The sequence below is a fragment of the Chlamydotis macqueenii genome, chromosome 3 (assembly GCF_036417535.1).
Source record: "Chlamydotis macqueenii isolate bChlMac1 chromosome 3, bChlMac1.mat, whole genome shotgun sequence".
NCBI classification, from domain to species: Eukaryota; Metazoa; Chordata; class Aves; order Otidiformes; family Otididae; genus Chlamydotis; species Chlamydotis macqueenii.
This window is the reverse complement of record NC_141558.1, coordinates 106615989-106859781: the sequence shown is the minus strand read 5'-3', so window position 1 is coordinate 106859781 and position 243793 is coordinate 106615989. Positions and strand designations below refer to the sequence as shown.

General features: G+C 41.6%; 1 protein-coding gene across 5 annotated transcripts; it reads right to left on the bottom strand.

Moving 5' to 3' along the window:
* Positions 1-14179: 14179 nt before the first annotated feature.
* On the bottom strand, positions 14180-138547 carry SASH1 (SAM and SH3 domain containing 1). 5 transcript variants are annotated; one of them, XM_086744717.1, is made up of 20 exons: positions 138416-138547; positions 113870-113998; positions 78042-78092; positions 77870-77919; positions 66424-66464; positions 64771-64857; positions 63333-63445; positions 61516-61617; positions 46832-46964; positions 42541-42887; positions 37994-38065; positions 35427-35570; positions 33096-33231; positions 31905-32074; positions 30577-30786; positions 29707-29857; positions 26887-27000; positions 19541-20670; positions 18845-18976; positions 14180-18030 (listed from the first exon to the last, which is right to left on the bottom strand). In XM_086744717.1, the coding sequence occupies exons 1-20, from the start codon at positions 138515-138517 to the stop codon at positions 17770-17772; spliced, it is 3675 nt and encodes a 1224-aa protein (XP_086600843.1). In that variant the 5' UTR covers positions 138518-138547; the 3' UTR covers positions 14180-17769. The 5 variants fall into 5 exon arrangements, with proteins under 5 accessions (XP_086600843.1, XP_086600844.1, XP_086600847.1 ...); XM_086744718.1 differs by having other exon boundaries at positions 64771-64848; XM_086744721.1 differs by lacking the exons at positions 61516-61617; positions 63333-63445; positions 64771-64857; ... (3 more) ...; positions 113870-113998; positions 138416-138547 and adding an exon at positions 52338-52462.
* Between the last annotated feature and the right edge of the window lie 105246 nt (positions 138548-243793).

Here is a 243793-nt window from a genome sequence, read left to right as displayed (position 1 = left end):
CCCCCCCCCCCCTACAGCAGAGCCTCTGCACTAGGCCGGACCGCAGGTTTGAACACTGGTGCAGAGCTTACCTTGACAAAACCAGCTCAGGGATCCCATCCTACTTCTGACAGAGCCTCCAAGTTCCCTGCAAGCAGGAACCAATTAGCAATTATCACATAAGCCATCCTCCCCCCTTTTTTTTTTAAGCTGTGCCCAGCCTAGCGACAGGTGCCTCTCTGCTTGGCACCTGGGGCTTGCTTCACTCTCTACCCTTGCTGCTCCGTGCTTCTGCCTCTTTTTCCAGCACAAGCTTGGCCTCCGTGGATGTTTTGGTATCTCTCCAGCCCCAACCTCTCCTGCTGCACAACCCGAGCGTTTCCTGCAGATATGCCTGGTGGTTGGTGGTGTCTGGGGCTGGGTTGGCAGCTCCATCGACAGCACATCCTCCCCACAGCCACGGGCTCAGGAGTTCCCCCGGAGCTGTACTGCCCTCCGTTTTCCTGGTGCTCTAGAAAGTTATGAGGAATTTGTCTGCTGAGATGACTTCCAATTTTAAGTTTATGAAACCACATTAAAAAAAAAAAAAAAGTCACTTAAATTACCCATGCGGAGCACTTCTTCCCTCCGGTAGGATTTTGGGGTTCATGTAACGTAACTGTGCTGTCCTTCCTGAGAAGTGTGCTGGAGAGAAAGCCAGAAATATTGTGAGGAAGCTGGCCCACCTCAGTAAAGGGGGAATAGTGACCTTCTCCATTAACTACTTGATGAATATGCAGCACCTCTCACCTCTGCTTTTGGGGCATTAAGCACAACCTCAGGTGATTTCTGGAACGCTTCAGCCTACTAGCGGATTAAATGTGTTCAGCTTATAAGTAAAAAAATATGTTTTATATGGCTGCCAGCCCCACACACCCCCTTAGGGCTGTGAAAGACAAGCTGTGTTCTTCCTGGCACCGACCACCTCCTCCACCATCCCAGCCCAGCGAGATGCCTCGCAGGCACAGCAAAGGTGCAGCTGAAGTCTATGAGAGATGATTTGTGAGCCAGGTGCAGTTTAAGCACTGGCAGCTAGAAAAAACATTTTTTTTTTTTAAGGTTTTACATGAGCATACCTGAGGTTTGAATGATTGAGACCTAATAAATACAGATGTGATTTTTTTTTTACAGGGTTGCTTTTCAAAATAGAGCTGGAGTTGAAGCTCTTAACCTCAGAAGCTGGGACGAAGCCATACCGTGTGTGTTTATGTGGCGGGACGGGAAGAAAGGTTATCATGTTTTAGTTAGCTAAAAGCAGTTTAATCTGAAATGTTAACTTTCTGCTAAAACCAAACCTCAACTCCCTCCCCTCCCCTTAGACCGTAAAGCAATTTCACACCATAAAAGTGAGTTTTGAAAACACAGCTGCTTACCCTGACTCCCTGGTAGAGCAAAAATAAATCTGGAGGAATTTAAATGTTATCTTTCTTCCTGTTGAAAATTTCACTGGATAATCTACTGGAGTCCTAACTCTGCTGTCAGAGCCTGCGTCTGCACGTGGCAGCTCGTCCCTCTGACTCCCTGTGTTACCAGAGGCATCGTTTTCACAGTCTCCTTCCACTCATGGGCATTGCTGGTAATGCTGCTCTGGGAACTGCGTGCCTCCTGACAGCAAATCCACCAACATCTTTTATCTGGACAGAGATGGCTTCCTCCTCAGCTATCTACAGACTCCCACAAAGTGTTAATCAGGAAGTTTCAAACAGTAAAGTATTTCCAACTAAAAGCAGCCCTGCCCTGAGGGGTAACTGTTCTGACTTTGGGAGCATCAAGCTGTGAGCTCTGTGTTGGAGTGAGCCTAGATAATCCGTTAGCACATTTAGAGCATCTTTGTCACCCTCAAAACTCAGTGTTGGGGGATCTTTTAGAAAGAACTTATGGGACAAAGATTATGAAAACAGAGATCTGATTCTTGTGGTAGCATGTTATGATTCAACTGTTTTGGGCTATTGAGTTTATGGGTTTTCTGGAGGCCTTTCAAATTTGATAGGCTATGGAGTCCATGACAGCAGGTATCATATAATAAATTTTATGTTTCATCCTTATTTCTGTATGACTCATCTGTTAGTATCACAGTTTTACAGAATATTTAGTGAAAAATTCCTTCTAGCTTTTCTCTTCTTTCTGAACCTGCCATACGGGCATAATCCAGCTGATGACAGGAGTTGAAGGCAGTTGTGATCACGGTTCCTCATGTACCAATTCCTGCGTCAGCTTAGCTTTGACAAGTGCTTTCCTCCTGAAAGCTGAAGGGTGCAGGGCTTCAAGACGCAAGTGTGTAGTTCAAACTGCCAAAAGCAAGATATCACTGCTACAGAACAGAGTTTGTTTGGCGTCTGTCCTGACACTGGCAATTTGAGCAATAATTTCCTCCCCAGATGCTGTGCAGTTTGCGAGAATTTGGCTCAAGAGGTTAAAAAAATAATGGTCTGGCAGTAAACAGCTTTTTAGAAATATGATTTGGAGACCTACTTAAACTTATGCAACGCTTTGTCTACAGTAATAGGAATTGCAGCAAGTAACAGTATTAGACACACAATATATATCTTTAAATTATCTACTTCGAAGAGCCCTCCTGGACTTTGAAAACTATCTATTAGGACATAACTTTCTGAACTTCTTTGTTTTTAGCCTGCTTGAATCAGTGCATAACGTGAGTCGAACACCCACAAACTCTGGGAAAACGTGAATCTGGGTCTAAATGTCGGGTTTTGGTTCTGTTCTACAGATTTACTGATTTATTTGTCTATAAAGAAGTCTCACAGCTAATAAATAAAAGAAATAAATGTTTAATGATCCTCAGAGCAATAAGCAGCAGCCAGCCCCATTTCCTTCTTTCCCACTGAATTCAGTCAGTATTTAAAAACTGATTTCTTTAAAGCCAGTCAGTAAGAGGCAGACTTTTCCCCTGTGAAGATGAACCATTACTCAGCTTGTGCATCCTGATACTTAGCCTAACGCTTGGCCCTAGTCGCTCTGCGTTTCAGAAGCGCCAGCGGGGGAACGAAGCATTCTTCAGCTCCTCGAGGGGTCTGGACCACTGAAAAGGTCAAACAAACAAAGTTAAAATAACCATGAGACTTGCTGGCTTGCTGGCCAGCCAGCGCTTTGGAGTCCAAGATCAGTGCTGCTCAGTGACTAATGCAATTGAATCAGCTCTCGGGCCGTCCCGCAGAAACAAATCTTATAGCTTTGCGTGCTGCTGCCAGATGGATTGCTCAAGCTTGGAAAGCTCCCTCATTTGCAGATACTTAATCACAACGGGCCCTATTCCTGGAAAAACATGGCACCGACGGGGAGGATTTTTAGCCACTTTCCTGTAGAAAAAAAAACGTCCGGGAGCAGACTTGAACGCATGGGCCATGGATGGTGAACACGGGCTTTATGGGTTGCAAAGAGCTGTTTATTTGTCGGAAATGGTAGTAAAGCGGAGCCTGGAGGAGCGTGTGCCGGGAGGGCTGGATCGCGGATCAGCAAGGACTGCGGGGTGGCTTCCGGTGCCGGGGATGCTCTGCCTGGCTCCCCCCGGCCTTGGCAACCTCCTCCCAGAGGGAGACACTGCGGGTCTAGTGGTTGCTGCCGTGGTTGCTTCTCTGGTTTGCGTGGTCACTTCGACCTTGAAAAATCAGTAACTGGAATAACAGTGAGCAAGTAGATGTCTGGAATTTGCCTGGAGTAAATGGGATGGATGGCTTCTCTGCTTCCCGCTTTGCGAGGCATTAGTGGAAAGCTGGAAGGAAAAAATGGCAGCATCCAAGCCGCATTTGTGTCACCCACTGCACAGCTGCTTCATTAACCAAAGCCTCCCCGTGGTGACCCTCGCGATGAAAACGGTTCTGCTTCCTTCCTTTCCCATCAGATACTCCTGGCTTTCTCACAAGCTTTGTTACCACGTGGAAGGAGAGAAGCAGCATCTGCTTAAGGCCATGTATTAATGCTGAACTCCATAAATTGCATACAAAAATGAAACGTCAGGCAGGAGAGATCATTGCTGTGCTGCTGCTGTTGGCAGCAGTTGAAGTTTGAGAAGTCCTATGGAGTAACACAGCAGCCAGCTACTCAGTTTTTTAATGGGAAGGCCCTTTCCTCTTTAGTTTGAATTTTCACAGGCTTCTGGGCAATTAAATTGGGGCATGAGGTGCTGCAGATTGCTCTCAGACAGAATAAAAGTGATCTCATATGTGGCCACTGTGGCTAAATCCACGTTGTTACCACTAGTTCAGACTACGGAAAAAACGCGATACAAGGAGGAAAGCACAAGCTGTACCTTCCAGTCTGCCAGTAAGTCTCCCAAATGCATTAGCATAGGAAGAGTTGCATTACATCAGACTAAGGGTTTATTCATCCCGGTATCTTTCCTTCAGATGCATCCTAAACTATATTTGTGGAAAGAGTATGAGACCTTTCTCCCAGCTATCTGTGGTTTGTGTCCTGATGTAAAGCCTACATTCACACCATCACATTTTTAGCAGCCATAAATAAAGCTATCTTCCACAATCTCGCTCATCCCTTAATTCTCGCAGCCTCTGAAGCAGCTCGCTCTAAGGAACGCCACAATTTAACTACACAGTCATGAACAATTCTTTCCTCTTGCTGATTTAGCATCGGTGGTTCACTGTGTTGTGAAGACCACAAGCAAACTGTCCTTCATTCACAGTAAATTGGTCAGTACACAAACCCGTGCTTGGGTGATTATACCGAGCTATATGCTAGACTTCATTATGGCACCAGGGCCAGCAGTAGGTTGGTTTATCATTTTGATGAACCAAGATGGGCAGAAGTAAGTACCTTAGTTCAGGGCAACCCACGGAAATGTATTGCAGAATGTCACTGACTGTGTTTTCTTGGTGTAAAGAGAAAGCAACAAAAGGTAAAATAAATAACCTGTAAGGTTGGCTGTAGTCTCTGAATAAGATAATTAAAAGGTTTTGCAAAACTTTTCTCATAAACTTTTCATTCTCCCACTCCCTCTCCAAAAGGCTTCAGCTTCTAGGAGAAGACAGCTGGCTCTGCAGGATAATTGCTTTGCCATCTATACCACAGATGGAGGTATTCCCTGACTCAGGATGAGGCAACGGGAACATGAGCGCTCATTTTCAGACAAATATAGAGTAGCCACTGGCGGCAAGATGCAAAATCAAGATGGTGATGATTTGCTGTTAAGCCCAGATTTCTAGATCAGAGGACAGGAAAGTAATCAAGAAGACATGGGATTTTCCCCAGTTTTGCATCTATATGTCAAAACTGGCGGATGAGTGGGCTCCAGCTGAGCCACGAACGCGATGGGCAGCGGGGAGCAGCCAGCTGTGGCACATCCCTGGCCTGGACACCCATTTGGGAGCAGTGGGACCGCAGGGGTGCACAGCTGGTTAACATGTGGTGTCGGTTCTTGTAAGAGCTACAGGATGCAAATAAAAGGGCATGGCATAGAGATGCACAAAATATTGTTGAATGGCAGCAAATCACAGAGCTTTTTTTCTTTTGAGCAACACAGGAAATGTATTGGACAAAAGAAATATACTGTTGTTTCTGTCTCTTGCACACCGTCTCTCAGAGCTCTGCTTGGAAATTTTCCCAGCTCCCCATCCTGATTGGCTTCTGCTCTTTGTTTTCAAGAAATATATTCTCATGAAAACAGAAAAATATATTCTCATGAAAACAGAAAAATATCCAAAGTGCTGTGCAGCAAATGGAACCAATAGACTGATGTCCTGACTTGGCGCCTGGAGGATATGCGTACCGATAGCAAAGTGATTTTTTTCACACATGGCTTAGCACTGAGATTTGCCTCTGTCTTAAGGGTTGTGACAAAGTGGAATACGGTCAAAGTCAGATGATGTGGTAGATTTTCTTCAGAGAGATACAGCATGCCCTGTGTGAGAGGCAAAGAATAAACCCAATGTGGTTTGTTTTCAAGGGAAGAAGATTAGCAGAAATTTACTTTATTTTGAAAAGGAAAACCTCCAAATTAATGTGACAAACACTATTCTAATAAGTATTTGTATCCAGCCCCAGGAAACTGGGCTCCCCTGGTTATGCTGCAGACATTTATTTTCTCCCCAAAGAAAAATCATTTAACTATGTAACAAAAATAATGAAGAGAAATTATATAATAATGATAACAACAACAACAACCCCTCAACTGTACTTACTCCTCTTTTCTTATTGAGCACTCATTGCTTCATTGCTTTAGGATCACGGATGTTGTCAAAGTCTGGGTTTCAGGTAACTTCTGTGGTTTTTGTTTTCTTGCTAAAATGTAACAGTTAAGTGATTAGATTTTTTTTTTTTTTTTTTTTTGCCCTGAAAATGGTCCAGCACAAAGTGAGTCTTAATGCTGGCTGCAGCCACTGTGCCCCCTGCAAATCTGTTCAGTAGATTTGCCATAACGCTGCAGGATCTGAGCGGGACATTCCCCCAAATGCCTGTCTCCTGCTGCACCAGTTGAGCTTCGGCAGCGGTAAGTTGTCTTGAATGTAATAGTCGTGGCCGTGGTATTCAGCAGAGAGGAATGGGCTGGAACAAGCAGCCCAACAAGATGGCCTAGCGACAAGGTGAGGAAGGAGAGGTGATGAGGAGAAAACAGGGAGTGAAAATACAGTACTGGCATGGAACAGACGTAAGGAAAGGTGGGGAGGAAGCAGGGATGCAGGTGGGCAGGAGGTCTCAGAAGCGCTGTAGCAGCTTCTGTAGTTCTTCTTGAAACACAGCCAACCTTTCGATAATATTTGTATGTCTTATTAAACAAAGTATCTAGTTATTTTTTTCATATTTTCTGTGTTTCAGCATTACTCAAACCAGCCTCAACTGACACAGCCATTTTTTCTGTCACTGTACATATCTGACTCATTTGATATCTGCCCCCAAATTCCTCAGTAATGTAGTCCACAGTCCTATAGATGTTTTTTTCGCCCCCCTTATTTTAAATCTGCTAGCTGGACAATCTCTTAATGCAGAGTCAGGTTCTGCACTGACTGAGAGGAACATCCTGCAGGAAAACACATTTGGCTCATCCAAGGCAGTTGTAGACCGCGTGGCAGGGTGAGCTCAGGATGTACCACCAATTATAATTCTTCTACTTCCTGTCTTCTAAGAACATTTGACTTTATGGCCTTTTTTTTTTTTTAATTCAGAAGGTAGCAAGAGATTACTGTCTAGTAATAGGCTTAAATACAGAGTTATTACACAGGCAAAAGGAGATGCATAGAGGGAGAAAGCTTTAGATATTTCATTTCAATTTGCCTTTGGCATAAATTCTGCTGGTAGTAGTTTTATCTCTCAATAGTAATTGAGCTATCCAGTAGCCATTCTTACAACTGTTAGACCGCAAAGGTCACATAAATACAGAAGTTCAGGACTAAGAAAGCTTTAATCCTGAGCAACATTTTTTTTTCCTGGCTGCTTATCTGAGAATTCCAGCTCTAAATGGACTGTATGTGCTCATTTTGAAGAAGCATTTTTAAAAAAAAAAATTAAATTCCTCACACTAACAGTGATATTTATGTGGTCTAACTTTGAAGGTAGTAAAGACCAGTTGTTTACCATAACAGAGAAACAATTTTGTAGGCCATCACAGACTTGGATTAATTGTACAGAAGCAGGGAAAGTTAAAGTCAAAAATGCACAGGCAACAGCGTTCCCTTACTACGCAAGTCTGCTTATTGGCTTTTATTTCTTTACTCTCCAGTAGATGGCAACCCAGTACTTGGCCAGTAAAACCATCCTGTGAAGAGACTTCTCTGTATACAAATCCACGGGGGCTTCAGTTATATATTCTAAATGCAACTTTGGACTACAAACATTATCCACGTGAATCACTTGGTGTTTCATTATACTGCTGGCCAGCATGAGACAATGCCAGAACAAGACAGACTTGTGAGGTGCGTGTGGAAATGGCAGTGCCTTTCAGCAATGGGAAAGAATTTTTGGTCTTTAAAGGCCGCTGGCAGTTTCAGCGATGACAGTCTCTTACACTTACGGTTTTAGAAGACTTGGGAGGTAAAAATGTGCGTTTTGGTGTCTACTCTTTTGGGATTTTTCTTGCTCTTGGAGTGCTGTAAACCCATTTCTGGTGTTGAAGAAAAAAGTTGCACAGAACTCCTTGAATCCTCTCCGTTCTGTTTGACCTTCTCTCCAGATCGTAGCTGTGTGTCATGCATCTGTCTGCGCCTCTTCTGCTTATTCAATCTCCAGGGCCACTTCTGGGATTGTCAGACCCACAGAAGGTCAGATTTGGCAGCTGACAGCCTAGGTGTTCACCTATCCCACCTGTCCAGGTCACCAAAGCCTTCAGCAGAGTTGGGGTGGGTGAGAGTGGTGGTGCTTCCCTCCAGAACGGGGACCTGGGTGAGATATGGATTTAGGGGCACCAGAAGGGAGGTCAGGGGGTTTGGCACCAGCTGTGCATTGCATGACACAGTGACAGCTGAAGTGCTCCTCATCATCACACCGCTGTGTCCCAGCTCAGGGCTGCACAGGCAGGGAGAGCTGTAGTCCAGCCAGGTTACCTGACGAGAGGTAGGACAAATCCTCTGTGAAAAAGGGCAACAAGTCAGTAAGCAACAAAGTGAAGGGAAGGCAGTGAATCAGTATTTTTGCTAATATTAAATAACCTTTCCCAAGTTTTCTTCATCATTTTGTTCATATATTTGTTTTGAAGCTTTGTGATTTTAAAAGTATGGATTGATAGAGGCAAAAGATGGCCTTTTGTCAAATGTTTGACCCTTCTGCAACAGAGGTGAAAGCAGCATCACTTGCAGAAAAGTTTATATTTTCAGAGCCTTGTACCAGCAATAATTACTGTTTGTATTCCACTTTGGATTGAAGAGCTGGAAGCAAACTGTAGGTTTGTATGGGATACAGATAACGGGCACCAAGTGGCAGAATTTCTATGTGAATGTAGTTTAGAGATGCTCACACTGGTTTTTGGCGAATTGGCTCATTAGCAACAAGTGTGGGGTTGCTGATTTGTGTGCTCTCGGTGTTTGGATGTTATTTGGTTGGTTTTTAAAAAGCCCTTGGGTTTTAGAGGCAGTTAATGCAACGGTGATGACAAACCTTGTAGCTGCTACTTTCTTTATAAGCCCAGCAAGTAAGCAGAAACAGTATGTCTGGGAAAACTAACAATCTATTTTATGTTCCCACTGCTATGTGTGAGAAAGGTTGAATCAGGCGCTACTGTGATTCAGAGTTAGCGACAGCCTGCTCAGAAGAACATGGAAATAGAGAACAGTGGTCCACGCTGAGAGCGTGATGTCTCCTCCCACAGTGCTTGTCCTGAGCCACGAGATGCCTGTTGTGGCAGAAAACAGCGAGTAGAGCCCACACGTGTTTGGAAATAAATGAGAACTTTCTTCTTTTCCTTCAATTCTTTATATACTTTTAGGTAGCTTCTCTTTGAAAAACATCTTCTTAAACTAACTTACTAAATATGCAGCACAGACTTGTCTAATACACACCAGAGCTACATCTGAGACTGTGAGACTTTTATGTCCCAGCACGTCGAAATGCTGCTTTTATTTTTTATGACATTCATCAACTTTCCACTAAATTTCTTCATCCGGCCCTTCCTTTTTTTCCCTCCTCGCCCTTCCAGTAATCGTCACTACCACCTCAGCAGTTCCATGCCCTGGTTGATCCATTTTCCTTCCTCCTGTGCCCCTAATGCAGCCAGAGCAAACCCGTGCCAGGGATCCTCCGGAGCTGGTTTTTCACCTCGGCTGCTCAGAGGGACTGCTGTGCTCCGGCGGCTCAGGCACATCTTGACAGGAAGAAGAGAAGCGCAGCCCATAAATGTTATTCCCACAGCACAGGCAGGATTGAATAGAGGTAAGGAATGCTATTGGGGATGATATTGGAAATAACAGAAAACAAATGACAGAAATCAAGTCTCCTACTCTGGCACCGTGAAAACCTTGCACAAGCCTCGGGGTGCAACCTGACAGATCTTTGCAGTTTGCTCTCAATAGGATTTATCTAGATTTCCTTCACTTACATCAAGAAGATGGCATCTGCGGGATCTTGCTGTTATTCACCGTATCTTCCTGCTCTCCCGGGCCTCTCATTGTTCATGCCTCAGGACGCAACGCTCCTGGTAAAAGCAACATTACACCTGCCCTGGATGCCTCTCTAACCTGATTGAACTGAATTTCTGTTCTCCAAATAGCATCTAGACTTCACAGAACTTCACACCAGCGAAGTACATACACCTGGAAAAATGAGCAGAAATAGTTACCAGCTCGGAGGGCCTCTGACTGGTTAGTTTGTTTTCTCACCTCTGTTTCCCATTTGAATGCAGGATTTTTGTGAAGCCCTGACGAGGTATTCACCAAATCATTGTTGTGTTAGTTCCATCTTCCCCGTGACGCTTTACACCTCTGGTGCTGCTTGCACGAGGGATCACAGAGCCATTTTTGTTTGTGCACACACCTAACTCACCACCAAACGATGAGCTGGAGACCAGAACTTGACAAAACCTTGGCTTTGGTCTTCTGACAGGCTGAACAACTAACACGACAGTAGGATGCAGCTTGGAGAGATACATGGAGTGAGGCTGAATCTTGGCCTACTGTCTACGTAGGCAAGCATGGACAAATGTGTTTATGTGTTCCCGGGCAGGAAACATCTACAGCTGGGAAGCTTTGCCTGCGCCTTCCAGAGGTTTCACTATGTGCCAAAAGGCAAATTTTTGACTCATACTCGCACATATATTAGAAAGCAGCCTGAAACCCTCTCCCACTTTGTCATCAGGTTGTGGAGGAGAAAACTGAGAAGGCAGCAATTGGTCCCAAGGCATGTTCTCAAGCCAGCCCTTGGGGGATGAAAAAAGTATCTCTCAAAGGGAAGAGGCTTAATGAATTAAGAGTGCCTCTCATCTCACTAGATGACTTTATTAAGCACGTAAGTGCTTATTTGTATAATTGAATTAATGTAAACCATTCTGCTCCTCAGAAAGGGTACTGCTCCAGATCCAAAACGTCTTCTATGATGCTCGTATTTTGATAGTCATAAGCCAGTGCAGCCTGTGCCGCTCTGTGACAGCAGCTGACCTGAAGTGGTGTGCAGGCATCGCGGTGGGAGGCAGGAGGAGAGCAGTCCTGCTTGTCACTATCAGCAAATACGGTCTTCCTCATGCAGCAGCTCCTGTGGGTGGCAGGTAATTCCTTGCTGCTAAAAGAAAAGAAAAAGATACACAGTGTTTGCCTATAGTTTTAGCGTGCTGGGCAGCATCACTAATCTTGCTTTCAGATAGCCACTGTAACCTATAAAACCACTCACACCTCCAAGCGTAGTAGGTGATCCACGATATTGCCAATTCTTTTCTTTTTTTTTTGTCTTTGTAGAATTGCTAAGACCTGAATAGACCTGGAAGCTGAACTAACCTCGGCTCTCAGTACCAAGCTAGTTCCAGTGAGGACTCTGGTGTATGGAGAGCAGAGTGAAAGACAGCTTCTTGTAACACTGCTAGTACTGTACAGAAATGGCTCACTGCATGGTTGAGGTGCATTGCATTTTGTTTTTCATCAACACTGAACTTGCAAGAGAGGCAATCCAGTTTCACGCTCCGAGGCAGAGAAGTGGTGGTGGCGTTTTTGTTTGGCTAACTGCAGATGAGCCACTCAACATCAGAACTTTAAAAGTGAATGCTAGTGTTAGGTAACAGCATACCCATGCTTCAGTAAAACATAAAAAAATTCTAACTTCCATTTTTAGTACCTGGTGAATATATACTCAGTATTATAGAGTCAGTGGAGCCAAGGAGCAAAAGAAATAGTAGCAGATTCAGAGTCAAATTCTCAAGTGTGTCCCCTTAAGGCAGGATTTATAGACATAAATAGAAGTCTTGTTTTCATAAACTTGCACAGCTGTATATGCACTTTGTGGTTAAATGGAGAAATACAACTTGTAGGACTTTCAGGAATGAAAGTTGAACGTAATGAACGTTGAACTTGTCAGGGACGCAAAGCGCTCTGCCTACCTGGGATGGGAGCTGCCTTGGAAGAGCCAAGTCTAGAACCTCTAAGCCTATGCAGGGCTCGTCTCAGAGATGGTGAAGTTAAAAGGCTGGATTCAATAAACAACAAAGCTGTTTGAAGTGCAAAATTGTAATCCCAACCCACCTTTCTCTCCTACTCAAACCTGTCTAGTCTTTGAAGAAACTAATCCCACCAGGTATCTTTCTGTTTGACCTTAGGCACCTAGAGATTTTACAAACTCCAACCACAGCAGCCTAAGCAACTTAGGCTTATTTCTCCCTTGAAATACGACCTATGGCTTTGACTCTTTTTTGGAAGCATACTAGTTCCCAAAATGTCCTGAAAAGTTTTTAACATACTTTTAAAAAGTACACTTACCATCTGTAAGCACCGTCACCCAGGCATAAGTTGAGCATAAATGAACTGTGTTGCAGAATTGAAGGAAAAACATAATTATGTCCATTCATGTAATGAAAGACTGCAGTGCCTGCAAAAGGGCAAGCTTAAGAGCTAATAAAACTTTTGCTTTATATTACTTCCTGAATGTTAAATTATTAACCTTTAGTAGCCTCACGAGGTAGCTCTGGTGCCGTATGTAACATTACATTCATAGCTTTTAAGTCTCCACGGGCTTACATGTGAACCTTCTGCTCAAGCATAAAGTTTCTTTTTTGTAAGTATTAGTAGCAAGAATTTTAACGTGTTTCTCCCATGTCTCTTTTTCTGGTGCAAACCTTTCCCTGTGGAGAGAAAACTTCTAAAATATGGACAGGTATGTTATGTGTTGGGGGGTGGTGGTGCTTGGTTTTGGCAGGGGCTACGATGGTTAGCACACATTTGGATCAAACACGCCAGCAAAAAGCTGAGAGCAATAGGCAGGGGCTTTGTGATTCAGCTGCTCCCAAAGCGATCCTGGACTGCAGCAGCCTTGGAAGGGAAGCAATGCTCCTTCCAGCTGCAGAAATGGCAAGCGCTCTGGCTTTTTATGTTGTGCAGTGTTTGTTTTGTTTTTATTTCTGTTTTGTTACTTGAGAGACTCTTGGAAACAGGCTGTGTCTCTGCCAGCTGCAGTCCCCAGGGGCTGGCCAGAGGCTCGCCCCTCGCCAGCAGAGCAGTGCCCTCTGGTGCGCCAGCACCGCGGCGGCCTGGTCCTCAGCTGAACCGAGAGATATTAATAGAGGAGAAAAATCAAAAGTTCACATCTGATACGCTACCTCATTCCCACGGATTGTTTGCCACGTTGCACAGTTCTGATGGGAGCGTTGCCTGAGGGGAACCGACCATTCAGCTGTCTGGATCCAACCCAAATGATAGATTTTTTGGTTTGTTTTCTCTTTATGTCATTTCCGGAGAGAAGCTTCTGGTTAATGACTACTAATGCAGGCAATCCACCCTTGTTACTGAGGGCGAAATCCACAAAGGATTAACTTCTAGCTATGCTGCGCTGTTACCACGCGGACCTGCCGGCACTCTGCTAGGTAGCTAAGCATGCCCATTAATTAAACAGCAAATTAAACTAAACCAACAAATGCAACACACTAAGCCAGAAGTCACTCAAGTGAGCTAGAAGGAAGTGCCAAGAGTCATGTCCTAAAGCTCCTTTGCCCTAAAACCTAGACATGGCATCTTACTACAGCCTGCAGAGATGACCTGACTGTTCGGAGTCACAGCCGCCCTTCTCCAGAATGAGGCACCTTGCCAGCCCAATGAAGCAGAGCTGCACTTGAAAACAAGGTTTGAAATCCTTTCTTGCAACCAGGAGCTGTTAACTACACCTCCAGAGCATTATACTCATACTCTCTTTCTCTGGTTCCACCAGTTTTCAATTATTCCATTGCAAAGTGGAAAAGCTCCCGTGGGGAGCACACATCTGAGTCCAGCAGCTGGACATTCAGTGAATATAAGAGACAAAGTCTGGACAGTGATGTGATTCACATCCCATGCAATCACGTTTTGAGGGCTACTTCTAGTAGCCAGGGCCCTTTAATATCTCTCTTTTTTTTTTCTTTAAACCTTTTTCTCCTGCTGTAGATATGTGTTGACAGTGCTTATAAGGTGAGAACTGCAGGCTTGGTAAGCTGAAGGAAGGGAGCTGGGAATACAAGCAAAGAAATTAAACAGCTGGACACTGCTACCAAATCAGTAAACAGACGATCCGTCAGCTAAAATAAAAACAACCAAAAAAAGAGAGAGACCAAAGAAATTTATTTACTTTTTATCTATGAACAGTATGACATATAATTATAGACAAGTTTTGATACACAGGAAAACCCTTTCGTCAACCATTTTTTTTGCTAAATGAAACAGCACAATAATCTTTACACATTCATATTTTGTTTTTTCTTTTTTTTTCTTTACAATACACAGCTTTCTTGGGTTGAAGCAAACTGCAGGACATATTGAGTACTGGTATATTACAGCTACTTACATCATTTAAGAACAGCAAATGGAGAAAAATAAGTTATTTAAATATTGATTTCATATACAGAAAGTGCAACTTTGTTAGTTGTTACATAACTTGCTTGACAGTTTTGATTCCCCAGAGGGTGTCAATTAAAGATAAAAGTATCTTGGACCAAAAGTATTATTTATTCTAAAAATAATACAGTACAACTGCACAGCTGTGACTTGGTGAATCGACCAGTATTGCTGCTCTTAGAGATGATGACCTGTTTGAATAACGCAATGTTTAATGCTTCTGATCATGCTCCGAGTTTGCGTTTAAAGCCAGGTTCTTACGAGAGCACAGGGAACTACGGGCACCACCGCCACCTGGACAGTAACAGAGGGTTACTGATCGAAGCTTACAGTTATGATGGCAGTCGGTAATATTTTGGGCTTGCTGCTTCTACTGTTAAATAGCTGTTACAACAGTAAGAGTTGTAACGACAGTACAATGGATACACGCTTAACATCGTTACCCGAGCAGAGCAGATCAGGATTCCAGCAGCAGGTTTCTTTCACGCTTCCCAAGAGTTAATGAGCCAGCTTTTGCTTAGAGCACTCAATGGTTGCAAGAAAATGTTAAGAGGTTATGGCTCTCATACCGCATCGCCTCACCTGCTCAGGGAACACCACAGGTCACTGAATCCACAGCAGGGAAGTTCAAACACTGAGAAGCTTAAGGCTTTTTCAGATTAAAATATAAACTAAAATTGTAATTCAAGTAAGACCACAGAGCACAGTCTTAAAAAGAGAAACAAAGCAACTATTAAAACTCACAAATCTCAAACTGCTCACTCTAGTCCTGATGGGTGTGATTTGGTTACCCTGGGCTACATAATCATTTGAAAAGTATGGATTTAACAAAGAGTGTTTGGACACACAGGTTCAGCTTATTCCCATAATTCTCCTCCTGTTATTAAGAGAGGGGAAAGTAATTAACATGGGAGAGCTTTAATATGTGACTTGCCTTCCCTGCAACACGAGGAAATTTGTTTCCTTTTTTATTGCATGTAGCCAGCTTGGCCTTTTCCCTTGCTCCAATATAGCTGCTGTCTACTTACTTACTTCTACTCAGTTCTGGCCCCTGCCAGCAGTCCCAGGAAGTCTCAATACTCTTTCCATCTCCTGCTTACTGATAGTCACCGTGTAAGCCTCAGAGAGGAAGAACAGACAAATCATCGTTATTAAAAAGACAATTTTTTTTTTACTTTTTTTTTTTCTTTTTTAAGATTTTCACCAGCTGTGCAAAACACCTATGCTGTATGTTTCCTGATGCTGTCGTATTAGAACAGACTCATTATCTACACACCAAGGAGAACATTACAGAAACAGATCTGGAGAAGCTTTGCTTGAGAACAATTTTAAGTTACATCAGTGAATTAGTTGCCTTCACATGATGGTGTGCAATAGACAGTGGTGACACACAGAACAAGGAAAGTAAACCTAAGGGCTCTCAATTCTACTAGGAGCCAAATGAATTATCATCTGTAGTAGAACGCATAGTTCATCTGACTTCAAACATGACCATGAAAGGACCATATATCATAAGGAATCATGGAGTAACCACAATTTGTCATTCATCAATCTGAGAGCATTTTATCAGGAAAAGTGTCATTAGCTCTGTATGAGGCTGGGGTAACTGAGGCACCAAGTAGTGAAGTGCCTTCTCTGGTTTTATACAGAACTGACATTGGAAATAGCCACGCCTCCCGGCCTGTGCCCAGGTTTCTATACCACCTCCCTTTACCTGCCAGAGTAAGCTTGCTCTGTCTTCCATGGAGCATTTGCGCTAGAAGTTGAAGTACACACCATATATAGACCCCAAAGAAAAAGCTAGTTATGTGCTATTCGTGATCATCTGTATTTGGTATATAAAATGTGTACCCATATAGAAAAATAAAATCTGTCATTAGCCACATATGCGAACTGAATGTTTTACATGGATTTAGGCAGAAAAATATCATTACATCATGGAAAAATGGTTCACTACATATGCCAGAACAATGCTCTCTTCCAGTGAGAGGTAACACTGACACACAGTCATGAGGGATATCAACTGTTGTAAAATCACAGTGTAATTCAAAAGACTATATAGGATTTTTTTTTTTGTCCATGCAATAGAATTACTAGATCTGATGATTTCTATGGGACACAATTTGCTTTTTCTATGTATTTTATCTCCCACAAGTGAATTTTCACTTGCAGAAACCCACTGTTTGGAATCGCTATGGTCAGGATACCAAGTCAAAGCTGCAGCATAATGATTGACAATATAACACAGTACACAGAATATGATTAAAATGAAAAGCAGTTACATATATACAAGGCAATATATCTTGGAACAGTTTAGTAACAACAGTAAATGCAGACTGTAGTGAACAAGGAGTTAGCCTGACAACTGAAACCTAGCATAACCCTGCATTTGTAACAGCATCTCTACAACACAGAAGGTGTTTTGATGAAGCATTTTATAGAACCTACTTAGCTGGAAATCACCTTAAGTGCAGCTTAAGGGCGACAGGCTGAAACAAGGCTTGGGAGACATGAATACAGGTAAGTGAACGCTAGGTAACTGCTTAAAAGCTTATTTTAAGGCAAATAAAAAGCTGATTGCTAGAAAGCAGTTATAAAAATGACCTCAGCTCTGTACAAATAAAAAGAAGCTTTCTGACTCTCCGCGGGTTAGTTGCATTGGAGTGACAGAGATGGACCATACTGAAAACTAATTCCAGTCCATTAACTTTGGCCTAGCTAAAGGCTTTGTGGCGTATTGGGACCTATACCAAGCAACAGCAAAGATGATCAGGGGTGCTTGTGTTTAGCTCTAGACTGCTAAAATAAACAAAAGGCATTTGCCAAACAGCTCCTACTGGAATTTGCACCTTGGCTTGTACCTGGTCTTTAGGACTGACTCCAGGTACCTGGAACCTAGATGTATAGAAGACCCCCAATGTAAGGAGCTCTCCCTAGAAAGAGGCCCTGTTACTAGCATTACTTTCACAAACTTGAGGAAAATGTGCAAGGGTCCCTTAATTCTGTGAAGCTGTCTTGATTCTCAGGCCAACCCTGTACACTTTGTGAAATAAGAATACTTTACAAGGGAGTGAGGCGGGAGGGAAGTACCACATCTCTGTTACCTGGTGGTTGCTTCTCTTCTTCTTCAGTTGCCAAAGACAGCAATAGAAACATTTCATATCCTTTGAAGAAGGTATCTGCCTGTCCTTGGGAGCCACTTCCTTGATCCCTTTAGTTACGTGAAGTAATTGGAGCAATATCGGTGCAGGAAGAAGCAGTGGATTCTCGACCAGGCAATGCCACTCCATGGAGCATGTTAAATTGCCTCTGGATCAAGATGTTTGAAGAGTCTTGCTGCTGCCAGGAGCTTGCTTATGTGCCTTTCCTCTGTGATGCCAGCTTCTTGAAGGCAAGTTTGTGACAGAGAAGGCACTTTGCTCAGTGTGTTGAATCCTGCTTCTGTGAGCAGGCTGGAATACATCGGTAGACCAATGGAAATCAGCCAGTCAGATACAGAGGTGATAAGTCCTGGGGATACAGGTTTTCGGCAAATTTCAGTGAGCCCTCCACTTGGAATCTGGACAGTAAAGAAAAAAAAAAGAAAATAACTCTTAACGCTAAGCACAACTGCTTGTTTTACAGCAAGTCTTTGTTTGGTTTTTTTATTTCCAAACTGGTAAAATTTCATAGAAGGTCTTTCAGCTTCTCTGATATCACATTTGCCAGTATGAGAGCAGTGTGGGTTGAAAGGCTAAGATCACTTGGCACAGGAGGAACAGCAACAATTTTGGCAATGGAGATGCTGTGGGCAGTATCCAGCTGTTCAGGCAACCATCATGTACCATTCTGAATTCATTTAAGATCAGTAAAAAGTACCCAGTGACAAGACTTTCCAGGGTGATCCATTTAATTTCTCAGTAATGCAAGAGAATAGCAATTTTGCCTATTACCTCCTCAGACAGATGAAGTTCTCTTCTAAAAAGCCATGAAGGTTTTTGATGGTTTCCCCCTCCTGCTTTTGCTAAGGAGGAGTGGACAATAGTATAGTTTAAGAAATCAAAATTAGTGCAAAACCTTTCAGATTTCAATAGAGAAGCATTTAATACATGCCACCCTTAGTGAGCAAGTCTCCGTTACCAGTGCTTGAAGTCTTCTTAGATTTTCAAGACTATTACTCAGTCAAGAGAGAGGGCTATGCGCTCTCCTTTCAACTATTAACTATCCTCCTTTGGGTCAGGAGGAGGTACCTCCCTAACTACGTTGTACCTGCTGGGTGAACACAGGGAAACACTTCCGTAACAGGACTTCACAGGTGTCTCCCTTTACCAGTAGTCAGTCCTTTTTAAAAGTCTGCTCGTAAATCAGAAAATTTGGTTTATAGAAACACTCACTGCCATGCGATGCTGCTTCCTCAGCTGCTTTACCCGGATCTGGTCCATGTTTGTGGCAACATCCTTTCCAGGCTGGTCTAAGTCTTCAGAATACCTCTGTACCAAAGCCTCAGGAATGCCACAGCGACCATGCTGAATGTTCCCAGACAGATGCAAAGGAGAGAGGATAGATGAAAGGTGTGTATCAGTACAAAGCATCAATGCAAACATGAAGAGAAGTGCAGGATGGGAGCAAGAACAAAGCTTTCCTCAAATTTCCATGAAAACTGAAAAAGCAATCTCTAAAGAAAGGACTGGACCTTAGGACTCCTTCCTTCTCCAAAATATATCCACTACGCTATGAATTAAAATTTTCTTGCAAGCATAAAATCAAACCATGACTTCGTTTTCCAGCTTTAGTTCCCCACACTAGCAGAGAAAGAGACATTTCCATGCCCAGTGCCACCAAGGTACTAGTGGCCTGAAAAGAGTTCAGAGTAAGTCTGGGATTTCTCAGTCCTCCTACAACACAAGAGTTACTTTAGGCGCAAGACCTGATAGTAAAGACAAACATAGTTAAAGAATGCCTAATGTCCCAATGATTTATGGTTTATCTAGGCTGGTTACTAACAAAAATACAACAGATACAATAAATGAAAGACTATCCCTTGGAAAGCTAGTAAAATAAACATGTTGAAGCAATGTTCCTCCACTTACCTTGTCAGAGTACGGTTCTTCAGTAAGATCAATGTCTTCAGACTGCAACTTGTTTTCTATTACCATTTCCAGATCCATTCCCCTGCTACAAGAGACTTTCCTCCCAGAAGCAGGACCTAGTTTTATCACGTGCTGCTGAACACTAGCAGTCTCTGGGAGCTCCGACAGCCAGGGTGGCAGTGGGCTAGGAGGGGTACTGGGCTCCTGTTCAGAAGATGTCCTATGGACAGGTACTCCGTGGCAATCAATGGGAGTGGATATGCTGGTCTTTTTTACTGGCAAACATGGTGCTTCCGGACTTGAGTGGTTCCCACTTGCGGTCATGGGAGGATGATATAATCCATTAGAAAGGTGTTCTCGGCATTTTTTGGCAGGGACAGGTGGTGGCTGAGAAAGATTTTTTGGTTGGATTCTTGCCTCATTTGTGCCTTTTTGCTCAGCTTCTAGACCTCCCTTGAGAACTGGAGCATAATCAGCCCGCGCAGGGTCATGAAAGCCTTTACTTTGTATTTCCGGAGGCATCCTTGTTGCAAGATGCGTCACTAAGGCAGGCTGAGCTTCACAGTTTTTCAGGGGGAATGGAGCAGGCTTTCCACCTGCAATCTCCATTACAGGGCAGTCCAATTCCTTAGTTCTTCCCTTCTGAGAACTACCAGCTCCTTTACCCTGCTTAGCCATCAAGTCATCTACCATACAGCTGCCTCCATGAGACTGAGGTGGCAGGGCAGAGCCAGTTGCCTTTTTTGCTATATCCTGAGGAAAAGAACCTACTTCCTTGCCACCGTCCTGTAGGCTAGTATTGGATTCTCCCTGGAGATCATCCAGCGAGTGAGATCTTGGCCATGTATCTACACCCTGGGGGCCATCCAGAGTTTCATAGCTCCGACAGACTGCTACTGGTAAACTTCTACGGTTCTTCTTTAGACCCGTAACAGCTGGAGGTTTGACAGAGCTCTTCAGAGCTCGATGTGCACAACTCAACCGGCTTTCTTTTTCCCCTTGCTGTAGAGTTTCTATTGACTTGGTCAGTGGAAGCGTAGGATAATTTGATAGCTGGTTTCTGCTGAAGTCCTTAAAGCTATGCTCACTTGCTGATTTTGAGGGCAGAAGACAGGTCCTTCGAGTTTTACCTAGAAGCAAATAAATCACCATTTAAAAAAAATCTGCACTGTAAATAATGGATCACTTCTAAATGCCTCTGAAACAAAATCATTTACTCTCTTTTTGTTAACTCTAAACATACAAGAACTCAGTGCCATTTTAAGCATAAGAATTAGTGAGCTTCAGCTTTATTAATGAAGAACTGGTAAACGTGACCATGTAAGGAAAATACATTTAAAATACTTAATATCCTTCCTACTTCCCAATTCGCAGAGATTGGAGGTTTAGCTCATGCAGACCTTTTTCAGTGTAGAAATATCCTACAGTTAGAACTGATACTCTACACCCATTAAATGAACTGGTGTGACCTCACACAGACCTACCTGTTTGTTTGTTTTTTTTAATAAAAGGATCCTGTTTATTCATTTTAATTACAAAGTGTGCCAGTAGTGTTATTTCACCTTTTAAATGAGCAGCAAACTATTTGCAATGGCAAACAAGAGTGAAAAAGTGTTGGAAGATTGGTTTTACACCAGTCCCTTTGTAAAGTTACTTTTAGGGACAGCAGAGTTTTATGAAAAATGGTCTTATACTATGAGATGGAGAAGTGTTTCAAAAGGGAGTTTCAAATGCAAATAATTTTAGTGTTATTCTCATGTCACAGTGTTTAATCGAAGTGGAAGCTCTTGGAGATGTGCTGTTTTACTATAACCACTTGAGATGAGATGAATCAATACGATTCATCTTTGTAAGCTTTATTTTATATTTTTATGAGGTATGTGCCACTGGTTTTAAACAGTGAATTCCATCAAATCAAATTCTGATCAAAGGGACTGAGCTCATTAGAGTATTCATTAGTATGAAATCCAAGGCCATTTCTCAAATACTGCATAGATTTTTTAAAAAAAATTCTTTTTAACAAGACAGAAGTAAATTTGTTCCAAAGTAGATGACTTCTCAAAATGACAGCACATCCTGAACAGTTATTGTCTTCAGAGTGACAGGGATACTTTCCCCCAGGTACAGTAAGCTTTCTGAAATCAGGATAGATAGATAAAGCTTGAAATTTCTTTTTCCAATGTGGGAAAAAAAAACCCCAAAAACAAAACCAAAACCCCCAAACCAACAGATTTGACTAAATGGTATCAAAAGTCTGTAATAATAGGCAATGAATAGCTGCCAATTAAAGGACTAGTTGCTTTTAGAAATCTGAAAAGTTTTGCTAACTTCATTGTAACTAAATTAGTCTGGTGTACTTGTTAGCAATAGATGCTTTTTTCTCATACTGCTTGCCTTCAAAGTTCTATCTTGAACAAAGCTCAACGCTTGGCTTTTGAATATTATACACTGCTTGTTCTTAACATGAATGAAAGAATCTGCTTAACCTAAAAGAGAAACAGCTTGCTTCTCTCTTTCTCTTGCCTCTTTCTTTGCGCAAGGAGTTTAGAAAACAAAATATCCAGAAAATCCGCAAAGAAAATGGAGATTACATTTAAAGAAAAATAAGGAAAACATTCCCCTCAATAAAAGTTGGTTGCATTTACTGGTATGCCAGCAAGGTTATGCTATCTAAAATCAAGGTGTGCCTGCAAGGATGAATGCAAGCATACAGGAACTCCTTTCTCAGAAGCTGTACGGTTCACAGTTCAACTCAAACTAAGCATCACCATTTCCACCAAACCCTAATAAAGACACGTCACACATTAAGTTGGCTCCCTTGCTACCCTGCATTCAGGTAGCTCAGGTAAGTAGCAAAAAGACTTTTCCGCCTGCACCTTTCCCTGGAGCTAGGCCACGGCCTTCCGAAAATAACTTACAACCATATTAAAAAGACATGTAAGAAATGTTACATTCATTTTTTAGTGCCTCCAGGCACTCATGTCAATATGCAGAGTACGGAAAGGAGTGTTCTCTTTTCATTATTCGTATTTGCTAGTGCATGTCTGACTTGCGCAGTAATTCACTACGTGGTGTGGGGCTTCCCACGACAGCTCATGTAACAAAATCCATGTACCTTCTTTTCAAGCTGAAATATTGATCAGGCGTTAGGCTGGTCTTAGGAAAGCACACTCAGGAACCCCAACAATGAAGGAAAAGTTGTGAGAAGTGCCACTACTGTGCAATATAAGCTCTTACTGAGGCCATAAGGGTATCTAGTAAACAACATTTGATTCCTTTAGAAATAGGATATGTATGTGTAAAGCCAGTAGCCCGGGAACGGAAAAAAGAAGAAATGGAGAACTGGAAAAAAGAAGAAAAAAAAAAGAAGAAAAAAAGAGAAAAGAAAAATTTTGGGAAAATAAAATAAAATACTTAGTTCATGCCAGCCCTGTTTTGTATAAAAATACAAAATGTGGAGAGATCAGGAGGAAGTTCAAAACATTTTGTCTATAAAATATATAACCAAACATGCAATCTTGAAACTCTCTGCTTCAAAATGTTTTTAAAAAGCGCTGGGTTCAATGCTACTGTTTTGTACAAAGGACAGGGATACAGAATCTAATCTCTCTTACATAGATTTAAGTCCAAGAGCAGTATCAGGAGGGCAGCTGCGATTTCTCTTTTTTCTAGCTATTCCTTCCCTCTTCCTGACTGCCAGGTGTAACTTCATTGGGCTTCTGAGACACCAAGAAAGGAAGGTAATATTTCCTGAAAACAGACTTTTAAATGTTTTTAAGCTGTTTTCATAAAGTGGAGAGCTATAAAAACCATGACCACAAATGCAACATTCCCTCCCTATCTCAGAAAAAAAAGAGAAAAAATTTACAAGAGTTAAAGTGTATAGCTAGTAAGGTTTAAACTACGTTTTTAATGTTAGCATTTTTTATAATAATTCATTCTTATGATTCCCTGGTACAGTTCAGCAGTCTAATGTCTTTCATAGTGCTGTCAACCACAGTGGCATCTTCGATTTAAACGTGTGCAGGACAAAGGTGTTTAGGTGAAAACTAAGATAACAAAGGTGGTCCTTACACAAAACAAATGGAAGTTTATATTGTTTCCAGGTTCAGTTCAACGAGCATACTTTTGTCTAACGTTATCGTGCAGTTTTTGTTAGACAAAGTACTGTTCACCTCTCATGATATTTCTTGTTATTAGAATACAGAGAAGGAACTTTTCAATTCCCTGTTATCATCTGCCTTAGAAGAAAGATTATCTTCGGGAATATTTCAAGGTACCAGGGCTAAAGTAACAAATTTTGGGTGTCTCTCTTAGTACCTTTTCCTGTATGGAAGACTGTTCTCAGAAACTTAAGTATAAAAAATCAGACAGAGCATGCATTCAGATTTTATTAAATTAATTTTGGCATTGCTTTCTGTGGCTATATTTTGCATGCATTTCAAACAGCTCTGTTGACACAACAAAGACGATGGCACAGTAGACAATCCTAGCCTCACTGCTTTTTTTACTGATCACAAACTAGTAGAAACGCAGATTACATTACATGTGGCCACCTGTTCTTTTGCTTCCTTTTCTGACTAACTGGCACTGAACACTTAAGTGGTCAGGATGCCTACTTGGCACTGTGGAAATCTGGGCTTCAGTTTCCAAATAAATCGGAGAACATCCTTTTCCCACCAGATAAAGACAAAATGGTTTGTCTGTTTCTTCAGCTCTGTGCATTGCATGTGCAATTCTGATCTCCACACATCCCCACTCCTTAAAAAAGCTGTACAGCACAAGAAAAGGTTCAAAGAAGCCAGGCACAATCAGGGACATCAATGACCTATAAGGAATAATTAATAGGCCTTCTCAGACTAGAAAAGAGACGACTTACTAAGGAGTATGACAGTGGTCTATAGACAGACGCTGTTAGGTATGCAGATTCTAAGGAAGACCAGGGATGTTCATAAAGAGAAACAGTTTCAGGAACACGGATGAATGTTAGGAAACAGTACCCAATTCCTGAAGCCCTTAAATTACTCATTCCCCAAGAGCACACTGGGAAGCATCAAATATGTTTGCTCTGTTCCAATACTATGCTCTATCTTACCTACTTTTGGCCAGTCCTGTGAAAACTAGATTTCCAATATGGTTTCCAAATGCATCTTAGACAGATGATGCTTGCATGCAAAACAAGCCCAATACCTGCACCGCAGTCAGAAGGCTAAAGGAGAGCTTGCTCTCTCTGCCTTGTTTCAAACCGAGGACTGGACTATGTGGACTAATGGTCTGATCACGGATGGTTGCTTTCTGCTCTTACGTCCTTCCTGTCTAACACTGAATAGGTCACAAACTGGATGTTCCTTGCACTCTGTAAATTGTAATAAATCACGATTCTGCTGTAAGTACATTGTGGATACGTACGAGAATTCCCACATATTTCTGCAGTGGGACCCTGAGAAGTACCTATACCACTGCCATAGACTACAAACAACCACTTTCTAGCCATAATTTAAGAGCAGCTCTGAAAAACTGAGCTAATGCCAAAATATCCAATATCAACCCAAAACAGGACATGATACTAGTCATCAAAATATTAGGTATAATCATTCCTCAGAAAAATCTGAAGACCAATTTCTTCTCAGAATGCATCTCCTCTCTATGAAGTGCAGTTTATTACTGCTGATCCACACATTATGATGTTTATACTAAACAAATGATTATCCTTATTTTAATAGATGAGAATCCAATGTATTTTGAAAACAATATGCATATAAACAACTATGGTCCATGAACTTTATAAAGAAGGCGGAGCATATTTCAGATTAACCCACCTTGACAAAATCTCCGAACGGAACATACCAAATGTTCTTTTCATAATGGTTTTCAAAACAAGCACTAAAATGCATTTCTGAGCAAAACTGATGCAGAAATGCAGCAAGCCATACATGAAAAGCAATCGAAAAAATGACCAGCGCCATTTCACATTCTGCAAAACTCAGATAGAAATATTACTTTAAATGTAACAGTAAGTATCTAAGCAGACAGACAATGACAATTGCTTTCTAAAGATTTTATTATACCGTTAAAATAAGGAAAATGTACAGGCAGCAATTTAATTTCAGTGCTACAGCTATCATTATGATGGCACTTAGAGATAAAAAGGAAAGAAAAATTGTCACTTATGCCATATATTTAGCTATGATTATATTCCAGCATGCCTACTGTATGGGAATTCATATTCAAGAAAAAAATTCTCTCTGCTTCCAGGAATTTAGTATATTGCCGATTTCAGGCATTCAGCTTCAAAGTAAATTGCAATTTTCTTCAATAAATTGTTATTTCTGAGTGGCAGACTGACAGAAAATGCGCATACTAAGACAAAGATCTTTAGCTCGTATTTTAAATTGGAAAAACGGCCACTCTCAGGGGTGTACAGTATATCTATTTATTCTTGTCTTAGTTTCCTATTTATGTTGGATGCTAGCATGAAATCAGGCAGCCTGATGCCAAGTCATGGCTCAAATGCTTGGAATGAAAATGCCAAACTCAAACCAATGTAATCTATTTTAATATTTCTTCCCTAACAACAAGTCTACACCATCCCTTAAGTAAAGCATGCTTAGTCAGCACAACCACCTGATTTCTTAAGAACAGAGAGAGTAATCTCTATTATCATCTGTCTTGGTAAATTTTTGGTGCATCACCTTTCACTAATGTAAGATAAGGTAATGGGAAATGATATCATAAGCACTTTTTTTCATAGTTTATTTCCTTGCCAAGTTCCCAGATCATTTAACTTGCTAGTGTTCACACACTAGAAAGTCCTAAATCTCTGCAGTTGGCTTCTGATCAGAGGAGAATGCAACATGCAACCTAAGCAAACACAAAAATATAGCCTAAAACAGAGAACATTTTTTTCTAAACAGTTTTTGTATGGGTTTAGAAGAAATCCTTGTAATCTCAGTGGAGTTCAGTGATGTCTCTACTGCCAGTGGTCCCTAACACATGAGCTGTTGGAGTGTAAGTAGTGCAAGCCTCACGAGGCACGGCTTCACGAGATTATGATAAGGACTGGAGAAGGCAGGGAATGGCAGTGAGAGTGCCTGTTGCCTTAAGATCACAAAAGAAAGAGAATGTATGAAATGTGATCTGTTTCCTACTAATGCGAATAAATAAATTAGAAACAATACCAATAAAAACCAATGGCTAAACCCAAGAGGGAAAGAGGCAGTCAGAACAAAGGAGAAAGTAAAGTATGAAGCAGCTTGTGTTAGCTAGGAACAGAAGCAGAAAGTCTATGATGTTATTTACTGAAAAAAGGTTGCAGGGATTATAAGGCTCATTGCTGTCACCATTACCATTCTCCAGGTTTTCACTGCTTTCGTAGCAGCCAGAATCCCGAGGAGAGCATCCGGTTAGGCCTTGGCCTTCAATGAGAAGTTTCTCCTGAGATCCTGACTGGTCGCTGTTACCTAGAAGATGTGAGAATACAGTGAAAAACAGGCAAACAGAAAATCCAGCTGAACTTCTCAACCTTCCATTTCCAACATCATTATCTTGTGTTTCCAAAGAAGGACAATGAAGCTGATGAAAGGTCTAGAGGACAAGTCTTACGAGGAGCAGTTGAGGGATCTGGGATTGTTTAGCCTGGAGAAGATGAGGCTGAGGGGAGACCTTCTCACTCTCTACAGCTACCTGAAAGGAGGTTGTAGGGAGGTGGGTGTTGGTCTCTTGTCCCAAGTAACAAGCGATAGGACAAGAGGAAAAAGCCTCAAGTTGCACCAGGGGAGGTTTAGATTGGGTATTAGGAAGAATTTCTTCAACAAAAGCATTGTCAAGCATTGGAACAGGCTGCCCAGGGAAGTGGTTGAGTGACCATCCCTGGAGATGTTTAAAAGATGTGTAGATGTGGTGCTTAGGGACATGGTTTAGTGGTGGACTTGGCAGTGCTAGGTTAACGGTTGGACTTGATGGTCTTAAAGGTCTTTTCCAACCTAAACAATTCCATGATTCTTTTATCTTCCTTGTTGTATTAACTGTATCAGATAACTGTTTTAGAAAGGAGTGAGCATTAGGAACAGCCATCACAAATGTTGGAAACATTAATCCTGTTTGGTAAAGGATTAAGCAAGAGCCTCAGCACGAGTGTGAGGGAGCAGTGTGGTACAAAATGAAAGCAGAATGGACCATGTGTGCACCTCTGCTGCCTTGGGGCAGAGTCCTGCAACTTAAAACCATGGAAACGTATTTAAAATAATGATGTCAGAGTTATTTCTAAGACTTAAAAAAAACCTCAACACTCAAAGAAAAAGCAAAAAGCACTGAAAAGAACAAAATTAAGGAAAAAAAAAAGAATAAAATCCTGAAACCGATCTACTTTCTAGAAGGGACCAAGAGGAGCAGGAGTGGATCTGGTAAAGTTAGATAATATGCCCTAGCAAAGAGGGAAGGGACAAAGGAGAAACTAGCGGTAAAAATTCCTTCCTTCCTTGGTCTGTACAAAGAGCCAACACTCAAGCATGGTCCATCCAGGCTGCATAAGCTGAATTCCAGGAATTTACCAGAATGTTTGGTCAGAAATTATATTTTGCAAAGAAACTAAATCTGGAGCTAAAGACACAGAAAATCAACTTCATGATGCAAGGATATAGTTTATGCTGTGTTTTTTTTTCCCTGCAATAAAATGTCAGAAATGGCTATTCCAATTCCTATTCTCAGCCTGTGAAATGTAATTATTGGGTGGAACTAAGTGCTGTTGCCCCTCCCAGGTTCTGGCCATCTGGTCCCCACTTCTCTTTTTCCTCACCATCCTGACTTAAAAGAGCTGGAATTTATACATTCCAACCACAACATCACATAGTTCTTCAAGTTTTCAAACCAAAATTGAAGTGCCCTAAAAAAAATTATTAGTTCAGGGAAGCAAGCATTCTAAATAGGTCTAAAATACCAGAGAAGGTCATATTAGGTGATGAAAAGCTACTCTGATATAAGTGAAAGGAATGTAATTCTGCAACTGCAGTTTTACTAGGGGGTAGAGGAGAGCACAGAAAGTGTGGATGCTTCTCTGGGAAATGAAATGAACAAGCAAGCTACACATCAGTGAAAGCTCAGGCCACACAGCACTGTCTAGAGATACCAACCACACATCTCTAACAGAAGTAAGCATTGCCCGCTTAATAAGCAGCTGATTAAATTGCTGCTATGACAGTTTAAGCTAAAACATAGGATTTAGCACAGAAGCAGCTGAGAAAGCCCTCACACAATCCATTCCAGTGATTCTGCTTGGTAGGATACTAAACTTCTTCTGACGCTTAGGGATGAAGGGGAAGTTCAGTACTGTCTTAAGTTACTACAACTAGGTAGTGAGCACATCTAAATTCCTGTCTCAAGCTATGCTTGCTTTTCAAATGATCCTACTCTACTACGACTCTGCCACGACTGCTGCGGGGATGGTACAGCCCCACTTCCTCCTCCAGCAAAGATGTCATCAAATTTGACTGTCATGGCTTACTCTGCTTTCCCTCATCTTTGCAGCCACTTGCCTGAGACCTTCTGTACAATGGGTAGAACTGCACTGCTGCACCTTAGACAGTTGGGTCACTGTCTTTCACTCTTTGCATGACTGATATATTTTCTCCCTTTGAAAACTGCTGTGTTGTCATGTGTACAATCTGAAGCTACCTGTACAATCCCACAATTCACAGTCCAAGAATCTCATGCATGTGCAGGTAAAGTAAGAGAAAGTTTAATTCACGTTACTCTTCTCCATAGCCCTCTGGGCTTTGATATTTTCCTTACCCTGGATAATCTTAACCTCTTCCCTCTAGCCTAGAAGTTTCTTCTTTCCTATTCTCCATGCCCCAGCTTCTTATTTTGAGCAGCTTATCTCAGGATTTATTCCTGAACATCAGTACTCTAATGGGTATGTGTTGTACACTTGACATCACTTGAATAAGTTGGGTAGCAGGGCTTACATGAACAAAAGAATTCTGGCAGAACAAATGCAAGTCTTAAGTCACTCCTCAAAAACCTACATGCTGTAACACAGGATTACCCTGGAAATAACTAGATTAGGGAAAAAAAGATCAAAATCCTGGAACCGTTTTTTTGCTTTAAGGGGTTCGCAAAGTTCTTGGCAGGGCTCTAATAAAACTTAAAACCTCAAATATCCCACGTACTATCATACTCCTGTAGAAGTTCCACTGCTGTGAGAAGAACAGCTCTGTGCTCAGGATCTCGGATGTTGAGTTCATCCAAGTCTTCTTCTTCTAAAAGCTTAAAGGTATCCAGATCTTCATAACCGTTGAACAGAAAAGTAGGCATGTGCTCCTGCATTAAAAAAAAAAAAAAAAAAAAAAAAAAAAGATGAGCTGTCAGACAACATATTTATTCAACTTATTTTGTTGATAAAGATACTAGAAGAGATTTTCAAAACCAGTAAAAAAAAAAGTAGCAGTTTAGCAAATGCAAACCACTGTATAACAGCAAAATTATAGAATTATAGCTCGTACAAACATTGCTCAGGGTTCAGGTAGGTAGCTGCGCCAGAACTAGAATGCTGCACATATTTTTGTATTTGGAATGCACTGTATTAAATGGGCTGGGTAGCATGCTACCCGGACACAAAAAAATGGCACAGCTCTCTGTGAAGGGAGAAGTACAAAGGGTGAATGACAGATGCAGCAGTTTATCCCCAGGTCTTCTGAACAGAAATATGGAAAAAACGTCCTCTTTAAAGACAGGGTAACTACTGTTATTTTACACTTTTTGCTTGCTTTTGAAATGTGTTAGCTAGTGGCCACACTACGCAATGATTTATGGTCTCTGAGAGCACAAAACTTGCAGCCTGCAGCACTTCATCAAGCCTGACAGGCAGTTCTGCCTGGCCTCAGCTATTTTCAGGCTGCTGCTAAGACCCAGTTCTGCTAAGTGGGGTCAAGGTCCTTAGGACTATGAATCTGTGCAGCTTTCAAAACTAACAACTTCAAACGTGTGCCGCCCTTCCCACAAGCAAAACTGAAGGGTAAACAGAAAAAGAGAATTTGGACCTTTAAGTTGATGCGATCCAAGAGATCCTCGACTGACTTGGGCTGGGGTGGTCTGCTTTTCCGGCGTCTCCTGGTGGGCCGCTTTGGCTTCTCTTCCTCTTCATTTAATACGTCCACATAGATAAATTTGAAAGTGCCAACTTTGTTGTTCAACAGGCCCATCCAAGTGCCCATAGGAGGTTTGCTGATTATATCAATGATGTCACCTTTCTGCAGACCAAAGAAGCGAGAAAGCCATTTAGGCATGCTTTCTGATGAATATTCAAGCAAACACACCCACTGTCTCTTTGATTTTCATGTACACAGAATGGACAACACTCTTCAGTTTTCAAAAGGTTAACCACAGCTCTTGCAAAAATGTCTGATTATACTTGTTTTACAAACAGAAGAAAAGGGAATTAAGTGATATGCCTAAGATCATAGAGCAAGTCAACAAAAGAATCTGGAACGGACCCCAACTGTCCAGATTCACAAACCGGCTTACACATCAGCAGTGCATCACTGCTGTTTTCTACGAACGTCTCTAAGCCATGCAACTATCTGAAACTGGAGCAAATAAGAACACCCTCAGTGTATATGGGCACAATCTCATATCAGATGTCCTGAGGAAAGGTGTTATGGAGAAGGAACTGTGTGACATTGTTGTTTTCCTAATGTGATCCTGACCATAACAAAAAAAGGAAAAAAATAGATGTACAACTGGTTTTGTATCCTTGAAGAGATTACCTTAGGTACATCTGCTTTAATAGGAATTAGCTGCCCTCAGAATTTTAACTAATGAATGTGAGGAGTCAGATAGTTTGAATCAAATACAGCACAACTAAAAATAATAAAAGCTGATATCGAGAAAAATTAAAGAGGGGTGACAACCATAGTCAGCAAATAATTCAATGATAACTCAAAACAAGTTATATTAACTGAAATGCTTTTAAGAGACACTATGTGCAGGTGCATCCACATTTCTTCCAAAGACTTTGAAAATTTTTCCATGGATTAATTCATTGTGGCAGACCAAGTATTTTTCCAATCTTTCAAACAAAATCCTCGCAAAATGGAAATGAATTTGTGCCACATTTTTATTTTTCCAGAAACTAAAGTCACAAGTGTCTTTCCCTGGATGTGGAGAAATACTAATACTTCCTTATGTTCTATAACATTTTGCTATAATTGAAGCAAATCTTAAATGTATCAGAATAAAACAGGTTAAAGGGCTTCAATAGCCACATGTAAACTCATTAAAAGAATTGTATAGTTCTTGCAAAGAGCTCTTAATTAAGAATTTGGCCAAAATAAACGTTTGACCCCTTAAAAACAGATAGAGCTGGTACCTTGAGCTTCAGAGAGTCTGTATCATAAGGACTTGGAGTAAAATCAGTGTGAACCCTGGCTCTTCCACAAAAAGGTCCTCTGTAAGGAGGCTCCTCATCATCACCATCTTCTGATTTCACGCTCTCCCTGTTGCTGGTTGAGGAATCTGTTGTGCTCACTGTCTGACCACCTGTGTGAGAGACATAGTATCACTCCACAAAAAAGAGTCTCTCTGTGAAGAGGGTTCAGAAAAAAACAGAGGCAAGATAGAAAATGGGTCGTCTTTCTACAAAACATGGTGATTAAAGTTAAAAGTCCTTAAATGCTGCTATTTCTTACATACACATGCGATGGGATGCATAGTTAATCTACTTTGCACTCGTGTTCTCCCAAATTCAGCTCCTCAATATTTAACTGAGAAGCTGTTTAACTAATGTCTCATCTACGGTACTTCACAGGAGATGTCATCTCTCTGGGAAGTTTTGGCCACAAAAAAAAAGCATAGTAGTGTGAGGAAAATAAGTTTTTAATCCTGCATGAGGGTTTCAGAATCCCCCTTAGGTACACAAATTTGATTTTATGGCAACACTTTGTATTGCTAACACAAAACAAGAGGCGGATGATTTTCAGAACACATTTTCAGTTATTTAAAAAAGGAGTTTCCTCTTCAGTTTTTTTTCCCAATATGATCTTGGTTTCTATTGGTCAGTAATTCATAGTGAAGCAAGTTCACACCATCTGTGTCCCAATTAAGCTCTGTTTTGCATAGAGACAATCTTAACCAGAGAGGTTTTAAACAATACTCCTCTAACTAGTTAATGAGAGAACCTCAAGGTCTCTCTGGAGGGGGGTGGGAAGCCCATCAGGTGGGAAGCCCAGGAGAAATCTAGTGTAAAGATGAGCCTGTTTACTACCAGCCAAGGATTGCAAATCCTGCTCTGATCATTTATATTATAATAGCAGGACCCAGCAGACCCAGCCAGAAAGCAAGAATTCATTTTTTTCAGGGCTCTGTATAAAGACAAAGCAAAGAAGACCATCTCTGCACCAAAGAGCTTATGGTTCTTTGTAAACCCTTAATGACTAACCCATCAGTCTTTCTACTTTTTAACCACTGCTTCTGCTTTGACTTTCTCTGATTCTGCTTACTGTGGAGATCTCTGCTCCCTGAAGCCACAGAAATGGAGCAACGCAATAACAACCAAACTTACTCATTGAGCTCTGACCGCTTAAGGAACTCCTCAGGCTCTCTACTGAGCCACCGGCTTTCAGCTTGGGTTTGTCCAGGGAGTCGGTGTCTGGCAGCGGGGACTGTGGAGAACCCGGCATGACCCCAGGGCTGGACTCCTGGAGGGAATTGAACCATTTCAGTTTACCAAACTAACATAAGCACTGACAGGAGCTCCTCGTTCATCTCCAAGGAAAGAGATTCTGTTTTCCTGCTTCCTCTCTTCCTGCTCTGCTTTTCTCCAGACAGGATGAAACCTTCTACGTTTATCTACTTATTTAGAGGTATTCAGCTGTGGCAGAAACCCCACTTTACTAGGCATGATAGCAGAGACAGGAGCAAACAGTCCTGTATGAAAAAGTTAGCATTGTAAGGAGAAAGAAACACTACACAAAACTCCCAATTCAAAGGTTTTAATGACACATTATATTTTTGCCAGCACTACTTGCAAACCAGCTAATGCCAAATTCAGCTTTCTGCATCAGGACTTTGTACAAAGATGAATACAAACAAATCAGACAATGCAAGTAAGACACACAGAAATGTACTTTTTTTTTTTCTGGTGAATTGTTGATAACTTTGCTCATTTACTTTGAAGGAAAAAAAAGAATTAACCAGAAATGCAGTCTGTGCATAGTATAAATATTCATAAACATAAATGCATGAATACAAAAAGATTTTGCTACCTGTGCAATAGGTGAGGCAATTTCTCTTTTCATTCAGTCAAGAAGCACAGGAAATCAAAAAGGGTCTTTCCTAAATTGAAACTCTGTCAGCCTCTGTGAAGCACAGTTAAAGCAAAGCAGCAGATACTTGTGGCGAGAACAGCTTTTGCTTGGGTTTTTGAATGCAGATAGAGATACTGGCACACAGTTTGAGTCACGATGCCAGAAAGGTGCAAGTATTGTAAAATGACTGTATGCCAAAGAGTTTGAAAACAAAAGAACTGTAGCTTGCACACAAGAAGAGTTTTTGTGGAGATGTGTGGTCATAAAACCTTTCGATGAAAGCTATTATTTGCATGCTGCAGAATCATCAGAAAAGAAAGTCATCCCAGCGTATGACTTCAGAGGTCAAGTCAATCTTGGAGAGAGCTAGAGAGCAGAAGTATTGCTAACTCACTGTAAATCCGTTTTTCAAAGTATCCCTTTCTTAGGCAGACTTTGGAGAGGGGCACTGTAAGGCTAGTCAAACACCAAAGCATCTTCTTACCAATATCAAATCATGTTTGATCTTAAAATGTTTTCATTGTAAATCTGAATTAAAGAACTGTAACTGTAGCACTGCCCCTGGTTATGAGTAAGCATGGCTAATAGTCCTAGTGGAAAGGGACTCTAGCATTGCGAAGAACTGCATAAAACTGGTCTCGTTCCTGCCTCTCTACACTGTCTCCAGTTTGGGGTTTTTATTTTGAACGTTACACACCGCTCCTCTTGCAGGCACCGACACCAAAAGGCAGCTCTGGTGGGGCATGCCCCCACTTTCCCATCTCCGTGCCTCTGTGGCTCCCGGCAGCCCACGCAGCCCCGCGGCCCGTGGGAGGCCGCCTGGGGGCGATGTAAGGCAGAGAGAGAGCCCTGCCTGCCCGCGGCTGTCCGGGCTGCTCCTCAAGCATTTCAAGCGGCAAGACTGGTTTTCAACCAAAAGCCGAAAGCATTTTTGACACTCACCAAAGCAAGGAACCCAAAGCATACCACCAAAAGGGAAAAAGACAGCAATTGTTCCTAGGCCACTGAAATTCAAAGCCTAATTTACAACTGATGTACTTCAGATTCGCCTCCAAGAATAAGCTATAAAAATCCATAATGAAAGAATAATAGGAAAATCTTCTGTGGGATGCCCCTTTCTGACTACATTGTGCATCTGTTTTAATGGGCTGCTGCAGAGGGCAAGCTATGATGCAGAAAAGATCTGTAATAGCAAAGAGGAACCCTGTGCGTGAAGTTATGTTGAGAATTTAAACTAAGTTTTAAATTGCAGATAAAATATATTACTGTGACCCTGTGTCACAGACCGGTTCCCTTAATAAATAATGATGATAGATAAAGGAATGGAAATATAGAGCAGGATGTGTAATGTCATCAACCACAGGCTTCTGCTGATGAGCTACTTGAATGAAAATCTGAAAGTGCATTTTCATGGTTTGACATCCATACGAAGTGATTTCACAGTGAGGGATTTTATAAGAACACAGGAATAAGCCACACCACATAGTCTTGTTAGAAATTTCTTCAGAGATGCCTTGAAGCATAGGAATCAATACTGATTATCACTTCTACACTATTAAGTGGCTTCCACTGCAGACCGTACATACCTGCTCAGACAGAGAGCTGCTGTATTTTTTAGACATCCTTTTCTTCATGGTTTCTTTTACAGATTTCACCTTTTTGCCCAGAGATATACGGGAGGCAGAGGGTGATTTGATCACTTCTTTGTAAACAAAGTCTCCTTCTTTGCCCTGCAAAATAAAACCGGGTTTAAGCCTATAAAACACAAAAGCCATGTTTTCCCTCAGTCAGCAGTCACTGCAGAGCTATCCAGGCAGACACAGGACGGGAGCACGACGTCCTGTTTACTGCTCTAAATTCACTGTTGAGACCTTGTGCAAACCACGGTAGCAGACCAGTGTACCTTATTCCTAAAGCCTGATTTGTAACCTTTCCTGCAGGTATTGTGTGTAAATGTGCTGGGGTCTGTTAGGATGCCTTTATCCCTTTGAGTTTCAGGTAAGTATTTGACCTGATAGAAAATGCCACAGTTTCAGGCTCAGCCCCCCTGACAGGACATACAACAGTAGTTGTGGATCATCTTGGTCAACACTGCATACAGTTTAACAGGAGTAAAGGTACCTCGGAGATCCTAGCCAAATATATACTTGTGTGTGTATATATACGGATACCTACATTTGGCTACCCAAATTTACTTTTTATTTTCAGATAGGCATTCAGTTAACCTCTCTTGATGACAGTTTTACTGTAGATTGTTTATAAAAAAAAAAAAAGAAAAAAAACCAAAAAAACCCCTACTAAATTCATCAACTATGGTAGAAGGTTACACTTCCACAGCTATTCTTATGGCACGTTGAACTAAATTAGCTCATCTGTATATAGCAGATGACAAAGGCCAGCTGCTTTGAATGCATTTAACCTTTTCTAAACCATCTTAAGATACCTAGCATTTACTTATGCCACAAACACACACAAAGCATGAACATGGATCGGCTGACATTTTGCCAAACTTAATTTTATGATTCAGCCCTTATTCAGATTGTCCAGACATGGTCTTTCATTCTACAGTGTGTGAGGAACCACCACAAGGCATCTCTATTAGAGCTACTTCCAGCACCCTTCATTGGCAAGGGTGCACCAAAAATCACAACACAAAAAGGACCAAAATCTGTCTGGCCAAGTAGATTGACTACTGAACTTGGTTTCTGACTTGGTTCAATAATCCTTCTGCGGACAACTTAAGTACGTAAGATAACAAACCCTAAAGTAAGTGTACACTATATTCTATGTAAAAGAAATTTCTAAATTTATATACACTTGCTACTTTACCTTTTCTTGCAAAAAGATTCTCTGAACTTCAGTTGATACTTCTCTTTCGACAATTATATATTTTTTTCTCTTTTGACAATTATATATATTTTATATATTTTTCCCTTTACAAGTTGTTTGTAATTACAACTTCTTTGGTAACTTTTGGTCTTTTAGCAGAAATTAGGGACAGCTCTTTGCCTCATCTTTTCTAAAAAAAAGCCTCTACACTTAAATGCCTTCAAGAAAAACACCCTTGACCTGCATACATTATCGTGGTGCACTGCATCTCTCCCACTACAGATGCTAGTAGGGAAAAATGTAACTTCTAGATTTCACACTTTCTTATATCAAAACCAATCTGAACAAAATATGCCCAAGTATCTATGTTTAAAGATAAACATACTAAGTTTGGAAGTTAACTTTTTTACTGAGTTGAAAATTGATGAATAGACTAACCACCCACAGTATTGGCCAATTTAGGGGTAATTTATGACATTAAAAAAAACCCACAGAAACACAAGAACAACCTCAAAAAACCCCGCTGACATAAAAAATAACAGAAGGCTGGCATATGAAATGTTTCATAGTTTACATCTGATTTAAGTGAACAGAGACGTTATCAGAGCCAATGTTGAAACAGAAAAGAAAAACATATACGGCAAAAGGAAAAAATATGTTGGCAATTTCATTTGATATAATGTTCTGGCTCATTTCTGTTCTGTTACTTTTGGCCGTAGGCTGACCAATAGTAACACAGGGATCGGCATGAGTAACATAAAATGGAATTAATTCTCAGAGGATGTGGGTTTTGTTTTTATTTTAAACACAAAGAGCTCTGAGATCAATTGCGCAGCACCCAGCACAATGGGATCCTGGTCTACTCCAGAGCTCTTAGATACAATGAGAAAACAAATAATAAATCTCTTACATAATGACTTCCACCCAAATAACTTGCAGATTTTCAGCGAATGAAAGTTTGTCTTATCATTCCAAATAGTAAATATTTTTACCAACAAAGTAGAGTAATCGGATGTTTTGCCTGGGGTGATGCTCTGAGGAAGTCAGACACAAGAACAGCCCACAGATGTGCCCCTAGATCTATGGTTTGATCACTTGTTCCTGCCTCTTTACACATATAGTATATAAATACTTATACACACATGGATATGGGTGGGTATGTTATTCTCAAAGCTAAGGAAGTTTGAGGTTAACGAAGATACTCCACTTTCTTGGATCCCCAAACTATTATTACAGACCTAAATTACACTTCAGTCTATTATAACTCTGTTGCACATTTCATTTTATGCTATTTCAAGTCTGCATCTTCTCGTCTTAAACTCACCATTTGGTCAGAACTGTTTCCAATATGGAGGGAGCGATTTGTCAAGTCAAATCCTCCAAAACTACAGGTTCTCTGCAAAGAAAAAAAAAAAAAAAGAAGGAAAAAAAAGAAAAAAGATGGATGAGTTCTATCACAATGATTAGCTCACTCAAAACATCTGTGATTTGGAGAACATCAGCAAAAACACAAATGTCTGCAAAAATGGAAACAAACAAACAAACAAAAGGATGGGAGATAATAAATCAAGAACTCTGCTACAGAGCAATTTGAGTCGTCTTTTCCAGATACAACTACTTGGCCTAAGGTCTGCTGCTGTTGAGTCATCTATTGCCTACTCTTCTTTTTAAAAAGAAAAAAAGACTTTTTGGTCTAATGAAACTGTTGATCTTATGCATCAAGTTTTCCAGGGCGCTGGCAATTCCAGCTCAGCACTCCCATCTGCCTTCATAAATAAGTCCGCAGTAGCACTGAAACAGAGAACAGTCAACCTTTTAAAACGCTGAGTAACCTACCTTCTGGGAATAGCTGCACAGACTCCATTTCCACTGAAATACAGGGAAACACTAGAGGCCTTGTAAGGGAAGCTCTTGGTAAGAGGAAGGAAAAACCAGCCCAGCTATCCATGAGCATTGTGTCCCCAGAGATTCAGCAAGCCCTGATTCCAGATTAGGTATTTACCAGCACACCTGTGGTGACACATGGCAGCTCTGCTACTTTGGGGAAAAAGTACGCTATGTTTACCACGCCACAATCATCTAGTGGTGAGACTCAGTTTTGGCTGAATGCACAGATGTCGTTTCTCATAACCATCGTGAAGACCGAAAGACAATCAGCACTATGACACTGTTTCCCTCCCAAGAGCAGAGGGCAACCAAATTCAGTACAGTTGCATTTCCACAGCCAACCACTGTTTAAGTGTGGCAAACAAGTCTCTCCTAAAGCTTTGGCATCACTTGAAAAAAGATCACACACTTAGGGGGCTCAGAGAGAATCCAGCTTTTGCTATGCAATCCAGAAGGTAAAACCCTTGACTTTTTATTCAGCCACTAAACTAACTAACAGCTGCACAGTACTCAAGTACCTGGCCCTGCCAGAAGTCTCTCAGGGCAATCCAGGGAAGCGAAGGCACAGCAGTTACAATTTACTTGCACAACTTCAGCTCTGGGCTTTGAGTGTGGATTGTGAGACAGACAGATGTCCATTAGAAGTATTCTCTTCAGAGCTGGAACATCAACCACTTGCAAACTGTAAGTTCTTAGGGCCTGATCTACCCAACAGAGTAACTTCAAAGATACCTTAAGACTCAGCTAGGCATCAGATCAGACCTACAAAGGATTGCCCACTCAGTACCACATGTACTTGGGAGTCAGTGAAGACCCACCACCCGAGAACTACCACTCTGCTTAAGCAATCTATTAGGAAGAAGCAAGCTCTATAAACTGTGCCACTTAATATACAATTATAGCCATTAGTTCTACTAAAGAGAACATTCTTCCTGCCCTGTTCACTGCTAATCAGCATACATGTTAATCACTTCTAAAAAGTTTTGTTTTCTAGCTTTTATGTCAGGTGCTGTGTACCTACACTGCTTGGATTTTTTTGTACCCGTCACAACTCTACTAGAACTTAAAGCCAGCTTTGTCTAGGCCCTACACACATTAAAAAGAGTGCTGTGATGTAGAATTTTTTAAAGCGTTTTTTTTTTCCCCAGAAAGCAATGTGACTATGGCATAGCTTTTAAAAATTGTTTTTGGAAAGCATTTGAGACCAACCACAAGGAATAAGATCAGTTTTTGAAGCACAGCACATTTAGCTATGAGTAATGTCACCCTTCTGTGAAGAGTCCATTCTCACTAATCCTATAGCGTATGGTAATCTCAGCAACGAAGAGCAGACATCTGGAACTGCTGTGAGCAAACTCATCTGTCAAACCAGCCAGAGTTCCTCCTAAAGCAGTCTTCTCAGAGAGCAAAATGTTTGTCTGTTAAAAGCTTCTGAATAAACGTACCATATTAAGGATGCTTATTGCTTCATTATGGACCACCCCATACATTTAACTTCCACCTTCAGATTCCAGTAGCAACCCTGACAATACTGTACCAAACAAAAGGTCTGTGGATGAGGACAGGGATATTCAATGGAATGGCCATGCAATCAAAAGTATTATCATTTTGGGAGAAAAGAAAAACTGATGCAATTTGAAAATTTCATGCATGTCCAGGTCACCGGAACAAATATAAATGACAAAAATGAATGGCAGGGCAAGACAGTGTGACCAATTCCACTGAATACATAGGCATTGCAGTTTCCCTGAGGTTGCAGCAAACAAACATTAAGTGTTTCCAGGAAGAAGGAGTGGCATTAGTTGAAGTTTGACAGCTTTTTGCGGTTTCAGGAAGAAGTGTGTTGAAAAAGCTAGCAACAGCAGCGTGTCTCCACCATTTATCCCATTCAAATGAGGCTGGAAGAGCAGTTGACTGAGGAGTTCCTCAACAACAACAAAATGCTATCCATTTCTTCTCCATTTTTATCTCTGTGAATAAGCAGAAATCAGTCCAGATGGTTTTGAAAATGAAATTACCATACCAAGACTGCTTATTAGAAGAACTGAAAAGCTTGTTTCTGTCATCTGTATTTGCAAAGTTTTAAAGGGTATTTTTAATTATAGGGCACCTCTAGCACACACAAGTATGGTCTTGCGCCTGAGATACCCCTATTATTCAACCCACAGAGGGACGAGTAAGGTTTCGCTTATCATCGTAATATCTTTACAGGAAAACAATGTCTTTTGAGTACAATGTCTATGAAAATAAATAGTATCCTGTGAGTGGCAGGGCAAGCAGTCAATGCAGAAGAAACAGTGAAGCAGCCAAGAGAGAACGTTCATGGTACTGGGTAGAAAAAAAAAAAAAAACATCTATTTTGTAGCTGAAGAGCAAAAATGTAAACCATGAAGGCCTGGTTACCTCCCACAAGTTATTTCAAGGAGACCAAGGCTGTGATTCTTATACTCAGAATACCTCACACCTGAAGAAATGAAGCAGACTCTCAAAATAAAATCTGTAGTTCAAGAGGAAAAGCTACTTCTACTGTATTGTTCACTGGAATATCTTGCTTAATGTTACGGCTGCACTGCTGTCTCCACTCACTGAAGCAGGGAAACATATCCACTTTGACAACTGTACAACAGACTAGCCAGCTCAGCTCTGGAGATCTGGCCCCAAAGGCAAGTTTGTAGGAAATTCAGCATCATGGTTAACAGAACTGTCAAAACTGGGTCAACATAACCAGGAAGCAGCTTTGGATCTCTCTGGAGTGCTCAAATCTCTTAATTTCCCATTGTACAGCACGATTTCCTTTTTTGGCCACCCCCTGTCAGCTTTCCACAATGCTCTGAGGGAAGGTGCCACCTTCACCCCATAATGGAAAGAAAGAGCGGTGGCCAGGGACGGAGCAGAAGGGGCACTTGTGGTGGTGGTGAGCAGCATGCAGGAGGACAGTGTCTACATAATGTAAAACTCCCTGTCTTTCTGCAGCTGTGTGTGTAATGGAGAATACTGACCTGGGTGGGAGAACTGGTGAGATGCAAACTGAGAAGGGAAGGGCCAATATGAGGCAATGACAGAGAGCAGGAGAGAGACAGCACAGTTGACTAAGGATGCTCTAATCCTCTAAAAATTTTATTAATCTCTCAGTATCCCTTTAAGAGAATACCAGCTTCCAAAGCATCACAAAGAAAATTCTAATAGCATCTCAAAGCTCCTCTGTCCATCAGTGGTCTCAATTTCTGCACTAGATTAATTTAAAAAGCAGCATTTTGTCCTATTTGCTCTCTCTCTTTGAGTTATTCTGTACACATAGATACTGCAGACTCAACAAAACTCTTCTCTGATGATATTATATCAAACTCTTCCCTTACAGTTGAATTACAGTGCTTAAGAGTTTCTAATGGCAAGGAAAGCTGAAGCACTGAATTTTAGTTAAAAGTATAAAGCAGAAAGTGTTGACTGCAACCTCACGGAAACTGGAAGACCACCTTCACAGCAACTCTGACTCACAGACTTTTGGTGGATTCTCAAGAGAACCCTTTTAGTACAGCGATCCACTGTGGCAGCCCACTTCCTCTTGGCCTCCTCATCCTCCTCCAGCAGGCATCTCCTCAGGTCCTGCTTGTCGGCCTTGCTCAGGGTCCTGTCAGTAACGGGACGCACCAGCTGTGAGAGGTTGAGGTGACTGTACAGGCTTCTCTCCACCACATAGGTAATATTGAACTCGCTGACAGAAGTGCGCCCTCGTAGCCTTCTGTTTGGGAAGCCACAACCTCCACCCCCTTTCGTTTTGTGCCGCAGTAATTGTAGGTCGCAAGCTGCAGGGGATGCTCCTTTCCTAGCAGGGCGCTGGCAAAGAAAAGCTCTGGAACAGGAATAGTTAGTATCCATTTTCTTCAATCGGATCTGCTTCCTTACACTCTGAATCTCCTCCAGGGACACCAGAAGATGGTGCTTGTGCCTGTTGCTGTCATAAAAGCAAATGCTTTCTGTACTTACCCCATGGCTCAGTGAGCCGAGGCTCTTCTTCATTTCCCCATCTGTCAAGGAGCGGCAAACTTTCTGGGTCTTCTCCTCTTCTGGGTAAGAGAAAAATGTCCCGAGTTTCTTGGGAGGCTTGATAAGGCCACGGCTATCAGTTTTGCTGAAGGTTTTCACCAGCTTCCGGTTAGCTCCCCACGTATCAAGACTGCTGGATGAAGGAGAAGTAGTAAGTGAGTCCGAGTCGTCCTCTGGCTGCTTTTCACAGGAGCCATCAAAGTAGAACTGTTTCTTGTGAACTCCAGAGTAAAGTGCCGATCTGTCGTCCAGTACAGGAGAGTTGTCAAGCGAATGCTCTTCCACACCTACAGGGGACAAAAGCAGCACAAAGCATGTTATCATTCATAATTCTCTAAGATGTTTCCCTGTAGAGTCTTATTGTATTTAAGATACCACCCACTTAAAATGGAAGAGAACTCTTCCTGATACAAGCAGCCCAGAAGATATTTGCAAGTGGATAAATCTGAAGCAGTTCCTTCCATTTGTGAAGTTAGAATTCTGGGATGACTTAACAATAGACAGACAATAGCATCCTGTAAGGAAGCTCATCATTATTTTAAGTTTCTCTTTTTCATCTGCAGCTAAGTAAGGCCACAGATGCTCTCACTAAGAACCCCTTGGAAGCTGGAACTGGGATCTGTTTCTCATGTTTTTCTTCTGAAACTTGCATATGATGCTCAGCTCTAGTGAGATTACAATAGATTAGAAGTATACCCAGGTATTAAAAACCAAACAAGTATCTCTTAGGTTCAGTTTTCCAAAACCCAGTGTTGCTGCTGCAGAAAGCAGTAATTTTTTTCCCAGAAAGTTATGGAACTGAGCTCCAGGATGAAATTAGAAGTTTCGGGTTTTCGATGGCAGAAGACGCACCCATTTTAACCACGCAGAATATACTGAAACAGGTGCAAAGAAAAAAAGTAAGGCAAACTGCAAGTACGTCAATTTCAACAGTGTCCTGGTAACAACAGAAACCCTTGTTTTTCACCAAATACATATTTCACAGAAAAGGAAGAAAACTTTTTTGCAACACAAGTACTCTAGATGGGCAAACATCCAAGTCTTCTTTTTGGAGTGGAGAGAAAGGAATAAACGACCTGAAATTGCAATTCCTTTGTACATCTATCATTTAAGAAACTTTTCTCCGGTGTTCTGTTCCAAGCAAAGTATATACTCAGGTATTACATGCGGTAATAAGGAAAGAGTCAAACAAGAGTACACATCCTCCTCAGTCCTGCCTGACAAATTTCACAGCATTCATATGGACGCATCAGAAACACACACAGAAATGGGACTGCATTCATTTATTGCCAAAATAAATTTATTGCCTGACTCAACTACGCCTTCCTCTTTGATTGCTTCCACAGTCTTACAGAAGAGCTAAATATGAACCATTACCAAAATAACTTATGATTTACAAAATTCACTCAGTAACACATTTCAAGATGAAAGAAGATTAGCTGCCCTGTAAAGACTTCCCGTCTCACCTTCAACTCACTCTGTTGGCAAAATATATTTGACACATATTTGCTGAAACCTAAGATGCTATTTAACCAAGATAAAACTCGTCATGACGGTGAAGGGATAGTGGATCACATCTGACACTCTTGAGAACTTTTCTGGGGTAGGTCTGTAGATTGCAGTCTGATTCTGACAGCACTTTCACTGGACTGTCCAACTTGCTCTTTCCCCCCCTCTACTTCTCAATTTGAACACAAAATAGACGTTCTCCTAGGACTGAATATGTGCTGATAAACAATTTTAGTCCACTGAGTAAATACGTTTTTAAACAGCTTGTAAAATATGCGTTGTGTGTCAACACTGTAACAGATGTTATTTGGAGGGAGTCCATGACACAAAGCCACAATGACACAGATGTAGATGTGATTTGTTTTAAAATGCTATATAAGAATGGTGCCAAGGAATTAGGAAGCTTCAGTTATTTCGCTCGCTAGCAGCAGACTAACACAAAATACACATGGACTCAGATATTGGCACATTCTAGTGAGTATCAGATCATCCAGATGTATATTTAGTGTGATAACAGAGTCAACAGTAGAAATGTAGGAGAAGGATCTGGGACTAGTGTACTTTTCTTTACAAACTACAGGAACATACAAAGGATACTTGGCAAAGTTGTTCTTTGTGAACAAATTTTTGAGGAAGATTATGAGGAATCCTTCTCCTGGGGAACTGCATGTCAGTTTTCAAACCAAGCCTACTCTCACACTTTGTTACAGACTGTTGAATGCTGATAAATTTATCAAAATTTTACTGATATTACTCAATCAAATTTTATAGCCAACTCCCCAAAACCTAGCCATCTAGGATTTCACATTACTTCACATTCATAACACTGAGTCAAATAATAGCAGCAAACAGGTCAAGAAGGGACCCAGTCAACTGCAGGTAACCTGAAAGGCCAGACAGCAATCCCCAGATCTGACCACAGTATTTTTTGTGATCTTGCAGAGCCCTCTGACACATCCAAATAGGAATACAGACCCACATTATGAGATATGAGGATGGACAGCATTTATGAAGCGCTTTTAATTTGCCACATGGAAACCTGGGTGTGGGGAGAATTTATTGAAAGGAAAGTCATAGACATCTACTCCTAACGTACACTTGGCTGCTTAAGAGGCATTCCACTTATGTAGAAGTTATGCAGAAGTAATCCATGTTGTTATTTACCAATAACTGGTTTTGCTACAGTTTTCCAAGAGCCAAAACACAAAGCAACTCCAGAGTGCTAAATAAAGTGCAAACTCAGAAATAATGTATTCAGAAAGGACTGGAGTTAAAACAGAGAAGATAGGAGATGGAAAAAGAAGTAAGGAGAGCAATTTTTTGGGGGACAGTTGTTAACTCAGTGATTTTTCTGGAGGGGGTCAGGGGTGGAAAATTGTGGAAAAAAAATGGAAGAAACTGGGACACTTAAGTGAAAGACTGAAGGAGAAAAGGAAATAAGCAGGTGAATTGCTGTCAGAGAGGGAATAGAGAGCAAAACAGACCTTTAACGTGCTGAGGAGAAAGTCTTGTCAAACTGCAGGAAGGCATCTGCACGCCTAGCAGCCCCTGGTCTGCCTGCTCCTGCAGCTGCTCCCACCCTTGGAGCCTCTGGCTGACTGCTCCCTGCAGCTTTTCCCAGGCCCACAGTGAGGGATGAGGTAGGAAAGGCTTCTCTGGGGTCTCTTCCTCAGAGCAAGGAAAAAATAGTCCTGTTTTGTATGCCTTTTCTCATATCCATGTTTCTGCTTCCAAGGTAACCCAGCTTTACGCCTGCCCTATGAGGTGACAAAACCTTTTCAGGCTAAGACAGCTGCCCAGTCCAGAGCTGTAGACTGGCTGTGCCTTTCATGCCTGCCAGTAACATCATCATCACGCAGCACAGAGGCAGGTTAGATCATAAATCTGCCAACAGCTCCTGCCACATACCCAAGAAGATGCACACGTTCTCCTTAAACGCACTAGGAAGGAATCACAACACAGCTCAGCTCCCTGCAAAGCTAAGGGGAACTGGCATGCAGTCCCAGGAAGGCCACTAACATAGAGGGGTGCCCACGATTCCAGTGAGGACTCAAGCAGGGCTGTGCAGAGAGGCTGCTGAGGCTCAGGCTCCATTAATCCGAGTGCTCACACACAGACACAGGTCATCCAGAGTTAATTCTACAGCATGGCATTCCCAGGGGCTGAACTCTGCTTCCTGTTTCCCCACCCTCCTCCACCTCCCTTCTCTCTCCCTCTCTGTTGGCAGCAGGGCTCATTCAGGAGCCAAACTGCAAGCAGGCTACCCCAGAAGTAAGAGTTGTGCTCCCCAAACTAGCGAGAGCTTCACCTGTGTGCCATCTCAGGCCTCAGAGGAGGGAGATAGGTGGTGGTGGCTCTGCTTACCTCCTTGCTGAGCCTGTAGGACAGCTGGCTCTGGTTGCTCCTAATCTCATTCCCTCCCCAGCATGGGGCATATAACACACACCAAATTCTAATCTCTTAATGAGGGGTTATTCAGCGCTGCTCTGGGAATACCAGGAGATCACCAGTAATCACATCCTAGGCTGCCACTTTCCTCCTTCCACAGTCTCAAAATGCAATTACTTGGGTAAGGCATGCACCATAGACAAGGCAGTCTTTTTCCCACTGTCCCTTAAGAACACCCCACCCCACCCTCCCCTAGCCCTCCACTTTCTGTCCCGTCTCAACAGAAACATATACTCTCACACTCAGTTTTAACCATATGCACATTGTTTTTTACCTTCTGTGCTGGGCTTTTTCATTTCTTCCACTCTTATGAGTTTCTTCCTGACTCTGCGAGTAGAATTCACCAGCTTGTGCAACCTCTTAAACTTCACCGACTCCTCTGTTTCATCATCAGATTGTTCTCTTGACTGGCAAAGAAACAAAGGGAATATTAATAAAGTAGTAGTTCCACGGCTTGCTCCTTTCAAGGCAAGTTAACCCGGCTCATCTGCTGCGCTGTCAATGCAGTTCTGTAACTGATGTTATATTTTCAGCCCAGGTCAGACAGAAACATTTAAATTACTGAGGATTTTCTTTTTTTCTTTTTCTTTTTTTTTTTTGTTTCTTTTTCCGAAAGCGTGACATACCATTTTGATTTCTAAATCTGTGCAACGTAAGATCCTAGGCATTGAAATGCATTCCTGCCCTCGTCTTTCTTCCCATGCATTGTGTAATAACTACTTCCACGTCCTCTCTCGGTACGTTTCAGGCAGGGCTCTTTCCCAGGGCTCTTCTTACCATACCAGTTATGCTCCTGTGGTTTGGGTCAGTCACTGGTCTGCCTGGCATCTCAGAACTTGCTGTTCAAACCTGGTTATAAACAGCTTCTCCAAACTGAAGCTCTGTCATTGACGACTTCTCTTTTTTTTTCCCCCCAGTCTTCCCAGAAAATCAAAAACAGCCGCACAAGAAAGGGATGGGAAGGAAAAGGAAGGAGGAGACCTCATCTGCCTCACTCACGAACTGCCACAGCTACAAAATATTCCTTTCCTCCTCCCTACTCCCTACACTCCTCCTGAAGGCTCTCGAGGCTGGAATTAAGACGGACACAGCATTCCTACAGCACTGACCAAGGGAAAACTCTGACCTTTTCAGATATACAGTGTAGTCCATATTCCCCAGCATCCCGTTTCGTTTTGCATCTGATCCAGTATGCTCAGTTCCAGCTGTTTTCCCTCAAGTATCAAACATTACAGAGACAAAAAAAAATTCCCCTCTCTCCAGCAGCAGTGACACAACAAGCTGAAACAATCCATTCCTTGTGAACGAGAAGACAACTTCGATTTTCGAGCCAGATCCAACGTTCAATGTGCTACTTCCTCTGTTTTAATCAGTTCAGAATGTGGAAGGCAGCGGGGGGAAGGGAAGGGGAGAGGAGAAGAGGCTGGCAGGGCTCTCCAGCTCAGTCAGGACAGCCCTGGCACTGTGCACCGCTGCACATTCCTGTGCGCCGTGTGGGCTCCAGCTGGAGTGTGGTATGGATCATATACCTTACTTTGTTTTCATCCGTGGTCCCAGCCGACTGGCTGCATTCCTCCTAATGGTCGGCTCTAAAAACCCTCATGCAACTTCCTGTCGGCACAGCTATCTGTATTTCCACAGTGCACTCATCTTTTTTTCTCCTTCTCCTTAATTAAACTTTTAAAAAAAGGAAAAATTCCCAACAAATGCAAGCCAAAAAAAAAAAAAAAAAGCAAGCCACTCTCTCCTCTTCCCCAGCAAAAGTGCCGTCTTGCTTATCCGGAAGTCAAATAAAAGAGAGGCCAAATACAAAAATGGTTTCTGCTTTTCCCATTCACTTAAATATCAGGATGTCATAACAATGGTAGATGCCACAGGGCAGGACACCAATTAGCAGCTACACGGGTACATTTCAAAGGCACAAACAGTGCCTGAAGGAGCCGGGCCAGCTCTGAGAGCCTACCTCACAGGCACGCACCTCACAAGGCCAGCAGAACCACACCAGAGCAAACTTCAGCGGCTTTCTGCAAGGGCACTGTCAATTACCGATTTCCCACAAACTTCGTGTTACTCCAAAACAAGAAGGAATACCAAATGGACCACACATGGCAGTAGGAATTGCCATTCTGCCATCCAAGAGCCGCCGGAATGCCTTTATTATGGGTACAGGCTGGCTAGGTAATTAATAATCTTCCTTTGGGAAAAAGAGGGCTGTAAAGAGGAGTACCAGACTTGTTTATATAAAGATAAATTAAGCAGCAAGATGAGTATTAATTCAGAGATTATGGGTGGGACAACTCAGCGACATGTCAAACAACAAGACAGGCATATTTAGATAAGATGACAAATGGATTATTGACCGCAATCAAGAAGTTCAGTCAAGATTTCTTAGGCCATTAAGTGCACTCTGGCAAGCAATCATCATGCATGCTCTGCACTTGGGATACGTTTATTTTAAATGCAATTACTCTAAGTAATTTCTTTCCTTCATTACTTTTTGGACACCCTTGGTTTGCCAGATTACTGTCTGTAAAACTGTGAGCTTTGTAAGACTTAAAGAATGGCTCATACCTGGTCTTCCCACCCAGTCTTTCAATAAACAACTAGTCTTATTTTGCACCACTGGTATCTGATAATGAACCATCCCCCTCGGGGTTATGAAGACTCAACAATGACAACAAAAGCGTTTACGATGTCTGACATTTGCATTCACTACTATCACCATGAAAGCATGCTCCAAAATAGCCTCAGCGCAAGGTACTGCCGTTAAACCCAAGTACAAGGGGTCCCCACCACACTTCAAAATAAACAAAGTCCCATCGCAATTCAAGTGCCAGTTGGTTTTCCCTGCCATTTCAGGACTCCTGGCACCCTTTGAGCCAGGGTCCTCCGCAGGCAGCAACCGCCCCTTCCTAGCGCTGGTGCTCGGCCCAGAGAGGCGAGAACAGCTCGTTTAACAACAGGAGCTGCCAGATAATGGGCTGACTAAAAACAGAGCCGCTCTCTCTCCAGCAGTCTATTTCCTATCATATTGGGTAGCATGCAGCATGGAAAATCTTCTGTAAAGGAAAAAGATGGCTAATAAGTTTATGCAAAAAGGCCTGAAAACGTCGGTGACTATGCCAGTGGTGCCGCTCAGGAAACTTTCTTGTCAAATAATGCTGAATCCTTGAAAATGAAACCATTTTGAAGAAAGTATTACTTTTGATTAGCTTCCTGTTTTTGAAACTTTTTTTTTTTTTTTTAAGGCTTGAAATTATCAAAAGTTTCCATTTTGGCACATGGGAAACAGCTTAATCGCTTAATCTTCCAGCTCAAGCGATGCTTTCTTTTACAGCTAATATTAAACAGAAAACAGAAATGTAAAGCATTCAGGCTGTAAGCGACATATTTGGAAATCACTGAACTTCAACGCTTTGACTTCCCCAACCCACTCTACCCTCCCTGCTTCCACAGTGACCGAACTGTTTTTTTGGTGGCTGTTCCTGATTTCGGATGGGAAAATCACCCCCATCTTCCCAGTGCGTGGTGGGCCGTGTAAATGGCTTCGTGGAGAGCCCTAAGCAGCCAGGCCTTGGCACGGGACCTCGATGCAGCCGGCTGCCAGCCCCCGTCTTGCCCTCTCCCCCCTTAACCGCAATTTCAGTGTCCTGCAGCACTGCAAAAGGGTAGACATAGTCTGTTACAGAGGGAGCAATGCATCTGCAAGAGGCTAGGCTGGAGGCTCCCTGGCACGGGAGAAGGCCGTGCTGCACCCCCCTCCACTAACAGCTCCCAGCCCCATGGCATATGGCCGTCTCTTTAGGCCAAGCTTCAGCATCGGCAACAAGCTGGTAAAACAGCCGAGACCCCTTCATCTCCCCATCCTGCCATGCACTGCTTGAGCAGGCTTCTCCCCACGCTCCAAGGGGAAAACAACTGGATTTGCAGTACTGTAAATAGGAACAACTTAACTTCCATTTCCTCCGCTCCAAATTTTTCCATCCGAAAGCCCATATGGCTCAACTTTTAATTATTTTGGCTAATGCTCTGTGTAGTAATTCTGTGGTGAATGCTTAAGTGTTCCATTTCTGGTTTCCAGGGCAACATTACATCAGATTGCAGACAGCTGGCTCCGCAGCCTTAAACCATAACAAACTGGCCAAGCCAACGCACAGAAATCGCGCTTGCTTTAAAGAGAAAGCGCGGGGCTCAGCCGGGCTGCCGGGGAGCCGGCAAAGCCTGCGGGACCCCCTTGGCGGGGCTGGCCGGGCGGAGACGCTCTTCCCGCCCCGCTTGGAACGAGCGCGTCCCCCACACATCTGCAATGCTCTCACGGCGCGGAAACCCGCCAGCTTGGAGAGCTCGGCTGCACAAACGCGCGGAGGACTGCAGGGAAACAGGGACTAAATTAACAGCATCTGGAAACACCGAGGACTGCATGCAGAGGACTGCAGCCACCACGTACCACATGGCTGGAAAATGATGGAGAGGCCAAGGCCCGTCCCCGCCACCCAGCTCTTCGCTGCTAACAAATGTGGCCACAGACCTATGAGGATGCTATCAAATCCAGGAGAGATCAGTTCCCTCTGCCACCTCCAGCGTCTCATGTGCTTAGAATACTTTTCCTACTCGTGCACCTCTAAAGGCAATGCTTTACATCATCTTGTAACGTAAGATCAAAGTGAAAAGCCTTACATTCAGGAAAAAATAGGAAAACAGCACAGGCACTTCGATATTCAAGGAGCTCTCTATAGCTCTGCTCCCGCCGCCCTCTTCCCTTTCTCTCCCACTTTTCTCACGCAGGCTCTTTGCTGCTGCCTGCTCTACAGGCAAGGCACACGCCTCGCTCTGCCGCTCTCTAACATCCAGGCCATTTCACACGCCACAGAAATAACAATCTTAACCTCTTCCTTTGAATTAGGGCTTCACACACACACACAAAGAACATTTACTAGGGTACTTGGAATTAGTGGGCAAAATGTAAACCAGAAGTAAGTAGCTAGCTTTTAGCAGGACTATGTTTGGAAACACTTCACTGTTATAGCAGCAGCCCTTAAAAAGCACAAGATAGGCAAAAAGCCTGCTAGCCAGATCTTCATAAAAATGTTTAGGAAGAACACTAGGACGATATCCAGTCAAAGCAATCACAACTGATTAATCTGTTTCAGCTCCATAAACAAAAACATACGTGACTTTTACATGAGCTGCGTGAAGCTATTTAAAGAGATGTTAAAATTTTACAATTTGCTTTATTCCCAGTAATAGTTCAGCCCCAAATTAAAATCTCTAGGAATCCTCCCATCTAAGAAACCAGGAAATCTCTTAACATCTGATTAAGCCCAAGTCACATTTATTTTTGGCTATCAGACAATTCTTGTTCAGCAAAGTGGGGCAAAAATACACATTCAGACTCACGGGCATATCACATCACATCCCCCCGCCCCGGCTAGCTCACTTCAGAACTACGAGCTCTACAGTAAATGCAGAGATTTTGCTGTTCCCTTTAGGAGACGTGGCTACACGTGTCCTTTCTTCCTTCTCTCAAGCATTGCATCCGCCAAAAAAAACAACCATTCTAACTTTTTTTTAAGTTTTATTAAAGATGCCTGGACAAAGTCAGAGACAGGAAAATAGAACAGAAAAAAACTTAAAAGCCCAAGGAAAGAACGAGGAGAACTGAGAAAAGCTACGCATGCTGTGCTGTGCCTAAGAATAACCACAAAAGCCTTTTCTCTTTCTCCCTCTCTGAAACAGGAGGCACATCCTCTCCACATCACGCTACACGCTCAGTGACTTACCAGCTTCGGCATTTATAGGCCTAAAGCTCAATTTCGAGTAATTCCCCCTGAGTCCTCAACTGCTGTCAGCTTTGTAACCCTAAAATTTAGGATCAGATCCTTCTTCTTAAGTATTGTATCCGCTCCGAATCCTGCACACAAAATGTCTCTTCTCGGGAGTTACATTATCAGACACCAAACTGGCTCCGATTCCAGCGCTGAATATGTAAAGAAGAAAAAAGCGTGATGCTGGACTCAATTAGCTGTTTTCTGCTCACTGATTGATTCCCCCAGTTACTCGCTAGCTGCATAACTTGCAAGAAAGGCATAAGTCATCAGCTCTAAGCAAATCTTCTATTCACCACAAGGAAAAAAGGGAGTGTTGTACATGGCAAACAATCCCTGTTTTCACTGACGAAGGCTTGCTGACCTCTTGCTGGCCTCCAGTTCCTTAATTACTGTCTATGGAATTTCAGTGAAAGAAAAAAATACAGAGAATCTCTGCAAAGCCAGGACGAAGACTGACCCTCAAACAAGACCGCTAGAGTGGAGGCTGTGTCTATAGGAAATACAACTTAAGCCTTTTACCAGGCTTTTTTATTTTCACTTTTTAATTCTTTTGACAAGAAGCCCCCCTGAGAATTTCCCTTTTTATAAAGGGCTAATTTGACAGAAAAATAAAACCCTGCTTAAATGTTTTTTAAATTAGTCAACTTAGATACTGTGTTTTTTTTTCCTTTCCCCTTGGTTTCAGTGCTATAAAAAAGAGCATCACTAAGAACTGGAAAGGCAAATGATGTTTAATTCAGAAATCTCAGACTAACCTAGGATCAGCCACATTGCGGCTGTATGAAGCATTGTAGCATGACTTCCAACTTCTCCTAGACTGGGCTCAGACCTCCTTTCCTAAGAAACAGACCCTGAGATGCTCAAGTAAATTGGCACTCCTCTTACGGTCAACCATAACTAATCACAAACCTTGTGACAAATCCAGAATTTGGACAATTCTTCTCAAAGCACAAAAAAACACGGACCAAAACCTCTTTAGTAGAAGCACTGCTACCCAGTGGTGGAAAGAGTATAGTAAAGGCATGCCACAACAGCACCCTCTTTAAGCCAAGAAAAGATTCCCCCTACTCAGGAGCATACCATCAACGGCCAGTTAATCTGGATTCACTGCAGATTAATCACACAGTGAAATCACAGCAGGATTAAACATCTACTTCCTTTGAAGACTGGCTGATTTTAATGAGCCACCTAGCCAAATATCCTTTTTCAATTTCTCCATCTTCATACTAGTGACCTTACACAGCTTTACTACTCCCTAGTGGTCATGTAAACAAGATTTACTCGTGTGTTGCAGCTGAGTTCTTAGCCTTGAATTACTTTAGCCCCAAAAATCTTATGTAAAACCCTACAGAAAATTCTAAGCTTCAGATAAAACCAGCTAGTGTTCTCCAGTTTCAATAACATACCAGCCCACATCAAGTGAAACATGGCAGTGACTTCCTTGAAATGTATCCCAGATTCCCTTACAAATTCATGGTCATGAGCGAAACTGATCTAAGTTTGGGGCTGTGCAACTTGAGTTTTGAAGGTTTTGGGTTTCATTAAGAAAGTTTCACAAACCTCTAGGCTGTGCAGAAGCTGTTTGTAGAAAACTGTGTGAAGCTCCGATGTCAGAATGCGCATCGTATCCTGAGGTTACAAATAAAGGTCTCCAAATTTTTAAGAAAATGAACAGAGGTCATAAATGGTTTTGCCACTTCACATAATTAACTGCCAGAATATCAATTACAAAGGCTGTGCAAGTCTAAAATGTGCAGTGGTAGCATCAGCCCCTCCAGGTAAGCTGAAGGAAACAGTAATCCCATGTCTCGGTTTGGTTTCTGATTACTTACAAGGAAATCAAAGGAGCATCCAACGGCTACTTTGGTGAAAGATATATTACACATTAGCTGGTGACAACACTGCTTGCTGAAATTAGTGGGAAATAGTTGTCTTAAGTAACGAGAACACAAAAATTTAATTCTCCCAGGAGGCCTGTCTTGATAGTAGAACAGCTGCTTAGGCAAATTCCTAGATGCTAACTGTTTCCAGGTTTTAGTTAAACAATTTTGAGGAGCACATTGCCGACGCTTGCATCTGCAAGCCAGACACATTTCCTCACGGTGAAGTGTTTCTCTCACTGATTAGTGTAATTAATTTTAATGACATTACAACTGTACTCACGTAGCACTTGTCATAGGTGTATGTGGCAGAAGGAAGCTCTGCATTACATTATTCAGGATCTGTTACAATACAGCATTCCTTTCCAATTCTCCCGCAGACTCTACGTATGGGAAAGAGATTCTCTAACAAGGCGCTCTCAACTGCATCCTGTGTTCTGGCAAAGCTAAGAGGGTCTGGGGAGAATTCCTATTATTTGGTGTAGGTTGTACTATCAATGAATGAAGTACGCCACTGGCGCTGGAAATCAACATTTCCACGTTTCAGAAAATCAAAAGTGAAAAAGCAATATATGAAATACAGTGAAATTCATATCACAGAAAAAAAAAAAAAAGAAAAAAAAACAGAATGAGAGGCCTTTAGTGAAGGGTGTAAGAATTTAAATTACATTCTTACAGCATTTTCAAACAATCAAACTATTAATGTTACCATCCTAAGTGCGAGGAAGGAAAGACCGGTGGCAAGGAGGGGAGGCAACTGGTAACTGACAGGAGTGCAATCAAAATTTTCTGTTGTACCACAAGGGAAGATTATTGAGCCTAGGTCTGCCAAATAGGGCAGGGAAACACAGGGCTTTTGAGATTCCTAATTCTTAAACTGAGCAAGGCTTTGTTCCAATTTAATAGGTTGAGTCTCAGAAAAGATGGGGGCAGGGAAACCACATTCTGGATTACAGCATCTCCTGTTGGCTGATGCATGCAGGGAGAAGTCACAGGAAAAAAACTGTTACCACCATCCCCCACCCTCTAGGTGAAATTAGCAGTGAAATTAGGCAGCTGCCCAACGGCAAAAAGGTATTTAAAAAGCCAAGTAATGTGTTACAATGAATATTAAATTAATTTGCCTTCCCACCTCCCACTCTCCCCAAATACATTTTGCAGTAAAGTAAGCCAATAGGGCTTGTCTGAATGCAGTCAAAACAGAAGTGGTTATGAACACGCTCAATTACAGTCCCTGCCTGCGCATTACTGTAAGTTCTGTTCTCTGAGTCATGATAGCAGGAAGATTTTCCTCAGAGACCTTAAAATATGCTAATTACATCCAGTCTTCACATCCGCAGGAGCAACTCCTACTGGCAGTGAGCAGGAGGTTTACTTGGGCTACACCACTGCCCAGTACAACCCTGTGGTGACAACGGTTAGTCCCACCAGGGACACACACCTAGCTAAATGGTCTCTGATGACGACATGGGCAGGTCTTACATGGTAAATAATACTTAAAGAAGTGATACAGTTTTAGTCCTAAATAAATGTGTTTCTGCTGCGTTCTGAAAAATTTCAGACCAAAGAGGTAAAAACCTCCTTATAGTTTTCTACAAAACCAAATTGATGGTCTCTTGCTCAGCTATCATCACTCCATAGCACCGACCTGACTTAAAATTTTGTGTTGTGTCCTGGGAACTGTAATGATGATTTGCGTTTCTCTCATAAAGTTCTTTTGTATTACTACACCCATGAGAAACTCTGCTGTTATGTATGGATAGAGAGGGGGGGAAAGATCTTAACAAAATAAGCTGTAATTCTTTTGTTGGTGCTGGACACTGTCCCTGAGATCAGCGGAAAAGGAGTGCAGCCATCGCCTCCCTGAACAGGTCCCTGTGGGTAGGCATATAGTGTGGGAATTTAGCACCGTTATTTTGAAACCATGTCTTATTACTGGCTTCATTGTAATTGTTACTAAACACTGACAGTATTATAGGAACTTGGACAGTAATAATAAATATATCATCCAATCCAATGAGGCACATCAGTGTCTTTCAGTAGATCTTAACAGAAATTGGGTCACTAGACTCTTCCGAGAAAAGATGAAAGGTGTGCATTCATTCATAACCATGCTCAGGATCAGCTCCCCTTCGTTACTTCAAACAGCACGCAGGGTCTGGAGGCAGCAACAAGCTCTCCAAGAAGAACTGAAACATAGAAAATCCTTTTCCATCCTTTAGCCTTTCAGGGCAAAAAAAAAACCCCACCTTATAAAAACCGGTAAGTCCTGTGATAACAGCAAGAATAGGGCTAACACAGTGCACAGCTTTCAAAATGCTCAAAGTATCCACGATGCTTCAGCTTAAACACTACTCTTTAAAATAAAAAAAACAAAAAACACATCATACCCTAGCTTCCATTGATACCCAATGTTGGTTTCCAATACGCATTGTCTTTGAGCTGAGTTCTAACAAGTTAAAGTGACTATACAAAAAGAAGGGCTTTTTCCTATTTACTGTAACAGTTCTGTAGTATGAGCAATAATAATGTTAACAAATGATTAAATATTTTAAGAATACATCAGTAACATGAATAAAAACAAACTGAAAAATTGCTGTATTTAGAAAGCATCCACAATCTGAATCACTGAAATACACTCTAACCCTGAATAATGCGGATTTGCTGTAGTTACACTTAGATTTACTCTTGAGGTTAATTGGTGCTGCAGAAGTTATACTGTAATTATTTCTTTTCTTCCTACTTTTCACACTTATCAGACAACACTGTAATGACTGTTGTGAGTCAGAGATCATTCTATCAGGCTTCATCTTTTGTCCGTTGGCTTTGTACTATAGGTAATACAATCCTGAGTCAAACAGCTTCAACATCTCTCTGATTGGATCGTATTCATTTTGAAGTCCATTCTTGTCTAACACTGCCCACCCTTTCAACTTTTAGCCCCATTTAATGACTTGGTAAATGAAAACATCCTCAGGAAATAATATGAAGAACAGGAGCAACAAAAGGTTACCTCACTCCAGCTAGAGCTGTCATTGTGTGGACTCGATTTTGCTGCCACCCGTTACCAAGTGGATGGACAGAAGACGGAAAAGAGTGGCAACGCAAGGGGGAGCTTTCCCCAGCATCAGCCTCACAGCGATGCAGATGCACATGGCGTGCCTCCAGGTCTGCACAACTCTCGCTAGTCTCCCCAGCAAAAACAAACGGGGTGCCAGTTTCCTACTGGTAATGGTGTCACACTGACAGTCCTGGACGAAGAAGTGCAGGGAGGTAAAACAACACTGCAGACTTCCCACTGCCCACCTGCGGCCATACTGTCGGAGCGAGGTGCTGTTTTTGTTCTGCCCACTCATAAATTTTATGGCCCTTCTCTGGAGACTGCTAAGGCCACATGTGGCAGGTGAGGACGTCTCGGGGGAGCACAGTGTAGCTCACTGAGGCACCCTTCAAACGAAGGTCAGCTATGCTATTTGGAAGCTCACCTTAACGAGCTCTAGACAGCTGACATTATCCACTGATCAAAAGTGGAACACAGAAGACCAAGGAGACCAAAGAAACAGTTCACTCCAGGGATAAACACAACTTCATTTAACTTGCATCTACAGGAACTGTTACTTAGGGGTTGGTTTCAGTGACAGCACACGTACGATACACACTTCTGTCACAACCTCCCTCCTGCTTCTCTCCTTTCCCCGTCTCCTGCATCAAACACAGTCACTGGTACCGATTAGCAGTCTTTCAGCAGAGGGCACAGGAAAGGATTTATACTGGTTTCTCCTAATGCTGGTCCTCCATACCACGAGGAGCTGGAGCCGTACCACGAGGGCTCTGGGGATGAAACAGCCCTATTTTAGATGAACCGAGAATTTCAGCCCCCAAAAGTTATCAAATGGGCTTCTATCTTTAAGAAGCATAAAAGGCACCTCAGTATAAAGAAAGAATGTGATACAATTTTGAACTCCTCTCTTTCCCTGGACTTTGACTCCTAAGGACAAATAGGCCCTTATCTAAAATCCAGAAAGGGACCTATTTGTAATCTGCACCTGCTTTACATCCCAGCACTTGGCACAGAGCAATGAAAGCTTGTCTACAGTTACTGTGCGCAGCCTTCATTCCAACAGAGATGAAACATAAATATTCAGAAATAAACTTGTAAAAAAATTATGAGGCGTTTTAGACTTTTGATACATCTGACTAAAAAGAAAAACAGTTTCAACTGCATGCCCACATTAGCAAATAAATAACACGCCTACTTTGTTGTGAAACCAAGGGGTCACAGTACTGAGGTCTGAAAGCTACAAATTGCTCTCAAGTGGCAGAGAATCAAGTCATCTACTGGCTTGGCAAGGCCTTTGTTTGTTTATTTGTTTGTTTGTTTCTTAAGAACAAACAAACAGGACGTACAATTAACAGCACAGCAATGACATCAGCCTGCCTCCCTTCGGGTGCTGAGATGATGACCCTTCATCCCTTTGTGGTTCATCTTCAGGGTTTAGTTTTGCAAGGGTATGAAGTGCAAGTTTCCATTTCCTGGTACAGGAGTTTAAAAGAGGAGGAGCTGGGAAAAAGAAGCCTTAAACCAATCTTTAAAATGAGTTTAGCATCAAACCAGTGATGTTAGTCATAAACACATGATAGTTATACAAGCTAATTAAAAAAAAAAAAGTGGTTTTTTTTTTCCCTAAAAAGGAAAACAACTACTGATATTTGCCCTTTAGATATTATTTTGTAGATGGCTGTTCTTATGTTGTGGGTCAAGCTGACTTGAAAATATGGAGTACTTAAACCCTCAGAACACTGCAAACATTCTGCCTTTGTTTTTAGATTCTCCAAATAGTTAGATTCTACCTTTTATTTTTCTTCCTGAAATGCAGTCGTTCGGCACAGCTACACCAAGATTCTCCACAAAAATCTAGTGACCCACCCTCCCAAGTCCTCCTAACTACCAGTAGGTGTCTCTGCCTGGGAAGATAAAACGTGAAGGGAAAAAAAAAAGAAAAACAAACATACTAGTGTCTTGATATCTTTTAAATCTCCAAGGTTACCAAACAAACGTATAGCAAGTAAAATAAAAATTATTTTCCTAAGTTCCCTCAATCTGCAATTAACCAGCAATTTGCTTTTATCATTTGCGTGTACAAAATGTTTACAAAACGATCAAGTATGATCACAATGTTCCATTAAAAACTGCCTCGTAACAATTTGGCCATGAGACTGAAAAAAAAAAGAAATTAGAAAAAATGCCAACAGAACGAGAGGAACCATTGCCCAAGGAGTTTTAATTCAAACCAGAAACATCAATTTCAGTGACTCATATTTTCAATTACTGAGGTCAGAAGGCAGTGGGCTAACAAAATCGTTTAATATATGGAAAAACATCTTTGCTTCATGGCCTCTATAAAATGAGTGGGGTAGTTCTAAGTTGAGATTCCAGATTCACAGAGTACAAATCACACAAATGGCACTGAAAGTCAAACCATTTGGCAAAGAAAGGGCTTGAAAACAGAATTATCTTTGCACCTCTCAAAAGCTGGTCATTTTAGATTAACAGAGATGTCCTTTGGCAAAAAGTGTGGGCGAACATACGCCCTATCTCTAGGTATATCTGATACTTTGTACTGGTTTTCCCTCTTGCAGGTCAATTATAACTCAAAGTCTTTCATCCCAGTAAACTCTAATTTCTTTCTTGTCCGCACAAAAAAAAAGAAGCTAAGTTGACTTGTGTTCTAACATGAAGTTTCACTTCTGCAGATGATCTCATTTTCCCTTGAAGACACACAGTTTCACAGCTTCTGTTACATGTAACCAGGATAAAAATTAGGAGCAAGGGCAAAAATCTTGAGAGGTATCTACAACGATGGAATAGAGATCCCCCATTGCAGTTAGCAGGAAGATGGTTCAAATCCTACCAGAACAGCAGAGGGGCAAGAGAGCTCTTGACTCAAAGTGCAAAGATGGCTTAAGGAAATAATTTTAGAGACAAGGTGCCAAGTCATTCTATTAGGGAACAAATACAGAGCCATGTTCGGTCCTCAGAGCTATACACAGCTTTCAGTAACGTCAACACAAGCGTAAACCACCATCAGAGATTTAAGAGAGAAACTCAGTATCCTTCTGTGATTTGACCACAGCAAATGAGAGTTTTGAGGGTTTTATGCGATTAGCCAAATGGCTTAAGAGGGGAAAGTTCAGGTTATAGATGCTAATGAGGAAAACATCAAGACAGCTTTCAACCGGCTAAACAATCTCAGTGCAGAAAAGTCAGGATCCTTCCTTCTCTGTTCTCTGCACATTTCTGATCTATCAGAACAGAGCATAAGGCAACATCAGTCCCCCTCTGCTCCCATCTAAAGATGGGCATATTTTTCTTTAATACAAACAAGAAAATCTTTCTCCACCACAAAATATTTTAAACATCTCATAAAATGACATAGCATTCCTCTCTTCATTTAGAGAGGAGAAGCTAAATGTCTGCTGCAGTTAGCAGGAAATTCCATTGAAAATAAAACAAATCAATCAATGATCTCAAAAGCCTATGATTCAATTATATGGGTTACAAAGAGCTTGGATTTGACAGCCAAATACGTTCTTCTCTAAGATTTATCTGTGAACTTTCAATTAGAGAAATGAAGTGGAATAAACTACTCAGTGAAAATGAAGATATTTGGAAGGAAAAATTAATTAATTCAGTATGGCATGACACAAAGACTGTCTGGTGCCCATAAAAGCAACAGAAGCTACACAGCTCAGAAGTAAAAACAAGGGAGGAAAGCTGCTTTACTGCTTATGGGTCTGGCAAAACTGGCAAACTCTGTTGGCTGATACTTAACAAATACAGAGATAGAACTGTTTGAAAGCAGCAGACAGCTAGGATTTAGCCAGACCCTCAGCTAGGATGCATCACCAAGGGCTAGGAAGGCCTGAGAAACTCTGCTGGTTCACACGGATCAGTTGCGCTTCAAAAGCTCAGGGATAAAGGGTCAGATTACGAAAAAAAAAAAAAAAGAAAAAAAAAAAGAAAAAAAAGAGAGATTCTACAATAAGACTGTTAGTCTATGACAACAGACCTTGAAGATTTAAAAACCACGTTAAAGACTTTCGGTAGACAGAACATAGCATCACAAGGTCAACTGATACACTTGCTATTAAGAACACCACCAGGTAAATGAGGATATTTCTGTATTGCAATAAAAGAATTAAAGTATTAAATAATACTGAGGAGTGATACCAGAATGACAGGTACTTACATTACAATTGGAAGACCCATCAAATGTGGAGTAAGAACCATCAGGCCATTCTGCAGCATCTACAGTGCTCGATTGCCTGTGCTGCGCTTCATACTCTTTCAGCTGAAATTTGAAAAGAGAGAGAGAACATTTTCCAGTGAGAAGAAGCTATCAGTCTTCATTAAAATAGCAAGAGTGCATGTCCCTTCAGTTTTTTTTTTGCTCCATATCATTGTGGAACTGGGAAAATCAGAATTTTTGTATTGTATGTCTCACTTGTTCAAAATAAATTAATTTGCCTGAGAATCAGAAGTCTTAATGATTTTTTTTTTTAAGGAAGTGATCTGTAAACACTGAATTTTGATTAATTATCATTGGTAAAATATAAGTTATTCATCCCCATCTCAGAGGCACAGTTTTCACCAGATTAAATCACAACAGTCTGCCGATTTCCTTCATAAAGCAAATGATCAGCAGTAAAGACTAGGCACCACCTTTTATAATTTTAAAACTAAAGACCATCCTTCCTATTCCCAATAAAAGGCTTAAGACATAAAACCAATCCTACTGGAGTCAAACTATTGAGAGGATCATCAAGAACTAATGATATTATTATTAAAAAAAAAAAAAAAAAGTTGCTCCTAGTAGCTCAGACCACTAGAGGGAAACAGTACGAGTACATATAATAACCACACAGATTAGGTATAACCCTTCTCTCCCAAAATTTTTAACAACAGACAAGTAAAAGAATTACACTCAGTAATTTTTAAAATTCTGCCTCCCTCCCCCCCTATTTTTTCTATGATGATTTCCCAGTAAAGCAATATTTTCTTCAGGCAGTAACATAACTACATCCTAGAACAATCTATTTCAAGATGTAGTGTGTGAGTACAGAAATTTATCCGAATGCCAACTCAGGGTCTAAATAACGTTTTCTGCACCTCTAATGCAGACCTTACAGAATACCTTGTGTTCCATCACAGTATTTTGCTCAAGGGTACAAAATTAAAAGTGGTGTGGAAACTTTAATACTGTCCTTTTGGCTCCTGAGCAATTAAAATCTCAGCCCTATTGCTGCACAAATACAATTTCTTACACTTATTTTTCTTGTGGTTTATAAACATTTAGATTTTGCAAAGGAGAATCTTGTGACAGTCACTGTACTTATCAAAAACACATCTGTGTTGATTTTAATGTCAAATGTCAAAACCAGCTACACTGTGTATGTTTTCTTAAAGACTATTAAAACAAAACATCACCTTTTTGGCCAAGAAACAAGCAGAAGAAATTCAGCTTAAACATTAGTATTTTTTAAAGTTTTAATTGCTGGAAATGGAAGCCTTCAGTCAAACTGCCCTTCAGCCATTAGCAGCAGGAAAATAATAAGAAATACATGTGTTGTGAAAAAGTTAAGGCAAGGTCAACAAAACTTGAAGTATTCCTTTTAGTGCTTAAACAAACCTATGAACACGCATGATAAACAAGGACTGGTCCAGGTAGGATTAATCTTCTTTACTTTTAGACAGCTAAAATGAAAATGTTTACACTGGACTTTTTCTCTGATTGGCACCCTTTATTGCCAATGGAGAGAAGCCAATGCTTTTAGGACTCTATTAATTTGCCATACATTAGACATCTAGTTTTGGTTGAGCTAAATCTCACTTCTTCTCATAAACAAAGGAATTGCTATCTAATTTATGCTACCTACTGCAATGGGACAAACAGGCAAGCTTTCTCTCCTTGTCCTCGGTTTTCTGAGCAAAAGAAAACTCCAGATGGGTATATCCTATGTCCTAAACCACATTTCTCCAGGAAACTGAAGTGTGTACATATCATACCCTAGCAAGTGCTTCCTCAATGGTGATCATCTTCTCTTTGACCATCATCATCAGCTGGATCCGCTCCTCATCACTCATCGTGATCTCACTGGCCACGTACCCTACATCCTCTCCTGCAGGAAAAAGCACAGAGATAACAAGCACGTCTAAGAGATCATGCAGATCATGCAAGGTGTAATGAAAGTGCTCTGAAATCTGGTCACCACATGGATCTGGCTGGCCAGAAACAGACCTTCCCCAGAGCAGTCTCGTAGTATGATTTCAAAGGACTAAATGATTTGGAAGTAACTGAGCAAGAAAAGGAAGTAAATTAGGCCTAGAAAACTAAGTCTATTTTGACACTGACAGCAGAAGAGCATGACAAGGAGAAATAAAACATGACTATCATCGCGCAGTTATTGACCCCAAAAGACAGGAATCAAAAGAGAAAATGCTAATACCAGAGAAGTCCTGCACTCAGCCCTGAGGAATACTGTAGTCAGCTGACAGAGTGGATGGGAAGCCCTTCCAGGAACAGCACGTTGGGCCCTGGCAGCACTCTGCTGTGGAACTGGCCACATCCCCTGACCCATCCAGGCTATCTGATCAGCCACTGAGCTGGCACATGGTGCTGGATGTGTTGGGGCTCTCAACCCCAGAACCTCTCTTTTTGGTATGAGCTTGGTGTGTCAGCTGTCTAACAGACAGTTAGAACTTGCCTTGAGAGCCAGCAAGGACCCACACTTAACTGAGAGTGTCAATGTGCCCCTTTTTGACCTCATAAGTGGGCTCCTGACATCTTTCACAATCCATCTGAACACAAACATAGTGATGTGGGGAAGCACCTGTTTGCAACAGAAGGATCTAACAGATACACACAGGGAAACAGAAATTTTCTGTGTCAAGAGAAATATTTAAAGCAATGCACAGGTGCATTTTTTGGAGAAGAACTAGAGAAGGACACCTGACAGTTTAAGTGGAATCGATCCTACATTTGCACTAGTGACCAGATGCGCTTTTACCACTCCTTGTAGTGTCTTCACAATGAGAGGCTGGATTCAAGCCTAAAGCAAACAGGTCAAAGTAACCAATATCAAAGAAAGGAGAAACAGCTCTCTAATTAAAAGAGATCAGCATTTCTCTCACCAAGTCAGGATCAGAAAAAAAGTGCATCTTGCTAATTTACAGATATTGTTTTATAAATATATACTAACCGCATCACTTTGTGCATGTGCATTCACTGACAGTCAGGACCGAAGGCATCCCAGCCTCATGTAGATGTGGTTTCACAGAATATGACTTGTCTTTCTGACCTCTGTCATGATCAACCAAACTTGTGATTCTTCCAGATCCACAAACCCCCAACTGCCACACAGTTGCAAATTAATTTTACACCTTTTTGATGCTGGCATCTTTCTATTTTGTATAGATAGGTTATGTGTCCTTAAAAAAGATTTACCTTTTGAAGTCTGCCTCATTAGTCCTTTCTGGTTCTTTCGGAAATTCTGCCAAAAAAACTTATTTTTCTTTTTCCAGTCTGCTTTCCCTAAAAGGAAAGTGTGAAGGGAGGATGAGGGGAAAGGGAAAAAGAATTTCAGAAAGAAACATTAGTTAGTAAATCCTAGAGAAGCTTTCAAGCATTAAGTTACATTTTCTAAGTCAAAAAATAAGAATAAAAATATCTCAATTTTTTTTGTTTTCCTTAATTTATTCTTTACTAGAACTATGCTGATGTAGCTATTTCAGAGACATGTATGCTCTTTCATAATTGCCAATGCTATAGAGGACTGAGATAAGCCAGGAACTTACATATTTTGAATTACAAACAGAAAATATTTTACATTCATTTTGATATCTGTTGAGTTGTTAATGTCAAGTCTGAATGTGTTTTTGAAGAATTTTGTTGGTTTATTCTCTTTAACTGAAGCACAATTATGCAGCCTAAGCCATAACTCAGATAAGTAATTTTCTAATACATGTGCCTATCTATGCACACTTTATGCATACTTTACATATATATAAATGCAGTCATACATATATGCACAAACACACATGCACATTCTGCTACTTGGCATGAGAAATTTTTTAAGACCATCCGCCACATTTGACTCTTGCTCTCTGTATGCCTGGACTGTACAATGCTGGATCTCCACATCCATTAAAAGCAGATCTTTATATGGCTTGATCCAGAGGTAAATAATTTTGTTCTAAAAAAGAACGGAATTTGGCTCAAGGTAGGGCATCTAACTGTGCTCCAATGAATTAACCAGGGCACGTGCTATAAAGTTTATGTCATCTGCAAAAGAACATACTGTGTCTGATCTGGCAGTCGTTCTGCTGCTCCAGAGCCACTTCCTCCCTCCGCTTTTGAAAAATTCAAATGAACACAGTTTATTTAAACAGTGCCACTGAGTTTCAGCATGTGACTATAGTACTTTAGATCCTGCTCTAGAAGCCCTAGAGCTGGCTTTACTGACTCTCTGAAACACAGCATAAGTTTAGACTGTGTGGAAATGTCCCTAGAAAAAGATTAAAAAGAAACCAATCATAAAACTCTCCTCATTTTTCTTTTTCTCCAATAAGCAAAATGAAATTTGTCCAGAATTGCATCAGCTCAACTAACAAGTTAGGAGAGCAATATGAACTAATTACAGCAAGTTAAAAAAAAAAGAAAAAAAGAAGAAAAAGTGAAAGACAATGGAAAATAAATACATATTTAAGAATACAAAATATTTCAGAAACAAAGGAAGAGACTCTGGTGTGGCATGAACAAAAATAACAGAAACCCCAGTTATTCACTGCCAGTGGTAATTTTCAGAATAAAAACGGACAAGCTAACAGTGACGTAACATGCAGACATTTGAAATTCAATACAACAAGTCAAAAGATGCATATTTATCACATGACAATGCTGGTTGGGCAGCCTCAGTGATCACTCAGACACCCAGCATCTCACTTTAAAGCTGCTGAGACTCCCCTCCCAGCCCCCCACAAATGCTGCTGACTTCTGCCAGCTTTGTGTTTACTCAGCATTTCACATCCCAGCACAAGGAAAACTCAAAATCTGTTTAAGAACTCCATAGAAGTATCAAATAAAACAAAATATACTGACCTACAGGGCCTTCTTCTGAACTTGATTTATGAATGGAGAGCCTAGGACAAAAAAAACAGAAATGGACTTATTGACGCAGGCTTATCACGTTTCACGGGAGCTGCCTGATTACAGTAAATTATAGTTTCCAAACAATGTATCATGACCTGTTTTCTCTTCCCTTTTCTTCCCAGCACAGTCAGAAACAAAAACTGAACCCATTCGTCTGACCACAGTAACTGAGTTCCCCTCTTAAACATGTCTTCTGTGACCAGGATAGAAAAACACATACTGATAAAAACCTGTGGTTAAGGCAAAGGAGTCTAAGGATCCGTTGGAAAAACACTTTTTCCACATACTTTCCCACTTTCCATTTGTAAAAAAAAAAAAAAAAAAAACCAAAACTATTTTGGTTGCCTTAAACGGTAGCACTGGGATGTTGTACTTGTTTAGCTGTGTAACAGTTTTTAGCTCATTTGGTTTTTAACTGAAAATGCTTTATAAATACGCATTCATAAAACTTTCAGAAGCCACTTGTGTGGAAGAGAGGAGTAGAGATTTTTTTAAAGACAAGATGAAGAAAGCTTGTCCAGACCCTATGAAGCAAAACCACAGATGACTGGAGACTACAGCTTCTTTCTCCTGACAGCCTTCTGTGTGCTTTCCCACCAGTGTAACTCTCTTCCTCAAAAGCAACTTTGAGAGACTTATTTTAACAGAACATGGACTTTACAAACAATCCACTAAAATAGCTAAGTAAATCTTTTGTTCTCAGTCTTTATGTTCATTGAACTAGTTTTCCATAACGGATTCCAACTCAGTTCCAACTGTTCATTGTGGGATCTCTGATGAGACACCACCACCCCTTCATTGCCTTTTCTTCTGCCTGTATGCATGGAGCTAATAGAAATGACCAAATCTTGTGCAATTCTTTGAAGCCTTCCTATGGGAATCACTATTGAACCAAGCCGTGCTGAGCCAGTGCAATGACTTGAAATGACTTCTGCCACCTCCAGTGGCTTTGCTGGAGGCTCCAAGTACAAAGCATTACTGCAGTGTCTTTGCTGAGAGCTCAGCCCCGTGACGTGACAATGCCCTATTGTGTGGTGGCCATACTGCAGCAGCACAGAAAGGAAACATGCATGCCCCAGCATACCAAGACGACCTCAAGCCAAATCGTTCTTTGGATGAGGCCGTATAATACTACACACATGCCATACTCTACTTGCTGTCCACAGTGTTTGCACAGGCTCCTTGCATTTTCTTAGACTCCCAGAAGAGGGCAACGAAGAGTTTTTGATAAATTCAGTAAACAACTTGAAGGGAAATGTTAGTTCCAGCCAGCTCAGAGTTTAGGAGATGTAAGCAATTACTGGCCAACGCTTTGTAAGCACGAAAAACATGCTCATCAATTTGCAAAGATATCATTAAAGGGGAAATGAGACAGTATGAAGTTTCAGTTTGATTTTAGTAATTCATCTAGACAAAGAGGGTTTGGCATAGCAAAGCACTGAAATTTAACCTCCTTCAACCTCAGACTGATTAGAAATATAATCCAGCGCAAACTGCAAATCAATTGAAGCAACCAAATTTCAGATTTGTAGTGCACCAAGCGGAGGGAGACCTTTAGTGTTTTCCTTGCTGATATAAGTTTACCCTGGAAGGGGAAAAGTTAATGATATAGGTGATAAGCCACCAAATGTTTAGTTTTTAAGAAGCCTGGATAACAAACGCAGGAGAAAAATACAAACCCCATCCTTTCCGGGTAAAAACTCCTGAAAAGTCAGTGTCAAATTTAAAGGCTTTCAACAGGGCCAGGGTTTCATCCAGACACTTTAAAGTGGTCAGTGAGTATTCTTCTCAATAGAGGTAAATCAGATTAAAAAGTATGCAGACTTGTATGTATATGGACAACCAAGTAAAAAGAAAGTCAAGTTTTGTTAGAACTGACAGAATCAATCCACCACACTTTGCACCTGAGCATAGACCTCACCCATCAAGCAGTTATTCTATTTATCCTAAATGAATTTAGTATCCATGAAATGCACAAAATTACTGTCCTTAGCAAATGAAAACTGTTAATGATCAGAACTTTGCCTCGCTAGTGAAATCAGCCTCGAAGTGGAGAGGCAGTCGCTTGTGCTCTTCAGCCTCCAAATCCATTTTAATCCTTTTTTTCTCTTGCGCAGTTGCCAACAATGATGCAAGAAAGTAGCAGGTGTAGCGGCAATGTTTGTGATGTGGACATCTGTTCACTGGGAATTAGCCTGAGGCCACCAACTCGTCACACACTGGCATCCAAAGAGCAGTAGGAGTAAACTTCTGACGTGCTTCAGCTAGAGGGGGTGAGGAGAAGAGTAGGATCCACAGCAAGCAGACCACCTTCTCATTCATAACTGATTTAAAAACTATGCTGAGTTTCATCAGAGGATGCAAATTCCAATTATCACTTCATGCACTCCCTAAAGAGGGAATATTCCATGCCTGGGCTGACCTTGAAAATGCTAACAGCTGGTCTGAAGAGATGGAAATGCCAACAAAACCTACCACATAAAGCCTGATAAGGCACTTGCTTTTTTAGTTCCACCAGGCTACTCTGATGCTTAAAAATCCTCAGCGAAATCAATCAAGCGTTTTACTTCCTAGATGTCTGGTGAAAAATTCCAGAGTACCTCAGAGCCGCTGCATGTTTGATTTGCCAATTACACTCCCTCACTCTTTTAAATCTGCAGCTCCTCTGTGAACGTGCACTGAAAGTGATTTGTGTTCTTCCATTCATAGACTGATAACTTGTACTGAAAGTTAATGATGCAGTGACACTTGGCAGAAGTTTCAGCCCTGCGTGTCTGAAAGGGAGCCAAATGCCATTACTCCGCCATGGAGGCTTTCATTTTTGTTGTGGTCTGATGTACAACTTCATTAGCAAGCTTTCACATGAAATGTACTCTGTCACGGCATATAGCAGAAGAAATGTATGGGTATATGTTCAGACAAGAAGGAAGAAAAAAAGATTTATGGCCAGAAAAAAAAGGAGTATTTTCTTATCAACCCATAATCTCTGGAAGCAAGCTGCAGAAGAGTTCAAAACTTTATTAACCTCACAAATTCAAAATCATCTCTAGGCCCACAATTCGGGCCTTTTGGAGCCAAACTGCTGAAATGAACAAAGGAGGAAAAAAAAATAAAATAAAGCGGTGCAACAGATAATCTAAAAATGCTGCTACTTCTGGGAGTAACCCAATACTACTGCCTTAGAGAGACTGATGGGTTTCAGTGGAGTTTAGTAGATAACACCAGATCAGTCAAGTGATCAGTGACACAAAATTTAGTAGCAACAACTAGAGCAGAGAACCTGGACCAGGACCCAGCTGATTAGAAAGACCAGCTTAACAGAAATTAGTTTCCATTCAACACTCAAACGTGCACGTACACAAACAGGACAGACACAAAAGTCAGTCTTTCAAATGCTGGAGGTTTGCAAATTAAAGAGTACCTGGGGATACCAGCCAAGAAAGGATAACTGAGAGAAAACCAACATGTTAATCCTAAAAGGCATAAGGATGGCAAATTCCAATGGCAGTACAAAGAACAAGTATACATGGGAACAGCTGTATGACCGTCATCACTAGTGCTCAAGAAAGATGAATTCAAACCAGAGGCGGTAAAGAGAAAAGCTGTTAGAAGAGTCAGGGAACCAGACAGCCTATCTCACAAGAGAAAGCTAGAAAAGTTTTGCCTGTTCAGTCTGTCAAAATTGAAAGCTGCAAGAAGATAATTTACTGACTATTAATAAATCAGGCACAGGATCAAGTAGAGGTAAGCTGGAAAGAAACCAGAAAAGAGGAGTTAATATTTCCTAACTACTTGGACAAACTTCCATCAGTAGGTAGAGAAAGGGAGGGCAGCTTTAAAAAATAATTGACTGCTTTTAAAGACAGACTGCTTGAAAGACAGAGACCAGACCTCTTTGACCACAAAGATCTAGACATGAGGACTGCCTCTGGAGGGCACTTCTGGTTCTTCTTTTGCATTCTGTGGGTTTTGTATGAACAACGGCAAAACCAGGCATCCAAAATGGTCTTTGAATCTCTTTCCATAAAAATGCTACAGTGGCAGTGACCTTGCTATACCTAAGGAATCCCTCCCTTTGACAAATTAACCCTCGAATCCTGGAGGTGGCCTCCAAAACTTGGAAACGCAAGGAAGAACCACTGCACACATCTGCATCACAAGCCAACTTAGACTGTATCAGATTATTATGATGGGTTTTAACCATGCTGGAGCTACTAGGCTACAGCTTTCCCTGTTAACTTTGGACTGATTCTGATCTCAGACAGAAAAATGCCAGGCCTTATCTCACATACAGAGCAGTTGATTTTACAAGAGACACAGTCATACGTGCCCTGAGATGTGAATGTGCTGGTACACTGCAGAACTGGGAAAGGAACAAATGACACCATGTGCTGCTTTCATGAATGTGCCTGTTGATTTTTGAAAGCTCACCGTTCTTGAAACAGAACAAACATGGGCACTGAGAATGACAGGATTTCTGATGGGCTTTTGTTTCAACACGAAGTATTTTAAATGCAGATGTGCTTTAACGCATGGTCGCATCTCATTTATTGACCATAAAATCCACAGGTGCATAGCATCATCTGATACTGAAACCACAACTGTTATGATCTTCAATAAACTGACAGTGGCCCTCTCATTCCCTCCCAATGACTATTTATAGCCCATTGAGGAAAATGCTTTGGACGGGATTTTCAATCTACAAATATTATGCACATTCATAGCGGTGAATAAACCAACGCAAAAGCGCACGCTGGCTCTGCTGCAAAGCCATTTAGTCATCCGCGTACATTAGAAATGGCCCAGTCATGTAATTAGTATGAAAAACTGACAGACTTGTAACTGCTCCTGACTGCATACAAGATAATTTATCTAACTGGAGCTGGTACAGGAAAGAAAATGGGCCTTTGGTATTTTTATCAAATTTGCATGAACCTGAAGAGAAAGCAGGCCTGCAAGCTTCTGACCTTGCTGGCACCAGTGTGAGAAAGGGATGGAAAGCAAAGATGTTTCATTCAATTATCTTCTCATTAGGTTTCCATAGCAATGGCTCTTTAAGCAGGTCAAAACTTTCTCAGTGGAAACAAACAGTGAGCTGCTTGCGGGCTGGGCATGCGTATGCGTATTTTCTGCCACCACCAGCACGGAAGCCACCACGCTGGTCCCATGGGCTCGGTCTGGTGACTGGCAGTGGGCAGATGAGGCTATGTTACATATTTAATGACCAACCGGCGCGTCCCAGCCGGGAAGCAGGTAATTGTCAGCTAAAAACTCTTCGACAGCGAAGAGTAGGGCCCAGGATACTGCATGCAATTCGCTCCTTTCGGCGTGCGTTGCCCACTCCGTGCCATGTCAACTAGCGGTGACAAGTCGGGCTTTCTTGTGAAAGGCGCCCTTCATGCTTCCTTCGTACAAAATTACCAGACTTGAAATCTTCTTCCAGCTGCTCAAAGGCGCACTGGTTTCTCTCCTCACGTGTCTCGGGCGGCGTTTGGCTGGCCTCTCGCTCCCATTGTGCGGGTTATTGTGGGAGTTTCCTGCCCTACTTCTCTTGAGGAGGTTGTTTAAAGGCAGCATGAATAATTTGGCTTTGACTAAATCAGGCCTCAAACAAGTGAAAACAGGGCCGTACACATTGACTGATTCTTTTTGATTCCTGCAAGCATGGAGTATAAAAAAAAAAAAAAAAGGTATCTTAAATGCAGACATCTCAAGTACAGCAAGCTCTTACTTCTTTTTCTACCAATATTCCTTTCCATTTTTAAACTATGCAAAAGGAACAATTTATTCTGTTAATAATTAAGTACTGCCTTCAGCATCCTCGGTTTGGGGGATTTGTTTTCTGCTTTGTTTTTCTGAGTTTCTCCCCTCTCTCTGCCTCACATCCTCTGTCAGAGCCACGCTCCTGTTTCTTTGCAGACGAGCTTACAAACACCTGCTGAAGTTAATTTGGGCACCTTGAGAAGTTGCCAGAATCAAACACGACAGAATTTAAGCCCCTTCATCCGTGACCTGGAGGGATGATTTAATAACCTTCTGTATTCAAAGCTTGCTGCAGGGGAAGAGGATGAGGAAACCCAGTGTTAAAACCTACTGACAAAGGCCAGTAGAATAGTGTACCAAAGGGGACAGAATTGCATGAACCCTTTTGCAAAACTAAGGCTGTTTTTAAAGTACACCGCTGCTTTCACTGAAAATCACTGTGGAAGATGGGAATGCTGAACTGCAGGCATTCTCCCAGCCTTAAGCTAATCTGGAGTTCAAGTTTACACTGCAAGATGGTGACTAGCTTTACTATGGCACATCCATTGCAGAGAATCTTTAAAAATAGATTCAGTCAATAGTTTCTCCCGTGGAGACAACAGCAGGCAAAGAGCAGCCACTTCTGCTGTGGCCTCGCTGGCTGCCTGCTAACGTCAGAGAAAGCCGTAACGCCCGAGCAGTCTACAACTCCTCTTCTGACATTCCCAACAAGCCAACAGGGATCTGGCCAAACAGCACGAATTCAATGTGCGAGGGGCTCAGTTTAAGACGTATGTCCTGCACACGCAGAGAGGATGACAAAGAAATTCACTCTCAGAAGCAGCTGAATCTGGGAGCTGAGGACACAGCTGCCGGAAGCACAGCAGCTCCTCAATGTCAGAGGAATGCAAAGACGCCGAGAAATGCCGCCCTGTGCTGCCTGCACCCCACACGTGCGTGCTGTTCTCCAGCACCTTCTGCTTGACAAGTCTGTTTCTGCTCAGCTCCCTGCTCTGGCAGAGTCTGGGATTTAGGTCCTGAGGATCACAGGGTTGAGAAAGCACAAACTTTACTGTGTTGTAGGTTGAGGAGTACAGCAGGATGAATTGTGGGGCTTAATATGAAAAGTATGACCATTTAATTGGTCAAGAGTGTGTTTGAGTGGTACGGTTCAAGAAACAGCAGGTGACTCACATAGGAGACAACAATTCATTAACACCCACTGCCACACGAAGGCATTGGGAATGCCTGCACTATGCTAGATAGAGCCGCAAGTCCTATGCCATGCGTTCTTTTTGTCCTTCCTTTCTCTAGCAGCTGCAAAGAAAAAAAAATGAGTATACAGGAGTGACTGTACCTCATCCTATCTGTATGCAGTGCTCTTGGGTCTCTCAGCCACTTCCTTCTCTTTCCTGGCAGCTCTCTGGTACACCACATTTGAAACTTGCCCAGAGGCAGCTGGAGTGAACAGTGACAGCAAACAGTTCTATTTCCCAAGGGGGAAAACACACAACTTCCCCTGTGCAACATCCCCAATTCTTCTAAAAACAGGATGAGAGTCAGGATGCAGAAGCCTGAGAGTTCAGGGGACTGGGTTTAACCTGGATTTCCTGGCAAACACACAGAGCTCATCAGTCTGTCATGTAGACTTGAATGCTCAAAAATGGGAACAAGCTAAAAGTTGGATTACATTGTTTTAAATGCTCTGTTTATAATAATGAGAAAACCTTGCTCAGTTCCCTGCCTGAGTAAACATCCTTGGGGTGTTGCCATCACTTGGAAATAATAGGGATTGTATATACAATACATCCCCAGACCAACATGGTATGGGGACAAAGCAGCAATAGTAACCGCTAAGAACACATTCACTTGCTTATTTGTTACACTGATGATCCTTCTAGCAAAAGGAGAATTCAGTGTGTACAGGAGCACCTGCAGTTCTGGCGGCCTTTTTGTTTAAAATTAATAATAGCATGTTAAAGATGCTGCTGCCACTTTGCTCAAGTGAAAATTGTCAAAGTTACACTAGTACCACAACTGACAGCAAGACTGCCATTTAAAAGATAGGAATCTTGGAAAGGGCAGAGGGAAATGAAATTTATTATTAGGAAAAGAAAGCTACAAACATCTCATTCCACGCTTTGCGCTATTTGCCGAATATTCTATGACTTGGAAGCCAGCCCAACTGTTTCAATTTACAGAAAGAACTGCAAAAAAAAAATCAGAGCAATTGTGAGGCAAAGCTTGAACAAACACGACTTTGTTTCCTGTTGTTTACGGATAGCTTTTCAGGCCACATCAGTATCCTTGCTGTTATTCACATAAATCTCAGAGGCCTTTGCTACAGCGAAGATTCTTCTCGGTCAGCATCAATCGAAAAAAAACCATCTTCAGCAAGGCATTTATAATGCACGAAGCAGGTTCACATGTGCAGTCTTTTTTGTAGCTTCATCCAATTAACAGTGTTGTCAGCAACAGAGGCAGGTAGTATTGCACCAGATGCCTTTTGGAGGGACCACGACTTGAAGCAACAAGTAACTCTGCCTCCAGGCTCGTTTAACTATTTCTGCCTCCCTCCAGGCACTACGGCTGCTCTTCTGTGCTACAGCACATCACCCACTAGACAGATACCTGTTGAGCAACTTGCTGGACTGAGGGCACAGACTAATTTCACACTGGCTTTGAACAGACAGCAATAACAGTAACCCTGCTGCCTGGGTCATTAAGACTCAAGGCAAGACCAAACATAGGCTGCTTGTCCACACAAATGGGATTTTTTCCTACTATGTAGCACCAAGGTTAATCTGTTTGCAGTGCAGCGTACAGCGGAGCCTGTCAGGCTCTCTCTTCAGTTGGGCACCACAGAAAAAGAAAACCCAACTAGGTTAAAAGAAACATAGCTTCGCGCAGACTCCGTCAAAGCCTCTTTCTGTCTGGAATCTCTCAACTCTGGCAAACTGAACAACCATCCAGGTGTGTTATTTTAAAACTTTGGACCTTGGCAGCGTTAAGTGGCGGGACGCGCAGGCAGCAGTGCTGGGTGAGGGAGTTACCGAGACCGACCACGTTCCAGCCCACTGCTCGTTCTCTCCTTCCCATCCCAGCATGGGTTTTTCTTTGGGACTGCTTTTCCTTTCTGAAGCAACCTGCTCAGAACACCAGACCAGAAACAACTCACCTCACCCTGGGAAAACGCTTGTATTTTCAATACATAGAAATGTAACTTCTTGGGAAGGCTTTTACTTGGGCTTTGGAAAAGTACTCACAACAACAGATTTTTCAGCTCCTGAAAATCTGGATGGCTGTTTTGGGACAAATCATTCCTTTTGGCCCACAAACCTCTCCATGAATTTGAGAAACCAATGCACATCTGCATTGAGTTTCAGGTTTGGCAAACTGGAGTCTTCTCACAACAAAAGAAGTTTTGTAAAAGGTTTATCCCAGACGTTTCACGGAGCATTGAGGAGGTCACAAAAGCAGTGTCCCCAAAGGGACAAGCTTTCCTGTCTCATGCCCACGCAGCAAATTCAGATGAAAGCCATAAACTAAACACTGAACCCAGAAAAACCTCTCCAGGGCCAACATACCATCCTCCCCCAAAAACCATCAAATTCATCACGTTCGTAGCAAGTACAGATGTATCAGATGGACTTGAAGTGGTTGTTTTCCTGCAGATCAATTTTATAAACTCTGCCTCTCTGAAAGAGGCATTCCCATGACAATTCACCCCTCCAGGCTAGAGGGATGAAATCAGCATTGATGTAGCAGGCTGTCACTAATAGGCACAGACCTGTTTAATTTTGGCTTTGAATAATTTGTATGGTATTGAGCAGATATCATTTATTATTTTCAACTCTTTGCCCAATTAGCATGCAGCACATTTGCCTTATTTCTTACAGCGCAAATATTTAACGCAACCTGCCCTGCACCAGTTTCATGTATCTGATCAGGTTAATTACATATGCCCTTCAGCTGACAGATAAATCCTCAAACAGGACAATTCCATTCCTGAAAGGTCCACAGAATCACCGGTCACTTCCATCTGAACTAAGATAACAAAGTTAATTTCCTGGGCTCTCAGAACAGAGCCACTCAGAAGATGTTTTTGTAGATACTCTCTTCTCACTCACACAACATGTTATTTGTGGTATAACACCTGCATAGAGATACATTTTAGGAAGCTGGCTAGAACTTGTAAGAGATGTTTATTCCCAGTTGTGTGCTGTCCTCCTGTGAGATCTTTATCTCATTATTACCTGAAGTGGGATGATGATATTTACCCATGGGGAAAGTGCTTTGAGACTGAGAAAAAAGTAGTATGATTACAGGATAACCTTGGAGGCTTACTTCCCAGATTACAGTTCTCATGTTCCCATCCACTTGGCACTTCTAGTTTCATTATAATGTTAAACAGGGAGGTACCCTTGAAGAAGACTGTTCATGTTTCAGTATCTGAAGCATGACTTTTAAACATTAAGTCTTCTAGGCTTTCTCTGTTAACAGCATGTAACATGGAGGCAGTAATGGTACCCAAGCTAAAATTCACCTTATCTCTCATCAGCTATTTTGAAAATGAGTATCTACCATCACTGCTTTCTCTCTGAGTGATGAAGAGAGACAAGGCACCTCTAAAAGACAATTTATCACTTTCCAAGATCTTTAGCATGAACTAGACAATCCCACAGGAAGCAGCTGTTCCCTACCATGCAACTGCCTTCTACATGGCCGGTGCTCAGGCAAGTCCCAGACCCTGCCTCCACCACAGTTCCCTCTGGGACTGACACTCCTTCTACTGAACTGGCAAAAGCAAGGGCGGCAATTTCTTACAACCTTCCTATTACCGTCCAGTGTTGACTCACTAGGAGATATTCAAATGCGGGACTGTAAAACTTTACGAAAGCGTGTCCCATCACAACTGGATTCCTGAACTCCCTCTGAAGCAGTCCAGCTGGCACAACCTCACAAAGTGCAGGCAATTGGAAATACAGCGTCAGTCATCTTCACACAGTGTTGCATGTTACCCTCAACAGTAGGGCTCCAAGATCTTGGAATAAAAGAAAGGAGGCGCAGAAAACAAGCACACACATTGCAGCAGGAGGTGACAGTAAACAGAAACCTGCTCAGTCCTCACAGAGAGGTTTTTATTAAGGATTGCTAAAATTAAAGCCCCTTTTAACTTGGCTTTAAATACTTCACTCCCTTGGCACCTTCTTCAAAAGCACAGTTACAAATTCAGGAGTGCACAGGAAAAGGAAAGTGATTTAAGTTTGTAACTCTCCCTTCCCCTCGCCTATCTCTTTTTGGCCGCATTTTCGTCTAGCCACAGCAAGTTATTTTTTAAGTAGGTTTAATTTGCAGAGAATGTGAAATCAGAGATGTTCCTCAAAAACAACTACCAGTTGTATTGGTGCATGCACACTCCAAGTGCTCACAGAGGGGAGAAAAGAGAACCCTCCCTTGATCTAAAAACCAAAATAATAAAAGGCCAAAAAAGAACAAGAGAAGGACTGGTTTCCAAAACACGTTTCATTAATAGCAGCTGGATCTGAAATACTGAAACACCAATACAATCTAAAATGAATTTACTCCAAGGAAAAAGAAAACACACTAAATTCCCCCTCCCTCCTTTCTCACCTCCTGTACCTTCACTTACTTTCTTTCAGTGTCAGGTGTTGACGCGGTGCTGCTGAGACCAAGTGACTCCTGCAAGAGAAGACACATAGAAGTGAGAGTAGACACAAGAGCAGCCTTTGCCAAATTAACACAGAATATAAAATTAAAGAACAAACAAACAAAAACGGATTATCAAAAATCAAAGTGCTTACCTCAATCTGGGATCGCAGCTGTACGGATGTGGGGTTGGCATCAGCTTTCTCCTAAAATAAAACAGATACCAGGTTAATGAAATATCCAAACACTAGAATGAAGAAATCTGAAGGGGAGAAAAAGAATAAGGTAACAGAACCTAGGACTACCTCAAAACCAGTCAAATAGGAAACAGTTAACCTCTCCAGAAGGAACCACTTTCAGGATAAATTCTGAAATACTCAGTAAAACAGCTAATTCCATCCTTATCACTGGAGAATTAAGGTAAAATTGCCAGATCGAAGTAATTAAAAACATAACAGAAAGAGGAATATGTTATTTTCACTAGATGATCACACAATTTGTTAGATAAGTCCAAGTGCAATTTCCCAAAATTCACCTACGGGAAGAATAAACAGGGAAAATCTGGCATTCAAAGAGCTAAAAACACTGAAAGAATTCCAATACCTTTCAGCAAGGCTTGTTTGTTGCACAGAAATTTGTCAACAGGATGGAATTCAAACCACCTTCCTCCAAACACCTAGGATATAACCATCTACTCCAGGACCGGTCATCCGGGCTCCCTTTGCAGTGGATGGAGAGAGACAGGAACTCTCGGAGAACAACTTGCCCGATGGGTTTCAGCTGCCTCAAGTTAGATGAGGTGAGTCTCACCCTGGTATCTAATTGAGGATTGCAAGCCAGCTGCCTAAAAGGCATCTGCTACTAACGAGTCTAGTTGAAGTCAGTGGGAAAACGCCAATTAGAACGGAGGAAGAAATTCTAGTTGTTAGCACTGAGAACTGCACTTTGCTGGTTGATCTGCATGTGAAACTTATGGCTGGTTTATTCTCAGCCAGCCCTAGTGAACTTACTGCAAAGTGAGTCCTGTAACCGAAAGGACTGAGTAAGCAATCACAAAGCTCACAAAGGACTGAGTAAGCAATCACAAAGCTCAAAAAAAATTTAAAAAGGACATGGATTTATTTCTCAATACTGGAGGTCTTTTTGTTCACGCATTCCTCAGTCTACATGTAAATCTCTTATCTCTGTGAAATTGTATTTCCTATGCCCTTTGTCTACAGAAAGGGTGACAAAATGTTTTTTAAGATTTACCACAAAAAAAGGCAGGCAGATGTGATTTTCTGGAAATGCAGCCTTTTAATACTAAACAGGAAATTGCCAGTGATGGCCATGAAGTGGTGTTGGATTAGCCTGCCCAGAAAGTCTGCAAGATCCAGACCAGGCAGGAGCGTACTCCTTCATCACATGACAGAGTCGACTTCTGCTGCTGGCCAAGGCGGCCAGGAGGGCGCGAGACAGCTCATGGCCACGTGCCTGCTAGTAAACAGGGCTGACACAGGGTTATTGCCCAACTGGGGGATTTTGCCTGACCATGCATGGTCGGCATATCTGCTTTTCCTGATTTTATAGCATGAAAAGGGAACTGAAGTCCTTGAGTGGAAGTCAGGATGAAAAGGTGACCACGTTCACTTACTGACATATCCAACAGGACTCCTCTAGTCAAGCAGAAGCTGGACTGAGCCCAAAGAAATTCCACAGGAAGTTCACAGATTAGGAAAGTTAAACCAGCTCTTTGGGACCAGGCACCCTTCTCTTTCTCCATTAGCTCTGTCAAAATGGTATCTGAAAAAAGTTTTGCATCTAGAAGAGACTGTAGGCACATTACTGTAAATCCTCCTCGGGCACTCTCCCACCCCCGCCTAGCAGTCTGCAAGGAGAGAGGGAAAGACAAGTCCCATGCTCCAAACACTTTCCATTCATGAGGGCCTTGTTTGTCCATACCCTGCTGTATGGATGGGAAAAAAAAAAAAAAAAAAAAAAAGGGAGCATTTTATGAGCTATCCCATCTTAAAGTTTCATGCAACCAGTCAAGAGAATCCACTGTGTCTCCAACATGCCTTTAGATCCCAACTTTCTGATGCTTTATCTGTTGCCTCAAAAAGTTGCTTGCTGCAAGTGCTTTTAATTTTTTTTTTCAATATGATGGTTTTTGTAAACTATCACAAGATGCTATCTGGGTTCCCAAGGCTTTATAGAAGTCTTCTGCTTGAGCAGTTGCTAGTGAAGTTGTAGCCTGAGATTCCAACTACATGGCAAGTTACTACTTTCAGCCTAAAACTATACAGCTGAATAGCCAGCTGCATCCCATGTAACTAAATCCTAAAAAAGCTGACTGTATTTGCTTTCTTTCTTCTCCCTGTCAAGCCCACCCTGTTAGAACAGGAGCAGTTTTACAGGATCAAGTTGACTGCAGAGGATAGAAGCAAGGACAAGTCTTCTCTCCCTCCTCAAAAGCTCCTACTCTGCAATGCTGGAATGCAAAACACCTGGTAGTCCTGTACTGTTGTAATTGATACCTACTTGTCCTTCCAGCAGAATGATATTTTTCCTATTGCTGTTAGACAAGAAACGAAAGGAAAATACTTAAAAAAATGCTACTCTCGACTGAACTTCTGGCGTAGATCTACAACACAGACCACAGAACTTTTATCAGCCTTGAGCAATTCTATTTATTTAGATTAAAGTCCACTAAACCTCACATTAAAATCCACAGGTTGTGTTGACTTGAATTCAGAAGGATCAGGGCTTTTTTTATATGAAGGGCTAATTCTAGAAGGTTGAGCAAATGTTGTAGCATTGGCATGCTCTCAAGCATGCTATAACATCCTTTAAAAAAATATTTTCAAAGATTAGTTTCATGAAAGTACAACTTTCACCTTTCTGAACGAAATCTTAACATTTAAATAGAGGAGAGCTGGGGTTTACAGAAACAGCCACTGCTGTAACAGACATCTCTAGCCTGCATTTCTAGGACTCCGGTCTAGAGTCAGCAGGCATCAGCGCAACGGGCATTTTCTGTCCTGGCAGTCTGCTGCCCTAGCTAACTGCCCTCCACGTGCGCCCACAAAGCTTATCTGAGGTGCTCCAGACATTCACGCTACCCACACACTATGCAGTGTCGGTTCAAGAAACCCAGTGATCTGAGGAAGTACTCCATCAAGTGCAGATGTGATTAAATCAGTGTTTCCCAAAAGCACCTGATTTACTTGTACGGTTTCTGGATTTAAGGGGCTCTGCCTGAGTCGCTTGTTCTGTACCCTGACACTGTTGGTGCATATTGCACACATCCAACACACTGTTAAATCACAGCAACTAAAATCTGAAGATTCCAGAGAAACTGAGTTATTCATAAACAGTATCCAGCACCCAGGGAATATATAAGATGTGTGGCAAATGGTGGCTTAGCACCAGCTTGTCCCACTCCCCTCGAGGTCCAAGGTTAACGCAGCACGGAATCTCAAATACTGATGATAAAGCCAGAGGGAGCTGTTAAAAAATTAGTAATGCTAATATCCCGTAGAGCAAAGCTCACTGAATTTAAACTAGAGGTTCCTCCATCGAGTCACCTACAGCCAATTTAAAACAATCTCAACTTGCAGAAACATTTTGTTCTCCCGACTTTAAAGCTATATTCTTAGCAGTCCTATTTCCTCCTGTCTGCTCCTTCACCCAAAGCCGATGATATCAAGAGGATGGCGCAGGACAAGACCCTGAGGTCCTGGCAGAAGCTGTGACCCAGCAGTTAGAAGAAGGGAAGGTCCACAGGCATCGCGCTGCCCAGATGCTGCCTGGTATCCCCAAGCCTTCTGCATGGCAGGCACTGCAGAAAGCAACTGCAGAGCCAAACCGGCAAGGCTTGGGAGCTCTGGTGCAGAAGCCCGAATTGGCAAAGTGCTTTTTACAAATCTCTCATTTTGAAAGAAGACGTGAGCTGTGAGCTTAACAAGCAGGATTTGTGGCATGTGCTTCGAGCCTTAAGTTGTTTGCCTCAGGGCTCAAGAAAAGAAGCTTCCTTCATAGGTAGCATTTCTGCTTACTTTGTGTGATTTATGTGAGCATTTGGATAAACTTTATTTTCAGATTATTGCAGACTTCTAAATATTGTGATTTTGGTTTTATATACTACCTTCCTTGTAAAAAAAAATCTTGAAAACAGTTTTACAACCATTTATGAGCTCAGACTGAAAAACACATACGGGAAGAAAGCACAAAGCACAAAATACACAGGGAAGAAGCTGGAAACACATTTCCTGACTGGAATGGCAGGTTTTGAATTCATGAGGGACTTTTCCCCCTGTGGTAACTTCAGTTCAGTTGTTCTGCATGTAGTATAACAGATAAGGGAGATCTCTGCCCATCTGAAGGCATTGCTGTTCTGCTCCGGAGACACCCTAGCATCTTGGAGAAGAGCATCCAAAAGGAAATGTGGGCACCTATAGGGTAGGGCTCACACATTCCAGGGGGGAATGCACATGTTTTAATTACCTAAACATTAAGCTTCATCTGTGTTCCACACCACAACTTAGTCAGTTTAGGAAATTATATTAATTGAATTATATTAATTGAATGAATCCCTTCTAATTAGAAATTCATGAACCTCTTCACAGTTTCTGCCACAGGAGCTGTATCCATTTGAATTATAAATTTAAACACTCCTCTGCAGATCCCAAGACAGGATTAATCTCACTGTGCAGACAGCAACTGTGCAAAGTGAGACCCAGGTGAGTGCTGGGAAAATTCAGTGACATAACCAGTGGAAAAGGAGATGGTTAAAATGCTCATAAATTTATAAATAATTTTATGAAACCATTTCAGCAGGTATAAATAAGGCATCTACAGCAGAAACCTTCTGTGAGAAAATTCTGCCAGTCTTTTTTCTGAAATATTTCCCTTGTTTGCTCGGAATGCACACTGCATGTTCTAGGCTAGCTTCTGAAATGATTAAACAAAGCTACACGTGAAAAATGGCCTGTTTGTTTTCCTTTGAAAGCAACGTTCTGCCCGCTGTCCTGCACCACAAACCATATTTCAGCCTCTGCAGAGGTTCTGGAGAAGGCAAAGCCCCCGCGCAGAGGCAGCGCAGGTACGCAGGTGCGTACTGGAAACTGCCTACAAGACACTCACTACAGGTCACAGGTAAGAATAAAGAAATAGGAGAGGTCTGAGGGCAACCCCCCCAGCAAGTGTGTGAGGGAATTAACCAGCTCAGTGAGCTTCCAGTGGTACAGATTAGTAAAAGTCGCATTTTGAGTCTCAAGCCGCAACCTCTGGACCATGCCCTCAGCCGTTTCCGTGAAGAGTGAAGGCTTTCTGCTCCATTACTCTTGCACGTTAGAGCCAGGGCTGACACATGCTAAATGATAACATCCTGCAGCAGCAGCAAAGCTCTGGATCGAGGAAATGAGCTGTGCTGGAGGAATGGTTAAAAAAAAAAAAAGAGATTTCAAACAATAAATACTTCTACACATGAAGTAACAGTCTCAGTGCCTTGTACATCAGTACAGACATAGGCAAACACTTAGCTTAACTACTGATGAAATGCAGCTTCAGAGGGAACATGCTGCTACAGCACTCACATGCCTGCTTTTAGGATTAGGTACGGAAGAAAAATCATACCTCTCAGCTTGACGCAAATGCTGGAATCTATTGAGCATAACACGTCACGGAGGGAAGCGTTTGACACTTTCCCCTCTGCCAACAATAAAAACAGAAGAGTTTTTTTGTCCATCTGAAATACGCTGCATTCAACACTAAGGCTGGAAGCCACAGGGGCTGAAAAACACTCCACGATGATTTTGAAAAACATAATTAATTAGCAATTACAAAGAAACTGCAGCTATTGTAAAGCTGAACAATGAAAAGCGAGGCAGTGCTAACTCATAAATCCACTTGTAAGAAATGGGGGCTGAATCCAGCGAAATTACGGCACAAAGAGAAAAACCCACCAGCAATGGGCTTCAGAGAAAGGAAAGTCGATAGGAGAACACAGCGTTCTGTGGCAGGGAAATCAAATATCTTCCGATCAATTTTCCAAACAAGACGTAGCAAGCCCAGAATTATGGTAGCTGTCTCTGTGCTAAAAACATATGAATATAAAGGCGACTGGGACACAGCAGGTCTTTGATTGATGTATTTTACACCCATTACCCAAACGGTAAAACAGTAAAGCACTTTTGTGCTGGCATAACTGCATCTATACTGGAGCTCTTCCTGGTATAAACAGGATGGTGTCATCTTTGCCTCAAACTCATCCGTTCTGTCAGCATTGACTTTTATTGTACAGGTAAGGCCAAAAAGAACTTTTGTGAGGAGAAATAATAATGGAAAACACAGCTAAAGATGTGTGTTTCCAGGGAGGACTCTAAGATAGCAGGATGTTCATTGCATTGGGAAGAGCCATAATATTTCAGAGGAATGGAAAAAAAAAAACAACAGATCATATTAAGAATGGTTACATGCAAAGACAGAGAGGGATCAAGACATGATGCAGGTGAGAGAGGCATGAGGCAAAGTCCAGCTGGACACTTCCCAAAGCAAGGGGCCCTGCTTCCACAGGAGCTGACACGGGGCCCGAGGAAGAGTCGCCGCTTCCCCCAGGGAGAGGGTTTAGGTGCATGGGAAAATGACACAAGGAAGGAAGAAAATAAATGAATAAACCAACAAACAACAGTTTGTTACAGTGAACTTGGAGGCAGGAACAGTCTGGTCAGCCAAGTACAGACTCCTTGCCCAGCTGCCAGCCCTTTGGCAAGAATGGCTACAGCAGCGTGCCAGTACCTCGGCCTCAGTCACTACCCAAACCAATACCCTCAAACAACTGGGAAATCAGCATCTCTGTGAACAACATACTCTGCACCTTGCTTTCCTGTAACTGCGGGGTCAGGAATTTAGAGTGGTTTTGAAGTGAAGCACTCACAGCATCACCGATAAGACGAAAATAATCACAACGAGATCCTTGCCTTGAAAGCCATGGCAGAACATACCAAACTTCTTTCCAAATATCAACGGTCCTAATCCATTTTCATATGCTCTTCAAATTCAGGATACCCATTCCTCGAGGTCAGTCATGTTCTCGATTTTCCTCTGTGAAACACTTTTCAGATCTTACTGATTTTTCATTTTCACGTACACAAGGCTGTACTACATTTGCATGAAGCTTATTTGTAATTTTCTCAATTTCTCTTCAGTACTTTGAAGATCCACAAAAGATACACTCTCTTTTTGAAAACTCCCAAGGAAAGAGAAGCAGAAGCCCAGGCTATCAACTGGGCCTCTAGAAAGCTTCTACAGCTGTGCCACAAATCTTTTCAAACAGACGTACCATGGAAACACAGGCTAACAACATAGGCCCACTGTACGTTCTATTTGTACTGATATTGTATTTGTGCACCTACAGGCCGATATCATGCCTCCAGCACATGAAATTTCGCACAATCTGCACTGCAAATGAATAGAAGCTTTCGCGCTGAACCAATCAAAGTACTCAAGGCTCAGAGATTCTTGTGAAACGGGTTGTTACTGTAACACTGATGAATTTTTACAAGTACACTCCCTTTCACATCATAATTTATCACGCTAGCTAATATTTAAAAACTCTATATTGTTTTCACTTTATGTTGTGGCAAACAATAAGCTACCAATTAATTACTCATAAGATCTACAGCAGAAAACATGAACTACAGTTGACTTCGAGTTACTAAGGCCTTAAAAACCCTTGTGAAATCCAAGAGTAGGTAAATCAGAAGAAAGCATTACTCATTAAGAAATCCACAAAGAAGGGCATTTTTGTATTACCAGAGTGCATGGGGTAATAGCAATGAAGTCAGTCACTTCAGGGAGAAAGAACAAAATTGTAATACTTTGCAGTAATTTCATTCTAGGAAAGCAGTGATTTGTTTTACTTTGTTAAAAAGGAGACATCTAAAAAAGTTCCAAAAGTTATCTAGTAGAAAACAAAGGATATTTTATTTTAAAACTTTCCCCCACTTTTTTTTCCTAATTTATGTCAAGCTAATAACCTGCAATGCATTTTGCATCAGAAACTTCCATCATTACAGCCAGCGTAATGTGGAGATTACAATCTCCTCACTTCATTTACTTGAGCCACCTCATATTACAGAGACTCAAAACAAAAACCAAACATATATGAAGGAGATCCATCTCTTTCTGTTGGCTGTGTTAGCTGTGGTGGGCAAAACCAAAATTCAGAACTTAAGAGGATCGTGGGCAGGGGAAGAAAAGCACCAGTTCACGAGAAACCCGGTGCCAACCTTGTTTCCACAACTGCTACCCTTTGGACAGCCTGTTGCTGCTATCAGGCCATGCTCTTCAGTGCTCATGACCTCCTCTCAGCTTCATTCGTCTCTGGGAAAATCTGCACCTATATCCAACTTTCCGGTTTTAACAAGTCTGTATGTATAGAGGCACATACACCTTCTCTGTGTTTTCTTTTAAATGTGAAATTGAACCTTTCAGAACAGGACTAAAACCTTTATTTAATTAAAGAAAATCTACCTGATTTAAGACTTTCTCACACTTGGCACAGAATTTCTCAAAGTTTTAGTGCTACCGCTCAGGAAATGGATTTTTCTTTTTAATTTTTACAGGAGTGAGAAAATCCAGTAGAAAACAAGAAATAGATGCAACAGAACCATGTAACTGAGAGCTAAGCTGAGCCACTTTATCCCACATCCTCAACAACTAGTCTTACCACGAGGCTACGCTTACATGCATATTTACTAGTTCTCTCATCTTTTCATGAAGAAATTCAAGCAGCCTCCTGTTGCATCCATCCTTTTGTTCAAAAGAATTACGTCAAAACATTAAACATTTGGGCAAAATGGATTCTTGCCTTCCAACTGACAGTAAAACTGTACCTCTTTTTCCCCCTCTTTCAGAGGTCAAAAATGACAACAGCTGCAAGCTCAAAAATGCAGACGTCCTGAACTCAGGTCTCCATCAGTAGAAAGCCTTGCAGCCCTAGCTTTCAATTCATCCATTCTCAGTGTTTCAGACTCAGTAGGCCTTTTCTGCTGATTTGCACTTTCAGTTTAACGTTTTTAATCCAGTTTAGTTTCCCCTTCGTGACTCCTGTCTTCATTATTTCCTGAGAAGACCCCAGCTGGAAAGCTGTAATGATACGGGATACTCTGTGTATGAATACGAACATGGAAAGCTGGAGGGGTCTGACCCCCATTTTCAGCCGCTCGGTGGGATCAGCAGGAATACAGACGACAAAAGGTTTTGAAAAACCTTCATCAGACAAACTTGAGGCAGCATATGGGGAACTGACTCTTTGCTAATATTTTTTTATTACAATAAACTCATTTTGAAGAAATAGTTTCTTTCAGGATCCTTTTTAAGAAGACACACTTGAGGCAAGAAAGAAACTGCTCATATTGGGAAAAGTTTTTATGGTTTTTTTTAAATCTGACTTTCATACCTATTTAAAAAGCAGAATCAATGCCTAACTTGAAATCAAACTGGTTTTGTTTACTATGTAGGTATGTGAAACTGAACACCTGAAAATTAAGATGGATAATATGAATTCATTCCCTAGAGCTAGGCGCTGAACTGCTCGCTCTCAACCTGCATAAATGCACTCCAGGAATGTGAGGGGGTGAGGGAAGAGACACAAAGGTGGATAGTTGGATGCTAACTTCAAAGTCTCCTAGAAAGTAAGGGAGAAATTAATTTCTTGAACAAGAGAAATGAAAACAAATTAACCATATTAATGCAAAAAAGGATTAGCCCACAAATTGCCAGTCTGTATTTATATATCCTCCCTGCTATAAAAACTGCCTTTGATAAAGAGACTTCTAAATTAGCCGTTCTCTCTTTACCTTTAAAATTGAAGCCTCTGCTTGATGGATGCTTTGGACCAGATCCTTATTTATTTAAGTCTTCATCACTAGCCATCACACGATGATTATAATCAAAGTGAGTTTTGAATCGACTCTAATGCATTGCATCCTATTTTTTAGGACCAAAGACAACATGCAAGATTGTCCCCATCAGAGGGAAAAATTAATACTGAAGACGATTATACCATTTGGCACCAGTCTGTGTATTTACAAAGAAGATGCACAGCATCCTTGTTTAACAATATTAAGAAGTAATTATTGCCTTCTACACATTGATGATAGAAATCTGTATCTCCACCACTATTGACAGAAATGTCCTTCATTTTATGTTTACATTTAAAGTAAGACTGGAGGAGAAACTCTCGTGCCATAGATGGAGCAGGTAACAGTAACGGCCCCAGGTGGCGGCGCAGCAAATGGAAGCCGTGCTCCATGGGGTCACTGCCACAGCAAGTTTTGCTTTGAAGGGTAATGGTGTGACAGTGACATATCACAGCTCCACCACTACTCAGCACAACTGCTGGTAAGGGGTTAAATTCAAGGCTTCAATCACCGCATTTGACAGCTCCTGCTGTTGGGCTGGGCTCCAGCCCAGCTGCAAAGCTCCAAGCAGTTCTTGCAAAGCTCAGCTGTTCTGCTGAAAAGGCACAAGTGGGCTCCTGCCACATAACTGGCACTTGGGACAAAAGGTGGGTTTTGCCCTGGCACATGGGCCAGACAACAGAAGAGTGGCCAATACAGGTTTCAGTGACTCTTAAATTTAAAAGAGCAACAAATCCAAACTCTGAGGATCTGTCAACCAGCTGTAAAACACTAATAATTTCCTTTGTTCAAAGCAGGAGGCTGAGAGATTTTCCCCAAGAGAAACTGGTGGGGACCAGAACCCTCTCCCCAGTGCCACCCGCCTGGTGAGATCAGGCTTGTACTATCCCAGGGACTGACTCCTGCTCCCTCCAGATCAGGGTCATCACATCGCTTTCAGGCTACTGATGCACAATTTTACTTTACTTTGTTGTGCTTCTATGCAGCATGGCACACATCACAGACCAAGTCAGGGTCTTTTCGAAACAAACGGCCAATTGCTGAATGATGAACAAACCTAGTACCAAGAACGTCTGCAGAGAAAAAATAATTATGACACTGTTACATGCTGCTTCCAAAGCGTTTGAACCTCATCAAACAGGCCTCCTTCACTAATCACTGAAAACTCAGACCTGAAGAATCTGCAAAGAAAGTTCCCACTGCTGTTCCAAGCAAATAATCTGCCATCATCATCCACAACTATTCACCAGAAAATTAAGAGTAGTCTAGTAAAGCCTAACAAATTATTCTCTCACAAAACATTTTCTCCCTGCACAGTTAGAATACATACTCACAATTCAGCTGCTTGGACCGTTTTATTCCTGAAGTGGCAACCACAATGAGTTTCTTCCTAAGTTCCACTTGCAACCTGAGCATTTCTCTCCACCTGACCGTGGGTCACACTTGACTTTAAGAAGGACGCACAGAATTGGTGATGTAGAAACAAACGAAGCACAACCGCACAGCAGACTCGCATTCCAAGAGCCACCCGCAGTTTTTCAACGATGCAGTGTACAAGTACCACATACACTTACTTCATTCCAGCAAAGCTCATACAGCTTTTTGCTCCCTCACAGACCTTCTTATTCATGCCATCCACTCAGCGCCATATTTCACTATTAAAGGAGTAGTCTATCTGCAGTTAATCAAATTATGGCATTGAAAATGCTGCCATGCATTGCTTGGAATTTTTATAACTTGTCTTCCAAACATACATAAAGTGAAATAGAGCCCTCAGCAACCAGTAACTATGTCTGTTTGGAGGTCCATTCAAAACCCAGCTGCTTTGCTAACAGTGAAAAACAGCATGCTTACGCAGGCTATGCTGGCCATAAATTACAGGGATGCCATGACAAACTAGGTAAAACAGGCGAATTAAGTGAGTATCACTTAATCATCTGTACTGCTGCAGAGGAGGTTCAGCCCTCCACATGCCTTAGCAGAACTGCAAAACTAAATAATTGGAAGGAGGTCGCTTACAGCTGTAAATGCAAGAAATGCCTTTGTATTCCTGGAGGCCAGCTAGAGCAAGCATGCTCCACATCAAGCCCAGTTGATTTAAGGACAATATAAAGGCCATCTTTTACCGTCTTGCTGCAGAAACTTAGGGCTTCATCACGACGCCTACTTCATAGAGCTAAATCTTCCCAATCATCTTCTGAACCAGTGTGTGCGTTGAATGGAAACAGACCAAAAAAGCAACGAAACAAAAACCCAGGGGATAAATGGAATATTACGGCAATGAAATAACAAGCCTAGAAGTGACAAAGAAAATGTTGACAGCTGGGACGCATGTGCAGTAAAAGCAAGAGCAAGGCAGGCTGTACATTGCAATCCTCAAGGTAAGAAGTATTGAGCCTGACCTCATCCTGGAGGTAGATAAAATATATGGAATAAAGAATCATCAGCAAAACCACTTAAAAACCCAACCAATTGCACAAACCTGTCTCAAAGAGAAAGGCAGTAGCAAAGGTACAAAAGAAACATAAAACTCTCAAACATCTCGTAAATCTGACCTACAAGTCCAGAGACTCTGCTGCCTCTTAGCGACACCGCAGTATTGCTATGAGTGATAACAACTCTCAATTTCAACCTAAACCGAATGGCAGTCAAAAGCTTTAGACTGGGGGAAAAAAAAAAAAAATCTATTGAAGTCAAATAATTTCAGTTAATAATTTGCTGTCAGGCGCTTTCAGAGCTGCTTTGTCATTGCTGGCAGGGCCGCGGAGCAAGCGCACTGTCCACAACAGGCAAAGGGTTTGCTGCGGGAAGGGAGCGTGCCGCGTCTTGTCTCCTCTTCCCTCCAGCAAATGTAAGTTACGCATGCAAAACCCAGTGAACAAATGACCAAACACCCCATCTTTGCAAATGTCTTTGTGTAAGCCTTATGACTCAGTTTGCTGGTAGGCCCTCCAACTAAATTAATTTACTGTGGTAAGGAAAATCTGAGCAAAGTAAAATTTAAGCTGTAAAAACACCTGCAAGAGTTTCTAAATGCCTGGGGTTTTGCAGCCAAGACCTGCTTGTTTGGGCAGGTGCTGCCACTGTTATGGGAGTGTCCATGGTACAAATTCCTCTGCTCAGCTGTCTTCAGAAGGGAAAGCTGCCCTGGCTTCTTGGAAACAAGTCTGCTCTAATCACGACAGCAACAAAATGTCTTGAATGAAAGCTTCATTTTTTTTTTTCCCCTGTTCTGAGTCCCCTTACTACCTTCATTTTTTTTTTTTCCAGGTTATGGCCCTAACAGGGTTTAGTAACAACAGCTCGAGGCTCTCATCAGTGCATACACCATTTCTTTAAAAGTTTTTCTTGTTTCAGATCCAGTTCTAACACAAACTGCTCCTCAATAATATTTTTTGTCTCTTATTCAAGGTTATGTGCACTCTTTGAATAAGTGCACGCCAATGGATACAGAAGATTTTGTTCAAAAACAAATGAAATAAAAATAGTACATTAGCAGCCAAAACTACAGAACAATCTCCCATATGCTAAGCTAGGCTTTCCCAGATACCAGCAGGTCCCGCTAGACGAAGTAGATCAAGCGTATTGCAACGTGCTCAGGGTGCTACTTACTTCTGTAAAGAAACTATGGTTTTCTGTACTTCCACTGGCTTTCAAACCAGAGAGAGACACACAATGCAGTTCATCCGCATCCAGTTATCTTCCCTGTCTTTCTCATCTGCTCTTCATTTAGCTTAATCTATGATCATTCTAATAGATATGTATTTTTAATATCATCCGTCAGAGAAATTGAGGGGTTAGGACAACAACGTATTGAAGCACATGCCTGGCAACAGCACTCACATGTTTAAACTTTGGCATGTTTTTGCATGCTTTACTGGATGGAGTCCTGATCCCATAGGACAGAGTACAAGCAGTAAGAGAAGTTAGTAAATAATACAGGATACCCTCATTTTTCACTACACAGGATCGCAGTTCCTGTAGAAACTGCAGCTTTCACATTTCACAATGCATAAGCTGCAGTTTCTACACAACTAACCAAGCCTTTAGAGGATAGACAGATCTTTTTAAATCTGCAAAAACACTAAATCGCTCACTGTCCAAGCATATCCAGAGGCTGCTCATCAGATCACATGAGGAAAAAAGACAAGAGGGTGGAAACAAGTGGGTCAGCACTACCAAAGAGTGGGAGTTGCAGCAATGACAGGGACATTACCTGAAGCCAGTTTGATTATTCACCATTCCTCATGAATACATGCAAATCCTCGCACTTAGGTGTGCTCCTCACGCATGGAAAATTCTGTGAGAGCTCCTACAACTGCTACATTGCAAAGGCAGATGTAACAGAATTCCCCAGGCATCAGAGACCTACTGCACTGCCGAAAACAAGCTCCAAATCTCAACAAAACTGCAATGCCAAAACCAGATTAATTTCTGATTTGAAGCAGTGCATCAAATAGAGCAGAAAAAAACCAAAGCCCTGAAAAATCAACCTACCAACTGTTTGCTGCTGTTTCCAAAGGACATGATGACACTAGTCCAGATTCAGATCAGTTATACTTGTATTCATAACATGATTTCATCTCCTCCTTGTGTTTCCCTGTCCTTGACAAGTACCCAATTCAAGCTCCCTGTAAAAAAATGCATGGCAAATGTAGATACTGAAACAGAGACCTGTTTTCCTGTTTTCAAATCACATGTAGCTTACTAAAACTTTTAAATGCCAAAATTTAAGCTTAAACAAGGTGAGAGCATTGATTTGACATGATCTTTATCTTTACACTTTTTAAACTGATCAAGAAACAGCTTTTAACGACACACCGTTGCAAGGTTCAGAAGGCGTGGATCGAATGGATTCTTACAACTCTTCTGCAGCTGCTCCCCTCGACAAGGCCTTGAAGCGCCTGCAAAGACTCAAAGCGCTGCTACTGTTGTTTAGGTACTAAAACGTGAGGTTATCTCAAGTAGATCACTCCCACTCCAGTCCCTTTGCTGGCTATGCAAGGCATCTGCTGTAAAAACTGTTCTTTGTGGCCTTTGCCTATTTGCTACTAAATAATCTGTTTTCTTTGCACGTCCTTGGCTTCTCTAGCACTGGCAAACGCTCGTCTTTTTGTACCATCCCCTTCCATCACTTCGAGTCTCCGTGTCAGAGGACAAAAAGACATTTTGCAGTTTACTGCAAAAAAGAAAAATGCTAGCTGGTCAGAATGAAAAATGAATGACCCGTTTGCTTCGGTATCTTGAAAATCAGTTTCTCGGTAGCTATAAATGTGCCTGTAACCGTTATTTTCAACAAGCTTGAAAATAATGAGACTGTTTTGGTTAGCAGTCCATGTAAAATAGGAGGAGTTACAGAAAGACCACCACTGACTGCAGTTTTAGAAGCTGGCATGCAAGGCTAATTTGAGGCTCTTTCTCTCTTTCCAGCTGCGCCTCCCATCTCTCCAATTCCAGGCATATTGCAAGACATAAATTTTGATGTCCTCCACACCAGGGAAAGAGGAAGTAAAGTCTTCAAGAGGAAAAAAGTTTCCTCTAGAGTTTTCTTCTGCGTATTTTGTACTTCATACTACCTCAAGTTAAATATTTGCTTTTTAGAGCTGTTTTTACTACACGCTGTCCTAGTCTCTGTGGGACCTTCTCCCAAGGGATTTTTCCACAGCTACACACTTAGTGACCATGAAACACACAATGCACTGCTATTCCCAGGAAGAGAAAAACTAAACCAAAACCTATTCAGCCTTGAGACTATACCTCCCACCAGGGCAGCCACTGGGTTCACGTCTGTCATACTGCTTTGAACTTTCTCATTCACATGGCTGAAGAGCAGATCAGCAGCTCCATAGGCAAAATTGGGAAGAGCGTGGTGTGATGGCCAGAAGAGAACATGGCGCAAAGCCCAAACGCACAGGAGACTACTTCAGAAGATGGTGCTCCTTGGCTGGAAACAGCCTGAGACAAAATCAGCAGCACAGTGCTGATGCATCTGTAGATTACACTTAACATTACATTACTGAACCAGAATGACCCAGGCTATCACATCAAAAGAAGTGAAAGGTAGCTATTATTGATGCCTGTTCTGCCGCAAATTGCCAAAAACATTTACAACATGCCTCCTACAATGCCCAAAACCAACATAGAGAATCGTCTGTTACAAAGATAAAAAGCACATCCTCTGGGGGATGGGAACCCAACCAAAAAACCCCAAGCCCACCACAAATGCTGCACAGAAATGAAAGCACTTCCCTTTTCACTTTCTGTGAATGGCATTCCCAAAACAGTAAGGCAGAAATCTAGACTCTTCCAGTTCTGTAACTGGCTTTCTATATTATCTCATGGCAGTTACTTAAACCCTTTCTGTCTCAATATTTGTCTGGAAAGGAGAACTCTTACCTACTGTACTTCACGGCTTTATCAAAGTTTTTGTGAAGCTGCCTGAACAACTCAGAAAAGACATACAGAGGTACAAATAACTGGAATTACAGTATGCATCTCCTTTCCTCAATGCCCTGCATCTGCAGCTGATGGCCATCAACGCACGCAGTCTCAACTCAGACCAGAGCACACAGCCAGCTGCCCAAAGAGAACTTGGCTACTGCAACCAGCCATCGCCAAAACCAGCCCTGAAAACCATCAGAGATGATTGTCTGAGAAAATAACCACAAAACACTCCGTGACTGTCTCACACTCAGTCCCAGACAAACCTTTCTCTCCGTATTCTTACAGGGATGTGTTTCTGCCTGTGTATTTTTATTAGCCAGACTAGATTTTAATTAGACCTGATCACTAAAGGCAGGGGTGGCTATCTCTAGGAGTCTCTTTCTGCTTTCTTGGACAACACAGACAGAGAGCAGCTACCTTACAAACAGCCTTTGTGAAAGCAAAGTTGGCAGAGGCCCCAGCAAACAGATGAAGTCTTGTTGAGTAGGTTAAATAGTTCATCCTACCTTATGTAACTGCACGGCTATTGTCAGGTCCTTAATTTTTACAGTAAATACCCATTTGAAAAATTAAATGGGAGGAGAATAAAAGAGCATAACTGCTTTTTTATGACAATCCAATTCCCTGAAATCTCGTTCTTCTCAATTTGCCCTGCTTTATTAAAAGCCTGCGTGCCAAGCTCAGATAACATCTCTTACTGTTATAACCTTGGCCGGCAGCAATTCACGATTTGCTCTTTGTCAACTCTGGCTCTGAATCTGGATACACACTCAACAAGAAGACTGTGACTGTACTTCCACCACTCACGTAAAAAAAAAAAAAAACAAACCCCAAATGAATTACCCAACTTAATTTTCCTCCTCAAACTTCCCCTGTTTTGAAATAAAACATTTAGTGATTGTGCTCTGAAAGCAGATTTTGAGGAGAATGCGTCAGCAGTTAGCACTGTGCCCCTCATTCAACCAACATATTTATGGTCTCCATAAATTCCCTCTGTAGCCATAATGTAATTGTTTCTATATGCCAACTTCACAGTATATGCAAATGTTTTCATATTATCAGCACTGCCTTGCTGACTGCTTAAGATAAAGTCCTCATCTAGCAATGCAAAGGCAACTTAAGCTCTGTCTGCCACGTATTAATGAGAAATGGGAACCATCCACAGAGTGCCTTCCACTCCTCCAGAAAAATATCTTCCGGCTGCACAAGAATATTACCTTTTCTAGATTATTTAAAGGAATAGCACTACCAATATACTTGGGGTTTTTTTCTTTTTCTTCTGACCCAGCATCCCTTAAAATGGAATGTCCTTAAATTTTGTTGCAACTCCTTCAAATGCTAATTTATGTTCCTTTGGTGACTTGCTTTCTGCACTTGGAGAGCCTTTCACATATATCTGCATGAATGTCCTGAAATTTTCATCAAGTTCAGAGAACGAACATCAGTACATTCAACACTTATAAGCTTAATTTATTTTCTTGCAATTTTGAGAAAATTTATCTTAGCCAACAAAAATCCAGAAATGGCCTGCAGCCAACTGTCAAGGAAATCTAGAAACCAAAAGCAGCAGAACATCCTGTATGCCAAACACCAGGAACTCCACTTGGCCGTGTTGTTTCTCAGTGTCACTGAAAAGGCATCATTTGTCATTAGTCAAATCCGGTCACTGTCCCATCACAGGCTTGATCCACACCCAGTCAAGAGAACAGACTTTGACAATAGGTGTTGGATAAAGCCCAAAAGTCTTCTGACATAAATTATTTAACCACTCTATGCCTCTGTTTAAGCATCTGTAAAATGGATATTTTAGCATCCAGCTTTGTGCGATGCATGGATGCAAATCATAGGTAACAATAATGAGTCTGCATGCACAGTAATATGGCACAACAAAAGTAACTCCTCACAGTGCTGCAGGTACAAGGTCTGTCCTCTTCATAGCAGCTGTAACCCACCACCTGAAAATGTGTTTTCAGAAAGAGACATCATGATGTTGGTGAAGGACAGAAGCTGTCTTACATGCCATGTCCTTACACTTATAATTTTTTTTTTTTACAGACAAATCCAGTGAGACCCACAGAAGTATCCTTTACTGCATGGTTTTAAACTTTTTTTTTTTTTTTTAATGAAGAATGGTATTTTCCACAGAAAAAGGAGATGGAAAAAAAAAATCTGTGAAACTAATATCAGCAGGAGTGTTTGTGAATAGGGTACTATTTCATATTAATGAAAACCAGATAAAAAAATAGCCTGTGAACTAAAGAAGTGGCAAACATCTATACTAAAAACAATAGAGTTTTCCCCATCATATGGCATGTTCAGGATATTGTTTTTGAAGAAATAACAACTAAATCAGGATTTTAAAATACAATTCCACCGAACAACACAATGTCCGACAATAGGAAACAAGTCACAAAAATTCTTTTGTTTCACAGAGCAATTACAGAATTCTAAATCTATGTAATACAGTTTGAAATTTGATTTCAAAGTCATCAGGCGCAACAGGAAGGCAACTGTGATTTTTTTTTTTTAACAGGAAAATTTAAAAACCTATACAAAATAGCAGGTATTAATATTACATAAAACTGAAAAGGCAATAAACATTTCTTTTTACAGCTCAGTTCCACTGAAAGGAAGGTTGGATGGTAGTCATGTTACTGCCTGGGTTGGCCTCTTGTTTTTTTTCTTAACTGTAGTAAGTAATAAATAAGGCCTTCAGGGTTCAAGATCAAGTAATTCATTACTAAATTTATGGAAGGCACCACTATAGAAATCAATAAATAGTGACTAAAGAAGGCATTATGAATAAAACAACTTCATAATACTGTTAACTTCATCTGAGAGGATGGCAAACATTTTCTACCTAGTAAGTATATACCAAATCAATCCATGGAATACCATTTGCATTGAATAAATTAATTAACATTTTGCACACTACCTCAATGTTGAGACAGGTTAAGTTCTGCCCATCTTTTTGCAAGGTCACCTACAAATACAGGGAGTTCTCTGGACTCTTCACTGTCACTCTTACTTACAGACTGACCCTTTCCTACAAATACCCACAGCGGCAGGTACTTTTCAGGAGTGGAAAAAAATATCTACGTGAATTAAGAAGACTAAGAGAGCACATAATGGGATTGCTCAATGAAAACTGCCAGAACCTTGCCTAATTTTTGCCAAAGCTAGCGTGATCTATATAAACACACACATATGTATTATTTATATATACACACACATATACATATTAGATCGATAAATATATGCTTGATCTCTGCTGAAAGATCAAATGAGAAAGGTGCAAAGAGAGATTGTTGTCTACTTCTATCACCAAGGAGCAAAGGGCTGGAAGGTACTGTCATTACCCATTACGAAGACAAAGGTTGTTTTAATATAAAGGTCCATTCTAGAAAAACAAACACATCAATCCACCACCACTGCTAGGGAAATAACTGATGAGAAAGCAGGTTATTCTGGCCTAATGTTTGGAAGCCAGATGCTGTTCAATATGGGGAACTGAAAGGCACTGCATTTAAACAGAATTAGCCAGACAAAGAGGTCCAGGGTGGGGAACATCTGGAGAGCTAACAGGTTGGCAGGAATGGATGTAGGGATTATTGTGAATCATAAACTAAAAGCATGAGTCTTACTGTCGTGCTGTTGTGTAAAGAACCACCATTGTACTACAAATATAAACAAGATAATGGTGTGCTACCAACCCTTCTGCTCTTGTCAGCCCAGCTAAGACCACAAGCGCAATTCTGTGCTGGTTTTGGTGCTGTTGTTCAGAAAAGAGGCAGCACATGGATCACAGTCCAGAAAAAGAAACCATGGCATTTGTGAATGGTCTAAAAAAAGGTGGTGTGGGAAATTAGCACTGTTTAACTTATGGGGAGAAAAAAAAAAGAGTGAGGAGAAGAAAGTAATGCCCTTCATAAATATAAAAAAAAAAAAGCTGCTGTAAAGAAGAACATTTTATCATCCCCGGAAGACAAAGAAAATTAAAGAGAGACGTCTGTAAGATACCAACAAAACCACTCAGTGGTAAGGACTATGCACATTAGAACAGTTTGCTTAGGGAGACAGTGGAATTAACATGCTGGGACAATCTAAGGACAGGTCAGATCAACATCTGTCAGGAATGATAAGCAGAGCTGAATCTGTCTCGGGGCAAAGGATGCACCAGGTGACTTCTCAACCTTATAAAATGAAGCCAAGGTACATTCCATGAAGTACAATAGTTTAAAAAAGAGAGACTGAGGCAGCAGAAAACTTAAAAGAATACTCCTGGTAACTCACCTTCAACCACTAAAAAAAAAAAAAATAAAAATTCAGATCTTGCTGTAATTGTGTTTCACTTCTGGTTTATACTTTTCACACATAACTACAAAAGAGTATTTTCACTCCTACATTGGCAATAACAGGCAACTTTATCCCAGAGCAAGTGTTGCAACCTTAATCTGGTGTGGTCCAGATGCAGACTGCTTACTGTGATCTCTGATTTGAAACTGGAAGAAGAGAAGCTAAATGTACCAGCTTAACTTTTCATTTGTTTTGTGTTCCAAGAAACGTTGTACATTTGCACCATCTTCAACTCATCAGTTTTCAAGGGTATGTTTTTGCACAGATTTGTGATCTTTTACATTCTTTCTACTGCTGTTCTGCAGAAGCAGCATAGTTGTTTTCACAGAGTTCTTGCTCTCCATGACAACATCCAACTCAAGGAGGTAAGTATGAGAAAGAATAAGAAATATGGAAGCGTGGAAGAAAAGTCTGCTGCAGCAGGCACTCGAGGAAAAGAGAAAACGAAGTATGTGGGTCAAAGTGAATGGAAAAAGGGTGCTGCAAGGACTCTTCTAATTTGAGTACAGAAGATAAATGGTTGTGAAGCTTTGAAAAGATGCACAGGTGGAAGGAAATCAGGAAGGCAGGTGGGCATAGGCTGAGCTGCTAAGGGAAGAGATGGAAGAGGAAGATGACAGGGACTAATAATAAGAAGAAAAGCCTTGAGAATAAAGTCGGTGTCATGGAAGGAGAGTTATTAAGGATAAAAGATAGACGGTCCTCCCATAGCTTTGAGTCTCCGATAACAAGGCAATACAGAGGCACTATCTGAACTGTCACTGAGGGACAGGCATGTATTAACTCTGGAACAACGCAACTTCTTTTATCCTATATCTGCTCTAGGAAAGAGGCTGACAAATCCAGTGTCAAAACCTTTTATCTGCCACTTAACAGCTCTGCAATGGTGATGGAAATAAAAGTCATGCTTAAATCAGAGAAGAAATCCATTAGAACAATATTAATGCCTTACACACGGTAGTAGTCCATGACATCCTCCATTTTGAACATATCTTGTCACTCAACATAACTGCATCCAAGTTGCTCTGAAGCTGCTGGTAACAGAAGGGGTACCGTCATGGTTTTGTTAGTGAGGGGGACCCTAAGGTGGTAGCTTCTGTAGGAAACTGCTAGAAGTCGCTCCCCTTTGTTCAGGGGACTTGGCCAGGCCTAGGGCCTGAACTACGACAGGTACAAAGATTGATATTCTTATGTTTCAATAAACTTTTGCTTTTTTTGTGAAACCCCTTTCTGCAGGTTTATCAAGTCTTACTCAAAAGGGTTTACCATGTTCTGAAGGTAATGAACCCGGTTAAGAAACAAGCCCAACTTCTGTAAGCCTTGCTCACCTATCCAGTCCTCAGATGAGCCATGGCAGCTCCTGACACCAGGATAAGCAGCGTGGCTCATGTCAAGTGAAGTTAATTTTCTTAGTATGATACATATGATGAATTTTTTCACCCTCTTCTTATAGATTCCGAACTCCATCAAAGCTGGAGACACGGTCAGTCAATAGGTTCCTTAAAAACTTCCAGTAGGCCACTTTTTATTAAAAGAGCTATTAAAATTACATTAAATACTCATGAGTCATACTTGTTCTCAAGAAGCCTCAATTCCATTTTCATTCTACTTTTCAGACAGCTGAAAGATCAATTTATATACGACATCCTCTTAGCTTTCCAAACCTCTTTTGGTGTTTCTATTAGCAGTTAAGTGAAAGGCACCATTTCCCTCTGGTTAAAGAGGTGAGACAAAATGCAGCTCACCTCGTATCATGCCATTTTGTGTGCTTTTGGGGTACGACTAATGCAAGATTCTACATGCTATGGGGTCACCATTTCTGTGTTACAAGTGTTACATTACCTAAAGCATTGCCACAATAGAATATGTGTTCCTGTAGAAAAGGAATTACATGAACATTGCCAAAGAATTTTTAGGTTTTACTCATTGATAAAGTGTCCCTCCCTGCAAGTAAATGAAGCTGATAACTTTCAAGCTGTCCCTCAGGTAAGAGAGATCAACCAGAGGGAATTGCATTAGCAGTAAGCAGTGGAATGGCCCTGTCTTATGTATAAGATTAAATTTAGATTTTTTTTAAGACGGAAATTATTGGGCTTCAGGTCCTGACAAACTGCTGTGATCTCATACAGAAAATACTACACTACTGTTTTCAAGTCTGCCAGAAGGTGAAAAAGGACTGTGGTCATAAGATGATAAAGGGAAATGAGTGCAAAAAAACGAAAAAAAAAAAACCAGCCCACAAACAACAAAAACCCACGCCCCAGAGACCATGAAAAAAAAATTTCAAAAATGCCAGCTTTTTAAGAGAGTCCATAAGCTTATAGGTAGAGATTTGAAAAATGCTATAATTATCTCTAATGAAAGCTTTAATACTTGAAGCACAGCTCAAGAGCAGCTACTGTGCAACTAGAAATACCCTTTCAAAGCCAACACTTCAAACTATCTCTAAGATAATAGTAAAACATTCTTCAGTGCTAGGAAGACTCCAAGATTCAATAGAGAAGAGTTAAACAAGCCATTTCTGCCAAAGGCTGAAAGGAAACACAACAGGTAATTTGCTATAAGCCAAATTATCTAGAGAGCCAATTGCAATGTCTTACCCTAACTATACTCCTTTCACTGTCAACAAAGGCCACTATTGAGTAATTCTCATTTTAGAAATCTGAATAATTTCAGCCAGAAGAATCTCAATGCATCACTAACAAGAGAGGACCAATTGTGTTTGCACTATTTAGAGAAAACAATAAGTATTTCCTGTTCCACGTAGCATGGACATAGAAGCAAATACAAAGAGCATTTCCTACTATACTTTGCTATACTTCCCATGAAAGTGACTTGGCAAAACGCCCATCTCCTTAAACTTCATTATGGACTTTAGATTTTTGGTATCACCCACTCAGCTAAAACGTCTTCCTGCTTTCTTCTGCATTTGCTGCCTGAATTATGGTCAGGAAGATATTTCTATTTTTGTAATTTTTAAAGAGCAGAAGAAAGGCATTAAAGATGCAAACCCTAGGGATATTCATGTCCTGCCATTGCTCCAAATGAGGCTATAATGCAATAAATACCTTCTGTATTCCAAGATCATCTTAGGTTTTCACTGAACTCATGCAGTTTCTTCTTAAAAGTTAACAGTTATCTTAAAAAAACCAGTTATCTTATTCTTAAAAGTTAACAGTTAGATCTTAAAAGATTTAACTTTTAAATCTTAAAAGATTTAACTCTTAAAAGACTTGAAACTTTTTTTTTAAAGTGTCTTAAAATAATCAAAGTTGTGCTACGTTACTGGGTTTTCTTGGTTATTACTTACTACCATATTTTAAAGTGTGTTATACTGGTACAGTATCCCGATCAATGCAGCCAGTTCAGGGCTCATGTAAGCAAAAATAGCTTGCTGCTGTGTGGCAGTTATTTTTCCCTTGCAGCCAGAGTGGATCACTTTTTTTTTTTTCTTTACTCCAACTTAGTTTTTCAGTGATCTACTCACTGAACCTCCTCACCCTTGTGAGCAAGCAACGACCAAATTTTCCTTCTTTCCTATTCTGCCCGACAAAGGCAGTGCGAGGTCCTGGCTCCTGGGGCACCTGCTCCAGACTCTCTTAGATTCCTTATTCCGCTCTCACTTGCCCAAAGCTGAGGCTTGTTTCTTCAGTGCTCATAACCTCCTGTACCAGAATGGAAAAATTGAGCAGGAAGCTCCAAAGCGCAAGTCCAATTGTCAAAATTTATACCCACCTTTCTCTCCTCCTAACCTCCTTTACTCTCTTTGGATCAAAAATTCAGTGAGAAAAATTCACGGCTACTTAGCTTCTGTAATAACTGTTTACCTTTAGCCAAACAGTAATACATTGAAAATAATATACTTGATTTGTTTTTCTACATCTTTTTAACAATATGTGTTCCATGCTCCCTTATCATTTGGTCACGGAAAGCTTCCTGAGGTGCTTCATAATTACACATTATCAAAGACAAGTTCAAGAGTTTATGCAAATCATGGTGCTTTTCCATTTTGATTGTTTAAAGAAATTTTGATGAACATCAATATTTCTTAGCAAATCAGGAGGACTGCTACAAGACATCTGTGTATTTCAAAAGCAAAAGTGTAAGTTTACACCTGCAATTCAATACCACAACAAAACTAATCCACTAATGCTAAACATAACTCAGTTCAAAAGAGGAAAAACCAATAAAGATACCAAGTCCCCTGAAACGCTCATCCAGCTTAGCATCAAGCTAAGTTCCAGTCTTCCTGTTAACTTGGAAGGCTACTGGTAAACAGAGAGATCAAAGGAGGTAATTTGCCTGCTATTGTCTATCCTACAAACAAAAAGTTATCCAAACTAGCAACCAAGAAAAAAATAAGCCTGAATTTTGCTAGAAGGTCAGCAGCTTGGCTCTTTTTTAGAGTACCATTCTGATGTGAAGTAAAATAATTAAAAAGGAGCCAAAACCCATTAGGCTGAGACTTACATACCTACTCTGTTTCTAATAAAGCACTTGAGCCCTGTTTAAAACATATAAATTATTTAACCTGCAAGCGAAGAAGAAAAGATTCACTAGCTTTGTAGAGAAGACGCCCACCTGGAAGATGAGATGCTGGTATTCCCATCGCTACACCAGGAACTGTTTATATATGTGAACAGGGTTGATCAACAGATAAGGTTAAGACGACTACAGAATATTAAATTGCAGAGCATTCCGCTTCAAGACAGGAGATAAGAGTTCAAGTTTCCTCAGGCAGAGGAGGGAACCAAACTTTGGTTTTCTACACAACTGGATCAAACCACCACCTCCTACTACTTTGCACACCATGACCTTCATTTCTCATACTTTCCCACAGGTGTTTGAAACACAGTACTTAGTTTGGGGCTTAATGAAGTAGCAGTTTTTTCTGCCATCACCAGCTAACGCTATTCTGCTGAAACTAATGCACTGCTGAAGACATGTAAGCCTACTCCACGGTGAAGTAGTATAGCTCTCTGCCTCTGCATTTGTATTAGCATTATCCCCGCCATACATCAGACAGTCATTTAAAGTGGAGGCAGGATGGTAGAAGAAGAGACAGCTGGCAGTGACCTATTGACCAGTAGAGCTAGACTCTTCACTAGATCTCCATACCCCAGAGGAAAATAGGACTGGTCTCTGAAAGATGCCACATTAGGAATGTTATAATAGTCTGGCACAATCTTAAGATACTTTTGTTTTTTTAAAGTGTGGGCTAGTGGACTGGACTTTAGGCTTGAGCCACAGGTAACCCAGATTGTCTTCACTCACTGGCCATGCACTGCTTAATTAGCTCTCATGGCCAGTCTTTTTTTACAGCTACACTGGGGCAGACTCAGACTAATGCCCTTTTCTGTTATTTAGTTGTTCTGAATTTACCCTAAATTTTGTGCTACTCTGATGCAAACTTAGTTACAGAAGAGGAATGAGGGAATTACATAGGTTAATCCTCAGCAGCAGCTGAATCTTAGGGAGGTGAGGCCTAAATAGGGATAATAGTACTCAAATTACCAACACAACAAATGGTAATTAATGTTTTTAAAGGGTTTCGAGGGTGGAAAGTGCTACACAAAGGAGAAATAAAACTATTTTGTGAGCTTCTGTGTAGGCTAGCAACTGAAGGCTCCAATTATGTGGCTTTCAATAGTTTACCACATGAACATAATAAAGCAACTCTGATGACTGACTTCCTTCTCATTTATTTGCATGACTTTCAGCACCTCCCACATGCCGCAAAACTTTAAAAGCTATCTCTTCTGTCAAAATGGACTTGAACTGTGGCTTAACCTTTGCTGGGATACCAGAACAAGGAGAAACCTGAACAGGTCTGTGGATGCATCAAGACAGAAAGCTGACTGAAGTCTGAAACGTGACCCCTCTGCCCCCCCTTGGAGGTAGAGGAGGTTGAACTTTCAAATACTGTTGAATTTATCAACACAGTTTGTCTTAAAAGGAAGCTTCCAAATTCTGATTTTTTTTTGCTAGCTTTTTTTTATCTTCCCAATTTATCAGGATGACTTGTGAGTAAAGCCTTACATGATGAAAAATTTGTCTAATTTTCCACATCGATGTCCACTGATGTAATAAGACATTATTCCTGCAACCACTGCCTTCATTACATCCTTAAATGATGGGTACACAACCATACTGCCACTATTTTCACATGGAGCCTAAACCAAATGCTTGTAACTGAGGTCTTACCAGGAACTTCACCAGCAACAGGCAAAAAACACAGACACAAACAAAGAGTTACCAGTATATGTTTCATAAGGAACTTATGAATTCCAAATTTTGCTAAGCATTTCAAGTCTTTATTCTTTAATTAGTTTCTAATCCATGACTAATTTTGTTCATCATGCCTAGCAACATAAGAAATTAATCCCTCTGATAAGCTACTGAAATTGAATCCCTTTGTAAAATATTACCCACTCATTTTCATACGTATATTTTTACAGGATTATTGCCTTCCCCAACTCAATTTGCTTAAACGGCCAAAAAAGACTTAGAGACAGGGAAAATCTGGATGTAGTAATCTCAGATTACTTTGTTCCCTTATGTAAGATAGAGCTGCAATCTAAACTGTCAGGGAGAACTTACAAATATAATTCAAGAGGGATATGGCATATGAGAGTCAAGAGGGGTTTCCAGCTGATAGCCATTCCTTTTTATTATTTTGTGGAGAACAGATTGATCAACCACCAAAGAAATCATATCTCGTCAAACTGCTTGATTTCTCCCTCAAACAAAAAATTCACAAATCATCTTGTCTGAAATGGAGCATTTCTCTGTGTGCTTCAGGCAACACTGCTGAAATAGGAAACCTACACAACACTGAGAGAAGATAAAGCATGGAGAGATCAAAGGAGAGTAACTGTGCAGCATCAGAACCTATATCATGAAGAGCAAGGTCAGGCTGGCAAAAAGGAAAAAAACAACAAAAACCCAACCCCTTTGAATTCACAGATGGAGGCCTGCCTTCCTCTGGGCATCTTTGTTGGAGGAGCATCCTTGCATCCTTCTGCTGCAGAGAAACAGATGTTCCAAAGCACATCCAGATGTGCACAAATACTCGTGATGTGTTTCTCATTCTCATCGCAACATGCTCTTGATTTATTCTTGATTAAGACCTGTTTGTTTTCCCTGATGACCTGCAAGGCTGTTACGGTTCTTAAAAGTGCAGGTTTTTAATACCTTACTAACTTCAAGACTTCTATCTTGAGCACTATTCTTACTATTCCTTAAGTACCTGGGGTGGTGTTTCTCCACCCCAGGACTTCGAAGTGCAAGTTAGCACAACAGTTACCTGACATCTGAAGTTGCCGTCAGCTGTCTTCAGCACACATAGATGGACTGGAGAGCAGTGGCTGGGGGACAGGAGGAGCATACAGAGAGGCTGTATGGGGAGTCAGGCTAAAGGACAAAGAGAAGTAATCTATATACAAGACATTACACCTTCTAGATTCGTTCTTCTTTTGGTTTAGCTGCTACCACGTTACAAGAGTCTGACACTCTTCTGACCAGCCAATACATATTGCTGTCCTTCCCAGACTGATGCCACTCAGACAGGCATCATTATCTTCTAGTAATATGTGAATGGCAAGCTGGGCTGTACACCACAGAAACTGTTCACCCCAGAGTTTGGATGGTTTGGGGTTTTTTTTATTTGTTGGTATTGTTTTTTCTGTTGGTGTGTTGTTTTGTTTTGTTTTCTCTCTGAGATGCACCTTCTTAAATGACAATTTAATTTGCTTTCTTTTTTAACAATCATATCCTTTGCAATGAATTTTCCCTAATGGTCCAGACAGCATGATGCTGTACATTTCCATTTTTGCTGTCATTTTTAAATTCAGAGGGGAGAAAAGAAAAAAAAAAACCAAAAACAAACCCACCACACAACACAAAGGGAGCTGAAGTTACTCAACCAATTCCCCCCTCCCCACAAAGTCCTCCGGCTCCGATGGGATTAAATCACAGAGTTATACAAATCTAGTCTGTCAGTTCCAGCAGATATGCACTGCTTCTAGGATAAAAGAACAGCACAGTAAGAATATATTCAGCTGATCTTAGGTTCAAAGTAAAAGTCCTGCTGAATGTAAAGGGACAAGAAAATGACTATAGGTGATGCTAAAAGATCAAGAATAGCTAGAAAAACATTTATAGCACTAAGGAGAGTTTCTCCTCTCTACAATTACCAGTCAGATTACCAGAACTGATGTTGTTTTTCTAACATAAATATTATTTTATTCATAACAGTATTGCCAGTTCAGAAAAAAATAACCTATTCTTCCCATAACACTGACATTGCTAAAAACAAACAAGTTCCAAAGACCAGAAATGTTAAACTAAAGATTCTGCTCCAGAAAAGCAAGGACTCTCCAAGTGTATGAAAGGAAGATAAGGTCGCCCAGCCCACCATAGCTGCACAGTCTACTGAGTCTCCAGTCTATAAATAGACAGATTTTGCTTATAGGGATTATTCATAAATGGGCTTCCAACAAAAACAGTGGTGAGACTGCAGGAGATCATTAGCTCTCAACAGAAAGTTGAGAGGTTTTCACTTAGTCTGCTAGTACTAAGCAGACTAAGAACTGTTTAAGAACTGTATTCACTTTGCTGTGTAGGGAACAAGCCTTGCTTTATTTTCATGTTTAATGCCAGCTCTGTATTTAAATGCCTTTGCTGTCTTGGTGTGTGATACATGAGACACTAAAAATAGCCCGTCTGTTCGAGAATTTCCATTGTGTCTACCTTTGAAAAGCTCCATTACTGATGAAAAAAAATTACTATGAATGTAATTTATGAAGATAAAGCCTAAAATGTTGAGAGACTGACACTGCACACATAGTAAATCTCTATTATGTAATTTCTATGTAATTCTACTTTATGCATCCATATTCAGGCAAAACTCCCTCTATTTCAAGCTAAAACTCCCTCTATTTCAAGCTATAATGGAGGGGAAAAAAAAATAAAGTTTGAAAGTCCATGTCTTTTACTGCTACTTTTTCTTTTGTGTGTCTGCCTGATAAAGCCTGGAAACTCTTCAAAATTTAGGATGTCTTATCTGTGTGCTCTCCAGATCTTCTTTTGTGCTGTAGATACCTTTTTAATCCAACTCAAATGTTGTTTATACTTTGGAGGGCCTCTCGCAGCCAGCAAGACAAAATAAAACAGTGGGATCCTGTTCCAGCAACATACAGAGGTGTCCTCTCAGGACAAAGGTAAAAGCAGCCAGTAGTGCATTTGCAAAGCAGAGCTGATCATTTCACGGCAGTGAATAAGCAGTCCATTTTAGGATCCTGAGATTTTAATATATGTGAGATGCAAAGAACAGCAGATGTGGCTAGAGCAGGCACATGCAGACTCCACAAAGACATTCAGCGTTGTAATGCCAGATTCAGTGGCCAACTCCCACGGAGATTTCTTAAATACACATCAATCACTGACTGCAACAGTTCTCGGTACTTCAGTCTCCTTCCGTAAAGGTTAGCTAGTTTCTCAAGTAGTCTTGCAACACTGGTATCACCAACCAGCAGTACCATATCAGCCAAACCCACCTCTGAAAAGGTTAAAGCCTAATTACTCTATCACTCAAATTAGTAATTACTTTTGCCACTTTTCCTCCACTCTGCCCCGCTGGACACACACCATCTGTGATGACATTATCTAGACGGTCAACTCAATTTGTAATCAAACAACTAACTGCTAAGCATCTTTCCAAACCATGCACAGCCAAGACTTATGTGGACTACATACATGTTGGGCAGCGAGGCAAGAAACTTATGTTGCTTTTACGTTCATTTCTATTTTCCGACTTCTTACATCTACAGGTACTGTAAAAACACACGAGATTAGGCAAGTAAATTGACTTGCTTAAAAACCATGTCAAAACCATGGACTGTACTTTACCACCATGTATACAGAGAGATTCTCAACACTTCCCCTTTAACATGCTAAAATTAATTAAATAGATTGGGGGGGGGGGGGGCGGGGAAGAGGATACTTGTGTGCCTTGTAGCTTTCCAGTGGCATTCATTTTAAATTTATGTAATTTACAAGTCAAAAGATTAGTGCAGCTTCTCAGTGCCACAACCATAGCTGTCAGAGTCGATCAGAAAACCTCAAGCTGTTCTTTGACTTCAAGATCATCAGCCACAATACAGACCTTGGCAGCAGCAGTTAGCTGGCCGCTGTCAGTGATGGATGAGACAACAGAATGCAGTTTGCTCTTTCACAGCTACATCAATGCTGTCTTGCCCTGCTGACAGGCAAAGTGAACTTGGTTTTGTCAGTGAGCCAGGCGGATATGATCCCAAAGACATCAAGGAAGCAGATATGAGCAGTAACAAGGTGCCATCCTCACAGTCACTTTTCTGGCCATAACTGCATTTTAGCAGATGTCCGGCTCAATATTACCAGCAATGCATCCATTACAGGCCTGAAAATCCACTCTATCTACTCTGACTGCAGTTCTTCCTCAGCCAAAAAACCACATGGTGCACAGGAATAGGCCAAATGCTAGGAAATGTGGGCAACTCCCATGCTGTTCACAAACATTAATGTCCAAACCCAAGCACATTCCCTGTTATAAAAACAGAGGCAAAATTCCAAACGCAAAAAGCAGTTATCGTGGTTAGGGACAACTAACAATCCTTGACAGCACTACTATTTGGAAAAATACTCTGTGTTCAGCTCCATCTGCAGCTACTGTTTTGTTACAAGATATGCTGCTCTCCCAAACAATTTTGCCATGTGATCTTTTTAAAAAAATTAAACTCCAGAGTAGTATATCTAGGCTGGTCATGGTATGATAGGAAAGGCTGGAGAGTTGATTAGAAAGTACAATGTACAATCAAGATATCAACACTTGCTCCCAAACAGCTTAAAATTATTTCAAAGTGTACAGAAGCAGCAATAAACAGGTCATATTTCTCTCCTTCCAGTGGAAATACCACAAAGGGCAATCTGGGCGAGGCGGTGCTAAAGACATGTTCCTGGCAAAGCTCTGCCAGCTCCGGCACTCCTTTGTTAGCACACTGCTCCTCCTGATGCAGCCTCTCCGCGCAACTCTTAGAGGACACTTCAACCCCTGCGGTGACCCAGTCTTCCTCTTTGTTCGGAGCACTCAGTAAAAGCAGCTCCAAACCTAACTTTGTCCTTTTGGGCTTCTGCTACGTATTATTTATTACTTGTACTGCCTTTCAGAATGGGGTTGGACTAGATGACCTTTAAAGGTCCCTTCCAACCCAAACTGTTCTATGATTCTGTAAGACATTAGAACTTCCATCCAAAAATTAATCTGCAGTCTCCCAGCTCTATCACAGCTGCTGATCACCTGATTTTTCATTATTATAAAATCTAAAGATGCATACCAACACGTTTTGCTTTATGAAATTTTTGGCACATGGGATCCGTAGTTTTGAGATAGCTGTCAACAGAGACTCTTCCCCTTACTTCGTTATTCCCCATTTAGACCCGATCTCAGTTGCAGGGGTTGGGTTTATCCTGCGGTACCCCCTTCTCATGAGTCAGTAACCTTCACTCTAACAAAACCCTGAAAACTTGTACTAGGATGACATGGACATCAGTTCTGCTCTGTTCTAGCACTTTGCTACAGAGAGGAAGACCACCATCGTGGGGGGGAAGGGAGAGCAGAAGTACTGCCCACCTCCAGCTCTGGCACCACCCTACTGCTCGGAAGAGAGGGTGTACAAACAGCACCGTCCCTCCTCACCCCTGCTAGGAGAGTAACATATGGCAGAGCAAAGCCAGGCTAGACTAACAGCCCAATAATATTGGTGCATAATAATTCTGAGGCTGCATATATTTGTTATCTAGTGCATATATTTTGCTATCATAGCACATCTGGGATATGCTACGAAGCTGGCATTTCCCCCACCATTACTCCCCATTCACTATTCCAAAATCTCTGCAAATATACTACCTTTCCTCAAGCTGTAAAGAGAGGAAAAACATCGCAACAAATGAGTCACTCTTCTGTTCTGTCACTTTCACATTAGTGCTTTTGCAGTCACTTTGGCAGATCTGCTGTTTAAACCAACTCCTTTTTCTACAGCAGATTGTAACCAGGCATACTACTTTATCACACTGAAAATGCATTCTAGTCAACATGGCCATTTCCCGCTCTCTGAATACCCAAGTCAAGCCTGAGAACAAGTTTCAGCTGCAGTCAGCGCTGTTTGGATGCTGTTGTGGAAGCAGGCTAATATCTATAGTCTCATGTTATCAGCAGAATGGCTATCTGATGTCCAGAAACTATATTAGAGTTGTGATGGACGTAGCAAAAATTGACCACTAATTTCATTTTCAATTGCAATATCTTCTCTCTGACCTGACAGGTCAAGAAGTCATTACTAGATTCCTAAAGTGAGCAAACTCAATATGAGCGCCACTGAAGAGGAGTCTCTAGGATGTCTTTTCACACTTTCTCTGACTATAGCTTCTCTTAAGCAGAATGAGCTAGTGAATCACTCACTGGTCTGTCTTGGGTTAGCTCACATCTATTTAAACCACTGTGAAGCTCTGCACCTTTGATGTGAGTTAATTAAGCTCACATGGCTTTCCCCAGCCTGGCTTCTGCAGCTTCGGAAGTGAAGGGAGCCAAATTAGGCCCATCTGTCTAAATGGAAGGGAGTCCTCTCCCGCCATAAGGCATGCTTCATTACCCAGCACAGGAGCTGCCTTCCAAGAGTGCCAGGAAAGGGGGTTTTGTTGCTGCCAACAGCTACCCAGAATACCAGGTATGCCGAGCATGGGGATTTTCACAAGAACCATGATTCTGTGCCATCAGCTTCTTTCCACAGAAGCCTCAAGGGTCTGTCTACAAAGGGATTTCCTGCAATAACCTTTTGTTTAACACTTCGAACTTACTGGCAGCAACAGATCTGCAAAATACATTCGATTTTTTTTTTTTCATTTAAAAATAAAGAAGGAACTAGCAAACTTCAGTAAGGCAGAGGAGATGACTCTCTCTGCCTTGATCCTGCAGCCGTGTATTGTGTAACTGAGGTTCGTAGTCTGTACAAGCTCTGGAAGCCTCTCAGTTGCTAAACTGGAAGCCTAAGAAGAAAGAAAGTAGCCTTAAGTAATCCACATCATCAGGTACAGCTGCTAGAGAAAGGACGCAAACGACTCCCTGCTGCTAGTCAGTGCTAGGACCTGGGGAAGCAAAGGTAGAAGACACAATTACACAGCTTCAGCTCCCAAAGTTGTCTTAAAGGATTTGATCTTGCAGAGGAATGATGATCAGAACTATGATCAGATCCCATGCTGGCCTCCGTAGAGGTATTAACCACACTTTGGTTATGAGTTTCTGTATGTGTTATACAAAAGTTACCACCACAGCAAAACCGTAAGTGCCCAAAAAAAAAAAAAAAACCCAAAAACAAAAAAAAACCTTCAGTAACTCATTTGCTGTGAGACAAGACTTGAAGGGAGTGTCTGTAAGTCTGTATCTAAAACCACAATCTGTCAGGAAACACAAACTTAACACTGAAGACCTAACAAAGCAGATTTAACAACTTTTTCTCAAAGATGATCTTTATGAATGTTATGAAAACTAACAAAGAAGCTTACAATGAAAAAAGCACAGCTATCAGTAACACATACATACAGAGCTTAAGCAGTGACAAACTTTTACTAATGTAACAGGTCGGTAAGGAAATTGTCCAACAAGTGAAAACGTGAAGTTTTTTGTGATAGGCCTCCTAAAACATTCCTTCTTAAATTTAACAAAAATGAAGTATGGAGATGACCTGCATATAGACCAGTTTTGGCTAAAGTGGGACTCCCCAAAGAGTTTACGCAACTGAATGGGTGAAAAACTGGCTGGTTGGGCTTTAAGAGTAGTGTTTAATGTGTCATACTTGGAGGCCAGCTACAAGCAGAGTAGTCCAGCGGCCTACCCTGTTAGATACCTGAGGAGGAAAGAGAGGACACCTCCATCAAGGGAATGGATGATGCCCACCTCAGGCTGCAGTTAATACACTTGAGGGCAAGGCCGCCATTCAGAGTGGCCTGGCAGGAACCTCAGGAAATTCAACTTGGACAAATGCAAAGTCCTGCTCCTGATGACGAGCAAGCGTACACACCAGCACAGGCTGGGGATTGACTGGCTGGGCCAGCCTGCTCTGCCTGGGGCACAGTAGGCTTAGCTCGAGCCAGCAATGACAGCCAGCAGCATCCCACACCGTGCCAACAGCAGCGTAGCCAGGAGACCAAGGGAAGTGATTGCTCCCGTTTCCCTGGCATCTGTCAGGCCATGTTTGGACCACCACCTCTGGCTCTGCAGTCCTGCATGCTAGGCAGGTGCTGATAAATTTGAATAAGTCTGGGTGAAGGCCCACCTGCTCAAGGATTTGAACCCTTGCCCTGAAAGAAGAGCTTGGAGAAAACATAGCTTTGAGAAGACCTACTGGCAGCCTGCTGGTACCTATGGGGAGGTTATCAAAAGATGCAGCCTGGTTCTTCACCATGGTGCATGGCATGAGGAAGAGACAACAGGTATAAATTCCCATGGGGGGTATCTCATAGGTTATCAGGAAAAAAAAGAAAATTTCACTAAGATGACAGGTTGCTCAGAGAGGCTCCAAAGCCTCCATCTGTGGACGTCTTCAAACCTAATCAAGATAAAGCCCTGAGCAACTTGGTTTGAATTCAGTGTTAACACTGCTTTGAGCCTAAGGTTGGATTAGAGACTTCCTGAGGTCTCTTCCAGCCTGAAGGACTTCGTGACTCAGAGTCCCCCACTCCAGGTTCTGTAACGTGTAGTAATGGAAAAGGGTTCACAAAATTGAAGATTGCTTACATTTGGGAGCCTGAAACCAGTATTTGCACCTTGGAGTTCTGAGATGTGGTACTTTAACAGTTTCTACAGTGCAAATGAAAAATAGCACATAGTTTCATTGTGCTCACACTGGGAGCATCTTGGAGCAAGGAAACAATGCTTTTGTCAGACACTGTCTTGCCTCCAAGAGTTGAGGTTTGCAAGCAAACGTGTGCAAGCAAAAAGTACTCTAATTAAAGAGGAACTAAGAAATGCAGAATCCAAGGCTTAATGAATCATAACAAATACCTAGAAAAAACAAACCCTGCTGATTTCCAAGTGTTTAATTGAGTTGGCTGAAATGTTTGTGTGCGTGAACACCATCACATACAGTTATTGTCCTGGGTAGAACTCTTCAAGCTGAAATACAGATTCTTCATCCGGGGCATGAATGGCAATCATTTGTTAATGAAGTCATAACTTCTCTACATACCATATCAAGGTCTTGGGAAACCCTACGTTTGCGCAGCTCTTCCATCCTCTCACACACATCCGTGAAGCAGGTGTTATAGTAGTCTGCATACTGCTGTGCCAGGTCATCAATATTTCCCAGTGACCCATCCTGTGGTGAAGACAGAGAAAAAAAAGTTCATCAATTTTAAAAGTTCTAATTCAAAGGTAACACCACTGTGAGGGAGATCCTCTCCCTGCAGCACATTCAGCTCATAGACCTTGGGTCATCCTCTTAAACCTTAACCCTGTGCAACAGTTGGGAACTGCAGTACCACAGCAGCTCTTCAGACACAGATAGATCCTTGCTAATTCCAACAGAGAGAGAGAAGGCAGGGACAGCAACGCACAGCAGAAGAACAATATATCCCCAGGCACTATCTGCCTCAATTCCTTCCCACCCACATATGTCCATATTCCATCTGGTTCTCTCAAGCAGCTTCCCACTCATCCAATAACCAGTCATTACACACGTTTCACTGACCTTATTTACTTGGGAGTAGCCCTGCTTTCCTTGACAATGACTAACACCAATTTAAAACATTAAACTTCTTGCTTATAAGCACAATCAGCCGGACTGCAAACAATTCCAGCCAAATGACTTTAACAGCCGCGTTTATGCCACCCACAAAGACACTCTGCCAGTTGGTCTTTTCAGATATGCTGGAGGCAGACACATGGTTTGCTCAGTCCCAAAGGCCTGCTTTGCTAGGCAGAATTGCTACCCTGTTAATAAAATGACCATAGCCAGGAATCTAATTTTAATCCGCTGATAATCACAGTTCATAATTCATAGTTTTAAAATGATGGATAAATAAGGAAAAAAACCCACACCCACAAATCAAAACAAAAAAATAGACTGGATTTTAAGTGGTGTGAGAAATCCTTCTAAACTTCAGATGTGTGTGCCATATAGGGCCAGGTGATGGGGCATGCAGGGTGAATTAATCTTTTTGGTACAACAGGCACATACTTAAAATAGGTCCAAAAGATGGGATGGAGTAATTTTGTTTCTCTGTCTAATTTATTAAAGAGCTTACATGTTATTGTACACATTCTTTACAAGGTAACAATCTACACTTCGTGCATATTCTGAAAGAAGAATAAGAATACACTGCAGTTTGTTATTTCATTGTTGCTGTTAATATATGCAACACATAAATATAAAATTATGCCTTGAATATTAAGAAAAAACTGAGCAATTGAGGAATAATTTAAAATAATTATACTAATAATATATGTAAGTTGCAATGCAGATTTTTAGCATACGAGCTAAGAGGAAATATTTTAATTAGAAACCACACCTTACTGAAACTGTTGCTATTTGGAAATAAGTATGTGGTCCTGCTCCCGGGTTCCTCACTATGCTGAGGAGGCAGACCTGTTTTTCCAGAGAACTGGAAAAAAAATTGCAGTTGAAATCAAAGTGAAAACTTGTTAAGCCTCAGACTCTGCAAAACGCACTCTCTACTTTTTTTAAAGTGCAATTCCACATGCACAACAGTTATCTCAAATGCCCCAGAAAGTTTTGTAGAGCTCAACATTCCTAAAATTCAAAATCACTTGCAGTTTCTTAAAACTACTGTGTACAATACAGGTGGAAGACAACTTGTATATCACTTGTTGGAGCACCAGAGGCAAAATATCTACTCTAAATATATACAGATACACACCCCCTCCTCTCTATAGACCTATGCACTTTTTACTGTATTTCCTATACCTCAACCTGCCAAAGATGTTTTAAATGTTACAAGATCAGGTTTCTTAGTGCATATACACTTCTGGGAACTTCAGACCTTCCACAGCTTCAGACAAACAACTTCGCACACCACTGAGCAAGTGTGTAGTTTAAGAGGACAAACTGGCATCTTCGAGAGCCCAAGAGTGCTACCCTGTCTTTCTACCAGAGCAGCAGTGCTACTCACTCAGCAGGCAGCAAGCACACATCTTTCTCCAGCTCCTCCTCACCATCCATCACTTCCCAACAAGCTGGGGAAGAAACTTTGACTCTGGGAGTGTTCCACCACCCTCACTGTAAAATATTTTTTTCTTACATCCAGTCTGATTCTGCTTCCTTCTATTTTAAAACCATTACCCCTTGTTCTATCACAAAAGGCCCTGCTAAAGAGTTTCTCCTTGTCTTTCCTGTAGGCCCCCTTTAGGTACCGGAAGGCTGCTATAAGGTCTCCTGTGCCACAAGAGCCACGCATCTGCCTGCACAACTGGACACTTTTCCAGTGGCTGTGGGTGCATTTGCCGGTCCTAAGTGCACGGCAAGCTGCTTTCAGGAGGTTTGCACACTCAGTAGGCCTAACTAGTGCTGCAGTGCTAGGGAGGCAAATGAACACCAAACAGAAAAAGCAACCCCAAAACTTAACCTTCATTTGCTCACTGTTGCAGGCAATAATAAAACATGTATGACTTCCAAAGAGATGCTGTGACATCTGAATCCCAGCCACTCCATCGTAACAAACATCCCTCTTTCAGGGTTAACAAAAATTCCCACTTTGGAGTATCTTCCCCAGCCAGAGTACGTTTATTCCTTGATAAGCTTTGCCATTTAAAATTATAGGAGCTGGAAACAGCAATGTCAAAAAGGCAAGATGGGAAACCATCATTTTATTAGAACAATATGAAATCTGCCTATTTATGTTAACAGTCAGTCTTCCCCCTCAATTCTGGAAACTATTAAATTTCATGTAGTAAACCTACTCAGAAATAGGTGTAACTTGTGAAGGTCAAGGAATGACTCTGAAATTGAGTGATATACGCCAAATCCAAATGTACCACATGGACTTCAGCTTAGTTTAGAGCCGAGCAGAGCTGAGGATCGCAGCACGCTCCAGTGCTCCTCGATGCACCTTCCCACATCTCCCCAGGCCCATGGTCACGGGCTGCGCGATGGAGAGCGGTGGTGCAGCACAATGGATCTCACCAAGCTGAACAAGAGCTCTTTTTTTTTTTTTTTTTTTTTTTTTAAAACGGTGGTCTCTACAAGGCTGAAGCCTTGTGACTGTCCCTACAGCAAAATTAGCTTGATTGCAGCACCCCAGTTAAAGCCCGCAGAACGCGGGTGGCCCCACCGCCAGCCAGCATGTGGCTGCAAAGAAAGGCCTATTCACAAGCAACCCAGGCTGCCCGTGCTGCAACGTCCAGAGAAGTTGAGCTGCAGGCACCAGCCTGCCCGACTGACAGAAGGGATTGTTGTCAATGCTCGAGACTCAAATTAGGGGCTACGCTCCTAATACAGCTCATGCCAGCTCTCCGGGGAAGACCAGGCCTGCGTGAAAGCAAGCTTAATGTCCAAATAAAAGATGAAAAAAAAAAACCGCAAGACCTTAGAGATGAGAATTTATAACTGAAACATATACTCATGGTAGCCCTGCCATACGCTTTTGCTGGGTTACCAGATCAAGGGCGCCTAGCTTTATGAGGCAGCCACTCCGCAAAAGCGGCACGCAACCTCCTAACCAGATGCAGACAGCTTTGAGGTTTGAAGTCTCTAGCTTCAAAAAATGAGAACAAAAATACCAACACTTGCATTTACATCTCAGCTTGTCAGGAAGTTGTAGTGGAAGACGGCAAGTGAATAATTTGTCTTATGGCAAAGAGCTTCTTTTATGAGTTTATCCGTGTGGGTATCCAGAAAGCATTGCTTTTGTCAGGACCTACTTTAGATATCATCAAACCACAAGCACAACTAATCAGAAGATTAATTTTGAACTACAGCATTTTGTCTGTCTATTCATTAAACTGATCCCTCAACTTCTCAAAAAAAATTGAAATTATCTCACACAAAATCACCATCAGTGTGCTTTGTATTTCTATTTTGTTTTCAGGTTAACTGAGTATTTAGCTCCAGCTTGAGAAGTTATTCATTCCCTTACAAAGCAGAGAGTCAAAGGAATTGTTTGAAGTGTTTAAAAAAAATCCTAGCGTTATTAATAGAACAATAAAAGCATTAATAATGAATAATATTTTTAAAATATTTCACCTTGAAGCATAAAAAATAAGAGCCAATGTTAATTTTCATAAGTTCCTTTTACTTTCTTCCTTTCATATGCATGAAAAAAACCTAGAGGATTTTTTTAAGATAATAGAAGTAAAAGTCTAAACTCATCAACTTTATTCATTCCTCTTCTTCCTTATTAACAGCCCTAGATTGTGGGCTTGATTCCAATACAACAGGGTCCAAACAAACGTGGACTGCCATTTTAGTTTCACAGGTATGAAAAAGCATACAGCTATTTAATATCAAAAATAATTAGTCAAAGCAGTTCATAATAAGCCTTCAGTCATGTGTCACTATGTCCCATTTTGATGTAGACGGGTCTCACGTTTGAAACAGCTTGTGTGAGCAATGAAAAAAAGACACGGCTTTCCATTTTATGGAAATTCTGTAATTCAGTAGCCACTGATACACTCTTAACTGCTTTAGGTCAGTAATATTTTCAAAACCAAGACCTCATAATAAACTCTTTCACATTTTGTTACAAATTTAACAGTTAAGCAAAGTCCTACCATGAAGATTGCTTTGCACCAGTTGTGTTTATTGCCATACAAACTGCAATGTTCCAGCTACATAATCCCACAGATCTTCTCTGGTGGAAAAAAATGTGTAAGCAACACAAATATTGAGGAGAAATGCCATTCCTGAAACGCTTTAATTTATTCATAAAAAGTTTAAACATGTTTCTCCTAAGACTTCACTACTGCCTGAGACCTTTCCATAAAATAGTCTGATAGCCGGGAAAGTAAACAACCCACTAGTTTTAAAGTGTTAAACCTAAAATGAAGATTTAATAAAATATTCTAATTAAAACAGAAGTTATCTCAGATTTCTATTTTCGGTTGTCAGATACATTCCTAAATTTCCATCTTATAATGTATGCATGCAGCATTTTTTGGCATCATAAAACACAGAGTAAATGATGAATTGCCCTGGAATTCCCAGAGAATTAGTTCTGATATGCATGTGAATACCAGAGGAATCCATTGGGATTCCTGTTAATGGAGCAACTACAAAGAAAAGTTGGAATGATTTGACACTTATTATAAAGTTAGGATTTATCGGTCACTGCACATCAGTTAGCGTAACGTGCCGGCAGAATCCTGTGTAGTTGACATCTAAAAATGTAAAGGAGAAAAATGTCTTGTGAATGCACTCTGGCAATAAAATTAAATAAAAATGCATTCATATTTTAATAATAGTAATAAAATAAAAATACTGTTAGCTAAGGAGGAATAATGGACTTATACTAAGTTACGTATACATATCATGAACATGCGTATGGACCTAAACACTAGACACTGGCACAAGCATACGTACTTTCCACATAAATCTCCATGCAGAATAAGAGTTTTAGAAAAAGTTACCAAAAATACAACTATTTGAGTACGTACTTTTTTATCTCAGGTTCTGAAAAATGCATTACAAAACTGCATATTCTAGCATATCTCCTTCCTATTCCAGTAGATGTCAGGAATGTTAGGAAAGAGGACGTGATTATCAGATACATGTGCTCACTCTCCAAACACTGGGTGAAATTCATTTGTGAGATTCAACTGCATGAATCTCAAAAATGTAAAAAAAAACCCCGGTGTGCACGCTACAAGCCAGTTTGGTCAGCAAGACAGATGGGTCTCCATCTGCACATGGCAGTGCAGATTGCAGCACACAATGCAGCTATACAAGTTCCTGACTTAAAAACTACTCCAGCTATGCCCACAGCACATAGGGAGGGAGGCTAGGAACAGGTCAGAAACTAGGAGGGGAAAAAAAAAAAAAAATACAGCTTTTTGCTATGAAAGTATGAATGTCTATGGGAAAGGGCACAGACGAAAGGAAGATGCTCTTTCACAATGCTTTGCAATCATGCCCTGGCGAAGGCATGTTTTTGACCTTTGCAGTCCAAGAAAAAAAAAAAAATCAATTTCCGTGCCTGAAACACAGGACTACTGTGTGGAGAGTCACTGTAAATATTAGCAACTTATTTCTGGCAGTCAGTTCTTAACAGGGCCGCCTACCAAAAATTTGTGGAACACGATTCTGCATTTCAATAATACCTTTGGTTTGGATAGCTGTAAGAAGTACAGAAATGAAAGCCAGAATGTGGGCCAGATCAAACAAGCTGGTTCAGGGAAGGGAGAGGGGTAACAGGGAGGAGGGACCAAAGAAGTGGTGAAATGAGAACATCTGCTGAATAGAGACATGGTTGTGGCTCATAACATACTATTTTCAACAGGACTTCATCTATGTAGCACACATCTTGTGATATGTTTAAAGTTAAGCAGAACTAGCTTACCTAGAAAGCAAGAGATGCTCAGATTTATATGGGACAACTCTGAGTACCACTCCTTTTTAGGTATTTTCCCTAATGTGGGCTCATAGAAGCTCAAGGAACTTCTGCATCCTTCACTAGTCAACCTTGGACTGGCAGCTCACCTTCCTGCACTACAAAATACACCAATTCAGGCTTCAGGTGATCAATCTGAGAGTTACACTGTATTTCGTGTTCCTCCACAGTTCTTTCTAAGGACGCAGTTTTAAATCAGAACCAAACTTTTTCAAAACAGAAGAGTTAAATCTGTCTGTACCTTTCTGGCTAGGGCTTGCATCTCCCTTTGCTACAGTAATACAGACTCATAAAAGGAGGACAGCCACCTGTACGAAAACCTGCAGAGCTTCATGATAATTGTATCTGTTACACATTTCTGACCCTCTTACCTGTCCCTTGCTAGGGATCTATTTCTGCCTCGAATAAGGCTGATGTTTGTTCTCCGGCTTAGCTTCAAAATGGTTGCCATTAAAAATAAACCCAACAAACTGCTAGAGAAATGTTCCCTTCTTTTCCTAGGGCTCAGAAAGGACAATCTTCCATTCAGCAGAAGTAACAATTCCACTATCCATGAAGTGACAGGTTCAAAGTCTGTCTTGACAGTCAGCAGGGTCAGAAATGTGAATGAGACAGAGGCACGAGGCCAGGCAGCCCAGCGCTTGCCTTGATATTCAGGGCAAGGCATAAAATACTCAGTGTACAAGTCATGACATTTTTATATTGAGAACAGCTATTTTAGAGGATGCTGAAGGGTCGTCATGGTTCCCTTGACCTCTCTATATAGCTGGACACTATGAGAACAAAGAGAACATATAGATCAGACTCATTCAATGGAAGACTTTCCATTAATTTTTATTTTATGTGAGGGTTGAGTCACTAAGCTATGCGACTTTACAGACAGAGTTACGAAAATAGATCTAATAAAACTGTGACAAGCTCTGTGCAGCATAGCTAAACCAGTTCTAGATTCTGTACAATAAGCAGAACGCACAATGGTACAGTTTGATATAAAAGCTTTTGCAGCCATTATCTGAAAAAAACTGGTACAGCTCACTGAGTTCAGAGCAGTCACTGTAGACCCAGAAACTTTATATCAAACCACACAGTTATGTAATCTTTCTCTAATATATATAAAACCTTACCCTATCTTTACATCAAAACAAACTCTTCTTCTTTTCAAAATTCTGCCAATAAAGCATTTCCTTCACCATCAGCACCATCATCTTTTTGCCCTCACTTTTCACTGTAAAGGTCTAACTGAAGAAGGTCTAACAAAGCATCTCTGGAAAAGCATTCTGAATGTGATATATGTTTTTCCCTTTGTAAATTAAAATTGATTTGAAAGCACACTACTGGGATCCCTCTCTCTGGCATGCAACCAAGGAAGTCCCCTATGTTAAAAATAAAAATATATGTGTGTGTTTATATATATATATACACACACACTAACAAAAAAGTTTTATCTATGCAGATGTACATTCCAACATACTTTAAAAGTGAGTATTTATCACAAGTAGAACCAGCTCTTTCACATGCTCATTAACTTGACAGACAAGATTACACGCAAATTTTATTCATGAAAAGTTAGTTCAAAGCACCTTTAACGTCCAGCTTCCCTAATAACAATATATTATCTTCTATCCTCCTTTCCCGGAGGTGATCTGCACTAAGCTCATCAAAATGTAACTTAAAACTCTTGTCTGCTCTGATACCTGCCAGGCCACCACTACCCACCCGGCCGGTCAGCAGTCAGGCACAGGTTATCATTGCCAGCTTGTAAAGCAGAATAAGTTAACAACTCCTTAAGCCATGTAATAGCTGCACCTGACATCAGCTCTCATTGGTTTTCTTTCCCTTGCTCTCGCTGCCTCCTCCTTTTGCACACTGTGTTTGCTGAGACCTTTTCTCAAATTGCGTGGAAATGTGCTCTTCATGCACACCAGCTGCAGTGGGCTTCTATCCTGATACTTGGAGCAGAAACAAATGGTAAACAGAGGAATGGCAAGAATGAAGAAATGAACATCTATGTGATTAAAGCCATCTATGTGATTTCCCCATCCCTGGAAACATTCAAGGCCAGGTTGGACAGGGCTCTGAGCAACCTGATCTGGTTGGAGATGTCCCTGCTCCTTGCAGGGGGCTTGGACTAGATGACCTTTGAAGGTCCCTTCCAACCCTAAGCATTCTATGATTCTAAAGCACCATTAAGGAGATGGAGATTAATTTCTTGTTTCAGATGCAGGAAGTTTAGGAGATGTTATGGAGTGGCTTCCTGTTCGAGATCAGTTAGAGTCTAATGAAGTAGATACACAAAAGCCAAACATCTTAAGTAGACGATGAAATAAATCTTTATCGCAGTGAACTGGCCATATCAACTGCAACAGTGATGGAGGTCTCATTAAAATCCGTGTCATTTCTTTATATATAGTAGCAACATATTAGGATAAAAACAAATCTTCTGTGACAGTCTGGGTTTACATAACTGAGGTGTGAGCAACTCACTAAAATAGTAGCCTCAGAAAAACAAACAGAAAACATGCAAAGAAAAAAAAAGCAAATAAAAACCAGTTTGGATATTTAAAGAAAAACTGAGAAGACAACAGTATCTCAGGACAACTGCATACGCTCAGCATGTGCGGTTTATAGTGTTTCCCAAGGTGCTAGAGTTGTACGGTAGATGCAGAGAAAGCAAACTTTGGTCATGTTTCTGTCCCAGTTTTACTACAAAAGGCATAGTCAAAACTGATTTTTACTTTACACTAGTAGTCAGTAAGGGGCATTTCGTCGTAGATGGACATATTGGTAAAACACAATAAAACAATAAGACGCACTAATCTAAGTCAACGAACCAAAAGGCACTGAAATCCTATTTAACAATGATTCCACCGCATGAAATTCCGATTTCAATTTTCAACTGAGGGGGAAAAATAAAGTCTGAAACTACTGTAAAATAAGAGTTTCACTAAGAACACACTCTTACGAGTACGCTGAGAAGTATCAGAAGGGTGATTTTATTTTAGGAATAGGCAATTATTTTTTCTACTGTTTTTGCAACTCTATGTATCTGTAAGTCGATCTCCATACATAAACGATATCCAAAATATTAATACCATCTACTGGTACACTAATAGTCTGCTCCTAGATGGGATTTTATTCTGACCTTTTATCCTTTAAATTAAGTACATTGTCAACATCATAAAACAGTAAGGAAAGCACTTACTAAACTTTGGATTTGTGATTCTCTATTGCATCAACACAGGGCAGTAAAACCTTTATAGCACCCTATATCCTACATATTTACTGTGCAAGTTATTTCTTGCCTGAGACACAACATACACAGGTTTTTCACAGGTATATCCATAAGGGGCATATATATAATTGTCACCACACTACCCAAGGCAAAACAGTTGCTTGTTTAGTAAAATAATTCTTCATCCAGTTTGGTGGTCCCCAAATAAGTTTCTCCAAATAAAATGCACTAAATTTGTTTTGGCCTAGGAAGTGTTTATTTTTCTTTTTTCCCCCAACACTAAGAAGCTCTTACAATCTGTAATTTCTTTGCAGAAGAAATGGCATTTCATTCTGCCTTGTGCTAAGTGTGTCGGTAGAAAAACCATAGGGACAGCAACAAGTACCTACTCTGACCTTTGTACCTCTCTACTCAAATATTTTTCCAGCGTCACGGTAGCAAGAATAACTATCTTAAACTTTGCCATGCCTTTCACCAGGACAGTTTAGCACAAGCAGGACAAACCTTGCCCAGAAAAAGCAAAGTTGACTCTAAGAAACTTCTTATCCTTCTTTCTGTGTTTGCCCTGCTCCTCTCCTTTCCTTCTTCAGGGTACCACTGTGTGCCCCTCACCCCTTTTTTTCTCCTTCTCTGGGTTTGGAATTTCTCCACCCACCCTCTTCAGGAGCCAGACCTGAGATCCTGAACAGGTCGCCTGCCTCGCCCTCCTTAAGGACTGCGGCTTCCCCCAGCCCACTAGAAAAACGACAGTACTGGCTTCAAGGATGCACCGATAAAGGAGGAGAGCATTCCATGCCTTCCCTAATTTCTCACCACCTCAGCAGTTGAATTGTGCACCAGGACCTTCCCCCTACCAACAATTATCAGAGAGCAGAGGAGACATCACAGCCCTCTCCTGCTCTGCCCAGGAAAGTCCAGCAGTAATGCTGGTTTCTTCCAGGTTTCTTCCAGTTGGGCAAGCCAATCGCCTCACCTGCACTTACACGGCAAGAGGTATGGGGCAGCATTACACCTTTATTCACGCAGCACCAATGAGCATCCCGATGTAGAGATGCTATTATGAAGCTGGATGTGACAGTAAGCACAATTATTTATTTCTCCATGTGCTATCTATGACCCTAATTTCCAGAAGACAGGCACTCTCATGCTATCCATGTGAAGGTTCTGGAAAGCAGGAAAGGGAATCTTGGAGAATCTGCCTTCACCCCAAAATCGAGTTATACAACATGTGAAAAAAACCCACTGTTCTGCACATCAAGGCGTGCAGAAGGATCTCTCTTTTGTTGTGGGAGTAGATACGGAAATTTGTTATCCTGGTTGCTGTGCCCAGCGATACAGGATACTGTGTGCCCTAGAGATGCAGCCCCTTGATTTATGGCTGCGAGCGCAGAGGGCAGCCTACCTGTCAGCTGTGGAAAACCAGAACGCTGACATTTAAACTGCTTTCTCAAACTCCGTTATACTTCTATTTTTTTCCTGCTAGAAATTCAGCAGCTTGGAATCTGAAGGATACACCCAACACTTTTGCGTATCCAAGGTCTAACCTTGCCTTCACTCCTACCGCTTCCTGATGGGGATGTCTTTTACCAGGAAAGGAAACAACCATAACTGAGCATGGCAGCAGTCCATGTTTCCCCATGTAATCTCAGCAGCAGCAGCAATGGTTTCCTGTAGCTCCCATAAGCAGGCTGCGCTCAGGCCCTCTAGCACCGAGGCCACCCATCCCGCCTGCCCACGCTCCCCCTGGAAACCCTCGCTGCTGCAGGGACCAGGTGCCCAGCGCTGGCACATGCACAAAGGGGTTCCCAGTCTTTGGTGGCACTAATAAACCAGCTTAAATAGACACCCCGCATTCAGATGAATAATATAAAACCAGAAAGACTGACTCTGACCTGAAGCACTTTGGTGAAGCCTCAGCTTTTGACTCTAACAGAGGTATGGCACCGTTCACACACACTCTCAACCACCGTAGGTAGCACGCAGAGAAACTAAATATAAAGCTGCTCATGCAAAACTTCATAGCGCTGGGCACAGGTTTTTTATCGCCTTAACTAAGCATCTTGAAGTCTCTTTGGAGAGTGTTTTATTTAGGAGCAGTAATACACAGTTATCAGGGGGTCAGTTCATTTAATTAAGTTGAATACAATTACACTCCAGTGGGTCCTAAAAACGTAAGAATCTATTTAAATATTATTTAGATGCGTATCTTTTAACTACCACAGACTGCACAGGGCTTCGTGTTTATATCAATTAGGGATATCAACCTAGCAATAAGAACTCTATCTCCTGCCAGGTTTTATTCCTTTCTACTCTGGGATCGTGTATTTATTTGCTCATTTCTCTTTCTCTGTGTACAGTGAAGATGGGCTTTTTGCGTTCCTGTGTGCTCGTATTGCTTCATCGTTGCCAAAGCGCTTCCTAATTAAGCTAAACAGGCCTCCTACCCAAATAAGAGCAAAATATTTCTGCTTACCTACAGAGCAAATCCTACAGAGGCTGGGCTTGAATGAATGTCTGGTTGCCGTACCTCCCAGGTGTTCCAAACACGTATTTCTCTAGAGGGGCAACGCATCTACAGGAGCCCCCCAACAAGCAGGACGCTATGTGCTTGTTTCAGGGAAGCGCTTAAGCCCGTGGGTGCTGTCAGTCCAGTGGCTCTGCCCACTGATAACAGATGTTGCTTTTACTGGAGACTGAATGCATTACTTAAGCATTGCACATCACAGAGATGCACCTCAAACTGAAGCATAAACGAATCTGAAGAGCCCCACAGGGCTAAAGAGAACATAAAGAGCAGAAGCTGGCAGAACCTCAGAGTCAACAAAGCTCATAAAAAAAATTCTGTGTCTCTACAAAACCCAGCAGCTGGTTCTGAACCACAGCCTGAAAGACAACAACTGTTGATAAAGACACTTGGACTTGGAGGGTAAGCTAAGTTCTCACTTGAGCAACCTCTCTATGCATAGCAACTTGAACATCAAAAGGAGAGCATCCTGCTAACTAACCATTTGTCAGGAGAGAGTTGTCATGCCAAAGAAAAACATCTCACCTAGCTGCAAAAGTGACTAAAATACGAGAAGAAAGTATCAGATTGAAGGAGTTTCCCCACAGACTCTGCTTCTGAGATGAAAGACAAGACTGCAGTCTCCAGGGAACACCAAACCATGAACCCAGCAACAGCGGCAGGACAACCTAGGTACCAGGATGCATCTGGAGCGCCAAAAAGCAGCAGGGAGCTCCCTGAGCAAAAGGAAGATGTTACACCACTTTCCACAATATGCATCATTATCAGTTTCAAATCAAAGGATGTGCTGTAAATAAGCTGCCTCATGCATAAAGAATCAGGACTTGAAGGGAAACAAAGTTTTTGCTGTATGACTCTCTCTCAAGGAGAATCGCATATTTTCAGATGTGGAGATCTCTTCAAAGCTTGAGAGATACAACTCAAAATGCAAAGGCTGGTTCAGAATGAGTTACCTGTGAACAGGCAGTCTGAGCATCAGACTGTCTCCAGCAAAACAGTAAATGGCACTCTCATCCTCAGCCTGTTTTAGCTAACCAGACCTCTGCTACAAATTACCCATTCGAAGCATCTACTGGCAATACCTGAATGGTGTAATTTTACATGATGCATATGCACACCGATGGTTACCCACCTATAGTCTGTATTTGTCTGTAAGCAACAGCAAAACAAGGTGCAACCACGAGACATGAACGCTTACTTTGCACTCTGATATTCCTACTCAGCACCCAAAGTGAGCCCTGTCATTTGTGAACCTGGCTTAAATCTCCATTATTTACTTCCCACATGCTCCCTGCCTGTCCACACCGTTCAGCCACCTCCTCTGGGCCTCCCCGAAGCCAGCCTGCGTGCTGACCTTCCCCTGCCAAGGTCCCGGTGCGTGCTTCAGCCATTTCCTGCCGTGAAGGCGGCAATTCTTCCTTTCACATGATCCTCCTAAATCCCTCTTCCTAACAGTTGCAAATTACTCTTCTCAGCTGGGACTCTTTTCACATTTCTAGCCCCAGAAAAACAATTCTGGATACTGAGTCACTGCACCTCCATCCCTTGTCATCCTCCGTTTCCTCTTTAGATAAGACGGATTTTCCTAAGAGAGGCATGAGTCTGGAGAAAAAAAAAATACAAAACAAAACAAAACAAAAGCCCTCATTGGCTTTTTTTTTTTTTTTACTTTTTTTTTTAAACTGCTCAAACCCACACAGCAACAGATCTACCTAACACAGACAGAAAGGCCAGACAGGAGCTAACATAACTTTTTACCCCCTTCTCCTCTCTTTTTCATGGCCATTTACAAAATAAATAACCATCTGTAAGCATTTTGCAGTAGTTGTAATTAGGTTGGCAGGTGAAAAATAAGAATTTGTACAATCTTTTGTATTCTAAGTACATTTGAGATGAGGATTAAAAACCGCAAGTAACTTGGCAAAGATTACTTGAAAAAAGTACTGTTCCATCAGAGGGAAAAAAGCCATAGCGAGAACATCCACCTCTTTCTTTTCTCGCAGTTTTGGTAATCAGGAACTCAACCTCCACACTGACCAAACCCAATGAGACTCATCATGACTAGGTCTGTAACAAGGATATGCAGAAGCATCCCTTTCCCTTCTCATTTATGCATGAACACACACCATATGTGGTAGGAAACTATTCTTCATCGTCACGCCAATATTTTGATTAGGTCCTTGACCTTATGTTCTCTGTTAACTTCCTGAGTTTAGATAGCTATCATGCAAAGCTTAGGTTTTACAAAGTTTATCCATCTGCACGTATATACTCCTGGACACAAAATCTAAACAATACATTGCTGGATCTGGGCTGAGCAAGAAACTATACCTCACCGAGCTGACGCATCCCAGTATCCCTTCAAATTTGGCACAAAACAGAACATGCCGCCCTCCTGGAGAGGGATGACACAGGATCTACTCCATTTCATGCCTCACTGCAAAATGTTCAGAATAAAGGTAGCAGTAATTAAAGAGGAAAACAGAATTTTTAAGGATTGACAACCATTTTGCACTACCTACAACTGAGCAGTCTCCACTGATGAAACAAGAAATAAAACAGACCTTTCCCGAAAACATCTCCAAACAACGAACAGGATACATTATCGTAAAATAAAATATAATGAAAAATACGCATCTTTCAATTTTTTGTTTGTACAGTGCACAGCAAGGAAGGTGGGAACTTCCACATACAAGCTGAAACACTGACAGAAATTTGGATAATTAAGAAGACACACCAGAAATTGCCATTTTCCTCAATAATGAAAATCTCAGAGAAAAGTATGATATGTAAAAAAACATAGACAAAAATGTCCAAAGAATTTGTCATGTACGAAGATTCACAACATGCCCCGCCAGCAGAAAATATGCCTTTACTCAGCCCTTTTTCTCCAGTGAAATTAAAGCAGACAGACTCAAGGAAACACATCCAACGCAGGGAGAGATGCCTGCTCTTGCAATCACATCAGTGCCTGCGCACCTTCACCGCAGTACCTGGAGCTAACTCTGCTGTCAACATTTTTCAAGGAATATAAGCAGCCTGGGAGCAGCCTGCTTTTAGTTCCACCAAAATCAGTAGCAAATCTCAAGGGACCTCGGGGAAAGCAGAAACACAGCTTCTGTGTTGGAGATCACCCACTGCATTTGCTGTGCTGAAAAAAAACCACAAACACAAAAACATTTATATGCCACAGATACAGCAAAACAGAAATACCTGTTCTGAGTCTAATTAGTTCTCTGTCTGACAAGAAGCGTCATCTAAATCCAATGATGGACAGGTCAGAAAACAGCCAACACGGCTTAGTGCCACAGGCACCAGCATCCCTGTTGCATCACCCATCAGCTGCTGTGTTTCCTGGTATCCTCAATGTAACCGTTGACCATGAGCTTCTGATTGCTTGCTCGACTGGAAATTTCCTCATCTTACTTTTTCTTTGTTTGTTTTGAAATACAGGATCTTTAATTAATCCTCTGATAAAACATTGCATATGGTAATCTGTTCTCTTCAACTTTTATATAAAACATGACACAATCCCACAACACACTCCGAAGCACTGAGGTTTTGAAGCATAAACATATAGTCATCTTGAAGATGGATACTTGAAGGCTGAAACCATGACTGACATACAACATGCAGTCTGCCCCCACCTTTTCCCATTTTACATTGGTTATTTATGAATTCTAAGGCGGGAAAGAAGCCTAACAATGGAGTGGAAATCACAATCTGCAAGTTGTGGTATGTATTCTATGTGAATACAAATACACTTGTGTATAAAGCAGAATTTTTCCTATTTCACAAAGTACACATTTCAGTTTAAATGCAAAGCATTTACTGTCTACTTTCAGAGTTATTGCGCTAAGCTGGCCAACCACTAAAAGCTCCAGAACTCATAAGTATTAAAAAATATTCTGTATAACTGAAGGCTATGTTTAAGTCTATACAGTGATATTGGTAATAATATGAAATATGTCTAACAGAGATGGTGAAAAGAGCCTGAATTTAGCAGTCAAAAATAAGTATCTTCAATTTGCACTTCATCCCCAGGATTGCACTAGAAAATTACGGTGTAAAAAACCCTTTCAGCTGAGTTGGAATACACAGGAAGCTCCTGCTGGTAGACTGCAAGCACAAAATCCAAAGAGGACGAATGTGTTTCAGAACTGTAACAGATACAGATAAACAGAGATAATAAACATAGACAGAACACAAACATCCAGGCATCTTCACAGTTGTAAACACATAAAAACCACAGGTTCTACAGCAGTATCGTATCAATTCTGGAGGTACGTGTTATGACCGGTAAGATTATTCTGGCAAGCAAAATACCTTAAGAGCCTAAAATGCCTTTTTCCTGAAGTGCAGAGTAATGCTATGCAATCAGCCCTAGCACATGTTTCCACCCGGGCTCCAGCTGTTGGATGTACACTCACTGAAACAACTTTTTAAAGTGCCACTGTGGTGCAATGAGCTCTCATGATATAAGTGCTCTCAAATCTATTTTTCCTCCATCGAGTTAGACCGGGGTTACAGTCAAGCAGAGAGCAAGCTCTGCACAGCAGGGCTGACTTGGTGCTGGCACTGAAAGGACCAGGAGGCTCAACTCATCTGAACTTGTGAAGGAATCACAAAAGTTGCTTTTTGCTTTCTTGTTCAAAGCCTACAGGCCACACACTGCTCCAGTATAAATAAACTTTGTGCCTTAGGCTCACGAAGCTTTTATGTAAACAGGGCAGAAATTAGATCCTTTATCTTTGGTTCTTTTCTTCATCTTTTGTTTCCATCATACCCACCAGCACTGCACAAAGCACGTTCAGTTGCAAACAAGGAGGTTAGGAACGTCCAGCGATCAAGATATTGCTCATGTACTCTTCATTTAACATCATAACAAGGATGGTACTGTTTTCACCATCACCTGTTGACTCTCGTCATGCCCACTGCAAAGCTTTCAAAGTATTACTTTTATTATCGCATTAAATGGTCACCTAATCTCCTTTACACATTCCCACACATAAAGAATATACTGAAGGTGGAGAACACTGTGATATGAAATTCCAGTATGCTGTTACCAAAAAGCACTGTGCAGCATCGTAAATACAGTGGCAGTAATGAAACAGAAAAGGATGTATTTATATTCCTGATAATTATACTATCATGCTTGTAAGCTCCAATGGGCGTGTTTTCCCCTGCACATAACAACCATCTTTTCTCCACCTGGAGGCCTGACCATGTAAATTGATGTCAGTAGCATCCCCCTGTGTTCATGCAGCGCCACAGAGATGCCGAATCAGCAAAAGCTGACGGGCTTGTAACAGAGCAGACCCGCGACAGCACTTCAACCAGATCACACTCAGGTCGCAACACGGATGTTGGGAACTCTTCATAGGTGTGGTGGAACAAAACCAGGACAATAGGAAACATTCTTCTAGAACTAGTACGTAGCCCAAAAATGCATATCCAGGCATGACAAAAACTTGAACCATTAAGTATTTTATTATACTAGTATTAGTTCAAATAAAAATAGTACAGTATAACTTTGCACTTCAAAACACGGCAGCACACAAGAAAGGTCTGCAGTTACTGCAAACTAGGAAAAAAATTCCCCTCACCTCAAGAAGATCAAAGCAGAGCCAGTGTGCCTGCACCTGACCCACTCCACAGCTACTGCACTGCGGTGGGGGCAGTTCCTTTTATTTTTAGAGTACTTATTTTCCATAATGGAAATCTGTGTTGTGAACTCCGGGGTTTGATCACGTTTCAGTGAACTGCGTTGTAACTTCTTTCTGCCAATGGACAGTTAAGTCTTTTGATGACAGTGAGAAATAAAAGCCCTTCATATCTCTATCTAATCACACAATACATGCCTACATACTTCTTTGATGGAGAACATACTTTTACAGTAGAAATTTCATTTTCACTGTAAACTTGCACACATTAAACCCAGTTCCATCCTTTTGCTTATTTCCTCATGAAACACCTGGGAATCCAAATTATTGCAAAACCACCCCAGTGTTCCTACAGTCACAACAACCATCTTCCTCCTCCTCTTCCTCCCACCATCAATAATGGCAACAGACAAAGCAGCAGGTTCATTAGTCACCGCCTACATCACGCAATCACAAAGAGGAAAATTCTCAACAGCACTTTAAATTAAAACAGGTATTGTAACAAATCACTTTGCTGGACCATTTACAAAGTAATTCTGACTCATCCTGACCTCCTAAAGCCAGAGCACAACGTGTGCTCCGCAATCGTGAACACTGTGACAACGGGATAAGCGGGAAAGGAGAATTCCTTCAGGCAGCAGCACAGGCTAAGTTACAGCCTGACACTGCAAATGATGGAGGGAGATGTGGGAAGGCAGAGGCAGCAGGGCTGGATGCAGTGGCACCCTCTCCTCCACCGTGCCATCTTTGGAGGGGAAAGAAATCCTGAACGAGTCGAGCCCAGGGTTAAAGCTGGACAGGTTCAACCGAGGTCTGGAAGGAGAGGGAAGTCCTTTCTCCCCTCTCACTCCAGCTCCCTTAACCCCAGACACTGCCCGTTTCGTCCATCCCTTGGCCCCATGGTAAGTCCAGCAGCGACTCCACTCTCTGCTCAGCTCACACAGCTTAATTCCTCTGCTCCTCTGCTTGCACAGCATCTCATGCAATCAGGACTAATTTACATCCATTTCTCAATAGCATCAGATAACTTAGATTAATTATTATCTAATTCCATAAAATGTCATTTGCTCTGAGATATACCTAAAATAAGTTTTTCACCTGACTATAAAAAACAGTAACCAGCATGATACATTGCATTCAACATAATAAAATCCCTTTAAGTGCACACTGTCCCTCAAGCGCAACACTTTTCATTTTCCATACAAATTTTCACATTTTCTTTCTGTTTAGAGACTGCCATTTTCTCATATCCCCAAAAGGAAGGAGGTATCATTACAGGCAGATTCTTTTATTCTACTGTTCTTAAAAGACAGAGCAAGCCTGGCTGATTTGCTTTCAAAATGTGAACAAATATGAGGAAAAAGAGTATTTACAAGTATTGATAATGGAGCCAGTATTCACAGCAAACCAACACAATGGAAAATAAAGTTGTATCACAAAGACTAAAGTTTAGCTTTAATTTATCATTATTCTCTAGTAAGCAGCAGTTCATAGCAGACAAAGAACAGGTATAAAAAAATCTTCCCTATTTTTTCATCTGCAATTCAAAGGCCAAGGAATTCAGAGTTTCCTTTCAAGAAAGAATGAAGAGGACACCAGAACCAAAATATCTTATCATTTCTGACTGCACAGCATCTTGTGGGGACTCGACCCTCTGATGGAGACATCTGTTTTATATGACCTGACATACAAGAAAAAGCCTAGACCAAAGGTTATCTCTATGAGCTGTCTTTCTTCATAAAGGGATTAGCGTTGCTAGGTGTAACATGGCACAGAGAGGGAAAGGAGATGCAACAGGTTAAGTTTAAAATATAAAATTGAATCCAGCACTTAAACTGACAGTAAGTCACTCTCTGTTTTGATTTCTTTATTTGAAAGCGAAGTATACATCACAGTTTTGTAAAACAGAAAAAACAATACCTGCTAGTTTGAAAAGCAGAGGCCAGGCCTTCTGGGTTTATCCTTACTGTCGCAGCTGGGATGTGCTTTCAAAATGCAATCCAAAGGAAAAGCCAGAACAAAAGTGTTTTGAATGAGAATGTCCCAAAGTCCTTTCTGAGCTAATTATACAGTGCAACAGCCATTTTGCCAACACGTCAATAAAAATTTTTTTTAAATCCTGAGTATATTGCATTTTCAAATGCATGTTCTACCTGGAGTGGCTATTCAGTTGCCCGTGCTTTTCCAAAGAGCCGTACTGTCAATGGCTTCAGCTGGAGTGGCCTCTCGGTACTAAGCAGACATCAGACACTGGGACAGCAATGGAGTAGAGAGATTTCCACGGGAGGTCACAGCAAATTCATGAAAGTTTAAGGAAGAGCAATCCTGGGAGAAATCTGCAGCTGGTGTGAGCTGCCGCAGCTCCTCCTGGCAGCCCTCTGACTGTTTTTATCAGTCGGCGATCTACTTCCCCGATCTCTCCAGATATTCAGGCTCCCTGGCTTAATATCAAATTCCTGTCCCCAAAGTATGTTAGCCAGTATGTAATTACATGTTATCACAGTAGTACTATCAGCTGGCGTCTCTCTCCTTTTCGGTTTGTTTCTTTATTACTTTGATAAGAAATTCAAATAGTCACTGAAATACAGAGAGTGAGATAGATTACATATGTAAATGTTAGGGCTCCCAGTACAAACCCAAGTGAGCTTCATTATCCTCAAAATATTCTGTTCTCTTTAGCTAACAGGAAATGCTGGGAAAGAACTAGTTTTCTCTTAGAATAACTGCAAAATATTATAAAAAAAAAAGAATTTACTTTTTTTTCCCAGCTCTTATAATTGATTCCATAGTTTGAAACAAGAAACTAGCTATCACTTTGAAACAAAAAGCTGGAAAGACTTCCGATTGCATTGCATCTCTTACAAGCTCCGCTGTGTCTTTTGCATTTTGGCCCTCATAGACAGAAGCTTCTCACACAAACTGACATTTTCTTCAGTGAAATCCCTGCTCTATCAAAACTGATCAGTTTTGTCAGAGATTTCATTAATGTAAGGATTTGACCCAGATACCTGCTCCAGCTATAGTGTGCGCGAAGGAAGAACATCCCATTAACAAGAAAGACACCAGAGTGTCTTCACCACACTAAGGTCAACAGCCCATGTTTTGAAAGCACATCTTCAAAATAATAAAGTTCATGATTTTCACTTCATATTATGATTTGTTCTCAGATCTGATCACATACAAACCTTCAGACTCTCTTGCTATCACCACTATCTATATAGGCGATTCTATGCAAAAAGTAACCCTTTCTATGGTGTTGAGTACTGGGGATGCAGAGAATTTCTGTATTGCTACTCACGATCAACCTACTGCAATCTCCAAAACCTTAATACACTTCCACCATCCATTGTTGCTTTGAAAATTTGCAAATTGTAATTAACCGGTACATTCCAACATGTACTTGCTACAGACTAAGCAAAAGGTTTTAAGTATAATTACGCTATCTATAGCTCCATTAACAGCACAAATAGCTTTGAGGTGCTTATACCACAGCTGCAACTATGCAATATTTCATTAAAATAAGTGCAAAAGGGAAAACCAGCATTTACTTCAGCACAATCCCAGTACAGCTGCAAGCACACTCAATATTTGTCAAGTACAGAGAGGGTTATTATGTGACTTCAAAGTCCATAAAATATGCCACTTATAAGCAGCACTTGAAAAGTATTTGCTTCCCTTCCAGACCTGGGATCTGCCATCACAGGTTCCTGCTAATGAGGTCCTATTTTAAGGAACCTACCTGTATGTACACAAATAATGAAATATACTTATCCACCGAGTGAGAGGGGCTCAATTTATATTGAATCTACCACCTCAGTTGACTACCATGGCCTCTCCTAAACCTGCACCTAGAGGAAACATCACCACAGCCACCACCACCATGTCCCACAACATTTCCAGCTGGACTAGTGGGAGGACGGTGACACCTTCCCCTCCTTCTCCCCACTGCAGCAATTCCTCAGCACGAGGAAAACAGAATCAGGCATTTCATCATTTTTACAAAAAGACAACTTTTTCACCGCAAGGACAGCAAAGCGGCGGAACAGGTTGCACAGTGGGGTTGTGCAGTTCCTGTCCCTGGAGGTTTTCAAGACCTGACTGGATAATATCCCAAGCAACCTCAAATGGCCTCAGAGCTCTCCCTGCTTCAGCTCGAGGTCGGCCTAGATGCCGCCTGAGGTCCTTTCTAACCTGCATCATCTGATAATCATATACTTAAGAATGCAATTTTCTCTCTCCCATCCGATCAACTAACTTTTGATGATCACCTTCTGTCCTCCTTTCATTCTAGTTTTCCCCACCCAAGATCCTGGCTTTTCCCTCCTGCTAGTGCATTCCTGGGGTAGCTTTCAGGCTGCTGCAGGGCCAATCTAGCCAGCCTATCACTGCATCAACTTCTTGGTTCACAGAGCCATTCCCAGTGAATCACTCCAGTGTCTACTGCTGCGCTCCCTAAACGTTTTGGATTAGTAACTACTGTAAATGACCAACCATCTCCAGACTTCCATTTGAAAACCACTAATCTAGGTCACTGTTTGCCTTCTGCAGGAAAGGTTTGAAAGTGACAAAGGTGTACGTACCAAAAAGGCAAGCAGTGAAAAAGGCACTGGAGTTACCTCGTCCTTGCCTTCAGATAAGGACAGAGCACTAAGTAGGTTTATACGCTGTTCATATTGTTATGGCCACAAGTATTGCATATTGTTATACGCTGTTCATATGTTATGGCCACAAGTTGTACCAGAGGAGGTTTAGATTGGACATGAGGAAAAACTTTTTCTCCCAAAGAGTGGTCGGGCACTGGAACGGCCTGCCCAGGGAGGTGGTGGAGTCGCCGTCCCTGGCAGTGTTCAAGAGGCGGCTTGATGAGGAGCCACAAGATATGGTTTAGTAGCTGTGGCAGCAATGGTAGTGGGAAGACGGTTGGACTAGATGATCTTATAGGTCCCATCCAACCATGTGATTCTATGAGGACATATTTTGTAGCCACGAAGACTAGAAACTCTTTTAAAACCTCAAATCTGAGGAAAGTCGACAGCTTGCAGTGAGAAGAACTTCTGTCTTCCCTCAGATACAATGCAACAGTATCTTTTCATATGTGTAATTGTGTTGCAATACAAAACAGGGCAGTAAGGAAAGATAATAGTGCTAGGTGATGTTTGCAACTGATATAAACCAGCAACTTCATAGTTACAAGATGATTCCTTCCTGTAAAACAGATCAACTCTAAGACAAATGACTCGAGCTTAGTTTCATTAGAAGACAAATAATAATTAAACGGCTCTGTTTTTACAGGAAGGAAACTAGCTTGTACAGCCAGAAGAAACCTATTCAAATTATTAGTTGTGTGAGAATCAGATCTTTTTCTGCACTGAGCTCCAGAATGCTAGGCTGTTGGTTTGGCCTCCTCCAACACTCCTTCCCAGGCACCCAACAGCACTTCACTCTCACTAAATGCAGTACTGAAACCTGCCAGAAAAAGAGAGAAAGAGACTGTTCATAAAGTACCAACTGTGTGTGCTCCTTACAAACTGGCAGAACTGACTCTGCTTGCATTCTTAGATTAAAATCACTAACAGTGAAACAGTGTACACAGCCAGGTGCTATTAAAGTGAATGCCATGTCAGTGGAGAATTTCTATGAGGAATAGGAATGATGCAAGTTTTTAGTCTTACTTTAAATATTAACAATAAAGACCACGTGGGGAAAAAAAATGCAGCATAAAATGCTAATTAAATTCTCAGTTCAATTCTGTAACACTTCTGAATTAGATCCTACTGGTTCACCATTCATTACATTCCGCAGCAGTTTTCCATAAGGTATTCCTCATAATATTCCTTAATGTCTATTGGTTAAATGTTAATAACGAAAATTAACAGGCATCAAGCCTATTCATTTGCTTTTAAAATGAAGAATCAGGCACTCCGCTCTTGATTACCACATTCCTGTATCGCTGGAAAACTGCCAGCCTCAGCACATCTATAACGTTAGTATTTGGATTTTTTTTTGCTGAGTGGCAAGTCCTCTGCGGAAATTATCATCTTGCACCTACAGTAAATATTATTCTGCACGCAGAAATACCGAGTGGACTCCTCCCGTGTTTTTACTGTTTGCCATCCGGTCCGTCCTGTCTGCAACGCTACGTGCCCACCAAATTTAATCCCCAGAGCCCCCGGTTTTACCGGGGCCATCCCTTTTGTTTGTAACCAGTGGGTGACGAGGATTAGTCCCGCCTCGGAAGATCACCAGCGCAGAAACTCCACGGGCCGTAACCGAGCAACTCGTTTCCCCCCCCCAAAAAAAACACAACCAAAAAACTTTCGGGAACAGGAGCTCCAAAACCGGGGCGACAGGGCTCACGGGCGGACTTGCCCCCCCCACCCCCCAAAGGAACACGTGCGTGGAACGTAAAGGCAGCGACAAACCCGCCTTTCGCCCAAATTGGAGGGGATCCGCCGGCACGAGAGGAAACAATGCGCCCATTGAGCAGCCTAACCCGGGCGGGTCAACAGCGGCAGGGTCCGCTCCGCGCCGGTAAACAACCCCTGCCCAGCGCTCCCCTCCGCTGACAGCCCAAAACGGCGGGTTAAAGCGACCACCGGCCCCACGCCCGGCTCTGCCCACGGAAGAAAGTTTTCCTGGGAGGCACAAGCCCGCGCTCCAGCCCGGGCAAACCCTCGCAGCAGGTGCCAGGGAGAACCCTGGGTGGGGGGAAACGGATCCCCCCCGAGCCCGAAGCCGGCCCCCGGCCACTCACCAGGATGCCCATCACGTCGGCCCACAGCTGGGCGAACGCCTCCGACGTGCCGCTCTCCGCCGGGGCGGCGGCGGCGGGGCCGCCCGCCTGCTCCCCCTCCATACCCCGGCCCAGCCGCCGGATCAGAGCAGGATCAGCGCCGGCTCCCCACCGCCCCGCCCCACCATGCCATGCCTCGCCTCTCCCCCGCCTCGGCCCGGCCCCGCCGCCGCCACCTCCCCTCTTCAAACTTTGGGCCTGGCGACAGGGCGGGCCGGCGGTGCCACTGCGGCGCGGCGGGGGCGCCCACCCGGCGGCAAAACCCCTCCGTCTCCACCCCCCCACCGTCGCCGGCGGCCGGCCCCGCGCCTCGCACCCCCCGCCTGGCTGTGGGCTCGCCCGGCGCACGCGGCCGTCCCGGGGCGGCCACAAAGGGCCGTCAGCCCCCGGTCCGGTCCCGGCTCCGCGGCGGCCTCCCCGATCCCAAACACCCACAGCTGGCCCCGGGCCCCGGACGTGCGGTCGCCGGGGAGGGGGCAGGACGACTTGTTGCTGACCGGGCTCACCTAACGGCCAAACACCGCTGCGGTCGGGACAAGCCGGGGGGATGACCCGAAGGCTTGCCCGCCACCTCACACCTGGCTCCCAGCTTCTGCTGGGACCAGCAGCGAGGACATCCTTTACTCCCAGTCTTCGTGCTTGGCCCTCTAAGCTTTGAAATTCTTAGATGCATCTTGAAAAGCTACTGTTTCAAGCTGTTGTTTGTTGGGAGCACCTGTCTGCGCAGGAAAGGGGGAAAAAAAAAAAAAGTGATGTATTTGATGGATATGCAGCTGTCATAGCCTGGGCAAGCATTTCAAGAGCTCACATCTTGGCTTCTCCAGCATCGCAGCGCTTGCTGCCAGCCTGGATGGTGCCGGCCCCGCAGCACCCAAACGCAACCCAAGGCCTGGCACGGCACCTATGCTCTGCGCCCCAATTCAGCCCTGGCGGGTCTCCCTGCACCGGGAGGGCTGGAGAGCAAATGACACCGTTTGCTACCACAGCTAAAAATAGTTTCTGGAGAAGGCACAAAGCAGAAGTACGACTATGCGCTCCTCTTCTTCTCTCCGCAGTCCCAGTGATGCTCTTTTCCTGTCCTCAAAGCTAAGGGGCTTATTTCACTTTTTAGGCTGGCACCAGAGAGAAAAGCTGGTCAAAACGCTTCCTTTCTCTGCAACTGGTACACAAAGAACAGGATGAGAATTTCGTAAGAACTTTTGCTGGAGTGGTGACTAGCACACACAGAACAGAGAAAAGGAGATGGGGGCACAAGTAGAAAAATTAAGAGAGAATTATTCTGAGAGAAGCTGGTAAAGAAACCACCTAGTATGTAGGAATATGCAAATTTTTGTTGACCCTTCTTTTAAGATGCACAAATAGGATACATGTTATGTAATTCATCGTATCATTGACTAGTAATGAGAAACAACGAAAGGCTCAAACCAGGTATAAAATCTCAGCTAAATGACCTTTAAATATGCAACTATAAGCCTATGAAGCATGAGGATCAAGGCATGCCAGTGAAGTCTCTCTGCACTCTGGGACGGCTTGCATAACTCAAAACTGGTTTAATTAGTCCAGGGTAATTTACTTAGTGACCCTCTGAAACCCATGTTGAACCACTTACAAGAGCAATGTCAACCTACTTTCAAAACATCTGAACAAGGCACCCTGTCAATCTCAGGATTTAAATATGCTGGGCTCCTTCTTGCAGATACTGGGTTAGGTACATTGTCTTTTTTACAATTTGTAGGCATATTAAAAAAAAAAAAACAAACAAACAACACAGCAACTCTACAGCACAAGGTCTAAAAAACCCTTACTGCTCTGACTCAGGCTGCAATAGATTAAGATCAAACAGGTGGAAGGGGCACCACTCACCCTGACCTTGCCCCTCCCTGCCGATGGAGCTCATTGCTCCTGTGCGGCAATGACTACGCTACTTACAGAAGCAGGTCTTGAACGTCTGCAATTTTCAGCCTTGCAGTACAGGTAATAACAGAAACTAGATTACAAATTGTGGTGGTCCAAGAGCTGCTTCCTGAGCCGTGAGCCGAGCAACTTTTGTCAGAGGAGCACAACACGTGGCTGCTGCTTTAATTTATCTGAGACACAGATTTTAGAAAAGGGAGACAAGGAAAAAAAGATCTTGCAAAATCACTTGACTCCAGGAGCAGTTGCTTTAAGAAACAAGTTGACATGAGAGAATCGCAACAAATCCAGTTTACAATAGCTACCATCTTCTGTGGTCTTGCAATTCTAGTAGCTATTCATCTCCCAACAATTCAGAAGATGCCATTTTCCCAAGACATTCAATGACTATGACATGCTAAAATATTCCCTGCTCTCCTTCCCTCAGACAGACGCCCCCCTCCTTCTAGATACTGCAGGGTTCCTCTGTTTTAATGATACCAGTGTCCTGCAGTAACAAATCCCAGGGGCATTTTACAAAAAACAGCTGCCACAAGAGTATGAGACTTTGAGAACAAGCAGAAACTCTGATCTTACAAGGGTTTTGAAGCCCAGCTATGACTGCAGTATTTGGTTTGTGTTACAACTGCCACTACAGAATTACAAATTGATTGCAATTTAGCATGTTAGAATACAGTTTTTGTTTGCTTTTTTATCTGTGGTTGTCTAGACGATAACTCAAGCATCCACAAAAGACCTCATTCTAGAAGCATGTTGAACTGGACCTCTGTACACTACTGGGAAGAAATAAGTCTGATCAGTATTCTGAGATTTTTGGGAGATCTCACAGGAGCTCTGACCAAGCGTTTAACCTTTGGGAATCTTGGAAAATCTCACTGTGCACCTGCAGGGCAGCACTAGGCGGTGGAGCAGAGATCCTGATACGATTCCCCAGCGTGTCGGAGTCGCAGTGCACGGGCTCGTGGTTGCTCTCACATACCTCCAAGTGCACTCTGGGTGGAAAGTCCCTCCACAGAGCAGCTACAAAGCTCCCTGTGGTTGTTCTCCTGAAAATCTCCACACAGGAGATGGAAATGATCAACGCGTATGCGATGAATCTAGTTTCGCCCAGTTATGGCAGATGCACTGTGCATGTGAGTGCACCCTCCTATCACACCATCAGCTACGTGTGGGCGTGCAGTTAATAAGAGTTTCCCACATCTACACACCAGGCAGGATTAACCAACTTGGAGAGCACTCTTCTGTATTCCAGAGAGATGGGCTTTATTCTGGAGCGATACTGTGAGCAGGATCCTAGCTCCAGGTTAAAGTGGCCGTAGAGAAGCTCATCTTTCTCCTTTCTTTACTGAGGGTTTAGGGAGATCACCTTCACCAGGCCAAACTCTTTCTCTGGGAATACTTCTTCACAAGCACAAAGCTCAAAGGCAAACCTGAGTCATTAAGACAAAAGATGACAATCTTTCAATCCCAAAGTAGCGTGTATCACCTCACCACAGTGTCACACAAAAGCAACACAATGGTTTCAACAAAGCATTTAATAATGAAAAATTGATTTATTCCTCAAAATAAACTGCAAAAGCTGATGTGCACCATCAGAACCAGACTACCCCAACTGTTAGCAACGATGTAAAAGGCATTTAATAAAAAAAAAATATATATACCACAAACAACCCTGATCACTTTGATACCCATCTTAAACTACATGGAAGAGGCTGGGACAGATGAGGTTGCCTTGGAAAGTGGATCGTGCCCCACAGTGTAATGGACTCCAAGCTTCACAGGTTCCTGATAGGCGACCTGAGGGAAATGGCTTCCTGCTCACAGGCCTGGCAATTAACTCTGCGTGCGTGAAACAAAACGCATGAGGTTTCTCAACATCACTAACAACACCCCACCCAGTATATCAAGTCTAAATCAGAACATCAAAGCTTCAGAGAAATAAGTAAGCAAGGCATTGTATGCATGGAGGGTGCAGGGGAAGGGAAAAATAAAAATTCCAGACAGCTCCTACAGGTGACCTGCAAAAGCCCTAAAACTCTCAACACAAGCAAATTACAATGCAACACACTATTAGCAGTGACTGTATCTCCTTTCAGCTCTCTTCCCTCCTTCCCCTTGGTGGAGGTCGTCAAATTGAAACAGGCAGAGTTTCACATCACAGCCTTTGATTGGAACTGCAGCCCTTACCAGTTGCAGGCTCCCATCTCATCAATTTATCGTGATCCACCTTGGAACAATTTTATCTCATTCTCCTCGCTACATTTTCTTGAAAATCCTTCTAAAAATATAATTTATTTTAATTCTCACGCGTTACTTCATTTTTAAAGTATTTTTGTTAAGAATTATTTAAGTACGATTATTGTTTCTGGTAGCGGGGTCCCTCAGAATGGGGTTCTCCACATCACCCAAATCAGCTGGCAGCTGCTCTCCAGCAGAAAGCAGACGTGCCAGTGGCCGCTCCAGAAAGCTTCTAGCCTGGGGCAGGATGGGGACCCACACATCCAACCCATCAGCCGTTCCCCAAAAGAGCCTGTGGCTCCATCTCAGTACATCTCTTAGTACAAACAGGCATAAACTATAAGAGAGTGCTTGATCCATCATGTGCATTTGCACATCAGACTGCTATATAATCCCGAAATGATCAAGTTTCAACATCCTCTGTCAGTTAAATAACTACAGAAAGTATTTCTGATTTTAAAAGCAGTGCAAACAATACTTACCCAGGGGCTTTAAAACAGACAGTATTTAGACCATATACTCTTTGCTGTACAGTCAGAAATCATTATTTATTCTTTTAGAGGTTTAGCTGTCAGCTCCCAGTCTTACTGCCAGCCTGGTGACTAAGAGCACCACATCACAGCAAGAGCAGTACAGTACACTAATAAGCCCAACGTGAACCAGATGGAGTTAAGTCTGTTTAATTCCGTCGGTAGAATGCAGTTAGGAAGAATGAATTGCTTTATTATGACAGAAGTCTGAACTCTCCATACTACACCCGATCCATCATTCCCCTAGGTATCAGTACCCTACTAGATTAAAAAATAAGAAGGAGGGAGAGACACATGCCCAGGAAAATCACTCCAGTAGTCTTAACGCTTCAGGCTAGCGCCACGCTCGATAGACATAGAAATACTGCTAAGCTTGGCAGGCTTCAGTTAAAATACAGTGCCTGTGACTTTGCATGACAAATCATATAAGGAAAAGAAATCTAAAGACAGGGAGTATCGCAGCTCTTCTGGAAGGACACTTTTTGGCTCATAAGGAAAAAGGAAAGGTTCGTATGCTCCCTTCCTGCCCGCAGGCCTCCATAAAGGCCTCTCATATCCTGCCCAGCTCCCCTCCCTGCCATGGAGCACAGCACCGCGTTTCTTAACTGAGAGGCAGCAGCGTGTCCGGCACACATCCCCGGGGACGCCACGGCTGCCATCCTGCCTAGGTGCACAGCGCACCGCTCCAAAACCACCCACAGATCAGGACTCCATCTGCCTTCTGCGATGTCAGGCACTGCCTAGACAGTTTCCAAAATTTACTAAGATTCTTACTTCTTCATGTTATTTACTTCTGCCTTCTCCACCCAAACTCAGCATCTCCCCTTCTCTAGCTGCACGGCAGCCCCAGCATGGCAAAGCCAGCTTTGATGCTTTGTTATTTCCTGTCAACATTTAAATAGTTAGCATTCATTTTCTATTAGTTTCCTACAGCACTTTTTACAGAATGTTTTATAAACCTTAATTCATTTTTCAGATAGGACTTCAGCATCCTTTGGGATGTCCGGGGTTGGTCTCTTCACACTGTTGGTCACAGGAGCTTGCTCAACTTCTTACATTCTGTTCATAAGCATCTGCTACAAAGGAGGCAAACAAGTCTTTTTTTTTTGTGAGAGACTTACAAAACCCCCAGAGACCAAACTATTTAGCTCAGCATCCTGCGGCTGCTCTTATCCCAAATAATTTTAGAACTGGGGAAGTGAAAAAGGAGAAAAGCACACCTCAGAACTGGGAATAGGACTTCGGCCTCTCCTTTTTCCAAACGTGGTGTCCTTTGATTCCTTTATTGAAGCTCTTAGTAAATTACTAATGAAAAGGAGTCTGATGATCTCATCCTAAAGTGCATCATAAAACCAGCCAAGAATAAGGTACAACTTAGTAGCGTGTGATACCTGTATACTTCAGAGAAGCTCAGCGCTGACGTAAATATCACGCCAAGTTGGCTGTAGAAAGGTGGAAGGTGCACCACAGAGATGGCCAACCTCACATAGTGACTATTTTATTACTAGTCACTCTGTGAGCAGCTCAAATTTTTAAAATAAGAACGGATGCGCCTCAAAGAAGACATTTATTGCATCTCCCGTTGTAAGGGGAAATATCTTCTAAAAGTAATGCTTTCTGGAAAGAGAAACCTAAGAACTTTAATTGTATCATTACAAAACCAGCCAATTATCAAAAAGTAAATGTAGATCTTAAAAAAAAAAAAAAGTTATCTGCTTTCAAGGGAGAGATTAAAATTTACAGAGCTGCCCTTGGCAAAACATTACAGCAAAGTACACATGACACAAACATGCCAATGGTAGAGACTTGCAAGAAAACAAAAGAGGAAGAGTTTCTTAGCTTCTCATCCAGAACAGACCACTTCCACCCAAAAGTCACCTCCTCCACACCCCACCTAGCACCCACTCCCCAACTTACCAATGAAATATTGCCCCAAAATGTAACAGAGCACAAAGGATTTCCTCAACTGCTTCCTTATAAATTAATACACCACTAGTCTGAACAAGCAGCAAACAGACCCTACCAAAGCCTGACTTTCAGTTTCACAAGGATTCAGTACTGAGCTCAGACTTTGTGCCCAAGTCACATAGATATGTTATTAGTGAAGGAGCAGGCAGATTTACGTAAACCAATGAAAAAAAACCCACCCTGCCTGATGATCTCAGGTAAACACAGGTGAAGAAAATAGACCAGTGAAAGGATGTGATTATTTGCTGTTTGCCTGCAAACCATTTCAGCCTAGGGTCAACTCTCCCTACTTCTGCTGCTGAGAAGAATGTACTGCCCTCCACCTCTTCTTTCAGATGCTCTGTCACTGGAGCTTCTCTTGCCTCCATCCCTGGAAAGTGGTCTCATTAGCGGGCTCTGATGAATGCAGAGCACCCCATTTTCTCTCACTTTCCAAACAGCTGCCCTGCCTTTCCTTTTAAACGCTTCCTGCCCATTCCGCAGAGTACCAGATCAGACCAAAATACGGGTGTCCTCCCCATCTGAGAGTTGTGTCCCTGTGTTAGCTGACCTGACCACTCAGCCAGCCCAGACATGTACATTGAGAGGTAATTTATGGAAAAACAAACAGCAGTTGACTAGCAAGCAGTAGGCAAGCAGTTGTGTTACACGTGGTGTTGCAATTTCTGTTGTAATGATAAGTCTTCAAAACTCACAGATGTCAGGCACCTGAAAATTACACTTGCATTTAAATATAATGGAATTTTGAAAGTAAGACTTTTGGAGTGCTTCAGGTTCAATCACCTGAGTCATCAGGGTGCACTTAGGTCACATTTTCCTACTTTTACTGGAAAATAAAAGCCAGAATTTACATTTCCATTATTAAAAAACCAGCAGCAAATTGAGGTTTTTACATCACTTAGCTCCAGGTGGTAGGCTGTTAAATAAATCATCAAGCTGGTGATGAAATCAGAAGCACTCACAGGACTGTGGCAATGCAGTCAAGACGATGATAAGTATTCATTTCAGCTGTGGCTGTAAACACAGGCAACAGCTTGCTTCACAGAGCCTGTGCTCTTCGGGAGGAGCCTTACTCTTCACTGCCTTGCAAGCTGTACGCTCATTCAGGCCTCTCTCAAATCAGAGTTTGAAATTGCCATGGAAAAATATATTAAAACCTGCTCTACATTCACTAACAAGAGTTAACAAGGGAAGAATCCTATCTGATCTGTACATTTCATTTCACAAAATTCATTAAGTAACAGAGAAAGGAGATAAACATCTCTCTGCAGCCAGGCACACCTGAAGCCCTGAAACTGTGCATTTTACGTCCATAAATTCATTGAAAGGGCACGAGACACTTCTTTCTTCTGTAAAACAGCGAGGAGGGGGAGTAATTCCAAAGAGCAGCTGCTTCCAGTTAAGGCAACTCATCTGGAAAGCAGAGGTGCCTGTCAAACTAATTAAAGCAAGGAGAAGCCATCTATCTGCAACTCCAGCTTTTAAGCACCAGCCAACTCACTTCCAAAATGTAATTAAAAAAAAAAAAAAAAAAAAAAAAAAGCAAGAGAGACAAGTGAAAACAGGCTTAAGCATTGCTGAAAACATACCTCCAAGCTATTCTCTCAATAAATATTTTGGGAAGTTTGTGAACAGAAGGATTACTGTGACGGTGGTGGTGTGAGTGGGAGGAATTTACCCTCTGCAACTCAACCAACTGCATCGATGATGATACAACAGCTCTCGAGGGCAATGAGCTAACTGCATTGGCTCCATATTGATGAAGTTTTAGAAGGAAGTAATTTTGTTCAAGTGTATGTAGAGCAGGCTGGTATCTCCAGTTCTCAGAAAAACAAATCTTCATTTGCAAAGATTTAATAATTAGGCAATACTGAAGATGGCCAAATACGGTTCTTGAGTCCAATGTGTATCCTGTAGCAACATATGGCTAACAAAAAGTAATTGAGATTTAAGTTTTTGAAAGTCACTAATACACTTGATCCCAGAAGTGCATCACATGTTCCTTTTGACTTCTGTGGGAAGATGTGATTTATGAGAATAAATTTAAACAAACAACTGTTGCTTGGCTAGATGAAGGCTAAAGGGCCTAGAAAGGAAGCAGAGAGTATCTGAAAGCATGAAGGGTGTGTAAACACCAAGGGGAAAGTCAGATTGCTGAAGAAAGCTCAGGAGGGTGTAACTCGGGGCAATGAGATAAATGTATGTGTTTTTAAGCCCCGAAATATTGGCTCCTAAAACAATGACATTATTTGTGTATTCAAAAGAAGCTTAGGTCATTTCAGAAATCATCACTATTTGTCATTGAGAAAAAATATGTTAAAGTGGACTAAAAGGAACAAAAGAAATTTGGCTGTATTGGTGAGGGGAATATGAGAAACAGCAGCAGTAATTCTATATCTTAAGGGCAAGCCAGGTGACCTTCTGGAGTCACTTTATATTATCTGCCATCTCCACCACTGAGGAGGCAGCAGCAGAGGCGGGTGGTGAGCCCACAAGACTCTGGGCTAGACAGAATCCGTGACTTAATTTCACATGGCTTGCAGCTACATGAATTATTTGGGGTGTTTTTAATGGATAATTCTAAGAGATATGCTACCTGGGCAACTGCCTATGAAGTCTGAAAAGCCTGTGTGGCCCTTAGGTTCCCCATGATTACACATATGGCATTTAGGGAATATGTAAGCATGTGGTAAGATGCCAGCAAAGTATCGGGCCTCATTTAGATGATTTTAATTACTTACCAGCTTTCAGGTTTTTATAGACATTTAAAACTCCTGGAGATAAAAATAATTTTTGTGTATATATATATATAGGGTGAAACTCTTTAGCAGGGCCTGTTGTGACAGGATGAGAGATAAAGGTTTTTAAATAGAGGGAGGTAGATTCAGACTGGATATAAGGAAGAAATTTTTTACACTGAGGGTGGTGGAGCACTGGCCCAGGTTGCCCAGAGAGGTGGTGGATGCCCCATCCCTGGAAACATTCAAGGCCAGGTTGGACAGGGCTCTGAGCAACCTGATCTGGTTGGGGATGTCCCTGCTCCTTGCAGGGGGGTTGGACTAGGTGACCTTTGAAGGTCCCTTCCAACCCTAACCATTCTATGATTCTATGATATTTATTGTTTATTATTACTTATTATATTTGTATATGTAAACTGAATGAGCAGACAGAGCTAAGAAAAGACTGAATTTTGACTTGTCAAAAAGACAAATTCCTTACCTCCTAAAAGCATTCTCCAAATGTCATGATACCTTTTTAATCTCCTAGTATTTTCTAAGTAACATACTAACAGACATGGACTTCCTATGTTAGAAAGGAAATACAGTTGTTCTTTTGACAAGCTGCTTAAAGCAGCTTTCATTGTATCAAATTTGAGTTAAACTTTTGCCTTCTATTGCCTGTACTTGCCCAGCTAGTGTTCACGTTTGTCTGCAACCAGAAAAGAATTCAAAGGATCTAGTTATTCACAGCACCCCCAAACATGCACAATATTATCCTGATCTCTGACAAGTTCAAGTGAATCCAAAGATTTTGGCAAGGGAGAAACAGTTTTAAAATATTTTAGCTCTTTCCCAAAGAAGTGTGTGTATATATAGGTAACGGAGGTTAAATAGCTGAATTGTTTTTATATGGATGTATGAGAAATGACTGTAACAGCCCCCACACGTGACAGATGATTCACGTCAGTGTCAAAGGGCTGAACAGTATGAGAGGCTACTTAGTGTGCCTGCTGCTTTCAAATAAGCTTAACCTGTTGATGTGCATCCAAGAATGCCCAGGCTTGGCTTCAAGATACACAGATTTTGGCAGTAATCATGACTGCTGCCTTCACCTCTTGTTCTCACTCCTGCACCATGGTAATTACAAATGAGGACTCGTGAAGAGGAGAGTTTAAGGAGGCTAAGGGAGAGCAAGCACAGGGCTGGAAATGTACAGGGACAAGTTATATAAAGTTTCTTTTTCCACCCTATTATTCTGTAAGAGCTTAAAACAGCCAAATGGATTTGTCAAGAATTAATTGTGTCAAATCAATCTAATTCCCTTCCTTGCAGGGTAATTGGTACAAGATAAGAAGCAGCAGCAGATGGAATACATATTGAATTTAGCAAGGTTTCTACCTTGTTCAGTACAGTCAGCTGATGCCATTATAAAGGGGCACACAACTGGTTAAAAAAAACACTTTCAAAGATTAGTTTTCAGTGGTCAGTGGCCAAAGCGAAAGAATATATTGAGTGGGGTTTTGCAGGGATCTGTTCTTCAATATTTTAATTAACAGCTTAGCTGGTAGAGTAGAGAATATGCTCACTAAATTTACAGATGACAGAAAGCTCAGAGAGCTTGAAAATAGCTACTGATTATGAACCAAACGAATCATCTTGTTGCAGAGCAGCAAGTTTCATAGTAGGACACACCCAGTGCAGCCAGTAGGATACACAACCACATGCAGGACATGCAGCAGTCAATGCTCTGCTCACCAAGCCCAAGCCCTCAGCTGCAGTACCGGGTCGTGTTTTGACCCAGCATGCTGTAGACCTCAAGACAGACATGGACTAATGGGAGAAAAGGTAGAGGGCAACTACGTTAATGAGATGGTTATGAGCAGAGACTGAAAGGACGGGGATGCTTTATCCAAGACAAAAGAAGACTGCCAGAGAACAGGATAATAATTTTCAAATATGTAAAAGCTTTCCTTCTCTATCTACTGGGGATAAGGCAAGAATGAACAGGTTTAATTGCAGCAGGGGTGATGTCAGGTTAAAAACAAGAAAAAGCTTTCTGACTGCAAGGTTCGTAAAAGTGGTGGAATTGATTGCCTGGGGTCAGCATGGAGCCTTCATCTCTGTCTAACCTGTTCTTGAGACCCTCCCAATATCCCATTATTTTGGTACAACTGCTTCTGCTCTGGGGCTTGGGGTTGGCTGAATAACCTCTTAAGATTCTTTCCAGTCTTTTTTTTTTTTTAATTTTTTTGTATTTATGTTTTAATTCTTTAAAACCAGACTGTGAAAGCCCCATGTACTGCAGCCAGCATTTATTAAAAATGATACCTGACTGGCATTCATGCCAAAAGGCCAACGTACAATGCTGCAAGTTAGAATTAGAGCCTGTGTGTATCAAGGATACCACACAAAGGCCTTGATACGCTTTATATGCTGGTGCCACAGAGACAACCACTGACACCCAGAGAACGGGGGAAATTGTACACAGGTTATTTTTAAGTCCTGTGATTTTGATAGTGACCTGAAGATACATCCCAGGGTTTGCTACCACTTGGCCTGCTTTTAATATTAACATTTGCACAATTTGAGTGGCTGTGGCAGCATGTAACTGATATGACTGAGGATGACAGTTGCCAGAGGGACAGGCTGCTGCACAAGGAAGCCAAGAATCTCAAACCCAATACCCTTCATAAGAATAATCCTAAAAATTACAGCTGCTCAAGGGCAAGGGGTTTGTTAGTTCATTTATACTCCAACTGAAATGCATTAAATATTTGTTTGGGTATTCCTACCCACTCTTGGTCATAGCCAATGACAATCACCATAAAATACAGTCTACCTACCCGTCCAAAAGTGAAATCATTGCCTGCTTTCTTCAAAGCAGGCAATATGGGGAGGCATATGTGTCTATTGGGATTTAAATGCTAGAAGCACATTGTAAATGTAGTTTTCTCATGTATTATTATATTTCTCATGTAAGCCAGAACTGCCAAGGAGTGTACAACCTTTTGCAGAAGTTGCACTCAAAACAGTTATTCTGTGTTTTTCATGTCAGACATACGTATGTGCAGGAACCGAGTATGATAGTGGCATGCAAAGATTTGCAGAAATGATTGGGACAGCTACGTTCTTCCCCGAGACCTTCACAGGCACCAGCGTTTTGAAAATCAGACCCTCACTGCGTCTGGAATCCCAAAACCAGATATTCTCAAAATCCCTCATTTGGGAGCCTGAGAGAGGCAGGAGACAGACATGTGCATCCACACATCCCCAGAGATAGCATTTCACAGACATCTTCATGTATCCGACACATATTCAATTACGTATGTCATTATGTGATTGCATAGACAGGCAATGCTGCTATTTACATTAAAATATATGCACACAATAACATCCGTGGCTGCAGACAAACATAATACAATGTATGGTAGCCAAGTTAACAGCAAGTGATCAACTATTAGACTGGACATTTGAAGCATTTGTGTACCGAGAGTGTGATCAGTCACTGGAACAGGCTTCCTAGAGAGGTTGTTGATGCCCCAAGCCTGTCGGTGTTTAAGAGGCATTTGGACAATGCCCTTAACAACATGCTTTACCTTGATCAGCCCTGAAGCGGTCAAGCAGTTGGACTAGATGATTGTTGTAGGTCCCTTCCAACTGAAATAGTCTATTCTATGCTATTCTAATGAGCTAAAGTGGCAAAGTTAGCAGCAAGAAATAATTTCCCCAGGTTATGAATTCCCAAGAGGCTTCGCAGGGCAGTTAGCAAGTTATCGCTCTCACTCTTAGCCGGCAGTGAGTTAAGCAAGTTGCCGATGAGGAAAACATGCTCTCCAAGACTCCGTGGCCCACGCTTTCCGAGGCAGGATGCATAGAGAGAGTTAGCAAGCTTCTGTCAATTAGATACAACAGTAAAATGGCATCCCATCTGCTCTACAAATGTCAAAGAGCTTCATGGCACCTGTCTGGGGGGTGGAAAAAATGAGCAAGAGTTTACCACAGGTTTGGATACTTCTGTGAAACAAAGGACTCTTTGTACTAGTGCTTTCCACAGCAAAAGTCATTTGGAAAAGTCCGGAATATTTTTTGCAGTAGTATTTTATATCAGAGGGTGAAAAAAGAGAGAACATGTACATGCCCTTTTCACAAATGTCAGAGTGAGTTTTGTTATGACTTTGAAGGTGCAATAACTGTAGCTAAAGACTCCACTGGTAGGAAAACACTCCCTCCCCTCAAATACAAATGTTGAAAGAGGAATGATGTCGGCAGCTTACACTTTAAGTACCTAATTTCCCTGCCAGAAGGGTGTAAACTCCTTCCTAGTAAATTCTAGGTTTGCACATTGCAAAAGGTACAATGTCAGTCGTAAATCTCCCACTCACTTCCCCTGGAACAAGAGCAGCTTCTGGAAAGGACAACAGAGCAGCAAGAAGTTTTCTTTCTCCCTTACAGTCCAGGCGGGACTGGGGAGAGCCAGTGCGTCCTCCCTGTTGCAATGAACAGAGACAAGGTCTCCCCTGAAATCCCAGCGCTCCCTTCCTGCAGCCTCTCTGCATTAGCTGCTCACGCTTGATGTAAAACATTGTCTGAAGACTAATCCAATTTGCACAAAACCCAGAAAATGATTGTTGACATGGATATAAAGTAATAACCCACAGCGACTGAAAAGAGGTTTTTTTTTTCTCCTCGGTATGACTATCTTCTGTGTTAAAAAACAAACTTAATCTCATATCATCAGTGCTTTGACTCTATCATAGCTGACAATTCCCTTGGCACCTGTGAAAAGGAGCTCCCTCTTTTCTAAGCAACTTGCTCTTGCTGCTTGAACTGCCACTGTGCCAGCCATCCACAGTTCGAGATAACTGTAATTCTCGCAGTAATAGTGACTGACAATGTTACCCAAGTTAGAGTTAGCTAAGTCAGAGGAACATACCAAGTAAAATGGGAACTTTTGTCTACACATAAGGTTCTGGGAAGTCTAGAAATAAATAGCCCAGGAATAAATTCAGGAGCAGGAAATGACAGGTAATGGGATCATGATGAATATTTTCCTGACAAGTGTTTGCCCGAATAGATCTTTTATGTTGTTACAGTTTCTGAATATTTTGTAACTCCTTCAAATATTATTTAGCATTTAGCATGTATTTAGTGTTTATTACAGAAGCATCTGGACACCTGACCTAAAGAACAAGATCCTTCTTGCTGTCCTGAACTCCGCAGATAGATTAAGGGAACTTTCACTCTACATCTGAGTCAGAAGGAGTGGGTGAAGACGCACAAAGATTAAGCTATTCATGCTGGGAAACACAGCAAATAAGTAGCAGAGCCAAAAAGGAAATCAGGGTCTTCCTGAGTTGCAGTCCAGGGCATTGCTGACTGGACCACGCTGTACTCCTCATGCTGTAAATAACCACGCACCAGTCCAGCCTGCACATCACTTGCCCCATGACTCTGAGAAAGCAAAGATATCTTAGCAAATGATCTGTTTTGCTGGACACCTTTTATACAATGCAGCATAACAGAATTAAACCTGTTAAAAACATTACAGCAACAACCACAGAAAACAGGCAGCTGTAAGCAGACACTTACTCTTGTAATTGGGAAAGGGAAATGCTCTGTAACAAAGTCCCAAACCATGTGAAGACGTGGGAGCGTTTGCTGTAAGGTAATACTTCTGTACTACAAAGTGCATGCAAAATGCAGAGTTCCACAAGAAACCGAACTGAAATGTCAAAAGTAAAGTCTTCTTGCTAGGAAACTTGGCATCTTAGATCTAAAAGCATCATAGTCATCTGGAGAACTCTATCAGCACCGTGATCTTTCTGGAGGGGAGCACAGTGATAGGCATTCATATTTCAACTGTGTTTTCCATGAAAAATTATGTTAATGATAACTATAGAAGTAGTGGACACTGTATCATAGTGACCCACGGTCACCGTTTGCTAACACAGTACTAAAGATGAAGAATCCCAGAGTATTCAACTACAACGGCACTCATCTAGGTTTACAAGAATCACAGCGATGGAGTTTTACCTCTCTTCATTTCAGGCTCTCGCATCGTTCTGGATTTCATGTTACCTCCCCACACTGAAAACTATATGCCAATATGGTGAAAGGGGAGAAAGAGAAATGAGACATTTAGAATGATCTAGCTCCTAAAGTCCCTTCCATATGGATATCAGTGGAGTAAGCAAATTGCTTTCAAAACCTCTACTGCTAATCTTCACTGCTTAAATAGATAGCAGATGCCTTCCTCTTATTTACTGGCAGCAGTGCCAGTAAGAAACACTGTGAATTCACCATTAATTCCTAATAGATTGTTTCTGAAGCTGTGGTTTTCAGCTTGTGGTTCATGGACTTCTGAGGCCTTACTAAGTACCTTAATGAACTCCTTATAAAGCAATTAAGAAATTGTTTTAGCTTTTAATAGCCTTAAATTCACCACACTGATTTGCATCTACACTTAGACATCTTTAGGAATATAGAAAGGCTGCAAATCACTTTTGCTGAGTTTCAACCAGAGTCTGGAACTAACTAGGCGAGTCACAGTACCAGATCAATGGTTAAAGATGCAGGATACGCCATTAAATTATGGTATGCACTAGCGGCAGCCACAGCTAATGTGTAGGAACTCTTGCAAGCAAAAAGTATGTGGGATAATTAGTTATTCTAGGGCAGTTTAGTAGGCAGTTCAACGTGGCAAAGTCCTAGCAGTCAGGTGACTAAGGAGCATAGAGGCCATCAAATACACGTACACTGCATGGTCTTTAAAGGAAGGAGGAAAAAGCAATCAAGAGGAGGAGGTGGCCATGACATTTGCAAGGAAATGACAAACTCTCTTTTAAGATATCTAAGCCCTTAGGTATGCAGGGTTTGTCTCCCAATTTTTTTTTTTTTTAATCTATTCAGAAGTTTATTTCTGTTTGTTAGGGTCTTGAGCCTCTTCCCTTGCCTGTTGTTTGCCCTTCAATTTATCAGGAGCCCAGGAACCCTCAGCCTGAACAAAAAGTGCTCCCGCTCCAGGTCTTTGGGCTCCTTAGTGACCTCCTTCCATCCATAGTTCTGGACTCTTTCAGGAGGTGCAAGAAGCTTCTTTTACTTCAAAAAACAGAGCAGGAAATGCACAGAACCAAAAGTATGGATTGCCAGGGAAAGAGGGACAAATTTAGGCAATAATCAGGAAAAATTTTTTACAATGAGGGTGGTAGAACACTGGAACAGGTTGCCCAGAGATGGTTGATGCCCCATCCCTGGAAACATCCAAGGCCAGGTTGGATGGGGCTCTGAGCAACCTGATCTGGTTGGAGATGTCCCTGCTTCTTGCAGCAGTCTGGACTAGATGGCCTTTAAAGGTCCCTTCCAACCCAAACGGTTCTAGGATTCTGTAAGTGAGAAGGCGCAGGGGTTCCCTTAGACTCTACTGAACTAGTGTAAAAGACCAGGCAGGAGAGAGTGGCACACACAGACATGCATGCAGACACACATTGGGGCTGGATGCAGAAGCTGTGCAGAGGATACTGCCAAGAGCGCTTTGACTTCTTTGATCACGGGTTAATGGCTCCATGACAGATTCCCTGCTATTCTGCTGTTATCCATCTAGTGAAGAAAGACAGAAAACAACAAAGTGAATGAAATTCTCCCCTCTCAACTCAAACAATGCAGACAACGGTCAAAACCCAGGGAAGTGATGGAAAGGAGGAGAGAAAAAAGAGCACAAACTCTGAAGAGGGGAAAAGAGATACTGGAGTTCACTGTAAGGTCACAGGAGGCATAGGAACAAATAGCAGCTCAGTCTGGTGAACATATTAAAAACCTATGTGCTAATAAAAGAGCAATGAGGAATAGAACAGGAGGAACTGGAAGTCTTAACGCATAATAAAATATGAGATTTAACTGACGCAACAGAAACTTGCTGAGAATTCACGCAACTGAAATATTAATACAGAAAAGGTACAGCTTGGTCGGGAATGATAGGCAAAGGAGAGAGGCCTGTGTTTGTATTCCAAAGGTAACCTACGCTTGTCCCAAACTCTGGAAAGGCAGAGCAGAAGGCCCTGTTTAAAGTTTTGGGCCATTAATAAGAGAGAAAAATAAAAAAGGTCTGATACTGTTGAACACCTACTAAAGATGACTAGATCAGGTATAAAGCAAGCTGAATCAGGATTATTTCTGAATAGTATCACACAAAGCAGAACCCACTGGTGAGCAGAAAGACCTAACTGCTCCTGAGACAAAACCCACAAGCTGCTAAGCGTATCTTTGAGAGTGGCTAGAGGTGTTCATGGCAGATGCAGTCTGGTTGTGAAACAGGGAGAGAAACTGAGCCCTACCCACCCTCAGAGAGGTCGGCTTGGGTCCCCGCAGGCCCGCCGGCCCCTCGCAGGGCTGCCTTACATCACCACCCTGCCCCACGCCGCCTCTACCCTGCGGCTGCCTCAGCTGCGGACACCAAAATGTTCTTGGCAAAGGTCGGGCGAGGCCAATAGCATAGATCCAGGCACAGCAATACAGGTGGTTAATGTTGCAGGAGACAGAGAAAAGGCAGGTCAATGCTCATCTTTGTAGGCTGAAAGTAGGTTTCACAGGAGCCCTGCTGACATTTCAGTCGACCTAAATTTCATAGAAAGACTGCTTGGGAACAAAGAATCACACATGATATTTCTAAGCATGTAAAGATCTCAAAGCCATGTGCCTTTGTGAGAAACAATCTAAATTGTTGTCAAGTAAAGCTAACTCTTGTTCAGTAATACAATGATGTACCTTACAAATAAGAAGGAAGCAGATGAGATACATCTCCATTGTCGTACAGTTCCCAATGCTGCTTCACATGGCATATTCATGAAGAGAAACATTAAATTGTCAGTGCATGTCAGTGCATGACAGGGAAACCACATCAAAGAGTATTTATCAGTGGTTCCTCATCAAATTGGAAAGATCTATCAAGACATTTTGACACTATTCAATATTTTCACAGCGTACTTGTTAAGGGGCTGTTAGCATTTTGAGAGTTGTGAACCAGACGTCCATTTTGAGGCTCTTCCAGGCTCAGCTACCATCCTCTCCAGATCACGTTGCTCAGCAGCAACCTGCAAGAAGTGCCTGAGCCTGCAGAGGCCAACAGAAAGCGTTGAAAATCATGAGTACCATGTAGTAGGCTGGCCTCTGATGCGGATGATGCAACACGATTACTGAGTTTTAAGATTGCACAAAGCTAGAAGGAGCTGCAGATATATCAGAGAACATGATTAGGTACACAGATGGATATGGAAATTGGAGAAATGGGCAAAGACAAACAGGAGGCAGCTTGCAAAAAGGACATATTGTTGCAAAATACTTCACTTGGGAAGAAATAAGTTAGGAGGATGAGCAAGAGATGGAAGGCAGCTGGCCTTGCGGCAGTTCTCACAAAAGGATCTGCAGGCTGAACATGAGTCAACTTTGTTCTTGCTGTCATAGAAAAGCAACCATTATATAAAGATTTACTAACAGACGGCATGTAAAATAAATCTTTTGCCCTCCACAGTATTGCAAGACCTCCGTCAGCTGGGCTGTGAGACTCATTGCTGACACTGCACTTCAAAAAAGATCCGAATCAATTAAGAAAAGTCCAGAGGAGAACACCTTAAATAACCTAAGACACTTACTTATTAAGTCTACAAAACATGTCCTTCAAAAAAACCCAACTGCCTAGGAGTTAGTGCTAGCTCAGTTGGAAGATCTTCAACCTAAGAGTTCAGGACAGCTGCCATTTCCTTGCCCCTCTACAAACACATGAAGTTATGCGGACTTTTTTTTTTTTTTTTCCCCAATAGAAACGGAGATTAGGAGAAGAAAGCAGAGATTTTTAAACCTCTTGATTTTACAGTGCATGAAAATACAATTTCAGCATATCTCAAATACTAAAAATAAACCCATCTAGCATAAAAAGATACAAAAAATGTATTGGGGAGAACTGCTTAATGAAGAATTCTCATTATTCTGGAAGCCCAACCTAATCTCGAGCAGCTGAGATCAAGAATATTGCCTATTTACAACAGACTACAAGAGAAAGAAAATGGAAAGTATTAAAAAAAGATATTCTTCATATTTTATGAAGAAAGAGAGTAAAGCCCAGTTTCCTTTATTTTTTTTTTTATTATATCCTCTTAAAACAGACAATCTGGACTTAGAGATATATAATCCTCCCTTCACAGTGACAGCTTCATACCATGTTCAAGTGATATGGTTCAAATTCATTTAAACCAAACGTATAGCTCCACAACACTGTATTTCCTTTTTATTTACTTCATCTACTTTCTGTTCAGAGAAATACACATTCAGCTTCAGTTCCTTTAGGGTGCAGCGGTTCCCACTGATACAGCAAGGGATGCAAGTAGCCAAGTAGTCACCAACCAGAATGACTCAAGTCCTATTTTTGTCAACATCGTCTTCCCCAATGAGTCTTCTGAAAGTGCAAGGGCTTTGAAAATACATCTTCACTACTTCTCAATAAGGATGTGTTCTGTATTAACCACCACTGAAGGAACAGTGAAACTGAACAGTCCAGATTTTTTTTTTTTTCTTTAATTTTAAATTGTAACGTACTGGTACAATACCACAGTACGTGAGATGATTACACTTTTGGAAACCTGCTTATTTAGTTGGAACAAGAGTCTCTACTGGAACTTCTAAAATAACTTGGTTCAGTTCTACACATAATTCTAGGAATTAAGAATCTTAGGCTTTGTTTTATACTATCTATTATAAAATGTATATACTGTACAGTACTATATACTATAAAGTACACTTTAAAAATTTTTAGGAATTCATTTTGCTGAAGACTAGTCTGCAATTTTTTTTTTTAAACTAGGCATATAATTGAACAGCTTCTGAGTTAAAGTTACAGCTCGCTTACATAAAAGGCACTGACAACTCCTCATTTCATTGCCAACAAAGAACCATATTTTCGCAAGCGTTCATACAGAAAATTCCTAAGTCACATAAAAATTCCAACTGAAAACCAAATATTTTCTGATTTTATTTTCCTAAAGCTCTTTGGTTTGATTCCTAATTTAGTTCCCAAAGAGTGAGAAGGGAATATTCTTCCTTATTGTGCTCCGGGATCTTAAAGCTCAGCATGTTGCTAACATCCGTGCATCATTGGAAACAGGCCTTGCATGCCCTCAAGCACTTTTTTTTTTTTTTCACATCTTGACTGCATTTTCTCAACTGAATTACCCCCACCCATTTGGCAGACAAAAAGCTCAGAGGTATGCTCTGATTCAAAGGCTTTACTTTGTAAGGGAAAGTCACTCTTAATTGAGATTTCATTCCTTGTGCCATCCCTGGGAAGTACTGACAGCTTCAGTCACTCCATGAATCACTGAAGTTTTATGTTCTCGATATGAGTGCCCTGAACAGAAAATTATACCTAAACCAAGTGAATATATAGGAGCAGCACTCAGTTTCTGTTGGCTCCAAACCAATGTGAATAGGTGAGTAATTAGAAAATGTAGCAAGCAAAAAGCAATTTGAATTCAAGCTAAATTCAAGAAGCAACTCTTCACTAGTGTTTAAAGCAGAGAGAGGAAAAAAAAAAACAACCCAGGACTGACTATCCATATCTACATCCTGCTGCTCGTCAGTTGTATTTATTGCTCTCTTTCCTTTCAATTCAGACACTCCTCACCTTTATATATATTCACAAATTTTATTTAAAGGGAGAAATTAAAGACATGAACCAACATTAAATCTTACCTGTAATTATAACTAACTGTCTAAATTTCATTTCTTACCTTTCTGTGATAGGAAGGTAAAAAGCAGCAGCAGAACTGTTCACAAACAGTAGTATCAGAAGTAATGTTACTATTTCTCAGGGTGAAACCAGTTTGAAAGTAACTCTTTTCAGTCAATCAGTCAAATATGCAATACCAGTAACTATTAAATTCAGCTATAATTAACCATATAATAACTTTGTAAAAAGCATCAATATAATCTGAATGTAGTTTAGAAATACAGGTAAATAGCTATAGAAATATATGAAGATGGAGTGATCTAAATGACTTACCATCTGACATCAACGTAATAGCAATTGCCTCAATAAGGATTATTAAGCCAATTCTTCTTTGTAGCCTAGGCTATTCTCCAAAACAGCCAAATAGCCTAGGCTATTCTCTGTGCCACTCTCTTCTCCACCAACTTCCAGACCCAGCAAGGGGAAAAAAACATCAGCCATCAAAACAGCACTTCATACTCCAGATGAAAAGCCACAGCAAGCCAAATAGTCCCATTCCTGAAGAAAAGCCATGCCTCCTAAAAATGCTGAGTAACCACTCCCTAAAATATGAAAAAGGATATTGAGAGGGAGATACAAAGGCTCAGAGGAGCTGAGCCAAAGGCCTTGCTGACTCCCCGGCACTACATTTCACACAAAGACAGAGCCGCCCAGCTGCGGTTGTCCAGCTGCTGGCCTTCCTTTGACAAACACCTTTTTCCCTTTCTGCTAGACATGTGTCATTTCCACCGCTGCGTGCCGGCTAACCCGCTAACGCTGACTGCCAAAACACCGGTGTGGCAGGGCTGCGCCCAGAACGCAAGAGCCCCGCTCCCTGCCATTACCCCAGCATCATCACCCTGAGGGTGCCCCTCACCCGGAGGTCGTGGTCTTGGCCCCAGTGCCCAGCCCAGGCTGGTCCCTTCACAGCTTCCCATCCAGCCTGGACCAACCTGAGTCCTGCCGGTTATGAACAACGCTGATAAGGACTGTACCGCCAATTTGTCGTGGTTCTCTGAATCTTATCTAGGACTAAATGCAACAAAAGCTTTGTAACTGTGTAAATGGAAGTGAACTTTGAGTGCAGAAAGCAAGCAAATGTGTTGAAAATTGGGACTCGTTCCCATATATATTTACACACACAAATTTCTCTTAGACGTATGCACGCACACACTCGCGGAAGGTTATAAGTGTTATGCCTGTAGAAAGGGCGCTGCATGTAATTTTCTAAAATATCTTTCTAGTTCTATTTGGAAGCAAATTAAAAAATAAAATCCTCTATCAAAGACATATAGCACTGAGTTCAAAAGGGGTAGAATGATTCTGAGATGGAGTGCCATACATTAAATCCCTCCCCAAAGCTATAAGTCAGTGATGTTCTTAGACTTTCCCTTTTTGGGTTGAAAATATCTTGATTTCTTTCTCATATGAGCATTGCTGTTTTAGAGGACTGGAAGAGCAGAAAATAATTTTCTACAGAGGATGGTGATTGTGGTGATTTTACATAATTTCCCCACATGCTTACCTTCATTAGCTCACCTTTGCAGCTCAGCAATTCCTGCATTTGCAAAGCAAAGTGGTGTTCTGGCAGCAGCAGCTCTTTGCAGTCACTACAGACGGCATTTCCCTTTGCAGCCATTAAATCAGGCAATTCCTGAGGGTCTCGTTCTCCTACACTCCCAAGAGGAGAAACAGGGCCTGACCTCAATATTACGGGGACAAACATCGTGGGCTAGAGCTGCACACAATCCCAACCCCACTGACCACCCCCGCCTGCTGTGCAAAGAGGAACAAGGGTTGAGATTAAGCGAGATCCATATAACAAGCAGCCACCATCCTCAGGCTCTGGGACAGGGATTTGCACCCACATTTACACCCAGTGATAGCAGCCTTGGGGCCAAAGTGAGTGGGAGCAGCCTTAACCCACTGGAGCACATAATCGAGTGTCCAAGGCGGGCCAGAGGCAGGAGCGCCGAGGTAAAGGACAGCGGGTGGGCTGAAGGGGGATGCAGAAGGGTCAGGGACTGTGCCCAGCAGCTGAGGATCCCTGGCAGGAACAACACGGGAAGGAAGCAGGAAACATGCTGTCGCCTGTTCTCAGGATTTCATTTCAAGTCTTGAGAATCTCCTGTTTTCATTAAAAGAAAAGGAAAGAAACCCCCTGTTTACTCCTTTTGGCATCAGAGAAAAAGATTAAAGAGAGAAAGCTTTAAATGCCTCCTTACGCCTCCACAGGGTTTAAAATTTAGAAAGTAAATACAAAGACTTTACCAATCTATTTTTAACCTCATGATTCAGTCTGATTCAAGTATTTCAAATGTTTGTATATGGCCACGGAAGGAATAAATCTTTCTTAACAAGACTTCCATATGCTTAATGTGTGTGTGTGAATTTTATACATGTTTAATGATAAACATCCAATTAGACATACGCATGCATTCAAAAATATGGCACAACTACCTCACACTAAGAAATCAAACGCAGAAAAAATACAAAAGGACAGTATACGCCACAGAATTTGCAAGACAGCATCAGACAAAGAGAATTTTGGTTTTCAAGTTGATCAATTTCCCCACTGAAAGAAGAGCTTTTCAACCTCTGCTTAACAGCCGCAGTGCCAAAAAAAAAAAGGCTTAAGCTGTGAAACTTGAAATATGAGTGGAAAGTAAGCCAATGAATTGCCTTTTGCCATTTCTCCCACCTTACACCCCTTGAAAATAACAGATGCACAGTATATTTTCTGAGGAAGTTTTACTGCTGTCAATCCGGTGAAGTCCACTGCTGAGGACAGTCTCACTGCACATGCTGCCTCTGCTGTGTGTTGAACAATAAAGGTGTGGCGAGAAAGGGCCTGAAATTCCCCCAGGGCCACACAGGATGTTCCTGCAGCTGGCCATAGTGCCCCCCCGGCCCCCCACCACCAGCAATTCTGCATGTACGCCATGTCCTCCCAGTGTGGCCTTCTCTAATCCCTCCATGTCATCCATGTCCCTGTGTCCCAGGTACCTGGGTCCTTCAAGAAGTGTGGACATTAACCCATGTCTGACCCCTTTCCCTCCATTGTGCCTCCATCCCTTGGTCCTCACTGGATGCCACAACCTGTTCCAGATAAAACATTTGCATCCCCTCACCTTCCTCCTCCATGTCTCATCACCAGGATACTTTAACGCCCTCCTATACCAGGACCTCCATCTCTTCCCATTTCCCTCTCTTGCTACTTGCCTGTCAGATCTCTCTTCCACATTTTTCCCCATCTCTCAGCCAAAGGTTTTCTAATGGATCTGACTCACCTACCAGAGTTCCTCATGCCTTCTCCTTCCTTCATGCACCCTGTCCCCCTAGCCGCTTGTCCTTTCTGTTTTCCCACCTCCTGCTGCAAGAGAATGGCACACCCAGGTGTGCAGACATCGGCTTCTCAAACTGTATTGGGAGAGCACGCGGAGAAGCTCGTTTGCCGGTCACCATTAATGGATATGACTCTCAGCCACTTATTTAACTGTCAATAAAATTATTCTGTTATCTATTAGCTTCCAATAATAGAGAGATGTTCTGTGGTTTCCTTAAATTCCTCCACTGTCAGCTTGTTTCAGGCCAAAAATTCCAACAATTTATGTTTAAGACCACAAACCAATGTGGTCATGCAACGTTTACACATTTAAATGTAAATGTATGCATTGTTTATGTATTTAAATATAAACATAAATGCACTAAATGTTAAATGCATTTAAACATTGTGTTTAAACAGTCCTGCAATGTTTAAATGCTGCAGATATGTAAACAGAAATGGCGTCTAGTTGAATCAAAGATCTCCCAGGCCGCTCAGTTAAAATGAGGTTTACACACAGTATTCAAGGCAGAATAAGGATTTACTCCCTGTCCCTCCCTGAAAAATCACAAGTGCAGAAATTAAAACAAAAATGGCATGGAACAATCCAAGAAATGTCTCTAACACACGCAATCAGTAACTTTAACTCGTCCTCGGCCAGGCGAGGAGGTTACCACGCAGACTCAGTATGCCTTGGTGGGGAGAGTTCATTTGTTTCTTGGAGTGAGGGAATCCAGATTCTCTTGATGTAGGTGGGAAATGTCTCCAATTTTGATGCTTCAGCAAGCTCAAGGGCTGTTTCTCAGGCACAGGCAGCCTCTGCTGCAGGTGAGGAGAAAACAGGTTGTTCCCCAGAATCCATGCTGGTGCTTCTGTGTCCAGCAGACAGTATGGACTTCCAGTCCAAATGACCAGAAAGAGCTCAACATTTATATAATGCAAACTTTTTGAAGCCTTACTAAGTGTGAGCCTTGCAAGAAACCGCTGTCTGAAAGCCCTGACAGCTTCACGCACCTTTCCAGCAGCCCTCCAGCTGCAGGTCCCCTCCAGGCCCCCCTGCCTGGCAGGGGTGGCTGGGGCAGACACCAGCCCAGCAACCTGCCGCAGACGGGGCTCGCTGCTCAGCGTGGCCAGGCACAGCAGCGTGCATCCCAGCCGCAGCCCACTGAGCATCCTCCGGCCTAAATCCCACCTCGGGCTGAGATGGAGAGGCCAGTAAACACAGGTGCACATGCGTGTGAGCCCCTTTGTCCGGCTAAGAAAAACTCTCGTTGTCTGAGCATTGAATGATCGATGAACCGGTCTCGGCAAGTGATTGCTTATTGCTTCTTGGTTATTAGTCTGTCCTCTGTGTAAAAGTCCTGGGCAAATCGATCACGCAAGGATGTAAGACTTTAGGGCCCGACTGCTTTAAAAATACAGCTGGGTTAAGGGACCTGGTTACAAAATGGTTCCAATTTGTAGCGCCGACAGGACCTTAATAGTATCGTATAGGCAAGCACAAGCCCTAGGCTGTCTCATTTGTATTATCCCTTGTTCTGCTTTCTCTTTCTTTTTAAATAAGGAACAATACAAAGAATGAGAACTCAAAATCCAAGTCATGCTGTCAGGAAGAATAATGAATCTATTCTGTACAAAAATGCCTGTATTGTTGGTTTGTTTACTTCAGCTGTTTTCATGGCCATGCTGCTGTCAGAGCTCCGGAGACAAAGCCCCAGCTCTGCGCCTGCTTCTGGGTGCTGGGCAGGGAGATCTTCCCCCACCACCCCTTCCCCACAGGGGGCAACCCAAGTCAGTGCTGGAGCAGCACCCATCCCCATGAGCAATGCTGAGGATGGAAGCCATGCGATAAATCAGAGACATCCAGGCTTCCCATTAAATCCAGCCCTCCCACAGAGATCTGATCTCTCAACGAACGGCACATGGGGATTTACAGGAAAAAAGCCTATTAAGCATGCAAGGGAGTTAGGCATGGCTAGTACAGCTCTGCACATCTGTGAGGAGGCTTAAACCGCGGTGCCTTTCACTGGAAGGGTGTCTCCAAACACTCTGCTCTGCTTCATGTCACCCCAGTAGTGACTAATACATCGCCGGAATGTCTCTATTAGATTGATGACAAGGATGGGTTTCTAAAGAGTCCCAATTCAAATAAATAACTCCACAAAAATAGTCTGTTCCCATATAGCTATAGCAACCATGGTCTGCTAGGAAATTTCTAAGCAAAATAGAGAGTTACAGTCCTACAAGAAATCTAAACAAGGATCTATATAAGAAAACAAAGACAACGGGTAAAGGAAGGGGTAGATTGCACAACCTACAAAGAAAGAGACAGCACAGTGGACTTACATGCATACTAAAGGCTGTGTATTTTTGGTTTTGTGGGTTCTGATCTCGTCTAAAATCTATTTTTAAGCAGTTTTTTCAGTTTCTGGAATGATGATTTTTTTTAAAAAAAAAAAGTTCCAGTCATAGGTTACAAAGCTGCAAGAAGAATAATTACATCCGACTGGCAAGTTAAATCCCAGACTGGAGGGAGCTATTTCCGAATCTCAGGACAGCTTATGGAAGAAACAATCCTGCTACTTTATTCTGATAATTTTTGAAGAAGACATTCGCGTTCTAGTTAAGCAATCTGAGCTTCTTAAAGAAATAGCATCATAGCAGGACATTTTGACTAAAAGAGGAATAAGTGCATTTTCAGAATCAGTTTCTTTAATTGCCAAGAAAAAGCCTAAATCTCCCTCCCCCAGCCCCGCAGCAATTAATTAGCTGTGCTGCTGCCACGTTTGTGAAACAACACATCAATAGAGTGGATGGAGATGCTCTTTCTGCAACACAGAGCGTAACACAGCGGAGCTGTAACAAGGCAGGGACCCAAAACAAAAACACCAAACATTTTGATGGTAAATTCCATTTAGCTGAGCCAGCTTCATGCAATGTTATTTTAATTCAGTGTTACCAAAATACGCCTTCATGTGAAGTATTTTCAAAAGCCTGTGACAACGTTAGTGTGAAAATTTCTTTAACTCATCCAGGTCATTCCTAGACGATGTTTCTTGCCAGCGACATTCACCACAAATGCTGTCTGGTAAATAGCAGCTGCAAAGGAAGGATAAGGATGCCAGGGTACACTTCAGTAAACACTCCTTCTCAGTAGCTCACTATATCCTGGGCCAAGCAAGCTAATATACATTCACAGCCATCTTTTAAAATCCTCAAACACAGTAGGACTTTGCTTTCGTAACTCCCCCCCGAAGGCAAGGATAGGAAATCACCATGAAGGGCATGCCAGTACTTCGTGCTGCCTCTGTGTGAAGGGACTCGGCGGGGCGCAGCAAGCTGGGCCAGCAGCCCGCCTGTACCCCGCCACTGCTCAGGAGGCCTTGGCCCTGCATGAGAGCGGCTGTGCGTGCAGCACGTTCTTGCGGCAGCAAGGTTGCACGCTGGCTGCACAGCTGGGCTGGGCACGCTCTCCCGTCACCCATCCCGGGCTGTTTGGGCTGCGCCCTGCCTTTCTTACTGGCAGCGCTGAAATGTGAAGGCCTGGAATTAAAATGAGCTATTCTCACGCCTCTCCTTGTTTCGTCACCTAGCCCAGTCTTGTTTTTGCAAGCCGACACCTTTCCCTATGCGCTGCCAGGCAGCAGGGAGGAAACCGAGGTGAAGGTTGCGATGGGCCGCAGCCAGGCTGGCTCAGCACACACCCTCCTTGGCAGGGCCATAACAGCACCTATGACGGGTGAGGTTGCCGTTGAGCAACTCTTCCCCAAGATCTTGTCCAGAAACAGCTCCCCGAGGAGGAATGCTGGAGCTGGACAAGCCGCGATGACCGGCCTGGGATACTCTTGCAGCTGCCTAAAGCCAGAAGCAGCGACAGGGTTTCCAGGAGCCACACCTGTGGGGATAAACACACACAGGGCAGGCAGCTCTCCCGGGAGGAAAAAAAAAGATTACTGCCTGCTGGCATCATGGCCTCTCTGCCAGAAGTTATCTGTCTTGCCAAGGCACTAAGGAAACTGCCGGTGCGAATGGCCCTAATCTGTTTCTCCTGTGGCCCCTGATAACATAGGGAGCGGCTGGGCAAACAGCACACTCTCCCAGCACCACGAGGAGCTGAGGCAAAACCGCCTTTTGCCAGCACGGAGGATGCAGAACAGCAGGATGCATCGTAGCCCGATGCAAGGATACCCCAGAGCTACAGTGACTGAGCGCCCTGTGAAGCACTTGCTTGAAGCATAAGTACAACTTCTTAGCAGCGGTTTTATCTGACCCCAACTTACTCAGGAGCCAGCCGACAAGACGCTAGAGGGCACGCAGTGCCATCCAGGAGCCCATTCCTCCCACATCGCTACTGACTTCACACTGCTGAAACCTTCCCTGCCCTCTCCCTGGTATCTTCATTTATACAATTGTTTACCAAGGTGGCTGCGTGCCAGTTTGTTTGATTAACCAGGCAGCAAAAGCAAGGTAGGAAAATGGTGGACTGCGAGGAGAAGAGACAGAAGAAGTTAAGGGAAATGGCATCATCAGGAAGTTGCATGACAGCTTTTATCAAACAAAAGGAGATAAAAGTTGGACTGGGCAGAGAGTCTGGTCCATAACAGTGGCAGAATAATGAAAAGAAATTTTAAAAATTAAAAAAAAAAAAATTAAATTTTGTTGATGCCTCTCTTCTCCCATCCCTCCCCTCTCCCCCTCAAAAAAAACAAGGGGGAGAAAAGCAGACACATCAGCAACACTTCCAGAAGCTCACAGGGAAGAGAGCCCACCAAACCTTGTCACAACATGGCTGTAACCAACTGAACTGCACAGGGGGAGAACAAATGGCAAAAATGACTATGCAAATGTGATGAACCTTCGCTCCAGAGAACTCTGCTACATCAAACCTAACATTGAGTGAACATCACCAGCTCCACCTTCCCAGCAACAGTCTTGGACAATAAATGGGAGGGGCAAAGGAGACCCTAGTACAGCACCAGTATCTGTACAGCCCAAGGTACCCTCGCCATCAGTGCTGCACTCCATTAATTAAACAACCTAAACTCACACACAAAAGAAAGCCATGCTCCACGGCTTAGGAGCTTTTAAGCAGCTTTTTAAAACAGCTTGGGTCGGAAGGGGCCTTTAAAAGGTCATCTAGTCCAACCCCCCTGCAAGAAGCAGGGACATCTCCAGCCAGATCAGGTTGCTCAGAGCCCCGTCCAACCTGGCCTTGAATGTTTCCAGGGATGGGGCCTCCACCACCTCTCTGGACAGCCTGTGCCAGTGTTCCACCGTCCTCATTGTAAAAAAATTTTTTTCCTTCTGTCCAGTCTGAATCTACCTCCCTCTATTTTAAAACCATTACCCCTTGTCCTTTCACAACAGGCCCTGCTAAAGAGTTTCTCCCCATCATTACTAGCGCTGCTAGAATAGTATCTTATGACAGAGATTTTAAAATATTTTTTGACAAAAAAATAGGTAAATAACACAAAAGTCCTGTAAATAAGAACAAGCTTTCCCACACAGAGCAAAGTGAGACTCTCACTGATAGGTACTGAGGGAAAGGGAAGGGGAAAATGTGATGATATCATCACATAAAATGAAATTACTTCTACAGTGCAAAACTTCCAAGATTTTTTCCTCCCTTTCTAGCTACCTCTCATACTTTAGTTTTGCATTACTTTGATGGCTGAACACACTAAGGACTCCATTCCTAGCCATTTCACCTTCTCCAATAGTTTACTGACATTTATTACCTAAAATGTAAAAGTCCAAACAGTTCAAAACAAAGAAAACACAGGTCAAGAGAGCTGAACAAAACTGAGAGTGTGGGAGGAAAATAGTCCTGTGAGAAGCTGCTTCAGCACTAGACAAATAAAACCCCCTCTCTCTGGATACAAAAACATAACTTTTATTTATGTGAATGGGAAACATGCTCATGCACTGAGGGAGGAATAACTACCATAGATCAGCAGAACGACTACACTGGAGATAGCTAAAACCAGATTACATGTGCAATGAATGTGAAAACCATTTCAGCCATCTGGGCTATGAAATTTTTCACAGATGCTTTTGGAGCTGGATAGACCTGGTTGCCTCTCTTTTCCCTGACATTTCTCCAACGTTTGCAAATTGCTTTCTGTGACCTGTAGGATGGTACTCCATAAAAATTTAGTCTGTTCCTTTCTGTCATCATTCCCAAGTGTTCAAACAGACCTCTGTAACCAGTTTTCCTTCCAGAAGGATTCAGCAAAATGTCCTGTTCAGCCAGATGCAGCCACCTGGCTGGTATTCAGTAATAAGTTCACACAGACTGCAGTACAACTACCTCCACAGATAGCTTCAAAAACCTAAAATTGTAAACAGCTTAACTCACTATGTAAAAAGCTTTTTCTTGGGTACCTAAAAAATACACATCCTCACCTCGACTCATTAAGATACAGGGTAGCTGCTATAGCTACCAAAATTAACCATGTTCCCCTCCATAAAAGAGGACCACCACAAACAAAACAAGAAAAGCTTATTACTTTTCATTCAGCTGCCTCAGAACAGTTTTGCAAGTCTGAGGCATTAAAAAAGTAGAGAAAACTGCATGCTAGACTTCACGAGCTACTGGTGGTTTAGAGTTTTTTATCTGGATTTCAACCAACTGGATTTAGTTGGGGAGATTCCTTTTTTTTTTTTCCCCTCTTCCTTTTGTAGCTCTTGTGCAGAAGATCAGGTTGTTGTCACACGATGTGGTAACTCTAGGGCACATACCACCAAATAAAATAAAATGCACTTATTTGACATAAAACACTGAACCTGCTCAAACCTACATTTCTGGTTCTAATTTGTTTAAAAGTATTTCCGAAGGATAACTTTTGTTCTGGCAGGTTACTCCTGACTAGGAACTGTCTGCCCTTTGAATCCAGCATAAACAGAAGTCTGAAACTCATGCTGTTTTGCAGGCTTGGGCTAACGGAGTAACCATGTGCCCAAGTCTGATTCAAGACACATCTATGCTGCCAGCTGATCTGGACCTGGTGTTGCACAGACCTGACCTTAATGGCAAGGCAAGCAGGATGGACATCTGTGGGATCACAGTGCTAGCACCACCCCATTCCAGTGGTCACCTTTATTTACATCTGGAGATGCTTTTTTTGGAGGCATGAAGCTTCTTCTGGATGGTATCCAACAGCATAACATTGAACAACTATAACCAGCGTGGTTTATCACAATGGCACACTGAAAATAGCCCACACAAAAGACACAGATCAAGATGAGTCTCTTATTTGTATGCAATGGCTTCCCAATTTTGTGGAGGTTCCTCATGCACACTCAAAGCAGTTGGCAATCCAGACCTGTGCTTTTGTACTTCATGCAGCTGTGACTGTGGCTCTTGGGAGCATTTCTCTGATGGTGAGGAGAGTTTAAACAGCCCTGGCTCCCCTTCTTTGGAAACTGGTGCCCACCCCACTTCTCTCCCTGTCCTCTGCCAAAGCCAACTATTTATGCAGCTGTGTGGTGAAATGTATCCAGGAGCTAATCCGGGTGGGGAGAGAAGAAACCTGAAATAAAATTCTAGGCTATTCTTCCGGCCAGATCACTTCTGTGATCAGGTACATCAGGAAGCCGCATGAAGGCTTTTGTTGGCGTAGCCTTGGGTGGGAGAGAGGAAAGAGGGAGGCTCCTTTATGGGAGGCGTTATTCAAACAGGGCTGCCCCTGGATGCAAAGCCACAGCCAAAGCACTCTCCTACATCCCCGAGAAGTAGGATTTGTGTGCACAGTTCAGGCATTCATTAGTAATGGCTGGGCCCCCTTTTTAAACTTTCTTTCCTTCTCATGGGGGTGTGGGGGGAAACAGGCTCATGTGGTTCTGCTAGAATGAAGCTAAAGCCTTGTAAAGCTAAATAAAGCAAGGCACCATTTTTATAAGCCTGGTAATAGTGCCCTGTGGAAACAGGCCGTGATTACAACCACAGCAATTTCTAACTGGGTCTTTAAGCGGCGTCCCAAGTCTGTCACACTGATATTTCTGAAGGGCTTTGAAGGAAGAATGATCACTGTTGTTAAGACCAGGCAGTTTTATCTATTTTAAACTCCAGCCATCAACGAGACAAAACTAGGTAAGCATTTTATATAAATCTGCAGGAAACTGAAGAAGTTGAGGCTTGCTCTATGACCTATCACAATTACTATTCATCTTAATAAACAAAAACAACTACATGCAACAGGCAAGTCTGACTCATAGCATTCCCTCCCTTTACTCCAGAAAACTGTCTTATGTCTGCTGTTACATACAGAAAAACTAGACACTGCCGAAGAAAGAAAAAATATTTACCTCCAACTCTAAAACCTCAATTTCCTAATTACTGTTTTTTGAAAGCTTATCAGGAATAAGGCTGCCTGTGACCCCGGTTAGCCAAGCTCCAGGAAGCTTCATTTCAAGCCTCTTCCCCATGGGGAATACTGCTGGCTAAAATTTCCTGGTGTTTCCTTGAAGAAGGGCTGTCTCAATGACAGGAACTGTTAAAAGGATGGGGTGCTTTTCTGGTACAATGTCAGAGGCTGCATGACCAAGCACAGCCGAAACGGAGCAACAAAAAGAAAAGGTGGAAATCCGAACTTCCGTTCATTTGTGATATGGAAGCACACTTTATTTAAAGGAAGCAAGAGGTGTTACACAGCCCAAATGCTTTACACAGCCCAAAGTGAATCAGCTGCTCTCACCCTTTGCAGCATGCATCAGTTTTGCATGGGACCAGGAAGATGATGGGAAGAGGTGAGCAGCAGACATGCACCCCAACGCAACTGAGATCAGGAGTCCTCTCAGAGGTGCGCTGCAACCGTTTTGGAACCTGCTAAGCAACAAGACTGTATAAAACCAAAGAACTAAATACTCACTTTTCTTCTTCCTACCACATTTCACAAACAGAAAACAATTCATAAGCACTGCAGGCTCCTGCTGGGTCATTTTTAACTTGATTTTTTTTTTTTCCCAGTCTGGAAACAATCACAGGGATGCAAACACAACACACACAAGATGCATTGCTCTTCATGTGTTGGCTCTCTTATTTGGAAATAAAATACTTCTCCCTAAATAAACCATCACGCCTACAATAATCTTTTATTTGTTGCAGGATTTAAGGACTTCTGAAGGAGTTTAAAGATGACATATAAACTGACATTTAGGTATCATAAAGTGAGACTGCTGCATTCAGCACTGAAACCTAACCCTCACCAAGGCAGAACACAGCAACTCCTTCCCAGCTGGAGCAGAATCACGTCAGCCTTGATAAGCACAGAGGTAAAAGCAAACAGCGACCACTTGGAAGCGTGCAGGATTTCAGCAGGAGGTGGCTATCCCTGCAACACTTCTGTTTATTGCTGGGCAGCAGTGCGCGGTTTCACAGAGCTTGTAGCAGCGCAAGCCCCAGCTGGGGGATGCTGAGCCGGAGGGAGCATCACTTCTGGCCGTGCAGGGCCCCCTGGAGCATGGGTTCAGAATTGGGACAGGAATATCACTGCCCAGGAGGATTCCTGCTCCATGCTGCGGGCCGGTAATTCCTGCTCCCATTCCGATCAACACCGTTTCTTGAAGAATTCAGCTGGATTTTTTAAATTGCCTTGCTCACAAACTGGCCATGCTCACCCACACCAAAGACTGCACTGAGTCTACATTTTAGGATTTATTTTTTAGTCTTGTTTTGGTCCTAGCAATGCAAACAGACACAACCCAAACTACGTTATCTTCCCAACTAAATCTTACTGGCTTAAACATTTAAAAGTGTGAATTCTTCCATTTCTGAAAACATCGCCACCTTCTGATTTCCAAAGCTATTTTAAAAGAGCAGGAGGACACTGCATATCACTTTTAACATTTATCTGGTGTTATCTGGAAGTGCCTGGTCCTGCAACACCTTCATCTGTTCCCGCCTCACTGGGCAAAAGAAGTTTTGCATAGACACAGCAAATTAGCTACTATCCTGTTTTATGTGCTACTCGCAGAAGCTAGCAAGGAACACGTGGTCTGCAATACATGTACCCTAGATTGTGCACATCGCACCCTCAAATACTGTAGCTTGTGCTCCCCAATATCCTACAGTAGCTTAAATTCATGTGTAAGAGGCAGATTTCAGGGCTTTTTCCATTCTGAGTTTTGCACCTCTGGAGTATGTTTTCAAAGGCTTTGCAACAGCAAGGGTTGAATTTTACCACTGATGCAACTTCTCATTTATTTTATTTTAATGAAAGCTGTCTTTCTCATGTAATCACTACATTCAGTAACTAGGGATTAGCAAAAATACCAAATATCATGAGAAATCTAATCAAACAGAAAAACACAACAATATTCACCACTTGTTCTACACTCCCACTATTGCTCTTGCCAGTGGATCTGGGCCAACAGTTTAGATAATGGAAAACATTTGCAAAGAGGTCTTCATGCGTGAAGAACGTTTAACTTTTCATATGACGGAATTCAGCAATATTTTCCTGACAGTGTGGGGCAGTGCTTCTCCAGTGAGCTTTGCTCTGAGCTCTTGCACAACCTTCCATGACTGACAGAAGATCTACTGGCTCAGAAAATTACTGCAGTAGCCAAGTTCGTCCACTGCGTTTTTGCACAACAGGTAGGAACAATTGCTCAAAATGGGATTTTTTTTTTTCTTAGGGATGTAATTTCCAGTCCCCCAATAATAAAGGGGAGTATCAACCATTTCAAAAAGAATGTTTTTTTCCTGGATTCCTTACAGAATACCTTTATAACATTATCTTGCCAGATGAACTTTGACACGTGAAGAACAACAACAAATAATCACGTATACTGGGCAAAAGTGAAAAGAAGTATTTTTTTTAAGTAAGATTCAGAGATGCATCAGTCAAAATGTAAAATACTCTCTGGAATAATTATCTGCTTAAGGCTGAGCAAATACCTTCCCCTGTACTTACATATCTTGTACGTGAATCAAAATGCAACCTGAGCTGTAAACTTCCTGTGTTTGGAGGCCTAACCAGAAAGTACAGCAGATTAACTGTAGGGACCAGGAAATGCTTTGATCCACAGTTCAAGAGGAACATAAAGCAAACAGGCACTACAAAGACATCTAACGCATCTGAGGATTTTGTTGTTTCTGTTTCACTAACCATGTTAGCCGTTATCAGGTGTCTAACACCATTAAGATGAGGGACAAAGGGGTGAGAATTCAAGTCAGATTAGGAAAGAGAAGAGGTTACAGACTGCTTAAATAAATCGCATGTTTTCAAACAGGCTAGTTCAGGTTGAAATTCACCCTAAAGAAGCCAGAGAATTGTCTGAAGCAACCCCGACCGTTGTCGCCCCTGGACCCTCCTGAGCTGCGGCTGGTGTTCCTGAGACTGAGAAAAGGCAAACACAGCAATGCGTTTTGGTGCCTTCCCTTTAAACAGCACTTTATTATCTTTCTGTCATAAACTTTAAAATGTCACTAGTTATTCCTTTGACAGCTCTCAAATTTAAGTTCCCCTTGGGTTTGATAGCCTGAAGAAGATTACATCTTTTGCAGACCAGAGAATTTTTGGTTTTGACAAAGCAGTGATTGCAATGATGCTCACAATAATGGTAAGAGAGAGAATAAATGTAACTTTCTATCTTCCATGTGCATGCCCAAATGCATGTACATTCTGAACTTTAAAAAACTGGTGTATTGCCAAGCAAGCAGAGGTTTAAACTACAAGACTCTTAAAGCATTATAGAATACAATAGAGTGTATAATTTACACCTGAATTCTTGACACTTATTTGTCCTCTATGTCATATGGCCTATAACTGAATAAATGAAGAAAACCTTTTTGGTAGCTGCCTCTCAGGTAATAACCTGCTTGCAAATCATTTGGCACAGCTGCTAACTAATAAAAACATACAGAGTATTAATCAGTCCATGTTATCCATTTCCCTTTAGAAATGCTTAGATCATAGAAATCCTTCCAAAATTACAAATAAAATTCCTGAAGTTAATGTATGAAAATATAAGCACACAGGCCATATGTTTAAATAAAAAAAAAATATTTCCCATTGAAAACGAGAATCTTATATTTTCAGGAAAAAAGTAGATAATAAAATCAGCATTCAAGAAATGGATAAACATTGATATATAGGATATGGAAAGTTTTGGTGATATGGTCAATAAAAAGTCATGGCTTTGTTTATTATCCTTATTCTTCTATGTTACATTCCCCAGTCAAAATTAGAAAGCTACTCTTTGTTAAATATCACCTGTTTGAAAAGTTGAGAGAACATATGTTGTTAGTACTGGCAATGTTACCTTTGGCTATGGAAAGAACCCCGTTGTTGAGGATGGTTACAAACAGAATTCAACATGCCTAAACCAAAAATTCTTTCAACCAGCCAACCAACAAATAAGAAATAAAAAACCCATAATGGTGGACGAAACCAGTAGTCTTACAGCTGGATGTCCCAATATGGTTACAAGAGTAGCGTAGACATGCCCATAGATGGTTTATACTATTTCATTTTGCCAAATAATAAGACAGTATCTTGTTCTGACAAGATGCTGGAGAGTGCTGTGGTGTCAGTCCAACTGGGCAATTATACACTTATTTAAGAAGAAAAATGTGGGTCATCTCAATTCAGCTATGTTGGATTACAACTAAACTCATGCTTAAATGCTGTATCTTGCAAGACTGTGCTCTAGTTATTTTAGAATAGGAAATAAAAGTCACTTGAATATGTGGTGTAACACTTCTTCTGAGCAAATCAGCTGGTAGCATCCACGGGCAATCAGTCAGGGCTCACCACTGCGGCCTGGGCACAGCCAGTGCAGCCAGCTCACCACCACAAAACAGAGATTCTGTAAAAGTTGATGTATTTTTCCACACAAAAGCTTAATTATCTAATCTTATAGATGACAAATGTAGATTTCTCAAGGAGATGCTAAGGAGACATTGCCCTTCCCTGATCTTACAGATAGCCAGTAACACTGGTTCACATGATGGTGCAGCACCCATATTGTTGCATTGTTCTTTCTTTCCTCCGCTAATCTATGTGGTCTGTTAATGATAACGTATTTCATGTTAATAATTTATACCTTAGTAATTTAGTAAAATAATACTTACTCTTTTGGCTATTTGTCTGCTATTTTTCCTGCTCTCTGATTACAGAACAGAGATGACTCATGCCTGAGGACAATCTGCAAAGCATGCAAGGCCACGAGTAACTTGTGAAATTTGGGGGATTTTGCAAATATTTTAAGTCAAATTCTGTGAATACCAGGTAATCTTACACACACGCACAAGTTAATTGTAGAGAGGAAAAAAAAACTAAAATAACTGTAGAGAGACTATTTTTTTTTTTCCCTGACAAATATTGCCATGTTTCTTCAGTAATAGCATACACATAAGCCTAATCTAATAATAACGGTGCCACAGATTTTCTTAAAAAAACAGCTTGTGCAGTGGTAAAATATTCAAGTAACAGTCTTCTTCCTTTTCCATAAGTAATGCAGAAAGACTTATCTAAGTGCAAATAGCACGTCCCTGTCTCACCCCCGAGACAGCGCTTGCTCTCTGTGCTCCTCTTCCACGACGAGTTTGTCAACAGTAGTGCGAATGAGTCAAACCCAAGGGACTTCTTCTTAACTTTGATCAAAAATGGATTCAAGGATGAGAAGAATACAACCATCAAAAGATAACTTTCCACTCCTATTGATCTGAAGCAATCTGAATTTTCAGAGATAGAAGAGTTCACTCACTAATCTACTTCCTTAAGCGACTCTCAACGATTCATTACTCAAATGGTTTGAGCTATTGGTAATCTGTTAATACTACCAATACACTTTTTTGTTAGGTGAAGACAAATAAGCCATTAAAAAAAAAAAATCTAGCTGATCATAAGGCAAAGATGGTCCCATGCCAGTCTGCAGTCAGTTTTGGCATGCATGAAAATATGACATCACTTAAGGGATGCTGGCAGGTTCTCAAAACACGGTATTTTGGATCCTCTAAAGAAAACATAATCTCCTGGCCAATATATCGTCACTTCAGTTATGGGAATCTCGTGTAACATAAATTCTCTTAACACCAACACAATATTTATGATCAATGGATTTAGAAAAAAAAAAAAAAAGAAGTGGTAAGTGACTAGATTAGATTTTGCTCCCACTTTTCCAAAAGCTCTGAAAGAAAGAAAGGAAGAAAGTAAGAAAGTTTCCCAGTGACTCTTACCTCAGCTTTCCAAAATCTTTTTAGCTTTCACTATTTCTCTTATAACGAATCAACAAAAAATCCCTCTTTCCACTTTTGTCAGTTATTTGGCTCCCTATCTTTCACATGGTTGTAGTCACTGGATGTAACTCATACCTCCTGCAGGCAGTCAATCTTTGATTCACAGCCTCATTTCCCTAAAAATTAGGCTTATTGCCTCCCATGGTCTTCTCCTGTCCGAAGCAGAAAGTCCAGAAAGCAATCAACAAAGCGGTTGTCCCATCTCTCTTTATGCTAACTGCTTTTTGAACTCAACATATATCTCAATGATTCAACTTAATTTTTCTTACTGCTGTCCCGGATCCAAAAGGAGACTTCATTTTACATGCAAACATCAAAACAATGAACTAAAATAGCAAAGCAGTGTAAACTTTATTCATTAACTTTTTTAAGGGAGGTGAAAGAGTCAAGGGTGGCTTCAAAGTAAATTACTAGCTACAGCAAAATGCTCCATGCTTTGTTCAGTCACCTCTGACATAAGCTGGTCCTTAAATACACCAAACTGCTGAGAAGCAAAACGGAGAACCAGGAAAGCCAAAGACTTTAGAAAATAATTACAGTATGCTTTATATAGTTTCAAAATTTTCAGATACCGACATATTGCATTTTAATTTGCTAAAATTAGGTTTCTTCTGGTGAAAAAAAAAAAAACAGGTCAATCACACATACGTCTAAGACGGAAAGGGTTATGAAAAACCTCCTTTGCTACTAGATTTTTTAAATAAATTTTGATGGCTACCAAGAAGCAGCACTGTCTACTGTGTTCTACTCATTACCTGAGAGAGGTAAAAATGCCCATGATGTAAATAATTTTTTGGTTCATATGGAAAAAAAGAAAAATTATCGGCCTGAGTAAGAACCCTGCTGTATTAATTACATGTATGTGTTGGCTCTACAGAGCGTAGTCACAGTAAGAGCCAATCTGAAACACATACTAGAGCCCAATATGAGGCACCAGCACGACCAGAGATGCTAGACCATATTTCCAGCCGAAGGAGGAAGCAGTGAAGGCCATGTAACTACTGAGCACCTACCACTTATGTGGGTGAGTCTGAAGCGACCAGTCCCTGATGCTGTGCAGCACGTATTTCCTTGCTACCGGTGTAGTCCGCTCTTTAAGCACGTTACTCCTAGCTTATTCTCTATCAGTGTGAAGTATTTTTAAAGAACAGAACGTGCATCTTGTATATCTCTGTTACTCCAAGGAAGAAGTTAATTGCTTGTAATTCCATCATATTTTACTTGAAAATGTACTTCCCAACTGACTCATTTCTAGCGTATCAGCAATACTGATGTAATGCTCTTTAATGCAGATCTGTTTTCAATTCAGACAGATGCAGGCTATTTTTTTTTCTTGCAGCCACGGGGATAATCAAATCTCTTAGCACAGTGTATAAAACAGAGGAATTGATTCCTGAGGCTTACTTAGGATTCCATCAAACTGTCAGTAAGCATACAGAAAAATTAAGGCTTATATAACTAACCAATTTTAAGGAAAAATATGGGTTTTGCAATGTATCCTCTTAAGAAATGAACAAAATGTTAAGCTCTGCCATTAGGTGCCAGCTACACTGTACATTTTAAACATGTTCTAACCAGATGCTGTGATTCAGTTGCAGTCTAGTTGAAAGGCAAAAGATTTCTGAAGCACTTATTCGGTCTTGCAACCCAAGTCCCATTTTCAAAATCGATTTAAACACTAACTGCTTGAGTTTTGAAAATCAGGAATGGAGCTCCAAAGGCACCAAAGTCCTGTTTGGCAGTGTAACCGTTCTTTGGTTCCTCTCTAGCCTGAATAAGAACCAATGACTGCAAAATTCCTATTTATGAAAACTGAAAATCATCATATATTTTAAAATGCCCTTGCAGTAATAAATATAGAAATATTGACTTCATACTTCCACAAGTGAAACCATGTGTGCTTTCTGCCTTCCTCCTGTATAGGACTAGTCAGCATGCCTCACAGCAAAATACATGCAAAAAAAAAAAAAAAGTTTTACGAAAAATTATCAGAATTTCTGAAATGTTGCCGAATACTTCCTGATTTTTTAAAAGCAAAATAGACAAATTACTAATAACTGGTAATACTGATAAAAGCCACATGAAAAGGAATATAAAATTGAAGATGGGTCCATTTTTATTTCTCTAATATGTAAAAAAAATCAGCATTATAAAATTAGGCATTTAATTGACTTTCTATGCTTAAAAATAAAACAATGAATGTATTTATTAGAGCAAGATTATATAAGTAATTGAAAAACCAACCTATTTCTTCTAAATTTATAAGCAATGTGACACCCAGTTCTTTTTCTTAAAAAACCCAAACACCTTAAAGGCCCCCAAACCCCCAAGTTAAAAAGGAATTCCAATATCTTTATTTGAGGCGGTGACTTTTGAAGCCCTGTTCCCTCTGGAGCACAGGCTTCAGCCCCGCGGCCTGAGTCCCATCTCTCCTGGCGAAGCCCCACTGCTGCCGGTGCAGCCTTGCACCCCGTCGGAAGCAGGAGCAGGCTACACGTACGCTCACCAGATGGCTTCCAGGCACACTGGCTTTTCAGAGGGGATGGGGAGCTTCCAGGGGGAAAGAGTTTGCATTTGTACCTTGCACCTCACTGATGCACATGGCAAAGTTTGTTTCCTCCTTGAGATAGCTGACACAAGCTGACCTTAATCTTAAATTTGCTATTTGTGAAGCCCTTCATTAGCAAAACCAGGATTTCCCAGGATAAAAGAAGTATAAACAAAAAAATCTTCTTATATTATGATTTGCTTGTGCAAGTGCACGCCAGCATTTGTTCCACCAGGCTGGATCATGGCCTTGAGGAATCTTGTCCCCAAACATTCAAGGCCTACATCAGAGGAAACGTGGACTTTGCAAAGTGCAGATTTTGATGTGGTCCAGCCACAAAAACCTCAGTGTTTATGCAGTGAAACAAAAGAGAACATCATGGGGCCAAAGCCTGGAAAAGAAAGCAGTTGTGATATCCACACTGTTACATTGCAGATTACTGTTACTCTGTCATTCACCTTTCTGAAAACACGGACTAGTGCCAGGTCGTGATGCTTCAGCATACAATTTTTCTACTTTGAAAGGCTTTTGCCTGCACTGGAATTTGCAGCTGGGAGGAACGGCCCACAGACTCAGTCCATACGGTGAACTTTGGCATAAGGCAAAGGCAGGAACATCTGCTGCCAACATGAACAGCTTGTTGGCCGAGCTCAGCTGCAGAGGAGTGCCAAGCAACTGATCTGCTTTCCCACCTCTCAGGTTTGGCTGGTAGACTCCATGTGAATTAATCTAAAATGCTCAATACACTGAGCACAGCCTACTTGCTCTGGGAAGGACTGATCACACTCTTTAGATTGATTCCTCCAGAAAGTGAAGATTGAGTGATCTGTCTTTGCATTCTAAAGACCACATTCCTCAAATCACAGCTGCTTTCTCTGTCTTTTAACTTCAGCTTTACTGCTCATTTTACTGCTGTTTGGTTTTTTTTTTTAATATACTTCTGAGGTTTTTTTTTGTTCCTGGACATTGTAGTAATTCTAACATTGAGAGCCAAATCCTGCTTTCATTTGTGGAAATGGAAAACATTTTTTGATTTTCTGGCAATTTATATGTATAACGTGTCCTAAACTTTTTTTTTTCAGGCAGAAATATGAACTATTGGTTAACTCCTAACTTAAATATGTAAAACACTCACGCATTCCTCAAACTGCCTTCGAATAATTTTTTACTAAAAGTGTAAAGATATTAGATTTAAAATACACATATAGCATAGTTTAGGTGACCGAGTTGGCTGCATCGCTAAGGAGAAGGATTGGAGAGTTTTTCTTGTGGCTCACTTAATGACTGACTGCATGGACCTCTGGAAAAAGCTGAACCATTGTTTCTCAGTTTTCCTGTCCCCTATACGGTGGTCATAATGTTTAGCCACCTACCTTGCTGACGTATTTGGAGGAATGCTTAATTAGCGTACCCCTGTGCTTTAGATAACATACACTGAAAGGATGCTTAGCATGTTTTACTCATCTGTATAAAAGACAAGTTTTATGTATGATTCAACTTTATACACACGTATTAAACAGTTATGTAGACAATGAATATGACTTTCAGGCGAGGTTACCTTCCATTGACTGCATTAGTTCCATAGACTATGGGAACTAATTTTCCTGTCTATCCTCACATCTTCGTTGCTTCTTAAATAAAAGTACATGGAAATGAATGTTTCCCTTTTTGAAAAAAAAAAAAAAAAAAAAAAAAAAAGCTAAAAAATTCCACCCATCAGTATATTGAGAGACCAAAGAAGGCACCGATACCGCCTGACCTGCCTGGCTGGAAGCCTTGCAGAAAATCAGTGGGGGCTCCTGTTGGACATCAAGTTGAATGTGGACCAGCAATGCATCCTTGCAGTGATGGAGGTTAACTGTACACCAGATTGCATGAGCACGATAATAATCAGCAGCTCTAAGGAAATGTTTTTTCTCTTTTCTCCAGCACCTGAAACCATGTCCAAGGCACTGTGGTCAATATGGCCAGCTAGTACAATACAGATAAATTGGAGATAAATGCAGCAGAGACCAAAGAGTTGTGAGGCTGGACCCAAGCCAAACACTGCCGTGTTTGCTCACCCTGGAGAAAAGAAGGCAGAAGGGCAACCTAACCAGTCTTCACCTACCAAAAGCATGGTTGTAGAGGAGATAGAGCCAAACTCCTCTCAGAGACGCGTGACAACAGGGCAAGAGCCAACAGCCACAAATTGCAACAAGAGAAATTGTGATTAGACACAAGGACAAAATTCTTCACAGCAAGAGCCGTTCAGCACTGGAAGGGATGCCTGAGAAGTTACCAAAAGGACCTGATCTACCTTGGAAGTTAGCCATGCTTCAGGCAGGCAGTTGGGACTAGATAGTCACCATAAATCCCTTTCAACTTAAATTATTATGCGATTCCCTAATTTATGACTAATAAGAGGCACCAGTAATGTTCCCATTATTTGCTCTCCTCTCTCTCTCCCACCCCCTCCTTTCCCTAAGGGGGACATTGGCTCGCCAAGATGCACATAATTGTCTAAGAATATTCTCAAAAGTACACACTGTCCATGGAAGGTGTCAAGTATGAAACATTGGTGTTGGCAAAGAGCCAAAGATGCCAAAATATAAACTTCTAGAGCTCAGCTGGATTTTTTACTTGTCAGATCTGTGTCATAATTGCTGTTTATCCACATTCTTCTTTGCTGACATCCATTTGCAGTCTTGCGGTCCCAATGATTTAGCTGGTCATTTTGAGTCTATAAGGAATTGTATCATTAAATACTGTGATTTAAGCCCTTCAAACACATAACTGTTACTTGCTAGCAAAGTTTAAGCATGGGAAAGATGACATTTTCAGGGGCTGTATTTATGCGTTAGCTTTACCTGTTTAAATTAATCTAAGCGTCTTTTAGGGCCTGTCCCCATTGGCAAGTACATTTAAATTAAACACGATTCGGCAATAAGTCAGCAGAAAAATTTATATTCCAAAATCAGAATGCCTAAGTTTTGGAAATTACATAAATGCACTCTCCAAAGTATGAAAACTTAGTATGAAGATGATATTCTTACTTCGAAATAAGCATGTCTACCTGCAGAAAGTTAACCAGGAATATTTTATCAGAAATAATTATTCCTTAATTAGTACTGAGACAATTATTATCCAGAGACAGAAAACTACTGTATGGCCTATACATGCAATTCAAGCAAAAAAAGGCCAAAGTTCAATTACCAATAAGATAATCATGTTACTATATTTTAGAACAATGCCCAATTTTTAAGGTTAAAAACCTGATTTAGTTCCTCTCAGGGCCGATGGAGGATGCCTCCTCCAACAGACTCCCAAACCTTTTCAGGCATTTCCAGCTCTCCCATTCCAGCCTAGGAAGACACATGACTTTTTTGGCAACTTATGATTGCCAGGTAAATGCCGCTGCACTGTTAGCAAAGCACAAGATAGCCTCAGAAAAAAAAAGTGAAAGCTAGACCTGTAACAGTTGCGTTGCTTTGAAGAAACCCCAGTCTGATATTTTGCATTCAAGTTTCAGCTCAGAGGTAGGCAAACTTTTATGGCTGAGTTATTAACTCCTGAAAATAGAGCTCTGTAATAGAAATGCTGACAGACGCGTTAGTACAGCAGTGCTATTGGGCACTGCTCTAGTCATCAGTTTTAATGAGAGCTGTTAATATCACCTCCATCAAAATGGTTGCCCTGGGCCGATGTCTCGGGCTGTGCACAGGTGCTCTCAGCCAAAAATGTAATGAAGGTGATTACATTATCAATGAGGCACAGATGTACATCCCATCTGAACTCAAGGTGCTGTTCCTGCCAAGCAGGCATCTCTTTCAGCAGGTCCCAGCTCTGTTTATATCAACACGCTGTTCCGGCTCAGTGAACCCAAGCACAGCCTTCTGCTTCTCCGTGGCATCGCCAGTGAGAGAAGGAGCAACTTTTAAGAATACAAGAAGGATTTACCCCTGATGTGCAGGCGGATCACAAAAAAAAAAACAAACCCAAAAACCAAACACCACCAAGCCCAGATTGGTTTGTGACAGCCTTTGAACTTTGAATTAATGCACTTGGGTCTGGACTGCTTCAGCATTTCACAGCAGTTACTCCTTTTACACCAAGCAAAGTAACAACATTGGCTTGAGGGGAAAACTCTCACGTCTTTGTTTCCTCTTCATCTTGTCTGAAATCTGACATACTTTCCATTGGATTTGCATGTTTTCCAAGCCATGCTTCTCACTCTGCTTGTTAGTGCTCATGTTCACTTACTTCACTATACAAATCACGCAAGCAAATATTTTCTATTTTTTTTAAAGCATCTATTGCTTTTATAGTAAATATGCACAAAATTTTCAGGCACATCCTGAGTAATGGGATCTGTACTGTCAAGACATGAATACTAGAACAGGCTACGTTTCTACTGAGATAACACCTGGGCAGTCAGAAGTCAATCTGAAACAATCCATAACCTCTGGTGAAGCCATCCTTCTTCCTTTGCCCTCCCAGGACCCCCGTCTGAGGGATGCAGTACTGCAAGAGGGCTGATGTAAATGAGAAATGGCATCTCATCAGAACAAAGAGCCTGTTTGCTTTAGCAGAGGGGATCTCAGCTGGCACAGTGATGTTACTATGCTCCCCAGAAGCATATGTTACCCCTATAAAGGTGTAAAGGAGCCAAGCAGGCATCACAAATTCTTTTGCATCAAAGAATGGGAGGTGTGTGCACACATACGTGCACAGAAAGAGACAGAGCTGGCCAAGGCAGCCAGTATTGCTTGAGCATCCTAAATGTAATTCTTCATAGATTCTGCCTGGAAGATGATGAATGTGCTGCTTTCCCCCTAGCCTTCCTCTTCATCTTTTTCTTCTTCAGACTTTATTAACCAATGCAATTAAAGTGCTGAAGTCAAGCTATTTATGGTTTTACAACTGTCCCTTCATAACATAAGGAACAAAGAACTCCTCTCTCCACTGGACAGCATCTGGGATCCCTAGCACTGATCCAACATAAATTATAGGTTGAGTGGGCTCCATGCCAAAATCCCTGGCACCATACTATGCAGATGATACCAGTGATTCCCTGGCATTAAAATCTGTGCTCTAGAACCGTGCTGGAAGCTGAGTCACCACAACAAGAGGACAACATGGAGCTGAAAAGTGGGGGGAATCAAAGCAGAGCACAGGCTGCAGTGTGACAGCTAAAGGCAGACAAAGGTACCCCTGGAGACAGAGGTAGTGGTTAAGACATGACTGGATCATTCACTGCTGGTCCTGGATGCTGCAGGTACAAAATAAGCTCTGGTTCCCAAATATCCCCCAGCACAATGTTTGGAAGTGATCTGACAAATCAACCTGGAAACACATCAAGAGAAGAAATCCATGTGTTTGATGGTTTGAGTTTTGAAACAGAATTGCTTTAGCTAATTATTTTCCTTAAAAATAGCAGCCTTGTTCTTGTAAAGGATTAGACAACTGTGATAAGCAAAGCTGTATTTAGGTAAGTAATACTAAAACTGGAAGAAAACAAGATGGGAGCTATTGCTGCAGCCAAGCAGAAGCAATACTGCCAGAGAGCACTGCTTTTAAATCAGGAGATGCAGGCCAGGGCTGTTTTATTTCTAGCAAGAGTAAAGCTGCACTCCCTCATGCCTCTTTAGTTGAATGCATAAGTGGAGAAATGTTATATGAATGGAGATGCTCTTGTTCTGCATTTCTCAGCAGCAAGTATAGAGTAATCTAGTTTCAATTTATTCTGGCTACCCTAGCATGCTCCTGTATTCTTGTTATCGTCCAAGTGGAAAGAAGTCAATCTGTCTTAGCATGCACAGACCTCCTCTGCCAGCAGGCAGTCTGTGTACGCAGGGCTACATGCCTCAAGCCCTGCCTCTGTGAGTACGTACACACAAATCCTCATCTAACCCTGAAAACAGTTCCTCACAAGACTTCAACGTTCTTGACCCATTTATACATTTCCAGCAAGATTCCAGAGCAGACAGATAGCAAACCCCACTGCAAGTGATCCAATCATGTCCTAGAGGAAGCCTATGTTGACAGTAATTGCTACAAAGGAAATGTTCGGGTAGCATGGTCTCAGTAACTTTCAACCTGGGACTTCGCCGCTGGCGCTGCTCCACAGCTGCCGCTTTCCTTTGCTCTCCGGTCTTTCGACTGCCACAAATCCCACACGGTGTTCCAGGAAGGTGGCCAGCAAGAGGTGTGACAGCACAGTCTGGCTCAGGAGGAAGGTCAGCAAAACTTGCTGAAGCTCCTTTTCCCTAATCATCGCATACAAACCAAACAGGCAACACCAAACTTTATCTAGAGCAAAGGCAGACAAGCATTTTAAAATGCAGCAGCAGCAGCTACAGCTCCCTCCCCACCCCAATATAATAGATCACTTAGCAGGAAATCAGACTGTGATTTCCTTAAATGAAATCTAATACTCTCATTAGCAAACAATGCTCAGTTAAAAACGGGGGGTTTCCAGCTCAATTATCTTCAGTAATAACAAGGAATGCTGTAAGATGATGATAGCACATAGTAATATCAAGGAAAGCAAAACTCCTGATGTTGCACAAGGGAACACTTGCCGAAAGGAGGGGCAGGAGGTGGGCTGACATTCCTAAAAGTTTTACATTTTTATTTCCTTCCACCTCTCATGTGCACGTCTTCCTCTAATAGTTTAAAAATAAAGGATGCAATCTGTATTCCAGACAAGGTCACATGAATGATTTTCTCTTATCACAGACCAGCCACAACTGTCCCTGGGTAGCTAGCAAGAAACTACAGGGATTGCTCCAGCTCCCAGCTAGAGGAAGCATTAGGTTTATAAATACATTTTAGAATTTTAAACTCAGCTGCACTACAGTCTCTCCTTTGCACCATGAGACTGAAAAGAAGCGGTATGTTCATCTGTATGTTGAGATAAGATAAAAGACACCACATTGCTCAAGCATTTAGATCTGTACTGTCACATAGGAGACCGGTTTCTACGAGTATCTCACTGGCATCAGGATATCTCTTTCCCTCTGCTGACTCCTCTGCTTTTTAAATGATGTGCTTTCGCTGGGAGCCCAGGTGTGTCCCTGGGGGACTTCACCCTGCATGGGGCCTGAAATGCAGAATGATGCTGGAGCATCCTCTTTTACCCCCTGGCTCCTCAGGATCTGTGCCACTGACCTCACTGATGTGAGCATACTGCGGCATTTTACTGGGAACAGAAAGGGGTGTCCCTGGACAGAGGGAATGGAAGGAAAGTGTGGCTGTCCTCAAGTCTCCCTCAAGACCAGGGGCTGCCCTCACCTCCCCAGAAGGAAGAGCCACGTTGGCATCGGTAGCACCATCCCACTTGGGGAGCAGAGGGCAGCGAAAGAAGAGGCACAGAGAGGAGGATAAATGCATAATTCACAGTTTTTTGTTGTTTTTTTTTTTTTTTAGCTTTGTATATGCCACGATAATACTGGCAACTCCCAGTTTCGATGCTGTCTACCAGCTGAGTCACAATATTGATGCGTGTCAGTCAAACGACTGGCAGGCTCTCCAACTTGGGTAGTCCATAATGGTTTCTTAGAAGACAACTTCTCATGGGTGCCCTGGACCTGACAGCTGCCAGAGAAACAAACTTTGTTGTCAGTCCTGACAAAAACAGCCATGACTTTCAGCTGTGTGGACTGAGATTGGTAACTTTTGTGTTACTGTCGAGATTCTTGGAATAAACAGTTCTATGTAGCTATATCAACAGTGGCTGAGAAACAGCTTTTTCCTGAACTGTGGTGCAGGAACGTATCAAGAGTAATAGGAGGCATCATATTTGATTAGTTACAAGTTGATACTACATTTCTCTGTGCTAGTGAAATGAAAAATAGCAAGACAGAGAAAGATTGACATCTGTGGAAATTCAAGAGATACGGCTATCATGAAATCTCGCCACCCAAAGAGGGAGCACAGGCATATCCACACACAAAGGACCTACTTAAGGTACTAACATTCTGCTTTACATTTTGTTGCCAACTTCTGGGATATTCCAGTTACATTTTCCCTTAAAAATGGATGTATTTCTCCTACTTCCCTGTTATCTGAAGGACCTATATAACCCAAGAACCAAGAACCATCTCAACAGAGCTATGTCAGGAAATGTGAGGCCTTTTATGGATCTGTGCAAGAGTGGTTTAAAACAGCTGTCAACTATTTCAGTTGCTGGCAGTTAACACGGTATTAATACCATTAAAAAATAATTGCTTAAGTATGAATTAGCTATCCAAGAAAATCTGTAATTTTTTTGTCATTTTTTTGTGGATTATGGCCAAAACAAATCTACCTTTCCTCACAAAACTTTTATAGTGCTGTTGACAATACCACTCCTCTTTCTATCCCTCTGGCCCACATTTGAGGGTTACGTTTGATTCCTTCTCCTTAGCCAAATCCAATCTATCTCCAAGTCACGATGCTTATCTCTTTGCATCTTCAAAATCCGCTCTTTCATCTCCATCCTTAGAGTGCAATCCTACGCTTCGTCTCTCACAGGTATCCCATTTTGATTACTGCAGCCTCCATTCCTTCTTTCTGGCTCCTCGTGTGCACAAAGGCATACAAATCAAAGTCCTGCCAAATAAACATGTGTTTCTTGCCTGGAAGTTTGATCACCTCTTTCCTTCCTCTCCTCCCATCCCTTTGTTAGCTTCACTGTTGGCTTCCCTCCAAAATCATAACAGATGTCAGCACCTTCCAAGCTCGATGTAATTCTGGGTCCTTTAAATTTATTTCCCCCTTGTTAAGCTTTATCTTAACTTCTTGTCCTCCCAGCCCTCCTTCCTGCCAGGTTTTCAGAGTTTCCCTGTCTTTTGCCCCATAACACCTCTCCTGTTCCAATTTGCCCAAAAGCCTTGCTTTACCTGAACCTGGCAGGTCCACTTGCAACATACTGCTTATGAAAATGCATTGACTTCTAAGCTGCTCGGAGTAATATTAATTCTTTTTGCCTTACCAATTGTCCAAGCTGCCATCCTCAAGTGCTTAGACAGTGCCAAGCATACAGCTGGCACTCCTGTAAACACTTAACAGCAGCGCCCCGGGCACAAGACTGGAAACTGATGAAATGATATGCTGGGGGATGCAGCGCATACAGCTACCCTCAAAATGCTGTCAAATGCCTGAAGCAAGCAAGTTGGAAAAAAATGAATAGAGGAAAAAGTACTTTATATGCATTTAGCTACAGGAACTTTGGCTTCTATTTTTACAAAGAACTGCTGTTTCTTTTTCTAAAGAGTATGAATGTCATCCCTACCTCCTCTGTTTATCTAGCAAAATCACTGCGTATATCATAGCAATTAATTTCTCTTCCATGTCTTAACCACCCTTCTTCAGGGACCTGTTCCCCTTTACACTCTGGTAAAATCCATGCTAAAGCCACTGTCTCAAGCGAGTTACTCTGGATTTACAGCACTGCAAGTGTTAAAACAAGCTGAACCACACTCTTATAGAAATAGGTCTATGACTCAAAAAACCTACCCAACATTTTATTTAACAATTAACATTAATCTACTGCAAGTCCAGCTCAGAAGTTGCCTGTTTACATCAATACATGCATGAACATATCCATGCGTGTGGATATTCAGACTTCAGCCTCTCTGCCAGACTCCGGTAAGGCTGCTGCTTCTGTCTTTGAGTAATCACTAGGAGTCAGCCCTCTACCAGCCTAATTTTCGACTGTCCCTTCCAAAGGCATTTTAATGAGAACTTCAGACACTGTAGTAGAGAAAGTCCCACAATTCTTATTTTTATAGCTATTTAGAGTCTCAAAGGGGCAAACAAATGACATTTACTAAATGATCTATCTGTTCTCCTACTATTGGACACTTCCAAAAAGCCCACTAAATAGTCATCTTTAGGTGAGCAAGCTTAAGGTACCTTAGATTTGAAAATCTGAGCCCATGTGCCAATATCACATCATTTCTATCCTTTTCCCAATACAGCTTTTTAAACTCTGTTGAGCTGTATGATTTAACACTAAAGAGCCATTCACTCTTAAGTTGTCCCTGCTCCTTGCAAGGGGGTTGGACTAGATAACCTTTAAAGGTCTTTTCCAACCCCAACTATTCTATGATTTTAAGACACTGAGAGCCTGCAGAAGATACCAATATTTACTCAAGCAAACAAAAAAATTCTAGGGTAGTTCTTCAGTCCCCAACTGTGGCAAGAGATGAGTCAAACACTGTTTGTGTTGCCAAAGGGGAGAAATTGCATCAGTCCCCCAGACCGAAAATCTCAGGAGCTTTCAGTATTTCCTCTCTTAAGCATGAGGCAGCTGTTTCTCCTGGGAAGGTTTCTGGAAGACATCTGAGATGAATGCAGGAGGCTGGAATGCGGGATGGACGAAGGAATGCCAGGACAAGACTTCTACTCTCAGGCAATACCCCCAGCTCTCCAGTTAACAGCTTCCACAGCCCTGCCAGCTGCTCAGCCTCGGCCTTTGTGCAGCCCCCCGCCCCCAGCAAACTGGGAATACAGTTAATCCTCCTGTCACGGGGCAGAGCTCTTCAGCGCGCACCTTCCTCCAGAGGCCGACGGGCAAACACGGAGGGTGGAAGGAAGCCAACCTTGGCGAGAGCCCTACTCTGACACATCCTCACACGGTCACCCACTGCAAAGCAACCACCCAAGGCTTCCATTAGAAAACACAGAGGGGATTTTTTTTTTTTTTTTTCAATGAAATCAAAACACCCAATTCAGAAGATTTGGGCATATAGTTTATAGGCAGGGACATGCATCCCTGCCTGTACATGAAACACAGCCACACAGTTAAAAAGCCGCAGCACACATTCTGAGATACGTTTAGATTTGGGACTCTTTTAAAACATATCTAGAACAACTGAGAAGGATAAAAGATACAGCTAGTGACTTGGGATTAAAACAGGGTGTTTTATTAAAACAGAATGCCTCGCGCTCTGAGCAGATACTACTGGCAAAGAGGGCTGTAAGAGGGAAGTATGTGCTTTATGGCAGTGACATATAGCTGTAGGTCATCTCGTTTCAGGAGAAAAAAAAAAATAAAACCTATAAAAGGATATGACTCCATGACTGGAAAACACATTATTTAAAACAACTGCTTACAGACTTGCATCCTAAAAAATGTGACTCAAACATTTGCTGCCCAGTTCCACAAGAAAGGAGCTTGCTCTGCAGTGGCTTCTGTGGGCAGGCAGCAGCACTCCTCCTCTGATCCACCGTGAGAGGGGAACAGTAAAAATAGAGAGAGTTGGATTGTTAAAACAGATCATGCTGTAACAAATAATAAAAAGCCCAAGGCCAATTTATCTTTTTTTTCTTTCCTTTTTTTTCTTTTCTTTTTTTTTTTTTTTCCCCAATACAGGTGAATAAAAAGGAACCTCTCTACCTTTTTGTTCCTTTTTATGTTTTGGATTTTTTTTTTAAGCATCGCATGGTGTTAACAATAGGGTTTTATTTCTGTGGCCCACTGACACTCCAAAGTGGTCCAAAGAACAGGTCTCCTTCCCTTATTCCCCTTCCACACCAAGGAGAAAAAGCGTTCATAAGAGGAGTCTGATGTCAACTGCTGCCAGACACATATCCTAGAACTGAACATTTAGAGCTAATTTGGGTTGGTAAAACTCTGTAATTAAAGCTCGTTTTCACATTTTGTTCCCCTGCAAAGCAAAGCCTTCTTTCACATCTGAATTGATGGATTGTTCTGGCAGAGGGATGGGGGGGGAATATCCAAAGAGCCCACTGGAGGCATGAAGATGGGAATGTGTGTACAAAAATGACTTCAGAAGAAATTGCCTCATTGTCTCACATAACACATGTAAGAAATTCCTCCTGCAGCTTTAATGATGGAGTGGGAAGCTAAAACCCATAGGAATTCCTCCCTCTATTTACCAGAAAGGCAAGATATGGGCTCCAGTGATGAAATGTTCCATTAATATTAGTGCTAGAGGAAATAAAGTGACTTAATAGTAAACTAATGATCTCATCCTAATGACCAAATTCTAAACAGAAAAGGCAAGAAAAAATCCCTACTTTGAGCCATGTTGCCAATTCATAAATTAAGCGAATTACATTGGGATATAATTATACTAATTAGTACTGATGCCACGCAAACACTATTAATGGATATGCACTCACCCCACTGCTAACCCTAGAGCCTAAATCTGAAATAGCAGTTCAATCAGAGCACACTTTGGAAATTCAGTGGTGTTGTTTATGCCATTGTGGATCTAATTTAATCAATACCATATTCTCATTAAACGCAAGGCCTGTTAAAGATGTTCCTTTCACAGGCCCCACAAATGAACTCTATTGGATTCGTCTCATTACATTATTGCTCTGGGCTTAACTATGCATCGTTAAGAGAAATAATATGGAAGTTAAGCACGAGGCTCTATAGATCACCTTAAAACAACAAGTCACACATTATTATGGTCCTAAGTGATTGGATTGATAAAAGCTGGCATCTGCAATGACTGCCAGATGCTCATTGGCTCTTTCGCACCAAAAAGGATATCTGAATTCCTCGTGAACTTCGAGGTGCCGAAAGGAGAGATAACAGAGATGGGCACCCTGTTTCCCAGATGCCATACTGCATGGGTTGATTTTTTTTTTTTTTTTGTGTTTCCTGCTACCACTAGAGAACTCTAAGAATGCCATTTCTTACCCTGACTTTACCCTATGGCTTTTCATGGTCCAGTCACGAAAGATGGACCGTAGCACTGTGGTGCAGTGGGTTTGAAGTGGTCAACAACAAGATCTCTCTACCACTATCCTGAAGAGATCAGCAAGCTCTGTATCTTGAACTACTAGAAGTGAGAGTAGCATAGTTTCTTCTCTTACTCCCTCCTAATCAATACCAAGCTGCATATTATACACATAAAGAGTGTACCAGCATCATTTAACTTTGTGGGCTGCCTCCCTATTTTTTCTTGCTTTTATATAAGGCCACACGTTTGTACTTACCATATTGCTCTCAGTTAGTCTGAGTGCTGTTCAGTGGCAGAGTATCACATATATAACACACACACAGGCCTGTCCAGTTTACATCTGAAATAACCGTGCATAGAAAAGCCACTGAGAAAATTTTTCATTTATTTTGTTACGGTGTTAAGAGACATTATTAAAGCTTGCACTGCCCTGCCATTATCTGCTCTCTTAAATACGCACTTAGCTGCAAAGCTCTACCAACTTCATTGACTACATCAGCTTTTGGGGTTTTTTGTTTGGTTGGTTTTGGTTTGGATTTTCCCCTTCTTTTTCTTTTCCTGAAACTGGCCAAGAAGGTCTGTGATTGTCATTTAATTGTTTACTGGAAACAGATATATGTGTATATATATACAGAGAGAGAGAGGGCACAGAAAACGCTTCCTGGTCTAAATTGTTTTCTTGATATTTCTGCTGACCGTTTCTACGTAGAGTTCTGCACTGATTGTAATTGCTAGAAAATTGCATGTTTTTGCTTGTCCCTTTGGACGAGTGGCCTGAAATTAGTGGTTGCACAGATCTGCGCAGTTGACTCATTACAGCATAAAGCAGCCGACTGCGGGGCTCGGGGTTTTTTTGGATCTGTTATTTTAGGATGGAAATTGCTGAGTTGGCAGGCAGTCTGACCGTATAAATCAAACAGCAACTGCATACTTTTAAAATGACGTGGTGCATAATCAATTTAATATGTGATGTTTGAGGGAAAATAGCTTTATAGGGGAAGTACTGCTCATAAAAATTCAACCTATGGTACCTCTTAGGCCACTAAGGGCAAAGCCATGGGCCAAGTATTTTATAACCAGCCTGCCTTGCTTTGCATTGCTTCTGGATGAACAATAGCACCTAACAGGATTGATAGAAACAACAGAAAGAGGCTACTGGTATCTAATGGAGTTACTGCTTTAAATCAGCACTTGAGAAGGAATATGATTATTAGAGTGCAAAACCAGCACGGATAGTTCTGCTGTGACTCTTTTTTGAAGATCTTTCCTCCACTTTGCAACAAGAAGTCATGATTATTTCTGCAGCACCATCCCCATGTTTTCTGGTTCCAAGGCAGCTTTTTGATTAAGGAGAAGCAGAAGGTTTGGAGGAAAGGTGCATCATTCCCTTCTCCCGTGAACTGCAACTTCTCTTTCTGGAAGAATCCTGAGAAAAGGACTTGCAAGGGGGGGCTGTTCATGGACTCAAGGTGTCCTATCACACTAAGGAGCTGCAGTTGTCAAGTCTTGGGATAAGTTCACAACATTTTATGTATGGAGGAAAGTTCAAGCCTTTCTCTCACACAGAATACCTTAGGGTATTGGCCTAAATCTTAGGGTGGTCCCTTCAGGAAGCTGGAGTAGAGGATGGTCACAACCAATGCACTGCAAGATTATACACCATTTTGTCAGTTATGGATGCCAAGACCCTTTCTGAGGAAGGGTATTTTTGGATGGAATGTATAAAGATAAGGGGACCAGGCTGGGGGACTGCATAATGGAACTACAGCTCTTTCACTGCCATTTCCTGCAATGGCTCACATGCAGTGGGGCCCACGAAGCTCCCATCATCTGTCTCGCTATCTGGCCTTGTAGTCAATATCTGATTAAGGGAATTGCTTATCCTCATGTTGTATAAAAGCAAAAATCTACTCATATGTAAATGGAATATATGTTTCCTATTCAATGATTTCATAGATCTTGACAAACATAACTGGAAAAATTAAACCAAAATATTATTTTTCGAGTATGACTGAAATTGGCAAGGTGGTCCAAAATTTGCCAAAGAAAAAGAGCAGAGAGTTAACATATGGTAAAAACTTTTGTTCAACAAATGTTTTTTTTTTAAAAAACAGAACTGATTGACTTAAAAATACAGGGGACTAGCCCCTTTGTTTTATATTAATGCCACATTATGGGAAATACAGGGCAGATATAAGACAACACAAAATTGGCTTCTTAACATGGAAAGACCAAAGCGGTGTTCAGTGCATCCACCTGGGTTTGGTCATCAGAAACATCAAAACTGAACAGACTAGATACAACCTGTCTCTTGAATTCAAATATTGGAGCATAGAAACAAGACAAAAATCCCGCAGTTGCCAATCTGTATTTGTCTGAAATGCTGCAAAGGTTTAGGGGAGGGGGAGATAGAAGAAAAATCAAAGAGGCCCAGATTCCTGATAGGAATAGGATAAGTAGGCCTGAAATAAAAGGGACAAAAAAAAATAGATTTTGATTTTTAAAATATCTTCTGAGTAATTTTTTATTTCTAACATTGATTTAACAGTAACAGATAAACATTCAAATATATGGAGGTGGTTGTTGGGAGTCTTCTGGAAAAGCAAAAGGTACTGGGAAAAACAAAGGAACAGGAAACCAACAACCCATTTATCTTGAGTAATTTCTTTTAAACTAACATCTGCTGTAAAAAAAAAAAAAAAAAAAAAAAAAGAAAAATCCTCACTTTTAAGCAAATGAAAGTCCTCCTGAGAATCAACAATTTGGTTTCATTCTCCAGGGAGCCTCATAAAAAGGGACAAAATATGTTTTAAAGAGGAAAAAGTGTTTCTTTCTAAAATCCAATTCCCACTTTGTCATTCATTTTTTTAGTGCAGGTAATGGACATAAAAAAATTTAAATGTTTAGAAAATGGCTTATAAAAATAAAGTGCTTGTGCACCATTTTCTACTTTTCCTTGCATTAACAACACTACTCTCTGTTAACCAGAGGGAAAACAATTTAATATAAGGGGCTTCATTCATGCTCTAAAACTAAAAGGAAGATTTAAGGGAAGATTTTCCAAATGCTGTGGGAATACAGCTCTGACAGATTTAATGAAAAATGTATAGTTAGTAGCCTTTAGAATCGTTTGATGACATATCCCCTGAATAGGATGTGATTATCGACATACCACTATCGACATACTATCGAGATACTCAGGAAAACAACCGTCACTGCACACCACTTCTAAGCCTGTACAGAGCTACTAATTTCTCTAATTCTTTTTCCAGCACTCAACAGCATTAGCTTTTAAAATCGTATTATCTTGTCATAGCAGTTGTTTTGCAACGTCTATTGCTAGTGAGAATATGCATCATGAAAAAAATTGAATTAGTAAAATGAATAAACTTTAAGAATCCAATGCATGCATATCCTGTTCTTAGAATTGGCTTGATCTTGGATATTTTAAATCAAAACTTCAGAAAGACAGAGTAAGCAGCACCTGTTGATCAACATTTGCTGACTCTATGAAGTGCAGTGGAAATTACTACACGTTTGTCACAAACTTGATGCTCCAGTTCTAGGACTGTAATTAAACCTGTTATTTAAATTACACTTGCTCAGTGCATCAGCTCAGTTTCTGCCCACTCTACAGGATCAGACATGTATGCTTACATGCAAGAAAGCAGCTGCCTCTTGCTCACCTAGGTGGAGAACATTTTTCTCTAAGTTCAAAGGAGAAACTCGGGCAAATCATACTTGTTGTACCTGCTTTTAGATGAGATTTCCCCACCGACAAACTATTGCGCTGATTGATGATAGATGCAGAATTCTTATTTGCTACAGCTGTAGCTCAACATTCATGGATTTGTCCAAACCTCTCAATTGAGTTCTCAGGATTTCTGGATTCAGTAGGACCAGTTTTACAGTAACTGAGTGTATCTATCCAAACCCATGTATTCAGCCATAGGCATCTATTACTGAGGGAAGAACAGCAACTATCATGCTGCGTGAATACCTCTAGTGGAACTTCTTCATTTCCATACCTTTACAGCTGCAATGACCATTACTTTCCAGACTCGCATCATCTGTATTTCTTATTCTTGGAGGATGAATTTTCCAAAGTTCAAACATTCTGGAGAACTATGAAACCCTAAATGTTATTTTCATAATTTCTACCATTTCTGAAAAAGAGTTTTTATCCCCAAATACCTATCAAGAGAAGAAAAGTACTTGGCACCAAAGTATTATTTAAGGAGCAAAAAAAATGCAACTTTCAGTTTTCTGGTGAAAAAAAAAAAAATTGTCTTGTCTAAGTCTCAGATTTCAAACACATAGAGTGGTGCAGCATGCAGCCCAACCACATGGAAAAGTGTTTCACAAAAGCTTCATGGGTGAAAATGCCCAGTGCAATGTCATTGAGCAGACTCAAGTGATGCAGCTCAGAAAGTGCTTGAGGGAAGCAGCCTCTGTCATAGACTGTGTTTGGATACGTCTTCCTCAAGGCTGCTCCCACCCACACTAAGGACTGCAAATTTTCCATTCCTTTCCTTGAAAAATTAATTTTAAAAGATCTGAAAGGAATGCTTGCATGCAGTTTAAAAGATGTGTTTGGCTGAGATGAGACTGTCTGGACCAGGGATTTCAAGGGGGAAGAGGTAGGGGGAGAGGAAAGGGGAAGAAAAAGTTCTCAGGGTCTCTCCTCTTTCTTCTCCAAGAGCCTCAGATCGTGGCTGGCTGCAAGAGGAAGGCATTTCCTGACTTCACTCTATAAACTGAGAGAATAAAAAAATCCGCATCAACTGAAAAGTGTAACCCAGCTGGATATGTACCCAACTTTCTTAGGCCTTGAAGGAAATGGTAGGAGGTAGTCCTCCCTCCTTTTCTCAACACTATTGGTGCAAATATGGATGAGGAGAAAAAGCTGCAGAGGGGAGAGAGGAGTAAGAGATAAGAAAGGAAAACTGAAGTTATTTCTGCACGCACCAAGGAGCACATACTATCCCTTTAAGTCAGGAATTACAGTGTCATGGCAAGCATCCCAGCATCAGACAGGAGACTTACAGTATTAGGAGAAAATAAAGTAAAAAATTGTCCAAAACTGATGTGTGAATATCCATCAGGGTTAACTATCTCATCTTCTCATCTTTTTTGTTTGGTGAAATAAAACAGGTCCGAATAATAACAGTGATATAAACAGGATGAGGATGTTGTGTTAGGTTTTTTTGAAAAGTATTATTAACTAATGTATTTCAGATATACGTTGTCATACAGCAATCTGAGGCAATATTTTTACTCTTAAAAGAAAAAAAAGGGACCACATGCAAAAAATTTACAAATTAAACAACAACAGCAAAGTGATTAAGAAATTTAAAAGCACTGGCGTGGGGAAAAAAATAAAAAAAAACCCAACAAAACAGATTTTCAGCTATGCTTTGAAATTAGATGGTGAACAGATGCTTCAGAAAGATAAAGGAGGTCTCCTTTCAGGCAGCACAAGTTTTAGGCAGCCTTTGGTAGGACCAAAAGGCCTCTGACGCTAGATGAGAGAGGTGAGATCAGACAAAAGCTGTGCAAAATCAAGGCGACTTTGAAAATGAGGGCCTTGCAGGAGAAAGAGAAATCTTTTGAGACCTGCCACACATCTGTCCTATTTAGGTAGAACCACCTGCTTCCTACTACCACCTCCTACTACTGAAAGTAAAGGAGTAGATGGAGGGTCTTTGTCTTCCTCTGGCTTAACCATCCTGTATTTCCATCATCTCCACCCTGACAGCTCCCTGTGCTCCACGGCATCACAAAAATCATCTCACATAGGGCCTTCTTTTGTCAGTCGCACGTGACAGAATCTTGCCAATCAGCCAAAGCCATCCGGCACATGTCTCACTGGAGCACAGGCGAGGAACGCCACACGTCAGCTTCCAGAGCATATGTGCAACACTCCGCTCTGCTTGACCGGTGCTCTGGCTAAAAACATCTGCTTGAAATTTTTGTATGTTGCATCCAAGGTCTAAAATTTAAATATAGCTTTCTAGATGTTTGAAAGCTAAATGAAACTGCCAGAAAGCCTGTAAAGATTAAAAAAAACCCAAACCCTCTTGAACTGATGACAATTCCTTCTCTCACTTTTCATTATACCATTACATTGCAAATAAGAAATTTAGTTTATCGCTAAAAGATAACCAGTGGCAAAGAAATGCTAGGAAGAAGCAACTCCAGCCTATTCGGCTGTTTGTAGGAGGTGGATTTTATAATTAGTTCACCGCAAAAAAAATCCCCTTTATTAGCATATTAATCTTGGTGAACGATATTCATCTTTTCTACATCACTTTATAGCATGCTATTCCTTTAACAATCATTCAATTATAACACAGAGAGATTATTGGAATTTAATCCAGGCACTGAACACCAGGTTTTTTTCCTCTTCCTTTCCCTTCAGACAGGGAATTTAGAAGACACTGGGCCACATGCTGTACAAACCAATGCGATTGCTCACCCCAGCTTATACTGTAGTCTAGTCAATGTAACAGGTTTTATTTTAGCACGTGTCTGGAGCCCTTGGGATGCAGACTCCTTAACCCTAGCCCAGGGGAAGCAACTACTCATGAGGATTTTATCTGCATTTTGCCTGTATTTAAAGGGACTACTTCCAACAGTAGACTTGTGTCAACCGCCATTTTTTTTTTAATGAACACATCCTATCTTCATAAAAGATTTTAATTTGCCAACAACAAAAGTGATTGCAAAATTTTGTATTTTCTGTGGCAGTATTTTCTGTTGGTTTTTTTTAAGCATTAGTAATTTTACTGGCAAAAGGAGGTGCAAGAAGAGAGGGAAAGGGACAGACAGCAAGAAGAGATATTGCAATTTTTTTAAAATTTAATAACTTTTAGTTTGTGGATTTATGATGCTTTCCAGAATTCAGGCTTTCTATCCTAATTTGAGAATGAAAAACATGTTGAAATACTATAAATTCTCACTGCATGAGAAGATTACTTCTCTACGATGACCGGTCTGAAGAACCCTTTCCAAGTTCAGAAAGCTCTAAGGATTTGCCTGCATTGCAGCAACTCATTAATGCAAACCTTGCCTTATTTCGGGGTACTGGTATAAGAGGATCAGTCCTTCTTCTGATTCCCGCCATTTATTGAATACTTCTCTCCCACCAGTTTTTGGAAGGTCCCCTCCAGGAACCATGCTGATTGCTTCTCTTTTTGTTTCCCAAGGGAAGCCCAAGCCTTGGCTTTGCTTCGATCCTTTGCTTTGGCAAACGTTTTAGGTAAGCATGCCATCACATCTTTCAAATAAAGATGCCAGCCACGCCTAAGGGTGGCCAGATGGGACATGTTAAATGCAGCAAAGGAGTTATAAAGGGCTGGGCAAGATTTAATACGAGCTGTGACTTCACTCATTAAACCAACAGTGAGGAGCGACCAGTACGTATGGTGACAGAGTGGTTCTGTCACCCTTGGCTTTGACTTTGTAACAGAACAATTTGAAGAGAAATACTAAATGAAGTCCAAAGGCAGAGCATGTCTAAGAAGGCTGAGATACTATTTTGATTTACAGATAAGGAGGAGAGCACGACAGCTTGGTCTCTGCTTGAGTTTCAAATGCAGTACATCACTGCAAGGGGATGGGTGAAGTTTCACCTTTATGAAAACAATACACATAGACCTGCAAATGGATAAGATGATAATTCTTTCTTTTTTTTTTTTTTGCTTTGTGGGGCAATAATAAAAGGTATCACCGAGTACCCAATGAGGTAAAAATTTACATGAGGGATGGGGCACCTTCACCAAAGACAGCACAGAAATTCAGCATCTGTGTGAGACCACTGCTCTGCTTTGTACAGAGGTTGCTGTTAAACAGTTTAAAAAGGCACACACAAGTGGAAGCATGTCTTCTGACAGAGAAATGCCTGCTGCAGCTAGGAGAAATTAACTGACTTCTCCCAGCACTCTCATACATGTCAGTGTCTAACTTTTTAATCACAACCACTCCGCGTAATATGGAAATTAAGAACAGCATCATTTTCCAGTAATTACCAGAAACATACACATTTTCCAACAGGGTGATGTTATGTCATGAATTCCCTTGTCAAGAGGAAGAAAAAGACAAAGCATATCATACTTGTTTGAGAAGGCAAAGTGATAGATTTGTCATGAGGGTAATCATCTATAAAAAAAAAAATCCACTATTATCAACTTCCTGAATTTCTGAAAAGGGATTCATTTTCTGCCTGAGCTAATAATGAACATTTTTCTTCTATTCATCATCTTCAGTTATTTTCTCTCTTGAGATTCATTTATCACTAACTACGGAACCCAAGAAATAAAAAATAGGCAACATCCCCTTTTGAAGTAATGGCTTATAGAAGACTATTAAATCAAGAGGCAAAAGATGGATTTCAAAGATATATGTTAGAAATTCTTCTCACAGCTGCAGGTTTCTCACAGGGGATCTGCACTGCCGGTTCAGTAAAGGTATTGGGGAAATAAGTTCATCCTGTGACAGCACAAAGTGGTGAACAGTAAATTGCTTGGATTTTTCTTTTTTTTTTTTTTTTTTCAGATAAAACTCACAATAAAAGGAATGAAATCACACAAATAATGAGATCAATGGCACTATAAAGTGCAATTCATGTTGCAGGAATTAGTCTAGGATGACAGTTAAAGCACATTTAAAATCTAAACCAGTCTGTATTAAAGCAGATCACGCAGATGCTTGAAGCCTTGCAATCCCTTCTGCCCATGCATAGCTCCCAGCCTGCCAGAGCCTCGCTTGGGGCACTGATTGACTGTTTCACGCTCTTGAGATATGGAGTGACAGCCATGCTGCAGGAAACACCCCAAAATGCCTTTCTTACGGTACCGTGGGGCCTGAGGCTCCCTCGAGGATCTCAGAGTCCCAGTGTTGCTGAGCTTTCTCTGCAGCCTGCATTCCTGCTCTTTAGCAGAGCTAAGAAATGGGGCATTTCTGGAGGGGAAAGGAGGAAGACACGGGATTTGCATTTTAATTCTTCTCTTGTAAGATTCTGCTGTTGCATTATCTTGTTATCCCTACCTTTTATTTTCCAACAAAATCCATTGGCCTGTGGAAACACAAGAAAGAAGATCCTTTTACAGACAGGAGATGGAAGGAGCAGGATTTTCTTCTTTACTTTTGAGTAGGATGGAGAGAAGACCTCCCCAAATTCCCTCTTACCTCATCCCTTGCTCAACCTTTTCTGGCACACCAGGTAAAAACCATGCAAACAATCGCTGTTGGAGGTGCTTGCCTGATGTCAATGGATGCACTTTCGCAAGGTTATTGTGTAAGTGCATTCAGATCTCTCACTTAGGTCCTGGCAAAGGTCTCTGGGCAAATTGTGTCTAAATTCCAGGAGGAGACTTCTGAGTGTGCTTCAGCAACTCCACAACACTAGGATTCACATCCAGGTACAGGTTTCTGACATTAATTGGTTCCATACTTGCCATGTTGTCTCACTGGGATGCTGTCCAAACACTGCTTCTTGCTCTGACTTGCTGTGCTAAGGCAAGCGCGCGGGATTTGAGAGATTATCCTCCTAGATTCCAGCTCGTTGGTCTGAAGCCAAAATGCAGACACCACCTAGGAAGTCCCAAAGCTAAGCAATTTTAGTATGCAAGGCTGCCTCTGTGCAGGAGGCTCAGTTTCACAGGTTTGCAAAGCTGATGGCAAAGCACAGGCTCTCTGCAATTTTTTTCTACAGTGTTTCCAAAGCCATAGGGCAGCAGGAAGGGATGGGTGTAAATTCATTCTCCGCATTTGGACAGCGTAATAATATGCTTTTTGGTTTTTTGAAGTCAACACTCTGCATAGATTTTCCCTTAGTTAAGCCAACACAGCAGCTTTCCTCTGCAGTCGAAGTTCATGGGTTCCCTGCTTGGGAAGCAGAGACAGCTTACAAGAGCAAATCCTCATCTCAGTGCTGTGTGAAGCGAGAGCAGGGCTGGAGGAGGAGCAGAGCCTTCAACATCTGGTATTAATGGCATCAAATCATGTCACAGGTCAGCAAAGCAATTTTATTCACTACGTGATTTCTTGACACTGATTGCTCTAACACAGAGCTGCCAACGAGCCCAGCAATCCCTAGGCAGCGCCCCAGAAGTAAATGCTCACAGCTGTTTGTAGAATTTTGCATAGTAAGTATTGAAATGGATTCTCTGCTTAACATAGCAGACAGCGAGCAAGAACAAAGCATGAAATCAAATTCCATCAATCCCTTAAATTTGTTTATACAACCCATTGTTACTGCTCACAGAACAGCTTTGGTAGGCAAAGGCCACGACAAAACGTAGCCTTAGCTTACACAGAGCAATTTATCCCATCTGCCATTTTTGTTGTCAGTTGTTTTACATTTATTTCTCTCCATGCAGTTCCAAGTTTAACCTGGACACAGCTGCATTGATCTAAGAAAGGTGAAGTCTTTTGTCTCTTCTAGGGAAACAGAAATGGGGCAGGAGATGGTACCTATCACCAATTTTCTGGCAGGAATATGTTAGAAGCTTTTTTTCTGTAACACTGAGGTAGATTAAGCCTGCATTTATGGCTTTTCATACAAATATTTCTGGTAATTCCATTTTATCTCTGGCAAGCGAGATGAAATTTACACCGAGGAGCATGCTCCCAAGAAACTCCTTCCTTCATGTGGGAATGAGCTGACTCAGCACATGAATTATGGAATCACAACTATGCAGTGCCATATCACAGCCCTTAGATTTACAAAGGAGATTTTTTCATTAACTATAAGCAGCATCACTTGTGCTCTACAATAAAGGAATTTGATCTGTATCCACCTGGAGTCCTGCTTTATTTATTTGCTGAACTGACCCATGGGATGTGCCCTACGGGTCATCCTCAGTAGTTACAACTGCCTATTTGTTTCTACGGGGTCCCTTCTTCAAAACCCTTCTGGTCTCCCCTGCACAGTCATGAAAGAGAATATTGTAAGGAGCCAGAGTGATCATGGCAAGAGAGCATCTGGCGTACGTGAGGAGAGGAGTGGAGGCTGTTGACCTTAATAAAGCAGAGTCTGAGATGGAGACCTGCTCGTACCAAGCAGAGAGGAGAAAGCTATTTAAGTTAAAAACATCTCTCTGTAAGATGACCACAAAGGCATCAAAATTAAAGGGTTATTGAAGCAGTGAGGTTTGGAGCTGCCAGCCTAACTACCAGTAAGGCTCAGAATGTTCCTCATTCCTTTTGTTTCTGTGGTAGCTGTAGCCCTGACATGAAAAATTCTCATTGGCACAAGAGTACTACAGACTTATTAAAAAAAAATGTAAATGATAGAAATCATTACATGCTTTCAAGGAACTGATCTGGCTTAATTTTAAGGCTTTTCAATAAAAAGGTCCCACCGTAACAATATATGGTATTAGAAAGTGTGATCACTTCTATTCATAGCCACCTTCCAATGCACTCTGAAGTAGGATGAAATCCAGTGGGTTTTATTTACCAGCAAAGCTTCATGGCAGATAAAGAATCAACTGCAAGAAGATCGCAATTCTTTTTTGCTAATGAGCATTGTTAGATTATTGTGTGACAGGAAGAATATGCCAGGGGAATACCCGCCCTGAACATTTCATCCTCCTTGGAATATGCTTGTGTGAGATAAGTCATAATAAATATAATGTGCCAATTGTCTAACCTATTGGGAAAGAGCAGGTACATGAAAAACTCGGTGCAAATACAAGAGAATCTGCTGACAGGCACGGACATGGTTTAAATGCCATTTCCAATCAGAGCACCGTAGCTAAAGGCCAGGCATATAGCCCAATTGTATAATATTTGGAAATTGTCCTCTTGCTTTTGACAGGAATGACTGACAATGGTAAGTCACCTCTTACAACACTTGATACGAAAATTCAGAAATTCATCAGAATGGCCAGCAGACAACCATACAGGGAAAAAAAAAAAAAAAAAAAAGAGGCAAAGAGGCTGAAGCAAGCAACTGATGGAGGCCCAAAATGCTGATACTAGCTGAGAAATGCAAAATGCATATGTGTCTGTGCAATATGGAATGCCAAACTTCAGGCACGCCATCAATGAAGGGCATGAAGTGAAGGTCAAAGACCATGTGGTTTATTATTCTAACTAGAAACTTCTCATTTATTGATTATAAGAGTCACTGATTTATCTTTGAAAGGGGTTAACAGGATGATACACATTTTCATTTTGCTGAGCACATGACCAGAATGTCCTTCCCTTCGCCCATTTGGATAGCGGTCACCGGACACAGCTTCTCTGTCTGCTTCCAAACTCCCAAACCAAGCTGTCAAAGCTCTCTGCATTAGCTAAGCATATAAGAAAAAAGTTCCAACAGTTTCCAAGAGAAGAATGATAGACAGGATGTTGAGTGGTAAATGAGAATATTTGGAACACATCTGTGGACATATACTTTGTCATTCGCTACTCAGCGCATCTCCAGCTCAGAGGAATGGATTCTGTTATGCAGCAGCAGCTGTTACTGTTTGGATTGTAAATAGTCATAAGCCATATGGTGCGGCAGAAGAAAAAAAGTCACACTTTCTCACATGGACAAATATTATTATTGCAAAGCATAAACACATCAATATATGCATCTTTTCTCTGGGGAACCATACAGCCTTCAACCTGATTCTAAAAAATTATCGGCTTCCAGAAGAGCAGATTACCTGTAAATACTTGGTTTGGATTTTTAGAATTTGGATGACTTCACAGAAAGCAAACGCAGGTGTGTAATAGATACAGTGCTTCTAGTTTCATAGGTGGAATGAAAAAGAAATGCAAAATATAAATTGAGGTACTAAAATGGGAGTGAAAATTAGGAGGAGGGGAGAAAAAAAGACATTCTACATGCAATCACTGCAGAAAAATACGTTTCAGTATCTTCTGCTATCTACTACCTAACTACATAAAAAGCAGCGAGACTGTTGCATACCACGCAAATGGATCAGTAGTTTCTTCACGCATATGAATTTGAACTTTCCACCTGGTCAGCGATGCATAAAGCACTTCAGATGCTGGTGGATTGCATACAGACAAGAGCAGGCCTCTCAACAATCGTGGGACCTCTGCTCAGCAAGGGAAGCTGGCTACAACTAGAGTTTCCAGAACTTGGAACGAGGAGAAGATGCAGCCTGCTGCCTTGCTGTGCCGGAGCTTACAAACCAGACTTTCCCCCCTCTAAATCTGAGACCGCAGAAGACCTGTTGAGTTCAGAAGAAGGGCTGCTTTCTTTTTAAACCATGATTTCTTCAGCATTCATGTTTAAAACCTATTAATGCTACTTACATTGTCGTTAAAGCACTTTTTAGCTCATCTTTTTACTTTAAGCACTTTAATTAAAGGAAAGTGTGATCACTCTTTCCATTGTATGGTGAAGCTGGCAACACACACAGTTAACTTACAGTTTTGCAGAGCCAAGTTTCTGAACTACATCCCAAAAATCTTAGCAGAGTGACACTGCACTTGCCAGTAGCAAACACTGGCACAGCCTATTCCTACGGTTAGACAGATGCCATGAACCCATAACCTGGCAATTAACAATTCTTCTGTTATTGGATATTATTCTTCTGCTTATACTCTCCTTCTCTCAGCCTGTTTCAAACACTGCATTGACACCAACTGGCACACCACAGCAGTTCTGAATTTAAATGGAGAAAACCTCCTTCACTAAGAGATTTTGTTGGTGACTAGCTGCACCCCATACATAATGATCCAGCATTTGATCAGGATGGCAGGGCATTCCCGAGCCTGCAAGAGGGATATCTCGGCTCAGGACGCCAGCAACCATAAAGGGAAGTCAAGAGACCTTCCATGATCATCAGCCCTTGTTGAGAGTCACAGTTCAAACCTGACCCGTAGAGACAACAAGAGGAAGCAAAGTAGCATCTAACAGAAACTGAGGAAAAAACCACAACCTTTCCACAGGATTTGGTTGCCCTGCATCAAACAGGCATTCTACTCTGATGACCTCCCTTCTCAGCCCTTAGTTTTCAATCTAAGATGACAATAGGATTCAACACTTTCCAACCACTGTTATACTTTCTATCCTGACATCATTAGCCACATTCTGGTTATCATGTATTTCCTTACCAAAACTCAAAACTGGAAAAGAGATAAGCAAAATGCCTGTGATCAAGAGAATGTGTCCACTACTGTCTTTGAAGCGTTAGCATGCCTCAAAGTGTTTTCTTCTTTTTACCTTTGACCCAGGACGTGGCTCAGTCCAGTGATCCAACACAGACCAGCTATCCTGACTCACTCTCACCAAGCTGGCTAGATGACCCCATCCTCAAGACATGTGGGGAAATCAGCTCGCCAGCTTCCAGCATTGAGACACTCTGCAGAGTGACTTGAGAATCCCCCCTCCAGATCTGCGCTCAGCACAGCAGTGTTACTGCAAACCTCACTAGCAGCAGCGCGGACATCAGCATAACTTCTTTGAGACAATCAGTTGGCTTCTTCCACAGGAATGCAATGCACTTGCTCTTCTATTTTGAAATTACAACCAATATTTCCAGGCACCTTTCTTTTAAAAATCCTTTCTGAAAATTACAGTGTTCACTCAACCATAGTCCTATTTTTCAAAAATTATTTTTGCCCCTTTGGATATTTTCAATTATTAAGCTATGTTCAAGTGGAAAAAACAAGGAAGAAGATTGCATTGAGTTACAAGCAATGCTCTGTGACAGGAAAACGGACATCATTAGGATGCATGGACACTTATTTGAAAATTTGATTTCGAGATGGGAAATCCCACAGACAGAAGTTTTCAGTGCATCTTCTGCATGTAGTGTTTATAAAGCCCAGCTCCGAGCCCAGGGCTCTGCTCTTGGCAGAGAGATCTCACTCGAGAAGAGAGTACAGTCCAGTGAAGATGGATTTGCTACTATTCTGGGAGAAAGGCAGTTAAAAAACCCAGACGCTGCAAAAAAAAAGAACACGCTGAGCTGCTCTCTTAGTTTTATTTTTTTTTAAGAAATGTTTAAATCAGTTAGCAAATCATGAAGAAGACACATTCCCAAAGCCATCACTGGACACAAGCTCACCTGAAATAACTAAATTGCCAAGATAACTGCAATGCATGGGAACCCACTCAATATATATGTTCAGACAACCACAAAGGTTGTCTTTACCCATAAAACGCTCAGTTTACAACCAGACTGCGTGATCACAGCCTGAAGGTTCAACAGGACAATCATTTCCACTTGCAAAACTGCTGTCATGAGCTAATGACATTTGTACAAATAATATATACCAGACAGCAAAATGAAGAACTTCGTAACTTGCAAACTTGAACTCAATTATATGGAAAAAGAGTAGCTTAACTCATACACCTCTAAAATGCAGGTTGTTTATGCACTCCTGTATTTTCAGCAGTTGGACAGCCAAATGGTTACTCTAGTTGCCTTTTCTAAAACAAGGAAATACAAATAAGTCCTCGCAAATTTGAACAAGTTTTATATTAATCAGTCTCTCCCAACTGCAGTGCTGCCTATGGAGGAAAGACCCAGAGATGGCTGAAACTGTGTCATCAAAGCCTAAATGCACCAACGGAGTAAGAATCATAGCTGCCCTGTGAAGGAAACAAAAATTACTGACATTTTAAAATTACAGAAACTGAAAGATTTTGCAGGGGTACCCTACGACATGAATAAAGTACAATTCACTTTGTAAGCAAGTGTGGTAAAATTGGCTGTACGGTGGCTTTCGCAAACTCATCCAAGGCTGCCTGTGGCGGTGCCTGAGACGATGAGCCAGACACACTGATTATACGCTTTACCAGCTAGATCACACTGCCTCTCTCCCTTGGAAAAAAAAAAAAAGTTCCTTAAGTTACTTTAGAAAACCTCTGGTTGATTTTCTCTTTTCATCAGGCTAATATGAATGTCCTGATTACCATCAGCAACAAGAGAAGGCACAATAAAGTTGACTTGTCCTAACCTGCAGCTACACATATGGTTACCTCCCTATACTTAGGCAGCATTATTTGCTCTGGACTTTTTACTCTTATGGGCAAAACCTTAACTTAAAAAAACCCACCTTCTCTCTTTGGATGAAGTAAATAATTCAATGACTGAAGTATCATTTGCATTTTGATGGCAAAAAAAAAAAAAAGAGAAAAAAGAAACAAAAGAAAATGGCTACTTACAGAACATGCAGAATACAGTTAATACAGAGAATATGGTTGCCAGAAAGAAAACAATAATCATTAGTCATTTATAAGGTTTTCTCCCATCTGAAATAAAATTAGGGTTTGATTTTATTTTTCCTTTTTTAAAGTAAAAAAAAAAAAAAAACAAAACGAAAACCAACCAACCAACCCCTCTTTAAATATCTAGATAGCAATACCACAAATGATTTTGAAAATTTAGGTTACTATTATGTTAAAAGCAGCTGCTTAGACAAAATGCATCTATTTAATGAGCTGACACGCTTTCCTTTCAGAAGTCAGATGAACTAACTGTGAATCAGATTTGTATCTCTGTATTAAAAGAGAAATCACATTCAACTTTCCCACGGAACACGACAGCAAGCATGCCTGTTACTGTCTCACCCCTTCTTTAATCATTATGTTATGTTTTCCACTTAATAAAAACCATATAGCCCTGCAGTCAGAACACCAAAATCACTTCCATCTTAGTTTTCAGAAACTGCTGAATAAAACTCGGAACAAAAATAAGCCCTCCTTCCCCACTCACATGGTTTACTCACCATCACTTTATTCCAAAACTCAGTTTCACTTGAAAAATGATCCATAACAACGAAATTATTTCTTCCTTCTCAAAAGTATCGCTCCAATCATTCAAATTACCGAAGGAAGCAAAGGAAACATTGCGCCGCACAGAGCACTCTAAACACACACTGTTGTTTTCGCTGATGCAAGGAGGCTTCTAAGCAAACGAGTTTGCAAGCAAGCTGGGTAGTGGCATTTTCCTTATGATTCAAAAGCAAAGTATGCCTCAGCTAACTGAGTGCTTGCACAACGTGTAATAAAGGAACTCGAGGATGCATACATGTGTCTAACATAATCATTTGCAAAGCTTCCACTCGTATAACCATCTATAACTCTGCCACACCTCAAAAATGACGTGCCAGATACAAACTTTTACTGGGTGCTATGTGCAGCCAAGAGAAAGATAGCTTCAAGCCAGAGGCTTGTCTTTAAAAGTCTCTGAAGTGTGAGTCCCTAAGGTGGATGAAGTTACACTCTGAGTATGGAATGTAACTGTGGATTCCTGCTTGCTATGTATATAAATATCACAAAGTTCATCAGAAGCCACAAGTTAAAAACATCAAGTCTGCCACAAGGCATTACTGGATTAATGCACAAAACTATTGCAATAGAAGGATGTTACAAAAAGATATTTAAATATGTGTATAATTGCCACTTTTAATAATTAAAAAAAAAAAACCCTCCAAACTCCAAGAAAGGCACAAAAGAATTTGCAATGTATTTTTTTGAGAAACGGAGATAACACGATCCAGGGACGGTCTGCTGCATCGTCTTTTCCACAGACACACAGATCTGTTTGTGCCCCAAGAAAAGAGGCTGAGGTGTTTAGTAACAACTATTTGCAGTAAATTGAAAAAGGGGCAAATAGCTAAAAACCTAATGACCGCCTGTTAGCTCCGTTGCAAGATTCATCATTTATTTCATCTGCCTACCTTTAAAGCTTTTGGTCAGCTGCCTTCACAGGTAAATCTTGGGATGTTTCACAATCTTTCAAGTTCTAGACTAAAAATAGCACTCCAAGCAAATACATGCTCTTGCAGACCTTTACATGATGATCAGAGCCCTCACCAGAGAGTTGGGGCTGTTCAGTCTGGCAAAGAGAAGGCTCCAGGGTGAGCTTATAGTGGCCTTCCAGTACCTAAAGGGGGCCTACAAGAAAGATGGGGAGAGACTTCTGGCAAGGACATGTAGTGATAGGACAAGGGGCAATGGCTTTAAACTGGAAGAGAGTAGGTTTAGATTACATAGAAGGAAGAAATTCTTTACTTTAAGGGTGGTGAGGCACTGAAACAGGTTGCCCAGAGAAGTTGTGGATGCCTCATCCCTGGAAGGGTTCAAGGCCAGGTTGGATGGGGCTTTGAGCGACCTGGTCTAGTGGAAGGTGTCTCTGCTCCTTGCAGAGTGGGGGTTGGACTAGATAACCTTTAAAGGTCCCTTACAACCCAAATCCTTCTAGGATTCTATTATTTTCTTTGCAAGAAAACACCTCTTGATGCTTCCTAATGAGCTGACACCACCTGCAGGTACCGTGGCTTGGAAACTGTTTAGTCATTCTAGATTAATGTGGTCCACAGCTCCAAGTTTTAATAGCTAAAAGCTTACATTTTCTGCCAAGCTCCTATCTTTACCATCCTCTTAACATCTTCCTCTGACACCCTTGCTGTGCTTGTGGGCTGTTCTTGTAACTATGAGAAAAGGACACGCAGAACCAAATAATAACGTGGATGGGAGCTGGAGCAGTTCCCGGGGGAGCCTGAGCAGCCTCTGGCAGGGCCAGGCTGCCAGAGGGGTCGGATGTGGCCGAGGAAGCTCATTGTGGAGGCAGTTTGTGCTCACGGCTGGAATGAGCCCTCAGCAGTTGGGGTGGTTTTCACTGGGTAAGAAGGCAGTAACGCTATCGCCTCATTAAAGCATTAAAAACATAGGAAAAGCCTTCTACCTTCTTACAGCTTAGGAAATTCTACCTATGTATATAAAATACCTAGTAACACAATATACATATAATAGTGTAATATCTATGCTTCTATAGCCTGAACCAGTTATGCACTTTCAGACAGCATTTAATTAGATCAGCAGGTCAAAATGAAAAGGAGAATAAAAATACCATGTTTACACCCAATAGAGTGGTCCAGGCTAGTAAAACATCCGTACCAGACTTTAACTTTGGCCTGGGATATACTCGCAACTATATGACACATCAATCAACATTTACAATCCAATGATCTGATTTCGGATTTCCCAAGTCTACGCGATTCCCAAGCAATGTGGGATAAATTTAGATGCACCTTTAGTCAGCACTTATTCCCAGTTAATCACTTCAGTGTTCTACTTATACAAACAAAATGAAATAAAACAGGATGCCGATCATCCTGTATCTGTCCAGAAACAAAAAATTACAAAGGAAGCTGTTCAGCAATATATCTATTATTAGTGCTTTTGAAGGTCTTTGATTTGAAAAAAAAACTAGCAAATTGTTCCTTATCAGCACGTATGTTTTTCCTGCTTGATTCTGTGGATCCTGCAACTTGGCAAGTGAGTATAATTCTTCTAGCATTTTGTGGAACAGACGCCTTTGTCCTATTGCAAAGGATCCTTAATCCTCTGGGATTTCCAGCTACAACCAGGATGTCTCCAGTTCTTTATCTGTTGTTTTGAACCCCGTACGTTGAACCCAGTGGGCTGGAAATAAGTCCTGTCACTCAGCTCCACTGTAAGCTCTAAGGAATTATTGTAGATCCACCACTTCACCATGATAATGTTACTTGATTTTACTTAGGCATTTTATTTTGAGGAACATTTGAATTTGTGTTATGAAATTTAATTTACATGGAAAATTATCTAACATTAGAATAGTTATTTTAAAAACTAGAAAACAATTTTGACAGAAACACTGGGGTGAAAAACTGTGCTGAAAACGTTAAGTGACTAACTTCTTGGTTTCTAACTAATATTTGGAGGGGGAGGGTGAAAAAGAAGAGCAAAGGGCAAACGATGGCAGCTTGTGCATTACTGGATCCTATAAGCAGGAACTCGGGATAGAGATGGCAAGAAAAACCACAGAGGTGAAACGGCACATGGTAAAAATCAACTTTAAAAGCCCATTTTTTTCTCCCTTGATTCTCGTGCTACACAGCATAAAATCTTCCATCAGGGTCATAATAAACATCTATCAAAGATCTTTCTCTGCTACCTTAACAGAAGGCCAAATAATTCAGAGACCAGTTGAAGTTCAATTACCTTTTTCTGCAGTAAACCAGAAAAAGGTGAAAAGTAAATCACCTTTATGTACCCTTCCTGAAGTTCTTTGATATTGATCCCCCCAGAAAACATGTTCTGAACATGTCCATCATCAAGCTCCATGCTTCTGCCTGTACCAGGCAGAACCCTGCCCAATTTTGTATTTTAATTTCATTATCTATTTTAAAAGCTCCATGTTAAAATCATGCACTTGTACTAATAGCTTATAAACATTATTCCTTAGTGCTTCAGCAGACTGTACCTGCTTTGATTTGTGAGAAAGATTTCCAAGGTTTCATTTCTGCAGCAATCACACATAGATTCTGTTTTTAATGACCTGTTTCTGAAGCAGACCTTGGTACCACAGTTACATACTAATGGGGACCAACCTCATCTCTCAGCTGTGGAAGTGCAGCGAGGGGTCATCCTTACCTACTGGTGTAACACTGCAGGTTTCCCTGTCCTGTGTGGGTGATTAGGACAGCCCACTCTAACACTACTGTGCTAAATACGACATGCACATGTTTCTTTGTCCCAAAATTAAAAGCACACTATTCTCCAGCATCTTCACTCCAATGTGATAAGGCAGAGGAAAATTTCCCTTCTGGTTTACCGGGTAAGGTCTGGCTTTTGCAACATGAAATAAGGTTGCAGATCAACTTTTATTGACTGATGAAGTCTTACACTGGCACAGAAGTCCATCAGCCTGAATGTTAGGATCTGAAGTGAACTTTTTCTAACCGCTGACACAAATATATGCATTGGCTAATATGACAGTTAATAATTTTGGACTTCACTAAAAGCAAATTATGTGCTCTTGGAAGGGAAGCAGCTAACTTGCAGCAGAAGTCTATGTCCCCAGCGGCTCTTTGGAAAAAAAATCTAATCACCAACAAAACTATTTTTAACTGCTCCACAAGTATTACAAAACTGAGATTATTACTGTAGAAAATATCCTGTCTCCTATTCCTACAGCACTGTGGTCTCTGAACTTGCTCACTCAAGTTGCGATCAAGCATGGCTTTTAAACCGGTGGCAACTGGCACCACGGATATTTCTGGATTGAGTCAAATCGAATACTGATTTTAAAAAACTTAAAACCACACGGTATTGCACGTACCAACCTAACCACTCTGATGTCCTGGGCACAGGCAGAACCTATGGTGGACAGTGCAACACCTCACTGTCACTAAAAACAACTGGAGGAGAGCTTTGCCATGCGTGTGTGACCTGCCAGCATCTTGCTTCCTACTTGCAAGTGCCTATTTTATGACTGCTGATCATACCGCTCGAACAGGGACTGATGAAGTTATTCCAGGATGTGGCATCAGTAGTTTGATATTCTTCGTCTTAATGGCCTTCAGCAACTTTCAAGCTAAGGAGCACTGTGTACCAGGAGTCTGACTCGAATTAGCAGCCTCAAAAACATGGCACACTCCTTCTCCCATTTTATGGACAAATGAGTGCTGTCAGGTCAAAGCCTCAACTGCAGCAATGCAGGATGCACCTCACTACGTGATGCAGAGAGGAACGGGAGGCACATGATGGCTTCACTCAGGTTTGTAAGGAATGCCACTTCATAGAAGAAGAGATTACAGATTTGGAAATTATATGAAGTGGCTGAACATTCCCAACGTACGCTTTAGGGGAACTATAACGTAAATATAGAATATTGCACAGTAAAAAGCAAAAGCAACTGGAAGATTCATAACCTGCAATAGTAATTCAATAATCAAGCCCTCATAAAATAACATCTAACACCAGCTGACACTGGGAGCTGACAGTACCTCTCCAATCAGTGCTAAATAACGCATCCATAACAATTGCCTCTCACTTGATTATGCTAATGTAGTTGATACTAGATGCAATTCAAAGATTATTGAAGTCAATGAGTGTTCTTCATTAATGCCAATGGAATTTGGATCACATTCATCAAGTTAAAACGTAAGAGAGGAGCTAGAAGTGCGGTGGAAGCATAAGCAGCAACGGTGGTTCTAAACCTTGGATATTAAAAATTACTGCATGCTTCCTCTGTACCATGGTAGAAGATGCTTGAAAATAGTTGTTCTGGACTGTTTGTCACAAAGGTAAGTGGTCAAACGCAACCCTGCTATAAATCCCCACTGTTATCTCTGCACATGATCTCCTTTTGACACTCCCACTTGGGTCAGGAAATACCAAGAGAGCTTAGATTATAAAATCCTACAGTTCTGAACTCTAGGTAAACTCTCCATACTGGATTAAATTTTACAGTTGAGATTCTCATTACATGAAATGGTAACAGATCTAACTACAACGTCTGAGGGGCGAGAGGAATTCTTTTTCCTGTTTATTACAGAGCAGTACATGACGATAAAACAGAAAAGACTCTGGTAATTCATAAAATAAATAGGAATTTGGGCAGAAACGTCCCTAACAGTGACTTCAAATGCAAACTATATAGTAAATTAGTAAATCTGGACATAACTGTGCTAAGGGAACATTAGATTTCACCATTTGACTTTGCTTGTTACGCTACAAATATCTGTAAGGATCATGACAAAATTTGGCTGGGAAAAGCTTTATTACCTCTTTACTGCATTTTCTTCAGTCCTTGTTTCCATGCATTCAAAACACTGGAAAAGCACAGAGACTTCAGAGGGGCCGGGACACTAAGCGAGGACAGTAAAGTTCAGGGTAGGTTTGGGAATTCAAAGCAGAGGTCAGTGTCTTACCCCTCGGGGAACCCCTACACAGGTCTTCAGCATCAACAAGCACCAAAACTTTGTCACGTTCCCAGATACTTCTGCCAAAATGGAGAAGCAAGTAAATGCTGCTCTTAAATTTATAAGTATTTATGGTTTTTTTTTCCCCTCTCCTTCCTCATCCTTGCAAGAACAATGCTGTCTTTTGAAATCAGAGTGCTGACAGGAAGAGTTCCCATTGCTCTTTTTTTTTTCTTTATAGATCCTGTAGCAGCAAACCCTAGTATGAAGAAAAATTTGCAGTAGCAGGTGTCTTTTCACTGCTGAAATGAATCTGGGACATCAAGATCAACTCCTATGGGAGGTGTGAGAAACACTGAAGAAATACTGCAAGCAGAGGAGCACAAAGGCATTCCCCTGGATCAGATCTTTGGGGCTGCGAGTCAGAGGTACCAGATGGTGTTGCTCTCCACCTGGAGCCAGCCGAACTGAAGATGTTTATCTGCGCGCACACATCCCATGCACAGACCATGACACTTGGACACTGACACAAACAAAGTAAGGGTTTGCACGGAATGAAGGAGCGCACAATAAAATACTCAGTTTTAAAAATGTATTTTTAGCTACTTTCCAAGGAACCGGCACAGTATTTCTTCCTTAGTAGAGTTCACCAGCTTCTACAGACTGATAACAGCAATTTTAAGCTTAATTAAAGACAAAACCAAACCAAAACAAAAAAATAACAACTCCTCTTGAAAATATTTGATTTCCACTGGCTGCCTTGCTTTCATCTGACCTTGGTTTCATGTACTTAGGTTGTTGACCATATACACTGTGCTTTATATTGCAGACAACATACACAGAGCCCCACCACTCCGGAGGGGGAAGAAAAAACCATCAGGCAGCTCTGCTACCTCCGCAGGAGTGATGTCAGCTATCTCTGTGAAAAGTGGGTTTATGCTTACATGAATTTCTTATATCACACGTTATCCTACAATTTGCCCGTACTGGAAGGTAGGACACAAAGCCACAGATGCTCTTTGTTCAGTCAGGTTGACCCAGGCACAAACATTACGTGCTTTCTGGAAACAATGCAGTGAAGGTTGAAAATGATTTTTTAAAAAAGTTACCATCTCATTTCTCAAACAAGACAGAAAGAGAGAGGAAAAAGTCATCTTACTCTGAACTTCCCAGTGGCTCTGCAAATGACATGGTTCTTGTTGATGGCTTCCTACACAACTTTCTTACCTATTAACAGGAGGCTGCTGCCAATTATTAGAATTACTATCCTAAATCCTAAAAGCCAAAGTAGTTTTCAATCAACAGATCTTGACTGGAAACAAAATGTTGTTGACTTGTTCCTGTATACAGTCCCCCAGTAAACAATAGTAAACAATGCTCTTCCTCTCTCCCGCTTACACTTGCAAATGGAGATTTTTAAGCACCATTTTCTCATGCCGCACCATTTTCTATCTCTGGCAGACAAATCCCTGCTTTCAACTTTTAACGTAGCAACCCAACAGCATAGGAAAAACATTTATAGCACAAGCTAGATTGCAGCAAAGACTAATATGATTACCTGTCAAAAATAAGCCAGAATTATATGAAGCATATAAATAATCAGCAAGATATTTATCAAGCTCCTTGACAGCAGTATATGGAGAACGAGACAGGCTTTGATAGTTGATGGGAAAAATATGTCCAAGGCTAAAAGTCAGCATTGTGCCAATCTGGCTCTTTGCAGAAGAGGTGGTTGCATCCCCACCCCTCCCCAGCACATAGCTTTAACAGAACAATATTTAGCAGTTCTGTTGGTCAGTCTCATTCCTAATTATCTATATATAATATCCACAGATGCTTTGATAACTAAAAACTACACATAATCCCCCTCGCCCCCCTCCCCAAACCCGATGACTGTCAATCATTTAACGTAATTTCCTTAACTTGCAGTTTCTCAAAGGTATATAACCAGAGTTTGCTTTTTAAAGCTTCAGCTCCTGGAATCATGTTATTTATGAGAAGCTCAGTTTTCATCAAGAATATCATCAAGTTTTAATTACTCAGGGTCATAAAGAAGGGACATCAAGCCTGATACCCAAAATATATAATAATGTAAAAAACCCTGTTTTTTAAAAAATATCTGGTGTTAGAAATGGCGAAATCAAAATCTCTTGGCACCAACTGATCCTTTAGCATTTTGTTTATGTTCTCTATCATAAATTACAATGGACTCAATTGCCTCATCCACTTCCGTCCAGCGTATCATAAACAACCCCAAATTTTCTCTCTCTCCCACTGTGCTTGGTTCCAGTGATTTCAGAAAGGTAGTGGGACACAGCAGGAAAGCACACAATGAAACAACTCTTCTGTGCCAGAAACAGACTACTGATCTTGCAATGGTTAATACCAAAATAAAGTGCAAATGCTAGCAACTTCACAGCAGTGATTCTGGATATGGAGTAAACGGCAAATAAATCCGTAGTTTCAAATCTAGGCCTTGAAAAAAAGCCAAACATGTAACCCCATTTCAATGAATAGATGCCAGATAATTCGAAAGTGCAGATTGAATGGCTAAATTATTTAAGCCACATGATAGTTCCTCTGTATCACATTCAAGTTGTGATCTTGTATGTAAGCAAATTATGCCTTCCCTTCTTCTTTGGCCTGTTTCAGTTAAGCTGTCCTACTGTTTTCTTTCTTTTCCCTTCATTTTGTTAGGGTTTTGCAGGGTTCAGAGGGGGGAAGAGGCTGTTTGGCGTGGACTTTTTCAGCAGAGGGTATTCCTTCAGCAGACGCTTACTTCTTTTGAAATACCACAGCAGACGACAACCCCGATTCCTCCCCCCGTTACTCATGTAGCCTGAGACCCCAAAAGCCTTGGATCCCACCTCAGAGGGGGCAGAGAGCACCCCCCACCCTCGCACACACGGAGCCCTGCAGGCTCCGCCGGGGCCTGCGCCCCGCCCCTGCCCAAAGCCGGGCCACGCCACGCAGGGGGAGCGTTCAGCGCTTCGTGGGCTTTCCCCTCCCCGGACAACTAACAACAATGAACAACAAAGACCCCCCCCACCCCTCCCAGTCACAGCCCAAAACTACACAATTACGAAGGCCCCGCCCCGGCGCGGCACCCGCCGGCGGCCGCTAGGTGGCAGCCGTGGCTCGCGCAGCCGCCAGGCCTTCCGGCCGCCCCCTCGGCGCTACCGGATCAACCCGGCTCCTCCCCACACCCGCAGGTGCAGCAGGCCGAGCGCACCTAGGCCTTTCTGCAGAGGACGTGTTTGCATTAAACTTGCTACAAAACTTACCAGTGGTCTCCAAGATAATTATTCGTGCCCGATAGAGCTGTAGAAACACTGTGTTTGTTGGGTTTTTTTTTTTCCCCTTAATTTAGCAAAGCAAGTTTTGAACAAAACAGCCCCACCGCTGCCGTTCAGCCCAACGCAGAGACCAAGGAAGCGAGCTCCCTCACCGATGGAACTGCAAGAGACAAATTCTGTGAAGCACTGAACATATTGTGCGCTTGCCCCTGCACAGCTGGGATCGCAAAAGCGTTTTGCGCACAACCGAATGGCGCCTGTTGAGGACTGCAGGCCCGGAGTCTGACTTTGCCACCCAGGGCTGCCTCCTCTCCAAAAAAAAGCAACAAAAATCTGTCAGTGATCTGAAAGGACACAGCGCTGTTTTGCTTTCCATGTCGAAAAAGAAAAGAAGAATGAACTATTCCTGCTGAAAATAATTCTCTGCAGAGTAAGAATTATGAGAGATACTCATCCAGAGACAGCTTTTAAGAGAGAAAACACAGGTGGGTTAATTTTGGCTGAGCCCTGTCCCCTCAGAGCTGCTCCCCAGCCTGGGGAGGGAGGGAAAGACGTCCAGAAACTGGATAAGGAAAGGAACTGGACCCACCAGGCCCTACCCACTAAGCACATCTCCATCACCCCGTCCGGCGTTCTGACCACAGACCAGACTGGATTGGTAGCGCGATCCATTTATTGTTAAAAAGCTACAGCTCGTCTCTCTCATTGCCAGTTATCTAACACTGGGAAAGTGGTATGGCTGCAAGAGGGAACACAGATGACGATAAATAAAATATTAGCCTATCTTTTCATTTTCATGTCAGGGATGTTGTATGCCTACAGTTACACAAGTAAACACAAATTCTGAAACACAGAAGGAAAGTTTAACATCAGCGCATATTTATGTTCTTGAAGGTCTCTTTCTAGAGCATACAAACCACAGCAGAGTACTTCCAAGCCTGTTGTAGGCCAGGGATATGACTGCCAGATTACACTGTAGAAATAAATTGCCATCTAACTTTCAATGTTGCATTTGGATGCCTTTTTTTGCAGTTCTTTATGACACAAATCTGAGGCTATATAAAGACGTTTGATTACCGTCATTGTATATCCTTGAGCTAAACTCACAATCTGAATTGTCTCATCTGAAATGAAGTAAAGAAAAGATTGAATGGTAGGATTCAAACAGCTGCTTTTAACAACTGTGGAATAGAATTCCCACATAAGATATGAGCTTTTTTCCCCCCTCAGACAGAGACTGGTGTAAAACAAGTAAGAGCAAATTATGCAAGCTGATGAACACACAAAATATTCAGCAGTTCACGAACACCCTGCAAAAAAGCACTAACCAAATAAATAACTCCAGTCTAGACAAGGCCAAGTATGGGAAGCTACACATGGGATGATGAAGAGATGAAGAGTAAGCTAGCTTTAGCTCAGATTCAATGGTTCCCCTCCTTTTTTTCTTTTTCTCTTTTTTTGGTATCCAACATTAACATCCAGTCCTGCCAATTTTTCTGAACCTGTTGTTATCAGATGTTGACAGTAACAGCAGAGCTTGCCCCATAATGAAGTGTGATATCATGTACATTGAAAAGTCAACTTCTTTAGAACATCTCTCTCTGAATAAGGTTTATCTTTCTCCAGCCAAATCTTCATAAGACAAATGACCTGAGAATTGTTGTGAACCTTCCTGCTTTAAAATCAGTTATTTATTCAGGTTGTAATAATCAGAGGTCGCAAGGGTTTTCAGAGAAATACTTTTTAGTGCTTTAAGACAAACAGAAGCCTGCTTTGGGCAGTTAAGGATCTGGAAGACTGCTCAGTAAGGGAAGAGGAGGGAGGGCAAACTGGATTTGCTCCAGAAAAGCAGCCTGGCTGGGGAATGAACAACTTTCCAGTCCCTATCTCTGAGGAAATGTAAGGCAGCTGAGATACTGACCCAGCCTCTTAGCCTGCACAACGTGTGCAACTTATCTTCTCTGACGTGGTTATCAGAACTCACAACTCATTGCAGACGTGCTGCTTCTCACCTTTGCGGGGCAGAAATCAAACCGCAGAGGGACTGTCTTACCTAAGACCATACAGAAAGTCTGTAGCAAAGCACGGACTTGGAGCCAGGTCACCCTTTCCAGCTAGTCACCCTTTCCCAGCCTTTCCCTCAGTCAGGAATCACTCTGCGGCCACAGGCATGATAAAGAGGGGCAGTAGGGGAGTGAAGTGGTGAGAAACTGGGTTAAGGATGCAGCATCAGAAGCCTGTTGAATATTAACAGTTAAACTCATCTTTTTGTCAAATTGAGCTGTGAAAGAAAGCTGTGATAGGAGGTTTTCAAAGGCAGCTGGAGCTTATATACATAGGGAAAAGATTTGACTTATGACTTAAAATGTTTATTTTCAGGGCGTTGATGGGAATGTGTGTCCTGCCTAAGGCCCTGGCACAGCTCGGCAATTTTTTTTACCACGAACAATGCTGTCCTGAGCATCTCAGATGGCAACCACCTGGCACGCACCAGCTGGCAAATGGCCTCGCTGTACTCATACAGCAGCACATTGCCGTGGTTACTCTGGTATAAACTCCCTGCCTGGGCGCTCCTCCTGAAACAGGAGTGATCGAACAAGGAGTTCTACCTGTGTAACTAGGCCAGTTTAATTACACTGGCAAATTTTCCCCGCAGAGAAGCATTAAGAGAACTAATTCTGACTCTCTTCCAGGAGAAAATCACCCTGGATGTCTCTGCACCTTTGCAAAGTCTGTGAGTGCTTACAGTGCCTTCACCCATAACAGGAATAACCTGCAGCCCTGGATTTTCCAGTTCCTATTGCTTTCGTTCATAATACTCGAGTTTCCTGTGCTCCCACTTCTGCAATAAGTATTCAGTATCTCTCAGAATACTGATACTGCTTAAAAAATAATAACAAAAAATACTAAAAGAAATAAAAAGATGCACACACCCCCAAATACTACATAAAACCCTCAGTACCACACAGTTTGAGAAACTCATTTTTTTTTCACTATTGTTGTTGTAAAAGGCTTAATTTTATTACCTGTTGAAGCTTTTCAGTTCTCCTTGGAGAATTTAAGGAAGTCAATAAAGAAACTAAGCAAACTGACAAAAAACAAAACCAAAAACCAACAAAAAAAAACCAAAACCAAAACAAACAAACAAACAAACAAAGAACAAAAAAAAAATTGCACAGAACCAACGAGGAGCATGCACACAGCTGCTTGACAGCACAGTTGATGAAACACCCTCCTGACAACTTCTCTTCCAGCCTGGCACTGGCCCAAAGCAGACTCAACCACAACAGCATGTGCCAAGCTGTGGCACAAGCTCATTAGAAGGTCTCAGCCAGGTGACCTCCTGACACTTCCTCTTGTTCCTGCTGCTTTGGAGGAAACAGACTGAACACATACCCCTAGACTTTGTGCCTGAGACTGTTCAGCATCTTCCTTCACAATTTTAGGAGCACTAGAAGCAGCCCAAACTAGCCCAGAAGAAACTTAATGCCGGATGTTTAGCGTTTAGGTTATGGCCTAGGTTTTGACAGCTCCCCAGTCAGAAGCTTTCAAGCAGTGCTAGGCTTGCCCAAAAAACTGAACTTCCAAAATTAGGCACAGCAAATGTATCAAAGAGCAAATTTGATCCAATCTCATCAGATTAGATCTCATGTAATCCCATACAAACGTGAAAAATTCACTTACTTGTATAGTGGCACCTTGTTATTTAAACAGCTAGCAGAGGCTGAGTGAAGGGAAGGTACCAGGTTTTAGACGCAATAGCTCTCAACTGAAATTCAAAGTGTGAACCCTTGATCATGAACATGTGCAACACTTGGACTACTTATCTCAAGTAACAGAGGTATTTGTGGTGGAGAAAAGTGCTGATTCCCACACAGGCTAAGAGTCTGAGCAAGTAAACAGCATGTTCAGGGATCAGAGTTTGCTGGCATGATTCCTGGTTTGAGATGTTGGTTTCTCTGCTATGAAAACATAAGTGAATATTTGCTTTCTCTGGAAATTAGTTAGAGTTTGTTGACAGTCAAGTTTAAGGAAGCATTATGGGATCTTTTTCCTTGTTCTTGTGTTTCCTCACAGGTGAAGAAAAAAAACCTGCCACCACTCAGCCCTAAGTGCACATTTAGAAAATGATGAAAAGAAGCATGACTAAGGCTAACCCAAAGGAAACGGCAACACTGACTGCACACGCTGTACGCTGACAAGATTACAAGGGCCTTACATGGAATTACCAAAGACTGCCGAAGTACTCAGACTTGGGCCAAACCATGATTTATAGTACTAGAGTAATTCCACTCATTTCATTGGATCATTCCAGTTCCAAAAAAAAAGTTTATTTTAAGATTTTTACATTTCTCCCCATCATTATAACTTTCATGCATCTTCCATATAACAGCAACAACTTCAGACAAAAGTCTGAAAGTTCTTAACTCTCTGACATTTTATTTTCAGAATAAAAACTATTCTGGCAAGAGTAAAATGAGCTGGGATTTATGGATACAAAGCAATGCCAAGTAAATATCATCTTATGATGGAAAGTCATTTTTCATGGTGAACAATGGTCAAACTAGACATTCACCTAATATTTGCCTTTCCAGGACCAGATGTTCTTCACTTTCTCACAGAGGTTCACAACTTTCAAGATGATGACATTATAGAAAAATGCAAAGTAATTATTACTCTTGAAAACCCTTCCCCTAGTTTTGGCTTTGAACTGGAAGATTAAAACATTTACCTTGTTACAGCAAGGTGAACAGAGAATGTACATGCCTGCAGCGGGGAAGTGAAGCAGAAGGGCTGCAACTACGATCTCTGAGATGCCCCTTTGAAGTGAGGAAGGAGTTGCCAAAAAGGTGCAAACAAGCTTAAAACTAACAAGCTGTTGCTGCTGCAACTACACTCCGCACACAAAAATGGGCTATGGATACTTGGTTAGCAGGTTTAGCAAGGGGTGGCTAAAGCTGCTGGAAGGAGCCCAGCATAAGAGCAGCCCAGGGGGTTGTCCCAGAAGGCAGCCGGACAGCCTGCCAGCTGGGAGCTCTACCGCACTTTCACATGCAGCTACAAAGATTATAAATTACGATTGTTGAGCCTGGAGTTAATAAACAATCATGGAATAGTTTGGGTTGGAAGGGACTTTTAAAGGTCATCTAGTCCAATCCCCCTGCAAGGAGCAGGGACGTCTCCAACCAGAGATGTCAGAGCCTCATCCAGCCTGGCCTTGAACATTTCCAGGGATGGGGCATCCACCACCTCTCTGGGCAACCTGTTGCAGTGTTCCACCACCTTCATGGTAAAAAATTTTTTCCTTATGTTCAGTCTGAATCTACCTCCTTCTATTTTAAAACCATTATACCTCGTCCTATCAGAACAGGCCCTGCTGAAGAGTTTTTCCCCATCTTTCCTGTAGGCCCCCTTTAGGTACTGGAAGGCTGCTATTTACGGGGAAAAAAAAAAAAAAAGGTACTGAAGTTTTGTGGAGTATTGAAAAGGAGCTCATCCTTCGTCACTGCTCGTAGGGACTGTAAGACCAAAGTAACATCTTGGTTTAGTTCTTCAGTGTTTCACCTTTTCATCCAGTGTCACTTTTATGTTTGCTCCTTTTCACCCATAACCTGATTTCATGCATAGATTTCACCGTGTTAGAAGCTGAGAAGACTCCTGTCATTTGGGAAGATGCCATTAAAGGTATGTGGCACTATTTCTGTGATTTGTGATACTTTTATATCATTGGCAGTTGAAAACAAGTTTTTTCACTATTTCTCCCAATATACGTGCAGAGAAATTAAAGAGGGAATGATTTGACTCTACATATACTGCCTTCATTTCAGAGTTACCGTTCACCCTCTGCAATCAGACCACTCAGTTGCCTGAGCAAGCACTTGTTAGTCTGCTGAGTTTATTTTAGATCAGAAGAGCTCTCAAATGTATAATCCTATCTACTAGAGGCATTTCAGTGAAAAGTTGAAGCAGAATTTCTTTGCCTTTTCAATGATGTTAAAAGTCTCTCCATTAGCTAAAGATGGAGAGCAAGATCCCAGCTCCTCTCTTTCCCCATCAAAATCAGCTGGAGTTTTACTAGCAATCAGCTTCAATAATGCTTCGTTACTATCGGGTTACAATTTTATTCACAGGACTGACTGTACAGCAGAGCTACAGCCCAACTGTTTTGTGCATTCTTCATTAGCTGATCTCAGTTAATGACTAGCAGAGATTACACAGGCATTTAATTAGAGAGTGTTTGAAATGGAAGAATTATTTCCAATTCTTTAATTTTCCTTTTTCATTGTTCTTCTAACATTGCATTTCATACTTCAATGACGATTTAATGATCATTTTAAAAGTGTCTATTTTAATGGGAGTCTAGCGTTTTTAGATAGCTGGCCCTGTGTTTCAAGCATCATCACTATGCCCTGGTCTAGATCGTTACCTAAACTAACACTTGCATTTCTCATATACATCTCATCACCCAGCCAGCAGTTTAATAGTCCCTGCTCATTTAAGACACTTTTTTTGTGGGTTGCGGTTTTCTTGTGTTTTAATCAGGCCTGCAGCTACTCCACAAACACAGTAAGAATTATAGTAACAGCTTCATTCCTAGATTACGGAATCTACAAAGTTGCTTACAATAAACACCTTGGGAAGATAACTTTTATTTCTGTGATCTTTTTACCTTTGCTGGAGTGGAGTAGAGGGACAACAGAGAGGAAAGACTTAAAACATGAGAAATCAACAGCTCCAGGTAGTGCCCATCCGGACCACGCTGTAGGGCTGTGCTCCTTCTTCCGCAGTTGCGCCGATTCATCTTTACGCCTCTGATATTCCCAATATAGCTGCATCAGCAACTTCTCCCCCAGCCCCAACCAATTTCCTTGCATTAGAAGTACTAACTGGTTAGTAGATTTACTGTCTGGAAGAAAGACAGTAAAAAGAAAATGGTTTGTGACTACAGTCTCCTTGCTAAAACCACCTCAAGTATTTCAGCAGATATTCTCTAGACAGCCCATGTCTCTGCTCTCTCCACTAATACTTTTAACCTTGTCTGCCCTACCAAAAACTGCCATTAAGTTAGTCCCATTCCGTTTGTGAAAGAGCATATATATCAACTTCGGAAACTCCAACTTAGTTCACTGTAAAAAAGAAATGACTTTTCTATTAACAAAAGAAATCCATTCTACTGAGATAAAACTAAAGGCTCAGTACTTAGAGCAGTTTTAAAAATAATTTTAGTTTTCATCATTTGGAGGAACAGAGTTGTCATATTTCTTTGTCCAAATCACTGTAACAGCACAATCTTTGAGAATGTTGGAACTAACTTCTCTTTCAAGAGATTTCTTCTTGCACATCATATTGTCATATCATCATGTCATCATAGAACGGTTTGGGTTGGAAGCAACTAGTGACGATCATCCAAGTCCAATCCCTCATCTTCTGCGATATCCTCTACCAAAAGTACTTCAAGGCACTTGTGCACAAAGCAAAATACATCTGTAGTATGTAAAATAAAGTTGCCACTGAAAGCAAGGACTTGAGGTGCCTGTGTTTGCAGTAACTTCTGTGAGCATGTAAAATGTTCAAAGCTCCCAGTACAGTAAGTGCACCCTTCTGACACCACCGGTGCCAGTGCTCTGGCTGAGCCTGGCATTAGCTCTCCAGCACTGCTGAGAGCACCATGTGTCCTTTTCTGCAAGCTATCTCACTGCTCAAAGCGAACCATCCCCAAATACAGAATAATGTAAACAATTAAACGGTCTGGCTAGACATAGGTAGGTTGGTGAAAGATATAAAAATGTCTATCTTTTCTTCATTCCAGCTTAAATGTTTTGCAGTCTGGGAATTAAAGAGAACTGATTTATTGTATCCAGTATCTGAATTAACATTGATAACGGGGGGAGAGGGGGGAGGCGGCAGGGGGAGAAAAGCCCAATGAGAACCTTTAATCCAAACCTCCTCAACTTCATTGCTCTGAAAGTTCAAAAACAAAACAAGGAACTTTCCTTGGAATTTTTTGCAAAACCTAAGCCTGACTGACAAGGTTTTACAAACATAAAAGCTCCCTTGGGCCGTCTTTAAGTACTCTGATTTATTACAGCTTTGTAGGTAATAATTACTTTCAGAGGGGAAAAAGAAGAGGTAGTTCCAGTTTGTAAATTGTTGTTTCATGATGTGGAAGGACAGCAATATCCCTCACTGAGGTGCAATGCTTTAATAAATTGCAAAGTTAGGACCTACAGGGGAAGAGCTTTAACCCTGAGCAAAGCCCTCAGACCCCAGCCTGCCACTGGACCAACAGCAATAGTGCATGTCTCACCAGGGATGAATGCTTGTGGGTAGGGGTGAGAGCAAGCTGCAAAATGGAGAATAAAAATTACAGGTGCTAAAGGGATCAATCTGGTTGATCTGCTTCTAATAATTACAGAAAATGCAGTGCACGTCATAGCCATAAAAACTGCATCCAGACAATTTTCTCAAACAAGGCCTTGAGAAACATGATTTGATAGTCAACATCTAGACATTAAACACAGTAAAAACACAGGCTGGGGAAATGCAGTGTTGTCAAATGAATTTGACCTTCCTTCCCCACATAAAAATAAATCACGTTCCTGAATAATAGCTATGGAGTTAGCAAGGTTTTGTACTTGGTCATCAAACGTATGATGAAAGAAAATGGCATACGATGAGCTCTCTGCAAACACTGTTTCGCTCTGGGCAATCATTCATTCTCCTGTATTATGAGAGCAATGATTATGCAATCAGAACCATTAACAATATCGTGTGTATGGGAGCTTGACTGCAACCCTACCACTGGTATAGGGCCACTGACAAATACAGTATTTGTGATTTTTTTTTTTTTTCTGGTATATATAACTTGCTGATTTTAAAATAACTGAATGTAATGCTTCGTAAAACCCAGTACAGAAGCTGTTGAAGAGTGGTGCCTGACTAATGGATTTATGGAAAAGCAAATGCAAGAATGCAGACAGTACTGGAAGCAGCAGCCTGTTATTTGGTGCTGGTATATCTAGTTTTACACTGCATGAACTAAAGTAAGCCCATTTAACATCTCCCTCCCCCTATGTTGTAAGGACAGTTATATTTCTGATTTACTGGTTTTGAAAACATAAGATTCTATTTCTGTACGAAAGTACTTGGAAAGGTTTATAGCTTTATACTTCCTGTAATGGCTCTTGATATAACCTGTCTGCTACCCAACAGAACACAATCACAGAGAATATTCCCGAATCACTGGGCAGCCTGTGTATATGCTAAGACAATATTGAACTGCCTAATTGGATTCACCACAGCAATTTCCAACAACTACAATAAGAAAGTGAAATAAAACTTATTACCACTAAAGTAAATGTTTCCTTCCACAAAATGTAAAGCAATAATCTAATCATTCCAGGAAGGACAATAACTGTTTGAAAATAACGCGTGTTCCCTTATTCCTTGCTAGTAAGTTGTTTATATTGTACCAGAAAGAGATTCTCATTCTTTTCAGATAGAGAATTCTTACAGATTGTCTCTCAAAATGCTTGTGATCATTATTAATTTGCTTATAAATGAAATTATAAGTATGTCAAAAGCAAATGACAAAAAAAGCAAATGAACATTCCCTTGCACAGAAAAATAGACAGAAGTAGTCCAACCACGTTTGCCCATGGCAATCATATAATCATTTGATCTTTTGCCCGTCCTTCAAAGACTGCAACTACGTACATTTAGAAATTTTCCCTTACATACAGAAAGCAACTAATTCTAGGACACATCATAATTCACCGCAAATAAAGTTCTAACACTTGCTGTGTCAACTGTTTGCAGATGGTATTCCTAAAGTAATTACATCAATCCAACCAGTAGAAAAAAAATGAAGTACGTTTCTATGATCAATGGCTACTAGCTAATAAAGCTTGCAGAGAGAGTAAAAAATAAAAATTAAAAAAAAACCCCAAAACAAAACAGTGCAGCAATTCTAAGGAATAACCAAATTTTCAGAAATGACAATATATTGGAGGACATTTGGTGAGCAGACACAGAGGCTAAATTCATCAAGAAAATTATTCACTCAGCATTAGCATTACAGCTGTGTTTTGCCTCCCAAGACTTTTGCCTTTATTTGCAATTGTGTTGATTATGCATATGCAAAATATTTTCTCTCTTCTATCTATCCCTTTTCCCTCTAAACGATGTGCTAATCTATATTGACAAGCATGGCACTGCACATGGAAAACTCATCTTCAGGGCAAGCAAGTGCTCTTCGTTTATATCTAGCAATTTTCAAAAATCTGAATGCAGAATGAAATTGATATAAATCTTCTCTAACAATATAAATGTGCCATGTTATACAAGAATGATGCTCCGGTTTTAGGAAACAGTTGTGGTATGTCAGTTGAATTCATCACTGATTATTCTGAAAGCACGACTGCAGCAGCAAACCAGCACTTCAATTTTAATTTGTGAGCCTTGTGCGGGGTGACAGACATTTGCATGAGTGACAGTAACTTTAATCCCCCTATACCCTTGTCTTGCGTCTTGGTTTCCCCTCTGAATGCATTTCTAAATGAGCAAAGCTTCAAGTCAATTAGGAATTATAATACTTCTTGGGAAAGAAAAAACGTTTTCAATCCCAATACAATTTCCCTGAAATAAATTATTTGCATACAGCACAGCCAGTGCCAGTGACTGTATTAAAATGCCATTGCTAATTAAATTGTATCCTTTAAAGCCTGACAGTTTTGAGAAGTAAAGGAGGGGAAAGTGTTAAATATATGTATAATTTCAAGCAATATTCTAAACACACATTACTTGACAAATATTTGCTGAATATTTCCTGACTAAAGCGCACAGTGATAGCTATTTTCCTATTCCCTCATACAAAAGGGCAAGACAACAAAAGCAGCTGTCTGATTAGGGTCACTGTTGTCCTGAATCAATTACGTCCCCACAGCAGACAGCTCCACTTACGCACCTGTTTTTAAATAGAAAGCTTCTGCAGCTCCCAAGCCTCGTACAAGGGAGAGGGGGAGAGAAACCATGAGTGAAAGAAACAGTAATTCTTCTGAAGGTCAGCCAGGGCATCCTGCATCCCTCGCTCTCCGCGCTCACTGATTGTCTCTGAATAGGAAATCCGCCCAAATCTCCTGTTACCATCAAGAAGTGTGGGAGGAGATCTGTGTTGAACATGTGCCACTTTCACTTGCTTTTGAAGGAATATAATTATTGTGTTTAACTGACTAACTTCTTTCCCAGAGCTTTTTGAGCTGAAGGGTGGCAGAGCCGAGGAGCCTGAGAACCCAACGGCTCATCCCGATTGCAGTGTGCCTCCAGGTACCCATTAGCACATCCCCACCTCGCTCCCCTTCTCTCTCACCCTCCTGGCCAGGGCTGCTGCTTCAAAACTCTGCTCACAGCAGAGGTACCCCAGCACTCGCCTGCCTCTCCGCACTGCATGCTGACACAGGCGGTTCCCATTTATCTTTCAGCCTTAGGTGCTGTGTCCTGAAAAACAGCTGCAGGCTGAGAGCCCAAAATCTGGTTATTTCGATGAGCTCAAATCCCAAACGAGGACCTTTCCCGAATTTATCTTGTCCCATAGTTTTGGGTAGACACCTTTGCACAAGAAATTCACTACCGCTTACCATCCAAAATAAAAAGGAGTTCTTTTATGCAGTCTTTTACGATGTGCATAAAGATTTCCATATAATATATCTCCATTTACTACCTCTGACCTGCCCAAGCACACTTTTTTCTTAATATTAAAGAAAGCCTTAGTCTTTGCTTCATACATTTTTTTTTTTAACAGGATGAAGAAATTAGAATATATTGTTTTCTTATTATCTGAATGAATGAAGACAAATGTAATTGAACTGATAAAACAGAGTGGGCTCTGGCCAGGGCAGCTGTTCTGCAGTTTGTGCATATATTCTGTTTTTGGTTCCACCACTGAAGTTAAAAGTGCTGAGGCTCCTCTTTCCTTGTGTACATAGCAGAGGACAACTAGACAACTACCTTAATGAAAACTGCCGTACAAATACTACAGAAGGAAGACATCTCTCCCCCAAATATTTGGGGGTTGGACTAGATGACCTTTAAAGGTCCCTTCCAACCCAAACTATTCTATGATTCTATGATTCTAATATACATAGAAGTATGTTTTAATGTAATTTATGACTGCTTTTCATTTTTCCATTTTGCTTTTACATGCAACAAGAAATCAGATTTAAATGCCAGTCTTATGTACTTTGCCATAAACACAGACAATAACAATCAGGGTGAAAAAATTCTTAAACATCATTTGATAAACGCTTTCAAGAATTTTATTTTGCAGGCCTTAAATATTATTAGATACAATTGTGTTAATTATGCTGAAATATAAATATATATTTAATCATGGCAGCACTACACAATTTAAAATTGTACAGGGCACAAGCAGTCCAGGAGGTACCTGGGTTGCACTGAAGAGTTCACTGTGTGGTGGATCTGTCCCTCTCTACTGATGGTTGGGAGAATCTCAGATACTCTAATTGACTACGTACCAAAGATGGCTATAGTTGAGACAGGACAAGTATGATGAAGATGGATACCCAGATGCTTTTAAAAATCCCACTGCTTGCATAAATCCTTTGGTACCTAGGTGGCTTTAGAAACATGACCTGCAGTATCTGCCACATCGAAAAATGGAATTCAGGTTCTTCAGTATTTTGGTGTCAAAGACACAAGGTTTTTGTGCATTGACATACAGACACAGAGGAGTTTTTCACCCGCAAAGATTACATTCAGATCCCTAAAATGCAACTACTTAGAAATGAACTTTTGTATTCTAATGGGACCTACCTGCACAGGATAGCCATTAGAATGCATTTAAAAATCAGCCTAAACAGAGTCTGCCTGAGGGCAGTTTCTGAGGCTGAAGGATGATGTTTTTGAAAGATACTGCTATGAAAACAAAGCTTTCCACTAGACTGTATTATAAATTGTCTTTATAATTAATAGAAATAATTTCCACTACAGATACACATTTTTAAAAAGCCTAAAAGACAGTCTAGCACAGCAAATTATTACTTATTGAACAAACCATGAAATTTTAGTATTCCTTTCCTTAATAGTCTCTGCTACTTCTTTTAATAAATGACAAATATCACTCATTCTAATTTTTACTCAATAAAACAAAAGCAAAAGGCCACTCATTAAAAGAAGAGATTCTATTCCACTCAGTCAAAAGACCTGCTTAAACATTTCTAAAGAACGGGGATAAACAGCGTCCACAAAAAAAACCCACTTAAAATAAGGGAAACAATACAGATACTTTAGAGTGAAAGGCCAAACAAGAAAACAAGTGGGCCCATTTGACTTCAGCAAGGCTTTTAACGCAGCTCCCACAACATTCTTGAATCCACATTAGGATGTTACAGCCTATGTGAGTACAAAATGGACTGGCTGGTTGGGTTCAGAGGGCGATGGTCAATGGGTTGTGCCCTGCCTGGAGGCTGGTTACAGGCAGAGCACTGCAGGGATCTGTCCTGGGACCTGTCCTGGCTAACACTGTCAGTGACTCAGAGAAGGTGGCGGAGCTCACTATCATCAGGTTTGCAGCTCACTCCAAGACGGTGGGAGCCATCAATACACTTGGGAGCAGAGCTGCTGTTCAGGGGGATTGAAACAGGCTGAAGGAGAGAGCTGACAGGACCCTCATGAAACTCAACAAGGACAAATGCAAAATCTTGCACCTGGGGAAGAATAAACTCTTCAGCAGGACCTGTTGTGGCAGGACGAGGGGTAATGGTTTTAAAATAGAAGGAAGCACATTCAGACTGGACAGCAGGAAGAAATTTTTTACAATGAGGGTGGTCAAACACTGGTACAGGTTGCCCAGAGAGGTGGTGGATGCCCCATCCCTGGAAACATTCAAGGCCAGGTTGGACGGGGCTCTGAGCAACCTGATCTGGTTGGAGATGTCTCTGCTCCTTGCAGGGGGGTTTGGATTAGATGACCTTTGAAGGTCCCTTCCAACCCAAACTATTCTATGATTCTATAATTATTACAACACTGTCTGGGGAACAGCTCTGACAGCATTGCTCTATCCATGCAACCAGGCACAAGCCGAGCAGAAACCAGCAATGGTCCTGGCAGCCAAGACAGCCACCGGCACCCAGGGTGCATGAACAGAAGCCCCATGGCCACAGCCCCCTCTACTCAGCACTTCCTAGACCACAGGTTTTGGCCTTCCTAATACACAAAAGATACTGCTAAACTAAAACAATTTCAGAAGAGAGCTACCAACATGGTCAGGGCCTGGAGCACTTGCCTCATGAGGAGAGACTGAGGGAGCTAGACTTGTTCAGCTGGAGAAGAGACCTGACAGGAGCTCCTGGTACCTCCAAGGAAGTTATTGAGAAGGAGGAGTCAGGCTCTTCACTGTGATGCAGGGCAGAATGGGAGACAATGGGTATAAGTTGCTACAAAAGTTCAGACTGGATATCAGACAAAAGGTTTTTTCATTATTTCGACAGTGAAGCAGTGGACCAGATTGTCCAGAGAGGCTGTGCAGTCTCCCTTGTTGGAGGTTTTCAAGACCAACTGGACAAAACCCTGAGCAATCTCATCTGAACTGATAGCTCACCCTACTTTGAGCAGGAGATTGGAATAGATGCCTCCTGATCTTTCTTCAGACATGAATTATGCTATGTTCAAATTGCAATAAGGGAAAATGAGACCAATCTATTCTTGAATATTAAAACAATCCAAATTTTCTAAACTAATGATAATAACTGTATAATTTTATATTCAAATCTCTTGTTGATAATACTCGCCAAGAAATTAGGCACCTTGCTAACTTCACATCAACTGCCATGCGAAATCCTCACATTTTATTGAGAACACCGATAACTTAGCCCAACAGGCGAGACAAATGCACTACTTGGAAGGAAGAATGCATACCGACTTTTCCAAAGGCTCATGATGAGATTATTTTGTTCATCTTTCTTTGCCTAGAAAAACTCAGTAAGATTGAGACCTTTGATGTGTTTAAATGCCACACATTATAAATTGTGCAGCACATACAAACTACACGTCAAATTAAATTACAGTAGGTTTCTCAAAGCACCTATTATATCAAATGCAAATTGAAAGAGGGGAAAATCTGCTTGAGTAGACAATAATAAACAGAGTATAAAAACTTATGCTTTTACACAGCTTGACACTTCAAAAAAAATCTGTAAGCTTTTTGCCTTGCAAAAGATTTAAAATATTCTTTGCCTTATGCTGCCACACAAGGGGTTGGGTTTCTTTTTGCGGGGTAGGTGTTGAGTTTATTTTGTCATTTAGTAAGTCAGTCTCAAATGTTGAAAGTTCTGGATTTGATAGCACCAGACAGCATAAAGCCAAGAGCAATATGCACGGATCAGAGAGAGTTCAAGTACTGTATTGCTCACTCTCCCACAGACATGCCTAAGAGGTAATTTGTACTGCCCCTATTTTAACATGGATGGTATCACAATCCTGCTGTATTTGGACATAATAATTTAGACATAATATCCTACTGCAATCTAAGTCCCTAAATCACTTAAAATGTAGAACTGTATTTAAAAAATAATAGATATTTGTAGCATTCAGTCACTGGAAAATGAGTAGCTTTGTAGCTCTCTTTGTAAAGCGAGACTTTCAGTTGCCTATTTAGACAATTTGAGCATCAATCTTCCTGGCAGATCATAACTAACACTCCATATTAACTTCAGCAGTCTAAATTAGAAAATGGAGAGATTATATTTCCAAGACGACAATTTTACATTCTATGCAGCTGTATACATCAGTTATAATCCACACATACTTTCAATAACAGATCCAGTGACTGACAAATCTGTAAAAAAAAAAGTTCTAGGGATTTAGAGGTCTAAAACATTTTGCAAAATCTATTCACCAAGCCTTAGAAGAAAAGGATCCCCATGATGCAATAGCCCGGGTATTATGACAGTTTTCTAACTGGGGCACGCAGCTTGTATTTCTTTATACTCTCTGCCACGTTAGCAGCCAACACCATCAGGAAGTACATCTTAAACAGTAAGTGGCATTTCAGACATTCAATGACTCTTCATTAAGTTAGTGAAAGGAAACAAGTAGAATAATATTTTTCTATTTTAATTATCTGTATACAGTTGTAATTACAGTAACTGTGCTACTATTTACTTTCATGGTAACGGTGAAATATGTCACAATGAAATTAAAATAAAATTAGCTAAAATAAGATAGAGCAGAAACAGAGGAAAGGTTTTAAAGTTTGCTTGTCCTGATGAGGTTGCAGCAATATCTGTATTTGACCTGCAAGAAAACTGTGCAGGTGCATCCTGCACGTCTTTGCTCTGGCACAGCCAGTGCGATAGCCTTTCTTTTTCATTTCAAGTGTCTCCTCATGGGAAATTATGCCCGAGTCACAAAATAAATTGGGCAGACTGGTAGCAGATCTTTGCCAAGGGGCAAATTAATGTGAGTAGAGCATTAATAAGATTTAATATTGCCCTGTTATTAAGCCTGTACCACAAACCTCTGCAATTTCACTTGAATACAAGGCCCAGGTTGCAGTACAAGTAGTAGCAGTCAAGTGAGCGTTAACTGAATCAGGAAGCCAGCATGATTAGCTAGTCAGGGCTATTTGGCCACAGCAGCAAATAGCTGAGAGCATGGCCTAACTGGCCTGTGTCCCAGAGCAGGCTCCCCAGGCCGTGCCCAGCCCTGCGCGGGCACCTGCCCCCAGGGCTCGCAGCCCAGCAGGTCTGTGACCCACCCCAGGCTGAGAGGTGAAGCTGCAGTGCAGACACCAGCAAGGTCAGGCCAGGACCACCATCAGAACAGGACTTGGGGCTTGGCAGAGGTGTGCCCAGCAAGGGCTTATATTCTGAATCTGAAATTCAGCTACAGAAACAAGAGTGCACCCTCAGCAAGTTCGCCGACGACACCAAGCTGTGTGGTGCCGTCGACACGCTGGAAGGGAGGGATGCCATCCAGAGGGACCTTGACAGGCTGGAGAGGTGGGCCTGTGCCAACCTCATGAAGTTCAACCAGGCCAAGTGCAAGGTCCTGCACCTGGGTCATGGCAATCCCAGGCACAAATACAGGCTGGGCGGGGAATGGATTGAGAGCAGCCCTGAGGAGAAGGACTTGGGAGTGCTGGTGGATGAGAAGCTTAACATGAGCAGGCAATGCGCCCTTGCGGCCCAGAAGGCCAACCGCATCCTGGGCTGCATCAAGAGGAGCGTGGCCAGCAGGTCGAGGGAGGTGATTCTGCCCCTCTACTCTGCCCTGGTGAGACCCCACCTGGAGTACTGTGTCCAGTTCTGGAGCCCCCAACATAAGAAGGACATGGACCAGTTGGAGAAGGTCCAGAGGAGGGCCACAAAGATGATAAAAGGGCTGGAGCACCTCTCTTATGAGGACAGGCTGAGAGAGTTGGGGCTGTTCAGCCTGGAGAAGAGAAGGCTCCGGGGAGACCTGCTAGCGGTCTTCCAGTACCTCAAGGGGGCCTACAAGAAAGATAGGGAAAGGCTGTTTAGTAGGGCCTGTTGCAATAGGACGAGGGGTAATGGTTTTAAAATAGAGGGGGGTAGATTTACATTAGATATTAGGAAAAAATTTTTTACAATGCGAGTTATAGAACACTGGGGCAGGTTGCCCAGAGAGCTGGTGGAGGCCCCATCTCTGGAAGCGTTCAAGGCCAGGCTGGATGAGGCTCTGAGCAACCTGACCTAGTCAGGGATGTCCCTGCTCCTTGCAGGGGGGTTGGACTAGATGACCTTTGAAGGTCCCTTCCAATCCTAACCATTCTATGATTCTATGATTCTAGGTTTGGATTCATTGAGACCCTGTGCAGCCTGAAGACCTGCTCCCTGGCTGAATACTTTTTCTCCTCTCAGACTGCTCTGGAGGATAAATACCACCATGCCCAGGGACCATCTACACCCATTTTTCACGACTTTTACTTCTCCCAGACAGCACATCTCTTCTTTTAGTGATATATGGGGATGGCAAACATCAGCAATAAAAGATGATAACCACAATGTCTCAGCCCTGACAAGGTTATGTATTTTCAGCAATTCATACTGTTCCCATGGGAGCCCAGAGCAACTCATTCCATTGAATCTCCTTTCCTTCTAGATGCAGCGAACAAGTCATGTGGCTGCCTCCAAAGTCAATCTGAGCTCAGTTTCAAAGCTCCTGTTCTCCATGAAAATGCATTATGCCCTGTAACTCTCTGTTCTCTTTTCAACTCTGCTGGTTGCAGCTCCATTATCTCTGGAAGTTGCTTTAACACCTGCCTCCCGCGCCAGCCAAAACATCACCATCTGTTGCACAGCCTGTAAGGTCCATGAGCCACAGTAGTTTTTTTCTGATTTGCCCAAAATATAATGAATCCTTTCTCCCCAAACAGAACAGGCCCAGCAGCCTTTCCGGGACTCTGCCGGGTGCTTGTTTTGCTTCCCGAGCTCCCTTTGTTCCCGCCCAGGCACAGGGGCCAACCCTACGCCAGCTCACTACGCTTGCTGTGTGAGAGGTCGGAATAAAATCTCCCCGAAAACTCCTTGCAAACGCGTGCCAAATCCACAGCCAAGGCTGCATGAGCTTTCTCATTGTGGTCTGTGGGACAGAGCATGGTGTTTCAGACTCCTCATTAACTCTGCAATTCAGTTTCTCAACAGATGTCAGGAGCAGGTTAGCGACAGGCCACATCTCACTGTTAGGGCTCGCATTCCCCGCAGGACTCGGGACCAACGCGCCCCTGCACTGCTCCATGTTCTCATTCACCCCGTGCTCTGCCCCACTCCTGGTCCCTTCTATTTCCTTTCCAGTCCTTCCCATCTCCCCTGCAGTATCTCAGACCTCTTTCCTCTTCTCACTTTAAGACTAATCGGCACTGGAGTGCCAATTCATTTATCAGTGCGATATCAATTAATTCATTTATCAGTGCGATAAAAAAGGATGGGGGCAGCACGTGGGCGTTGATACTTTCAAGTACTACGCGATAGACTATGGGAAGATGATCCTGAGCCCTTATCTCAGGATCGTCCTTGTATTACCTGAAGATTTATCCTTTGTATTACCTTAACATCTGCACTTGTCTTACCTTCAGATTTGGGAAGTTTAAGTTCAGATTTCCTAGCAGTCTCAGAAATTGTAGTATTCTGGGGAATATAAAGGTTCACGGAAATCACCTGAATATTAAGGAGGAGTGAGAAGTCCAATTCATTTTCATTAGCGTGTCTCTGTGAATATTTTTATTTATTGTATTTTCAGTGTATTCACCTCAAACTAAGGAGAAGAGGAGAACTGGAAGCCAGGCAGCCAAATGGCCAACCCAGTTCCCTACACTTTGTTTCTTTGGAGGAAGGCAGGGGGAAGGAAGTGGTCTAGGCAACACTGGAAAAAGCTCCAACAGTCCTGAAAGGAAACAGTGATTTTGCATATTCTAATACTCGTTTGAATTTAGTGACTTATGTAAATCTCAAATATGACATTTAAGAGGAACAAAAATTAGCTTTCTGGGATTCAGCCTGGCATAAAATAACATGAAAAACAAGGCTTGTCAGAAATCAGGAGCACTTTCAAAGAAACTGGGAGTCCAAGTGCCGATACAAAAATCAATAGTCATGTGCAATTCTTCCAATAAGCAGACTTTCCTGCTTCATCCCTGGCTAACACACATTTCTTGTCTGAAAGTGCAGGATTGCAAAACTTTCCATCTTTGCCACAATGAAGGAAGCTCCCAGCTGCACGTAAGAGACAACAATCCTTAAACACCTGCAATTAGGTAATGCTGCTGTCATGTACCATTACTTCTTCCCTACCTGTAATCTCCAGACTTTAAGTTAAAACACAAAAGGAGATAGCTGAAAGCTGAGGGACTCCTCACAAGGATCATGCAATTTATGTACTGAGGGACAAGGAAGTCCATGTGAAGACATCTGTCACTGATGGAGGCTGCTGACCTGTCCAGTTGGCACGGTTTGGCCGTAACGGGGAAGGCTCTGCTTCAGCCCGAGACAAATTACTCTTTTATAAGTCTAAGTTTCCAGCTCACATCTGGCCCTGATTCTCTACTGCTGCCCACACAGGTGAAATTTAAACATCTTTCTCACTGCAGCTTTGTGTCTACATCATCTGTGATAAGTAAATAGCAATCATTTTTAATGTTCTTTGGAAAATGTTTTGGCTGCATTTCAAGCATTTTTATGTATTCTCATCATGATATTTTTCTGTAATTAAATTTAAGATAATTAACATTTTCTTTACAATCTGTATCTGCACATCTTTTTACCCATGTTCCAGAACATTAAATTACATTTAGTAAAATCTTCATTGTATCCTAGAAAACAAATGAATCACTGAAGGTCAAAGTCTTATTTTTATTCCATGTAAATAATAAATGATAGCGCATACAATAATATAATATTCACTCCAAATTCTCAAACGGCATTTGACTGGAAATTTGTTTTATATAGCTATTTACTTCCCTTAATATCTCAGATGTACCAAATGTACTCCATAAATACTGAAGGTGAGGTGAGTCACTAGTTCAACAGAGCAATCCACTGTGGTTTCAGCGATAATGCAACTAACTCTGGTGTGGCTGTATTTTTTTTGTGTTTGTTAAGTGTTAAAAGACCAGAAGAGGATAATCTGGTGTCATCATAAAATTCAATAGACACATCAGGAAAAATAAAATGCAATTAGAGGCTCTGACATTTGCATATTTCAGGCTTAAGATTTATCTAATACATATTTAATATGTGTATTTTAATGTCATTTCAGCTTTAACAGATTGCAGCATTTCCAAAAGAACTATCTTGAATTGTCTTTGTTCAAGGAAAGCTTAATTCCTATATCAGTACTTAAATCCACAGACTTCACTCCGTATTTGCAAGTCTTATAAACTAATTCTCAATATCTGCATTCAACAAAACACTAAAGCAAACACAGAATATTTTCTACCAGTAGTTCTAAGAATAAGTAATTTATAAATGTGATATATTTTAAAAAGAAATTAACAATTTCACAGCGCTGCTAAGATTATGCAAGGAAATAATTTGAATAAATGTCACAGATAATTGTCGATACACATTTTGATAAACTTATATTAAAAGAAAAAATAACCTGAAATGACTTCAAATAGCTAATATCCTCACAAATATTTTAAATATTGAAAAACAGCCAATAGAACAAAACTTTTTTTTTTTTTTGCCCCTAGGACAGCAGACTGATGCTTCTTTTCATACCAACAATCCAAGATCTTCTGGATTCCTCTCAAAATTCTGCATTTCAGTTTATATCCAGAACTTTGTCATGCTGATTTTATTTCTTTTAAAGTCATTAAAAGGAGGATATAACTTGTGCTGGTGCCCTTTATTAAGCAGAATATGCTCTAAAAATTGCTCAGTAATTTCAAGTTGAGTACAAGACCAACTACCCAGTATAATACTCCCTATATATTACAAGGTGAGAAGTACTTACATTTAATAAACTACAAGGCACATTAAAAATATGGAAGAATCTTTAAAAAATGCACTGTAACTCCATTGGTTCCTCTGTTATTCTTCTGCTGAAGGTTAACCATGACTAGAACTACGGAAATAATTTTCCAGTCTGTTTTCTAAACAGTGTGACAACCATCATCTGAATTTATATGAATTTAGGGAATGAATATTCAAAGCAAGCTGTCTAAACCCAGAACATCTTCTAGGGACTTTACACACCAACAGCAGCCCAGCACAGCCACCCTTTAGCAAGTCAGGAATTCCAATTGCATTTTCATGGAGAAAAGGCTCATCTTTCAATCCTTTACTTTCCAAACACACAAAGGTGATTTAATTGCAGGCACTGTGTTCTGCTACCTCTTTGAACTCAGAAATGTCACTTGATGCGAAATTATTTAAATAACTAATTTACAGGAGAAAAATTTGTAATTGAGAAAATTTCCAAGTCACTAAGCGTACTAAGCCGTAGCTCCAGTGATGCCTCTAAAACGGAGGATTTTCTTATTAAAACCAAGTATTTTTTTTCTTTAAATGTTTACTTCTATGTAAAGTACAAAACATTCCTTGAGCTCTCTACCACTATCATAGCTGTTCATAATGCTGAGATATTCATCTTCCTGTCTTTTTATGTCCCTTCCCTTTTATTTTGAAGATGATTATTTTTCTTCCCCAAAGTTGTAGGCATTTGTAACGTCACTAGGAACTCCGGAAGATGGATGTCTCTCTCTTTCCCCAGCTTACATGAAGCCTATCCTGTCTTTGTGAGAGACAGGAGTCCAATATGCCCTGCAGATCATACCAAAGAAACATCGCAAGAATTGCATTACAGCCTGCTGATGAGCTGATTGAAGGTGCCTCAGCCCATGATGAGGTACAGGCAGGGCTTTTGCAGAACCTGAAAGCCCTCCTGTGCATGCAATCCTGTTTGGAGCTCCAGTTTGTACCATTCACCTAACTCCCACGCAAACTGCGGGTGAGGTATAAATCTAAACGCAACACAACAGAAGCTTGTACAAAATACTCGACTTCTATTCTCCTCTTTTTAAAACTTCTGTATTCCTCCTGATTAATAAAGAAAATGTAGCTGTGTTACTGAGACAGAGTTGAAATAACACTTGTCATAACAATCTGCAACCAATTTCTGTTTCCCAGTATTTGCTGATTTAATGTCCATGCCAATGCTCTCTGTCAGTACGCTACTGGCTGCAACATTTAGTACTGCTGTAATTCATCATGGGTTAACATCAGCCTGTTTCAGTGCATCCTTAATGTAGAAACATTTTTGATGTTTTCCGCCATATGGTCTCTTTCTGATCCCAGAATTTTCACTCCTCCATGTCTGTGGGACATGAGGATGGCCTTGCAATTTTATTCATTCTATCCCATGCAAAATACACCCCGCCCCACAAGCTTCCAGTGCTATGTCCTCATCTAGCAAGCGTGCCCCAGATTTTGAAGAAAACTATCAATTCATACAGGACAACCTTTTTACGCTAATAAAAATAAAAGCCTTGCTTTCAAACATGTGCAACATTCAGCAACTTTTATTGAACATATAGCATGCTCCTACACTGAAAAAGGATCCTGCTACTTATTTAGGACCTGAGATTAGCCTTTAAAAGCTTTTTCTAAGCTTAACACAACATCTTTCTGAAGGATAGACTACTTATGTGAGTAAATTAAGAGCATACATACATGTCTGCAAAATCCAAGCTTTTAAATAATGTATGATGCAGTGGGTCAGTAACAAGCAGGAATACCGAGGCGAGGTGCAAGTACTGCTCATCAGCAGGTGTGCTCGGCTTGCACCTCAGTCAAACTCTATGTGAAAACACATCACAACTACAGCTGTTGAAAAACCCCAAAGGCTAAAACCAATCCTAACAAGATTAGGGATTTTTATATATATCTATATTTTTTTTTTAAAGTGAAAATTCTGTATGAAGTGGTTTTTAATTTCCATATTTACAAAGCAATTTAAATGAGTTCTCGCTAAGCAGTAGGCTCGCATTGCCCTTTGGCAACTGGTGTCCATGGGCAGGGGTCACTAAGAACAGAACCCTGAGTGAGGTCTTCTGGAAATGGCTCTGTGGTGCCAAGCACAAGACTTTATGACAGCAGGATAATAAATGGATCAGAGATGTTCGACATTTGGATCCCGTTTTACTTGCTTAAAATAAATTTACTATCTGAGCTTGAAGCAAAAGCAGAGACCTGTCTTTCTGAACAAGCTAGGCTCCCAAAGAAAAGTAAACTGCAGAGAAAAGCATTATTTTCACGAACTTTGATCATGATTCTTTGGTTTCTAAATCATCTAAGCTTATTTGAGACCTCCTCCTTAACAAAAAGGTGGGGATGAACAGAAACCCTCTGCTGATATCGCATGACAAGTTCAGCCATTACAACACTTATAAAGAGGTAAAAAGTTGCCCCAAAGAATCCACGTAGCATTCTAGAGGAAGACTCACTACTCAGAGGTCACTACTAACACCTTTAGACAGCTGGGCCACAGGAATCAGTTCTCAGGAGAAGAAAGTCCCAAACACCATTCCTGCAACACCAAGCTAAGGACTTGGCCCAGCCCAGCAGTCTCTTCCATGAAGAACAGTTTGATCAAGCCTGTGACATCAGAAGTTGCATGACAGAAATGATCTTTCATGCAAATCAGTGATAAAGACTTTTTTTTTTTTTCTCCTCCCTAAGGCTGGCTGTGTGCTCAGTTAGTTGACCGAGGATATTTTTTCCTACACACTTTTGCTATGTAAACAAATAAACTAGTAGTATTAGTAGCAGCAGCTTGCCATCTGCTGACACGTTTTCATCTGACACTGTCCTTTGCACTACATTTCATCTTTGCATTTGTAAAGAAGCATCTAACCATCCCCTAGCATGACAGTTTCACCAATCTGCCTGTATGCAATACATTAAGTACGGCAGTAAGTACTCCTTCAGCAAAGCCTTGGCGCAGTCAATCACATACTCTTGGGATTCTACCACAGATTTTCCTGGCTGAAGAAAGCAAAAGGTCATTGAAGCTGGAGAGCCGTCACTTGAGCTGAAGTGCCCTACTGTAAGATCAGAATGATCTTGAGCTACAGCCTAAGTGAAGTGTTTAGAAGATGAGAGGGGAGGAGGGAGATTCTGATGCCTGGAGCAGTGGAATATATTCAGAATAATACAAAGCAGTAATTCGTAGTAGTAGATTAAAAAACAAGACCCAGGAGCTGTTGGGGGGACTCACAGACACATGCCATTCAGTCAAGGAAAATCAAGGAGTAACATTTTAATAGCAGAAAAAAGAAGAAAATTGGCTGTATGTAGGCAAGAGCAAGAAATTAAAGACACTCTGTGGCCTGGATAAAAAGGCAGGTGCAGAAGTCTGATCAAAGCGATCTGTACCTGGCTCACGTTGGGCTGATGAGCTCTGTGCAGCTCTGCTGATGTCTCACAAGGAAGGAATACACAGCCCACCCTTGGCACGAAAGCTAGAGAACTACTGACTTGCTTCTACTATGGCACGGATACAACCTCCGAGACTGAAAAAACCCCTTAGGAACATGTTATAGTGGGATCTCGACACGGTAACTGAGTAACTGTTCAGCTGGGGGAATTTTAACAAGACTGTAATAAAGCTTTTACTATTGTTCTATCTGATCTATTAGAGAATTTTTTCTCCATCCAGCTTCATTTAAGCTTTTTCCTCCCTGCCCCTCCACCCCTATGTCCCCAAGTAAATCCAATCAACTAAGTAGCCATTCAGTTAAAATCCTCTCAGGGTCAGAGCCCTCAATTCCTTCAGGACTCTTACAGTCCTATCATCATTTCTTTAACTCTGTTTTTCTAGCTCATTGATTCCCCCCCCCCCCGCCCCAGCCTCCAGGGCCGTTTGAAACTGCTCCTCTGGTAGCATTTGTGTAATAGTCCATTCTGC

Bases quoted from the DNA above. Each gene is read 5' to 3' on its own strand.
- SASH1 (XM_086744717.1), bottom strand. From the start codon at position 138,517: ATGGAGGGGGAGCAGGCGGGCGGCCCCGCCGCCGCCGCCCCGGCGGAG. The intron at 35,571-37,993 runs GTGAGTTTAAGA...TTTATTTTGCAG, and splicing joins GAAACAGTTCTGACCAAATG to GGCAAAGAAGGAGACTTTGT. The intron at 32,075-33,095 runs GTAAGTTTGGTT...TCTCTCACACAG, and splicing joins AAGCGGTCAGAGCTCAATGA to GTGGTCAGACAGTGAGCACA.